The following is a 288358-nucleotide window of genomic DNA, read 5'->3' on the forward strand; positions in this document are numbered from 1 at the left end:
CAACCAACAGAATATTTAATCTAAAATCAAACTGACAATGTATTTAGATAAATGCTTGTTATATTTTAAGCTATCAATTCAAAATATACAACATATTTTTAGTTTATTAACCTTGGTTAGCTTGACTGCACTATGTGCAGATTTCACCAATGTGTTTAAGTTGTGGTTAGACAGGCCCATAAATTGTCACTGTTTAAGCTTTTATGAAACAATGGAAACACATATGGTGTAACAAATTTGAAAAGTGTGGATTCCTCAAACTCAGACATTCATTTCGACAGAAATTGACAAAGCATATGGGGAAAATTGTTCTGTTCAAAGTAATTTACTCAAATCAAAGCAGTTTGGCAATAAGTCACTTATATATTACAAAGAATATTCAATTTCAATTTCAAAATATTAAACTACTGACTAGTCAAGGTCAGAAAATGTACTTCACAAACTCTAGTGTTTAAAACTTAAAGTAGAAAAAAACACTATGAAAAATATTATAATTAAGCAGACAATCAGCTAATTAGCTCAATAACAACACCAGAATGATCAGATTAAAACCTACACAGCTCCAACATGAAACAAAGTTCATTGTCATTCAAGTGAAACTTCTAAAACTGAAGTTAAGGTTATACTGTGGAAAATGCTCAATATAAGCCAAGGGGTGCTATGCTCAGCCCCTGTTATATGCTAGAGTGACAACATTTGGAGTGTTTTAAACAGCTATGATCAACACACTGCACAGACAGTGACAGGACCAGGCAGGATACAGATGTACAACAATGCAATGTAGCTGTAAGGAAGCAGTATTAAAAAGTGTGCCACTCCATCCCAAAAATAGACTTCATATTGAAGCGTGCACAGTACAAAATATTAATTATTTGTCCAGTATTACTCACACTTACACATTCATGCATATATTAAAGCCCAATTAACAGTAAGTAAGTTTCTCCAATTCACTAAATTTAAAGGCATAATAATTACTGAATAAACTGTCATATTTTAGGGAATTCTTGTCTCTGTCTTAGTTTCACTAATACAATCATCTTAATAGGGAATATACTGACAGAAATCATTTGCAAACAGAAATGCAAAACCTGTGTTGCAATGTGGTCATAAAGTCTCATTTTCATATTGGTAAATGCCAAACAATTTGTACAGATTAGACCTTATGGTCAGTTTATATATAAATGTAATCATAATATCATGATGTTAATTAGATTCAATAAAATTCTTCAAATTTATAAAATTAGAATTTATAAAAAAAACTGATACAGTAATATTCAGAAAGTAACTGAACTCTTAACATTATATCAAGAGCCAAGTATCCCAACAAACAAAACCAGTACAGAACCATCTCATGAGTTGAAAGTAACTTCCAGGCTTGTTAGAAGAAAACAGAACATGCAACTTACTGAACAAAAATGATAACATCTAATCTGTATTATTTCAATTATTATTACAAATACAGTATGTCACAATCGTTTTAATATCAATACCTGCATTCTGTTGACATCTGTTGTAATGATCCAAACTTTCAATATCCCCGTCACACTTACAGCAACTACTGTATCTTCTGTTTTGAAAGGGTAAAAATGTACATAAAAACATCAGTTGTTATACATGATCATTTGTTAGTCCATATAGAACACAAATAAAATGCTATCTGTTTCTGAAATGAATTTAAAAAACTTGAAACTGCAGTCATCACATTTTCGTACTTTCTAAAACTTGCTTTCTCCAATTTAGAAATACTGAAAACATCCATACAATGAAGGATATTGAAAAGCTAGTTCATTCTTTTGTTCTAAGCAGAACAGAGTTTTTAATACTTCATAATAAAGCTGTCAGAATCACTCTTATACTAATCTACATTTAATTCCAAAAAAGCAGCAGTAATAATAACTAGGAGTAAAAACTATAACTATTTAAACTATAACTATTTAAACTACATAAACTACTTAAACTACATTTAAAACAAACTTTATAACCTTCTGTTTCACATATAAAGTTATAAATATTTAAGACCCTTTATCTTATAGACCTTATTAGTGCCAAAACTCTTAGGTATACATTACAATCTTAAAGTGCTATCATCCAGTGCATACATTGTGATCTCAGGAAGCTAGTCTTCTTAAAAATCTGATAAAAATAACTAGTCTAGGATTCTTTAGCTATAGGGCACCAAAGGATTATTTAGTTATAATGCATTCAGACTCTGAAATGATCAACCTATAAATATTATGGCATGAATAGTCTTACTAATCTAGCACAGCATACCTTGTTAGAGTTGTTCCTGAGGAGTTTCATACTGCTCTCTTACACTGTTTTCAGTAATTGTTTTTTGTTGTGCCATCTTTAACATTTCATTTCTCTTCCAAGTGCACAAAGTGTGCTTTGAATTGAAGCTTACATTACATATAGTTGATGTGCTTTCTTACATCTAAATTAAATTTTGACTGTATGCATACCAAGTGATACTTTTCTAAGACTTAAAACTACTCATTATATGTGTATGACTGTTTAATATAAGATTTTTTTCTGTTCATGCCTCACTTCTCATTCCATGCTATATTTGAATCTACTGTATAACACCTTGAGCTTGTATGTAAACCTCTAACTTCAACTATAAAAACACTATCAAGCCCTCTTGGCATCAGAGTCTATTCCTGCAGCACCTGGCACAAGACAGAAAGCAAACAAAGACAGGGGTGCCAGTTCATTAAAGGGCACAAGCATGCACATACTGTACCTACTCTCACTCACAATAGAGTCACAATACACCCAACATGAACATTTATGGGGATTCAGGAGGAAACTAGAATACCTGGAGAAAAAAATCATGCAGATACAAAGACAACTCTGTACAAGCAATGACAAGATGCAGGATTTGACTGCATGAGGTTTGGATCTGTGAGAAAGGAGCACTAGCTATGGCACGTAAACTAAACTTCTACTTCTATGGATTGATCATATTCTTTTTTATTGAATAAAAATTATAATAACTTACAAATCTGATTAATTATCCTGAGCTCAATGTTAAAATAAATTAAAATCTTTAGACTGTGACAGAAAATTACATCAAACATAGAATGCCTACATACAGAGACGATAAACATATAATTAGCTATGCACTGCACAGTGGAAGTTAAAAAAGTAAGACTGCAAGGTTGAATTCAGGGAGCAGGTAAGACAGGCACTGGGAGGCAGTGAAGAGTTTCCAGATAGCTGGGCAGAAGAAGTACGGGTGACAGCAAGAAGGGTGCTTGGTATGACATCTGGACAGAGGAGGAGGAAAAGGAAATCTGGCGGTGGAATGGGGAAGTACAAGAGAGTATACAGAGGAAGAGGTTGACAAAGAAAAAGTGAGATAGTCAAAGAGATGCAGAAAGTAGACAGAAGTACAGGGAGATAAGGCGTAAGGTGAAGAGAAAGGTGGCAAAAGCTAAAGAAAAGGTGTATGATGAGCTGTATGAGAGGTTGGACACTAAGAGAGGAGTTGTGGTATTGGAGTCGGGAGTGGCAGAGAAGTATGCAAGAGTTGTACAAGATATGTATGAGGGAAGTGTGACAGTGGTGAGATCTGCTGTAGGAGTGACAGATGCATGCAAGGTTGAGGTGGGATTACATCAGGGATCGACTCTGAGCCCTTTCTTATTTGCAATTGTTAAGGACAGGTTGACAGACGAGATTAGACAGCAGTCCCCGTGAACTATGATGTTTGCTGATGACATTGTACTTTGTAACAAGAGTAGGGAGAAAGCTGTAGAGAACCCGGAGAGGCTCTAGAGAGAAGAAGAATGAAGGTCAGTAGGAACCAGACAGAATGCATGTGTGTAAATGAGAGGGAGGTCAGAGGAGTGGTGAGGATGCAAGGACAAGAGCTGGTGAAAGTGAATGAGATTAAATATCTGGGATCAACAGTACAGAGTAATGGGGAGTGTGGAAGAGAGGCGAAGAAGAGAGTACAGGCAGGGTGGAGTGGCTGGAGAAGAGTGTCAGAAGTGATTTGTGACAGATGGGTACCAGCAAGACTGAAACGGAAGGTCTACAGGATGGTAGTGAGACCAGCTATGTTACATCGGTTAGAGACGGTAGCACTGACCAAAAAACAGGAGACAGAGCTGGAGGTAGAAGAATTAAAGATGTTAAGATTTGCATTTGGTGTGACAAGAATGGACAGGATTAGAAATGAGTACAATAGAGGTTCAGCTCAGGTTGGATGGTTTGGAGACAAAGTTAGAGAGGCGAGATTGCATTGGTTTGGACATGTGCAGAGGAGAGATGCTGGGTATAATGGGAGAAGGATGATAAGGATAAAGATGCCAGGAAGGCCTAAGAGGAGGTTTATGGATGTGGTGAGAGAGGACATGAACGTGATGGGCGTAACATAGCAAGATGCAGAGGACAGGAGGGTAAGAAAAAGATGATCTACTGTGGCTCTCCTAAAAGAAGCAGAAAAAAAAGAAATTGTGCACTGCATTGCATAGAAGATCATTGAGAGTATCATAGAACTGTAAACTCATGTTTATGTTAATTTTAATATATCCCCAGAATAAACAGTATTCGGCTATAACAAAATACAGTTTAGACAAATATGGTTTCATATATTAAAAAAAATAATAAAGTAAAATTTCATTTGGTTCAAAAATTGACAAAAGGAAAAAATGCACACTCACCCTGGGTTCTATGTGAACGAATAATACTCATAGAGCTGATCCAGTCAGGAGAAATCTTCGATACTAGAGAGTAAAGAACCTCTAGACTGGTGGCATCCATTACCAGGATTTCTGGATAATGACCATTACAAAGAAGTCTTCCTTCTCGCTGAGTTCCAACTGTAAACTGATAAAACTGAAGAATAAAAATAAACATTTTAGTTTGCTAATAACCTTTATCATGCAAGGAAAATATTTCCTATATAACAGAGGAAAAAATTTGCAATTATCACCATAATCCTGACAAAGCCACACGAGCACAAAAATTATTAAAGTGAACCAATGGTTTGAGCACTATCAAGGTCACCATGTGCTATGTAAACGATAGCAGTGTTTCATATATTAATAAAGGTAGCAATCGTTTTGAAAGCAATATGTACTAGAATGGTAAAAGGAACCATACTCCATTTGAAATTATCTAGTCTCTTCCATGTTCTAAAATCATATACTTTTACCCAAAGGTGAAAACCAGCACAAAAGGGATTTTACTTTGTCATCACTTATTCAACAAAAACTAACCAATATGCAGAAGCAATGTGTGAAAAGGAATGAAAACCATCTTGCAGAAGTACAGTTAGCAGAAATTAATTTAAAGTAATGATTTTCTATGTTAATTTCTACTTTTATATTTACATTATATAATACGGATAAATTGAAAAAAAATATATATATATATATACACTAATAAAAGGCAAAGCCCTCACTGACTCACTCACTCACTGACTCATCACTAATTCTCCAACTTCCCGTGTAGGTAGAAGGCTGAAATTTGGCAGGCTCATTCCTTACAGCTTACTTACAAAAGTTGTGCAGGTTTCATTTCGAAATTCTACGCGTAATGGTCATAACTGGAACCTATTTTTTCGTCCATATACTATAATAGACTTCTGCTCGTAATTTAGTGCCTGCCCATATAAGGCCGTCCATCAGCGGCAATCCAATAGAAACACTGGCACTAAATATTCACGGGTGAAGGACTGTGCTTATGCAGAGGAAGATGAGATGGGCAGGGTGGTGTTTGGCACAAACTCAGCGAAACTGCGAGAGAAACTTTTAAGTGCCGGGTCTTAGCTAACATTAAATACAGCCGTGGGGTGGAAAAAGTCAATGTCCTGCTAAAAGAAGACAGTGTAAAAAAAAAAAACCCTTGCATGCAGTGTGTCATGTCTCAGATAAAGAGGAAGACGAGCTGTTTATTGATGCAGTTATAAATGAATCGATGAATGAAACCTGTTATCTTTACAACGATTGACAAACACGGAATGTAACTTGAACACAACACATCCTTCAAAAAGGAACCTGACTGAAACAAATAATGATAATCAAATCCTTGATCACAGCAACACTCATAACACTCACAAAACAATTACTGTATATTGACAACTAGCAGAATACCCGCGCTTCGCAGCGGAGAAGTAGTGTGTTAAAGAAGGTACGAAAAGGAAAAATTTTTAAAATAACGTAACATGATTGTTAATGTAATTGTTGTGTCACTGTTATGAGTGTCGCTGTGATATATATATATATAGCAAAATACCCGCGCTTCGCAGCGATGTCATGTGTTAAAGAAGTTATGAAAAAGAAAAGGAAACATTTTAAATATAATGTAACATGATTGTCAAAGTAATTGTTTTGTGTATTTGGTGGCAGCGTCACAAAGTTATTTTCGTCTAGCTGCATCAGAAAATGTACCACGACGTCTGACATGCCTCCTTTTTACTGTTTTCTCACAGCTTGGATTGCTGCTGTCATATACACACACACACACACACACACACACACACACACACACACACACATACATACATACATATCTGCATCATATATACACACACATACATACATACACACAAATTATATATATGTGTGTATGTATGTATGTATGTATGTGTGTGTTTGTATATATATATATATATATATATATATATATATATATATATATAATGTAGATAGGGTGTGTGTATGTTTGTATGTGTCTATATGTGTGTGTATAGCTTTGGTCACTGAGTGCAAGGGAAAAATAATAAAATATAGTCTATAAGTTATTAAACAGTAAAACATTAACGTTTCAAGAAGTACAGGTACATTGAGCACTACTGGAGTGGTTGTGGGTAAACTACATTTTAAAGACTGTGTAACACAACAGGTAAGTAACTAACAGCAGCTAAAATATATATGGATCATCTCTCAGTAGTAGATCCCTTTTGAAAGGCACTACACGACAGCTGTGGTATAGAAATTACATTGTCTATGTGAGCGTTCAAATTTGTGCCTCTGGTAATGTGCCTTACCGGCATTTAAAGAAAATTAGTTTTGTGTCCTCTGCAGTGTTAAGAGAAAGGCTTTGGTTTGGCATAAAAGGAAAAAGGTGTAAAGAAAGGAAAGTTGCCTTTTCTTTTATATAGTATAGAGATGTGTTTGCTGGCGTTATGATCGCCTTTTGGGGACAGTCGCGGTGGGTCTTGTGTAGACTGGTGAGGCGTCCCGCCATTAATCGGCTGTGATGGCACTGTCAGTCCTGCACTCGTGTGCGTGAATTCATAATCCGAGTTTAGGACCTCATAATCATATACGTGCAAAAGAAAGTGTGAATCGCCTTAATATTATTTTGCCGTGGTGTAGAAAAGGGGTCCGTGTTTGCACTTGTCTGGGCTATAGCGCAGGGGAGGATGAAAAAATTAAAAGTGCTCACTTTGACTTAAAGCAGAAGCGCAGTCAGCCTCTCAAAGGCGGCACAGCTATGCCGCGCGCTGGCTGCTCGACTTTTGCTGGGCAGGAGACCCCTTTGTACACACGTTCATGATATCAAAAGTCTCAGCGCTCTTTGGAGGTAATTCATATATTATATATATAGCAAAATACCCGCGCTTCGAAGCAGAGAAGTAGTGTGTTAAAGAAGTAATGAAAAGAAAAGGAAACATTTTAATAATAGCGTAACATGATTGACATTGTCATGAGTGTTGCTGTCATATATATGCCTGCCTAAATAAGTCACCTCGCTTTGCTCTTACTTTATTTACCGTTCATTTAATCATGGCTAATGGCGGAAAAATTATAAAATGGAAGGAGGATGGCTTTACCAAAACAATTATTGATGGCGAATCGATTATTCATAAAGCTTGAATTGGTGATCTGTTTTTCTGTGTTAACCTCATATTTTTCATACTTCTTCTCAAACTAAGGTGGTGCGAGGGTAAAATGAATCGGGATGCGCTGATCAGTGTAATCGGTGTACCAGGAAATCATGCATTGACAAAAGCTCCCTTTGCTTGTAATGCAAAGTGTGATTAAATGCATTATTTTTAAGCGTTATGGAGCACATGCATCGAAGCTTCTCAGCTGTGCTTGTGCTAAGAAAAGGAAAGATTTTAAAAATAGCGTAACACGATTGTCAATGTAACCTTTTGTAAGTAGTGCCTGGAGGATTCAGTGTGGAGAAACTCTAGAGAGAGCGTGTGTATTAACTTGTGGATTTTTCTGTGAGTATTTGGTGGCAGTCTGACGAAGTTGCTTCGGAAGACGGCGTTAGCTGCAGAGCTCAGCTCAGAGTGAAATGGGATGAATGGGCGGGGAGATGATGACGTGACTCCCCACCTGCCTTAACTGTCAATCCCCACAAACACAGTCTCGGAATTTGCATAAGCACACCCTTCACCTACAATTTTAACTTAGTTACAAAGTGATCAAAACTCGTTTATATCCTCGTCCTCTCATTAAACTTGTATCCCGCATTACCTGTGGGTATGTGAAAGCCAGCGTAGCCTGTCTATGAACTTAATTTAAAGTTTAGGTTTACACCTTGCTTTCTTTCCGAGCTGGCAACACTCATGAATGTGGTAGTATATGTCACTCGCTCACTTCTTATTGTTTCACTGCCTTCTCAATTATATAATGCATGTTTTCTTAAGCGCTTTTTGGAGGTCTTCCTGGTTTTCTACGCACTGCGTTGACAGTCAGTTCACGTGATTACGTGGGAGGCGTGATGATGTCACACGAAACTCCGCCCCCCCGTCATTGCAGCTCAACTCCATTACAGTTAATGGAGAAAATACCTTCCAGTTATGACCATTAGGCATAGAATTTCGAAATGAAACCTGCCCAACTTTTGTAAGTAAGCTGTAAGGAATGAGCCTGCCAAATTTCAGCCTTCTACCTACACGGGAAGTTGGAGAATTAGTGATGAGTCAGTGAGTGAGTGAGTGAGTGAGGGCTTTGCCTTTTATTAGTATAGATCATTTTACGTTATTTTTAAAATGTTCCCTTTTCTTTTTCATAACTTCTTTAACACACTACTTTTCCGCTGCGAAGCGCGGGTGTATATATATATATATATATATATATATATATATATATATATATATATATATATATATATGTATGTATGTATGTATGTATATTCCCCGATCTACATACGTTTAAATAGACAAACCACACAGCGTGGCGCAATGGTAGAGGCTTCGCCTCTAGCGCCGACGTCCGAGGTTTGATTCCCGAGAGGAGGTGCACTGAGTATGTACGTGCGCGTCCCGATTCATTTTACCCCCGCATCCCTTTGGTTTGAGACGTAAGAAAAAATATGCGGTTAACGCTGAAAGACAGATCACCAATTGAAGCTTTATGAATAATGGATACTTTATTCACCATCAATGATTGTTTTGGTAAAGCCATACTCAGTGTATTCATTAGATGAATGATAAAAAAGTAAGAGCGAGGGGAGGGCGACTTATTGAGGCACACAGGCAAAACCACAATAGCACGCGGGCTCGATGTAGTGCGCGTCAACTCGATCTGAATTGCATGATCACATTCGAAAAAATATATCTTTAAAGTTCTATTTAGCCCATATGTGTCAAACTCAAGGCCCGCGAGATCATTTTATATATTACTATTATTAATGGCCTGGGGATATGAAGTGCTGGTAACACAATAAACTACAAATCCCATAATGCAGCGGTTCAGCTGCCTTGCCGAACACTTACCGCATTAATCAAGTCTAGTTTATGATGCTGCAAGTTATTGCGAAGCTAGCCCACACGATGCCGAAGAGAAAACTTGATTCTCAAAATAGAGCCTTTAAAAACCGATGGGAGGCTGAGTATATTTTTACTGACATTGCCGGTAAACCCGTGTGTCTCATTTGTGGAGCTAACGTGGCTGTAATTACAGAATTTAATCTAAGACGGCACTATGAGACAAAACATCAGGATAACCTGAAAAACCTGAATGCAATGCAGAAGATACAGAAAGCAGAAGAGTTAAAGAAGAATCTGACACTTCAGCGGACGTTTTTACCCGTGCAAAATCACAAAGTGATTTCAAGTGAAGCTGCTTTTATGGGAGACACAAATGCACCAGTGCAACTCCCACAGTCCTTTTATAATCCCTGACTCGGAAGAGTTCTCAATCCCCAGTCCATGTGATCCTCAATCACTTCCGGGTCAGGTAAAAGTTCTTTTCTTCACCCCGGATGCCCGTCACTCTTCCTATGACGAGCTTCCGGGTCATAGAGCACAAATGAGTCCTCGGTCCTCCCTGCAGCACCCTCTTGCAGCCCCTGAGGTATCCAGCAGGGCGGAGAATAAAAACTACATCGTCCATGATTCCCTGCTGGTCTTCGGGGCACCTCCATACTGCAGGGAGGGCTCCATCTGGCAGCCTGGGGGTACTGGCGGGATGATAAGCCGCCAAATATCACTATATATATATATATATATATATATATATATATATATATATATATATATATATATACACACACACACACTGTATATATATATATATCACTGTTCATTACTATTTGGGACTATTAATTTATGTACTATTAAGGTTTAGCCAGAGTATCTCAACAGGGCTGAAGTCTGGACTATGACTTGACCATTCCAAAGGTTTTTTTTTGTTTTTTGTTTTTTTTACTGTAATACAGAAATGTCCTTTATAAGAAATAATCGTTGAAAATGTATTTTAAAAGTAATATGCAGTAATTATGTTTATGTATTAAAAATGTTACTTGGTGCACCTCCCAGAAAGTAGCAGATACCTGAGCTCTTGGAAACACACTTGAATCATTAATGCTAATAACACAATAAGGGTGCCTATAAAAGCACCCACACATGGCCCTGGACTACACTAAGCAGGTCTAAAAATGAGACGATTAGCTGGATGAATAAAACAATTCTTTCTGTTACTGGCAAAAGTACTGTTCATTCTTCTAAATAACATCTAGAAACATGAGAAATGAATGAGCTTATATTAACCATTACAGATTTTTGGAATCTGATGTTGTTAATTCATATCTTAAAATGCTTACATTCGTACTAACCACTATGAACTTTCTAAAGAGCAATTCAGGCCACTGTCTTGTCTTACTATACTGTAATTCAATTATCTTTTTGTCTTCATCAAGTTCCACAGTCTGTTTTAAAAATATACCATAAACAGAAAAAACTTTGCTTGTACTGTATCCCTTCATAATGAATAAATGGCACCATCAACATGTTTTGCCTCCTGGGTGCTCTATTTTATATAAGCACAAGCAGACAGCATTTGTGCTGAAGCTGTTAGGCTCTGCTTTATAAACCCCAACACTCTTTAACTGAAGCACTTGAATATCATATATGTTAGTTATGACCTTAATTTAGCAAAAATATCTGATACATTTTCCTAAAGTATCAAAAACTTCAGTCTCTAAAGCAGTCTTTCAAATTCTGCAGTCTCCTAAATTCTTAAGCATTTCCCATTTGTTGGGTTTGTGGCAATGCATTTAGTTTATTACATGTAAACTACAGGTTCAATGCAAACATGTAAAAAAGACCATTAAATCCTGGTGGGAAAAGAAAAAAATATTATTAAAGTCAGGAAGACAAAAACACATTGATTTTAACTATCTTAATGTTTCCATCCATTTATTTTTCTGAGCCCACGTTTTAATGCAAAATTTTTGACAGATGGAACCTATTTTAGTAACTAAGTAAATCTGGGCAGACACTCTCCCATCACAGAACACACATATACCCAATACATACTAATGTTCAGCCAATTCAAAGCCAGCAATCAAGCATGTGAAAAAGTGGGGACACAAGGAAAGGACAGACAGACAGATTCGGCATGCCCATAGTTAGTTACAGGGCTGAGAAATTGTTCCCGGAGTTGTGAGGCTACAACACTAACCACAGTGTCACCTTGTTCCTCTTAAACTTTTGCAATAAATACTGTTTTATCAGACTGTGCAAGGAAAAATGTTTGCTTTTACCTGTATTCCTGTGTGGGTACAAGCCAACTTTGTGTATTCTATGCATCGGCCGTCACTAACATCCCACAGGCACATCTCACTGAAAAGGAAAGTTACACGTTTTCATAAATAAAAATAAAATTTACCAGCATAATATATGACATAATATTTTCAAACTCACTCAACCTATACAGTCTCATAGAGACATAAAGTGATAGAGCCTAACCCAGTAACACGGGGTGAAAAGCAAGAACCAGCCTCAGACAGGGCACTAGTCCACAGCAGGTTCCATTCACACATCCATACTCAAATTCCCATCAGCTCAGTTTTAAGTGAACAATTAGCTTAAACAGTATGTCTTTATGGATGTGGGAGGGAAACCAAAGTGCCCATAGGAAAGCTCATGCAGGCACAAGAACAATGTAAAAGCAACCAGATGTGAAATTTAATCCAGAAATCTTACCTTCATGAAACATTGTACAGTGGGGGAAATAAGTATTTGTTCCCCTGCTGAATTTGTAAGTTTGCTCACTTACAAAGAAATGAACAGTCTCTATTTTTATGGTACTTTCATTTTAATGGAGAGAGACAGAATATCAACCAAAAATCCAGAAAAAAACACATTACATAAAAGTTATCAAATTGATTTGCAGGACAATGAGAGAAATAAGTATTTGATCCCCTACAACCCAGCCAGAATTCTGGCTCCAACAATTGGCTGTGTGCCTATGTGGCACTCAAGTTACAATCAATCAATTGATTCATTAATCAATTATACATATGTGTATAAAGCACACCTATCCACAGAATCAATTTCTTCCATTCCAACCTCTCCACCACCATGGGCAAGACCAAAGCGCTGACAAAGGATGTCAGAGATAAGATTGTAGACCTGCACAAGGCTGGAATGGGCTACAAGATCTTCAGCGAGAAAGTTGGTGAGAAGATGACAACTGTTGGTGCAATCAATCAGAAGTGGAAGAAATATAAAATGACCACCAATCACTCTTTGTCTGGAGCTCCAGCAAGATCTTGCCTCATGGGGTGAGGATGATCATGAGAAAGGAAAGGAATAAGCCCAAAACTACACAGGAGGAGCCTGTTAATGATCCGAAGGGAGTTGGGATCACAGTCCCCAAGAAAACCATTGGTAACACACTCTGCAGTAATGGATACATACAGTGGGGGAAATAAGTATTTGATCCCATGCTGAATTTGTAAGTTGACATCTTGCAGTGCCTGCAAGGTCCCGCTACTCAATATATGTTAAAATGACTTGGGGTATTACTGTGCAGCTTCAAGTTTGAATTCAGAAATTCAGTTCTGGAAATACTTCAAAATCGAATTTGACTGAAGGCACATTTTCTTAAATGGCCATATTTGGTAAGTTCTATCACTTTTTTCACAATAGGACACTGGTACCCTTAACATTAGAATCCCTGAAGCCTACGAAAAAAGTTGCAAAGCCGGGCCACCTTAAATTCCTTTGCACCTTTTCATCAGCGTCTTTGTTTTGTAAATGTGTCAATCAACACAGGCACCAAGCAGCCTGCTATCCCATCCCCCCACCATCTGGGTGTGAGGTGCCTGGAGTTGTGTAAGGTAAACAAAATATTATTATTTGGAATACATGCATTTCATATGTGTTCCATGTGTACTACGATCTGGGTAAATGTTGGATGACAGGAAATGCAATACAAAAAATGTTGAACATTTAACTAAAACAAACTTTTTTCATATTGATAAAATTGATAAAATGTTGACTTGAAATGTATAATGTATGAAGACTGAAGTTCAAATTTCAAATACTTTCACAAAAGGTATACAAAACAAGTGCGCCTTTATTCAAGAATATAACCAAAGAAAAAGAAATTATTCCATTTACATGTTGCTGTCAATATGTAAAAACTTGAGCCCATTTATCTATTGCACGGCTAGTGTAGAGATAAGAACAGCTGCTTCTAAATCAAGAGGTTGCAGGTTCGATCCCACGTCTTCCCAGCATTTACTCTTTTGAGTAGTGAACTGCTATTATTATTACTATTACATAATAAAATCATACATTTGATTTGAGTCCGTAACAGCCGGTGTAAATTTTTGCTACTTGCAAAAGTTAGTGTTTTTTTTTTTAATTCAGTTTTATTCTCTCAGTCATGTTCACATGGTACAACGAACTTGCCTCTCTGAGTTGATGGCATTTATCTCTATTCTTTTCACAACAGCAGCGATGACCAGAGTTGGTGCTGTGGTTGATGTCTGGTCAGATCGAACATTGGGGTCTCATTGGGACCTGAACTTAGTAGAGGAGAAAGTTTCCCAAGCCAGACCCAGTCTCAAGAGTTCTAACCTTTCTGAGAAGCCAAGGAGGCTATTTGTGTTTTGCTATATTTTGGGCCCTTGTGTGCCTGTTTTGTTTAAAAGCTGCCAATACGATTAAAAGGGAGGACCATGCTGGTACTCCAACGCTTTTCTGGACTCAACCTGTGTTACTTCTACCCATCCATACCTTTAACGGATTAAAATTGAACACTGTTCTGTCAAAACAGAATGTTTGGCAGGCTAAAAGGACAGAAAGAAGGAACTAAAAGATAAAGAAGAGTTAAGAAACTCACCAAAGTCAAAACCAGGTATTCAATCATATCTGTGATCAACTCAAATATACAAAACCAAAACTAAGTTAAAAAAAACAAAGCCAGAAGTCAGAAAAAAACACAAGAATTAAAAAAAAAAACTGCAAGCAAAAACATTTTATCCTCACACTGTGATAAAGCTTACCACGAGGCATCCTCTAACAACCAGCTGTTGTGCCTTGTCATCGAATCCACAAAATAGCAGCAAAGCAAAATCCCAACATGACATTTGCAAAATAATAACAGTAAAATAACAAATCCAAAAAAAAGGAACAAAAAGAAAATGAAACATAAATCTCCAAAGTTCAAGGTCTCAGGAAAAAATAAAATATTCAAGACATCATATTATATAATTTATGGGGACAAGTTGCAGTCTATAAAGTGACTTGCAGATTTTATGTTTAAAAAATATATACACATATACATTTATACATATATATATAAATATATATATATACATACACACAACAAAACACAATTAAAACCTAAAGAAATTGTTAATATAGATAGATAGATAGATAGATAGATAGACGGATGTCAAACTGTCCAGCTCCATGTCTACAATAGAGCCTGCTTTCCTCACCAGTTTGTCCAGACGTGAGGCATCCCTCTTCTTTATGCTGCCTCCCCAGCACACCACCGCAAAGAAGAGGGCACTTGCCACAACCGTCTGATAGAACATCTGCAGCATCTTATTGCAGATGTTGAAGGACGCCAGCCTTCTAAGGAAGTATAGTTGGCTCTGTCCTCTCTTGCACAGGGCATCAGTATTGGCAGTCCAGTCCAACTTATCATCCAGGTGCACTCCCAGGTATGTATAGGTCTACACCCTCTGTACACAGTCACCTCTGATGATCACGGGGTCCATGAGCAGCCTGGGTCTCCTAAAATCCACCACCAGCTCCTTGGTTTTGCTGGTGTTCAGTTGTAGGTGGTTTGAGTTGCACCATTTAACAAAGTCCTTGATTGGGTTCCTATACTCCTCCTCCTGCCCACTCCTGATGCAGCCCACGATAGCAATGTCGTCTGCAAACCTTTGCACGTGGCAGGACTCCGAGTTGTACTGGAAATCCAATGTATATCTGAACAGGACCAGAGAAAGTACAGTCCCCTGCGGCACTCCTGTGTTGCTGACCACAATGTCAGATCTGCAGTTCCCAAGATGCACATACCTGTCTTTAAGATAGTCCACGATCTATGCTACCAGGTATGAATCTACTCCCATCTCTGTCAGCTTGTCCCTAAGGAGCAGAGGCTGGATGGTGTTGAAGGCGCTAGAGAAGTCCAGAAACATAATTCTTACTGCGCCACTGCCTCTGTCCAAGTGGGAGAGGGATCGGTGTAGCATACAGATGATGGCTACTCCGCTCCCACTGTCTCCTGGTATGCAAACTGCAGAGGTTCGAGGGCGTGGCGGACCTGTGGTCTCAGGTGGTAAAGCAGCAGCCGCTCCATGGTCTTCATCACAGGTGACATCAGAGCGACAGGCCAGAAGTCGTTCAGCTCAATAGGACGCGATACCTTTGGGACTGGGGTGATGCAAGATGTTTTCCAAAGCCTCGGGACTCTCCCCTGTTCCAGGCTCATGTTGAAGATGCTCTGTAGAGGATTCCCCAGCTCCAACGCACAGGCCTTCAGCAGTCGTGGCGATACTCCATCTGGACCCGCTGCTTTGCTGGCACAAAGTCTCTTCTGGGCTGCTGTAACTGTGGGTGGGGATGTTATCAGCAAAAGGATGGATGGAGGGTGCAGTACTCCGAGGTGAGAGTGGGTGAGGGTGGTCAAACCTATTGAAGAAGATGTTCATCTGGTTTGCTCATTCCACGTCTCTCTCAATGGTGGCACCCCGCTTTGAGCTGCAGCCAGTGATGATCTTCATCCCATCCCATACTTCCTTCATGCTGTTATTCTGCAACTTCTGCTCCAGCTTTCTCCTGTACTGCTCTTTCGCTGCCCTGAGCTGGATTCAGAGTTCCTTCTGCATGCACTTGAGGTCATGGTGATAACCGCCTTTAAAAGCCCTTTTCTTCTGGTTCAAAAGCCCCTTGATGTCACTTGTAATCCATGGCTTGTTGTTAGCATAGCAGTGTACTGTTCTTACTGGAACTACAATGTCCATACAGAAGTTGATGTAGTCAGTAGTACAGTCAACAACCTCCTCAATGTTCTCACTATGTGACCCCTGCAGCATATCCCAGTCCGTAGTTCCCAAGCAGTCTCTCAGAGCCTGCTCTGTCTCAGGGGACCACTTCCTGAATGAGTGTGTGGTTGTAGGTAGCTCCCTCACTCTTGGTTTGTAGTGAGGCTGAAGCAGAACCAGGTTATGATCTGCTTTCCCAAGTGCAGGCAGCGGGGTGGCGCTGTATGCGTCTTTAACGTTTGCATACAGTAGGTCAATAGTCCTATTTCCCCAGGTGTTACAATCCATATACTGGGAGAAGGCAGGTAAATTTTTTGTCCAATGTCACATGGTTAAAGTCTCCAGTGATTAGCACAAGCACCTCAGGGTGCTGTGTTTGTAACTTAGCAACCCCGGAATGGATGATGTCACCCGCTATCCAGTAAGAACACCAACCAGCTACTTCCACCAAATATATTCCTGAATATGGGTTTTTCTAGTAATACATTTATATTTCGCCACCATTACAGTGCAGTACTTACCCACTTTCAGAGGCACTCACAATATACTGCTTATCACTTCCTGAGCTAGCTTTAGACAGGCACGTGATTGAAGAGGTATGGCCAAACAAAAGTGCTCGAGGGCTAATCTACAAAAAAGCAAAAGACAAAAAAAAGATCAACAGAAAAAGCATTCCAGTTCTAAGGATTCAAATCCATCTCTGATAAAGTAAGGCTGTACAATTAATAGCATATTATTTGTAATTACGAAAATTGCCGATTAATTTATTCAGTAGTCCTACGCTGTCAGAGATCAAGATTTGTACCAAGTAAGAGTGCATTTACGAGTGGAAGGAACTCACATCACATGACAACAGGCAACCGTGCTGAATGTATTCTTAGAAGAGCTTTTTAAATGTATTAAATTCTTTCCCTTCTGTTTGCAATAAAAACTGAAAAATGTAAGTAATGTTGAACCTACTGTAAATCACCAAACACTTTTAGCCACTTTAGTTCCAAAACAAACTGAATAGTACATAATATCAAATTATTTTGCTTTCAACAGCAATGATGAGCATCAAAAATATCATAATGGTGGTGAACTGTGGTGAACTGCATTCAAATAATTACACAACTATCAACGATTAAACCAGACAGTTCAAAAGAGTGCAAGAAAGCTAAGCAAAAAAGCAGCACTAAGTCCTAGTAACAATAGGTCCATGATCCAAATATCTGTGAATTAATTGTTTATACTGTTTAAGCAGGCTATTGAAAGCAAATTTAGATATCAGAAATCAAAATCTTGTTTATCAAAAAACAAGACTCCAATTAAAACTGTATGCAACACAAAATGATCCACACCCAGAGTAAAATACACCATTGTTATTACGTTTGTTTCAAATGAATTAAGAGGTCAAGCAAAATGACAACTTTTGTTGGCTAACTAAAAAGATTACAATATGCAAGCTTTCAAGGCAACTCTGGCCCCTTCTTCAGGTAAGATGTCATGAAAGACTGCATTTCAAATAGATCTGAAATTAGTGGAACTTTATATAGCCACAACTGGTTGAGTAGAAGTATGGAAGCATGCCTGAGATTAACAGTTCATTATACTGATGAGCAATTTAAGCTAAAAAATGCAGTTGGTTTTGTAAATATAATCCTTTTTTCAAGAATAGGTCAACTGCTCAAGAACTAAGAGTCACACTGGCAACCTGGGGCTTGAACAAAAAGCAGTACGTTTGCAGGATTACACAACAGAGTGTAAAGTGCAGCCCACAATATCTAAGATGTAACGTCCATTACATGTCCAGTTACACTGTCGTTAAGACTGTAGTTGTAACATTATCCAACACAAATAATGAGGACTCTTGAGTAAATGAACTGACATAACCTGGCAATCCAATTGGCTGTTCAGAGGAGCGTCTGAATTGCAGAGCTCCGGAGTGCTGCCGCTGGACCCTTGTTGTTGAGAGTGACCTCACTGGGCGTTCCATGATTTTGTGGGTATTATGTGGCTGGCATCAAAGGTATTGCAGGCTGCAGTTAGACCAATCTTTGATTACAGATAATGGGAAAAACTCTGTGAATGTCATTGCAATCCATGATTGGACCAGACTTCAGTGCTTTGATCATACAGGTTACACTTGTGGTGATGGTTGACTATCCTGGGCCATTTATGCTAAACCTATAAACTGTATAGAATGGTGTCCATGCTTTAGCCCTATTCCATATCTTCTGCAGGTAACAGTTCATTATCTGACAATGTGCAAACACTGTGTAAGCATAGTGAAACTGAAAAGTTTTCAAACGGTGATATTCTTTTTTTATTTGATGGTACTGGGTGTATATTCTAGCACATTATACAAATTACAGAATGGCTGCAGCATGTAAAAACACGTTATCACCTAAATAATTCTTCAGCTTGCTATATATTAATATTGCTACATTTAATGCTTTTACATAGCAGTAAAACAGAACTATCAGGTTGGGTTTACTTTAACTTCCTAATCTTACATAAGTTACTAAATATTTTATTTTGCTCTTTGATTACACATACACATGCAACTTTTGCTTTTTGTTGTCAAGTAAAGCAGGACACCAATTTAGTATTAATAAAATCAAGGGCAATAATCATCAATTATGAATCCTGTCATAATTGTGCACCACTATTATGAAGCCATAAAAAGGGTAACTGGTTCCACTGGTACAAGAAAGTTTTAAAAGCCTAAATTCACATTAGCATTAAAGTGACCCCAGTGAAGGTATATAGCAGTAGATCCCAAAATTACAGTATATTTCTAACTAGCAAAAAGAACTATATTCTGCTCTACTACTGATTGCCTATTTATTTTTTCAGCAACTTTTAATAAGTTGATGGTGAGGGATTTAGAATAAATTAACATACAAAGATGTATAATTTCTAAGCAACCTAAAATGAGACAAAAAAATCAAACAGCAGAAAACTTAAATTATGCTTCTTCAGTTGCATGCAAATAACCAAAGCAGATGGGTTTAATTTTACTCAATTAAAATGCACATTAGTGAATTTAAAGACCTGCTGGCTCTAGTTGGGCAATCCCAAACACCACAAGTCTACAATTTTTGAGAAATGCATGCAGTACCCCCACTGCCCCAAAATTACCTCCAGATCTGAAGTCAAATCCCACAGACAGATTTGTCCATCGTGACAGCCTGTGACAATGGTTGCAAGATCATCCATAACAAGTAAGGTTGAAATGCAATGAGTAGGTGCTGTACGGCCCCATAAAACAATGGGAAGCACAAGGCTGTTTCCTGCCATCTTTTCTGTTGTCCTATAAGAAGAAGCATACACACAATTTAAGAGTCCAGACTTTCAAAATTATTTTCACCATCACACCTCTGCTTTGTCTCCTATGAAACCTTTGAATAGAAGTGGAAACATAAGATTCTGCCTTATCTAACTCAGTAAACTTCCAGACATTTATTTAGATTTTTTTTGTAGTTTGAACTTAAAATATAAAAAAGGCATACTCAAAAAACACAAGACATCACATAATAATATGAAAATAATACATGAGAAGAGAATGTTCAGCTCACCTTCCAAACTGATACATTCTTAGGAGTAATGGATTGTTATTAAATAAATTAACTTTCGACCATACAGTATAAACACAGACAACCTTTATTCATATATATTTTGCTTTTTTGTAGATTTCAAATGTATAAAAGCACAGGTTCTCTTTCAGGGTCTGAATAATTAGTCCCGACGCATCACACCAAATTTCACAATACAATTTTGTAATACAAAATGTAACTTTGTAATATGTATTGTACTACATTACCACAGGACTGAAACCAAACAGAAAGATAAATGAAAACATTTCTCATGAAAACCAGAGAATGTAAAAATCTGAAAAACAAGAACTGAGGTATAGCAGGAAAGACTTCCAACTTAAGACATCATCCATTAAGAAAATGGGCTCGGGATGCACATTAAGTGTTTCACACACACCTGTATTAGTAAGAAGTCGCATCCTCAAACGAGTACAGTGAACTGCAACATACTTTCACAAATGGACCACTGCATCCCCAGGCTATTCTTCAAACACCTGGCACCGGCAAAGCACAAATTTATCATTGCAGTGAAGCAGTTCTCATAATATACTCAAACACTACTGGGACAGCAAGCTGTAGTTACTGCAGCTCTCACAAGCTGCAGATATACTTTTCACTGAAAATGATTCAGAAATGGGCTACATTACAGCAAGGGGACATTATAATTCAGTGCTTCTCACATTGTTCTTAATAGCAGCACACTAGTATGGTGGAGAACGAAAGCAACTAAATTCCCACTGCCTGCTTTTCTGGTCAAATCACAAATCTGTCTCTGCTACGTCTGTACCCATTTAGTGTTTTCAAGTGTGGGGCTTATCATTACAATGGAGAGATATCAGCTTCAAGAAGAGGGGTGAAATTCTTATTTTGGATAGATTGAAAGATCTCTATTTGTCCCCCGGGAGAAAATTGGCTTTTTACAGAAGCTCTTTAAATAAATAAATACATAAATAGATAAATACTTTTACACAGACACACACACCAGAATGACTAAAAAGAAAGTAAATATAAAAAGAAAGAAAACTTCCGACTTGGCAGTCCCAGTCTCGGCAAGGCATTATGCTGGGGTATTGCTGTTGGTATAAAGGAGCCCCAGTAATATTTCTTGACCCACTTCTGCTGAATAATTCAATGGATGAAATTCCTCAGCATTAAGATGTCAGAGAGAGGATGTGCAGCATTATTCATAATAGCACACACCTTTGTTTAAATTCTCTCCTTCATGGTTACATCCAGGGTCCAGAGTATGTCCCATGATTGAGCCTTCCTTTTTAATTGTTTTGTTGATTCAATGGGCCACTCTTGAAGTGATGTTACCAGTCCAGCACCCCACAGCATAGAATATTGCACTGGAGTGGCCATCACAGAGTTGTAGAAGATGTGAGGAAATCCACCACTTGCATTAAAGGGGCACAGTCTCCAAAGGAAAAAAAGCCTGCTCTGCCATTTCTTATACAGTTACTCTGTGTTACACAAGACCAGCCCAATCTATCACTGATATGGTTGCGCAACCCCAAGTACTTGTAGGAGCGCACCACCTCAACATCCACTCCCTGAACAGTAACTGGACATACAGCATCTTTGGATCTTACAATGAGATATAACATTACTAGTTCTTCATAGATCCAGTCAGGACCCACAGTTAATGTGTCAGTAAGGAATTCAAGCAGGAAATAAAAAGGACAGCCACTGCTGAAGCATAGTATAATGTTAATTCAGAAAATTAAAAAAATTCAAATTTGGATGGTTTTGCACTGCAGTAAGTTTATATTATAGGTTTATGGGGTCAATATTATCACATGTACAGAGTACAGTAAAATCCTTGTACTAATCAACATGCAACATGTCTTATGTTACTGCACTGCAAATATTTTATGTTAATATGAAAGATTATTATTTTATTTTCAGAAAAAGTTTACAAAAACATGCATTTAAAGTTCCGTTTTGCTAGACTGATTCACATTTATTTTGCAGTGTTTTGATGTATGAATACCTAACAATAAGTAAAACTAAACATACAGTACATTTCTTTAATGAAAATTTAATATCACAGGAAAATTGCACTACAAAGCCAAAAACACAATATGAATTGAACTGTAGGATAAGTGTCTTTCCTCGTGCCTATTTGCACTGTGAGGTCCTTCACAGAGTGTAAAAAGTACATGGAGGATGACAACACTGGTGTGTTTCATCTTGCAATAATCTGAAAAAGATTTTTGTATGCTTTAAAATTAAGAGCAGAACACTCCAGCTGAATAAATCCATGTTGAGAATTTTGTTCAGAATGTAGATTCAAAGTGACACAAAAAAATAAACAAAATAAAAGGCTGAAGAACTTTTCACTTATATTGCCTGATATGGATGACAGGAGACAAAAACAGAGCTAAACTTTCATTTCCAAACTGTAAAGCAAGTATACACTATATAAACATATTTTAGCAGGTGATATTGTCTCTCTGTCAGATACACTTGATCACCATACTTTAATAACCACAAAATAAATACAGTAAAAATAACATGAAAAGAATTCAACAGTTCCTCAACTCACTGGCCCCACCTTGCATTTACATTTGTTTATCAAAAGTGACTTATAAAACAAGTCATAATAACTGAGTAAACATCAGCCTGCGGAACAAGATTACAAACCTAAAAATTGGTGATGAACCAATATTAAAAATTGTGCGTGGGCCCATATTTATAACCATACATAACAAAAAATCTCTTCAGCCAGACCTCACAGGTACCATAACATGAGTCCACCTCATTCTGATTATCATGCAAGAAAGAAAACCTCCCTGAGTGGCATCCATGCTGCTTTTAAATGGTACTCAGAACGCTGTCCATCATACAGTACAACTTATTCTGGGCTTTCACTGTGATATTTTTGCAGACACAGATGACTGATAGATTAGATAGATAGATACTTTATTAATCCCAAGGGGAAATTCACATAATCCACCAGCAGCATACTGATACAAAAACCAATATTAAATTAAAGAGTAATAAAAATGCAGGTAAAAACAGACAATAACTTTGAATAATGTTAACGTTTACCCCCCAGGTAGAATTGAAGAGTCCCATAGTGTGGAGGAAGAACGATCTCCTCAGTCTGTCAGTGGAGCAGGACGGTGACAGCAGTCTGTCGCTGAAGCTGCTCCTCTGCCTGGAGATGACACTTGAAGCATGTCTTCACAGGACGCTAGAAAAAGAGGGTGAGATGACCTCCCAGGTTCATCACCACCCACCCCAGAAATGTAACAAGGCAATTACAAAAACTTTATAGGTCATCCCCTGTACTCAGCTGCTGTTCAATTACCATAATGCTTAGGGGAGCAGATTTTGAGAAAGGTGAAACTGAAACAGACACCCATGATTGTTTTCACCTTTTCTACGTGAAGACTTACGTGAGTGTGGATATACCAAGACTGGGAGTGAAAGCAGAGGGATTGCATTTCTGGGCTTAAATATCTGCTCTAAAAACAAATTTTCATGCCTGTTGAACACATATCTTGTATTTAATATAAAAAATATAAACACACTGAATTTTGCATAACTAGAATATATAAACTTGAAGACAAAAGAAGGCAAACAATGACACATTGTAGCTATATACTTTTAAACTTCTTATACCACATACATATGGACGTTTAACATCTACTTTAAGTGAGAAAATCCAGAAAACAAGGGCACTTTACAAATAAAAATAATACAGTATATACAAAATTGTCATGAATATAAATAAATAGCTGACTCAGACAGGGTTTCACTTTGCAGCCTTAAAACCTTTGAATATCCGGTAATTTCTGAAGTCAAAGACATTTTCAGTCCCTCACTGCCCCCTGAATCATATCTGAATTACAATCACCCATTGGCACTTACTTCTGTGGGCATGAAGTACTTAAAAAAGACTAGGCTGCTACAGGACTCAGAACTCATTAAATTCTCACATCCATGTTTGTCTACCAAGTAAAAAAAGTTGATTTACCGCGCCATCTCCCTGGCTCTGCACCACATCAAAAAATGGCTGTTTCATTACAGCACTGCCTTTAAGAAACTGGTTACCTCTAAGCTGATCCTGAAACGTAGAGCTCTGAGCTTGTGAAACTCTATCTGCAACAGGATACTGGCATCCTTAGGAGGTGAACCACAGGTGTGGTAAAGATAGGCAACACAATGCATCCATGCAAATTTTACACAGCGGAACTCCAGACAACTGGCACTTCAGCTATAGATGAGAAGATCTCTTCACTAATGAGAGTTAAAACAACCACAGCAATAACAACATCGTCAAATGCTTTGAGGATGCCCTAGTGAACGGGCTGATCAGCAAAAACTTTCAATTTTCTTAACTGAGAGAAAGAAAAACAAAATAAATTGTCATAACAACCTGGTCCTGAATATCCCCAAAACAACCCCCAGTTCTCATAGATGAGATCAACTGAGTTACCCAAATTCATTTTTAAAATTTACCATGTTTTGTGATCTACTTTGCTTTATATTTCTTGTGTTAATACCTTCAGTTCTTTTTAAACTTTGTGTGTATTTGTAGTAGGTCATAATTTGCGTCATTGTCATCTGCAATAATTGTTTATATTTTTACAATATTTAAAACATACCTAAACAAAAAGTTAATTGAAAAATTATATACACACACACACACATATATATATATATAAAATATAAATACAGTATATACACATATATATTCATACATATACATACACTGTACATATACATATAAATATATATATATATTATATATATTATATATATTATATACATATATATTATATACATATATACATATATATATACATATATATATACATATATATATATATATATATATATATATATATATATATTATACACATATCCATCCATCCATTTTCCAACCCGCTGAATCCGAACACAGGGTCATGGGGGTCTGCTGGAGCCAATCCCAGCCAACACAGGGCACAAGGCAGGAACCAATCCTGGGCAGATCCACAGGACAGACACAAACACACCCACGCATCAAGCACACACTAGGGCCAATTAAGAAGCGCCAATCCACCTAACCGGCATGTCTTTGGACTGTGGGAGGAAACACGCAGACACAGGGAGAACATGCAAACTCCACGCAGGGAGGACCCGGGAAGCGAACCCGGGTCTCCTAACTGCAAGGCAGCAGCGCTACCACTCGCCATCGTGCGCATATATATATATATATATATATATATATACATATACACACATACATATATATATATATATATACTTACATACATATATATATATACATACATATATATATATATATACACACATATATATATATATATATATACACATATATATATACATACACACATATATATACATATATATATATATATATATACATATATATATACATATATATATATATATATATATATATACATATATATATATATACATATATTAGTGACACATATAGATGTTGAACGGTCCATGAACTGAATCTCAAGAGAAGGTGGGTCATGCAGCAAGACGATGACCCTAAGCACACAAGTCTTTCTACCAAAGAATGGTTAAAGGAGAATAAAGTTCATGTTTTGGGGTGGCCAAGTCAAAGTCCTGACCTTAATCCAATCGAAATGTTGTGGAAGGACCTGAAGCGAGCAGTTAATGTGAGGAAACCCACCAACATCCCAGAGTTGAAGCTGTCCTGTATGGAGGAATGGGCTACAATTCCTCCAAGCCGGTGTGCAGGAACGATCAAAAGTTACCGGAAAGGTTTAGTTGCAGTTATTGCTGCAAAGGGGGGGACACACCAGGTACTGAAAGCAAAGGTTCACATACATAGTTTTGCCACTCACAAATATGTAATATTCAATCATTTTCCTTAATAAATAAATGCCCAAGTGTAATATTTTTGTCTCATTTGTTTAACTAGTTTCTCTTTATCTACTTTTAGGACTTGAGTGAAAATCTGATGATGTTTTAGGTCATATTTATGCAGAAATATAGAAAACTAGCCAACCCGCGGCGTACCATACGTCTCATAATCAGGCCGGTTTTTTATTGATTTTTAAGCACAGGGAGAAAACTAACATTTGAAAAAAATCGGTAATGTAATAAATCAGCAAGAAAAGCAACATTGTTACAATGCACGGAACGAACCAACACACAATCGTCCGTGACTGAAAACTGGTGGACCGCCATCATGCTCTGCCTGCTCATGTGCCCATCTCCAACTCGTCACTTGAGTCGTTGTCGTCTTTACACAGTCCACATGCACCTGTGACTCACGTAGACTTCATTGCTCTGTGCGATTTTGGCTGCCTTTCTATATATAATCCACTAAGACACCCGACCACGGTGGTAGCGAGGTGGGTGTGTACAAAGTGCAGGAGCATCTAAGAAGATGCATGTTTGTCGCGGATGCAAATTGCTGTATGTAGCGTGTAAAACAGTTTGCTATGGTGCACGCAGTCGTGGGTCGTAACCGAAAACTCGCTTTTTAAAGACTGCTTACTTCATTGTGCTTTAACCTCTGTTGTAAAGGATTGTTTTAAGGACCCCATGGGATACCCCTCGCAAACCGTTTCACACGCTGCATATGGCGATTCACCTCCGTGAGAAACATGCCTCTATGAACAGTCAACGTAGCTCGGAGGTGCATGAAATGCACATGACATTAACCTGACGGGCACTGCATGTGGCCTCTACGACAGAAGAATATAAATGACGCCATTTTTTCTGTGCCGTCGCGTTCGAGTTGATGGGCATGGCCCTGCGAGTTGTCGTCGTATCCAATGGTCTTGGAGTTGGTGGGCGTGGCTCCTTCCTGCATGCACCATAGGTGTCTCACTTGTCGGCGGCTTAGTGAATCCACGTCCCTTCCGGCGTGCTTTCCATCGTTGTCTTGCCTTAGTGAATTATATATATAGATTCTAAAGGGTTTGCAAACTTCCAAGCACAACTGCACATTTTTCTATCAAGACAGTTGTCGAGTATTGATCAGTGTTTTGCAACTATCCACAAATTATAAAATAGTTTGCACATGACATTTTTGACCAAAAAAAAAAACACCAATATGAGATTTAGCCATTTTAAAGAAAGACCACCCATACGCAACAGCTCAGCACTTAGTATTCCTGAGCAACAACCTTTTACCCCCAAGGGGTGGTCTTCTGCCGACAGACCAAATGACAGTAAACTTTTTGCGCCACTTGTTTGGTTTATTTTTGATTTACTTCCATATTTAGGGAAGGGGCCTGAGTTGCCTTCGAAAGCTTGTATATTGTAATCTTTTTAGTAAGCCAATAAAAGGTGTCATTGTGTTTGACCTCTCACTACATTCATAATGGCTAACAAGATACAACACCCTAGTACTACACAAGCAAATAGAAAACATCTCCATCTCCTTACCACAAGAAAAACAGCACCAGGAATAGGCAATAAAAGGATAATTTCCAGATCCCTTTGGATGTCACAAACATGTGATAGAAACATGAGAAGCATGAATCAGTACTTGACAAAAGTCTTGGCTTGAAAAATGGATGTATGTGACAAGTTTTGCAGGTTTTCTTAAGTGCCCTATACCCTCCATTGTAAAGCACTAGTGTGGGCAAGATATTGTTTTTTTTAATTTAAAGAAGCTGCTTAACTTTACAACACAATTTTGCGTGACAAATGCATATGTCTGTGAAGAAATAACTGACTTCAAAAATACTAAACTTATCCTTTAAAACAACTTTGAACTTGTCCAATTTTCTTGGGGGGAGCTGCAAACTAGTGGGACCGAGCCATTGGGGATGTCAAATTACGATGATCATAGGACTCTGGCACAACTGCTCTTGACTCGCTAAGATTATGAAGGTGACATCCACAACTGAAAATTGCTGGAAAAATCATGTAACGTGCTTGAAATATCAATTCTGAATAGAACACTTGAAGATGAGTCATGGTCTGAAATCAAGAAGCTGATTAATGTGGTAGGAAAACCTACAAGGAGAATCAGGATGCTTTCAGAAATGCTGAAAGATGTGCTACTGCTTACTAAAACTAAAGGTTTGCCAACATTTATACAAAAGGATTAGTAAATTAAAATAAAAATACATTAATATCAGATAAATAATATATATTTTATATTAGTCTGTAAATTGTGTTGTTTTTATTTACAAACAAAGCTTTGATAATTTATATCTCTTTAAGAAGATTTGTATACTCAATGTTCATCCACCCATTTGCTGAACCTGCTTATTCTTCAGCCGGGTGCAGCACCTATTACTGCAGCTAAAACATGAAAAGGAACTCGGATATGGTTATCCATCCATCCATTTTCCAACCCGCTATATCCTAACTACAGGGTCACAGGGGTCTGCTGGAGCCAATCCCAGCCAACACTGGGTGCAAAGCAGGAAACAGACCCTAGGCAGGGCGCCAGCTCACCACATGGCGCGTACACACACACACACAAACATTCACACACACACCAGGGACAATTTAGAATCGCCAATGCACCTAACCTGCATGTCTCTGGACTGTGGGAGGAAACCAAAGTATCCAGAAGAAACCCACGCAGAAACGGGGAGAACATGCAAACTCCACACAGGGAGGACCCAGTAAGCAAACCCAGGTCTCCTAACTGCGAGGCAGCAGCACTACCCACTGCCCAACCATGCCACCCCAGATATGGTTATATGATTTTAAATTTTTACAATTAAGGAGTTTCTAATTCAGCTTGTTACCTTAATAAAGAATAATCTAACCTAATAGCATGATCTAAAGATTAAATGGTAAAGAAGAGTGGTGGTGCTTTGAACAACTTCTGTTACCTGATTTTGTTTTTGTTGAGGTACACAGACATAGTAGAGGCTTCGTATTATCAGAATAAGCATGACACAGGTAAATTAGGGACACATGTAGATGTTGAACAGTTAAGCAGAGTCTTGAAAGATACCATCTACTAAAGTGGATATAAAGAGATACTTTGCTATCCACAGAAAACCTTATTCTGTATACATAGCCAGAGATGGAAACAAATGTACAATAAACACTGGAAACATTTCACAACAGCTCTCTATATATAAAATCTGTCTGTCTGTCCGCTTTTCATGAGAAAACTACTTAATGGATTTAGATTGGGTTGTTTTGTATAATCTCCTTGAACATTCCGGTTGATTTTGCGACTTCTGTCATCGCGCTAGTTCGCTTGCAGGAGTGATTTATTTGCACGAATCCGAGGCAGAGGCTGCAGGCCAAGGAGAGAGGAAGGCGTGACATCAGGAGTAGAGAGCTGGGCAGGGCCCTCCTCACTCACGCGCCAGCCTCTGTTCGAATTGCACTACCTCTGGCCACTTTTTGGGGCATATCTTGCCTCTGCTTAGCTAGCGATACTTGTTTTTTATTGATTTTTAAAGTTTGTCCTGTTACACTACTATGCGGGTGGAGTTGCTGGGGACAGCTAGTTTACAATAAACATGGCAAACTTTGACAATAAAAGTAACTACTGTACCATACAGGTTTACTTTAAAGCCATTATTTTAAACCACTTTTAAAAGCTGGTGTGGTCTGACTTGAAGACTTAAGGTGTCTGTCTGATTTAGCCAATTTGAAGATGAGAAGCTAAAGTATAAATGCAACTAAACCTCTTGCCTAAATGGACATCTTGTTTAGCATGTTTGTTTTTAGCATCTAATAAATATCACCACAGATTTTTGGAGATCAGTGTTGTGTTTTCTGACTTTACAGACTGAGCTATTTTAAAATGGTTCACATAAGCAACCATTTAGATAATAAGTGATCTAGATGAAACTGTGGAAACTTGCGGTCTCTCGCCAGGACTCCTTGGCCACTCTCTCTTTTACAGAATGTAGAGTCTGGCACTTCTGTTGCATACTGGATAGAGACAATAGCAGCTTGCGACCCAACTGTAGCAGCCCGTGATCCAAAAGTAAGTCACAACCAAGTGGTTGAGAAACACTGCTCTAGAGTCTTGGGGAAATCTTCTCAAACACTACACATGAAAGAGCAATCCACCGAGAAGCACCCTTTGTCATCACACACGGGTTGTTTATCATTTCTATTTAGTGGAGATTTGAATATTTTTGTGTTATCTTGGTGGTGCCCTTGTCTGCCAGGCCCTTACTTACTGTAAATATCCAGTAAACCTGTCAATGTATCCAACTGGACAGGAAGTAGAGCAGGTATTTTTAAACCAGTCTCTCAGAACCGTGAATGCTTGTTCTAGAACTAGGCAGACATTTTCATCTTGATGGCAAATGAACAAAAAAATGAACATGTAGAAATAGTGGCTGGGATATTACTTGTGAAAACAATCACCAGATTTCAAAGGCCATGGACAATAAATTTCTATCAATATATGCCCTGTAACAAACTACCTGGTGGATCTTTACTATTACAGCTATACTATGCAGAACTGTGGTGGGGCATGTGTACAAAAGCTGTTTAGATTTCATGTGAGGTTATACTGCTGAATATCAAGTGTGCTGTATGGAAACGGCAGGGTGGTGGCTCTGAGGCTAGGGATCTGCACTGGCAATCAGAAGGTTGCCGGTTCAAATCCCATAAAATGCCTAAAGGGTCTCTGCTCTGTTGGGCCCTTGAGCAAGGCCTGGGTATGACATTAATTTGCATGTAGGCCCTCCAAACTGCAGGGAAAAACTTGGGGGCAGAACACTCCAGCCACCATAAAAAAAACCTCACACTGTTCCACTCCATCTGAACCTAGTGTGGGGCTGAGGAATCGCCCGTTTCATGGCTTCACTCAGGTCCTAATCTGGATCCTGAGTTGGTTTGTCATGTAGTGGGTGCGGCAATGCACTGTATCAGTGCGTGCTCCTAACCTCTGTGTGGAAACTGACAATGTATTGAATTCATGATTTCACTGGTCACTGGGCTGTATTGGCTCAAGGCAGCACAATGACACTGTAGCTAGTACCGATTCAGGGTTGCTGCTTGTATGGAATTTGCACTGTTCTGCATACTCTTTCCTCCCACAGCTGCACGTGTCAATTTCAGTAACTTCTCTAATTGAAATGGCCTGGAGATAAACTAGTGCCCAGTCCAGGGATTATGTCAGCCTTGTACCATATGTTGATCTATTCCTTGCAATACAGATTTGCATTAAGCAGGTTGAACAACACATCATAAAAAGTCAACAAAGCATGTGGGGGTAATGCTGTTCATAATAAGAATTACTTGAATTGCTGATGGATCCAGCATCCTAAATTTTAATTCCAAGCTCAAGTGTGATGATCCAGATTGGCTCCACATCCTTTGGCAGCTTGAACCTGGAGCTTGGGTATGAGCATGGGATCTCTCATTCCTTTTTCTTTGTTGATCTTTTTTGTTTGTTCCCCTATCAATCTTTCTGTCTCTTACCCAGGATCCCTTTTAGGCTGTGGCCAGGAGCAGGCACCACAATCACCAACTGCGAGGTTTAAAAGAAGCATTTGACCGACCTGCTCGCATGAATGCTTGATCAGCCAAGCACCTTAATCACCCTTGAAGAAAGCATGTTTTTAAGCGCACCTACACCCTCCTGGATCCTGCACACTTTGAACAATTTATTTCTTTTAAAAACACACAGCACCATTAAACTCTCTCATCACACCAGGATACAGTTCTGCATACATTTTCCTCCCTTTGGCTCTGGATTTGGATTTTTGTGTGCCCTGTGCAGAACTAGCACTCCATCCAAGGTTGGCTCCTGCTTTGCACACATTCTGGCTCCCTATGACCCTGGAATGGATTAAGCAGGGTTAAGATGCATCATGTTAAATTATGAATATTAGGCCCTGCATGTGTCTGGCTTACTTAAAACAGTTTAAATACTCTTCATATCCCACACTTTCTCAGTAGGCATTCCACAGTGGAGGCAGCAGATTAATGCCAAGGCTCACCCACATTCTCACCACATGAGTCAATGTCTGGGTGCACTCACTCATCAATTAGCATTTAAAATTATTTTTTGAACAGAGGGAGTATTATTTCAAGAAAAACAAATGTGATTAAACAAGTGAAACTGGCTATCTGCCTCTCAATCTTGTTTATTAAATTATCCAGGTCTCTGAAAGCACTAAATATACTTTGTCCACTGTCTTCTGCTGCTTCAGAGTCAAAGATAATGCCACATTTTGAAAATCTATTATGCCCACAGATTAAAATACAAAAGCATAGGAGCAATAGCTTTATCACATGTACTAAATATTATAAAGCGCCAAGCACTGTAAAAGGTAAAATAAAAAAAATACAAACATCAGTAAACACTTCTAAGCCTGCTTGACTGTACTTTGATAAAACACACCACAGCTGTCAAACTCCTTTTAAGCACTTGCCACAAACAATAATAAAAACTCTTTAAAAAGAAAAAAAAAAAGTTTAAGTCTACCAAATTTTACACCATACCTTTTCTCTTTTGTTCTCTTACGAGACATCTTGTAAAGATTCCTGAATATGTTCTTCATTTTTTATAAAACAGAGCGAACTCGGAGCTGTAAGTGCAGCAGCTGGCAACAAACTGCCCTTCAAGGTCGCTGCAAACCCCAGTACTCAGAAACAAATGTAGCTGCAGGGTATTAGTCAATATTTCCAAATTAGTAAAAGGAAGGGTAATGATTGGGATTTATTTAAAAAAAAAAGTATTATATAGCTTGCTAGATAGCACAAAAGCAAAAAAAAAAAGAAAAAAAGATTAAAACAGCATTTTTTAAATAAATTATCAAGTTTAAAAATAAATCAGCTATTAAAATAGATTGGTCAAGCATTACCACTCATGCAAAAGGTGTCCACCATATTTAAAATTTGTTTGTTTATGTTGCAATAAACCCACAACTCAATCAAAAGCAATAATGGTATCTTTACATGCCTAATGGTGCCTTCTTTCAAATAAATCATTCATTTCCATGTTGTGTTTGCTCTTTCTTTAGTAAAATATGCAATTTGTACACATATACGCCAAGACGCGCAGGGCGTCACAGTTGAATAAATTTGCTTTAATCAAAGATCCCATCTCTGTCAACCCACAAACAGCGAAAGACTCATTCTAATTGGATAGTTAAGTGTCAGACCTTTCCAATGATGTATAGTTTATGACTGGTCATTTGTGCTACATGTCACATGCAAAAGGCAGGAAAGAAATATATTGCTTACGTGACAGCTAATCTTTACGCATTGTTACACACAAGCTTGTGTGTGATTACATGAAAATTGTTTGGTTGATATGCAATAAGCCTTGAAGTTGGTGCTAGGGAGATATCTTCATCAAAAAAACAAATATTGAGGCAGTCTTAAAAAAGTTACAGAATACCAGTTACAGTATACAGAATATACTTGAGAGACAGTTTTGATTCTGTTGGGAACAACATGTTTGCTGAAGGACTCTATCCTTGATCTGTAAGTACAGCTTAGCATAACTTTGAGGTGTCACAGTGTGCAGTTTTACAGTTCAGTTCAAGTGTCATGGGTTCAGTAGTCATATCCCAATTTTGTCCGCTGTACATTACCCCTATGTTGGTTTTCTGAACAGTGCTCTTCCAGTTTCAACTTCTTAGAGTACTAGTGAAGTACATTTACATTGTACCCACTCAAAGTTTCACATTAGGAACCCCTCTAACTTTCAAAAGAATGTCACTTGCCGAGTGTACTTTTATAAGGGTTTACTCCTTGATCAAAAGAATCTGTATCATGCCACACCACACTGCCACTCACAGTTTCATGTGGGGACTCCACGTCACTCCCACCTCAACAGAATGTCACTGAATCACACCACACAAACTTAGGTAGGGTTTATACTTCACACTACGCAATGCATGCTCCAGGGGACACTCCTGCTATGCAAGCATTTTACTGTTTATACTTGCACGCGTACTTTACGTAAATCTGGAGGAATCCAGCGGGTGGCAGTGCGAGATATTGGATGAGAACAGGTTCGGCTTCTCTGTGTTGTGAATTGCCTGGAACTCCCATAAATTCTGATGACACCTTACCGCAATATCTCTAAAAAGGATGTTTAATTATTAAATCCATCAATCCAGGGATGTGTCCATTACAGCTAGCACTGGGCACGAGACAGAAACAATCCTTATACAGGGCATCAGCTCATAGCAAGGTGAATACAAGCACTCACATATACTAGCGTCATTCTAGTGTCACCAAATCTGCATACTTTGGAAGGAAACCGGAGCACACTGTGGAAACCCTGCAGGAAAACATGAAAACTCCAGGCAGGGAGTACCAGCAACATGCCCCCCTTTTAGACAACAGTGCTACCACTCCACCACCGTGTCACCCCCATGTGTGTAATTATTAACAGTATTCATTATTTAAATGAAATTAACGATTTATCTGTAAAATGTAACACATACTTTAATGCATTTCACCATGAAAGTGATATAAAGTAAAAATCTAAGGATTCTAAATATGCAGAGAGTTGGAATATCATACATGATAGATAGATAGATAGATAGATAGATAGATAGATAGATAGATAGATAGATAGATAGATAGATAGATAGATAGATAGATAGATAGATAGATAGATAGATAGATAGATAGATAGATAGATAGATAGATACTTTATTAATCCCAGGGGGAAATTAATGTGTTCATTGTGGCGATCTATTGCTGTTTGCTGCTGCTGTCAGGTCAGGAGGAAGCCACAGGAAAAAAAAGATGGCACAAAAGATGGTATCGTGTCATTACAATCAGGAATATGTGACGCTTGAATATAAAAGCACCACGAATGCATCTGTATGTTGGCATTTTGCTTCACCGCATCAAACCATTCATCAAACATCGAAGCGCACACATCAAACCTACTAGGATCCGCATTGTGGCTTTCTGTTACATGTAGATAGTAAACAGAGACTCTGATGTCACGTTCCGACTTTTAGCACACTGCGCCCCACGACTTTTTTGCTGGTACTGCAACTCGCACACGTGTCGCATTAATTTCGTGTCAAATGAACGCTGGGAACGCATGGCAGCCATGATGCGTGAAGTATAAACGAGCCCTTAGATTTAACGTCATTGACACTTGCCATGCCAGACCAGTTTCACGAGGCTTACACGCCACAAATTTGATGTTTAGGTTGAATGGACACTGTGTGGAGATTTATGGGTATGTGTGTGTCTTGTCCAGGGCTATTTCCTGCACTGCAACTAAGGCTGCTGGCAAAAGTATTACCTCCAGCACTGGAAGAAGCTGCTATGAAAATGTACATAGTTTATTGCAAGAAAAAAGCAACAACAACAAAATTAAAAAAAAAAAATTAAAACACTAAAACGTTGTGGGCCAACTGCAACATAAGACAGAAGATGATGTGTGAATTGCACCCCAAAAATCCATATCTATTGTACAAAATGGAAGGTTCTTCCGTGTCTAGTAGTAAACAGAAACTGTTTCAAGGACTGGCATGAAGATTAGTTTTGAAAGTAAAGGTTTGAATAAGTGCATAATTATATATACACCAGTAATGGCGTACTGCACAACAACTTGACTTGACCATACTCCGCACCCGTATGCATCTGCCACATGGTCGCCCTGCAGCCCACAGCTGAGAGTTGATTTTACAATAAAATAAAATAAAAGGACTAATAATTCCAAAACTCTTCACTTTTAATATAAAGCTGTAGTGCAGAGTTTCAGTGTAGTATATGTGTACCAAATTACGGGCTACAGGTTATTTGATTTTTGACCTTGACCTTCCTGGGTTGATCTTTGACCTTGGAGGTCAATCATCACCCCAAATGCGGACAGTAGGGGTCACGTAGTATATGTGTACCAAATTTCAGGTCAATAGGTCAAACGGTTTGTGAGCTGGACAATCCTGGACAGATAAAGAGACAGCCACGGTACTGTATTATATAAGAAGAAAGATAGTTAAAAATTGTACTGCTGCTTTTAGAGTCATATACTGTATAAAGAGTGTGTGTATATATTAAAATAAACATATTGTTTGGGTACAAAAGATGAAATGTTTCCAAATATTATGTACTGTAAAATCCTCTTTTTAGAGAGATTTGTAAAACATAATTTTTTTAAAAAGTTTTATTTAGTTCATGTTAATTTGAAACAAAGGACTAGCATGAGGCGGATTGCCTGGATTTGGGTGTTTTCCATTTCAAGAAGGAGATATCACTTATGTTTAATCCAGTCAGAATACCAATAGTGGATTTTAGCTTACTTACTGGGTTGGGGATTACTGATACAATATTGAAGGCTTAGCAAACATTTCCGTAAGATCTATGGGAATTTAGAAGCAAAGCATTATACTGGTACTGTACTGGAATAACTCAATTTAATTGAATTCAATTTTATTGTCCCAAGAGGGAAATCTGTCAACAGCTTTTACGGAGAGACCACAAGGTAACATTAAAAAAATCATCAGAAAAAACACTTTATTTGTCCAAATAAATGAAATATAGCAGTAAACATAATACAGTATAAAATTAAATGCTGCATATTACACACACAAATTAAACCAACATTAAGACTTGCCTAATGACCGATGCAAATGCTGATCATCCCATAATTTAAGCTGTTAATGCTTAGTAAGGCTGAACATATTTAGAAGATTAATAGCAGTTGAATGAACAAGTACTTGCACCAGGTGAATTTGTGACCTGATGACAACAACTGCCACTGAGAGTGTAGCAGGCGAGTCTTGTCTGAGAGGATATGCCCTGCTTTGTGTAATATGTGCTTAATAATCTGCTCCATTTTACATTTTGATATGTTCTCTTTTTGTTTTGGACATTAAAATTTCTAAACCAGGCAGGCAGAGCATAAATAAAGACAAACTTGTTAAACGTCTGACTTAATTGTAGGACTCACGCTAAAAAGACTCTCCCCTTCCTTAGGCAGTAGAGGTGCTGCTGTTCCTTTCTGCAGATGGCTTCTGTATTTTTATTAAAAGTCAGTTTTGAGTCTGTGATTGTCCCTAGACATTTATAACTCTCCACAACTTCCACTGCCTGGTCATTAATGATTGTTTGTTGTGGGTTAAGGGCATTTCTTCTAATAGCAATGTATGGCTCTGAAAGACCAATGTTAGGCCCCTAGATTTACTACTCCTACAGTGAATGTGGTAAGGGAAATTATGTTTGTTAACCCAAATATCTGAGTTTACTTTGATCTGTACACTGTTACAAAAAAGAAAAAGCTTGAAACAAAACATGTAATGTTCACTTATTGTTGTAGGAAAATCAAGAATTCACTACAAACTATGGCAGGAGTGCCTGAAGACTAATTTATGCAGACATTTTTAGATTTTTCATTCTCATATACTATCGTAATCAAAGAGAACACAGAGAAGAAGAGTACATGCTTTACAATGTGGGTCTCCTTCCTTTGTAACAGATGACAGTGTTGATCAGCAAATTTCGGTAAATCATTTTTCACAGCGAATATGCTGTGGTTGCCGATATCTATTTTAATTGAAGATTTTCTTGGAAATTTGCCGTGCTGCCAGTTTTGGCAAATATCCCCAAGCACCTAAAAAGCAACGCCAGTGTGACATCAAAGAGCCATGGCAGCCATGCACACAACTTTCACGCATGCCTAGTGTACGATCATTGCCGGCGTAACTATAGCTGGGTCACAAGCACAACAGGATAAATAAAATGTTACTTCAGCTACTGAGATGTGCTAAACATTTGATGTGTTTTGATTTTTGAGGACCAATGGTGCAGTGGTCAGCTCAGTTCACATATTTGGGCACAATAATAAGTCCAGCATAGTTGGTAAGCGTCTCCCTAGCTGTCAGGGACACTTAAGAGACCACTGCACCGTTATGATCCCCTCAAAACTACTTCAGTTCTTCTCAGTCCTTCTCCATGGACTTCAATGCAGTTTGCAGAGCTGGAACTTCACAAACATTTCCGTGATTTCTCCAAATTGAAGGCGAAGGGTTCGCTCATCACTAGTAGAGAACTATGTGTATAAGAAATCATAGCTGAAATTATTCATTACATTAGGCAACATTGTTCACACACGTCAGCATTTCCCTACCACTGAAATTAGTGTGCACCTGAAATAATCTTTAGCTGCTAGCTCTGGCCGGAGGTAAAGGCTATGTGACATCCAATCCTGAAGTGAACTGAACCACTGTGAATATTTGAGAGGGCACACTACAACCAAGTCATCTATGGAATGTGTTTTCTTGCTCTAATCACAAATGTAGAATCAGTGTGATAATTTGGAAGCAATTTTGTAAATTAGTTATGCATTTATAGTCAGTTAAGATGGGAGCAAATACATCGCAAAAGATAGGTGCCAATTCAAGTGGTTGTGAGGGATGGTTGCAAACAACGTTTAAATACAAAATACACACTGCATGGCCGAAAACATTTCGGTCAGACAGCTCTGCCTAAATTGTTAGGATTTGCATTGCCAAACTCTGAGGCATAAACTAGGCAGTTTTAAATTTTGTAACAACAAGCCAAAAATCTGAGCCATACCCCTCCTTGTCAGTGTATTTCATTAACGAAATTAGGCAACTGCAAAGGTATGGTTTGAAAACATCCTACTTCCCAGAAGACCACACCGGCAACAACATTGCATAAGATCTGAAAGATGCACTGGCCTCATGGTCGCTGCGAGAAGACTGCATGGTTTACATGACAACAGACAGTGGGGCTAACGTTATTAGTGAACTACAGATTAACAACGGGAATAGGCTTCCTTGTTTTGGACACAGGCTTCATTGGTGAGTAATTTGGATTCCTCTATAAAATGCAATTTAAGTGAAATTGATCTAGTATGGAGCCCCATAGGTGTCAGGCCAAAAAAAAAATCAATTTGAACAAATTATGTAATTCATTTGAAAGGACTGCTTTTATTTCTGTAAGAAGCATATGCCTATCGGGTGAATTTTATTTTGTAAGTTGTCTTGGTTGAGGGTCCTAGATTATAAAGCACTTTTTTTTCTTTCATTATTTAAAACACTCGCACAGATCCCTGCCTCCTGACCCTCCTCCATCCCACCCGAATCATATAGGCACTGTTCCGGTCTGTAGATCCAAAATGTTCTATTGAAACTGATTTATACATCTGAAAAGACCCCCAGCTGGGTGAAAAAAAAAAAAAAAGGCTTTTGGCAGCTATTTCATAAAAACACAATAATTCAGAGAAGGCGAGTCTCTGCACACTGGCCATTGAAAAGGAGGTCAAGAGCTACTTGACGATACCTGAGGTGGACAGCAGTGATATTTCAGTTCTGGAATTAATTGTAGTTTGAGTTTTTATATTTTATTTTAATTTTTATTTCATTCTAGTTTTCAGTGGAGTCAACGATTTTTATTTTTATTTAGTTCTGTGTTTAAAATGTTAGTTTTTATTTTTATTTAGTTCTGGCCTTTTTACATAATATTAGTACAATTGTAGTTTTTATTCCGTAGCAAAACCACAAATGCCGGCCTACACATATTTCAATGCAAATTATGTTTCAGTCAACAAAATATACTGATAGGTCAAAAATGCCATTAAACACAGCTTGACTATCAATGAGCAAACAGATTACGTGGCCTAATGAGTACAGTCAGCAAGATCAAATGTTTTAACCCAAGAAACCAGTCTGTGCAAGCACGTTGCTGTTAAGCTTTAAATAAGCACACATTTCGAGAGATTTGTTCATGTTGCAATGATGTCCATTGCACAGATGAATAACAATATTCGCTTGATGAACGTCTGTGATGCAGGTGCACGGACGAGGTCCTTAGCCACTGGTGCCAGCAGACCGTATGTTGATGATTTCTGCAGCCAGTACTGAAGTGCAGTCTGGGTGCCAGAGAAATGCTGGACTTCCACTAAGTACTGATCTAGCTGGTCCTGCACTGAAACTCCAAGACTCTTTTTGTTCTTCTTGCATTACACCTGCATAATTAAAGTATTTGCACACATTATTTTCTCACTTTCTACCTGCAAACATCTGTGCAAAACTCGCCATCGTCAACCACAAGTGCTTATTGCTTCAACCTGACAAACCAAATGTGCTTAAACAAACAAACAAACAAACAACAGTCCTTAACGAAAGTTGCCCCATGTGACTATGGTAATCCTAAGGTACAAGGTCACCGCATAGTAAACAGCGCCACGTAACTGAACTCTCAGGGGGACCTACAAGCAACCCCTCTGCATGACTGAACCAGACTGAATGAAAATGTTATTGTTGTTTTCTTTCGTTTTTACTCAATTTTCATTCTCGTTTTAGTTCGATCAGATATCACTCATTTTTATTTTTATTTAGTTTTAGTTTCTCTGTTTGCCTTAATTTGTAAATTTTGTAAAACAAAACACAACATTTTTAGTTCTAGTTCTCATTTTCATTATGAAAATCTCACTGGTGGACAGTGATGTAAATCCACTTCACTGGTGGAAAAAAAACCAGAAGAATTATATTTCCCCAGATTGGAGAAACGTACATAAAAAGTGCCTGTGCATCCCTGCCTGAAGCAGCCCTTCTGCTCTGAAGCCAGATGCTGTGGACAGACTGGTGCTTCTATCACACAGCTTGAACTTTCCTCGGTAGAATCTTACAATTGTTTTAGTTTTTTCAAATATCTTTGTGCAATATTGGACAGAACTTGAAGTTAGTAATTTGTTTAAAAATGTGACAGGTTTGGATTTTTTATCTTTGTGCAATATATGACAGAACTTCTTTACTGATGCTACAGTTTTTTTTCCTGTGCAGTAATTCAGAGAACTTTGGATTTTTACACTGTAGTACAGTATGTTTGATTTATGTTCGTTTACATTAAGGGTAAGTGTCTGTTTAAAATGCTAGTAGTTTTCTCGTTTTTTTGCGTAAATCCTGTAGGCCACTTTGAAACAGTTTACTCATACTTGCACTGTTTGATCTCAGTAATACTTTGACTGCCAATTTTAATGTTTTTGTGTTATTTTACTTCAGTTTTAAGTAAATAAATAAGACCTGTTTTCCTTAACTGTTGTTTCCATTAATCTCATTAGTAAGCTACAATTAACATCCTATTAACAAGGCAAGCCAGATCAGAAAAGACTTTTACAAACACAATTTAAAATATTGTCCAATTATGTTTATTGTCAAAGTCCCAGAAAACATTGAAATATCATTTTCTGCCAATATTGCTCAAAGAGATAGGTGGAGTAGATAAATAGATCCTTATAAAAGAATCGCAGAGAGTGGACACGGCACAAGACTCTCATGAGACAACTGGGAACACTGAAGAAGTGAACGCAACTTACATCTGTGGCTATTTGGTGACTGTTATTTTATAAGGCGTTACCCATGACCATAACAGCAGGATGGTGACTGTATTCAAAGTGGCGATGTGAATCATTCATTTTTAAATAAACATGCCCATTATTGAGCTTCACACTTACTCAGTAAGTGTGTCTCCGTCCTTTCATCTTGGTGCTCACTACAGTATTATTTTTGACGTCATTGCAATAAAGTGGCAACAATTATGTGCAGCTTACTAGAATATCCTACTTAATTATGATGTCTTTCTTCTTCTTCTCCTACTATTTTGATTATTATTATTATTGGTGAAGCCTTAGGATTAGCATCAGAAAACTATAAAACGCCTTTATGAGTGGTAATTTGCGCCATGGGGGTGCCATAAAATAATGATGTCATTCAAGCTTCATAACTACTTCAGAAATCCTACTCTGTGGTAGAACAAATTCTTATCCTAGGCCAACTTTTACTGCAATTCCTAGGACTAATTCTGAGATCATTGAAAAATGCAGGCCCTGTAATAATACTCTTTAACTGACAAATCTGATTTGCAAAGGACGTGTTAAAGCTGGAACAAATCTAAAAATTAAAGAAAAGATTTGAAAAATTCAAGTATCCAGTGTGTAATTATTACTCCTCATTAGTGTTGTGATGTCTTCAACTTTTACTAATGTATATACAGTACATATGACATATATAAAAGTTGCCCAACATCAAATGCCACAAACCTCACAATTTGACTTTTTTAACAAACCTGGTTTGAAAAGTGTATTGTGACAAAAGACTTTGCATTAATGAAAACATCCTAAATGATGTTGTCATTCAGTAAGTCATATGACAATGATATAATGATGTTTAAAGTTTTATTTTTGGAATTGATTTTATGCATTCAGCAGGTGGACTGAAAATGACAGTGAATATTTTTTTTCACACATGATAAGTCCATAATGGTCATAACATTCCCCTCAAGCTAATAGAATCCACCTCAATTCTTGTTACATTTGGAGTAAGTCCTCTTCTATCACTCATGAACTTTAAACCCTGATATACACTTTTTATATTAAAGTGAGGTAACTCAAACTGTTGTAAAAAGAAAGAATTTCAATAGACGTAGTCTGCACAAAGTTTAATAACGCATCTTGTTTTTTTATTAGTACTGACCTTCTGTCCACACTGAAAATGCATTTTTAACCAATGTTCTGAAAAACTGCTCTCCATATTGTGTAACTTTGGAAACATAGGGTTGTCTTGTGGCAGTGTTGATGAAGACAGATGCAACATGTAATTGCCAGGCACAGACTTCTGTTTTGGTCTGATAATGCCCAGGGAGATCTCATCATTCTGTGGAAATGAAATTGTCCTTTTGAAATTTCTCTAAATGAGCCAACGAGTACTGTGCCTTGCAACATTCAAGTATTTCACCATATTCATGTTGTAAGAATGGACTCTCAGCCAAACTTTTTCCAAGGCTTTGGCTTCCTACTCGTTTTTCACCATGAACAGCAGTTTTAATTCAACGTCTAGCCAAACAAAGAAGTCTGGTTTGGTGTTTCCATCAGGTGCTATTTGCTAATGTCATGCTTTCTGAATTTAGATTTATTTTTTGTTTTCCTTATAAACACACCTAACTGCATTAGGCTGACAAATGGTACCTATACAATAGGAGTGATTTGAGTGTTTTTATAATTTTTTGTGAATGGAAATTAACTGAAAATGCTATTGTGGACAGAAAAAGTTTGAAATGAAAAATCCATACTAGTATACAGTTGTTGCCAAAAGTTTTGAGAATGACACAAGTTTCAGTTTTCACAAAGTCTGCTGCTTCAGATCATTTTGTCAGATGTTTCTATGATATACTGAAGTATAATTACAAGCATTTCATAAGTTTCAAAGGCTTTTATTGACAATTACATTAAGTTTATGCAAAGAGTAAATATTTGCAGTGTTGGCCCTTCTTTTTCAAGACCTCTGCAATTGGCCCTGGCATGCTGTCCATCAACTTCTGGGACAAATCCTGACTGATGGCTGCCCATTCTGACATAATCAATGCTTGGAGTTTGTCAGAATTTGGGGGTTTTTGTTTGTCTGCCCACCTCTTGAGGATTGACCACAAGTTCTCAATGGGATTAAGGTCTGGGGAGTTTCCTGGCCATGAACTGAAAATTTCTCTGTTTTGTTTCCTGAGCCACTTAATTATCACTTTTTCCTTATGTTACAGTGCTACATCATGCTGGAAAAGGCATTGTTAATCACTGAACTGTTCTTGGATGGTTGGGAGGAGTTGCTCTCGGAGGATGTTTTGGTCCCATTCTTTATTCATGGCTGTGTTCTTAAGCAAAATTGAGAGCGAGTCCACTCTCTTGGATGAGAAGCGACCCCCCACATGAATGGTCTCAGGATGCTTTACTGTTGGCATGACACAGGACTGATAGCAGCGCTCACCTTTTCTTCCCAGGACAATCTGTTTTTCCTGAATGCCCTAAACAATCGGAAAGGGGATTCATTAGAGAAAACTACTTTACCCCAGCAGTCCTCAGCAGTCCAATCCCTGTACCTTTGGCAGAATATCAGTCTGTCCATGGTGTTTTTCTTGGCTTCTTTGTTGTCCTTCTTGACATTCTCCAAAAGTATTCACCTGACCGTGCGTGCAGATGCATTCACACCTGCCTGCTGCCATTCCTCAGCCAGCTCTGCACTGGTGGTGCCCCGATCCCACAACTGAATCAACTTCAGGACTCCTGATGGTCTTGACACTTGCTGGACTTTCTTGGGCGCCCTGAAGCCTTCTTCACAACAATTGAATCTCTCTATTCTAACTCAATCAGTATAACAAGAGTGATCTCCAGCCTTGTCCTCATCAACACCCTCACCTGTATTAACGAGAGGATCACTGAAATGATGTCAGCAGGTCCTTTTGTGGCAGGGCTGAAATGCAGCGGGAATATTTTTTTTTGGGATGAAGATCATTTTCATGGCAAAGAGGGACCTTGCAATTAATTGCAATTCATCTGATCCCTCTTCATAACATTCTGGAGTAGATGCAAATTGCCATCATAAAAACTGAGGCAGCAAAAAAATTTGTGAAAATGAATGTTTTTGTCGTTCACAAAACGTTTGGCCTCAACTGCAGACGAAGTCTCAGCCTCTTATTTACAAAGTTGTGAAATCCAGCATTTGTAATCCATTATCATCACTGTTTGTTTCTAAACAACCCGTCTGAAGCACAAGATCAATCAAATGCAACATTCGCTCTATTGTAAGGTCACATTATGCATGGGAATGCCACAACGGATTGATCTACACTTCAACTGGGATGGAGGGTAAATTTTTACCGGTCGGGAAGCCATACTGCAAGAACAACCGGACTGGGCAAGCAACCACACCAGAATTGATTTTAGTTTTTTTCCCAGTTGTGGTGAAAAAATATTGGATGAAAAGGGGGAGATGTATCAAGAACAATGCATTCCCCAGGAGATGGATCAGTGCTTCTCTGATTTGGTCGCAGTTTGGACACCCACAGCATTGCCTAGGACTTGTAGTTCAGAAGGGCAATCACATTGGGGTCCTTGGAAGCCACCAGAGGGTGCTGCTAGGTGAGGACCTCCCTATTTTGTGCAGCTTCCATATGACTAAGCCATGGCACTAAAAGTATCCCCAGGTACAACATACAGGTGCATCTCAATAAATTAGAATATCATTGAAAAGTTATTTTTGAGTTTTCATTACCATCCATCCATCCATCCTCTTCCGCTTATCTGAGATCGGGTCGCAGGGGCAGCAGCTTGAGCAGAGATGCCCAGACTTCCCTCTCCCTGGCCACTTCTTCTAGCTCTTCCAGGGGAATCCCGAGGCATTCCCAGGCCAGCTGGGAAACATAGCGCCTCCGGCGTGTCCTGGGTCTTCCCCGGGTCCTCCTCCCGGTTAAACGTGCCCAGAACACCTCACCAGGGAGGCGTCCAGGAGGCATCCTGATCAGATGCCCGAGCCACCTCATCTGACTCCTCTCAATGCGGAGGAGCAGCGGCTCTACTCTGAGCCCCTCCCGAATGACTGAGCTTCTCACCCTATCTTTAAGGGAAAGCCCAGAAACCCTGCGGAGGAAACTCATTTCAGCAGCTTGTATTAGCAATCTCGTTATTTTGGTCACTACCCATAACTCATGACCATAGGTGAGAGTAGGAACGTAGATCTACTGGTAAATTGAGAGCTTTGCCTTACGGCTCAACTCCTTTTTCACCACAACAGACCGATGCAGAGCCTGCATCACTGCAGATGTCACACCGATCCGCCTGTCGATCTCACACTCCATTCTTCCCTCACTCATGAACAAGACCCCAAGATACTTGAACTCCTTCACTTAGGTCAGGATCTCTCCCTCAACCCTGAGAGGGCACTCCACCCTACCTGTACGCTATAATCAGCAAAATGAAAAGAAATCAACGCTTGAAATATTTCACTCTGTGTGTAATGAATCTATATAATATATGAGTTTCAGTTTTTGAATTGAATTACTGAAATAAATTAACTTTTCAAATGATATTCTAATTTATTGAGATGCACCTGTAAAAGGAGCCATCTCCCTTCATTCTAGCAGTCAGAGTCAGCAGAGAGACAACAACACTCCCTAAGGAGGAGTGGAAAGTGTTTATTATATTGTACTGTGTTGGACTGAACCAGTTAAAATACTGTTAAAAAATAAAACTAACTTTATTTTAACCTAAGGCTCTGTGTGTGGGAGTTGTATCTGGTGTTCTGGGCTTCAGGACTCCCCCGCATGCTCCTAACCTCATCCTCCTCAGCAAGTATATCCATCCAAGGCCAGAGTTATACTTCACGCAACGCGACGCATGCTGCAGAGGACGCTCCTGCCACGCAAGTGTTGTACTGTTTATACTTGCGCGCGTACTTTACATAAATCTGGAGGAATCCACCAGGTGGCAGTGCGAGATATTATCACGGTGAGAACAGGTTGTGTTGTGAATTGTGAATTGCCTAGAACACTCATTAAATTAAGAGGACACCTTACGCAATAACTCTGACAAAGGATGTTTATTGATTAAATCCAGGGATGTGTCCATTCCAGCAAGCATTGGGCATGAGTGAGAAACAATCCTTGGACAAGGCCCTCAGCTCATCGCAAGGTGAATACAAGCACACACATACACTAGCGTCATTTTAGCGGCACCAAATCCCCACATCTGCTTATCTTTGGAAGGAAACCGGAGCACAGTGTGGAATACAAGCAGGAAATACCAGTAACATAACTTCCTGCGAGACAGCAGTGCTATCGCTCCACCACCGTGCCACCCCCATGTGTGTAATTAACAACAGTATTCATTATTTAAACGAAATTATATGTAAAATGTAACATACACACTTTAATGAATTTCATCATGAAAGTGATATCAAGTATAAATCTAAAGATTCTAAATGTGCAGAGAGTTGGAATATCATACATTTAATTTGTTCTGTGTGGCGATCTATTGCTGCTTGCCGCTGCAGTCAGGTCCAAGAAGCTCGTAGCGATTAAAAATTGGGATGACGTTTACGACGGTCTGCTTTAATGATAAAGTAAACTACAAGGTTAAAGTGGACATTTCGAGATTAAAGCCGAAATTTCCACTTTAATCACAAAATACACGTTTTCACCGTGTCCTTTATTTTTTTCTCAGTGGACTCAAATACAGTGCTATACATTATGTTGCTGTTGTGAAGGTGCAAAAAAAAAAAAAAAGACGGCACAAAAGATGGTATGTGAGACTTTTAAAATGTATCGTGTCATTACGATCGGGAATATGCGATGCTTGAATATAAAAGCACCACGAATGCATCTGTATGTCGGCATTTTGCTTCACCACTTTGAACCATTCATCAAACAGCAAAGCGCGCACATCGATCCCCGAAGGATCTCCATAGAGGCTTGCTGTCACATGTAGATAGTAAACAGACTCTGACGTCACGTTCCGACTTTTAGCACACTGCGCCCCATGACTTTTTGCTGGTACTGCAACTCGCGCACGCGTTGCGTTAATTTCTGAGGACCTGCTCAGAAGACGCGTGAAATGAACACTGGGAACGCGTGGCAGCCATGATGCGGATGCGTACGCGTTCTGAGCATGAAGTATAAATCGGCCATAAGAGAGCTGCTAATACAAAAATTCAGAATGGACCGTTTTCTTCATTTCATACTTTTTGGCTATTCACAGAGCTTATTCATCAAGTATCTGTAGTCTTTTCAACACAATGTTTCACTTCTTTAAATCAGTGTAAGGTGCAATGTTTGTGGGAGGTCTGTTCATTCTTATTTGTCCTGTACTTTGCAGGCAGTTTTTTTTTTCTATTATTGCATCACATTTAACTGAAAAAAATGAGATAATCAGAAAAAGGTCCACATTCAGAAATAAGAGAATTTCCAGAATGGTACCAAAAAGAGAAAAGGGATGCTATTCTCACTCTCAGGCTGTGCTCACAAATACACAGACAGTTTGATCATCCATTACACGCTGCTTATGTTGACTCAGTATACCATGAGGCCCTCTGTAAAGCTCTATGAGAAAACGATGGTCTGATATACCTCCTCAAAGACCTCCATGAAGGGACCACTACCAAGGTGAGGATTACTGGCTACCTGTCCCAGAGTTCTGTACCTCCTCTGGAGTCCAACAGGGCTGAGCACCAAATCCTTCACTCTTCCACAGGGACATGGACTGAATTCTTGAGCACACTGTCCAAAACACTGGTGACACCACTTTACGGACGTCGATTACTGCATTATTAGACACATCACTCACAAACATATAGATCTAGCTGAAGCAGTTTCAATCAGAAGCATCACATCAAGTTTCTAGACCATAAAACAAAACTGCATAGTTTATGGATCTGTAACAACACAGGTGACATCATTATCAAGGTGGCAGAAAGTGGAACAAATCTTAAGAGTTCACATCCATTGAAAGTGTGCAGAGTTCTGACAGCAGGTGCTTTTCAGACATCATATACCTGTACAGAATTAACCTAGCAGCTTCTGCCATGAGGTCACTACAAAAACTCTGGCATCAGCAGAAGATTAAGCTCAATAAAACCACAATATGTTCAACCTGCTCTGTGGCTCGGAGAGCTGGATCACAACACCAACTATTATTTATATAGTACATTTTCATACAAACAGTAGCTCAAAGTGCTTTACATAATAAAAAAAATAGAAAAATAAAAGACACAATAAGAAAACAAAATAAATCAACATTAATTAACATTGAATAAGAGTAAGGTCCAATGGCCAGGGGGGGACAGAAAAACAAAAAAAAAAAAACTCCAGACGGCTGGAGAAAAAAATAAAATATGTAGGGATTCCAGACCATGAGACCGCCCAGTCCCCTCTGGGCATTCTACCTAACATAAATGAAACAGTCCACTTTGGATTTAGGGTTCTCACGGAAGGGCTTGATGGGCTTGATGATGATGATCACACTGACCTCCGACATACAAAGGCTTGAGTCTTTGCATCTGTGATGCCAATGCCAGATACTTCAGCTTTACAGTATGATTTTGCGTGGGACTTTGCTTTCATCTCAATCACCACCCTGAACGCATCAAGGTTATATCATTGCCCATCATCACCTCGCCCTTACTTTTATATTGCATGCCTGCACATTGCTGATCCAGCCCACTGTGCCACTGCTGTTGCTGGCACCTGGAAATATGAAAGGCACAGACTTCAAAGGCAGGAAAAGACCTCCAGGTAACCCCAGACATGGATACAAAAAATATTGATGAGACACCATCTATGCTTATTTCAGTATTGGAACTCTGACATCAACTGTGGCTATACACAAACACTACTATGACAATGACAATGACCAAAAGAATGTTAATTTGCAGTGTGTGGTTGGATAAAGTAGACAGTACTTCATTCTTTTTATAACTTTTGTGGTAGACATAAGCTTCTGTATATCATGAAAAAAAGCAGAGGTAGGCAACGTTGGTCCTGGAGGGCCGCAGTGGCAGCAGGTTCCAGCCCAGTTTCTTAATGAGAAGTCTTAATGCTCAGGTAACATTCTGATGCCTCATTTTATTGATTCCTCGTCCTTGATTGCTTATTTCAGCCTTAAACAGATGCATTCAGTGTTTTTAATGACTCCTTTAATTGTAATAAGATGCAGATGACAAAGAGGCCAGTAGTTCTTCATCTAACTTGTTTCCATTTACATCTGTGTGAATTCATTGTGGACTATTTGGTTTAATAAAACACTTAGGAGAAAAATGTGGTAGACTGAAAATAATCCATTGTTGGCTTCCAATCATTTGGATTATTTCACTGAAACGTAAAACAATCCACAATATAAAAATGTTACATTGTAGAACAGCATGTCATAAAATTAATATTAATTAGTCTCTAATTAAGCAACAGGGTTGGCATGAAAACCAGTAGCCACTGCGGTCCCAACAATGACACAAAATTCCCACTAGAAGGGGTGAAAACCAACAAACCCCCAGCTGGTCACAAAAAGGGTAAATGTTAAATGCATCCATCCCGCAATATCCTAACTACAGTGTCACGGGGGTCTGCTGGAGCCAATCCCAGACAACACAGGGCGCAAGGCAGGAAACAAACCCTGGGCAGGGCTCCAGCCAATACACACACAAGGCATACACTAAGGGCAATTTAGAATCGCCAGTGCACCTAACCTGCATGTCATTGGACTGTGGGAGGAAACCCACGTAGACACGGGGAGAACATGCAAACTCCACGCACGGAGAACCCGGGAGGAGAACCCAGGTCTCCTTGCTGCAAGGCAGCTGCTCTACCCACTGCGCCACCGTGCCGCCAGCAAATGTTAAATCTTCAAATAAAAATATTTATTTGGTTTGTGACACAAGAAGAGGAGATCAGAAAGCAATGTTCTAAAAACAATCAATCCCAAGACCAAACACAGTCCCAATATGAAATCCAAGAGAATTGTTGAAAAACAAAGCAAACGGGGTCAAAAATTTCAGAAAATCAGAAATTATTAAAAAAAAAAAATCTCACCAATCACCTAGCACATTCAATGAACCGCAGAGGACTGTGGATTTTCCTCAGCCTTTAAACTTCCTTCAGTTTGATGGGCAGGTGGCACTACCTTTTGAGGGACCACCCACAAAACACATGGTATGTAGAAAAAGATTCTTAAACATCGCCACACACATGCGAATAGGAGGAAGCTGAGTGGACCAAAAAAAAGATAATTCCATGCCAGGCCAAGGTGTGGTGGGGTACGCTTAACATTCCTCCGTTTCCTCTGCATACCAGATATGGGAAAACCTGCCTGATGTCTCTACAAAGATGTCACTTCTGGTTCCGGCGCCCTCATGAAACATCACTTCTGGTCCCAGCATCCAAGATGACATCATTTCTGGGACCTGGTCTATAAAGACGCCATTTTAACTCAATGAATCAGTTCAACTTGAGGACTTCAGTGCTTGTTTAAACCATTGCAGCCAGGTATATTATATGGGTGGCTGCCCCAAACCTTTCTGTGTGTCTGAGGCTGATTTATTTCACAGCATAAAGAAACTAAATAATCAGCAATGTTAACATAAGAAACATGAACAAAACAGATATAAATAAGAAATCTGAACTTCGGCCGTGGGGAGCATTCTGACTGAAAGAAAAAGCATGTTTAATGGAATCCAAACAATGAGATTTAAATTAAATGATTTATTTTATAACATTTGACATTTCCCGTCATGTTTAGTTCTTCACATGTAGAACTGAAGACAAGTGTAATGATCAGAGCATTCAACTCTTCAGTGCCACATACTGTAAAGCCACAAATGTTACAAGTGGACTGCAGGGACTCTGCGTGGCACTATGACGGACAGTGAGCCAGCAGTGGGAATTCAGTCACAACATTGTGAACAGTTGTCTTTAGCTCCCACACAGTGCAGCTTGCCAGCAGACGATCTGAACAAGAACGCAATGAAAATAAATTCCACTCAAAAATGTCCATATCCATCCATCCTTTCACCTTCTGAAGCCGCTTATCCAAGGCAGGGTCACAGGGAGGCATTGGGATACAAAGCAGGAACGCCACCTGGACAAAGGCACCCGTCAACTGCAGGGTGAACACACACACACACACACACACACACACGAGGGCCTTAACATGCACTTTCATAAATCGGTTATTCACAGAAACCGGATTTCAAAAATGCAGTGTATCCACTTATTCCAGTTAAAGAAAAACAGGATACTGGTCTCTGAGAAACCGCTTTAAAATATGTAATGGTCTCCCCGAGTAACCTGGTCACAGGTGAAGTCAGACGTTTCCAAAAAACACTCACTTAATAATCCCTCCGCAGGTTTGATACTAACAGGCTATAAATTTGGCACATCATTTCGGACATCTGCTTTGTGCAGGGCAAAAGCCATTTTTTTCCAACAAAGTTCTCAGATTATTTCACATTTTATTGACTGTATTACAGTTCCAGTGGGTCACAAGTTTACTTAAATACACTTTGTTAACAGCTTGGAAAATTCCAGAAAAAATATCAAGTCTTTTTAGCTTCTGACAGCCAATTAGCCTAACTGGAGTGAACATGTGGATGTATGTCAAGGCCTACCATCAAATTCACTGCCTCTTTCCTTGACATAATGGGAAAAATCAAAAGAAAGCACCCAAGACCTCAAAACAAAAATTTTTTAAAAAATGTGGACCTCCCCATATCTGGTTCATCCTTGTGAACAATTTCCAAATGCCTGAAGGTTCCATGTTCATCTGTACTACTAATAAAATCTTATGTATTGTAACGGCCGACCCCTTTCCCAGCCGCCAGCTACACCTCCAATACCTGTGGCCTGGATAATTTAGGTTGAATCTAAATATCAAGCCGTACATCTAACAAATAAACTTTTACCCCACAATCGACGGTGTAAATACAAGCACAACAGAAAAGCAGATATGTAAAATTAAACTGATTAATTGTATTAAATGAAACAACAAGAAATATGCAAAATAAATAAATAGAAAATGTATATGTAACCCTCCACCACAGCAACAACGTGACACCACCATATATAAATAAAACAAAACCTCCCTTGCCCCTGTAACATATAACAAACTACGAACAACAACAATGAATGATCGTGAATTGTAACCCGGTTATAAAACCTGTCCTGCAGACGGATGACTGTACGAGAAATAAGGGAGTTGTTTGAATTTCCCGGCAAATGGAGCTACCTCACCGTGATTCCCCGGCACGTGGTGGATGATGATTCAACCCTGGGGTTTCTGCAGGTGAGGGATGGAAGACAGTCCAGCGGAATGAAAAACAAACTAGGGTAAAAGTGTGATGTGAAAAAACAGCAGGTAAGTTTCTTCGTGGTTCTGAAAAAATGGTTTCCTTCTTTCTCCTCTCCTCTCTCCTCCTTGTTTGATCCTGATTGCTTAAATAGTCCTGTGCTGGATGTAATCGATTGATATAGTTAACAGGTGTTTTCCAGGTTTGGGGCTGCGGTTTCCTTCCATCATCCGCCCCCCTTTGTATTTACGGGGACGACATTTACTGACGCACACAAACAGCAAACGGGACGATGGAAACAAGACGTACTCAGTACTAACATTTGACACTATTACTATGTAGCCCCGCTACAATATAAACGTCTATGCATGGAAGTGTGTGCATCTGTCTGTCTGGCCCGGAAGTGTGAGGCTAAAGCAGGAAGCTCAAAAAAAGCGACTTTATCTCCAAAGTGAAACCGCTGAGAAAAGAGAAACTTGCTTTGCCACTAATACACAAGCGAGGCGTGCACATCGGCAAAACAAGACCTCACAGGAGAGAGAAACTCGCTTAGATACTGACGTCGGCAAAACAAAATTGCAAAGGAAAGAGAACCTCGCTTAGCTGCTGATAGACAAAGGAGGCGAGCATTTTGGCAAAACAAAACCTCCGAGGAGGGAGAAACTCACTTAGCCGCTGACAGATAAAGGAGGCGAGCACATTGGCAAAACGAAACCGCTGAGGAGGGAGAAACTCGCTTAGCCGCTGACAGATAAAGGAGGCGAGCACATTGGCAAAACGAAACCTCTAAGGAGGGAGAAACTCGCTTAGCCGCTGATAGACAAGCAAGGTGAGCACATTGGCAAAACGAAACCTCTGAGAGAGAAACTCACTTAGCCGTTGATCGACAAAAGAGGCGAGCACATTGGCAAAACGAAACCTCTGAGGAGGGAGAAACTCGCTTAGCCGCCGATAGACAAGCAAGGTGAGCACATTGGCAAAACGAAACCTCTGAGGAGAGAGAAACTCGCTTAGTCGCCGATAGACAAGCAAGGTGAGCACATTGGCAAAACGAAACCTCCAAGGAGAGAAAAACTCGCTTAGCCGCTAAACAACAAAGGAGACGAGCACATTGGCAAAACGAAACCTCTGAGGAGGGAGAAACTCGCTTAGTCGCCGATAGACAAGCAAGGTGAGCACATCAACAAAACAAAACCTCTGAGGAGAGAGAACCTCGCTTAACTGCTAATGCACAACTGATGCGTTTGATTGATTGAAGTGCCAGAATCCACGGTTACTAGGAGCCCAGGCTTACACAGCTAGTATAATATAAAACACCAAGGGACCATACAGCCGTCAAACTGATCGGGAAGGAGACACATTCTGTCTGCCTTTACTTTTTGATTATGAAACACAAGTAGTACTAGGGTGTTGTACCGTATTAGCCATTATGAATGGAGTGAGAAGTCAAGCAAAATGACCCTTTTTATTGGCTAACTAGAAAGATTACAGTATACAAGCTTTTGAGGCAACTCAGGCCCCTTCTTCAGGAAAGATGTAATGTTTACATCTTGCCCGAAGAAGGGTCAAGCCTGAGATGTCTTGAAAGCTTGCATAAAACACAAGAAAACTCTCACATTGTTCAGTGCTTCTAATCAGTTTCATGATGGGCTTAGACTGAGTAAAAATGTGCTGTTTTTCATGCACAGGAAATGTAACGCATTACATTTTATAATGAATAACTATATTATGCATTGGGTTACTTTTTTGTAAATAACGAGGAATGTATCCAATTACTTGTTAAAGTATTAATCTCCCATACAGCTTAGAAGACAAAGGTTACATGCCTGTTTTTGAATTCATGGTGGCCAAAGATGAAGTCTGAACTCTCTTTGCGCACTTTTGTGACATTGGTGCATTTCCCCCAAAGGACTCACACAAGTAAACGGGGGTCGGGTATGGTTTAAGTATTCAGGTTACTCAGCTTATCTGCTTTGGTGTGTACATGTAAAAAGACACTAACGGCCGGACAGACACATCCACATCCACGCTTGAAAGCAGAACATCGGAGGAAACCCATGCAGCACAGGGAGAACATGTAATCTCCACACAGGAAGCACTTCCTAGTTGTGAACATCCCATAAACTAATAAAGCACAGCATTTGGAAATACAGTAAAACACAAATTAAAATAAAAGGCAAATGAAAAGGACTCTGAGAAGAAAAAAAATTAACCCAATGGCCACGAACCAAATTCCAATAATAAATATAGCTGCCTTCACAGACACCCGAAGAATGTAACTGTTATTTGTTTTATCTGCAAAAAACTCTGGAAAGATACAGGGATTTCTAAAGCAGAAAAAGCCGAGTGAACACACTTTACATATTAGCAATATAAAGACTGTCATCACTTGCTTTCAGACACACTTTTTTTCCACGTTTAGTTCATAGAAACGAAGGAATCGCGCTACGGGCAGGAGGCTGCACATCATCATCTGCTGCTGCAGTAGCGACTTTGAAACAGCCGACAGTCTTGTAACATTTATCTTTTATTCCGAGTAGTGAGAAACACAAACATAACATTTAAATATATCATTTGGAAAGTCCAAAAGCCTCTTCAAAAACGGTCACGAACCAGTCAGCTTAGACATAACAGTACTCAGTGTGTGTCTCATAAATAACTAAATGCCAACTGCTTTCCAACTGATTTCCGGGTTTGAAACGTTCTTTAAATTAATTTTGTCTTACCTTTCTGTGAAGCAATTTCTACAGTCTCATCCCTATTTGAAAATGTGCTTTGTGGTAATGTATACGTGCGTAAATCCAAACCTATGCTAATAAAGTATATCAGCTGTTTATTGCCCTCCGCAATTTCTCCTCGGTCAGCTGACTGCATAGGACGTTTACGACAGCCCACGTGCCGTTGAGCAGAGATGCCGTAAAGCAGCGCGTCACTTGAGCGGCGCCATGTTCGGTGTGGCCGCCCGAGTCTTCTCTGCACAGCGTTGTTTTCGTCTGTATAAAGAAGTGATTGATACATATGTGGTTCTTATACACTGTTTATTTAAACGATGAAATATGTGTAAATATAGTGAGCATGTTATAAGTGTGAATGTTTTACAAAACTATTTGAATGTATTGACGTTTGTTGTCTGCTCAATGAGATCGTTACTTGCATGTCTCCCACAGACCAGTGATTAAAAAACGTCGAACGTAACGTGTCGGAACAATGTAAGAGACTCTCGTGCAGCTGTCCTTACAAGCTGCTGTGGCTAAAAACTGTTCATTAATCGAGTGGTCTTTACTTCTTTTTTTCCTGTTTAAAGCAGAAGGTGTTGCATACCATGGATTCAGAGTGTTCAGATCTCTTCACTTTTTAGTCATTTTGTTATCTTGCGACCATATTCTAAAATCACATACATTTTTTTTTCTCTACCCCAGCCAAACACTCAATACCCTAGAATGACAAAACGAAAAGAGAATTTTAGTCATTTTTGCTAATTCATTAAAAATAAAACTGAAACAGCACAGTGCTCCATGTATGCAGACCCATTACGTAGTTGCATCTCCTTTGAGATTTCAGCCTGGTGTCATCTCGAGTTTGACGTGACAAGCTTTGCACACCTGGATTAAGAATTGTTCTGCTATTCTTCTCTGCATGTTCTCTCCAACTGTCAGGTTGAATGGAGACCATCAGTGAAGAGCTATTTTCAGGTCTGTCCAGAGATGTTGGATTGAGTTCTCAATGGGCCACTCAAGAGCCTTCCCAGAGTTGTCCTTAAGCCTCTGTCCTTGTCTTTGCGCTTAGGGTCATTGTCCTGGTGGCAGATGAACCTTCAGCCAAGTCTCAGATCTAAAGTACTCTAGAGCAGGTTTTCATGAATGATATCTCTATATTTTGCTCTAATAACCTTTCCCTCAACGTTGACTAATTTACAAGCCCCTGGAAAACAAACCGACAGCATGATGCTGCCACCCCCACGCTTCACCATTGGAATGGTATTACAGAGGTGACGAGTGGTGTTTGGTTTCCTCCAGACATGACACTAATCTTAGTTTCATCAGGCCAGAGAATCTTGTCTCGCACAGTCTGAGAGTCCTTGAGGTGTCTTTTACTTAGGAGAGGCTTAAGTGTGGCCATTCTACCATAAAGCTCAGATTAATGGAGTGTTGGTAGGCGTGGTTGTTCTTCTGGAAGTTTCTCTACACAGATTTTCTGGAGTTCTGCCAGAGTGACCTTTGGGTTTTTGGTCATCTCTCCTACCAAGGGACTTCTCCCTTGATTGCTCAGTATTGCCAGACAGTAAGGTCTAGGAAGAATCATGGGTATTCCAAACTTCTTCCACTGAAGAATTATGAAGGCAGAATGTCCTGCAGAATGTCTTTATAGCCTTCCCCAGATGTACTATACACTGTGTGCACAATTATTAGGCAAGTTGTATTTTTGAGGATTAATTTTAATATGGAACAAACACAGTGCTATCAGTCAATCCAAAATGTTAATAAACCTGAAACCTGAATGTTTCACAACGGAAATGTGAGTGTGAACATCATCAGGGGAATACATATGTGCGCACAATTATTAGGCAACTATTAGTGTGCAGATTTATTATGCAACTAAAGGAAAAATGAAAATTTTCCCATCTCACTTGTTTATTTTCATCTGTTATAGTGAGAATAATAAACAAACACCTCAAAATTTACAAATAAACATCTCTGACATTTCAAAAAAAATCAATCAATCAATCAATGACCAATATAGCCACCCTTCTTTCCAATAACAGTCATAAGCCTTTCCATTCATGGAGTCTGTCAGTTTCTTGATCTGTTGACGATCAGCTTTTTGTGGAGCAGTGACTACAGCCTCCCAGACACTCTTCAGAGAGGTGTATTGTTGTTCTCCCCCGTAAATCTAGCATTTAAGAAGTGCCCACAAGTTCTCGATAGGGTTTAGGTCAGAAGAGGACAGGGGGCCACGTCATTATTCCTTCATCTTTAAGGCCTTTACTGGCTGGCCACGCAGTGGAGAACTTCGATGCAAGTGATGGAGCATTGGCCTGCATAAAAATCATGGTCTTTTTCCTGTATCACTGTTTGAAGAAAGTGTCTTTGAAAAACTGGCAGTAGGTTTGGGAGTTGATTTTGAGTTCATCTTCAATGCAAAAGGTCCAACTAGCTCATCTTTAAAAATACCAGCTCATACCAGTACCCCACCTCCACGTTGGAGTGGAGCTCTGTGCCCATTACTGATCCACAGGTCCATCCATCTGGTCCATCAAGAGTCACTCTCATCTCATCGGTCCATAAAACCTTTGAAAAAAATCTGTCTTCAGATATTTCTTGGCCCAGTTTTAACGTTTCAACTTATGTTTCTTGTTCAGTGGTGGTTGGGTTTCAGCCCTCCTTACCTTGGCCATGTCTTTGAGCACTGAACACCTTGTACTTCTGGGCACTCCAGGTAGGTTGCAGCTCTGGAATATGAAAGTACTGGAGGATAATGGGTTCCTGGTAGCTTCACGTTTGATTCTTCTCAAATCTTTGGCAGCTAATTTGCGTCTTTTGTTCTCAACACGTTTCTTGCGACCCTGTTGACTATTTGCAACAAAATGTTTGATGGTTCTGTGATCACACACCAATATCTTAGCAATTCCAAAAGTGCTGCATCCCTCTGAAAGACAGTTAAATCTCTTTTTGGCCCATTTTGCCGAGGAAAACTAGCTGCCTAATAATTCTGCACACCTTGATATAGGGTGTGGATCTCCTTAGGCCACACCCTCCCTCATTACACAAATACACATCACCTGACGTGCTTAAATCCAATAAGCATTCAAGTTAATACAGCTTGGAGTTGGAATATACGCATTAAAAATGATGATATGGTCAAAATACTCACTTGCCTAATAATTGTGCACACAGTGTAGACCTCTCAACACAATCCTATCTCTAAGCACTGTCGGCATTTCCGTAAAACTTAACAACTTGCTTTAGCTCTGATACACAATTGATTAAGTAAATGGGATGCACCTGAGCCAAATTCCACGTGTCATAAGAGAGGGTCTCATTTAGGAATTTCAGGTTTTTTATTGTTAATAAGTTAGTACTATTTTCTAAATTCCTGTTTTCACTTTGTCGTTCTTGGGGTACCGAGTGTGGTTTGATTAGGGGGAGAAAAAAAATGAATGGATTTTAGAATAAAGCTGCAACATAACAAAATGTGCACAAAGTGACTTTCTGAATCCACTGTGCATCAATGACAGAAGGACGGTGTGCCAGTAATGTTGTGTGCCAACTTCACTTTCCTTTGCAGTGCCCAGTATTCCTAAACTGAGTGGGAGCCATGCCAGTATAGCCAGTGAACGTGGGGTCTCCCATGCAGCTGTAGAAGTTGGTAAGAATAAAGAGAGTAACTCAGGGTCTCCTCAGACCTCTAGGGCAGGGGTCCTCAATCACAGTCCTGGAGGGCCGCAGTGGCTGCATGTTTTTGCTCCAACCCAGTTCCTTAATAAGAAGCACTTATTGCTCAAGTAACACTTCTGCATCACTTTAGTTGTCTCGCTCATTAAAATTTTGAACCTTTATTGCGTATTTTGTTTTTAAACAGCTGCATTCTTGGTTTTTAATTGCTTCTAATTTGCAATAGCATGCAAATGACAAAAGAGACCAGCATTTCTCCATTTAGCTTGTTACCATTTACACTTGTGTGTATTTATCATGCATTATTCGGTTTAATTAAATACTTGGAAGGAAAGTGAAGGACTGAGAATTGCTCATCCATTTTAGCCTTCAAATCATTTGGTTGATATCCTTAGAAAGGGGAAGAAAATCTAGGATATGAGAATTACCTGACATGGCAGAGTTAAAGCACCAATAAGCCATGAAATTAAATTATTGGCAATAATTGCTTTCTAATTACGCAACCGGGTTAGAACAAAAACCTGCAGCCACTGCGGCCCTCCAGGACTGTGATTGAGGACCCCTGCTCTAGGGAATGGATTGAATTGATGAGCTTTCTGTTTTACTTCGTTTAATCATAACAAATTAAAAAAAAAGACTTAAACCACACACTCGTATACGAGGAAAGAAAAAACTAAACAAGGCAGTCATGAACACAGTCATGGGGCATAAAAAAAAAGGAAGAAGATAATCAAGCACAAGACTTCAGACCCCAATCTTAGCCAGTGCCAACAGGTGATTGATGGTAAAAAGAGCACTAAATTCTACATATTTACGAGGAGAACAGGCATCCCGGGCATGAAGGAGGATGACTTATTACCCTGACAAGGGATCAGACAAATTGGCCAACGGGACAGAAAAATAAATTTTTACCTGGTCAGTATGAAATAGCCGACAGACTAGTAGAAGCCAAGGATCGGGAGCTGTTCCATCCGCAAAAGCCAGGATTTATCCTATTTAACGTCTTGTGTAGCTTCCACATTGGATATTACAGAGAACGCCATGTGGTTTGGACTTGAGGGTCCGTTGCAGTGATGTGCCCAGTTCACCACTGTACACAATGTCATTGGGGCAACTTCTGCTATAAAAAAAACTGCTTCGCCTTAAGAGACATAGCTCACTGGATTAATGACAAAATACAAGAGAGACAATAAAAAAAAAACTCTTTAGGCAAAAGAATAATAAGAGTTCGGTCCATTGCAGTTTTGATTCCTGCTGTGCCAGCAGGCTACAAGTTTTGCTCTTTATTTATTTTTTTTAATTTGATGACTTGGCGCGTTATCCTCCTTGTTTTTGTCCATACCTGTCACTGTATTCCGTCGTTTCCTTTTGGTATCCTCAGCTCTGCTCATTTTCCCCTCTTCTCAACTACCCTAACCTAGTGTTGCCCCAACCGTCCACAAGGCCCTCAGAGCTCACGTTGCGCACGTGTTGTCTGTGCTCCTCAGTCTCGTTTTATGCAGTGCTGTACTTGAAACTGATCAGTTTCATTGTCTTTGAAAGATTTTGTTTCGAGTTTGTGAGCTCAGTTATGGAATGGATTAGAAAGAGGCACCCTGGCACAAATCCTTGTGCAAACATTTAAAAAATGGTTTAAAAAAATATGAAGATGGAGAATACTGATTGACAATAATATGAGAAGATGACCTCTCAGTGTCAAAAGTGAAGACAGCCGTGAAGACATTAAGGAACATGTGAAAGGACCTGACGCTTAAAGACAACAAGAGTCAAACAGCATTCTGGTGTTCACATCAGCAGTTTGCAAAGAGTGCAGTGCATTAGCTGTAAAGTGAAATTAAGAATACACAACATCTGTAAAATGAGAGGAGGCCATTCAGTCTATCAGACTCATTTGTTTAGCTAATAGCCAAGGTGTCCCAATAAGAATAAGTTAAAAACAAAAATTGTTTTTCTTTAAATACTTAATTTGCCCCACTTTTTATATTTTAATGACAATGCTACTACAGGGATTCATTGTCAATGTATACATAATATAAGAGAAACTCACAAAACTATCAGACATTTTTAAAGAACAGTATACAGGGCTTGTTTTAGTCATCTAAGAACTTTCTGAAGGAGACAAGTTACATGAGGTGTGACTATCCACAAACACACACACCACCTTCTAGAAATGCATCCATTGTGTCCACTTTTACATTTACAGTCCAAGACGACTTACACCATTTATGATACAATTGGTTACATTTCTTTTGGTTTTCCAGTTGGAGCAAAGGCAAGTCAAGTGACTTGCTCAGGGTCACAGAGTGTCAGAAAGCCAAAGCCTTAACCACTATGCCACACTGCCCTGCACGGGAGGTGGAGCTTGTCCTGGCATTACTGGTATATTTGTACAGGGTGGTCCAGATCTAATTATGCATATACAGATCGTCTGGGTGACTTTGATTTATGCGGGGACGATTCCAGTTTGGCACGAAGACGATTCTTCATGTCGTCAGTTCGCACACTTCTCGATGGTCCAGGATTTTTCGGATGATTTTCTATTTAATAAACTTAATAAGTTAGCATAATGAAAATTGCATAATTAGATCCGGACCACCCTATACAAGACTCAAGCACAAGGTTTTCATACTCAGGGGCCCTGCAGCAGTCCCGGTGAGGTTGACATTTTTAAGAGTTTTTTTTTTTTCCAAGTTTTAAATGTTGTCTATAAATTTCCTCATAAAGTTTTAAAATAAACAAAATATAAAAATGTTCTTTAGTTGTACAAAAGTTGTCCTCTATCAATGAATTGCCAGAGCTGCACTTTTCAACCTTTGCAGTACCCAAGTAACTGTCGGGTGATAAGCAAATTAACACAAATTAATAAAGAAGTAACATGGGAAAAAGTAGCCCCTAAAAGGAGAATTGATTACACAGTGGCTGAACCAGAGCCACCATACTAGGACTCAGCATCATGACAGTGCGGCTTTAGGGCACAACGTCAGATGTAGAATGGAAATTGAAGTCATGGTTAGGGTTTAGTACCATAAGCACAGTACAGTTTTAGGGCAGACATTAAGGTCAGCGTTTACTGTGGACAGGATTCACATCCTCCATGGCATAAACTTTACATCTAACATAAGACGTCTTTTTCTTCAAACTGCATACATATACAGTACATAGCTGCAATTGCCTTGCTGTTCAAGATTTATTTTTCTGTCCACATGTATAAAAGTTTCTCCTGCATATAAGGTCATATGAAAAAGTCTGCGAACCCCTCTTAATTATTTGGATGTTTATTTATCATTGGCTGAACAACGTGGGAGGCGTTGGGATGGGGACCCAACGCCGCCTCACCCGGTGACTGAGCTGCAGGCTATGGACGTATATATGTACATAAGTAGGAATCAGTTAGCGCTGGGAACCCGCGTACCAAATTTCTTGAAGATGGGCCCATAGGTAACAAAGACCGTTGAAAAGTTCAATATGGCGGCCGACAGTGGCATCATACCACTGAAATAAGTACATACATTGGTTTCGGTTAGCGCAGGGAAGCCGCCTACCAAATTTCGTGAAGATGGGGCCATAAATAAGAAAGTTCAACATGGCGGACGTTGTCGACCGTTATGACCGTTACGTGTAGAATTTGAAAGGAAACCTGCTTAACTTTTGTAAGTAAGCTGTAAGGAATGAACCTGCCAAATTTCAGCCTTCTAACTACGGGAAGTTGGAGAATTAGTGATGAGTGAGTGAGTGAGGGCTTTGCCTTTTATTAGTATAGATAATTTGTATATATAATATATACAATTTGTTCTATTCTCTTCTGATTAAGTATAAAAAGAATTTTTTATTAATCAAATAAAACAATTTTAGTACTATAAAGAGATATGCCCAATTTTACAATCAACATTGCAGTCAACTGATTGTATTACTAAATTACAACCCAACACTTCCAAAACACACAAAAAAAATTAAAAATAAAAAATGACAGTGATGCAGGCGCAAGTAACAGAGGAACAGGGCAGCCAGCACCGGTCAATCAGGCCAACTTCCCTATCCAAAGTGTATTATCTGACATTTTAAATGAAGCCAATGCTTTGTCTAGAAATGAAACCATTTGTTCAGATGTTTGCTCATCAGGTAACAGTCGTGGCACGTGCAAAGTACAAAACAATTCTTACTTGAATGCTCATCCGAATGGATTACATAACCACTCTGTTGCGTGCCCTGAAATAAAAGAATGTGTTAAAATACAGAACATCGCCTTGTTTAAGTGAAAACCTAAATCAGCTTAACACAGAATCTTTACTCTCTGATATCTATCACCTCAAGTACAGTACAATGGAGATCTCAGTTTCCTTAGAAAAAATCCATTCATTAATGCCAAACTCAAAACAATTACACTTTTTTCAGGTACAAGATATTTAATTTAAATGGTTTAATTGTGCCTGGTGATATATTTGCAAGGCTGGTTTTGAATACAAATTTGGAGGAAAAAAAAAAAATAAATAAACACCTCACAACTCTTTTCAAAATATGAATATTTACAAGGTGCCTTTTGCAAGTGTGAAGTGCATGGTACTAATAATTACACAGGACTGAAGACCATATTGTATTTTTTTTTTGTTTATGTATTCTCTTCCTTATAAAATGTGCAAATGCGACCAAAGTATTTAATGCAGACAATTTATTTGATTTCTGAATTTGTAGGCTCTGCATGCCCCCTCCACCTGTTGAAACATAAGACTATGACCTGGCTTTGTGTTTAAAATTACTACAACCATAAAATACCTAATGACAAAAAAAGAGGGAGAGTGGGCCTTCATTTACATAAAAAAAAAACTAATATAACCAGCAAAACATTTCAATTACTTGAAATCCCAGAGATAACATAATTCTGTGCTAAAGTCTTTATTTACAACACATCAGACCAAAATACTGCAGTAATGCTGGAGGCAGAGGGATGGGAAAAAAAGGCAAAGTAATTACAGTTGGGAACCTTGCATTTATGTACATGGCCCTAATTAAAGCGCTGTACACCAGGCACAAGTGTTTGCAGACATCGGATTTTTCCTGCTGGTTTACTTCATTCTGTAATTATACAGATGTACCAATATGGTGCCTGGGTTTGAAATCTTTCTGCATACGTCTGGGATTTTAGTCAACTGTTCTTTTTCTTTTGCATTTCTGCGCGTTTAACAAAATCCACTGATCTTCACGTGGACCTGTGCAGGACCGTCTGTATACAATAAACATGCAAACTTAACATGTGCCAGCTGTTTAACATAAAACATCTTTCTGTAATGAAAACCACCGCATGGCACTAAAAATTGCAGATACCTATAAACATTTATACAGAGTATTATTACTGTTAGAGCACAGGCAGGTGAAGTAATCTGCTCCGGTTTTGAGAATGAACTGACAAGTCAAGATTTACAGCCAAAGGTCTTAACCAGCACAATATAAAACAGAAGAGAACTGACAAACACAAGGAGACCATTCAGACCATCAAGCTGGTTTGTTTAGCTAATGGCTAAGCTGTCCCAATATCTCGCCCAGACACTTCAAGGTTGTCAGCGTACTGCAGTCTGAAAAAGCAGTTCTGAAATACAATCTACATTTCTGGCATGTTAACATGCATTTTCTTATAAGATGAAAATATAAATGATCTGCCATCCTTTACTCACATAATATATGCTATGTCCAGTTAAGTACCAGAAGGTGTCAGAAGTTTTTCTTTCTTTCTTTCTCTTTCTTTCTTTCTCTTTATATAGAACATATACAACATCTAAAAGCTGACCAAAGTCCTTTGAATAAAAGCTAATAGTAAGAAATAAAAACTAGATAAAGAAAAGTTTATGCAAAACGTTATACATAAATAAATACACATATACCAACACACAAATTACTTAGACATACATGCACAAGAATAAAATGAACACAGTATAAACAATATGAATATAACATTTAAAACACTCAATCTCACAAGCTAAAAAACAAGTGAATGAAAGTATTTTTTTAGGTAAAAAAAAAAATAAAAAAATAGAAGTATGAATTGTGGGAGCCAGCCTTATTGCGAGTGGCAAGTCGTTCCACCGTTTAGGACCAGCCACCACAAGGACACGATTGCCCTTCAGTTTCTGCCATGCACATGGGACGGTAAGCATTAACTGATCTGAAGAACCCAGCTGCCTGGCTGACTAATATGGATCAAGATGATCGGCTAAGTAAGGTGGAGCCGACCCATGTAGGGCTTAAAAAAAACAAACAATAGAATCTTAAAAGCCATCCTAACTAATTGGGAGCCCATGAACAACGTGAGCCTTCACACCCCAACCAACCAGTGCTGGTCAAAACTCTAGTAGCTGCAGTTGAGACAGCATCACATTGCAAACCACGACACACAGGGCATCACAACAATCCAGATGAGACTTGACAAAAGTATGAATGAACTTTTCTGGGTCATTAAACAACAAAAACAGCTAGACTTTGTTAAGTAAAGTTGCTTGGTTATTAACCACAGCACTGATCCGTTTGTCAAATTTAAAATCTGAATCCATCATCACCCTGAGATTTTTAGAACATGGCTTTAAGTACCGAACAAGTGGTCCCAATGTGCGGGCAATGTTTTGAATAACACTGGGTTGACCAAATAGAATAACTTGAGTTTTTGACTAATTGAAGTGCAATAGGTTTAGTGCCATCCAGGTTTTTATATCGCCTTAACGCTTAAAAAGCTTTGTCACCAACTCCATTTCACCTGATTGCAATGGTCAAATGTTTATTTCTTTTAATTTTGATGATTATAACTGACAACTAATGAAAGACCCAAATTCCTGTGTGTGTGTATATATACAGTATATATATATATATATATATATATATATATACACACACACACACACATACACATATACATACACGCATACATATATATACATACACACTTATATACATACATACAGTGGTGTGAAAAACTATTTGCCCCCTTCCTGATTTCTTATTCTTTTGCATGTTTGTCACACAAAATGTTTCTGATCATCAAACACATGTAACCATTAGTCAAATATAACACAAGTAAACACAAAATGCAGTTTTAAATGATGGTTTTATTATTTAGGGAGAAAAAAAAATCCAAACCTACATGGCCCTGTGTGAAAAAGTAATTGCCCCCTTGTTAAAAATTAACCTAACTGTGGTGTATCACACATGAGTTCAATTTCGTAGCCACCCCAGGCCTGATTACTGCCACACCTGTTTCAATCAAGAAATCACTTAAATAGGAGCTGCCTGACACAGAGAAGTAGACCAAAAGCACCTCAAAAGCTAGACATCATGCCAAGATCCAAAGAAATTCAGGAACAAATGAGAACAGAAGTCATTGAGATCTATCAGTCTGGTAAAGGTTATAAAGCCATTTCTAAAGCTTTGGGACTCCAGCGAACCACAGTGAGAGCCATTATCCACAAATGGCAAAAACATGGAACAGTGGTGAACCTTCCCAGGAGTGGCGGCCGACCAAAATTACCCCAAGAGCGCAGAGACGACTCATCCGAGAGGTCACAAAAGACCCCAGGACAACGTCTAAAGAACTGCAGGCCTCACTTGCCTCAATTAATGTCAGTGTTCACGACTCCACCATAAGAAAGAGACTGGGCAAAAACGGCCTGCATGGCAGATTTCCAAGACGCAAACCACTGTTAAGCAAAAAGAACATTAGGGCTCATCTCAATTTTGCTAAGAAACATCTCAATGATTGCCAAGACTTTTGGGAAAATACCTTGTGGACTGATGAGACAAAAGTTTAACTTTTTACATCTGGTGTAAAAGGAACACAGCATTTCAGAAAAAGAACATCATACCAACAGTAAAATATGGTGGTGGTAGTGTGATGGTCTGGGGTTGTTTTGCTGCTTCAGGACCTGGAAGGCTTGCTGTGATAGATGGAACCATGAATTCTACTGTCTACCAAAAATCCTGAAGGAGAATGTCGGCCATCTGTTCGTCAACTCAAGCTGAAGCGATCTTGGGTGCTGCAACAGGACAATGACCCAAAACACACCAGCAAATCCACCTCTGAATGGCTTAAGAAAAACAAAATGAAGACTTTGGAGTGGCCTAGTCAAAGTCCTGACCTGAATCCAATTGAGATGCTATGGCATGACCTTAAAAAGGTGGTTCATGCTAGAAAACCCTCAAATAAAGCTGAATTACAACAATTCTGCAAAGATGAGTGGGCCAAAATTCCTCCAGAGCGCTGTAAAAGACTCATTGCAAGTTATCGCAAACGCTTGATTGCAGTTATTGCTGCTAAGGGTGGGCCAACCAGTTATTAGGTTCAGGGGCAATTACTTTTCACACAGGGCCATGTAGGTTTGGATTTTTTCTCCCTAAATAATAAAACCATCATTTAAAAACTGCATTTTGTGTTTACTTGTGTTATATTTGACTAATGGTTAAATGTGTTTGATGATCAGAAACATCAAACTTGTGTTATATTTGACTAATGGTTAAATGTGTTTGATGATCAGAAACATTTTGTGTGACAAACATGCAAAAGAATAAGAAATCAGGAAGGGGGCAAATAGTTTTTCACACCACTGTGTGTGTGTATATATATATATATATATATATATATATATATATATATATATATACACACACACACACTGAGTATACTTTATACATAAAATGTATGTTGTCGTCCTTGCATAACTGAATAACCTTTATGGCACAATAACAATTCAATACATTTATGGTCACTACAGTATTTGGATTTAATAATCGTCATGTGGTAAAAGGCTGACTCGCATAAATAAGTAGAGCCGAATAATGCAGTCAAGGAGCTTTTGAATTCAGCCGAGTGAAAAATGACGGCAGTCCGATTTTTCCTCTCCTTTCTCAGATTGCTTTTCAGAAGTCAGTTTTGCAGTTTTTATGAACAGTTCCAAAGTGCCTTTCCATATTTTCCTTCTTTGGATTAGCAATGATAGATTGACAGATCAGACAAACGCACTTCAATTGTGACATTGTGAGAAAAATTCCTCTTCCAATTTCACATCCAGCCCATACCCTCCCCAAACAATTTTTTATTTTATTTTTTTTAAATCCCTTCTTTAGTCGATATAAATTGGAAGGCTAACTAGATCACAGCCGGAGTTTTGCAGTAGCTTGTGCGTTTGATTGTGCGTGCAAGATGACCGGTGTGTCAGAAGAAAAGAGATCTCAGACTGGCCGCCCTGTATGTCAATCAAGTGGCAAATGCCATAGAGAGGATATATGATAGACTCATGTTTAAAAAAAATTTTTTTGAATACAACGCGATCTACCTGCACTACCTTTGTGATCTACTGGTTGATCGCGATCGACGCATTGGGCACCACTGCTTTAAATATACGGACACTGAAATAGAGTGTTTTTTCCACCTTTTAAAGAGAGTGACCAGTTCAAAGTGAAAAGTGCCCAAGAATCTGTAAACTGTTTTTCTAATCACGGACTACATTGCACATTGTCAGAAAGAGAATATGCCTGTTTGAGCAGCAAAATGGAAATCTAAATAAAAATAAAGCCTGGGCAATGACTGCAGTGCATGAAGCCAAGTCCACATTTGCTTGTTAGGTGTTGCCTAGTGTTTACATAGCCATCGGCTTTATTTGATCAGAAACCCCAGATGTGTTCCCCAGATAACAGCAGTGGTAGGCAAGTTTTTGCCGTGCTTGTACTGTCCTTTTCATGTACTTTTCAAGCCTGATTTGAGCTGCTATTCCATTCAAGACAGTTGCTGTGGTCAGGATAGGCCCCATAAATCAGAAAAATGAAATGATGTGCTAAGAATGTGTAGTTGTGCAGTTATTTTAATAAGAATGTTCACTCACTATTACTTCTATCGACATCTCGGTTGAAAGTAGCGGTTAATCTGACTAAAAGAATTGTTCCACATATGCTGTTGTAGTGAGAACTTTAAAAAGGCTTTTTAAGCTACAATAATCTTAAATGTTGGCAAACCTATTTAAAGAGATTTGGTTGATTTTCCACAGAACATACACAATGCCATTTATTCAAATGTTTTACTGCAATAGTATTAAAAAGCACCAATAATTATTTTAGCAAAGTAGCATAATGAAAACAAACAGTTTCAGTTCTCAGTTCACCCCTCATGGCAAAGGGGTGCAGATCTCTATGAACTTCAGGCCTGAACTGCAGTCATATACTGTACATAATACGAAATTTCATATTCATTTATTGACCTACTGGTTTTAGCATGAAAAACAAGTTTGAAGAACTGAGGAGGATGAATTCAAACACATTTAAATAAAAGATTTTGTGAAATTTGAAATGTCACCCACAAGATGAAAGGCTTTTTGGCACAACAAATGCAAAAGCAGGATTTTCATATTGTTTATTTCATCTTCAAAATTAAAAACATTTTAAAATGGACTCCATACAATGTACAGTGTATGAGGAATCATTTGCATCTCTAATTCCACAAAATAAATGGCAGTTTGTAAATAAAACATTATTCAGCTTTCCTTTTTCATTTTATTTCATCTGTAAATGACTGTAACATGTATATAAACCAAGGGGGTTGGTTGGAAGGGGGAGTTCTTGTAGTAGAAGGTAAATATGCAACCAACATTGTCTACTGATTCAATACAGAATCCAAAATATTAAAAACAATACATTTCACACAAATAAAACATGTGATGATAGTGTTTATCAAAATGTCTTGAAAAATAAAGCATTTACTCACCTGAAAGTGTTTAATAAGTATCAAATTCTGATATTTCAACTTGTCTGTACTAATATGCATAAAAGTTATGAAGGAGGTGGTGAGAATGTTTGGCTTTAAAGTGAACACTGGTCTTAACTAAAGTTCTGCTATGTATTCAAATAAATAAATGTCCAGATTTGCAAACTGAATCTGATTGTGTACACATTACAGAGTACACAAGATGTATAATTTGGGTCTTGAAAGGTGGGAAAAAATGTTTTTGTGGCACATTCAAACACAGACATGAATCGTCAACTACTTAGTAAAAATGTACATCTCACTTTTGCTGTTCCCTTTTTTATTTTTACTACAAGTAGGTAGTATGCTTTGCTAGTATAACTTTCAAAAACATACTCCGAAGGAAAAGAGATTGGTTTCATCACAGCTTCCAAAATTTTTAGTAACAAAAAAAAAACTTAACAAGTGATGCAGTATCATTGAACCATAATATCCTCAGCACCAAATCTTTAGGTGAACAAGTAAAAACATGCAAAATAATTTACACCACAGAAATAAAAATGTCAGAAGTCTGAGAACTCAACAGTTTATCAGAATACAAATTGTAAGGGGAAAATCTTTATTCTAAAAAGTCCTGAGAAAAAGAACAGTCCTTCTATAAAAAAATATATATATTTAAATATGTTCACTGTGCAAAGGTTAAAAAGTCAGTATTTGCAAAAATCTTAAAAAAGTTCAGCTTGTTTGGGTGGCGAGTGAGGATTCTCCACCTCTGATAACTGCTGGCCTTGGTGCGTGTGGTTTCCTACGTATACTCTGTCCAGAAATAATGAGGTCTGCATAGCCTTTACCGTGAGAAAATGCATATGCAGACCTACGGGCTGTTCCTCCTCTCCTCAGACTAACTGGTCTTCTTGTAAGAGCTTCTTCTTTCTCATACTTCTTACGATTCTTTAGCACCTAAAAAAGACAAATGGCACAAGATTATTATACAGAAATGTCAGTTTTCTCCAACTCTGAAAGAACAAAAAAAAACCCAAAACACTCCATACTGGATAACCATTAACAAATCACCAGGGACAACAGCATAAGCGATCTGAGCAACCCTGGGGAGTAATATGCTGAATGCAGCAGAATAGTCACTTTGTGCTAGTGTCCTGGAAACAAAGCCGAGTCTAATGAATTCAAGTACATCTTGTTGTCTGTCAAAATTATGCTAAATGAGAGGAGGGTGTAGAGAAAGTTGGGAACATCTGCTACTTAAAATGTGTTAAAATGAGGTATAGGCATGACTCCTAAAATTAGCTTTATAAGCCTTTGGAATTGACAGTGAATATCACTTGTTTGCTAACTTATAGCTGTACTGTGTACAAGGAGCCACACTAAGGGTCAAACCCTTAAATGTAAAGCAATCAAGACTGAAATGTGTAGTCTCCATCACTTAACCTGTAAAGTTACTTCTATCCCATGCATAATTCTTCATACCTCTCCATTCATCCATCCATTATCCAACCCGCTATATCCTAACTACAGGGTCACGGGGGGTCTGCTGATCACTAAATATTTTCATAGTATTTATTACACTTGACAGAACATTACATACACAGTAATCATGCAAAAGTAAATATTGAATGCTTTACCTTCCCAGTTACTCTGTCTATAGCATGTGTGAAAAATACATGTACTCTGATATTTTTGCAGGTAAAATATTACAGATCCTTTTTGTAATCCTTTTTTTTACTCTTTTTTTTTTTTTTTAAATTCCGAAATCCATTCTTGCTGACTGACTGTTTTCCTCCTAACAATGGAGTAATAAATTACTAGGCAACAAGCATTTCTCACTTCAGTAAAGATTGGCATTTGTGCAAAGCAGATGTGATTCAGCTGTGTTTTTTTTGCAACTTCACAATTAACTAGTTTTTTTTTCTTATAAATACTGTCACTCCTCAACTTTCTTGGGGTTCACATTTCTAGAAAATGGGACAAAAGTCAAAGATATGAATGTTAAAATATTGAACCTGTAGGCTAGGTTCCTATGATTATCAAAACTGTACTCTTCCTGGAGATTGCGCAAAATAGAATACAAAATAAAACTTAACATGCAAAACATTTTTCCCATTACTCATTCATATTTCAATTAAAAAAACAAAAACACAAAAAAACACAACTAACAGTCAAACGACACAGAGACTGGAAAGATCCTGACATAATCTCTAATACTGTCCTATACGGCTGGTGTTTTAGATTGTGAAGTAGACACTTTCTAGAAATGCTGTATTTTCTCATGAAGCCACATGAGAACGAACACTTAGGCTTAGAGTCTGAAAAACGTGCACTACATAACATGAAAACCAGCAACAAATGCATGGGAAGCGCTTTATAAAATTATGATGAATAAGATTAGTGAAGCACTCAGTAAGGATGATAGCCGCTTCCCAAACGCGAGCATATTGCACATTTGATTTTTTTCTGTACTACACATAGCCGTTAAGCTTGTGAATGTGCACAGCTGCCAACATTGTTGGCTGGGATTGGCTCCAGCAGACGCCCTGTGACCCTGTGTTAGGATATAACAGGTTGGAAGATACTTGAGATACTTCAAATACTTGAAGTCACAAAAGTGAAAAGCATACTGTATACAGTATGTTCAGGACTGAACACACAAAACCAAGAGGGATTATTCTCTAATCTATCAATGCCTTAAAATGGCACCATTTATTGATGCCATTCCCACAAAAATTAAGACAACTAAAATACAAGTAGTTTCATCTTGCAATTAATTCTTGAGCTCCTTAATCAGGATGACAAATTTCGATAAACTTCACAGCACAATCAAGGCTAGAAGAGAATAATCACATTTGCATATGCTTCAAATTTCCAAACTAAACAGTGCCTTTACATAATCTAATTTTTAAATATTCGAGTGCTCCTGGCATTTCCACAGTCTTTTCTTAAATCATCAGTCTATGCAAAAATTTATCCTCAAAAGGCACTTCACAAACAAAATAAATGAGCCAAAAAAAGCGAAAGTATAGATCTTTGGTTCTCAACCTGTGGTGTCACTGGTGGAATGTAAAGAATTATTGAGGGTGTAAATAAATAAACAAACATGAGCGTGATCAAGGGCTCAGAGAGGGGATGTCTTAATTGTAGTTACACCTCAAACAGTGCTTCCAGAGTTTGAATTTTGACTTCAAAGTGAAAGCATGCAAGATTTTTTAATAAAGCAGGAGAGCCTCCCCTATGCTTTCAAGGCTTGCATCTTTTATACAATTATAGAATTAAAAATGCACAGATCATGCATTCTTTGGGAGCACAATGCTGAGACTAATCAGCTGCCTGTTGAATGAATTTATCGAGTACTGCACCATACACAGCCACGAAAAAATAAAGGAAATTCTACATTCATCCTCAACTTATGAGCTTTGTTACAGTTGTCTGTGCAACCATTCACTTTCTGATCAGCATAGCCAGTTCATGGTCACAGAGAATCAGTATCGATCCTGGCCGCAATAGGTGCAAGATAGGAATTAAACCTTAGATGGGACGGCAATCTTTCACAACTCTAAAAATACAATGCTCCAAAATAAAATTTATTAGGCCAATGTGGAAATCTGGAACACTAACTAAACATTTGTTAAATGTTTTTCAAGCACAAAGTGCACCTCTGCAGTCACATAGCATTCAATGTGTCAAAAGAAATGCATAATCTCAGAGGTGTACTATTAGTAGGGCTACTGAAAGTACATATTAATTACTCAAAACAAATCAGCAAACACTAAACTTGTATCGTTCATTGACTTTTTTGAAATTATAGTAATGTTTATTATTTGAATGATATTGGAGGAAATGTAGTGAAGTAACCAGCTGTAACTCATTCCGCAGTTACAAGTCAGTCCAATTCAGTGTCTAAGTCTGCGTTAGCACACAGGCATAAGCAATAGCAATTTATAATCATTTATGTGAGATAAATTGAAATCTACAAAACAAAGGCTGTTTTATGGAAATTCTGAAATAATCATCTTGAATTGACGTTTGATTTCAGATAGGTAGCCTTTAAGTTGGGAAAAAACCTACAAAAGGAAGAAAAGATTTATAAAATGAAAGCATCACATGTGCTGCATTTGGAATTGGAAATGTGGATATGAAATTACTCTTATTCTTATTAACCAGCTAATGTCTCCTCCATAAGATGTAGGCTCACCATAGAAAACCTCATAAACCTGAGACAGTGATTTTCTGACGAACCTGATTTAAAAAGGTTTTTTTATAAAAGCAGCTTTAAAGAGTTTGTGCAAATTAAAATAACATTATTTTGATATTTGCTAACTCATGTGGTAATGAAAATATGTTTAATTTTTATTTTTAATACTAGATTTAAATAAAGTTTATTTTTCAATTAAGGGACAGAAATTGTAACTGAATAAATTTAGTAAGAGCAAATAAGATAAATCAGGTAGTCCACAATCATATTATTCCCCATTTGTTATTACTCTGCTACACAGGAAATTCAAGGTCTGAATTTCTATAGATTTTTTGCAAGGTATAGAATTTTAAGGCTTTCTAATTTTTATTCTACACTAAACTATTGACATACATTTAAAAAATTAAATATCAAGAATACTTTGCTAAAACCTCCAAAATATAAGGTTTTAGACAGATAAAGAAATATGGCCCTTAGTTTTACCTAAATCTGTGCTTAAAAATTTAAGACTGAAAAAATGGTGGCACTATAGAAAATTTAAACTCCTAGCGGCCGGTACGCCGAGACAAAAAGATTGAGATCCCCTGATCTAGATTATAAACACAGACATGATTAGTTGCAGGAAAAACCTAGGGGCCTCATGTATAAACGGTGCATACGCACAAAAATGTTACATAAGCCTGTTTCCACGTTCAAATCGCGAGGTATAAAACCTAAACTTGCCGTAAAGCCACGCACATTTCCACGGTGATAATAATAATAATAACAATAATACTACATTTACACAGCGTCTTTCTCATGCTCAAGGCACTTACAGTAGTTCATACCCTGGCATACACACGCAAGTTCTGCACTTGGTTTTGCAGACTGGCGGGACCTAGCGTCAAAGCAGTGCTACTGTTCCAGTGTTTTTTCCCTTTCTTTTTAAGATCCACATCCCTAACGTGGCTTTACAAATAAACAATATGTTGTTAATTTCAGTGTATTAGTTTAATGCATCTGATTGTAATTAACCTGTAACAATATAATGGTCCACGGAATGGCCAAACTATTCCAAATACCATAGCTGCTTTAGTGTCGTTACTCTCAATGCACCTTCTTTTTCTTCTTTCAGCTGTTCCCGCTATGGGTTGCCACAGCAGATCATCTTTTTCCATATTACTCTCACTGCACCACTTGGAGCAGCTGATCGGAAAGAGAATTATAGGTATACAGCATCAAGCACACATGCTGCCTATATGAACTGCTCTCACACAGCAAACGCTTCAAAAACTTTCCTATACGGACCTCACAGTTCAGAAACAGTTTCATCCCAAGAACTATAAACACACTCAATCAGTCCATTAAGTGCTCCTTGTAGAACTGTTTGCATTTATTAGTACAAACACCTCACTGTAAACTTGTACTACAGTTATAATATAGCACAACCTGAGCCACTTTATAAAACGCGTATTTACATATGATGACAATATTTATTTATTTTTTTTTTTCATTTAAATGTTGATTATTATTAATCTTTGTGTATTCAATGGGTAGATTAATTTATAAAGTGTTACCATTTTATAATCACCATGTAGGATTTTTTAAAGGAGCATTTAACAACATCACATATGTTAATAATAAACTTCTCTACACCTGCTCCAAGGTTGTGTTTCTCATCGAATCAGAGTTTCATGAATTCTCAACACTCAACATTCTGCTAAGCTTCATCTTCACGCTGATAAGGAGAGGGTTAACAGGTGACAGTTGCCTTGGTTACCAAACAACTTGCCATGATGTTCTGTCAGTCAGATGGCTGCCATAATGATAGAGTTCTTTGTTTTAGTGAGTCATTTAATGTCAGGCCAGGGTTGAGTCCTGCCTTGTCCATAGACCATTACATAATATATGGACTGAGCTATTGAAACACAGATGATGTTTTGCTGGAGTTCCCCTCAGCAGTACAGCTTTGTCCTTTTTTGACTGTTTACATAAACAGAGTTGGTAAATGGGATGTAGCTTGTTAAGAAACACCAGCAGGTGGGCCCAAGCCTCAATATGCCCCTCAATGCCTCATCCCTTATCCAGTTAAAACAGTTGGTGCCAGTTTTTGCCTTATAAAGGTTTGATTCAGTAGCCATGTTATAGCAGTTGTAAATGCAGCATTAATAAATTCTGAAATCTCTAATGCAGTGCATCACTTTTATCACAGTGTTCACACTGAATGAAGTGGCAGAGTAGCACTCGACAATATCATTTTTAAGATGAAATGCAGCAAAATGTTTATTATACAGATAAAACTAATTTCATTTATTGTTCATAATTAAACATGTGAGGACACAGTGTCGCTGCGCTACCAAGGATCTGGTGCTCCGTTCAGAGATTGTTCCTGCCTCGTGCTATATACTTGCTGGGACTGGTGTGACACTGGAAGGATAGAACAACATGTACTATGAAGATATTTCAATGTTCCTTAAAAGTTTTGAAGAATCAGCGTTCTAAGCTTACAGACTTAACGTCTATTACAGAGCTGATTGTGTGGCGATTGGGTATTTGGAGAAAGAAAAGTAAGGACAGGAATTGGGGAAAAGAACGTTTGAAAGAGACAATACTGCTGCAATAAATTATTTCATCAAAGGTCGTGCACAATCACTGCGCCACAGTGTTCCCATGTTTAATAACATGCTTCAACTCCTATCCATCATGAAAATGATATCAAGTATACATCTCAGTATTTTAATTATTCAGAGAGCTGTAATATCACGAATATAATGGATTCTGTGTTCTGTCGGAGGAAGAGAAAGCCCGGAAGCACGTAGTGATTGACACACATAGAGCACTTAGAAGATCAAATATAAAACAAAGCATTTAACATGCTACTTTAGTTATGGGATTTGAGAAACTAGTAAGTTAAGCGATTTTATGATGAAGTTAATGATGTTCTACTTTAATGACAAATAAACTATATGATTAAAGTGGAAATTTCGGGATTAAAGTTTTTTCCCCCACTGTGTGCCTATTTTTTTTTTCTCTGTACCCTAATAAGCTTTCATATGAAACTCAGACGGTGGGCTACACCTCGCCTTTTCATGGCGACTTTGATATCTGAAAACTTCTTTTTTATTTCTGGCACTATGCGACTTGAACTTTCGAGTTTCTCTGACACTATGTCACTCGATCAACTTCCTTTTGTTGTTTATACCACTGTTTAAACCAACAAATAGTACGTTTTTCCTTGCTCCACTTGGTATTCACTGAACTTCTTCCATTTCCCCCATGCTTTTGCCATTGCCTTTTCACAGAACGCTGAGCTTAAGGGCTATTTATACAGGGAGTGCAGAATTATTAGGCAAGTTGTATTTTTGAGGATTAATTTTAATATGGAACAAACACAGTGCTATCAGTCAATCCAAAATTTTAATAAACCTGAAACCTGAATGTTTCACAACGGAAATGTGAGTGTGAACATCATCAGGGGAATACATATGTGCGCACAATTATTAGGCAACTATTAGTGTGCAGATTTATTATGCAACTAAAGGAAAAATTAAAATTTTCCCATCTCACTTGTTTATTTTCATCTGTTATAGTGAGAATAATAAACAAACACCTCAAAATTTACAAATAAACATCTCTGACATTTCAAAAAAAATCAATCAATCAATCAATCAATGACCAATATAGCCACCCTTCTTTCCAATAACAGTCATAAGCCTTTCCATTCATGGAGTCTGTCAGTTTCTTGATCTGTTGACGATCAGCTTTTTGTGGAGCAGTGACTACAGCCTCCCAGACACTCTTCAGAGAGGTGTATTGTTTTTCTCCCCGTAAATCTAGCGTTTAAGAAGTGCCCACAAGTTCTCGATAGGGTTTAGGTCAGATGAGGAAGGGGCCACGTCATTATTCCTTCATCTTTAAGGCCTTTACTGGCTGGCCACGCAGTGGAGAACTTCGATGCAAGTGATGGAGCATTGGCCTGCATAAAAATCATGGTCTTTTCCTGTATCACTGTTTGAAGAAAGTGTCTTGAAAAACTGGCAGTAGGTTTGGGAGTTGATTTTGAGTTCATCTTCAATGCAAAAGGTCCAACTAGCTCATCTTTAAAAATACCAGCTCATACCAGTACCCCACCTCCACGTTGGAGTGGAGCTCTGTGCCCATTACTGATCCACAGGTCCATCCATCTGGTCCATCAAGAGTCAGTCTCATCTCATCGGTCCATAAAACCTTTGAAAAAAATCTGTCTTCAGATATTTCTTGGCCCAGTTTTGACGTTTCAACTTATGTTTCTTGTTCAGTGGTGGTTGGGTTTCAGCCCTCCTTACCTTGGCCATGTCTTTGAGCACTGAACACCTTGTACTTCTGGGCACTCCAGGTAGGTTGCAGCTCTGGAATATGAAAGTACTGGAGGATAATGGGTTCCTGGTAGCTTCACGTTTGATTCTTCTCAAATCTTTGGCAGCTAATTTGCGTCTTTTGTTCTCAACACGTTTCTTGCGACCCTGTTGACTATTTGCAACAAAATGTTTGATGGTTCTGTGATCACACACCAATATCTTAGCAATTCCAAAAGTGCTGCATCCCTCTGAAAGACTTTTTACAATTTTTGACTTTTCAGAGTCAGTTGAATCTCTTTTTTGGCCCATTTTGCCCGAGGAAAACTAGCTGCCTAATAATTCTGCACACCTTGATATAGGGTGTGGATCTCCTTAGGCCACACCCTCCCTCATTACACAAATACACATCACCTGACGTGCTTAAATCCAATAAGCATTCAAGTTAATACAGCTTGGAGTTGGAATATACGCATTAAAAATTATGATATGGTCAAAATACTCACTTGCCTAATAATTGTGCACACAGTGTATTGATTTGCATATTCAAGGAGGAGACGGAGCGGAACGGAACAGCAGGCGCGTTCACGTGCCTTACTTTTCACGCTGACCGGAAATTATGTAGCGGAAGAATGTGGAAGTTGGCGTTCACACAGATTTATGCATCTGAATTTTTTTGTGCGTAAGCACATTTCCGCTTTTGATCTTACACCATGTTATAGTGTGAATTCTACTCACGCCGTTTTGCATGAGGCCCCAGGATACTACTGAATATTTACTTCTAAAATTGTTCACATTAACAACCAGGGACAAGTCTATGTAAAATTCATTATCTTATATATGCTTAGGTATTTAGCATAAAATATTTCACTTGTAACATGCCTATTTTTATTATAACAACTTACTTTATCTCCTTCTGAAGGTTTTATTATCTTGTAAAGAAACTTAAGAGCAATGACCGGCATCAGACATATTCCAGTTGTCAGTATTATTGTTAACCAAAGGTATGGCTGTCTCAGTGCATTTGGAGCAACTCCTAAAATGTAAAATGCATATTTTAGTTATTACATACTATACAGATGCAAAGTGCCCCCACCCTACCCTCACTTCTTTACAGGGTATAAAAGGTATATTAATACTAACCTGTAAATGTAAATGCTGCAGGAAACAGGACATGAATCCCTGCGCTGTGTATGTCAAACATTATTCCAAAATAAACAGCAATGCTACCAAAGACTGAGAATGCATTGATAAAAGTCCAGTATGATGTGTCCAAAGAAATCTGAGGAGGAACAAAATAAAAATATTTGAAATTATACAGTTTGCATTTGATCTTTGTTTACTGTCAACCTAGACTTGATAAATCACAGTACATTTCTTCTAGTTTTCTTCAGTTCATGAAAAACATCAATGGGATGTTTGCTTTATGACTACGATACTTTGTGCTTACTTTAACGGCTATTATGAGAACTCATGGTTACCTGATCTACCTTGTGTGGGAGGTTATGACCCACATATGAGCAAATGAACTAATCCTCGTACACAAGAGCAGCCCTGAGGTTAAGCACATCTGAGATTAGGAAAATATATTTGATTGACATTATCATTAGTAAACCATGTTATTCTAAAATCAGAAATGCCATTATTGTACTTCAGTCTAAAACTGAGAGTGGTACTTTGCTTCAAGCTTCGATTGGGAGCCAAGTGGCATTCCTAGACTATGAGTGATTGAATTTCAGATAAAGTTACATTGGGGTAGGTTATCCATTGCTAGGCATTTAGCTTTGACTATACAGTATTTTTGCTGATAGACCGCTTATTGTGTTCAGCCCGTAAATATGGAGAATTCAAGATTGTTATTTCATGGTCATATAACAACATTTGCAACATACGAGCAGAAGTATTAACTGTATTTTGAAATTCAAAACTATGGTGCCCTTCTAAGTCCTGTGGAGACAGTACAAAAAAATCTTAGACTCTGACTGCTCAGTTTATGCTTATGTTTATACTGCAAACTCCGACTCCTCTATTTGTAATTACTACTACTATACAGGTTGTTACAAGGCATTTCAGTGTGATTCATCAGGCTCCATTTTACCACCCTATCCTGTTAAAGTTCAGGTTTAGAGGCTATAGCAATTCTGCTATGACTTACAAACATTCAGTAACTTTAAACACAAGACTAAACTTACATTTTTTATCAACAGTCTAGAAGAAAATCTGTTTAATTGAAATGGTTTATGAGAATTTGTAACCTTTAACACATTATACATTTAAATTTACAGTGATCCCTCGCTATATCGCACTTCGACTTTCGTGGCTTCACTCCATCGCGGATTTTAAATGTAAGCAAGTCTAAATATATATCACAGATTTTTCGCTGGTTTGCGGATTTCTGCAGACAATTGTTCTTTTAATTCATGGCACATTCTTCCTCAGTTTGTTTGCCCAGTTGATTTCATACAAGGGACGCTATTGGCGGATGGCTTAGAAGCTACCCAATCAGAGCATGTATTACGTATTAACTAAAACTCCTCAATGATATACGATATGCTTCCCGCACGGTGATTTGACCGTTTGCTTTTCTCTGTCTTTCTCACTCTCTCCGACATTCTCTGCGCCTGACGGAGGGGTTGTGAGCAGAGGAGGGGCCGTTTGCCTAGAGGATACGGACGCTCCTCTAAAAAATGGCGCTTTATCACGGTGCTTTGGCATACTTAAAAGCCCAAAAGCACGTATTGATTTTTTGATTGTTTGCTTTTCTCTCGCACTCACTCTCTCTCTCTCTAACATTCTCTGCTCCTGACACGCATTCCTTTGAAGAGAAGATATGTTTGCATTCTTTTAATTGTGAGAAAGAACTGTCATCTCTGTCTTGTCATGGAGCACAGTTTAAACTTTTGACTAAAGGGTGTTATTTCATGTCTAGAGGGCACTAATAATGTTAACAGTGTGGGAGAGTTTATAAGGGCTTAAAATATATAAAAATAACCATACAAACATATGGTTTCTACTTCGCGGATTGTCATCTATCGCGGGAGGTTCTGGAACGCAACCCTATGTATACACTATATACATATTTATACCATACATTTAGTACATTTTCAGTACATTTTTACTGACTCTGACTTCAGCAATCCAATACAGGGGGTCCTCGGGTTATGACATCTTGACATACGACATTTCGAGTTTACGACGCACACTCCCATAAAAACTTAAAACTAAGACATGTTTCAGCTTATACCATCAGCGTCATACTTGCGGACTACGTGAGCAAACTAGTTCAGTTGCGCGCAGCGAAAGAATACGCAGTAACATGGCATATGAGTGAGGGAGTTGGTGAACTAGTTTGGTTGCGTGAGGCACAAGTGTTCCATGTGTGTTGCTTTGTTTGGTGACTTTTTGGCCCTTATCATGGCTCCTAAAAAAAGTCAGAGTCTTCAGATGGTAGTGCTTTGAAGAAGAGGAAAGTCATCATGATGGAAGCAAAATTAGACATTGTAAAGAGATCAGAAGAAGAACCAGCGAAAAATAATCGGTCACGTACTAGGCCTTAGCCGCACTACTGAGCAACAATAAACAAGGATAAAGACCTTATCCTAGAGCATGTAAATGGATCAACCCCTACGAAATCGACTGTGGTTACTAAAAAGTGAAGTGCCATAATGATTGAAATGGAAAGATTGCTAGTTTTGTGGCTGGAAGACCAGCATCAGCGGCATATACCACTAAGTCTAATATTGATTCAGAAGAAGGCTAAACTATTGTTTCAGGCAATAAAAAGTGAAAAGAGGGAAGGGAGTGAAAGTGAAGAGTTTGTGGCTAGTAGGGGTTGGTTCATGCGTTTCAAAGCTCATTCCAACTTGCATAACCTTAAGGTACAGGGTAACGCTGCTAATGGGGATGAGAAAGCAGAAAGAGAATTTCCTAATAGGTAGTCCAATTAAAGAGTCTACTGTGCTGAACAAGTGTTTAATGTTGACGAGACAGGGTTTTTGGAAGCGTATGCCTAAACAGGACCTACATTGCCAAGGAGGAGAAGATAGAACCAAGCTGGCAAGGAGAGACTGACTTTGCTGCAGGTAACTTCAAACTCAAGCCTCTGTTGGTGTACCAGGCAAAGAATCCAAGGGCACTAAAGGGCATTTGGAAGGGTCAACTGCCTGTTGTATCGAGGTCTAACAAGAAGGCATGGGTGACGCTTCAGATTTTTGAGGAGTGGTCTTCCAGCCAATTTGTGCCAGCAGTGAAGGACTACTATGTTAGCAAGGGACTACCTTTTAAGGTGTTGCTAGTGCTGGGCAATGCCCCTGGTCATTCTGCCCACTTGAGTGACTTTAAACCTAATGCCAAGGTGGTTTACCTTCCACCTAATACCACTGCCCTTTTACAGCCCATGGACCAAGGTGTCATTGCCTCTTTCATGTCCTACTACTGCCTGTAGTACAGGTAGAATCATCTCCAGCCTCTCCTGCATGTTCCTTAGACAATCCTGATTCACCTGACCCAGTATCTCCAGCACCTTCTGCAGTTCCCCTGCCTCTCCAGCTTCCTCTGCACAATAGGTCACTCTCTCCCACCTTGCAATGCTCAGTGTGCAGGCCAACCACGGGAATAAAGGAATTTGTTTTTTTTTTTTTTACACTAATTTTTTTCTGTTACTACAGTACAGTGTACAGTATATTTATTTCATTTATTTTGTGGCTTAGCTGTGTTTTTAGGTTCTAGATTATAATTTTACAACTGTGTTACGATAGGTAAGTGACTTAGACTAGGGTGTGATTCGACTTGCACCAAAATTCAGGTTACATCACTGTTGTAGGAACGGAACTGTGTTATAGCCCGAGGACACCCTGTAATTGCTTTCACAAGGCTCTCCACAGCCCTGGTCCTTTTGTCAGTTTCAGATCCTATATGGTTACATTTTGGGATGAAAGTGGTCAACAGATTTAGTTTACATTAGCAGTAGAAGAAGCCTTCTGAAAATTGATCAAACACTGATAGAACAGATTCTCCAAGACAAATATCTCCACTACACAAAATACAAATGTAATTTTCCAGTCCTGAGGTAGCAGTGTCCCCACAACAAATTTATTCAGCAGTGCAGCAATTATAGAAGTCTTAAAAATGTTGGCATCTTGACAATAAAGCTGTATTTTGCTATTTTTAAATTAAAATGCATTAAAGCTAGTGAAAAGGTTATGCAAACTGGAAGGCAATATTGAGAGGCCAAACAAAATAAATAGGCTGGCTCAGTTAGTTTTACTCATGATTTACTTAATTTATGGATAAACAGCAAGTTAAATAGCAACGGCAAAAGTAAATTGGAAAAGTTTATCTCCAAAATAAAGGGATCATATAATCCCAGCTCAAATTAAATTCAACTAGATGGGGTCTTTCAGTAATTTCCTACATATAAAAGTTTCCAGTTCCTAACTCCATAACAAAGCACCTTAATTTTTTTATCATCATCTGATTAGAAAAATAAACTGTTCTAGGTAATGACATTTAATCAGAGTCTGATGTTTATTTCAATGAAACTTGCTAAGATTTAAAAACTTTCCTTTTAGGTGAGATTTTACTGAATGGTTTTGCCCTGTCCCAAAAAGCTACACAGGACTACATTAAGGTGGACCCAGACTGATGTTTAGCAATGAACTTTAAATATCTCCAAAATGCAATTCTTTTTAGGTCATGTTTGATGTTGTAGCTAAATCAAACATAAAAAAAACCTCACTGATCATATTCCTTATTTTACAAAAGGCAACGTAAAGTAATGAATGCTACTAACCTGGAGGTTAACTGTAATGATGAGAGCAGAGGCAGTGGTCACAGCAAATGACTGATAGTCAGATGGAGCCTCGCCGTCTTGGCCCATTGTTTGAAGGAAGGCCCCATAAGGGATAAAGAAAATTATTAAGGAAGTAAAAATCCCATGGAAAAGGCTGATAAAAAAATTTGTGTAATTAAAAAGCAGTCCCTTTTGTCCAGGCAAATATAATCTTGGAAACCTGAGACTTAGTTTGTCATTCACATCCTACAAAAAAAGGAAAAGAAAAAAAAAAAAAGCGTTTCTATTAAGTTATATAATGTTACTTCATCTAGAATTAGACCAGTGTTTGCAAATTAAAAGTGCACATATAGTATGAATATAATGTACATGTATCTGAAAAGATGCTAGAAAAAAAATCAAATAGCAATATTAAATATTATAAACTAGCTTTGTCACATTATATTTTTACTGAAAAAGAATAAGATCTTTGTAAGGCATTACGAATATACAAACAGTATATAAAATATTTTGTTGCATTTATACAATTACATTAGAAGATAACAAAATTGTTAATAAAAAGCATACCTGATCAAGTAAACCAACAAGAAGAACTGGAAGGCTGCTGTACAAAACATTGTATAAGGTGATAAACCAATTCTCATAGGCAGTCTGTAAAATAAAGTTATATTCATCCTCACTCAATCTTTTCATGCTATTAACATTTTACAAGTCAGTATGTACCAAATTTATCTCTGATAAAGAATAAAGTGCTGCACACCAACAAGCATCAGTCACCTTTGTAATCATAATTTGTAAATGTGTGTTATTTAAATTCCTTATTCATGTGGTGTTTCCATTACTTTGTACATCTTTTTACATTACAATATTAAACTGAATACAATCACTCCATTTATATGCAGCATGTTTACTGTTACACAGAGTTCAATGAAATTCTCACTTGCTAATCAACATGTCATGTGCATATATATTAAAAAAAACACAACACACAAAAACACATACTTTATGTGTAGTTGCTTAAATCAAAACAGTACTGTGGTCAACAATTTTTCAAATTTGGCCCACTGTTTTTCTATTATCTGTTTATTTTTCAGACTTTCTTGAAGAGTTGTCATTTTTATTTTAGATGGTGATAAAGAGGTTTGAAAACAAAATTTATCAGTTTGCCACAGGAAATCTAGCAGGTGGACTCATATCCCATTAAATTACAATTTTTGTTACTTTCCCCTTTTTTTTTTTTCTTTTCAGACTTTTGAGGAGTATTTGTAAAAGGTTACCTCAGACTGGATAATTAACTTAGGGAAGCTTTCAACTAGCGAAATTACCGATTAAAAATGCCAATTATTAATTCAAGTATCTTAGCACATATACAGTATAAAAATCAATTCTTAGTGTTTACCATGAGAGTACACTTCTGTAGACAGCACCATATCTATCATATTTGGACCAGTAAGTGCACCAAATAGGCATCTGATTGACACTGCATGTCTTCTTGTATTTATTTACTGAGTAATGAACTGACTGATGAAGATTGAACTATATGTTAAAGAAGGTTAAGAAAGTTAAATATACTGGTGAAAAAATGATTTTGTAAAGTTTTCTCTCTCACTAGATATCTACCAATGAATGTAACCAATTTAAGGACAATTCCGGTAGTTCTAGAAGTGATATTTTACAGGGTTCATGTTCATATTCTATATCTGTAGTGGACCAAGCTTGTTTTATTATGTATAGACTTGCAGATTTATCTCTTGCTTGGTACTGCATTGTAGCACTATCAGACACTTAAATAAGCAATTTAGTTTTAAAAAAGTTCATAGTCATCAGCACATTTTCTAAACAGCTCATCCAGAAAACCAGTACTCATCAGGAATCAACAATGGACAGAGCAAAACTCTATCTCACAGGGTGCATGTGCACACACAAATACTCATTTCTAACCACACATACAATATTGTAGATGCAAATTAATCTAACCACATATTTTCAGATGTTTAATTATAAAAAAAAAAACTTACCTGTGCAGAAAACCCACTGAAAAATGAATACCAAAAGTGAACCAAAGTGAAGGCAAAGTTCTTGTAGAAGAAATATCGAAGAAACTTGCACATCCGAATATAAGACCACCTTCCATGAACCAAGAGCAGTCTTTCCAAAAAGCGGAACTGGGCAAAGGCATAATCACTGGACATGACTGCCTGCATACCCTCTTGTCCACTAATTCCAACTCCAATGTCAGCAGCTGCAGAAAGACAGAATTTTAAGTATAGACTATTTGTAATACATGTAGGAACTAGTAACAGAGGCAACTTTGAAGCAGAATAATTTTGATTCATTACTTTATACTCAAATAAAATGGCTTACTAAATACTATCATTCTAGAATTTTTTTTTTTTTTAAAATCGAGAATCAGTTTCAGAATTGGGTATTTAAAATAATGTAAACTTGGATCTAGGAATGAGACCTTTTATTCAACAAAAAAACTAAATTTATTAAATTGAATCATGCCAATATATTTTCTTCATCTGTAAAAACAGTCAAATCTTTTATGGTTAATCTGATGCTTTTTAATACTAGCTAACAGATTTCACTGACTGGTAGCAATAAAATAAAGCCCAACAAATTACTACTTTTTAACCTCCTTTACTTGATTAAATTGTGTATAGATGGATCCCAAATATGTTTGGTTTCATTCAAAATCAGGACATTTCAAAATGTGCCAGAAAAGAAATGGACAGCTGTTATAAATAAAAACCGTGTGCTTGTGTAGCAGCCTTATTAAGATGACTGAATGCAGAAACAATGTATACATAAATTTGTGTTTTTATGTGGCAAAGTAGTAAAATGTTTGGGGAGTTGAGAAGCAGCTGAGGGACATCTGGAGACTCAGTGGGCCTGTATGAAACATAATGACAAAAATCTTGATAGATGTATTACAGTTTGTTGTGAGAGAAAAGATTAGCCTGTCCTTTCTAGTTTATTTGCAGAGCTGATCTTCAGAAATGAGGTTTTAAACATTCTTTAACATATCTCAACATAATGAGTTATTGTAATCTGTAGAACAGCAGTGGAAGCCAACTAGCAAATGTTTAAGCCTCATTTACTGCTTAAGCCCTCAGCACAACATCGAGCCGACTAGCCCACTCAGCTTCAGAAACATCTCTGCAGTACTGTTAATATGGCAGAATGTTTAAATCATCAATATCAATATTTACTGTCAGACAGTGTGGTTTTTCATTGGTGTGTCTAGACGGCACAATCAACAGGAATAATACAAATGTTTAAACTATGCACCACAATGTTTTTAAATAAATGTTGTTTAAAGCATGCTTTGTAGTATATTGTCTACATTAAGTTTAAAAAAAATGCATATGGAACATTATGAAGAGGTGAAGTTGGCAATCACTAAAAAAAAACCCAAAAGGTCTGCTGAAAATAACATTACTCATGATCATAAAAGGCAGGAGAATGTAAACAAAAACTTTCATGTCATTTATACAAGTGTCTGACCAGAAACTTTTTTACTTGAAGAATAAATTAAAACTGTTAAAATAAACAACAAAGACAGAAGACTGACAAACTATTACCCTTATTACACATGCAGACAAGGTTCTGACTTTGATGACATTAGAATGACTACTGAACTTAAAGAATGGTGTGGAACTAACACTAGCACAATACAAGATAATTCAAATGCCCTGTCCTGCTAGATTCAAATAATGGATACAAACACTGAAACAGGTATCTAGTACATAAACACTAAAAGTAATGCGAAGTTTCAGAACACAGGTGGAGTTTAACACCAAGGAAGGATAAAGACAAGTTTAAAGCCATCTTTCCAAATGCAAAAGCAAAGTTGTTAAAAAAGAAAGGCATTACAAGATCATGTGAATAAAATTAAAATGAGGAATTGTACTGATATTCAGGATACAAAACAACATGGATACCTTCAGAACAGGTAAACTACAAGCCTTAAAAAGACTTAAGCCAGCCTTCCAAAAAAACTCAAATTTTAGAATTAACCAAATTAATGTTTACATTCCTGGAAAAAAATCTAAACAGGAAAGTTGAAATAGAAGGTTACAGAAGTTGCTAAAAATCCTTTGGCACCAAGAGGTTAAAAATAGATTAGAAAATTAATACAAAAATAATCACAGAATGCAAGCAAATACATTTAAACCACAACTGCCTAACAGGCACTAGCAAACTGAATAAAACTAAAATTAATATTCAGCATAATGAATGAGGAGAGTAAGAAAGTAAAGAATAACTGTATAATGTTCTGTGCCTTAGTACTGCAAAGGCCTCTATACTCTTTTCAAACAGGAAAGCAACTTACAGCCATATAATAAAACTGTTGGAATAATGGATGGGTGTCATAACTTGCAAGTCAAATACATTTTTTGAGCCAGCAGATTAACTAGTTTACTTTAACAATTAAGCTGCACAATGTTCATGGGCTGTATCACAACTCTGTTGCACAAATATTGTTGAAAAGGAGTAAGAGAAAAGAACAATGTAATGTGTGAAGTAAAATGATCTTATTTCTTAAATTCAGAATCTAGAGAGAATACATTATTTTGTTAAAGACTGCTTCATGTAATTATAGCCCTGACTAAATCATAAAGAGATAGACAGCGAGAGCAAAAATATTTTCACAACCCTCCCGATATTCAGAATGGTACCAGATGATGCTTACTTTTTATCATGTTTACATCATTGGCTCCATCACCAATTGCAAGTGTAACAGCTTTTTTGTACTTTTTAACAAGATTCACCACCATTGCTTTCTGTTTAGGTGTAACTCTGCAACAGATAACAGCACTACACTCGCAGGCCATGTCTACAAAATCAGACTGCAACTGCTCTTTTAACAAATCTTCCTTGTGCTTGACTTCTTGTTGACTAAATTCCTCTTCTTTAGACTTTGGTCGTCTCAACCTCAATTTCTTCTTCTTTTTCTTTTTCTCATGAAGAATGTCATTCTAATACAATAAAAAATAAGTTTATTAAACAAAAAGGCAGATGACATTACTCTACAGATATTAAAAAGGCATAAAGTTATCTAGTTGCCCACATTCAAAATATTGTTGTTCTTTTTTTATCCCAACATTTTACTTTGGACTTTTAACATTTTCAAGGCAAAGAAAAGAAAACAAAAAAATTTCAGTTAGACTGAACTTCTGCGTCATTGGCCATCGTTTCATGTGTTGTATGAGAGAGGTTGAGATGCCAGACTTGTATCGGACGATTGAGCTGTCATGCAACTGGAAAAATTTCTGTCATGTCAGAAATTTCAGTCAGCTGTCTTGTAGTGTAAGCATTCTTATGACTAGATTTTCTGATGTCGCTATCAAATTTAATTATGGATCAATCCCAGTATATTTTACATTGAATATTTCAATTATCATACTTTCATCAACACTTTCGACTAAATTTCTTTTTTCTATAAAGTAACCAAATTTTAATTAAATCCATCAAGGCATTTTTGAGAATTTGGGGTATTTAGTTTTTCTATTATTAAGGGGGTTTTACCCTTAAATATTGATATACAGTGGAACCTCGGTTTGCGAGCATAATTCGTTCCAGAAACGTGCTCGCAATCCAAAGCATTCGTATATCAAAGTGAATTTCCCCATAAGGAATAATGGAAACTCAGATGATTCGTTCCATAACCCAAAGCTATTCATATAAAAATGATTAATACAAAATATAAAGTAAAAATACATACAACAAATTAACCTGCACTTTACCTTTAAAAAGAATCATGGCTGGTGTGAGTGAGTTTCTAAACTCATGTGGGATTCCACCCAACGGGAGGACACGCGGAAGAGTGTCCCAAAGCAATCGCAGTCTCCCAGCGCTGTAGCAGTTCGCCATATAAGCGTATCCAAAAAGATCGCAGACATGCTATAAGCGCCTGCCGTCGATGGGTGATACAAGGAATATTATAAAGATCCCGCTACAATAAATAACAGCGCTGTTGCTGTTTCAAGCTGAATAAAGCTGGTGTTGTTAAAGTACTGAGACTCAGCTTCGCGTTTTGGGGCACAAGATGGGGACTCACACTTCACAGTCACAATGCTGTAGTAAACAGTATATACTTGTACAGATGTTGACTATATGAGTAAGGCACGCTGACTCAGACGGAGAACAGGAGACGATTGCCCTCGAGAGAGAGAGAGAGAGACGCGCGCGACAGAAGAGCCATCAGCTCAGTTGTGATCACATGACGCTCAGCAGACAAAGTGTAATACTACTCTTATTGCAAGACATCGCTCGTTTATCAAGTCAAAATTTTTTTAAAAATTGCGCTCGTCTTGCAAAACACTCGTAAAACAAGTTACTCGTAAACCGAGGTTCTACTGTATATCGAAATTTTCTAATCAGATACCTACCATTTTTGTTGATGAGCGAGTCAGTCAGTCAACTTTGCATTTTTTATAATATATATTTTATAAAGAAGAGTACAAATATAATTTTAAGTATACCAAGGTTTTGTTGTATAATAGAATATCTAAAAGCAACACAAAGATTTTTTACAGATATTTTGCCCAAAGTTTCAAACAAAATTTAGACCCCTAGTCACAATTCAGTCCTGCCTTTGGACTTATCCCACATCCACAGTTAAGACCACAAAACACAGACAGTTAAAAACTACTTTCTCAAAAAGAAAAAAAAAAACAGTTACATATTTATAGGTTGTGTCAAAGGATGGACATATCATTACTTACCAACCAAGACCCAGTAATAATTAAAGCATTTTTTTTATTTTCTGGAAAAAAAGGATCATATCTCTTTTGATTTCCTGTGGTGACCACTTCCATGTTTCTTCTGTTTTCTTGTCTAATGTTTAGAAGCTCTCTGCAAAAAAAATATATATATATATATATATATATATATATATATATATATATATATATATATATATATATATATATATATATACACACACTAATTAAGGGAAGACATGTTTCCATTAGGAACGATCATTAGAAAACAAAACATTATTATTCACTCTAACACAGAGGATATTCGGCTATTAATTTCTTGAAGACCAAATGACATTTCTCCAATTGTAATTTTAATTAATTACATCAGTAAGTTAAGACTGGATGGATAAGAACTTCTTGTCTCCGAATAAACAAAAAAACAGAAATGTTTATTGGGAGGATGTGATGCAAACTGTAACAACATTCTGTCACTTTTTAACTCTGTGAAATGTGAAAAACACTGAGAAAAAAAAAATTCTCATGTTGCATAATCCACAAGTACATCTGTTCGTATGCTCAAAATATGCAAAATGCATGCATTTTTTTCCAAAAAATTGATACTTATTCAATGTGTAAAATAACTGCAAAAGGCGCATCCCCATAAAATTGTGCTTTTGAATTAAATATCTGCCTCTCCCCAACAGTCATTGGTAAAGAATCCTATCTTCAATTTAAAAGCACTGTATTAAAAGTGCCTTGAGCATGGGAAAGGTGCAATATAAATAAAATGCATTATTATTATGAGAAATTTCTTTCCTGTTCCTGAATTTTTGAGAAGCATTAATAATATTTCAGTTAAAAAAGTGAACAAACTTTGTAATGGATAATGGAGTGTGAGTTATGTGACATGAATTACATGAGAAATTTTTTCTCTTTATCCGTGGATTTTTTTATTTTAAATTGTTTGCGGTCTTTCTGCAATGGTTTGGCTCCCATTCAACTAGTGTCATTGTTATGTACTTTCTCCATAAAAACATGAGCCTGAAATTTTTTCTTGGCCATCAGTACAAGCCAAATGGGGTAACATAAAAAAATATTCTTGGCTGGAGTATACCGTTAAATGGCCAAGGTCCTGTTTGCGTATCTGAAATTATTATTCCTGTTAAACCAGAGTGCATACCGTATATACTCACGTACAAGACGGGTCTTGAAACCCGAAAAATCGATCTTAAAATCAATGATGTTTAATTTAAAACCAGCTTCATATCTCCTTCTGATCAAATACTCCATTGTAGATAAGGGATGCTCTTACGATAAAGGTGTAAGAGGGTGTGAGATACAAAACACACAAAACAGTGCAAACACTGCTTCAGAATAGTTCGGGTATTACTGTGTGGTCACGTAGGCACAATATATAGGAATAAAAAAAAAAAGTCAGTGTGCTCCATGGTTACTCTCTCAGGAGAGCATTAGCATATCAAAATCTCTTGGACCAATCGTGCATGTTTTCTGCATTAGACTTATACGACCGACATTATAAAATACCAGGAATTGTATAGTAAAATCAAGTCTCGATTTATCCGCAGGACAACTTATCCGTGAGTATATACGGCATTAAGATCTCAATATACTGGGCGTCTTTAGATTCCAAGGACAAACACGAGTGAGAGTTTAAGCTTAAGTTACAGGGCCCCGAAGCTGTGGAGTGATCTGCTTGCTTATATAAGAGAAGCCCCTTCAGTCTCAGCTTTTAAATTCAGGCTAGAGACTCATGAGTTTAGACTAGCATATCCAGACTGTAGCTGCATCTCCTTTTGTTAGTCATTTGCACAAAAATAAATAAGGTATTTATAAACCGTTATTGACCCACCCTCTATTCTGTTTCTCTTCTTAGTATCTTGATGTGGTACTTGGTGCCAAATGCTCTTCTGCCAAGCAGTTCTCCTACCCATGGAAAGGACATCTGAGATACTGGGAGCACATATTCTGTCATCAGATTGGACAGCCCAGCACAGAATGCCGAGGAGGGTATGGGCAACTAGTTGGCTAAGGTCTCTATCTCTCCTCCGCTGTCAGCTGGCCATAGTTCAACAATTAAGCGGACAGATATCATTGGCTTCCATTTATGTTAATTCAGTTTCTACTTTTCTCCTGTGCATTTTAACAAATTTTTGTCTTTAGATGTAATTCTGTTTTTAGTAAAATCTACACTTGTTTCACACTTGTCAACCTGAATGGGCACTCTGAAGGACTCTGTACAAAATTTTACTTGATTAAACTAAACTTGTGCACAGAACAGATTTTTTTCTATTAGAGCACAACAAAAAATGAGTACCTTTTATGTTATCTGAAGCTGCCGAAATTGAACTATTCCTCCAATAAATTGAATGAAATACAATAATAGATGCCATTTCAAAAGAGTATAAACTGAAATACAAAGCAACTATAATATTAAGAGTCTATAATCAAGAAGCTAAGGGCAAAATATGGCTTTTTTAAACTAAGCAATGAACAGATGCAGTATTGAAACTTAGATAAACAGGATATGCATACATTTTTGGGTGTTGTCTAAATGCACTGCTCTAACCTAGTAACCTTTACAGTATGTTCATCTTTTGGATTACTAAGCATACATTAAAATTTGTTTTTCTTTGTGTTTGACATTTTATAAATGTTATATAATAAATTATTCCATGTAACCAGCCAAAGACACAAACAAAAGGTTTTTGTTCATGGTGATAAAGCTTGATAGAGGGGAGGAAAGAAAAACAAACTTTGACCAAACGCTACCTGCATAGAAATTGTACAGTGGAGTAAGCAATGCAAATAACACAATAAAGGCATTTAAAAGCAGTATAAAGCCCTAAAAAGAAATTCAAAAAAAAAAAAAAGAAAAAAAAACTACAAGTGTTTCTTAATACCTCTGAAAACTTCCAGGCACCTCAAAAACCTCACTAAACAAAACTACACTAAATGCACACCATAATAAGAGCTCAGACAGGCAGCACTTACAGACTGCATACACAGTGAGTGGAGAGAGGCTGCTATGTGTGTGTGTGTGTGTGTGTGTTACAAACACACCCAAAACTCTGATTTCTTTATAATAAATAAGACAAACCTACTTCATTGAGCTTTTACTTGGCTCTGAACTGACTGTAAAATACACAGTAATTATACTACTTTGTCAATTTTTTTTTTTTTTTAGTAAACCAGAAAGCAGCACATTTTACATGTTAGATCACACCTCAAAAAAGTTGAAGGTGCCATAAAACTGTGTAATATTCATGTTTTATGGTCTGTAAAACTTTTTCAAATGTCATTTGTTACAAAGACAAACACGTCTCCTACAAAATGTGATTGTATATTTAAAACACTTGCTTTTAAGTTGACCTAAACATTTTGTATATGCGAGTAGTACTATGCTTTAAGCCCATTTTGCAATATTAGAAATATGGATATACATTTACATAAAACATTTTCAGTGCTGCGTAAAACTGTATTCAAACATATCTTCTTTAAAAAAAAAAAAAACCCGGAGGTTAATTTCACTGAAGTAATATATGCAACCAACCTACATAGAACAAGAGATCTGACAAACATCACAGGGACTGAAAATGCAACAGGAAATGCAGCATTTTTCTTTAAATATAAAAACGGATTACATAAAAGCAATTTACAGCTTGCAGTCCAAGATATCCCTACTTCACTGCCCATGGTTTAATTTGTTGGTATTAGATGTTTAATTTGGTAGCATCTTTAGTTACTTTACCCAAGTACAACTGTCTTGTAGGTTCTGAACACTAGATGGCAATGTCTTATTTTTTATCATCATTTAATTTTTAATCTGTAAGCAAACTTTAAAACCTCCAGTTTTACATATTCATCCATTGATTATCCAATTCACTTATCTACTAGGATGTATTGCTTACATTACTTTCCCATTTACGTTACACTTCTAACATTCTTTATAAAAATAAACCCTTCTACAGTCTTATGGATATTTGGCTATATTGAGATCACTTATAGCAAGCTAATTTAAAGCTAGTCTCCTAGGAAGTTTTATTAATCTCTTTCTTCTGCATTATTAGTTTTGACACAGAAATTCAGCAGCAGCAAGCAGACTTCCCTTGAACAGCAGCATGGTCCGAACTTCCAGAGCAACTGTGAGATATTATCCTATAAATATAGCCTGGGTCTGACCAGCTGTAGCTACCCAACTGGCATTACGATGTTCATCTTCACTTTCAAAATACTTCTGATTAAAGTACCCATTGAGAAGCTAGTAAATTGCAGAGGCAATGATTCAGGGTCTGTTAAAAAGATGGGGTATAGAACTGTCTCAAGCACAAAAAATAATGCATCATCGTGCAAAGTGATTTTTCTCAATTAGAGGAGGTCAAAATGTATTTGTTAGTCTAAAAAAAACAGGACGCTTGAAATTTCAGATGACACAATATAACCCAGACCAGTATATCCTATAGAATTATCAAAAACACAATGGCTTGATACAACTTAATTTCAGACTTGGGTGGACATGTAGCAAATTAATTTTCAAATAAATAAAGATGTTACAAAAAAAAAAAAAAACACACTAGAGAGACTGGTAACTACAATTGAACTCATGAGTAAGAGTTAATAAATATGAATATAATGGTACAAACAACAATTTCGAAATGTACAGTATCAATTAAATGCCAACACTGTATGATGTGTAACCCCATAGAGGTTGTTCTTAAGTTGCATAATGTACAGGAGAAGCCAAGTTTTTTCAATACCACGAGTAGAGTTTTTTTTTTTTGTGTCAGAAAAGCCAACACTGAGGGCACAAGACTTTAAAACTACAAGGATATAACAGACTCGGTTTGAGAACCTGAGCAGGCCATACTGCCTTCCTGTAGTTCAGAATTGTGTGTACCATTGTACTGAATCATGATCCTTCAGGTCAGCTGGGTATGTTATTTGGTTGTTCCCTGACTAAACCCAGTACTACAGGGAAATAAGATATGACATGGCAGAAGTGTTGAAAATTATGTGATTAAGTACTGTGGATAGCAGCTAATCTTTTAATCCAGATGCTCATTAAGGTCATGGGACAAAAGATGTAATCTATTCATACATATCACTTAGAGGTTTGGAATTATTTGTGGTTGATGATATTTTGGAAATGTTTTATGAACTGGGCATGACACACCAAATTGTGAAGGCCTATTCTTGTCACAATAATCACACTTTATTACAAAAGTACTTTGAGTTAAAGATTTACGAACCAGCATTTTTGCGCTTTTGTCTTGTCAAATAAGAACATATGTCGTGAAGAATTTGCTAAAAGGGTCCTGTTTAATCACACTACAATGGAGACTTAGGCTTAAAGGATGAGCACTGTGCGATATATTTTTTAATCATATTACTAATCACACTCTGAAAAAAAACCCAATACCAACTAAAGGAAGACCGAACAAGTCTCAATTCCTCACATCACAGTGAATGGCTAAGAAACACTTATTTAGGTGTATTTGTGGTGTGTGACTAGCTCTGAGGACCCTGTCCAAGGCTGTTTCCTGCCCTGTGCCTAGAGCTGGCAGAAAAGGCATTGACCCCACCTCCATAACCCAGCACTGGAAGACGCTAATAAGAATGTGTGTATGTACTTAAGTTTACTCCAGGCAAGAAATACAAGAAAACACCAACATAAAGCAATAAATAAACAAACACTAAATGTCTGTGAAGCAACTGTAAAAGGCAGAAGATGATGGGTACATTGCACCCTAAACACTCCAACCTATTACATAAAATGTAAGGTTTCTCTGTGTCTAGTGATAAACAAAAATTGTTTTTACAGAACTTGCATAAAAATTTTGAAAGTACATGATTATATACATGGTCACAGATGAGCGGGTATACTGCCCAGCCGGGACGCCTGGATAGTCCCTGACGTGGACAATGTTACTCCTCAGCCACAAGAGGGCAGCCGCCCAGGCATATTTGGGGGCCACAAGGAGGGAGCTGGGACTCTCGTGAGAGGACGTGGCCACCGCAAGGGGGCGCCCGGACAGTGAGGGAATCCTGGATGGTAACACTTCCTCCACACCAGGAAGTGCTGCCGGAAATAATTCCAAGACCACCCGGAGTGCTTCCAGGTGCTTTCCTGACACTTCCGCCACACCAGGAAGTGACGTCAGGGAGAGCACATGGGGCTCATCCGGGTCATAATAAAAGGGGCCGCCTCCTTCCAGTAGACGAGCCAGAGTTGGGAGGAAGGAGACGAAGCTTGTGAGGAGGAGAAAGGAGGTCAGAAGAGAGAGAAAGAAAGAAAGGAACAAAGAAAGATGACGACAAAGACAAAAGGAAAGAGAGCTGGCGAGAGAAGGCATCGTGGTGCTTAAAGAACTCAAATAAAAGAAGTGTGTTTTGGACATTCTGGTGTCGGTCTGTCTGTGTCTGGGGGTATGCTTTCCACAACACATATATAGGACATATAGCATAGTGTGTGTTTATATATTTTTCTATTAAAAAACTGCAACTACAATACTTTTGAGAGATTATTTGGGTTCAAGAGACTAAATATTTAACTAAACATAAAACTTTGTAATGCATCTAAATTTGGTACAATGGTAGATTACAGATCAGGGCACAAAAATAGAACTGATTCCAGAGGTGTGCAATACAAAATGTCTTGGTTATGTAATGTAAAAAAAATTCTTGGAGAGAAATTCTAAAAAAAAGCATACTTTGTGTGTTTGATTTACTTGATACTGGTGTGAAACAAATGTTTTTACTCATCTAAAGAATTTTTTTAAAAGAAAGTGTTATTCTTACTACTCTTCACTCATCAGTTCATTTATTATATAAGCAAAATAATAGACTTTCATGTTGGTGTATGTAATTTAGGGACAATAATGCCAAAAACCACTTATGCATAAGGAGTTAAAGGTAAGAAATAGTAAGAGTGTTTACAACAGCAGTTTTTGACAAGGTGAAAACAGTTGCCTAATTAGTTTATTAAGGCATTTGAGAATGGCAATCAGAGGTCTTCCAAAATGTTCCAACCATGTTTGACAAGAGGACAGTGGGATATTATAAAAAGTATTCTTAGGAAAGCTGGGGAAACCATCCCTCATTGGGAGAAATAGGAAAGGTATTTAAATACTGTATATCAACAGCCACAAATATTCAGTGAATGTGCCCTTTTAGATACCTTCAGGAAGAAATGAGCAAGCTATTTCCTTGGCTGACATAATGTAATGGTGAATAATTTCGAAGTGGTAGATGTATGAGTTTCAGAGATACAGCAAGAAAAAGAGAAGAAATAAAAGATCAGTTCTAAACCAGATCATTAATTTTTCCTCAAAACAATTGACCTGGTATACTAACAAAGAACTCGGAAGCATATGTGAAAACTGAACCTCTCACAGAGGTCACATCTGCCTTCACTTAAAATGGACTTTAACACTAGAATTACCAGAGCCTACGAAAAAACTCGTAATTCCGTCCCACCTTAAATCGCTTCTTAAAATCGTTCACAGCTCTCCACCAGCGTCTTTTGTCATCTAAATGTGCTGATAAAAATCAGGCTGCAAGCAGCCGGCTATTCCATCCCCCCACCGACTTAGAACGTGCACAAACTTCTCCCAGCTCATGCCTTGATTGATTATCTAGGAGTGAAGTGAAGTTTTAGAGTGGAAAGAATAGATTATTATTTGGAATACCGCATTTCCGTGTTCCGTTTCTACAGTAATCCGTGTAAACACATTTTTAAAACAGAAACGTTTTTCATATTGTAGTAGTAAATGACAAAATGTAAGCATAAACTATATAATGTATGAAGCCTAAAGTCCAAATATCAAACACTTTCACAAAAGGTACACATATAACAGAACAAGTATGCTTTTATTCAAAAATATAACTGCAGAAAAAAGCCACCTTAGCATGCCATATTGACGTCGTCATTACTGCAGCTGACATAGTAGTATAATGGTATCAGCCGCTTACTGGTATCCAAAAGCTCATGAGTTCGATCCCACATGGCTCAGTTTTGAGAAGTAAACTGCTCTTATTCTTACTATTTTAGAATAAAAACATGCATTTGATTTCAGTGTGTAACAGCCAGTAATTTATGATACTTGTAAAGGTTAGTTTTTTTTATTCACTTTTCATTCTCAGTCTCAGTCGTGTTCAGGATCCTTCCCTACCCCCATCTGAGAATGCTGTTTTCACATAAAGATCTTGGCGTGGCTCTGCAGCGTACTTTTGACTGCATTCTCGTACCAATGCTTGCGAACTGAAGTGCCTGCGTGCACTTTTCGTGGCATTACGTCTATTTTTTGAGCATGCCGTGTCGGCTCAAACACAGGAACATATGTTGGTGTACAAGAATAAAAACAAGTGCACTTTTATTCTAGACTATAAGTGAAGAAAAATAAAAGCAAGTTACAGTAGGCGGTTGATCGACAGCTTGCGTGGTGCAATGCTAAGAACTGCTGATTTCCGATCCGTGCTGTATAAAATCATCACATTCAAATATTAACAATTTCCACACACCCTTCCTACATTCACAACATGTGTGCTTGTTGCAGTGTTGACATCTCTCTGGGCTATGGTTCCTATTACACTGAATGAGCACCTGACATTGTACTTTCTTCCCTATATAAATAACATTCGAGTATAGCTTGTCTCCAAATAAATCACATTTGAGTTATAGCGCGTCTTTATGTGAAAGTACACATGTCGTGAATGTAGGAAGGGTGTGTGGAAATTGTTAATATTTGAATGTGATGATTTTATATAGCACGGATCGGAAATCAGCAGTTCTTAGCATTGCACCACGCAAGCTGTCGTATCAACCGCCTACTGTAACTTGTTTTATTTTTTCTTCACTTATAGTCTAGAATAAAAGTGCACTTGTTTTTATTCTTGTACACCAACATATGTTCCTGTGTTTGAGCCTTACACGGGCATGCTCAAAAAATAGACGTAATGCCACTAAAAGTGCACGCAGGCACTTCAGTTCGCAAGCATTGGTACGAGAATGCATTTGCAAGTACGCTGCAGAGCCACGCGCATCTTTATGTGAAAACAGCATTCTCAGATGGGGGGTAGGGAAGGATCCTGAACACGACCGAGACTGAGAATGAAAAGTGAATAAAAAAAAAACCTAACCTTTACAAGTATCATAAATTACTGGCTGTTACACACTGAAATCAAATGCATGTTTTTATTCTAAAATAGTAAGAATAAGAGCAGTTTACTTCTTAAAACTGAGCCATGTGGGATCGAACTCATGAGCTTTTGGATACCAGTAAGCGGCTGATACCATTATGCTACTGTGTCAGCTGCAGTACGTACGTGTCAATATGGCATGCTAAGGTGGCTTTTTTCTGCAGTTATATTTTTGAATAACAGCATACTTGTTCTGTTATATGTGTACCTTTTGTGAAAGTGTTTGATATTTGGACTTCAGGCTTCATACATTATATAGTTTATGCTTACATTTTGTCATTTACTACTACAATATGAAAAACGTTTCTGTTTTAAAAATGTGTTTACACGGATTACTGTAGAAACGGAACACATGTGAAATGCGTGTATTCCAAATAATAATCTATTCTTTCCACTCTAAAACTCCACTTCACTCCTAGATAATCAATCAAGGCATGAGCTGGGAGAAGTTTGTGCACGTTCTAAGTCGGTGGGGGGATGGAATAGCCGGCTGCTTGCAGCCTGATTTTTATCAGCACATTTAGATGACAAAAGACGCTGGTGGAGAGCTGTGAACGATTTTAAGAAGCGATTTAAGGTGGGACGGAATTACGAGTTTTTTCGTAGGCTCTGGTAATTCTAGTGTTAAAGCACACAGGTGAAACAATACATTAAGGCAGTGACAAGTAACAAACAAGGATCATTTACAAAGGGTGATCAAAAGGTTTTAAGCTCAACCTTGAAAGAAGAAATCTACTGTGCTTATTTCTGAAGTAGCCAATGATAAGCTCCAACATATTAAAATATATGAAATAAAAATTTTTAGCATTTGAGATTTATACAGCATTTTTGGATTCCAAAACACATCACGTATTATGCCATCATCGAAATTCTAATGTTGGTGAACAATAAACTGGAGATATTTAACTAAGTTTATATGCAGAATTCTTTTGTAGCAGAAAAACATTTGAATCTGACCCAAGGTTGGGCTTTCCTGTAATATCAACAACAGAAGAAAATGCAGCCATTGTTAAGTGAATCATATGGAAGAATCAAAGATTGATGGGAAACTATAAGGATTTAGTTATGGATCAAGTTAAATCAATTGTTCATGACAGACTAATATCTGAATGGCATTTTTGCACATTTTTACACCCTGTTAAATTATGAAGTGAAGCATTACTGCATCCAAAGTGTCAAATCAGAGATTAATTGGCTAATAATTTCAGACAGAGGGAAAAACCAAAGTGTATAATTGGCAAGTAAACTGATACACACAGTTTAAACAACAATCCAATAGAATCATGGCACTTCTCCAAACACTACAGAAATTTACGTTCACGAAGATCATACAAAAAAATGTCTCAAAAGGTTTACATAACAAACGAATAATACACTTATTAGCTTTAGTATTTGTAATAATCAAGAAAAAAGTAGTAAGGAAAGCTGTTGACCATCACTCTTCTGGTTCACAATAATGCTCTACTAGCACTGCACAGCTTAAAAAGGCTGCTCAGCAAAGCATGATTTTTAAAAGATGCAACACCTACTCTATTCTGCAGTTCTAGATGGCACCTGTTTTATAATTTGAACTGCTACCTTCATCCAACCTGCAATATCCAAGGTGAAGACGTAAAGACGTCCACAAAAATGTAATTGCACAAGCAAGACAAACATTTCATCCGAGTGGTACAATAAAAATACATTTAATAGTGTTTAGGGGATTATGTTGAAAAACAAAAGTATATAGTCTTACATAATACTATTTTTTTTTTTTATATAGCGCCGTTCCCATGTTCAAGGCTTTTCACAGAGTCTCAAAGAAACAGCAGGTATATGTACCAAAGTGGTGCAACTCAGGACATGTAAGCGTTAAAATCTCCACTTGCTGCAGGGACATCGAACTGTTGGCCGTAAGTCTGCGCCCCTATTACTTGCCCAGAGAATTTGGACACGTGATTGCTGTTATTGTTTACATCCCCTCAACGCGGAGATGGCAAGTGACATCATCCATTCCGCAGTTGCTAAGTTACAAACGCAGCACCCTGAGGCACTTGTGCTAATCGCTGGAGACTTTAACCATGTAACGCTGGATAAAACATTACCTGCCTTCTCCCAGTATGTGGATTGTAACACTCGGGGAAACAGGACTATTGACCTACTATATGCAAACGTTAAAGACGCATACAGCGCCACCCCACTGCCTGCGCTTGGGAAAGCAGATCATAACCTGGTTCTGCTTCAGCCTCAATACAAACCAAGAGTGAGGGCGCTACCTACAACCACACGCTCATTCAGGAAGTGGTCCCTGAGGCAGAGCAGGCTCTGAGAGACTGCTTTGGAACTACAGACTGGGATATATTGCTGAGATCACATAGTGAGAACATTGAAGAGGCTGTTGAATGCACAACTGATTACATCAACTTCTGTATGGACATTGTAGTTCCAGTAAGAACAGTATGCTGCTATGCTAACAACAAGCCATGGATTACAAGTGACATCAAGGGCCTTTTGAACCAGAAGAAAAGGGCTTTTAAAGGTGGTGATAAGCATGAGCTGAAGTGCGTGCAGAAGGAACTCCGAGTCCAGCTCAGGCGCGAAAGAGCAGTACAGGAGAAAGCTGGAGCAGAAGTTGCAGAACAACAGTATGAAGGAAGTGTGGGATGGGATGAAGATTATCACTGGCTGCAGCTCAAGCGGGTGCCGCCATCGAGGCAGACGTGGAGAGAGCAAACCAAATGAACAACTTCTTTAATAGGTTTGATCACAGTAACCCACTCTCACCTCGAGTACTGCATCCTCCAACCATCCTTCTGCTGATACCAGCATAGGTGAGACATCCCCACCCACAATTACAGCAGCCCAGGTGAGCAGAGAGCTGAAAAGACTTTGTGCCAGCAAAGCAGCGGGTCCAGATGGTGTATCGCCACGATTGCTGAAGGCCTGTGCGTTGGAACTGGGGAGTCCTCTACAGCGCATCTTCAACCTGAGCCTGGAACAGGGAGAGTCCCAGGCTTTGGAAAACATCTTGTATCACTCCTGTCCCAAAGGTATCACGTCCTAGTGAGCTGAATGACTTCCGGCCTGTTGCTCTGACGTCACATCTGATGAAGACCATGGAGCGGCTGCTGCTTCACCACCTGAGGCCACAGGTCCGCCACGCCCTCGACCCTCTGCAGTTCTACCAGGAGAAGGTGGGAGCGGAGGATGCCATCATCTATATGCTTCATCGATCCCTCTCCCACCTGGACAGAGGCAGTGGTGCTGTAAGAATTATGTTTTGGACTTCTCTAGCGCCTTCAACACCATCCAACCTCTGCTCCTTAGGGATAAGCTGACTGAGATGGGAGTAGATTCAAACCTGTGGCATGGATTGTGGACTATCTTACAGACAGACCTCAATATGTGCTCTTGGGAACTGCAGGTCTGACATTGTGTGCAGCAATACAGGGGCCGCAGGGGACTGTACTTTCTCGGTCCTGTTCAATCTATATACATCAGACTTCCAATATGACTCGAGTCCTGCCACGTGCAAAGTTCGCTGATGACACTGCTATTGTGGGCTGCATCAGGAGTGGGCAGGAGGAGGAGTACAGAAAGTTAATCAAAGACTTTGTTAAATGGTGCGACTCAAACCACTTACACCTTAACACCAGCAAGACCAAGGAGCTGGTGGTGGATTTTAGGAGGCCCAGGCCCCTCATGGACCCTGTGATCATCAGAGGTGACTGTGTGCAGAGGGTGCAGACCTATAAATATCTGGGAGTGCAGCTGGATGACAAATTGGACTGGACTGCCAATACTGATGCTCTATGTAAGAAAGGTCAGAGCAGACTATACTTTCTGAGAAGGTTGGCATCCTTCAACATCTGCAGTAAGATGCTGCAGATGTTCTACCAGACGGTTGTGGCGAGTGCCCTCTTCTACGCGGTGGTGTGCTGGGGTGGCAGCATAAAGATGAAAGACGCCTCACGCCTGGACAAACTTGTTAAGAAGGCAGGCTCCATTGTAGGATTAAAGTTGGACAGTTTAACATCTGTGGCAGAGCGACGGGCACTAAGCAAACTCCTGTCAATCATGAAGAATCCACTGCATCCACTTAACAGTGTCATCTCCAGACAGAGGAGTAGCTTCAGTGACAGACTTTTGTCACTGTCCTGCTCCACTGACAGACTGAGGAGATCGTTCCTCCCCCACACTATGCGACTCTTCAATTCCACCCGGGGGAGTAAATGCTAACATTAATTTTATTTTAATTCTTTTCATTTTTATTACTATTTAATTTAATATTGTTTCTTTGTATCAGTATACTGCTGCTGGATTATGTGAATTTCCCCTTGGGATTAATAAAAGTATCTATCTATCTATCTAACATTGGATAAAGATGTTTCCTGAATAGAACACTAAACAGATAGATATGGAATATACAAAGGCATTAAATAGAATAAAAGACAATAAACCAGAGTAAAATACTAAAGAAAAGCCTAGCAAATAACATCATTTGTGGTATAACACACACAAATTATACTGAGCATCTGGACTGAGAGATAACCTAGCATTCTCACTCCTCTTTCAGTCTAAGTTAAAAGCCTTCCTGAACAGCTGATTTTTAAAAGAATGAGTTGGCTGATCTAATTAATTTAGGGAGGTCATTCCAAAGTCTGGGTGGTATATAGAGTGCAGGTTAGTATAGGGCACAACAAGATTGCCATAATCAGAGGACCTTAGTGGGCAAATAGAAGCATAGCGATGGAGAAGGTCATGACTATAGTACGGTGCAAGGCCATTTAAAGCTTTGTAGGTGAATAACAGAATTTTACATTCAATTCTGTAAGACACAGGGGGCCAGTGGAGGCAATGCAGGATGGGTATTATGTGCTTGCTGCTGTTGGTTCATGTTAAGACTCTTTGCAGCAGAGTTATGAATCAACTGGAGCTCTAATATAAGATTAGAAGCGGGACCTGCCAGCAGAGTTACAATAATTGATGTGAGATGTGATAAAAGCCTGGACAAGTTCCTCAGCATTAAAAAAAGGAAAGGAATGAGAGAACACAGGATATGTTACAGAGGTGAAAGTAGGAAAGTTTCTTAATGTGGTTTATGTGGGCAAAATAAGAAAGCAAGGAATCAAAAATTACACAAAGATTATTTGTATTAGAGGAAGGTGTGAAGAGATCACCATCAAGAGTGACAGAGAAGGAGATTTTCTTAAGTTGCACTTTAGTGCCAATCTGCAAAAGTTCAGTTTTGTTGCAGTTTAATTTTAAAGAGTTCTACTCCATCCAGGTAAGTTGTGAGCTAAGAAAGCCCTGAGATGAAGTTTCTCTGAAATAGAGTTAAGAATCACCAGCATAAAAATAACCCAGTCCAAAGCTACAAATATGGCAAAGTGGAAGCATACAGATACAGAAAAGCAGAGGACTGAGCCCAGAGGAATCCCTTGTGTGACTGGTGCTGAGGCAAACAAACTCTTGCCTGTCAGTCAGATAGGATTTAAACCACTAGAGGGCAGTGCCAGAGATACCCAGCATGTTCTCCATTCTAGACAATAGAATGTCATGTCTGACAGTGTCAATGCTGCACTAAGATCTAACAAAATAAATATGCTGGTTTGTTCAGAGTCTGCTGCCATAAGCAAATCATGTTACCCAAAGCAGTGCAGTTTCACAGCTACTTGTGTATCACCTAATAGATCAGAATGTTTTACTCATCTCTTATGTAAAAACTTATGTCATACGACAAAGTAGATAAAATGATCGGGCATTTTTTAAAATCTAATGCTAATATCTAACAGAAAATCACATATGTCACAATTCAAGCTGTAAACAAGTAAAAATACTCTGACACCTCACATAGCAATTATGTTGTGCCAATACATACTTGACTTTATCTCCATAATGGATTTCAGTATCATCACCCAGAAGTTGGCAGGAATAACCAATATTTTCTGCAGTTTCTGAAAAACATTTATACGTACAGAAATTAAGCAACTCAACAAAGTTAAACAGATTAAGTTTTATGTTCTGCAAGAAAGCTGTTAAAACCTTTTGACGTTGGTTATCTACCTTTTTTTGACAGATTTTAGAAAACTTCATTCTGCTAGTAGGGTAGTAAAAAAGAGGATTTAAAAATACATTCTGCTTAGTTTGTTTGCACTTGTTACCAATTAATTTACAGACCTGAAATATAAAAAATTAATGCCTTAATTTCAAAGCGCAGCATTTTTGGGAACATTTTAATGAAATTAAATTATATTGCTTAAAGTTGGCTCTGTTACCACTTTAGAACTGAGCACGTGGAAAAAACTTGTATGGGAATTTGGGCTAAATAAACTGACCCAGTTCTTAGTATACAGGTCTTATGAATGGTGTTGGTTCAGACTTTGTAATACCAGCAAAGGTAAATAGCATTTTATTCATGACAGGATGTTTAGTGTAACTTTGGTACTACTGTATATTGTACTTGGTTCCAAGTAGTAACATTTTTTCAGTTATTTAAGTTTTCACTGCCCATTCCATGTCAGCTTTTCATGCATTTAATATTTCGAAATGCATATACAAATCATTTTGTAGTGGTGCAAGAAACAATACATGCTAACTTTTATATTTCCAGAATCTGGGCATTTTTTACATTAAATGTTAATGAACAGTAACCATATATTAAAAGACTAAGTAAAGAAATAACATTTCAGATTAACTATTTTTCCCCCCACACAACTTTTCAAAATCAACAGTCTCTTGCATTAAAAAAAAAAAAATGAACCATCCAGTTTCTGAAACGTTTTATATCTGTTGAGGAACTTTAGACTCTCTCTCAATGGGGAGCTGCTTCACCTCAGAAACACTGACGGTCTTGACATGACATTTCTATTGGAGTCTGTACTTCTGGTATGGTCTTTCTAAAAACTGTTAGGTCATTATTACTATGAAAGAACCATTTATGCTATATATATTTTACTTTTCCTTCAGTGATTACACTCAACTTACTAAACTAGTAGGAACTGTATGTAAACTCTAGCAGCAAGTTCAATGCAGTTCATAGTGAAACAGGGATCTACTCTTATTATACATACCAAAAATAATACATCAGTGTTTTAAATTGCTTGCCTTTTTAAGAACTGCAGTCACAAAATTACATGCTTTTGAGACTTTCCAATGGCAACAAGTTAGGAAAACTACTTATTACCTTTTTTATCTCCAGTTAAAACCCAGATTTTTATTTCTGCCCTTGCCAACTTAGCAATTGTTTCAGGAACTCCATCCTGGAGCTTATCTTCAATAGCAGTTGCTCCAATAAGCTGTAAAATATTGTAGTAAGCACTTTATCTAATACAGAAATACACACTCCATAAACATTATATCAAAAGACAGACTTTACCATCTAAAGAAGTTATCTTATGCTGTGCAGCAAAGAATAATCTTACATGGTCTCTAATATGTTTTAGCTAAGTAAATTATTTTTAGCGTTTGGAAAATATTAACTGTGTTTACAGTGTGATATCAATCAAAGTAAATAAAACCAGATGAGCTGAAACTCATCTATGTCTAAAGCACACTTCTGCAAACCTGTGTCTATTACCTCAAAGCAGTTCACTTATACCGAGAAATTTTGAACATGATCAAATTAACTTTGAACTACAAAAGTAGTTCAAAAGTAGAAGTACTTAACTGAACAGCTTGACATTCACTATAATAAACATAAGCACTAAGATAAAAAGATATTATACATTATTAACATTAGGAAAAAGACGACGTACAAATAGGTTTTTTTCAATTTCTTCGTAGACTTTATCAAGTGCTGCTTCACGGTCAGCCATGGAAATACTGGCTGCTTTGTGCTTATGGTCCCATATCTCATATTCTTCTTCTCCAATGTCTTTGTAACAGAGGCAGAGTGTTCGGAGGGTCTCATTAGCAAAAACCTAAGTAGAAATTTACAAAACTTTCACATTAAGAGATCAGAGAATGATGTACACACATAAGAAAATAAGAAAGACGCAAACTTAAAACAAAAAACACTTACGTCAAGTGCCTCCTGGGTGTCTTTTATATTTCTTGCATCAGGATGCAAACGTTCATAGATTACAGTATCTGCTCCTTTACAGTAAAGTCTAATTTTACCATTAGGAAATCTTACTGCAACAACAAAAAAAAAGCACCAGGATAATGTTTTTAATAAACTATTTGGATGCAACAGTCATTAAAATCATGTTACATAATGTAGTGGGTTAAAGATTAATTACCGTAGACCCCTTAATATAAGCCGACTCGGTACATTAGCCGACCCCCTTCTCTACCTACTAAATTACATGCATTTGCCCATGACCGGTATTTAAGCTGACCCCCTTCTCCAAGTAAAATTTTCTATATTTCCTTAAAAGTGTCTCTTCTGGTATATTTATCATGTTAACCGGCGATAATTTGAGACTGCATTTTTGATGGAAACCAGGAAGTGATTGCGGTGAAGTTTGGTAAAATGAAACCTTTGTGTTGAAACTACAAACGCAAATACGGTACATCGGCGGGTGGATTTCCGGAGACTCGTTATAAATTTGATTAACTTAAATATGCAATACAGTGGACCCCTGATTTACGAACTTAATTCGTTGAGGCTAACCCATAATGCGTTCCAAACCTCCCACTGCAGCACTTACTTAACCTTTTCATAATAAAAAAGGGTTGTATAATGTGCATAATTTACCAAAACACCTATAATTTTTCTAATGTACTAACCAAAAAGTTATAAAAAGTGCCTAACCTACCAGAAGTAGGCTAGATTAAGCTAGGAGCATGGCGGCGCACATGATTGCAGCGGCTCAGGGCTCTCCTTTTCAGTGCACTTTTTTGTTGTTTTTGTACTTTTTTTTCCCTTGTTTGTGCACAATCGGTTTGGCGAACATCCGCTACCTTATAGACATCGGTGTCCAGAGCCAGACATCTGTTTCGAGTGTTTTTCATCACACGCACAACATCCCAGACAACATAGCGAGACCAGCGGGCTCTCCGTAGATTGTTGTCGGGTCTAGGAGACGACACAGACGGAGGAGGGAAAGAAAGCAGAAGCGGGGCCGCAGATCCAGCGTTATGGTAAGGTTAAAAAAACAACCATATACAACCCATACAGAACTTTTTTTCTGCACTGAAGGAGCTGCTTTTAATCTCATTGTTGATGTGTACAGTGACAATAAAAGGCATTCTATTCTAGAAACAACAATTTCATACTGTATTCACCATTTAATTTGACATCTTTGGGCTGCAGGAAGGGAGGAGGAGGAGAATGAAATGGAAGGTGGTTATTGTTTAGAAGGAGCCTCCTTATGCAAATCTTTTCTTTGTAAAATTGTCGAGATGGTGGATTTCGACATGCTGTACATATTAGCGAGATCAGTCACATGAACAGCACTCTCATATTTCCACACAATTTCCATCTTCGCTTTCTTTACCTTCTCTTCCTTCCTTAACAATTATGTGTCTTGCTTGCATGGTCTTAGTGAATCTATAATAATAAAAGGCAAAGCCCTCACTGACTGACTGACTGACTCATCACTAATTCTCCAAGTTCCCGTGTGGGTAGAAGGCTGAAATTTGGCAGGCTCATTCCTTACAGCTTACTTACAAAAGTTGGGCAGGTTTCATTTCGAAATTCTACGCGTAATGGTCATAACTGGAAGGTATTTTTCTCCATTTACTGTAATGGAGTTGAGCTCGAAAGCCGTGGAGGGCGGGGTTTCGTGTGACATCATCACGCCTCCCACGTAATCACGTGAACTGACTGTCAACGCAATGCGTAGAAAACCAGGAAGACCTCCAAAAAGCGCTGAAGAAAACATGCATTATATAATTGAGAAGGCAGCGAAACAATAAGCAGCGACATATAAGCAAGTGACATATACTACCATATTCATGAGTGCTGCTACTTCAGAAAGAAAGCAAGGTGTAAACCTAAATTTTAAATTAAGTTCATAGACAGGCTGCCGCTGTCGTTTCTAATGCCCACAGGTAATGCAGGATACAAGTTTAATGAGAGGACGCAGGATATAAATGAGAGTTTTGATCACTTTGTAACTAAGTTAAAATTGCAGGTGAAGGGGTGTGCTTATGCAAATTCCGAGAGACTGTGTTTGTGGGGGATTAACAGTTAAGGCGGGTGGGGGAGTCACGTCATCATCTCCCCTCCCATTTACCTAATTTTGCTCCGAGCTGAGCTCCGCAGCTAACGCCGTCTTTCAAAGCAACTTCGTCACACTGCCACCAAATACTCACAGAAAAATCCACAAGTTAATACACACACTGTCTCTAGAGTTTCTCCACACTGAATCTTCCAGGCACTACTTACAAAAGGTTACTTTGACAATCGTGTTAACGTTATTTTTAAAATCTTTCCTTTTCTTAGCACAAGCACAGCTGAAAAGCTTCGATGCATGTGCTCCATAACGTGTTAAAACATAATGCATTTAATCACACTTTGCATTACAAGCAAAGGGGAACTTTTGTCAATGCATGGTTTCCTGGTACACCGATTACTTTGATCAGCGCATCCCTATTCATTTTACCCTCGCACCATCTTGGTTTGAGAAGAAGTATGAAAAAATATGAGGTTAACACAGAAAAACAGATCACCAATTCAAGCTTTATGAATAATCGATTAAGCCATCAATAATTGTTTTGGTAAAGCCATATTCAGTGTAATCCTCCTTCCATTTTATAATTTTTCCGCCACTAGCCATGATTAAATGAACGGTAAAAAAGTAAGAGCGAAGCGAGGGTGACTTACTTAGGCAGGCATACAGTGGTGTGAAAAACTATTTGCCCCCTTCCTGATTTCTTATTCTTTTGCATGTTTGTCACACAAAATGTTTCTGATCATCAAACACATTTAACCATTAGTCAAATATAACACAAGTAAACACAAAATGCAGTTTTTAAATGATGGTTTTATTATTTAGGAGAAAAAATCCAAACCTACATGGCCCTGTGTGAAAAGTAATTGCCCCTTGTTAAAAATAACCTAACTGTGGTGTATCACACCTGAGTCCAATTTCCGTAGCCACCCCCAGGCCCGATTACTGCCACACCTGTTTCAATCAAGAAATCACTTAAATACGAGCTGCCTGACACAGAGAAGTAGACCAAAAGCACCTCAAAAGCTAGACATCATGCCAAGATCCAAAGAAATTCAGGAACAAATGACAACAGAAGTAATTGAGATCTATCAGTCTGGTAAAGGTTATAAAGCCATTTCTAAAGCTTTGGGACTCCAGCGAACCACAGTGAGAGCCATTATCCACAAATGGCAAAAACATGGAACAGTGGTGAACCTTCCCAGGATTGGCCGCCGACCAAAATTACCCAAACAGCGCAGAGGCGACTCATCCGAGAGGTCACAAAAGACCCCAGGACAACGTCTAAAGAACTGCAGGCCTCACTTGCCTCAATTAAGGTCAGTGTTCACGACTCCACCATAAGAAAGAGACTGGGCAAAAACGGCCTGCATGGCAGATTTCCAAGACGCAAACCACTGTTACGCAAAAAAAACATTAGGGCTTGTCTCAATTTTGCTAAGAAACATCTCAATGATTGCCAAGACTTTTGGGAAAATACTTTGTAGACTGATGAGACAAAAGTTGAACTTTTGGAAGGCAAATGTCCCGTTACATCTGGCGTAAAAGGAACACAGCATTTCAGAAAAAGAACATCATACCAAAAGTAAAATATGGTGGTGGTAGTGTGATGGTCCGGGGTTGTTTTGCTGCTTCAGGACCTGGAAGGCTTGCTGTGATAGATGGAACCATGAATTCTACTGTCTACCAAAAAATCCTGAAGGAGAATGTCTGGCCATCTGTTCGTCAACTCAAGCTAAAGCAATCTTGGGTGCTGCAACAGGACAATGACCCAAACCACGCCAGCAAATCCACCTCTGAATGGCTGAAGAAAAACAAAATGAAGACTTTGGAGTGGCCTAATCAAACTCCTGACCTGAATCCAATTGAGATGCTATGGCATGACCTTAAAAAGGCGGTTCATGCTAGAAAACCCTCAAATAAAGCTGAATTACAACAATTCTGCAAAGATGAGTGGGCCAAAATTCCTCCAGAGCTGTAAAGACTCATTGCAAGTTATATAAGCGCTTGATTGCAGTTATTGCTGCTAAGGGTGGGCCCAACCAGTTATTAGGTTCAGGGGCAATTACTTTTTCGCACAGGGCCATGTAGGTTTGGATTTTTTTTTCTCCCTAAATAATAAAAACCATCATTTAAAAGCTGCATTTTGTGTTTACTTGTGTTATATTTGACTAATGGTTAAATGTGTTTGATGATCAGAAACATTTTGTGTGACAAACATGCAAAAGAATAAGAAATAAGGAAGGGGGCAAATAGTTTTTCACACCACTGTATTTATGACAGCAACACTCATGACAATGTCAATCATGTTACGTTATTATTAAAATGTTTCCTTTTCTTTTTCATTACTTCTTTAACACACTACTCTCCGCTGTGAGGTAGGTATTTTGCTATATAATATAATATAAATATATATATATATATATATATATATATATAACCTCCAAAGAGCGCTGAGACTTTTGATATCGTGAACGTGTCTGCAAAAACTGGGGTCTCCTGCACAGCAAAAGTCGAGCAGCCGGCTCAACCAAGCACACCATTGTTTTTCTTGTGAAATTCACAATAAGTTTGATGTGTCACATGACGCTCTTCCTATTGAAAAAATAAAAGTTGGATCCAAAATGGCCGACTTCAAAATGGCCACCATGGTCACCACTCATCTTGAAGTTTCCCCCCTCACATATACTAATGTGCCACAAACAGGAAGTTAATATCACCAACCATTCCCATTTTATTAAGGTGTATACATATAAATGGCCCACCCTGTATATATGTAGACTCAAACCCATTATGACAGCAGCAATCCAAGCTGTGAGAAAACAGTAAAAGGAGGCGTGTCTGACGTCGTGGTACATTTTCTGATGCAGCTAGACGAAAACAACTTCATGACGCTGCCGCCAAATACACAAAACAATTACTTTGACAATCATATTACATTATTTTTAAAATGTTTCCTTTTCTTTTCATTGCTTCTTTAAACACACTACTTCTCTGCTGCGAAGCGTGGGTATTTTGCTATCTATACTAATAAAAGGCAAAGCCCTCACTGACTCACTCACTCATCACTAATTCTCCAACTTCCCGTGTAGGTAGAAGGCTGAAATTTGGCAGGCTTATTCCTTACAGCTTACTTACAAAAGTTAAGCAGGTTTTATTTCGAAATTCTACACGTAACGGTCATAACGGTCGATAACGTTCGACAACGTCCGCCATGTGGAACTTTCTTATTTATGGCCCCATCTTCACGAAATTTGGTAGGCGGTTTCCCTGCGCTAACTGAAACCGATGTACGTACTTATTTCAATGGTATGACGCCACTGTCAGCCGCCATATTGAACTTTCCAACATCACTCATTTTCCAACTTCCCGTGTAGGTAGAAGGCTGACCCCATCTTCACGAAATTTGGTAGGTGGCTTCCCTGCACTAACCAAAACTGATGTACGTACTTATTTCGGTGGTATGACGCCACTGTCAGCCGCCATATTGAACTTTTCAACAGTGTTACTTATGGGCCCATCTTCAAGAAATTTGGTATGCGTGTTCCCAACACTAACTGAATCCTACTTACGTACATATATACGTCCATAGCTTGCAGCTCGGTCACCATGTGAGGCGCCGTTGGGTCCTCCATCCCAACGCCTCCCACGTTGTTGGCTGCCTGCCTATATAAGGCCGTCAGTCGCTCCAGTCTCAACAATCCCTTCCTTGCTTCACCACGGGATTCACGTCTCCCTGCTGATAACTACAGCCTTTTTATTTAATCCACGGCTTCTCCGCTGTTTAATTGTTCATTTATTGCGATTATAGTTATTGGTTAGGTATTTTAGACTTACTTTATATTGTTCAGGTACCCATTTCCTTTATCATTCCAACCGTACCCCCATTAAACATGTCTATCGAGGTGATCACCATCAATCAAAGAACTGTCACTTACCGAGTGGTTTCCATGCCCAGAGATGGCACCTACCTTTTCCATTCTCTGTGTTACATATTGCACGGCCATATCAGGCTCACTCTTAATATCCGGAGGAACATTGTGTCTTATGTATTGAATGACTGGGACAGGTTCAAGGTGTGCACTGATGACGGTACAGGAGATAATTATACTACACAGGAGCACTATAAGAGTGAAATGCTTAAACCCTTCACCTATGCATCTGCATGTGAGTTGATGGCTGCCGCTGAATTGTTCAGTTGTCGCTTTCAGGTGTACCGAAACGGCCAAATATTTTACACCTTTCGACAACCGCCAATGACTCTTAAACATCTTAGATTGACAGGTGACGATTTCAGTAGTGGACACTTTGATGTTTATGAATCTTTAAACTCTCAAAAGCTGGATGTGAAGTTATCGATGAAACTGGTTGTATACTTACGCTTGACAGATGCTGAATGTCTTTTCAACACAAGTCCTACAAATACTGTCGTAATTGAAACAAACCATGAAACTCAAACCGATTATGACAGCAGCAATCCAAGCTGTGAGATTTGAAACAAGATTACTGTTCACATGGCCAACTGTACGTTGCATGCTCAAGAGTAAGCTCAGCGCACAGCTTGGTCATATTACAACCAGAGCGCCGAACTCACAATGTGGTATACAAAGAGATTCTTAACAAATAATTATTGGTATATTTTCCCTCAGTTTAAAAAGGTTTAATTTTCTTGTTAATAATTTTAAGGCAGTACTTAAGCCACAGAAGTTTATGTATTTTGCTAGTTATATATTATATATATATATATATATATATATATATATATATATATATATATATATATATATATATATATATATATATATATATATGTAAATCACTGCAATGACCGAAATTACATCCACAAACACATGTATCTGGGCTAACGACTGACGCTACTAACGCTCTTGGTTGTTTGTTTACAATCGCGCAAGCGGATACACGTGACCGCATTCGGGTCGTAACGCAAGAGGCTGGTCGTAAATCAAAACAAAAATTTTTATTTTAAACTTCCCGATGATTTATTATAAATTTTATTAATAAAATCAACAACTAAAACACTATTTTGAAAAACTTCTTTATTTAATTTAAAGTACCGGCATGCAAAGTTACTTCTTCATGTGAAAGATGGCTCTGTGGTTTCGTCATTATTTACTTCCGTATTCATTGGCAAAACCGGCATTGCGTTGTAAATCTTGAATCTGAAACGATACTCGTTGTATAAGCTGACCCCCAAACTCCAAGCCAAAAGTCTAGGACGAAATTCTCGGCTTATATTCCGGGATCTACGGTAGTTATTATCCTTTTTTATAAATTTAAAGGTAACTCAGCTGCAGAAAGTGACCAATTTCTTTTGGAAATTTTATTTGTGTTACATGCTATTCTTCGCAAAACTCCACCAATAAAAGGGGAAAATACTAAATACAGTAATAAAACTTAACTGAAAGTTTAAGTTTACTTACATTTTCAGTTTATGAAAAACCTGCCAATTTCTGTTAATTGTTAAAAGCTTTCTATAATTTTATTATATATCGTATTACACCACCATGGCCCTCACTATACCAAGTAGATGAAAATTAAATGAGCGAGTATACAGTATATAGGTTTTGTATACAATTTTGCTCTGAATGTGAATATGAATATACAGTAGTACATTTCTACTTTAGAAGACTAACTTTTAAACTAATAAAATTAAACTGTGCCATACTGCGCTATTTTGAAATGCAAATTAAGGGTAATTGTTGCTCAGTTTACAGTATACTGTATATGAAGTTACAGAGAGCAAACATAAATGGGTAAGTAATTTGGATGTGAAAGACTTAAAAGTTACTGAGATTTGTCACTTACAAATTACCGACATTCTCTTCCTGTCACTGTTAAAATCCAGCATTGCCAAAACTTCATAAGTGTTTACACTTCCCATCTCGCTAATTGTGATTGTGTCTTGTGTTCGTGCCAGGAAGACAAAACCAAAGTTTCTTGCTGCCGAGACTAACGCTCCTTCATCTGGTGAAGCAGCCTGATAAACAAGCTCCTCTTTTGGGGGGAGGAGGACCAAAAAAAAGTCAGTTACTGAAAAAACAGACATCAAGAACAAATATCACAAGGCATGTAAACAGTATTACAATATGCTATAAGGAAAAAAATACAGGTTTTTAATTGATAATGCATACTAGGGAAGATATATTGATGGACTACCTAATCAACAATTACCCAAACAATAAAATAATGCTAAAAAGAGATGATCATTGCTCATTATACAACAAAAAGGGAGATTTAGGCAAAAGAACATACAGTACATATACACATACATGAATAAAACACTAATTACCTTTCAGTGTAAACAAGCTTTTATCTTTTTACAAAATGCTCACAAAACAACAATATACAGTAATCTCTTGCTATATCGCGTTTCGACTTTCACGGCTTCACTCTATCGCGGATTTTATATGTAAGCATAACTAAATATATAACGCAGATTTTTCACTGATTCGCGGGTTCTGCGGACAATGCGTCTTTTTACTTTCTGTACATGCTTCCTCAGTTGGTTTGCCCAGTTGATTTCATACAAGGGACGCTATTGGCGGATTACTGAGAAGCTAACCAATCAGAGCACGCAGTTAAGTTCCTGTGTGCTGAATGCAGTGTTAACCAGGAAGTCTCGTCTCGCTCATTCAGCATCAACGTGTTTCTCTGTGTAAAGAGTTGTGCTCATTTGTGTTTATCTTTGTGCATAGTCAAGCCCTTCATTATGGCTCCAAAACGATCTGCTCCTGCTACTGCTTCAGGGGCCGTGCCCAAGCGCCAACGGAAGATGTTAACGATTGTCGAAAAGGTAAACGTTTTGCATTTGTTGAAGGAAGGGAAAAGCTACACTGCTGTAGGACGCCATTACAGTATCAATGAGGCTACGATTCTTTTTATTTAAAAAGTAGGAAAGGAATATAAGATCTATGGCCACGGTTTCCTTTTAACCAGGGTGCAAAACCAGTTATAAGTGGATGTAATAAGGCAGTAGTCTGGATGGAATCTGCTTTAGGGATTTGGATTGAAGACTGCCAGAAGAAGAACAACGGCAGTGCTACACAATCGCCTGAAGTGGCTCCTTTAGAAGGGCTGTAACGCTCTCCTTTGTTGTGCAGTAAAATTAAACTCATTGTTATCAGACAAGTCATCGTGTCATTGTTGGTGAGTAACCATAATTAATTTTCTACTTACAGTACTTAGTACTTGTACGTACGTGTCACTGTACACACATTTACTGTATACTATTTTTCTTGCATTGTACGTATTTATTGCTGGTGGCCTGTCTATCGTAATGGCTGTAACATATGTGATATCGGAGACACTCGATATCTTTAAAATAATATTTAGGTTTTACTGTATATAAACAGTGTGTTTATATGCATAATTTCAATGAATCTTACCTAATATCTAAGAGAATACAAAGGGATTATGCTGTATAACTCTGCGGGGAATATTTATAAACAGTGTGGGAGAGTTTATAAGGGCTTAAAATATATAAAATTAACCATACAAAACATATGGTTTCTACTTCACGGATTTTCACCTATCGCGGGGGGTCTGGAACGCAACCCCTGCGATCGAGGAGGGATTACTGTATTAAAAGGTCTTTCAGATGTAATGCTTGTACTCATTTTAAAATTAAGGGGCAACTGTACACAGCTAAAAGATCATTTGTCCCAAGTACAAAAAAAATAAAATAAAATACTACAGCAAACTGTACCTACCTTCATTCTGCTCTACCATCACAGTGTGACACAAAGCTAGTAGTTTGAAAAACTCCCATATCTCTGGTTCTCTTCCGTATTTAATTGACTGATGCAGACAATGGTCATAAAACTTGAAATTTCCATCTGAATATCTGTTCCAACTGAAATCAACAGGCTTTGAAAGAGAAGGAACTAAAAATCAGTTTTAAGGAAAGGGAAAACAATAAGAAGCAACATCACTACAATTTTATTTATTTATTTATTTTTTACTACTACATATTACCATCAACAAATTCACATCTTATGCTTTTTTCTCTTTGTGGTTGTATATGGCATAATCAAATATACTCCTAAAATATTCTTTGCTCCCAAATAAGCAGTTAACCATATAAACCGACTTTCACACAGAGGTCCCAAAACACCATATAATTACATTTCAGCAATGACCACTTATGTGAGCTTTCAAATATATACTGCTTAAAAAAAAATGTAACACAGATGTAACAGCCAGTCTCCTGGTATCTCCCCCATGCTCTTGACACTGTGCTGGGAGACACTGCAACTTTGCGACAGCACATACGAATGTGCCATCCTGGAGGAACTGGACTAACTGTGCAACATGAATAGGTTGTAGGTACCACCTCAGGCTACCAGTATTGACAAGGACATAAGCAAAACCCAAAACTAGAAAAGAATCAGTCAAGAAGGATAAACAGTGAGTAATTGTCTGTGGCCATCACACCCTTTGGGAGGGTTGTCTTGCTGTTACCTCTCCAATGCACCTGTTGTGACTTTCATTTGCACCAATGCAGGTGAAGTTGATTCACAATTACTTATGCTTCCTAACTGGACAGACTGACACCCCTGAATCTTAACTGACTTGGTGTTAGACTGTGATGATTAAATGTTCCCTTAACTTTTTTGAGCAGCATATCATTTTTCTCCCTAAACTGCAAATAAATTACCCGCAGTGTCTAGAAATATCAAAATGCAGAAGAGCATTAAATGCAGAGTAATAAAAGGTTCATTAACAGAAGAGCTGATAATCGGAATTTTTTTACGATATAAAAACAAACAGTTAAATTTATACTGCACAAATTAAAAGGAAATGAAAGGCAAGAAAAAGCACACAACCACAATTTAAACAGTTCATTTATTTCTAACTCATGAAATGTTTTTTTTTTCTTGTAAACATGTATATTAATTAAAAAATAAAAGCTAACTTTTTGGGAAAACGAAACTGTTGTTATAGCTTTTGTACTGTAAAGTTGTCAATTTGTTTTAGCACCGCAAAAAAAAATGTTTCAGTAGTAAATGGTTTCCGGAGTTTTAGTTATGATGTCAACAGCAATATCCATTTATCTGTTGTTGCTCCAAATCAGCAGTAATTACTGTGTGCTTTTTTTTTTTTTATTTATTTTTAAATGTACTGCATATTTGATGCTTTTTTGCAATGCTGTCTGTAATTGAAATCACATATGATGTAAAATGATATTAAAGAAATATAAAGCAGTCATTGGCAAGTAATGTAGGAGTGTACTTATAAATAAAAATGCATTTCTTAAATACCTGCTTAATTTTAAATTAAAGAAATGTTAGGATTTGTCGCGATATAGGTTTTTTTTAGTAGTAATGGTAAAGGTTTTAATTGTATCTGATGACTATGTGTTTATTGCAATGTTAAGTAGTACAATTCTATTTTTGAAAGTTCTAGGCTTTTTGGGTTTAAAATTAAAACACTGCTACAACTCATCTTAAGAACCTTAATTTGCTTCTGTCTTTAAGAAATCAGATGTTTAACAAGCATTTCCAGCTTTATTTTTGACTATTTAAGTGTAGCCAAGTGTAGGAGTATAAATATTTGTGACCTGAAAAGAAAGGGCATTCTTTCAAAAAAGTCTACCAACACAGATTCCAGCCACACCTGCAAACCCTATAAGCAAGGTCAGAAGATGAATGAATTAATGCATTTCTGAATTATACTACTGTCTTTTAGACTACTCTCTGTTTTACTTTTAATTATATCTGCCCCTTTGTGTAAACGAACAGATTATAAATGAGGTCCCAGATGTAGGTAAACACTCACATGAATTCTGTCAACTGTGGCTCCGTCCTCTCTGCAATGTCCACCTACACATATGAATACAAACCACATAGAACAAATTGAAGACAATAATAAAATACATAAAACACATAACAAGTAGGTACAATATTGAAAGACTAGAAACATACTGCAAATGAATACAAAAACCTATACCATTTAAAACTTAAACTAGTACTAGAACTCTTCATTAGAATGTAAGAAATTTAGCAAAGACTTGTGTATGTCAGGCCCAACAATGCAATCTTTATCTTTGAGAAATAGCACCTACTTCTGAGATTAACATACACACACTTTCCACTGCAGGTTATTTGTTTAAAAGCACAGTATGCGTGTCTACATGCAACCACTTTTTCAAAGAACTTTTTTCTTAAATACATTATAAATAAGCTTTTGTTTTTACATTCATGGATTGCATTTTAGTTTTAAAGTCCCATTTTAAACATTCTGATTTAGTAACCTCTTTAGCATTGTTTACCTCCATAAAATAGTCAAAAATGTTAATTTTTTTCCCCAACAATACAAAATGTTACTACATGTCACAGAAAGATGTAAATACTAAAATGTCAACATAAGTATAGTAGGGAAGGTCTAGTGTCCAGTACTGATGCAGATTTAGTTCAACTCCTTTGTGTGACAGTTTTTGAAACAGTCACTAACAGCCAGGCCAATGTTGCATTCAGGACAGTAGAAGTATAATTCTTTACACAAATTTCTTATAAATTATCTTCTGTTGCTTGTAGGGTGTCAGTGCCTGAACGACACAAACAATGTCCCCCTTTTGTTACTGTAGGCTACCACAGTGCAAGGCTTAGTGACTTCCACATTTATCCTGACAAGAACAACAGTTGCCTCATTGTGAACACTGCTTAGGAGACTAAAGTCTTTCTTGTAATTCCTCTTAATCACAATCACTTTGCCTTTCTGACAAACATCAACTTGCACCACACTGAACCTTCAGGCAACCAAATTCACCAGGCAAGCGGTTCAAACATACAGTGCCATAAGCCAGTGTTTCTCAACTGGGGTTCCAGTTGAAAGAGTGCTAGCCAAGGGTTCGCCGAAAAAGTCCCATGATATAGGACATACTGGTGGATAATTTCACAGGGTTCCGTGAGCAAGGTAACCATTCGTGCAGGGTTCCACTCCAGCGGAAAGGTTGAAAAACACTGCCATAAGCATACGTTTAAAATATCCATGTCAACTGTCTGATGATCAATTCACATTGCCCTCACTATCACCTAATTCAACTAATGGGTCAGTTTCAGTCTATTCTAAAAATGGATTTACAGCTTCTCTTTTATACACCATTATATTCTGGTTGAAGGCTTGGCACAGCTCATGAATATTGGAGTTACCTGAGTGGCATTATTTTTTGTAGAATGTTATTTCATCCACTAGATGGCAGAAGAATAACCAACCTGAGAATTATTTGAGCTTAACACTCTAAAGCGGATCATTACACACCACACTGAGGGAATTGGGAATTACGATCAACAATATTTACAAAGAATTCCAAGCCCGATTTACACTCAGGTTTAATGCCAATGAGGTTAACTGCTTATACATAAAAACTTCAAGCAAATGGGCTAAAGAACAATTGCTTACAGTTTTTTTCAGTCGCTAACAAGCGTTTGTCCAAACAGTTGTCACATTTCCAAAACTCTAAACACAATTAGCACAGCATCGGTCTTTTGTGGCCATACCATTCACACATTTCATGTCGTTTTCACCCAATATGCAGTCAGTGAACACATTTCCACAATGCTTACATTTTCTTAACAGACAAGCTATACCTCCCAACAAAATTATGGACTGTTTTTGTAGTATTTACGAATGTTAACACACAACATCCCACAATAGCAAAAGCAATATTCCAAACCTTAGATACAGTATAAAAACCTCTGCTTCTGCAATGATATCAGTTCAAAAACAATATCAATATCAAAAATATATCTCAGCTGATAATAAACAAACAATTGAATACAGTAATTGACACACAGCTGATTTATGTTGGGTAAATTGGGCCCACCACAGCTTATTCCATTCTGGCTTAGACTCAGTGGGGTTGATAAGGCAAGACTTTGAGGAGTGATGTTTTTGGAAACAAAAAAAAGACAAACTCTGTAATGTCTGGTCGAGGAAGAGTAAGAGCAAGGGGCCCAAGGAGAAGAGCAGGCCCAAGGAAAGGGCAAGGTAGAGGTGTAAGAATGCGTGGTGGTGGCATTCCAAGGGCTGCAAGAACAGTAGTCAGTGATGAAATTCGTGCCACTATCATTGACCATGTAATCAACCATGGTCTTTCACTAAGAGAGGCTGGTGAAAGAGTGCAGCCCAATTTGAGGCGGTCAACGGTTGCCTCCATTATACGCATCTTTCAACAAACCAACAGGTAAGTATTGCATTTTACATGGATTGTCTCTATTCTCACTTGACATGTCAATATGGTCATACAGTAATGCATATGTTGAATTTTTTGTTTTTCTAAAGAATGCAACGTCTTCCACCCTCTGGGGGAAGAGGAAAGCTCCTCAGTAATGATCAAGAGCTTGCCATTGTAGAAATGGTTGCTGCAAATAATGCAATAAAACTGCGTGAAATTCAAACTAGAATTGTGGCGGACCATGAGATATTTGACAATATTGATAGAATCAGCCTCACAACCATTACGCGGACATTGTCCAAAAACAGAGTGCGGATGAAGCAGCTCTACACTGTTCCCTTTGAGAGGAACAGTGAGAGGGTCAAGGAGCTACGACGACAATATGTCCAGGTATAGTGTATATTCAATTCAATGTCCAGTTCTATAAGCTTTGCACTTTGCAAGTAGGTAACCTACACAATACTATGTTACAGTACAGTATAGTATACAGTAATAACATGACTTACATAAACTTTGTTTCAGAGAGTTATGGAATTGGAGGCCAACCAGGCCCCTCATGAATTCATATACATCGATGAGGCAGGATTCAATCTGGCCAAAAGGCGTCGGCGTGGGACGAAATGTAATTGGAAAAGGGCCACAGTTGATGTGCCAGGACAGAGAGGGGCAAACATTACCATGTGTGCAGCAATTGCAAATGCAGGATTACTCCTTCACAGATGTCAGGTTGGACCCTATAATACAGAGCGCTTGCTTGCCTTTCTCAATGATCTCCACCAGCGCCTGGTTCCAGAGCAGGGTCAGGAGGGTGAAAACATGAGGACCTTTGTAATTACCTGGGACAATGTGGCTTTCCATCACTCGCAAGCAATAACAACATGGTTTGAAGTTCACCCAAGACTGGTAAGTCTCTTCCTTCCACCCTATTCACCTTTCCTCAACCCCATAGAGGAGTTCTTTTCTGCATGGAGGTGGAAGGTTTATGACCATCAGCCACATGACCAGATGTCCCTCCTTGAAGCCATGGATGCTGGCTCCAGGGACATCACAGTTGATGATTGCCAAGGGTGGATCCGACATACCAGGCGGTTTTATCCCAGGTGCATCGACTTGGATAACATCAGATGTGATGTTGATGAAAACATGTGGCCTAACCCTGAAGATCGCAGAGATTAGATGCAAATTTTTTGCCTTTTTTTAGCCCCCCTCCCCCCATTTTTATCTTGGCTTTTTGCTGTTGTTTTTTTGTTCAGAATGCTCTTGTGTGTTTCATGGATATTTTGTTCACTGTAAGCAATACTGTAAAACTTTTTCTGTTCTATCATACCATGTTTCCACTGTACCTCCTGTAGTAAACAGTAAAGAAAAAAAAACTTGTTTGCTTTTTACTGGAATGCTTTTGAATGTGAACATTACTGTACATGTGGACATACAGTTACCAACCAAGACATTTCTGGTGTCAAAATGGTGGATTGCATGTTTTGCATGCAAATACCTGTAAAACTGAAACATAAAAGTCTATGCAGTTTTTGTAATGTCAATAATAGCCAGTATTTTGAAACCTGGTGTACTTTGATTGACTGCATGTACCTTGTGAAGTGAAAACAAGTGTTATTCTTTGACAGAATAATTTCATTTTGAGTCAGATTTATAGTGTTTTTGTAAAGTTAGTGTGTGCAGAGAAAGATGTGTTCTATTTTGAAATGAAGAGTTAGTATATATTTAACAAAATGTATTTTTGAGAAGAAAATTATCCATTTGGCCAATTGTGTTTTGTAGGTGTGAGTCTGTGTTAAGAGGTTAGAAAAAGTATCTGAAGTATGGGTAAGCGCTTGTTAGCGATTGAAAAAAACTGTAATAACTGACAAGTTAAACACCAATACACAAGCATTAACACCTACACTAAAAGAGGTGAACCAATTTCAAGGTTTACACCATTACAACTGCTCTTTTGAGGTAATAAAAGGTGTAGTTCTACACCTAATACCACATTTTTTATTCTGCATTTTAAAATACAAGACTCTGTGTCAAACACCCAATTCTAACATACATAAAATGTCAAAAGCTGATGCAATAGTTTTGAAGAGCACACATTTTATTGTTTTAAATCTTTCTTTCATACTATTACGAAATTAGTAAAGTAAAGAATACATGCACTGCATAGAACTATAAAAGTGTTATAGGACAAACCGTCTATCCTTATATTGTGTAAGAAGACTGTTCTCTCGTGAGCCTTTGGTGACTTGGCTAGAACATGACTTTATATCCAACCAGATTAAGTAATTTGAAGCCAACTTTAACTTAACTTCACATGACTTTGAAAGTTAGAATCCTTATAAAATAGAGCATAAAACAGTTTAGATTACTGATTACATGAAACTACAGAGAATAAAATCAAATTCTATTATGGCATTGTATTTAGCATAAGATGTTTACACTATGTTCCTAAATTCAACAACCCCTCTATCACTGCATTTGCTGTTTAACAAATGATCTCTATTTTTTTTTTATTTGGATTCTCTCATGAACAGTCTTGGCATCATGTGCAGTAAGAGTAAACAGGTTGCTGAGTGGACCACTTCTACACTGATGATGTTGAAGATCCCTATTCTGTGGCCATCCAAATAATTCACTATTTATCTTAACCTTTGCAGAATCTTAAGCCAGTTTTTGAATTTACTTTCTCCATCACACCTCTTGTCTGTTTCTTATGCAGGATTATTATTTGCTTTGATTCTTAGATCCTTAGGTTATGGTGGTGGGAAACAGCCCAGGGATTAGTAAGATTGTGTAGCATAAGAGGAAAACAGTGTGGGACACTGATGGTGCATCTCTTTCTTATCTACTTGATCATCACTTACTGCTGCATAGCTTGTAGGCCAAAGGTGCAGCATAGAAGGACAGCATCTCCACTGGAAATTGTCCCAGAAGCCCCAATGGCCAGTCCAACCTGTTTGCTTGACCTTTCTAAAATATAAAGTAAAATTCAACTTTTTTTTTCCTTAAACCTTTTGCTACTATCTCTTTGTAAAATCTCATGTTGTTTTTTCAACTTTTTCTTGATATTATTCCTCTTCCCTGCAGCATGTATTTAATTCAGTTTCTGTTCTGTTTTCTTATTTCTGTCACAATGTTTTATCAACTACAAATAAATCAATGGCTAATGTCCAATTTAATTCAATTCAATTTATATACAATTACATAAAAAAGGATTTTAGTCTCTTACATTATCAGAAGTAGAGGTAGATTATAATTCTCCTTTGCCTTTTCAAATGATTGCTGTAGCTCAGGGATTCCCTGTTGCACATCCTAAAGGTTGCAGCAACTGCTAACGTTTGCCACAACCAGTTTATAAATTAGTAGCAAATTTTTGCGGTAAGTAAACATGTAATTTAACTGAGCTGCTGGTTGGAGTTCTTATTATTCTGCCTTGTCAGACATTAACATTATACATTTCAAAAGTTTCATTGACCAAATTAGTTTTTTTATTTTCCAAAGCAATTAAAAACTGTGAATGCAGTTGCTAAGATTTAAAGAAATTAAGGGTTGATAATTTTAGTTCATTCACTTGATAAGAAATTAAATCTCAAAAAATGACAACAGTACAAGGGCACTTACCATATGTTTTGCCATTGATATGGCACTTTTTGAATGCCATTATATTCTGAGTGAGGGTGCCAGTCTTGTCTGAAAATATGTATTCAATCTGTCCCAGCTGTTCATTCAAGGTAGTTGTCCTAGCCTTTGCTGGAGTGTCCTTTTCGGCATAGTACATTTGCAAATCCCAGTTAATGAAATGACTCTGTCCCAGGCGGATTACTTCAACACTTTAAAAACCACAAATAAATGACCATCAAGCAAAAATTAAAACTATATCAAAATTTCTACACTAAAATAAACATACATCTTAGATACTGGTACTTTTTTAATCCGTTTTCCCCCAAAGTAAGTAATTTGTAAAGAGTAGTAACATTTTATCTAATTTATCTAACTAAAGATATTAAAATTAAACAATACTGTAGTTCCAAGTTTAAAAATCAAATATAAAACACATGTAACCATACAATTTTACAGCAGATGTACTGTATATATTAAACATGGAAACTTAAAATATTTATACCCTGAAACCTAATTAAGCGGACTATAAATATAGTGGAACCTCGGATCACGAACGTCCCGGTATACATACAACTCGGTTTACAATCAAAGTTTGCCAAACTTTTGCCTCGGTTCACAACCACACACTCGGTATACGAACAAGCCAGTTTCTCTTTCGGTTTGTACATGTTCAGTCTCTCCCTGTGCATTTCCTGTGCAGAGAGAGAGAGCGCAAGAGAGAGAGCGAGAGATTGCGACACACACACACACAGGCAGCACGAGAGAGGTACACACACATACACACACACAGGCAGCGCGAGAGAGGCGCACACAGGCAGCGCGAGAGAGGCGCACATACACACACAGAGGCAGCACCAGAGAGAGCAGCTCACAAGAGATTGCCACACACACACACACAGGCAGCCCGAGGTGCAGACACACAGACAGCACGAGAGAGAGCTGGATGCATTAAGGTAGGAAGGCAGTTAAAGAATGCATTGGGTTTGATTTTGTTTTCAATTCTGTTTCCAGCGATCTGTTCGTAGCATGCATTGTTGCAATGTTATTTTTCTTGGTGGTTTATTAAATTACGGATTTTTTCTAATGTTCATTTTTTCCCTGTGCTTAAAACTCATTTAAAAAGTGCTTTTAGCCGGTGGTTGGTAGCGCTATAGTGCGAACTATTGCAGTGTTAGCTTTCTCTGTTGTTCAAGGTTTTCTCAGTGTTATTCAATGTTTTTACATTTAGTTTAATATTATGCTGTGCATTCAATGGTTAAATTAACTATATTTGTGCTTAAAAACTTAAAAAATATATATATTTACATACAGTTCGTATGGTCTGGAAGGGATTAATTGTATTTACATACAGTCTGGGGGTGGGGGGGGGTGATGGGTAAGGGGGTAAGTTGCTTCGGTTCACTGTACCTACAATCCTTTCTACTGACAAACTGGCAACGAGCAACCATTTTGTAAATCACTTTGTACTTTCAGGCCTCAATCAGGAAGTATCAACAATACACTGAAAGTAACTCTGCAAGGCTATTATTCTAGTCAGTGCAAGTTACTATAAATAACCATGATTTAACATCTTGACCTTTATAAAGAAAAAATCATCAGAATTCAGTAGAGCCACTACAAATAAGCAGTTCACATTTTTATGCAATTTGCAAAAAGATAATTGCATAATAAAGTAATTGCGTTTTGTTCAACACAAAGGAAGAGAAGCACAATACATACAACCAGGAGTTACTATGATGACATGAGCAAGGCGAAAAACAAGGACACTATCCTTAGCATACAGCGGAAACAAAACTCCAGAACATTTCAGAACTTAATGAAACTTTGCGCACAGTGCCGCTATGATTGGCTCCTCACAGCCCTAAACTAGATTAAGCAAGTTTGAGAGGATACTATATTACAAATAGCTAACAATATACCAAAGTCAGCATTATTGATTTATGATTACATTTTGGACTCACCTGACATATAGAGAGATAGGTACCATTGTGTTGAGAATAATTATATAGCCCCAAAAGGTTAGGAAGCCTTGGTAAGAGGGAGTGTAATTATTTCCATAATTCAGATACCAAGCATTTGTACCAATTTGCTCTTGCCAGAAAGCATTGCCAATGGCCAGACCAGCAGATATAAGAATAAGAAGACCAAAAATCTGTCAAAAAAATAAATAAATAAATAAATAAAGTGTACTAAATATAAAACTACAATGAAAATTTCAAAATGGCTCTGTAGAGAAAATAATTACAATGATGAAAAATGCACAAAGGATTTAATGCAGTATTTAGTAAGTAATTCCAGAATGGCTGTATTAAAAAAAAAAAAATTGCCAAATTTAAACTTTGACAACTAAATAGGTTTTTTTAAAGGCTTGGTTAAAATATGCTGAGAGATCCTATAAAATGCACTACACATTTTCTAAAGTAAACACAGAACTAGTTTAGATTCAAAAATTAAAAACTAAATTTTAAGTATTGTGCTCACAACATTTTGTGTAACACGGACTCTTGGAGATAGCATTATTGACGTACTGTAAGTTAAGTTTGTCCACATTGCAAAGGAAATTTAAGAAACTTTCAGTCCAAAAATCTTTTATATTTAATATAGGCAATAAAAACTTTATTGCCAAAAGTCTATTCCGAGGTGGGATTATATTTTGGAAAAGAAACAAGCGCCTTCACTTCACCAGTAAACATTTTAACATATGAACTAACTGAGCAAAAAAATCTCATAAAAAAATTCTTCCAATTAGCATCAAGGCCTAAATGCTAAGATGATACAGAACAAAACTAAAATGAAAGACAGACCTTGCATTTACTTTGCTTGCATTATACAGTTTAATTCTTTAACACTGAAAATCATTTTAAAGCAACTAAGCGTCCATTCATGTCCATTAAAGATAAAACATTATTAATTGTTTTGTCACCCAATTTTTTTTAAAATATAACATACTGTAGAACTACAGTAAATATTAACCTAATTATGTGATCAATGCTAAATGATGGGTCTAATATACAGTGGGATGCAAAAGTTTGGGCAACCTTGTTAATAGTCATTATTTTCCTGTATAAATCGTTGGTTGTTACGATAAAAAATGTCAGTTAAATATATCACATAGGAGACACACACAGCGATATTTGAGAAGTGAAATGAAGTTAAGGCTCGAAGTGGCAGACCAAGAAAGATTCTGGATAGACAGAAGCGACAAATGGTGAGAACAGTCAGTCAACTCACAGACCAGCACCAAAGACCTACAACATCATCGTGCAGCAGATGGAGTCACTGTGCATCGTTCAACCATTCGGCGCACTTTACACAAGGAGATGCTGTATGCGAGAGTGATGCAGAGGAAGCCTTTTCTCTGCCCACAGCACAAACAGAGCCGCTTGAGGTATGCTCAAGCACATTTGGACAAGCCAGCTTCATTTTGGAATAAGGTGCTGTGGACTGATGAAACTAAAATTGAGTTATTTGGGCATAACAAGGGGCGTTATGCATGGAGGAAAAAGAACACAGCATTCCAAGAAAAACACCTGCTACCTACAGTAAAATATGGTGGTGGTTCCATCATGCTGTGGGGCTGTGTGGCCAGTGCAGGGATTGGGAATCTTGTCAAAGTTGAGGGACGCATGGATTCCACTCAGTATCAGCAGATTCTGGAGACCAATGTCCAGGAATCAGTGACAAAGCTGAAGCTGCGCCGAGGCTGGATCTTTCAACAAGACAACGACCCGAAACACTGCTCAAAATCCACTAAGGCATTCATACAGAGGAACAAGTACAACGTTCTGGAATGGCCATCTCAGTCCCCAGACCTGAATATAATTGAAAATCTGTGGTGTGAGTTAAAGAGAGCTGTCCATGCTCGGAAGCCAAACCTGAATGAACTAGAGATGTTTTGTAAAGAGGAATGGTCCAAAATACCTTCAACCACAATCCAGACTCTCATTGGAACCTACAGGAAGCGTTTAGAGGCTGTAATTTCTGCAAAAGACGGATCTACTAAATATTGATTTCATTTCTTTTTTGTGGTGCCCAAATTTATGCACCTGCCTGATTTTGTTTGAACAATTATTGCACAATTTCTGTAAATCCAATAAACTTCATTTCACTTCTCAAATATCACTGTGTGTGTCTCCTATACGATATATTTAACTGACATTTTTTATCGTAACAACCAACGATTTATACAGGAAAATAATGACTATTAACAAGGTTGCCCAAACTTTTGCATCCCACTGTAAGCAGACAGAAAACAGTTTGTATGCATAAAAAGTAAATGTACTAAATAGTTGAAAATAATCCTTTGTTTTTATAAGAACAAGGTTCTTAATGCCACAGGTTATATTTTTCTTGGCAAATTAGTGTCCAAAAATTATTTGTGAACAATCATCTTAAAATCCTGAAAAATATACTTACAGTGTAAACCATGTAATTCATCAGGTAGTCAATGTTGGTTCTTTTGAACCTGGTTTTACCACCATTCCTCATAATTTTCGTATCTGCACCTGCAAAAGTGAAACATTTTACAAAACACAAGAAAAAAAACAAAATGATTGAGGTGCTGTATTTATAACATTATTTGTAATTAAAAGGAGATTTCTTTCCCTGCTACCTTACTTTACATATTATTTTACACCACTTCACTCAGCATTGTGGTGATAAAAAAAAAAAAAAGACTACAACTCTGCTAAACCCTATGTAAGATTCTTAAAGATGGGCGGTGTTTAAAACTTATGGATACTAAAGGAATCCCAAACACTTATGGATGTAAAATATATTAGGATGATTTGTTTTCAAATTCACAGAAAAAGCACATACATTGTGTGTTTGTGTGTGTGTGTGTATACTTGTATGTATCAATAAGTTACATATATACAGGTAGCCTCCGGGTTATGGGGTGACAAATTCCATAGGGTGCAGAACTATACCACATTACTGACAGCTACTACATATTCATTGAGACAAAACTAGCTTGCTTTCTTCCTAAGTCACTAGATCACACATGTAACACATATACACATTTTCAAAAAGTAATACAGTTTTTAGCTTTAACCCTACAACAACAACAACATTTATTTATATAGCACATTTTCATACAAACAGTAGCTCAAAGTGCTTTACATATTAAAGAATAGAAAAATGAAAGACATAATTATAAAAAATAAATCAACATTAACATCGAATAAGAGTAAGGTTCAATGGCCAGGGGGGACAGAAAAAACAAAAAAACTCCAGACGGCTGGAGAAAAAATAATAGCTTTAACCCTAATAATGTAGGAGATTATATTGACTTCTCATAACCCTGCACATACAAACTCATCACTGCAACTTGATGATTATTTAATCCCACTTAAGTTTCAAAGCAAAGTAATAAAAATTTCAATAGCATTTGGGGAGCGGCTTTTGAAAACACAAACATGTCAGATATATGCACACTAAATATAACCAGATGCAATAATTTTATAATATAGTAATTTTTATAATGAAATTGACAAACCTGCATAAACGACAAGCCCATGACAAATATCTGTATTGCGAATTTTGCAGCCACGAAGTAAAATATTATTCATGTCCACTGGAAAACTCTGATTCCTCCACATCATTGTACCGGTGAACTTGTCTAATCTATTATTTGGCTCTTCGCATTCAACCATAGCTTTAAAATATAAATAAATAAAATTTACATTTATGACAGAAAATGTACAAGTGCCTATTCAAGATCAAATCTTGTTTACTGAAAACAATTAAAACTTTTTTATATAAGTATTTATATATAACAGATAAGAACAAATGACCACAGTTGCCCCCCAGCCCTTCACACTACACTTCTTATTTGACAATATGAAATATAAAACCAAACAGGACAAAAAAAAAAAAAAAAAAAAGTACAGAAATTTGTGCTAAAACATCTAAAGAAGAGGGAACCAAATATTGCCTTGGACCACCACAGTTACATGATTTCATTCCCAATGCATACTTCATTTTGTGACAAACTTTCATCTTAGCCGTTCTTTTTGCTTAACTGGAGGACCTGCAGACTGCAATGTACACAGCTAAATCACCAGTCTTAAAAATTAACATTAAATGTTTTCATATACTTAAGGGTTAAATTAAAACTATAAATAGTTTACTTAATACTGGAAACTATATGGTCAAAGTGGCTAAGCAGCTAACATAGTACCAAGTTATATTTGCTTACATTCATCCCAAAATAACATTTTAAATAAAAACAGAAAAAAAAAATAATAAAGATTATGTGACAATTATCCAATTAGGTTCAGAAATACCATGACTCGATGTAAAAAGAAAAGGAATTCACACACTGGTTAGAAGTAATGGTCAAGGAGAAAAACAGGACAAAGAAGCCATGCATATAACTAAAGAGTACAATCCACTTATTAAATGGTACTCTTTAACTATGAAGCTATTTGTAACAGCAGCCTGCAGTTTTCCTAGAATGGAACTCATAATCCTTGATCAAATGTAATTAGCGTGATTATTTACTAAGCACAACACATGGCAACACAGAGCTCATAATTTCATTCCCAAACCTTCTTAACCCAATTTAGGGTTGCAGTAGGTAGAAGGAGCATATCCTGGATCAATGAGGCAAAAGGCAGGAATCAATTGTCACAAGGTCCACTTCCGCACACACTCAAAACATACCCAGAGCTAATGCAGACTTGCCACTCACCTTTGACATGGTAATAAAATAAGACTCATGGAGAAAAACAAACTCTGATACAGAGGTGGAGGGTGTGTAAAATGATATAGAGAAAAAAAAAAAAAAATTACACACCCTTTCCAAAAGCAACGAAAAATTCATTTGCCACAGAGTCCCACAAATACCAAATGCTTTGACAGATTAAATGAAGCACCAAATATCAAGTATGCCTTACCAAATTAGCTAACCTATATTTAATAATGTACAGAAATGCTCCTCTAAATTGACGCATTTCATCATTAAAACACCAGTTGATAGCTTGGTAATATCAGTTTTGTCAATCAAATTAACTCTTTTAGGGCTAATTGCTTTTTTCTCCCCTTTGGTCTCAGGGCTGAATATTTTTCCCAAAAAACTCAGTTTTCTAAAAAGCACACAAAAGCAATGGTTTCACACATTCAACATAAACCACTTCATTTTGACAAATGCCACTCTTATCTTCCATGAGCCACTACAGTATGTAAATTCACATACTTATTACATACCCGTGTGTCTCATCACTCATAAGCTTGTAATGGCTGGTAAACCATAGTGTCCACTAGCACACCGCATCATGTGGTAAAGTCCTGCTGCCAGTTTTCCCTCCACAGATCAATGTCAGTGTGGTTCTCCCGGGCAAACATCGCCAGGGGCGTGTCAGCTGCCCGATCATCTGGGGACTAATCTGCTAATGCAGGCACCTGACTTTCATTATTTGACCTCCAGATTACTTGCATCAGAATTGTAGTTTGATAAGTCAGAGCCTGTTTCAGTAATAACGCACAAAAATAACTAAATAATGCGCACACAGAATTTTTTTTGCGCAGTCACTTTGCTCTCTTGCCTGATGTCGATGCCATTCTAGACGTTGTTTACTCCACGCAATTCCTGCACATACAGGGATTCAACGTCAAGTCAACGAGTCTAAAGTTCTACGAGCAAAGCAGGTCTACCTATCATGTAACAGTGAGTTTGATTGAAATTTAACACTTTCATCGCCCTCTGCCTCTGGATGTCAACTTTAGTCGACATGCGCCCTAAAAGAGTTAATGGTGAAAAAGGCTACTAAGTGGTGCTTGCATTGTTACACCATCTTAGTAGCTTTTTTGAAAGCAGAAACAAGTATCATTAGTAAACAAGGTTAAGAGTATTTTTAAACAACTCACCATCAAATTTGGCCAGCTGACTCTCCTGTTGAAGATGTTCATCTGTGACTTTCAGTGCCATCTTAAATTTTAAGTTTGTTTCCCTATACAAAGAAAAAAAAAAAATTCTACCTACTTTTTTTAATAAGAGAATGCTAAATATTTAAACATATTGCTCATTGGTGGGAAGATACTTAAAAACTACTTAAATATTTATGTTCATTTTCAGACTCTGAATAAAAACAAAATTATAGAACTTGTAGTTAAAAAAATGAAAATTACTACACAGACTTACCCATCCAATTCTGCTGTTTCAACATAACACAGGCTATTTGGTTCCGTACTTGACAGTAAAAGCAAATCAGCCTGATTAAAATAAAACGTGACAAAGATAAACAAACCTTAACTCTAAAGCATGTATATGATTATGCACAACATGCTGTCACACAGAAATAATGATGTTCTTAATTCAGATTTAGTCCAACACAGGGACACTGTGCAAACTCCATAATGACAACAAGAAAGCATCAACTTTAAACCCAGGATGCACCACCATGTCACCCATACTGTAATACTAAAAACTAGCATTCCCAATATTATTTACTGCACAATCAGAATTAAGGGACACGGAAGACCCTATGGTGACAGCAAAAGGTTATCGGATATGATTTCATCTAGGGCAAAGGCTACCAAGAGACCAAGCACCACAAAGACAAAATAAGGGCAAGGGCAACAGTACATAATCTCGAGAGGGATACAGCACACATTCACTGAAAAAACAACAGTACTGGAAGACAGAGACTACATAATAGCACATATTTGTCCAAAAAACAGGTGCCAGGAGTATGAAAAAAACTTTGAGAGAGATACTGAAAGATAATGCACAAAATGTAATGTTTCAGGGCGGCACGGTGGCGCAGTGGTAGCGCTGCTGCCTCGCAGTTAGGAGACCCGGGTTCGCTTCCTGGGTCCTCCATGCGTGGAGTTTGCATGTTCTCCCCGTGTCTGCGTAGGTTTCCTCCGGGCGCTCCGGTTTCCTCCCACAGTCCAAAGACATGCCGGTTAGGTGGATTGACAACTCTAAATTGTCCCTAGTGTGTGCTTGGTGTTTGTGTGTGTGTGTCCTGCAGTGGGTTGGCACCCTGCCCAGGATTGGTTCCTGCCTTGTGCCCTGTGTTGGCTGGGATTGGCTCCAGCAGACCCCCGTGACCCTGTGTTCGGATTCAGCGGGTTGGAAAATGGATGGATGGATGGATGTAATGTTTCACTATATTATAAAAAAGGCACCGGTTTTCTTTCATGGGAAATTAAAACAGACTATTCCAGAAAATTTAACTTACAGGAATAAAATCATTTTTCTTCAGTCGGACTACATCTCCAACTTTAATGTTCATCCATTTAGATTCTGTGAACCTATAAAATATTTAAGGAATTTATGAAAAATTTACTACCAACTAAGTATAAACTTCAAACATTTCTATGAGCCTAAAAAACCTTTAAAAAATTGCCTCTTTTGTTGGTTTAGGTATTTGTTTGATACAAAAAAAGAGAAATGACAAGCAAATCATTATACAATAAAACTAAATGGTCATCACATAAAGTCTACAATTTTAGTAACTTTGCTTTAGAAGAAACATTAAGAACATTTTTAATGTAGCATAAAAAATGCTTTAATAAATAGATCAAGAAAAATAACCACCAAAAGGAGAAAAATACAAGCTTAGAAAAGTACACACAAGTTTATCTGAAGAAAAAAAAATCAAAATATAAAATACTTTTCATTTTGGATAACGTCACATTTTCTGTTGTTGATTTCATTGTCCATCTTGTGACGAGCCTAAAATTAAAAAAAATGTAAAAAAAGGAAAATTATGGAAACTAAGAATTTTCCAACTTGCCTAATAAGAAATAAATTGTGTAAGATTAACTTAAGTCACATTATTAAATGTGGCAAACGACAGTTTTCACCACGCCAGTTCAGTATGCTGTGACTCATTAATCTCAATCTCAGTTTATTACCTGCAGTGGTTTAGACTATGTTCAGTTATATTTGTCTTACAATTACAGGGAAAAAGGCAATTGCTCGCGACCCAAAAATGAAGGTGATCAAGCAGTATGAGAAAGGAAGGAAAGCGATTGCAATCGCATGTGACTAAGTTACTGTATCCTATTACAAGTGGTGTTTACTACACACGCTATACTGTGGCAGTCTGGCTTTGAAGCCAGTTAACCTATGAAACCTCTGTGTTGTGACTCATGATGTGCTGCTTTATGTGAACCACTACAATGGGATAATAAAAATCACACTGATCTCTTATCTGTTAATATTTACTATTAACAGGCTAAAACGTTAAAACAGCACAGTTAAACACTGGGAGAGGCTCACATTGATGATATAACGTAACACAAAGAAAGGAATCGTGAAGCTGGAAAGGTTCAGCACCTATTCGAGCATCAGTAACAACAAAACAAAATAATAAAATAAAAAATTTTCACAAAAAAAGAAAATCTGTACAATGTGCTAAGAATGATAAGAGGGATATAAAGCAAACAATATAACTTATGGGACTTATTATACAGTACGATGAATACGGTAAGTTTTGAATGCACATACGGTAAGTTTTGAATGCATCTGTCTTGCGTCCAGATTGACTTACAACCAGTCCATCAGAACAACATTTAAATCAATAAATCGGAAAGATAGTCAAATTAATCTGTAATTGCATCTACAAAGAGCTCTAGAAAATGATAATCTGTAGTCTGCATTCAGGAATAATCATTATTCAAAATTACCATTAAAAAAAAATTACATATTATTGTTGTCAATGCTGAATTCTTTCAAAATGAACACACCTAGAAATCAATTACTCTAACAAAATAAATAACATTTTGACAAGACTATTATTCTTACAATGTCATCAACAAGATCTTTGGCAGCAGTGATACCCAAAACTAGGATAAGAGGTACCAATGTTGTATACCAAGGTAATGTTGAAATTTGAGGAATAACCTGAAACAAAGAGAAAGACAGAGGTAATATCTAAAATATGTAAAGAACTTTATATCTGTAGTATAGTTTACTAATACTTTACTAATGCACAAACAAATATTCTACACTTCAATAAATATTTCAATTTTCAAATGACAGTGATTTTCAGAGGAACTACTTTCTGAACTAAATCTTAAGAGTTAATGGTGTTCTACATTAGCAGTTATTGTACTTCTTTCTGACTGTTAAAAGCAAACATATGATCAAAAGGAATGCTAGAAACAGTTACAGATGAAATTGCCTGCAAGGTAAATGCTCCTAGGTTTTCCTTACCAATGACTAAAGGAAAATTAAAACAAGAGCCAATGATGTATTTTTTATTTACAAATGTGCAAGACGTCAATGATAACACTGAGGTCAGAGATCAACCAAAGAAATATGTACAGACTTTCAGAGGTCAATTTTTTTTTATTATTGTATAAAAGCTATTCACATCTTTTGTTAAAAAATATATGCATAATATAGATGCATGTGAGTTACATACCTGCAGAATTAACAAGGCAAGAAAATAGGCATTTGCTGCTCTCTTAAACTGTTCGAGAAGATTCAATGGCAAGAAAGTCAAAGCATTGTATTTGTATGTTTTAATTGCGTTCCCCTAAATAAAAAAAGAGAAAAAAACAACAACTGTAAAACACACTGCATCTTACTCAGATTCAAACATCAGCAAAACCTCTATGACTTTAAATCACAATATATTTGTTTAATAAGCACATCTGTGTTTATCACACCACAGATTTCAAATCTAGCATACATGTACTACAAGTCAGTTTCTCCAAATAATGCAGCTCGCGGCTGAAATGTGTGACATGAAACACTAAAATGTGCTTTTGCCTTTAAAGCAGAAAATCTCTGTTCGATTCCTGTCCATCACATTAAACTTTTTTCGTCATCTAGCATTTCTATTACTATTTTTGTCAGGGACCCAAGCCAACCCAGTGCCATACTGTGCAATGTGGGGTTGCAAACGTAATCTGCTACCATTACAATATCGGCCCCTCATGGACCCTGTGATCATCAGAGGTGACTGTGTGCAGAGGGTGCAGACCTATAAATATCTGGGAGTGCAGCTGGATGACAAATTGGACTGGACTGCCAATACTGATGCTCTATGTAAGAAAGGTCAGAGCAGACTATACTTTCTGAGAAGGTTGGCATCCTTCAACATCTGCAGTAAGATGCTGCAGATGTTCTACCAGACGGTTGTGGCGAGTGCCCTCTTCTACGCGGTGGTGTGCTGGGGTGGCAGCATAAAGATGAAAGACGCCTCACGCCTGGACAAACTTGTTAAGAAGGCAGGCTCTATTGTAGGAGTAAAGTTGGACAGTTTAACATCTGTGGCAGAGCGACGGGCATTAAGCAAACTCCTGTCAATCATTAATAATCCACTGCATCCACTGAACAGTGTCATCTCCAGACAGAGGAGTAGCTTCAGTGACAGACTTTTGTCACTGTCTTGCTCCACTGACAGACTGAGGAGATCGTTCCTCCCCCACACTATGCGACTCTTCAATTCCACCCGGGGGAGTAAATTTTACTATTTAATTTAATATTGTTTCTTTGTATTAGTATACTGCTGCTGGATTATGTGAATTTCCCCTTGGGATTAATAAAGTATCTATCTATCTATATCATATCAATCTCCCAATTTAAACTTATAGGAGACTTTTGAAATAATTCTCAGAAAAAGATTAGAAAAACAAAAATATCAACATAAATATAGATGACTTGGAGGATGTGTTTGTCAGTATATACAGTATGTTTGTTCCAGCACCACTCAAAAAAAGCTGTACAAATGTTCACAAAACCTGGAGGATAACTAAGATAGTTGAACTTGGAACACAGGGTATATGGCACCTCAATACAATGGAGGAGAGTACTTGGTGAATCTGATATGTTTATGCTGTCATGTTTAAATCTCTCTTCTACAGTGTCAGAGACTAATTTTAAAGTTGAGCGGTTAAAGGTGAGTGACTGTCCAACCAAAGCAGGTCAGCGTCACGGTCAGAGCAAGTGGCCAAGATCTTAAGGGGATCTGACAAAGGAGAATATGTATTTATACCATGGATTGTTTTCTTCCTGTCAGATCCCTAGTTCGATTTCAAATAACCACTGGTCTTTTGTAGCCAGACCAAGACATCTATGGTGAAACTTCTTAACTCTGACATAACTAACTATAGGTTGCTTGCTCAGATGATTGCAAATTAAAGCTTACAGTGATATCTTGCAATATAACCTAGGTAACATTGAGAAACATAGGTAAAGATTCTGAAAAGTCAAACATAACATTCCTCTTTTAACATAATAAAATCAGAACGTGTTACTTGAAATAATTTAATGGAGAAACAAAATTATAGATAGTGTAGAATGGGAGAACAGAATTTGTTAAATATAGTAAGAAAGCAGAGCAAGGAGGGAAAGTTAAGAAGTCTGCAAGATGAAGTCAAGCATTTGGTGACCAGTTAATTCACTACATTTATCCTGATGAGGGTGGTAGAGGCCTTAAGCAGAGGTGGACAGACTATGTCAATTTATAGTCAGCAAATTCCTCCAATTAATCTGGCGAACAACTAGATACTCTCAGGCCACTTGACAGATATCAAAGGCATGACCTTCATTCCACTGACCTTCTCCTGGTTAGCCATGCCTTGTTTACCTCCTCAGAGCTGCAATCACAGGGCATGGCTAACTACATGTCACAGCAATTTCACACATTTTATGTGCAGCTCTCATTTGTGCCTAGATGTGTCACAGCTACACCATTTTACCAAAAAGTATGAAACATAGGTTTTACTAAAATGTGACGCAATTTAAAGCTAATACACATGAACAAAATGTGCTACATATATTTTAGGGTTAAGAGTGTGAAAGAACTGGCCAAGTGCCACCAAAACTGAATAAATGGCCAAGGTTTAAATAGCTTCAAGTTTTGCAATGGCTCCAGCTGCAGACCTCTGCAGCTCCGCTGGACAGCCGATTGAATTGTACTGTTTGTCTCTAAGTTTATTTGACTTGTGTCAGATAACTGTCCCCTAACACTAATCTTAATCATTGTGTAACCAGGTGTTATCACTGATATATAGTATAAAGCGACAACCTCCTCAATGGAGTGGAGCTCCGAAAGTAAGCAGCCCGAGTCTATTGAAACTTTTCTTCTGGGTACCTTAAATATCAGTGGTAACATTTACATAAAAATATTTTTCCAATTTTAATAATTTATATATAGTCTGATCTTCAAATTTGTGTTTAAGGACAGGATAATAAAATAAAATGTAAAAAATAAACAGTTTTACCGCATATTTGCTCTTCTTAAAACAGAAGAGGTGTTTTTTCTTAAATTCTGGCAGTTCAAGAAAATTTCTGTCATTAGCCTTTACTTTCCAATTTCCATCTGAAACAAAAAACAGATTCATCATTGTACAAACAGGTTTATTTAATTCATCAAAAAAAAAAAAAATCATACAAATTAAGCCAAGTTAACTCCTGGGAGTTTCACAAATATTATGTTTAACATTTTTAACTGGAGCAGTATTTTTCACATTTCTTGCCAGAGATATTTACAATAAATTAACAATTCACATTTCAAATAATGCCAATGCCCATTGCTTCAACATCAGTTCTAAATATTTCCTTTAGCAACTAACATTAATTAGTGAAATCAAACGAGAGAGAGAAATAACTTCTCAACCCTGGAAGAAATCAGAACATGGGCACAGTGTAAAATTAACATGTCAAACCCATAATATGCAGAACCAAAATAAAGTTGTTTAATGAATCAAACAATGGAGGGAAGAACAAAACACAAAGTTTTGCTACTTAACAGAACAAAGACCACTGTTTGGGTCCTACTATACAATGAACACAACTGAAGTTGGAAACAAATTTATTAAGTACAATAATTCAAACATTTTGGGACTGTTCTTTGGGCTGAACCTCCCATTAAATACATTGCTTTCCAGTTGAATGAATATTCTTTCACACATACAAGGAGCTGAATAAGAAGCAGCAAACCCTGGTGGAAGACAAATTGCTGACAGTTTCTGGAAAATGCAACTTTTTTTGGTTGTGTTTCTTTGGTCTTCTTATGGAGTAAAAGCTGGTTGGGCTGTCAAAAAACAGGGCCTTGTCAAACACCATTTGAGGCATTGTGTGATTTTGGGCTATACAAGATATACAATACATTGTTATTGTAATGTACCTCTACTACTTTCACCAGCAGTTGGCAGCAGGAAAATGGAAATGTAGGAAATGAACTAGCAGAATTGTAAAGACTACTCAAGAAGCAACTCTATGTATAACACACATTAAGATTACTTATGAAACAGAAATGTTTACAGCATGTTTAATGTGTTGTGAATAGCATATATAGGTATTAGAGAATTACTACAAAGGCGGCAGTGGTTTCATCCATTTATCCAAAAATAAATCTACAGTAATTAAGCACATTCAGGCCTATGGCAACATTTAGCACATGTGAGGGATCAACCATCCACAAACTGTGAGCCTACCTTGTATGTACATACACACATATGTTCACTCTCGGTGCATCTGGCATATTACATGTAATTTAGATCTGGGGGCAAAAAGCGTGATTAGAATGAAAAGACAGACAACATTTAAGGATGTTCTCAAACCTACTTATTTTCTTTATTCAGTCTTATTGCTTGAATTCTCAGAGAAGGATACTTGGAGTGGTAGGGTTTCCTACAAAAAGCAACTACATCTTTTTTAACATACTTCACCATTCACACACCAACTGCATACATTTAATAAAGTATAGTACTGGCCCTCTTTAATAATGTGGTTCAACACAGGCAATATTTTGTTGTCATTTACTTCTTTCATTATATTGGTTTGGATATAGAGTGATCATACATGTATTGTTAAAATGTAATCTAGCTTTGTTCGCTCCATCCAACTACTTCCTTAACTGAGGAAAACGTAAACAAAACTGGACTGTCATCAATTGGGGAAAAAAAATGTATCAATTCACAATCATTGCTGCGCCGAGCCAAGCCTTCCTAAATATAGCTCAAACAAAAATGCAATACAATGCTGCATTCACACAGACACCACTCATAATGTGGCTATCACAGCCAGTCAAATCCAATCAACTTTCACTTTAATGACCATCCTACAATTCAAATCCTATTCTAATACACCAACTATATGAGCACACAGGAATAATGCCACCGTTAATGCAATTGAGCTCTGAAAAGTTTATAGTTCCTTACATTACAGAATAAATGTGAAGTAGTATAATTTTAAAACTACACTCAATAAAAGTAAAAGAACACACATTGGCAGCACACTTTGTATAATTACAACATATTGAGAGTGACAAGAGTCCTAATTTTCACCGACTGTTGCTCCCAGTTCAGAAAAAAAAGTAAAAGGTAAATTGGCAGATCCCTGTCCCTGAATTACATTTTTAACCAATACAAAAAAGCATTTTAATCTGTAGAACAGAACGCAAATGTCATATCTCTACTTAGAATGCAACAGTTTACAAGCTTAAATTGACTGATGTTTCCACAATTTAGAAAAAAATCCTATAAGAAAAGATGTTGCAACTCAAACCATGTCCATTGGTACCTTACAGGGCTCAACTGTTACAAACCAGAATGAACAGGAAGTCACAATATAGGCTATAAAATAGAAAAGATGAAAAATAAGTATTGGAACAATTGTAAAAATGTTACAATTAATACTTAATGATATTTTAATACATTTGAAAACTCTACAACCAAGCATTTTAAAAAAAGTACAGTATAAACTACCTTCAAAAGGTAAAAACTACAAAAATGATCAGCCAATCGATAGTTAGCATATCTGATGTGTATAATAGTTTACAGAAAATTGTATGCCAATTAACAAATGGTGACTAATGTACTTTTATATGAACCTTAATATTCTGGTAATATGCCAGGAAACTCATTTAAAATACAAATGGTGTAGCTCAAAGGGCTTTACAACAAAGAAACGTTTATACAAAACAAAAGTAAGATTATGCAATGCTGAGTAGCAAAGAATAAAATAAGGTCAGATGGCCAGGACAACAGGGAAGGGAGGGAGGGAGGAAGAAGAAAGAGAAAAAAAAACAAACAAAAAAAAACCTACAGACAGACCGAAAGTTAAAAAAAAAAAAAAAAATCTGCAGGGGTTCCTAGGCCAAGAGACGGCCCAGCCCCCTCTCAGCATTCTACCTAAAATAAATTATCTAAATCAGTCTTCATGGATTTCAATCCTTCATATGAAAGAATTTGATGATGATGGTTATGTGGGGTACTGCCTTCAATCCATCAATGTAGGGACTGCATGGTGCAATTACAATTAAAAGTAATGATCTCAATGAATTATACACCTTGCTCTTTTTTCACTCACAAACGCACGCACACTATACGATAGAACCTCAATTTTGCAGAAAAAATACTTAAAAGTTAATTGGTAAATGCTAGATTTGAGAATTAAATTAGTTTGTACTAATGTTTCCCCCAATTAAGATAACATACTTACAATAAAAATTCAATCACTTTTTTAATACAGTAAATAACTGATTTACAAATCTTTGAAAATAAGTATGCCAATTTTTTTTTTTAAAAAGAAAAAAGGAGCAAAGCTACTTTTCAAACATCAGACATTACCACTACACCCCATTGAAAAATGTAAAATGTTGGGAAAATGTTAAATATGGAAATGTTAAATTGGGGTTCTGCTGCATTAAGAAAACAAATGTTGCATGTGTATGCAAAATGTGGACAATACTACAAATTTCCATACCGGATCAGTTGAGCCCCGGGTTAACAACGACCGCCACCAGTACTGTTAGCCAACAGGGTGGTGGCAGAAATTGGGGCTACTATTGGCCAAAGAAGAGGGAGAAGATGTGTCCAGAGGCAGGAGGAGAGGAGGAAAGTAAAAGAGTGTAACTCAGGGTAGGAACTTTGAATGTTGGCAGTATGACTGGTAAGGGGAGAGAGTTAGCAGATATGATGGAGAGAAGGAAGGTTGATATATTGTGCGTGTGACAGACAAAATGGAAGGGGAATAAGATAAGGTGGGTCGGAGGTGGATTCAAACTGTTCTATCATGGTGTGGATGGGAGGAGAAATGGAGTAGCGGTTATTCTGAAGGAACAGTATGTCAAGAGTGTTTTGGAGGTTGTGGTATAGCGGGTCCACAGCTCACTGAGCAAAGGCCATTTTTAAATCACTGCACCCGAGGCGGCTTCGTGAGGGGGGGCGATGTTGTGGCGAGCCGCGGGGCAGTCGTCGATGTGGGTGTTTCTCACCGTGTGCACAGGTGAGGAACTGCCCACATTCGTGATTGCTCCCGTGGCTAATGCTACAGCTGTGATGGCCCCTGGTTATTTATAAAGAAGCACGAGTCGGTTGAGGGGGTAAAAAAAAATGGAGAGAGGAGAAAAGAGAAGAAAGGAAAAGGGAACGGAGGTTACAGGGAGCGAGGAAGCAGGCGGTGCGTGCGTGTGTTGAGCGCGCGATCGAGGGCAGCTGTAAAGAAGCTGGGTGTTAGGCCAACACCCAGACGTTTGAGTTGATGTTGCTGAGTGACCAGGTAGCGGGAGTGCCTAGAGGAAAGCGACGAGCCGCAGGAGGCCGGGGAAAGGCAGCGGAAGTCGGGAGGCTTGGTGGTGGAGTCCCCAATGTGTGCGTCCTGGTCATTGGTGGACATCAAGTCTCGGGGACTGGGATGAGTGCCATACCGGAGCCAGGGATCGGGAGGTCTCCAGTCTCGTGAAAAGTGTAGAGAAGGGCAGCTGCAGAGGGCGTCTTGCCTGCTGCTAAGCCCTAACGGGATAAGCAGGTGAGACGCTAATAGAAACGATGCACCGGATTTGTTATTGTTTTAAAGATTGCTTCCTAAAGAAGATTTGACCTCTTGTTTGAAAGGATTGTTTTTTCTATTGATTTTTAACCTCCACGTGTTCTTTTAATGGATTATTTATTTATTTATTTATTTGAACTTGGAAACACTGCACTATTTATTTGTGGACACTTTTGTTTTGATGGACTGTTTTTAATAAAAGCACTGTTTCACTTTTAACCATCCCCTTGCTCAGATGCTCAATTATTTGCCTTCACTGACTAGCTCACTCGGTTTCATTATCGACGGTGTTGGGTTCAAGTGCTTCCAACAGCAATGGGAGTGTGGAGCCAGAACCGACATCGTCACTGAGGTGAAAAGAGTGTCAGACAGAGTAATGATTATGAAGCTGGAAATTAGAGGTGTGATAATGAATGTTGTTAGTGCATATGCACCGCAAGTTGGGTGTGCAATGGGTGAGAAAAGATTTTTGGAGTGAGTTGGATGAAGTGATGAACAGTGTACCCAAGGGACAGAAAGTGGTGATTGGAGCGAATTTTAATGGGTATGTTGGTGAAGGGAACAGTGGAGACGAGGAGGTGATGGGTAGGTATGGTGTCAAGGAGAGGAATGAAGAAGGTCAGAGGATAGTGGATTTTGCCAAAAGGATGGACATGGCTGTGGTGAATACGTATACGTACTTTAAGAAGGAGGAACATAGGGTTACATACAAGAGTGGGGGAGCACCCAGGTAGATTATATCCTATGCAGAAGAGTTGATCAGAAGGAGATTTATGACTGCAAAGTGGTGGCAGGGAAAAGTGTAGTTAAGCAGCATAGGATGGTAGTCTGTAGGATGACATTGGAGATCAAGAAGAGGAAGAGAGTGAGGGCAGAACCAAGGATCAAATGGTGGATTCTGAAAAAGGAAGACTACAAGGTTGAGTTTAAGAAGGAGGTGAGACAGGCACTGATAAACATGAAGAGTTACCAGACAGCTGGGAAACTACAGCAGATGTAGTAAGGGTGACAGCAAGAAGGGTGCTTGACGTGGCATCTGGAAAGAGGAAAGAGAAACCTGGTGGTGGAATGAGGAAATACAGGAGAGTATACAGAGGAAGAGGATGGCAAAGAAGATGAGGGATAGTCAGAGAGATGCAGAAAGTAGACAAGAGTACAAGGAGATAAGGCGCAAGGTGAAGAGAGAGATGGCGAAGGCTAAAGAAAAGGCATATGATGAGTTGTATGACAGGTTGGACACTAAGGAGGGAAAAAAGGACCGGTGGGCTACACAGAGGGACCAAGCTGGGAAAGATGTGCAGCAGGTTAGGATGTTAAAGGATAAAGATGGAAATGTACTCACAAGCGAGGAGTGTGCTGAGCAGATGGAAAGAGTACTTTGAGAGGCTGATGAATGAAGAGAACGAGAGAGAAAAGGTTGGATGATGTAGAGACAGTGAATCAGAAAGTCCAACGGAATAGCAAGGAGGAAGTAAGGACAGCTATGAAGAGGATGAAAAATGGAAAGGCTGTTGGTCCAGACGACATACCTATGGAAGCATGGAGGTGTTTAGGAGAAATGGCAGTGGCATTTTTAACCAGATTGTTAATTGAATTTGGAAAGTGAGAGGATGCCAGAGGAGTGCACTGGTGCCGAATAAGGGGTATGTGCAGGACTGCAGCAACCACAGGGGAATAAAATTGATGAGCCACAGCATGAAGTTATGGGAAAGAGTAGTGGAAGCTAGGTTAAGAAGTGAGGTAATGATTAGTGAGCAGCAGTTTGGTTTCATGCCAAGAAAGAGTACCACAGATGAAATTTTTGCTCTGAGGATGTTGATGGAGAAGTTTAAAGAAGGCCAGAAAGAGTTGCATTGCATCTTTGTGGACCTGGAAAAAGCATATGACAGTGTGCCTCAAGAGGAGCTGTGGTATTATATGAGGAAGTCAGGAGTGGCAGAGAAGTACGTAACAGTTGTACAGGATATATACGAGGGAAGTGTGACAGTGGTGAGGTCTGCGGTAGGAGTGACGGACGCATTCGAGTTAGAGGTGGGATTACATTAGGGATCGGTTCTGAGGCCTTTCTTATTTTCAATGGTGATGGACAGGTTGAGATTAGACAGGAGTCCCGGTGGACTATAATGCTTGCTGGTGACATTGTGATCTGTAGCGATAGTAGGGAGCAAGTTGAGGAGACCCTGGAGAGGTGGAGATATGCTCTAGAGGAGAGGAATGAAGGACAGTAGGAACAAGACAGAATACGTGTGTGTAAATAAGAGGGAGATCAATGGAATGGTGAGGATGCAGGGAGTAGAGTTGGCGAAGGTGGATGAGTTTAAATACTTGGGATCAACAGTACAGAGTAATGGGGATTGTGGAAGAGAGGTGAAAAAAAGAGTGCAGGCAGGGTGGAAACAAACAAAGTAACAACATGAACATATTAAAAGCTCAAAAGTAGATTAGTAACACATTGCTACTAGATTCAGTCCTTGAATAGGTGTGTCCCTGCTCTTCTTGAGGAAAGTATCCTAAGGGAAGGTGCATTAATTTAAGAGAGGCATGGTTGCCAGCAACTGCTTTTCATCTTAAATTGCTCATCAATAAAATAAACTATCATGCTTCCATTGTTCTACTCAGCCAGGCATTTTTTGAATAAAGGAAATGCAACTTCAGAAGAAGAATTGCAGAGGGGATGACTTTTCTTACCCTCACTGTTGATCATTTTTAAGCCCTTCATTGGGCAGTTTTAATGGGAGCCATGAGTTTTGATAAATAAAACAAAAAATGACTACTATTATCTGATTTAACTTTTGATAGCCTCTTGCATACCGACGAGTTAGCATAAACAGGTAATGTTATGTTTGACAGACCTAAAAGTTAATGGGACTTCAATGTGGTTTAACATTTTACAAAGTGAGAGTCTGAAAACAAGGTATTTCCAGATTATAGATGATTCTCTTCATTCTCCTACTTAAAATTCTGGTGATCCAGGTTCAACATTACTTAAATTCTTTAAGCTGACGCAAACAGAAAATAAATGTATGCACACTTTTTAAAAGATGTTATTTGGGATGAAACTACTAAAAATAAATTCAGTATTCAGCACATAGTTAGTCATATGATACAAGTGCCTCGGAAATGCCAGTGCACTCGCGTTTAGTGAATGTGCTATGCTTGATATTTGTAGGTTAGAGCAGTTGATAACTGGGAAAGCTCAATCACTGAAAAGAACTTAACTGAATGCAATATTATTACTTTCAACATTTAGTATAATTGTGCAGCCATAAGCTCTACTCATTTCATCCAAGTATACCTTTTTTACTAGGAACCCGATTGTCTTCAGTCTCCTGATTAACGCGGTTTTGCTCATCATCAGTTCTTGGCAGTGGACTCTCCAATTCATCCTCCGTTTCATCATCACTATATGGCATATCTTCATCATTGGGGTCTAATGAATCTACTGAGCCCAGCCGTGAGTTAAGCTCCATTGAGAAAGGTTAAGGTCACTAAAAAAGAAAAACAGAACTGTTATAAACATTTACTAAAATCCAGAAAAGAAAACAAACACGTTCTTTGCTACATACTGTTTAAGTATACAGTGGTGTGAAAAACTATTTGCCCCCTTCCTGATTTCTTATTCTTTTGCATGTTTGTCACACAAAATGTTTTTGATCATCAAACACATTTAACCATTAGTCAAATATAACACAAGTAAACACAAAATGCAGTTTTTAAATGATGGTTTTTATTATTTAGGGAGAAAAAAATCCAAACCTACATGGCCCTGTGTGAAAAAGTAATTGACCCCTGAACCTAATAACTGGTTGGGCCACCCTTAGCAGCAATAACTGCAATCAAGCGTTTGCGAAAGCCTGTTCTTTTAACACTAGAATTACAAGAGCCTACGAAAAAACTCGTAATTCCGTCCCACCTTAAACTGCTTCTTAAATCCCTTCAAACCTCGCATTTCATGTCTGTTCCGTTTCTACAGTAATCTGTGTCAACACATTGTTAAAACAGAAACGTTTTTTATATTCTAGTAGTAGATGATAAAATGTAGGCATAAACTATATAGTGTATGAAGCCTGAAGTCCAAATAGCAAAGAAACATTTTCACAAGAATAACACAATTGCGCTTTTATTCAAAAATATAACTGCAGAAACAAAAAGCCGCCTTAACATGCAACATTGACAGCAGTTTATTGTAACTGCCTCCGTGGTTCAATAGAATCAGCCCCCGCTTGGGAATCAAGAGGTCACGAGTTCGATCCTGCACCCCTCCGTTTTGAGAAGTAAACTGCTCTAAGTCTTACTATTTTAGAATAAAAGCATACATTTGATTTCAGTCTGTAACAGCCGGTGCAATTTATGATCCTTGTAAAGGTTAGCTTTTTTTTTTTTATTCACTTTCCATTCTCTCAGTCGCGTTTAGAATCAATCCATACAACCCCATCTGACACGGCTGTTTTCACTAAAGACGCGCTATAGCTCTGCGTTGTACCACGATGCATACTAACGCACCAAAAAAAGGGTTCTGACACACAGACGCTGGCGAAGCTGCCATCTTCGTATCTCACCGCCACCTGATTTTCTTTTTATTCAGTTTTATTGAGTGTTCCTGCCAGTCCCCGCATGTTGCTGTATGCTGGATATTTTCACATGTATTGTCTCTTTCTTTCAGGTGTGTAATAGAAACCACAGCATAGAGAGAAGTGTGTACATTGCTTCTTACAGGAAAAGGCGATGGAAAAAGTGCACTTGAATAAAAGCGCACTTTTGTTATACTTTTACACCAATATATGTTCCTGTGTTTGAACGACACGGGCAGATGGGGAGTGTCTGATGATTGCATATAGCGCCGAAGTTACTGCTTTTTACCATTCTTTCCTCTGCATGTCCTGGAGTACAAAAGAAACAGCATACAGCAAATGTTTCTTTGCTATTTGGACTTCAGGCTTCATACACTATATAGTTTATGCCTACATTTTGTCATCTACTAATAGAATATAAAAAACGTTTCTGTTTTAACAATGTGTTGACACAGATTACTGTAGAAACGGAACAGACATGAAATGCGTGTGTTCCAAACAACGATCTATTATTTCCACTCTAAAACTCCACTTCACTCCCAGATATTCAATCAAGCTGAAGTTCGTGCACGTTCTAAATTGGTGGGGGGATGGAATAGCCGGCTGCTCCAAGCTTCTCTTTATCAGCACATTTAGAAGACAAAGGGCGCTGGCGGAGAGGTTTGAAGGGATTTAAGAAGCGATTTAAGGTGGGACGGAATTACGAGTTTTTTCGTAGGCTCTGGTAATTCTAGTGTTAAAATAAAAATTAATACTTCGAAATATACAAACTATCAAACATATGCTTAGAAAAAAAAAAAAGTTAGACCTGTATAAAAATATAGATTTTTTAATTAATCGTTATTTTTCATTTAAACAATGAAATATTGACTCTTAAGGTTAGATCTCGTGAATCTCACTTGCCCGGGGAGTTTGGTCACGTCATTGCTGTTATTGTTTACATCCCTCCTCGGGCGAACGTAGAGATAGCGGGTGACATCATCCATTCTGCAGTTGCTAAGTTACAAATGCAGCACCCGGAGGCGCTTGTGCCAATTGCTGGAGACTTTAACCATGTGACGCTGGACAAAACATTACCTGCCTTCTCCCAGTATGTTGATTTGTAACACCCAGGGAAATAGGACTATCAATTTACTGTATGCAAACGCTAAGGATGCATACAGCGCCATCCCGCTGCCTGCGCTTGGGGAAGCAGATCATAACTTGGTTCTTCTTCAGCCTCACTACAAACCAAGAGTGAAGGCACTACCTACAACCACACGCTCATTCAAGAAGTGGTCTCCTGAGGCAGAGCAGGCCCTGAGTGACTGCTTTGGATCTACAGACTGGGATATCCTGCAAGGTTCAAATAGTGAGAAAACTGATGAGGTTGTTGACTGCACTACTGATTACATCAACTTCTGTATGGACATTGTAGTTCCAGTAAGAACCTTATGCTGCTATGCTAACAACAAGCCATGGCTTACAAGTGACATCAAGGGCCTTTTGAACCAGAAGAAAAGAGCCATTAAAGGCGAATATCGGCATGAACTCAAGCGCGTGCAGAAGGAACTCCGAGTACAGCGCAGGGCGGCGAAGGAGCAGTACAGGAGAAAGCTAGAGCAGAAGTTGCAGAATAACAGCATGAAGGAAGTGTGGAACGGGATGAAGATAATCACTGGCTGCAGTTCGAAGCGGGGAGCCACCACTGAGAGAGACGTGGAAAGAGCAAACCAGATGAACAACTTCAACAGGTTTGACCACCCTAACCCACTCTTACCTTGGAGTACTGCACCCTCCACCCATCCTTCTGCTGATACCAGCATAGGAGAGACATCCCCACACAATTACAGCTGCCCAGGTAAGCAGAGAGCTGAAGAGACTTTGTGCCAGCAAAGCAGCGGGTCCAGATGGAGTATCGCCACGACTGCTGAAAGACTGTGCACTGGAGCTGGGTAATCCTCTACAGTGCATCTTCAACCTGAGCCTGGAACAGGGGAGAGTCCCGAGGCTTTGGAAAACATCTTGCATCACCCCAGTCCCAAAAGTACCACGTCCTAGTGAGCTGAACGACTTCTGGCCTGTCGCTCTGACGTCACATGTGATGAAGATCATGGAGAGGCTGTTGCTTCACCACCTGAGGCCACAGGTCCACTGTGCCCTCGACCCTCTGCAGTTCGCATACCAAAAGAAGGTTGGAGCGGAGAATGCCATCATCTATATGCTACACCGATCCCTCTTCCACTTGGACAGAGGCAGTGGTGCTGTAAGAATTATGTTTCTAGCGCCTTCAACACCATCCAACCTCTGCTCCTCAAGGACAAGTTGACAGAGATGGGAGTAGATTCATATCTGGTGGCATGGATCGTGGACTTTCTTACAGACAGACCTCAGTATGTGCATATTTAGAACTGGAGATCTGGCATGGTGTCAGCAACACAGGACGCCGCAGGGGACTGTACTTTCTCCAGTCCTGTTCAGCCTATATACATCGGTTTTCCAATACAACTCTGAGTCCTGCCACGTGCAAAATTTTCCAGATGACACTGCTATCATGGGCTGCATCAGGAGTGGGCAAGAGGAGGAGTACAGGAAACTAATCAAAGACTTTGTTAAATAGTGTGACTAAAACCACCTACAACTAAACATTTTAGGAGGCCCAAGCCCCTCGTGGACCCTGTGGTCATTAGAGGTGACTGTGTGCAGACCTATAAATACCTGGGAGTGCAGCTGGATGATAAATTGGCCTGGACTAACAATACTGATGCTCTGTGTACGAAATGACAGAGCCGACTATACTTCCTTAGAAGGCTAGCGTCTTTCAACATCTGCAATAAGATGCTGCAGATGTTCTATCAGGCGGTTGTGGCAAGTGCCCCTCTTCTATGCGGTGGTGTGCTGGGGAGGCAGCATAAAGAAGAGGGATGCCTCACGCCTGGACAAACTGGTGAGGAAGGCAGGCTCTATTGTAGGCACAGAGCAGGACAGTTTGACATCTGTGATGGAGCGAAGAGCACTAAGCAGCAATAATGGAAAATCCACTGCATCCACTGAACAGTGTCATCTCCAGTCAGAGGAGAAGCTTCAGCGACAGACGGCTGTCACTGTCCTGCTCCACTGACAGACTGAGAAGATCATTCCTCCCCTACACTATGTGACTCTTCAATCCCACCCGGTGGGGAGGTAAATGTTAATATTATACACAAGTATTGTCTGTTATACTTTCATAGTTATCACTCTTTAATATTGTTCTCTCTCAGTATGATGCTGCTGGAGTATGTGAATTTCCCCTTGAGATTAATAAAGTATCTCTCTCTCTCTGGCCTGCTCAATTACTACATGCAGATTTTTGTTCATCTTTGTTTTTGCCGTCTGATCCAATAGTTTTTGCTAATGCGTCTGTTATAGCTTTCATTGAAAAAAGCAATTAACTACATCGCTTTCTCAACAAATTAAAACTAAAAAGACAAAAAAAGCAGAACTTCATGACAATCTTGTTTAGGAAGGTCCAAACACCCATCACCAGGTACCCAAAACAAAAAGTCTAATAGATCTCAGGATCTGCTGATATGAAGGAAGGAATGTGCAGCTGATGAACAAAAATAAAAGTTGCCCCTCATGTTTGTCAGAGAAAGGATTTTTTTTTATTTAATAAAAATGTATGCATCTTATTTTTTCTACTCTATACAGAAAAAAAACAAACAAAAAAAAAAAAAACACACGCACAAAGAATTTGATCTTAGTTGTGACCTAATTTTGGTGTAAGCTTCAGAATAATCTAGGCTTTAAAAATCAAAGTCACTAATGAATTACAATGAATTTTTATGACATTACCCCAACACTAAGGTTATGAAACATTACATTTTGTTTTATAATATTAGGAATTCTGATTCAATTAAAAAATTGCATTCTCTTTCTGTTTTACGGAAGTTACTGTTGAAACCATATTCCTATAAGAAAAAATGTATTACTTTATTACACTAAGAAAAAAAAAAAAAAAAAAAAACTAAAACATGACTCAATTCATGCCAATTAACTCTTTCAACTGTATTAATGGATGTTAAGCCTCTCGACATTCTCCATTGTAGAATTAACAGTACTGGGTTATGGAACAACGCATTGATCTGTAGATTGTATAAAATTTTAGTATCACGGAGATAGACATAATACAGTGTAAACGTCTGGAGTTAACCAAGAGTGAATTTTGCTTAAAACTGAGTGAGAACAATTTAATCTCTCACTGAGGGTCACAATCGAAACCAATCCAATGCATCATGCAAGAGGTGCGTCATATATAGACTGTGATTTTGAACTGCAAAGAGCAGTGGTGCTCTCATTAACCTGATCCAACAGAGAGGAAGCATCTAATTTCAATAGTCTACAACTTAAAAACTCTCCTAAAAAGACTCCTAATTAAACGTGTGTCATATGTGAGGACAGCACGTTGCATGTGTTAAAAATAAAAAAACCTGCTGCAAGATAAAAACCTTTCTGTAACATCATATCATACATTGGCATTTAAAGACATCAATAGACCAGTGGTAAAAGTGAACAATACATTGTTACAAGTGCTGTATGTAACCTGTTGATAATTTACAATGATAACATCTCTGTGAATGTAAGGTTAAAGAATTGGTAGTTATGTTAGTGAAAATTAACTGCAAAATATACATAAAAAAAAAAAAAAAAAAAAAACCACAAATGTGTCACACCTCCAAGAAAAGGTGGTGTAAAGGACTCCTGTTAAGTGAGTATTAAGGAAAGAACCTCAGGAAATGCAGATGTCAGGGCTCAAAACACCCGAATCAATAAATCTGCCCATGAAATCTGTAGATGCATATAGGTGCATTCACCTTCTAAATGCACAGCTAAACGAATAATTAAAGTTGACATTACTCTTTAATTAGAGATGCAAGCATGCCCCTGCCAGAATATAGCCACAGTGTTATAACACGTAGAACATTCCTAGACCACAAGGCTTATCTAAATTCTATTTGCTACTGTTATGCTACTTAGTGATGCAATAGTCAAAATGACAGAAAATAATAGACAAGAGTACAACACAAGCATGTAGAGGCAAGTACTTGCAGTGGTCTGTGTGTGTGTGTTTGTCTGTCTGTCTGTCTGTCTGTTGCATTCATTACAATGTGCAAATTAATCATTAGGCTTTTGTTGCATTCTACTACAAAGCTCCTGAAATAACAGATCTTCTGTTCAGTTTAAAGTGCACAGACTGGGAGGAATTGGGAGAGTGTGTGTTATGGAAAAACCATGTGACTTTGAAGTGGCAGACTTCTCTGCTACACTCTACAAACCTTTCAACAATTTGTTCCCAGACAAGCATTCTCCTTTAAGAATCACTTATAACCCCACTAGACTATATAAATTGAAGTCTAGACAAGTTACTGTGAAGCCCTATTTATTTTAGCAGGGATAAATAGTTGAGATTAGAAAGTTTTATATTTAAATGTTGCTGGAATATATGTATTTGTGAATTTAAATGTTTTTGAGGATACATGTAGGGACCTGCCATGAGGTACATAGTGATATTAGTAGCTTTTTCCCAAAATAAATTTAAAACCATTATACACATTGCTACTAAACTACTTCCTATGTCTCTTTCTGCTTCTGCAACTGAATATGGCAAACCATTTCTGGTAGGGTTTTTTGCGCCTCTTTCGCATTCTTTACACTACTTTGTGAGTCCTAGCATCTAGTGTCTTGGAGTACTGAAATTTAGAAACACTGTCATAATAACAATTAATTTCTATATTATTGTTTTGTTGCTGTGGAAAAAAAAAAAATGAACCCAGATACTCAACTCAAATGTAAACAGACAAGAATCTCAGTGGAAGTGCTAACATTTGTTGTCCATCTTATGTGTGAATGTAAAAGCAATGTATTTTGTTACTCCAGTACCAATAAAATGCACCATGATTTTGAATAGCCAAAAGTGTACTGTGATATATCACAATGGAAAATATAAGAAAACTCTAATGTATTGACTCACCCAACACACATCTACCCACTTACTCCTGAGCCATAAACCCCCCAAAATGAAAGGGAGTTAAGTGCAGTTTATAAATTATATATATAAAAAAAACATACACACAAGGCTGCTGTCTAGACTATCCTCTTTAACAGAAATCAAGATTTCAACAAACATATGAAAAGACTGAAGTGTTCCATAGGTTAACACAATTACGATAACAGTAATAACAAAAATTATGGTGAAAAATGAAATAAACCCTTTTTTACTTCCCATTAGACAAATTTTAACTAGATCGATATCTGTTTTTAAATGTATTAAAAACATTACAATCGGTTTACACAGAAGCCAGGCACAATGATTGTAAGTTTTTGTTTTTTTCTTTCTTTTCATATCACTCAAAGGCTGCTCTGTAATTTCATCCCTATTAAAACCAAAAAAAGGTCTATATATAAACTATGGAAAAACTGAAACCATTCTTCAGTCCAACAAATCATCAGTGTCTAGATAATAACCCTTTAACGTCAAAGTTGGCTGTGCATGTGAAACACAGCACCAGAACATTACCTTTTTGCACTGGGCAGCTGCCTTCATTATCTTCATTATATATGCATGAGTGCATATCAAAGAAGCTACCTTTTTATTATTAAACAGATTTGCAGTACACACTGCTTTGACTTTACATCTGATGACAGCTTACCTACTGTGTGAAGTTGCACATTTTTTTTTAATTTAAAAGTGCATTATTTAAATATAGACACACTATGTCATAACATAGGGCAGATGCATCATGACCAAAAGTCAAACATTTAATGTTATTGCCTAATAAAGGGAAATCTGTACATAGAACAGAACCTTTTACTCAACTTCTACAAGAACAATATATGATAAGCTTGTTGAGATGTTAATGAAGAATGAAATAAGGCAAAGGCTATTATGATACATTGATCGTAAGTTGCACTCCGTACCTCAAACTAATCTATTTGACACATGACCTTCCACAATTCTTTTGGGATCAGCTCATCAATATATATATATTATATATATTTTTTTTTTCTGACCATTCTTCCATACAAAATCTATCCAGTTCAGTTAAATTTGATGGCTGCCGAGCATGGATAGCCTGCTTCAAATCATCCCATAGATTTTCGATGATATTCAAGTCAGGGGACTGTGACGGCCATTTCAGAACATTCTACTTCTCCCTTTGCATGAATGCCTTTGTAGATTTTGAACCGTGTTTTGGGTCATTGTCTTGTTGGAATATCCAACTCCTACGTAACTTCAACTTTGTGACTGACAGTTGAACATTATCCTTAAAAATGTATTGATATTGGGATGAATTCATCCGACCCTCAACAAACAAGGGCCCTAGTCCCTGAACTAGCCACACAGCCCCACACCATGATGGAACGTCCACCGAATTTGACAGTAGGTAGCAGGTGTTTTTCTTGGAATACAGTGTTGTTCTTCCGTCATGCAAGCACTTTTTGTTATGACCAAATAACTCAATTTTTGTCTCATCAGTCCAAAACACTTTGTTCCAGAATGAATCTGGCTTGTCTAAATGAGCATTTGCATACAACAAGCGACTCTGTTTGTGGCGCGTGTGCAGAAAGGGCTTTTCTCTCATCACCCTGCCATACAGATGTTCTTTGTGCAAATTGCGCTGAATTGTAGAACGATGTACAGACACACTATCGTCAGCAAGATGTTCTTGCAGGTCTTTGGAGGTGATCTGTGGGTTGTCTGTAACCATTCTCACAATCCTGCGCATATGCCACTCCTGTAATTTTCTTGGCCTCCCAGACCTGGGTTTAAAAGCAACTGTGCCTGTGGCCTTCCATTTCCTGATTATATTCCTTACAGTTCAAATTGACAGTTTAAACCTCTGAGATAGTTCATTATCATGGTTTAGGGGAACGCTACATAAAGCTATCTTTGTTTTCAGATCTTTTGAGAGTTGCTTTGAGGATCCCATGCTGTCACTCTTCAGAGGAGGGTCAAAGGGAAGCACAACTTGCAATTGACCACTTTAAATACCTTTTACCACTTATGATTGGTAACACCTGTCCATGAGGTTCAAGGCTTAACAAGCTAATCCAACCAATTTGGTGTTGCAAGTACAGTAATCAGTATTGAGCAGTTACATGCATTGAAATCAGCAAAATTACAAGGGGACCCAAATTTGTGCACAGCCAGTTTTTCACATTTGATTTCATTTCATACAACTAAATACTGCTTCACCTGAGCCCCTGAAACCCATGCCCCCAACATTCGATACCACTGAAACAATATTATTGCACTTTAAATCATAAAACACTTAAAATGAACCATAATAAATACAGTATGTTGGCTTTATTCTTAAACACCTTACAGTTTCTGTCAATGATAGTACCTCAGAGTTGGAAAAGGCAAAAACAGCGACCACTAACTGACGAATGATCACTAACCAGAGACATGCTGTCTTACTGAGGGTTCACTACGAGAGTCACTCTCCCAGCAGCTGCACACCCTGAGATTGTATGGCTGCAAGATGTACTTGGGATGCTGGGAAGAAGCAGGTTCTACCTATCCTGAGTTAAAAGGGCACCTTCCTTATCAAACTTATGCAACTGACCTTATTGCTTAGTTTAGCATGATGTTGGTATATTCAGTAAAACAGGATTCCCCTGCTAATGTATTGCCAAGGGTCATCTCCTCCTTACAGTAGGTATGCTTCCTGAGGTGGAACAGCTGAGATGCATACTTAGGATAAAAAGAATTAAGTCAATTGCCAACTGAGCTACTTCCTAGTGACTGAACTTAATGTGCATGTTGCTGGTTACACTCGCCAATATGTGTGTATATAAGCACAAAATGATTGAAAATGATAAACGTTCATAGTGGGAAGTTTTGTTTCTAATTGTTAATGATGAATATTGACTGAAATTCAGTAGGGATTGAGCATATATATATGAGATTTTTTTTATATATAAAATACATAAATGGAGTTCCCCTTCTCTAACTACTAAATTACATGTATTTGCTGATGACCGGTATTTAAGCCGACCCCCTTCTCCAAGCAAAATTTTCTATATTTCCTTATCATGTTTATTGCCGAGAATTTGAGACTGCCGGCATTTTCGATGGAAACCAGAAAGTGATTGCGGAGAAGTTTGGTAAAATGAAACCTTTGTGTTGAAACTATATATGCAAATACGGTACATCGCGGTGGATTTCGGAGACTCGTTATAAATTTGATTAACTTAAATATGCAATACAGTGAACCCTAGACTTACGAACTTAATTCGTTTGCGAAGGCTAACCCATAATGCGTTCCGAACCTCCCACTGCAACACTTACTTAACCTTTTCATAATAAAAAAGGGTTGTATAATGTGCATAATTTACCAAAACACCAATAAATTTTTCTAATGTGCTAACCAAAAATTTATAAAAAGTGCCTAGCCTACCAGAAGTAGGCTAGATTATGCTAGTAGCATGGCAGCGCGCATGGTCGCAACAGCTCAGGGCTTTCCTTTTCAGTGCTCTTTTTTTGTTTTTTGTAAGTTTTTTTTTTTTTGCTTGTTTGTGCACGATCGCATCGGCGAACATCCACTACACCCGGCAGAACCTTATAGACATCGGTGTCCAGAGCCAGACATCTGTGTCCAGAGCCAGACATCTGTGTCCAGAGCCAGACATCTGTTTCGAGTGTTTTTCATCACACACACACACACAACATCCCAGACAACATAGCAAGACCAGCGGGCTCTCCATGGATTGTTGTCGGGTCTAGGAGACGACACAGACGGAGGAGGGAAACAAAGCAGAAGCGGGGCCGCAGATAAGGCATTATGCTAAGGCTAAAAAAACAACCATACAAGCCCTATACAGAACTTTTTTTCTGAACTGAAGGAGCTGCTTTTAATCTCATTGTAGATGTGTATAGTGACAATAAAAGGCATTCTATTCTAGAAACAACAATTTCATACTGTACTCACCATTTAATTTGACATCTTTGGGCTGCAGGAAGGGAGGAGGAGCCTCCTTATGCAAATCTTTATAAAATTGTCGAGATGGTGGATTTCGACATGCTGTACATATTAGCGAGATCGGTCACACGAACAGCACTCTCATATTTCCACATAATTTCCATCTTCATTTCGATTGTGATCGTTTTCTTTACCTTCTCTTCCTTCCTTAGCAATTATGTGTCTTGCTTGCATGGTCTTAATGAATTATATATATATAGGTATGGCAATGACCGAAATTACATCCACAAACACATGTATCTGGGCTCCGACTGGCACTACTAACACTCTCGGTTGTTTGTTTACAATCACGCAAGCGGATACACGTGACAGCATCCGGGTCGTAAAGCAAGATGTTGATCGTAAATCAAAACAAAAATTTTTATTTTAAAATTTCCCGATAATTTATTATAAATTTTAATAAAATCAAGAACTAAAACACTGTTTTGAATAAATTCTTTATTTAATTTAAAGTACCAGCGTGCAAAGTTACTGGTTTCGTCATTATTTACTTCCGTATTCATCAGCAAAACCAGCATTGTGCTGGAAATCTTGAATCTGAAACGATACTCTTTGTATAAACCGACCCCCAAACTCCAACCCAAAAATCTAGGATGAAATTCTTGGCTTATATAAAACGGGATCTACGGTAACACTATCCCTACATAGCAAAGGCTATGGAATAAAGAAACATCCAGATTTTGCTCCTCAAAGATTTGGCGAGACACTTTTTGCTGTAGCCATCTACAAAGATTTTTCTTTTGAATGGTTTATACAGTTTGTCATTCATATTGCCCAATAAGAGTGACCATCTGTTAAAGAAGCAGGATGCTAACTTTGACAACACTGTCCATTTAAAACTTCAGATCAAGCATTTCATGTTACTGTAACTGACTAAGATAGGTAATCCATACAACCACCTAGATATTCAATCAATCACCGTGAGAGGCTAACTTTCTTGATGTGTCTGAAATAACCAGAAAACATCTTTCTGCAAATACAAAGTTTGATTGACATAACCTGTTATTTTACCTTCTTTGGTAGGCTTGTACATTATCAGCACCTTCTATCCCTGCAAGTTCCACATATCCGACCCTATCTCATTATTTCTCCATTTTACTTGTTACTGTAATAATTACTTTTATTATTGAGTTATACTGTACTTTAATTTCTCAGACAGGCCCTTCCCATTTGCGATCAATTCACTGCTGTGTGTCCAACTTCAAAAACAAGTTATGTCTAGGCAGCTGGTTTAGGTCAGTCAACAATTATTTCCTCTAAAGACACGAAGGTGTGATTTTGTGAGCAAAAACTGTAACCATGTTACCATGTGAGAATTAATTATTATGCAATATAATTATCTACTCATGTGTATCAATCTGAAATTAAAAAAAAAAAAAACAAAAACAGTACACTCTTGAAAAAGTATATATATACACAAGCACATTAAAAATAATTCTGGCTTGATTTAAAAATTGCTATTAAAAAAAAAAAGGCACAATCTGAACTTCCATGTTTTACATCCATCAACCCATGACTGAACCTGCCTAAGCCACCAGGGATTAACCAGAAAACATCAGGTGCAAAGCAGAAATTAAAACCAGACACCAAAAATAAAATTGCTCACAAATAAACAATACACAAGGAATCAAGAGGTGGAGGAGGAAAAAAAAGAAAAAGCACAAGCCACCAAAAGCCACCTCCAAAAAAGTGAAAGGCAAACAGCAAACATAAGAAAACATTTAAATTTACTGTAAATAAAATCCGGTGATTTGAGTTTGCTGTTAAACACTGAATTGACCCTCCTATCATGATCTGACAGGCTTCATAGTTCACATCATTAACAATCTTGTATATGTGTTTGCACATTTTACAGAAAGCAGCTTATCCTGCTTTGCCGTCTTCAAACCAGTTATACTTCACATACTGCTGCAAATAAAAACTTTGCAATTTTTCGGAATATCATAATTGTTTTGTAATTGTTTTAATCAAGTTTTGTAAACTTTACAATGGGCCCCAATTCACCACTGTCACAAAATCTGTTCTTTGATTCAACAACTTGTGTTCAGATCAGATCACATATCAGAACTTTCTTAAAATCTGAAATTTCTTTTGAAATTTATATTCGAGCTTTGTTTCACAATATTTCACAAAGCAAAGTTAATTCAACGCAAATAACTACCAAAATGTGCACAAAGAACATGTGGAATGAGTGGGCACAAGACCAAATTAACTGGGTCAATTTAATTTCAATTTTCAAAGGTTTCACCAATTTGCCTTCCATGAGAGGTTATTACAATTGATTACTGAGAGGAGGGCCACTGTGCCATTCTGCCTTGACACCTTTTAGCAGGGGAGTTTTACAACTTGCTTTTTGTGCACTGAAGCTTACATATTTGATAACACTGAAAACACACTTCAGGAAGAAACACTGAACTGTAAACTACCAATAATTATGTAAAAAACAATTTTTATTTATCAGTGTATTATTGAAAATGTGGTTTTAATTTCAATGTAGTTTTCACTTTGGTTATGACAATGTTATTATTGTTAAGAAAAACAAACAAAACTAAAGTAACAATGCAAACTGAGCCGTTTTGGGGAATCTTGGAATTGGGTCTCAAACCCTTGTTTGCTGGCATGACTGGAACAACAGGAAAAATAATGACAATGTAACAAGCAGCAAACTATTTCTTTAATTTTCTTTAAAAAAGTGATAATGTTTAAAGATTGCATATCATCATGAAACAGCTTAAACTAATAACTCTCACCCTGTTATAGCATACTAAGAATTACACTAATAACACAAAAAGAAAAGGGAGAGAAAAGAACAGAAGCACAGTACAGAGGAGAAATCCCACTATGCAAGACAAAGTCAGAAAAGCTACTGCATTTGAAATTAAACATTAAGAAACTCTTCCACAATTTGAATTTCTGCATGGGATTGTGGGTAAACCATCTATTACTTATTACTGCATAAGAACCACACAGAAAACCACAGACACATGAAATATGTAGTAGTGGGGTAGACAAGAGAAATTTAGGGACCTTCAAATCTATGCTTGACATATTTTTGGAAGAATTAAGGGGATAGAACTGGTGAGCTTTGCTGGGCTGAATGCCCTGTTCTAGCATTTTCACTTACGGCAGGAGAATACAGATATGCATTGAGAACTCACTGTTGCCATCACAGAATTTGTTGTCAAATAAAAATACACAACTCATTCTGTACATGCTTTTGGAGTGCAGTGCTGTGAGTGACGAGTTATTTTAATACAGTGCCATACACTGCTACAAACAAACAGATGGAAGCTTTGTATGTTATTATTAATTTGTTATTAGAAGTTGTGCATTCAGCAGTCCTTTTCCTGAATGCCGCATCTAGTTCAGGCTCACTGGGAGTCAGTGCCAATCCCAGCTAACTTGGCGCAAGGCAGGACCAAACCATGGATGGAACACCAACCTTACACACAGATTACACGATATTGTAAAACAAAGGATATTTACTTACTGTTTCAAAACTTCCACGCTGGATACATATTTTTTTAATGAAGTCCAAGGCAAATCTTTTCAATTATAGAACAGGTTAACAGAAACACAACCTCAGAGACGCTCTTAGCAAGGTTACTGTAATGGTATACTTAAATCCTGAAACCAACTCAGTAAATACCAAGTTCCTATCATTTTTTGTTTATTTCTAATATAAACAAAAGTAATTGGTAGTTTATTAATATATCTAATATTTGACTGAACCACATAACATGTTTGACAGGTACAGTACGAATTTAGATGCTATCCCCAGTTAAGACCAATTTCTGTAACTGCAGTTATCCCATTTCAATGACTAATTCATCATTAATACACAGGCATAAATCATATGTATGTGAGACGGAATGAAAGCAAAATAAAGACTATTTTACAGTATTCTGAAATTATGATCTTAAACTGATAAGTTTAACTTTTTTTAATCAAACTTAATGTTGGATGGAATCTAAAAATGGAGGAAAAGATTTGGAAAAGTAAAGAATGAAGTGTACGGCTTTTGAGCTCATGTGGCAATGGCATGATACACTTCTGCAGTATTGATCCTATGCAGTATTTATAGTTTATTTTCTTCAGTCGATGGACAAAAACTGAATGAATAATTTTACTACAGCATAAGATAAATCTTGCACTCCATGAATATGTCGTTCTATTCTTTATAAAGACTATGGTGAAATACCCCCTTGGTGGGTTCCAAACTGAATACAGTGGAACCTTGGTTTGCGAGCATAATTTGTTCCGGAAACGTGCTCGCAGTCAAAGCACTCGTATATCACAGTGAATTTCCCCATAAGAAATAATGGAAACTGATTCGTTCCATAACCAAAAACTATTAATACAAAATATAAAGTAAAAATACATAAAACAAATGAACCTGCACTTTACCTTTAAAATGAATCATGGTTGGTGTGAGTGAGTTTCTAAACTCTTGTGGGATTCCACCCAACGGAACGACACGCGGAAGAGTGTCCCAAAGCAACCGCAGGCTCCCAGTGCTGTAGCAGTTCACCATATAAGCGTATCCAAAAAGATCGCAGGCATACTGTAAGCGCCTGCCGTCGATGGGTGATACAAGGAACATTATAAAGATCCCGCTACAATAAATAACCGCGCTGTTGCTGTTTCAAGCTGAATAAAGCTGGTGTTAAAGTACCGAGACTCAGCTTCGTGTTTTGGGGCGCAAGACGGGGACTTGCTCTTCACAGCACACACGTGCAAGCTCGCGCACACACAGTCACAATGCTGTAGTAAACAGTATACGCTCGTACGGCTATTGACAATGAGTGAGGCACACAGACTCCGACGGAGAACAGGAGACGATTGCCCTCAAGAGAAGAGAGAGACGCGCACAAGCGAGCGAGCGAGAGAGATAAGGAGAGAGAGAGAAAGAGAACAATCTGCTCAGTTGTGATCACATGATGCTCAGCAGACAAAGTGTATCCATACTACTTGTATTGCAAGACATCGCTCGTTTATCAAGTCAAAATTTATTAAAAAAATTTAGCTCGTCTTGCAAAACCCTCGTAAACCAAGTTACTCGCAAAACCGAGGTTCCACTGTATTTCTGTAAATCAAAGATACAAAAATTAATGGCTTTCAGATTTTTATTCCATATCAAATCACATTATTGTTTAAACATTAAAAAATAATCTATTGAAAAAGAAACTCAAGCATACAGTAGATAACAAAATTAAAAGGAACACACCCACACCCACAGGAAACCTAACCACAATTCTTTAAAACCTTCAAATGCAATATTTCTGAGCAGATAAAGAAATATCAACCTTTCTTGACCCATCCTTGTACAAATGAACTTGTTTACTTGGTAATGAGAACATTCTTCACAGCCAAATGTGGTAAACACCAGCTGTACTCAGCTTACCACAGACATAAAGATGTGGTGCTTAATATTTCATGGACACCAAATAACCTCACTTAGGAGTCAATTAACATTGATGTACAGTGGTGTATACTTGGCTAGTAGGTCTGGCTCCTAGTGAAATTCACTGCATACAATTTTTAACAGAAATGAAAAATTTACACACACACATACAGTATATGTACATACTGTATATGGCATATATAACATATGGAGTAGCTTGCAAAACAACACACAGTTTAGTCTGAAGACACAATGTTAAAGAATCAGAAGAACAAGTCAATATCTTTACAAATTCAGGCTTTTTAATACTCACTTAGGACCTCATTATATTTAGCATACTGTATATTTACTTTGAGTTAAAGCATAGAAATACAGTATATTTAAACTACGGTGTGCTAGCAGCAGTGTAAGTAACCTGTTGTGGAAAGTACTAGTATGCTGTTTTTCCTGGCCAAACCGATAATCATTAGAAAAAATTTGATTTGTTCACTAAGAAGAACTCAAAAGTGATTTACAATCTGTCATGCATTTACTAATGCTATCGTTAATTAAATGAAATTCTGTATCATTGCAATTTATATTAATATCCATAAACAAAATACTTTTATCTAGTGGATTATGAGCTAGGATATCAGATAAATGCAGCAGATCAGAGGTAAATGGTATTTATAATAGCATTTTTCAGTGAACTACGATCTCTTCATCGAAATGACAATTAATAAATCGCTTTAAGCAAATTTACAGGTTGCTACAGTTTTGGGAACAATTCCATGGCCGGAGGAGTCATTATCCCTTCAAGAATTTTTCTGCCAATGCCAGCATGCCCACTGTAGAGTAAGCCATAAAACCAGCCAACAAATGCAGCTGAAATTTGCAAGGGCCACACTAACTGGCACAGTGCTTCACTACATTACTATTAATACTGTTTATTTTTTTTATATAAAAAATATAATATATAAACACTCATACATCTGCAAAACTAGTGTTTGATGCTGTTGGGTCCCAATTTCACAACTCACTCCCACTGCAGTTTTAGATCAAGGATAATAGGTTTAGTAAATAAGACAGCAGCAGGGTAAAAATAGCAAGCACAGTTTAAAAAAAAAATAAAATAAAGCAGGAAAGAGGCAGGCAGATTAAAGGCAGACTTGTTTTACTATTTTGGAAGTATCCAACAGATAGCAGCACTGAGAGTAAAAAGTCAGTTGGCACCCGAGGACAGAGAGAGAGAGAGGCTCATCTCTGAATTGATTTAATTGTGTGTGGTAGTAACCTGTATAACTTTAGTTGAGCAGCAACAAAAGAAACATGGGAACACAGAGTGGTATGAATTATTCCTTCTACTTTTCACGGTCTTGCTCGAAATGCAAAAAGAAAATCTTCCCAGCCACTTTTTGTATGCTAGCATAGATGTAGGCATTATCACCCATCAACCAGAAGTCACTGTTAGGCAGTTACAATTACTGTTCCTTCCAAGGTTATGCGAAGGTAACACTGAACTTCTTGTAATCTACATTAAAACGTTCGATTTCATACTTATCTGATCATTACTCAAATGTATTTTAGATTGAGCGTCTGTAAATTTCTTAGGATAAAGGCGACTGTTTAACACTTTGAAACACAGTGATGATTACAATAGAAACCTTCAACCACTTGTACATGTAAAGAATTCAGAGCAGATCTATGGACTGGCAGTAAATATTACTTTGGTCTGTGTCGGAAATGAGACAGACGCAACTGTATACAGTAATCCCTCGTTTATCGCGGGAGATAGGTTCCAAGGCCAGCCGCAATAACTGAATTTCCGCGAAGTAAGGACACCATATTTATTTAATTATTAAACGTGTATTTGGATGTTTTTAAACTCTCCCTATACTGTTTACAACCCAGACTTTACTCTAATAACGGGGACAACTGTTAAGCAATATGAAATCGGTAGATAAGTTTACAGTTACTGTAAAGCGAAGTACATGTACCTATATATGATGTGATGAATATGCTGTGCAGTAAAAATGATGACGATGAAGGTGATGATGACTTTTACTGCGCAACTGATGACTGTATTTTACATCTCTTCACACGGCGGTGCCATTTCCTGGGGCACCTCTTCCACGGTTTCCGAAGGTGTATCCGTAGTAGTAGTAGGAACTGGCTCTTTTTTGCGAGGCTGCAAAAACATTCTGATCGGCAGTTGCTGCCGCTGCTTCTTTTTCCGGTCGAAGAGCAGACATTGTCGACCTTGTTGCAAAATTGGACCGATCGAACCATATTGTATTCCCATTCCTGTGACCGCTCTTGCAGATCCTTAGCCAGTCTGCAGCCACAGCCACGAACGTTCTCCCTTCCTTCAACATATCCAGAAGTTTCGTTGCCGTTTAGCCTCAGCACCAGCCTTGGAAGAAGGAGCACGTTTGGGAGCCATTGCAGGGGGTGAAAATTGAAGCGAAGTTCAACACAAAGAAACCAAAAAATAAAAAACACACAGTACAGTGTAAAGTAAACCGCTCGGCGAGAAAGCTTAAGGCGAAATGGCCGCGACAATATAAAGGGAGGAAAAAAAAAGTGGACAAATTATGTGGTCCCTGACTTGATACTGCAAAAAATCACTTTTCTGGGTAAATTCACAGGTGCCGACTGCCTTTTTTTCTGAACAGCATGCGTCTGCCCAGAATAATTAAAACAAATTCTCTTACCTTGTATGCACTTTTATTTTGCACACTAAAGTAATACCTCCTGCCCTTATCACTCAAACTGTTTCTGCAGATGTTAAATCTCCCCTCATAAAAAGCATTTCCCCTGGTCTGCATCTCAACACTGCTACCATTCCTCACAGCCATCACTGCACCATTAATATGAATTACAATTCATTTGTAGCACATGACACCACCAGACTGTTACAAATGTGACCCACACAAAATTGTCATAACCATGTCACGTTTAGCAGATGCAAGTCAGGTCAGGGAGCATACACTGGTACAGCTTGTTGCTGCACCAACCACACAACGAAACAGCTTGGGATCCTGGTTGGCAACCTCCCAGTCAAAAATGCAGTCTAGTCCCACCCCCAGAAATGACCATCTATCTCTTGCAGTCGGGTGTTAACGTGGGTGTCCCCTTGGCCCAGTCCAGCCACTCGGGTCTTCAACAATCATGATCCTGTGAGCCAGATCACCCTCAGGGAATCGTGCCACATAGCCTTAGAAATGTAACTGACGCTCCCTCACAATTCAAGTAATGGGCCTCATTCGGGATTCCGTGATCAACCACTCATTTGACAAAAAGTCGGACCAGCAGTAGTCAAGGATTCTCCAAAAAGACACACAGTCTTTGTCTCAGGTCACTAGATAGCATCCACGTCTCACAACCATTTAGCAAAACAGCACCAGGACTCTAAAGACTTGGACCTTCATCCTTTAGCAAAGATATTTGGGGCGTCAAAACGACCCTTTCCAGTGACCTCATGACCACCCAAGCTCTCCCAATCTGTCTACTGACTTCAAAGGAAGAGTCACCAGAGACATTAATGTTGCTGCTGAGGTAAGTAAACTTCGACAATCTTGATAATCTCTCCGCAGACAGACGCACTGCTGGTGGCAGTGCCCAAGAGGTCATTAAAGGACTGAATCTTGTTTTTTATTCAGGACACTTGCAAGACAAAAAACACACAGATTCCTTGCTCTGCTCTCGAGAGCCCCGGTCAGAGCCTCCATCGACTCTGCGAAGATCACAGCTTCATCGGCAAAGTCATCTTTCTTCATCAACAAAATGTCCCACAGTCACTGGACCCCACAACCCTGCCCACCACCCAGTCCATGAAAGCACTGAACAGCGTATGAGGAAGAACACGCAACTAACGAATAACCAGAATCAACTGGGAAAACTAGAGGTTCTACCTTCACTCTGCACAGCACTCACAGTACCGGTGTACAGGCCGGCCAGGACATTCAGCAACTTTGGGGATATCCCCACAGGGCAGCTCAATCAACGGAGTTGAACGCTTTACAAAAAAATCGACAAAGGCTGCAATGAAACTCTGCCGATATTCATGTTCAGTGCCAGGATATGGCCAATGGTAGACGTCTTAGGCGTAAAACTAGACTGCTCCAGTCACTGGTAGGTGAGGAAGTGACCACATATCCTATTAAGGATGACCCCAGCAAGGACCTTACCCAGCACAGAGAGCAGTGTTATCCCGCTGTAGTTGCCGCAATCAAGGCGATCACTCTTTACTTTCCAAAGAGGGACAACTCCTCCCATTTTCCAGTCAGCTGGGATGACCCCCCCATCTCCCAAATGGAAGCAAAGATTGCTTGCAATCCAAGGAGGACAACCTTACCACCAGCCTGGAGACGTTTACCCCAGATACCACAGATCCCTGCAGCCTTTCCTACCTTCAGCTGGTTCAACATCTGTGCAATCTTAGAGAGACTGGGTGGTTCACAGCTAACTGGAGGATCAGCCTCAAGAACCGTGGACCCAGAGATGTCCAATGCCCAAGCTGGAGGATCAGCTTTAAACAGCTACTCAAAGTAGCCAGTCCAGCAAGTCACAATTTCAGCGTACATCCATAAGAACTGTTCCATCAACTGCCTTGTGTGTGAATCTCCAAGGAACAGATTTGGATGTGCATGATGTTTTAATTCCTCTGTAAGCAGGATGTGGGTAACTAGACCATATATTGTGTGTCAACTGCTCACAGATTTTACTAACAAATGCCTCATATGCCCTCAAAGCTCTTGCAATCATCCTTCTCAGTACAGACCGGAGTTGTCATTAAGCCATGCGCTGTGACACCTCTCGATGATAATCCAGGTTGCCCTGCAAGATGAAACACCTCCTTCTGGGCACACTGGTAACACTAACACAACTCTCAGCAACCTTCAAAGGTCACCCACATCACATTAGGATCAGCAGACATAACCAAGTCTATAAGTTCCTCACACAAACCCTGGTCTACTGGACTAAAGCTGGATCTTCTGAGTAGTAACAAGTCTGTGGTCAGAATTTAGAAACTGGGCACTTCTGTAGACCCTGCACCAGTATTAGAGTACCAAGTCAACCAGGATCCAGCAATCCACAGCTCCTGGCCTTTTGCAAAGTCAAGGAAGGCATGGCACTCCAGCCACAACTTTTATTTATTTTTTTATATATATATATATATATATATATATATATATATATATATATATATATATATATATATATATATATATATATATATATATATATATATATATATATATATATATATATAAGCCCTTGCACAGCTCCAAAATGACAGACAGGACTCTATAGGAAGGCTGCTTGCATTATGAAGGGTACAAGGGAAATCCCTCAGATCCTCATCCCCAGAAGTGTCAAAACTGCCAGAGAGCCAATGGGGTCAGGCCTGTCGGGGATCAGAACTGGTGTGGTGCTGAGGCAACACCTGCTGAACAGTTCTTGGGTCCCAATTTGAGGTGGCCCATCTGGGTAGGCGTGTAGAAGTTCCTGTATCTCCAGCATGATGATCATCTTCCTCTGCTGTCGAAGGAGCTTCGTAAACTCCATATTTCAGTGGCAGCACTCTGTAGGTGTGCCTTGTTTTGGTCTGGTCACTCAGATGGCTGTCATACTCATTGAGTAGCTGTTGCTGTGGTGGATCAGCTTTTTCCATTGTCATGCCTTTCAATGGGTATATTATGAAACTCGGATTAAGGCACTCTCTGGATGCCTTGTCTGTTCTCAGTGTATGCTCCAACCGCGATGATTGATGTCTGGGTGAGGGAGACATCTTATCTGCAGCTTCGCTTGGTGGTTGATAGGTGCCCACCAGGTGACACTCATGGTCATGGGTGATTTCAATGCCACCACTATTCAATATTCAAAATTGAATTCAAATTTTCAGCTGTCTTCATTTCGCCTGTTACGCAAGATACCACATTGACTTGGGCTTCAGCAGCTTAATCAAGTTCCTCCACCAAACAAAAAAAAAATAAAATAAAATCGAGTCTTCATAATTCAAGTGCTGCATTTTGGCACAGGAGTACTACAGTGGCTGATTTTATGCACAGTTCACAACTCATGACAATGCAAAGATTTAACACACTTATTTCAGTTGCCTCATTTGTGAAAAAGAAATAACTGGAGGGAAGAAAATTCATTGAATGAAGAAAGATTGACTCAAAACCCAGGAATCTCCTCCAAAAAAAAAAAAAAAAAATCTATATACTAAAAAAATGCATTATTCCAATATTATTGAGAGAGTGGTGTTGTTTTTGTTTCTTTCGAGTCTCTGTGCCAAAATAAAGCTCCATGAAAATTTTGCCAGAGTAGGGGAGGACAGATTCTTACAGAAGACAGAGGCTGAGAAGTGTTTGTTGAAGGCAGAACAAAACCTTAATGTGTATTCAACTGGATTTATAATAGTCTAAAGGCAGTAAGTCAAACAGCTTTAGCAACCAGGAAATGCACAATGGTGACCTTTATACCTTTGACTCTGTGATGCCATGCACTGCACACTGCCAGTTGACCTCAGCTAGCTACAGGACAGGAACAAAATTACCTAAAAATTTCCAACATTACATTAAAATAGTGAAACAATAAAACATGAATATCCACTCAACAACAAAAACAAAAAAATAGAAAATCGATTGTACACCTTACACAAATACATAAAAGGCAAGAAAAACTCTCATATCAGTAACAGAGATCATGGAAAACATTTGGTTGGGAATCACCAAGTGTAACAATTGCTAACATTAAAAAAAAAAAAACTTAAAAAATGACAATTTTGCATCAGTATTCCTAATCCATCTAGACTCCTGAATACAGAGTTGGAAAAGCTTTAATACACCCTCTGTGTATCTGCAAATCATAACATTTTTATAAGGAATGTCAATTTGTGCTACCCACATGTAATAACTGATCTGCCAAACAGTCCTATAACACATTCTTATTCTCCTAGTATTTGCCAAAGACTTATTTAAAAAGATGTATATTTATTTCAGTAAGGGATGCTCCAATCGTTTTTTGAGGGCCAGTGCAGATCACTTGTTTTATATTACTAGAATTGGTCAATACCAGTTTTTTGTTTAAAAAACATGAACCAGCCTTGCATAAAACTTAAGTTCTATATTAAAGTGGTATTTTTACGGTTAAACTTCAGACCACAGGTGTTAGCACTTTGGTCAGCGGCTGTTGTAGGTCAAGTGCTTTATAAATAAAGTTGACTTGACTTATATTAACAAAACAAAAATTGTGTAGGCTTACTATTCAGGGATTACAAAAACACTAAAATAAAAAATAACCTTAAAATATTATTTTAAACTAATACACTGCAAAAAATTTGAATTCAAGCAAGTTTTTATATCAAGACTTTAAATCTTGTTGTCCTTATTGTAAAATTTGACTTCAAGAATTTTGTATTTAACATCATTTAGCTTACTTTCAAGTAAATTTTACTTACCTGATTACCATATTTTTTTTGATAAATAAAATATGTCCTTAATACACATGACATAAAAGAAAGAAAATGTACTGTATAACTACAAGGCAAACATGCTTAAAAGGTTTATATGTAAAATTATATGTAAAATTTGACGCATCTGTCTTTTAAGTTAACAAACCTGTTTACTAAGCAAAAGGGCACATTTTTTTCAGTTCTTTTTCAAATTAAAAATGTGAGCTACTGTACTAAACACAAGCTGGCACCTTCCAGACTCAAACACGGAGTGTCCATTTTAATGACAACTTAATGAAAAGGACTCTGAAATCAAGCTCTTTTAATTTCTGTAATTCCTCTCCAAAAACTGAGGGAATCTGGAGGAGATTTTTGTATATTACCAAATTTTCTGTAATGTAATAAAAAGCAATATTGCTCCCTTTACTGTTTCCAAAAGTCTGACTGTGGCTCTCTCTTTATAGGACGTTTGGCAGTAAAATGATTCCTCTAGTACCATAATATGTTGCATACAGAAGCACAACAACTGAATAACCATAAAGCTTACAAAAACAAACAGTTCATGAAAATTCTGCAGTTGATCAATTGAAGCATCACAGAGTTTAGTAGTTTTTAATTAAGAATTATAATTAGGCTTCTTTGTTGAAATACCATTTGTTGTTACAGGAATTTGAATGCAATCTAGGCAATATGTTTATATTTTTACAGGGCTCAAATTTTACTATACAAATTGCAAGGAACTGGCATTAAAATAACAATTTGCTAAATTTCATGTGTCAAAATTCCACTGCTTTTTTCACAACGTAAACTGAACAAATGTCTGCTGCCATTGTGAATTTATTCAAATTATACTGTACCTTCATAGAAAAATGAAAAAAAAACTTTACAAACTTGAATGTACAGGTGCTGATACATTCCTGATACACTTTAAACATTATTTATTAAATGTTGGACTGAGATCAAGACACTTACACCACAGAGAACCATAGCCTTCCAAAGAGATATACATAACTTCTCCTTGTGTTGTTTTCCATTGAAATCTCAATTCAAATATTACTGACTGCCTACATTTTACTGATAGAGCTAAACTACATTAGAAATACTTTTAATTAATAAGGAAATACAGTGATCCCTCCTCGATCGTGGGGGTTGCATTCTAGAACCCCCTGCAAAAGGTGAAAATCCGCTAAGAAATACCATACGTACCATATTGTTATTTTTATATTGTCACGCTTGGGTCACAGATTTGCACAGAAACACAGGAGGTTGTAGAGACAGGGACTTTAAAACACTGCAAACAAACATTTGTCTCTTTTTCAAAAATTTAAACTATGCTCCATGACAAGACAGAGATGACAGTTCCATCTCACAATTAAAAGAATGCAAACACATCTTCCACTTCAAAGGAGTGTGCGTCAGAAGCAAGGAATGTCAGAGAGAGAGAGAAAACAAAGCAAACAATCAAAAATCAATATGGCTGTTCTGGCTCACAAGAAATAGAGCAATGTGAAGGTAATCTTTCAGCATTTTTTGGAGGAGCATCAGAATCCTCTAGGCCAGTGTGTAAACAGCCCCTCTGCTCACACCCCCTCGGTCAAGGGGCAGAGAATGGCAGAGAGAGAGAGAGAAGCAAACAATCAAAAATCAATGGGTGCTATTCGGGCTTTTAAGTATGCGAATCACCGTGCGGGAAGCATATCATATATCATTGAGGAGTTTTATTTAATACATAATACGTGCTCCGATTGGGTAGCTTCTCAGCCATCCGCCAATAGCATCCCTTGTATGAAATCAACTGGGTAAACCAACTAAGGAAGCATGTACCATAAATTAAAAGACCCTTTGTCTGCAGAAAACCACGAACCAGTGAAAAATCAGCGATATATATTTAGATATGCTTACATATAAAATCCGTGATGGAGTGAAGCCACAAAAGTCAAAGCACGATATAGTGAGGGATCACTGTACTGTTTTTTTTTACTTTGGTGCTCATACATATCAGCTGTGCTTTAAGTGCAAGGAAGTGCTGTTTCAGTTGACATTTTTTAATTAATCTTGATCAATATATTCTTGCTTTTTCAATAAAAAAAAAAAAATGTAGTTTTGTATTTATATATTGTGTAGTATTTGCTTAGAACTGGCATAATAGGAAAAGATGAATCTGTGTTGAATCAGAAGACATAAAGCAGCTTAAATATCACTAATTTAAAGACAAAAATACCAAAGTATGCCCAACTGGACTTTGTAGCTTATGTCTCAAGGGGTTTATCAAACCACGTGTGGTAACTCGTGGGATATTTTAACATACACTCCTCTCAGGACTACCCAAAAAAGACATAAATCACTTGCAACGAGTGCAGAATGCAGCTGCTAGAATCCTAACTGGGAAAAGAAAATCCGAACACATTTCTCCAGTTTTGATGTCACTACACTGGTTGCCTGTGTCATTCAGGATTGACTTTAAAATACTGCTTATGGTTTATAAAGCCTTAAATAATATCGCTCCATCTTATATATCAGAATGCCTGACGCGTTATATTCCAAATCGTAACCTTAGATCTTCAAATGAGTGTCTCCTTATAATTCCAAAAGCTAAACTTAAAAGAAGTGGTGAGGCGGCCTTCTGCTGTTATGCACCCAAAATCTGGAATAGCCTGCCAATAGGAATTCGCCAGGCAAATACAGTAGAGCACTTTAAAACACTGCTGAAAACATATTACTTTAACATGGCCTTTTTATAACTTCACTTTAACTTAATACTGATACTCTGTATGTTCAATTCTTCAAAATAATTATTCACAGTGGCTCCAAAATCCATACTGACCCCTACTCTCTCTTCTGTTTCTTTTTCCGGTTTCACCACCTACTCAAAGCATCATGCACCAACATTGATGGACTGAAAGCCAGAAGTCTACGTGACCATCATCATCAGGTCCTTCCATGAAAACCCTAAATACAAAGAGGACTGTTTGACTTATGTTAGGTAGATTGCCCAGAGGGGACTGGGCGGTCTCTTGGTCTGGAACCCCTACAGATTTTATTTTTTCTCCAGCCTTTGGAGTTTTTTGTTTTTCTGTCCACCCTGGCCATCGGACCTTACTCTTATTCTATGTTAATTAATGTTGACTTATGTTTATCTTTTATTGTGTCTTCTATTTCTCTATTCATTTTGTAAAGCACTTTGAGCTACATTTTTTTGTATGAATATGTGCTATATAAATAAATGTTGATTGATTGATTGATTGATACAGTAGTCTAATTTACAGGAATTCTGAGAGTAATTGTGAGAAGCCAGCAATCATTCTTTATTACTTTAATCAAACGTTATTAAATGCTTTCTATATGTACAGTTGCATACCTATAAACTTGTTTTATAGTAAATGTAATTTTAAAGGGTTTTCATTAAAGAAGATACTGTAAATGAGAAGTGAGCTTTAAAGAATCAGCGTTTACTGGCTCATGTGGTACAGATGGTGGCGTTTGGCTTCAGACTTTAATAATACTGATTAAGCACATTTTTTCAGTAACTGTATAAAAAAAGTAAATATCAATGAATATATTTAATATGTACATGTAAGTATACATTGTTGTCTGATGATCATGTACCATTTCCTGTGAAAGCCACTGTCAAATGTATCTCTGCCCAACCTATAATGACAGAAAATGCACATGGTGTAAACTTGACTCTGGTCCTGGAGATCCGCAGTATGTGCGTTTTTCATTTCTACCAGTTTCAGGTCTAGAAGATAATGAAACTTGGTATTTAATTACAGGGCCTGTTAATGCTTTCATTTTTCCAAGACAATTCTTCCAACACATTGTAGATTTTTCATTTTCTGAGAATACTATATTTTTTGTGGTATGGAAAAAATTTGTACCTGTTGGTCCTTTCCTACTTCCAATTTATTTTAAATCCTTTTACTAACACATACAGTACCTTGTTATGAAAATACACAAGGTTAAACAGAAGCCTGTTAGCTGGAGGTCCAGTGGTACCATTGTCATTTGCACCTCATTATTAACTGATGGTTAAGACGACAAGTAACAGAACCTTAATACAGCTCTTGAAAAATTAAAATAAGCAATTAAGGGTTTGATTTTCTGGGTTAAATACGCTAGGGTAGTGTGGATGAAAGGTGAAGATAGAGGCTAAGTCTTCTATTTATTAAAAAAAAAAATGTAGTGTGGTATTGTTGGTCACTTAGCTAGGGTATATAACATTCATGGGGGGGAAGAAATAAAAAAAAAAAAAACACACCACATCAGTATCGTTTTACACAATACCACCAGATTGCAACATTAATTACTTGCATATCAAGGTGCTGAAACAAACTCCATTTAACTTTCCAGTTTCTAACACATGATTATAATTTAACAAAATTTTAAACAACACTAAATAAATTATACAAGTTCAAACAGATGTTTTGCAGTACTGTGCTCTCTTGACAAACTGCACGTCTACAGTGCAGAAGAGACTAACACCCCAAACCCCCAAATAATGAGAAGAATCTACAAATGTCTTTTCCCTCACACGAGTGCAGACAAACATTTTACAAGTACAGAAATGTATATTTGAGTGTCATCTATTCAACCATTGTTGTCCTGCTTAATAAACTAAGGCATACAGGTAGTTGGAACCTGTCCCAACAGTCCATCACAACATGCTCTTTCCCTCCTGGCTAATGCAGTCTTTCCAGTCAGCCTAGAAAAAATGTGTTTGGGCCCTGGAGGGGAAGCAAGAGTACCTGCAAAAAGCCCCTTTTACAATGCAAGAACATGCACAATGGTCAAGCTGGGATTCAAGCAGCTGTTAGGCGATAGCACTATGTGGCTTAACAGCAGAATACCCCTCTGTCTTTCCAGCTAAAGTACAACAAATCCACACAAAACTTGTTGAATTAATTCAAAAGCAAAAATGAATGTACAACTAGGAACAGAAAAGTGGTTTTGCTTTTAAAGTGCATCAACAGAAATTCAGGTCTGAATTTCACAAATATATATTGAAGCACTATTGTAATGTTGTCCTAACAGATCAATTATTTTATATTTTAAAAAAGCAAATTACATGTAAAGACTTCATTAGCATAAAAAAAACTTAATGTACAATTTAAAGAATTTATAGAACGCTATCAAACAAAAGATTAAAAACAAAGGACAGTTCTCACCAATAAACATGTAATTTTTTTTTTTTATTATTCCTGCTAAAATTCTGTTTAGTAAAACCCTTAGACATCATGTACACAACACACTAGTAGTTCTATTATCCAATACTCTCAAGTACATACAAGACCATTTAACTCAAATATCCTGTAATCAGTACAGGGTTTAGAACCCACAACTGCACAAACTAGAACTAATACGATCGCTATAATTTAATGTTGTTTATGTGAAAAAATACAAGGAAGCATTACAAGAATACAATGATGAACAGAGAAAATATACACAAGAATATGATAGGGTAGTTGAAGGATGCAGGACAATGCAATTTTGTAGATAGGTGACACTAGTTTACTTTCACAGGTTCGTTAGTCATTTAAACCTTACAATAAAATCCTCGCTGCTAAGGTGCTTAAAAAAGCAACACGCAAAGTTTCTCAGGCATGGTCCACTCTCAATGAATCTGGTAAAGTGCAACGGAATATTACACCTCATTGATGATGAATAATAAGTAAGGCGAGACAAAGGAATGCTTACAGTCAGTCACATTTCACCTCAAGCATTTGGATTTTAAGCCAGCAGTGTGGTGATAACAGGTTATGTTTTTACTTTGGGACAACAAATGGAACAAAAACACATGAAAAAAGAATCTAAATATTGCAGAAAAGCATTTTTTAAAAAAAAAGTATTTTTTACAAAGTCCTAAACATAAACACATGTTCCATAAACAAAATTTTATAAAATGCTGCTTAATGCAACTTTTTACAAGACTATGAAGATTTTCTGTTTTAAATTTTAAAAAAAAAGATCTTGACATTATGTTGGCCCATTAGAGATATACCAACACAGATCGGCAAAGCCAAATCAAGAATTCTTCATTTGCTTGCTTGAAATTTAAACTGCTTCAACTCCCTGCAGGTCTAACCATTATTAAGCAGGTAAAAATGGATAGGCTGAATGGATATTAGCAGTTACCCAGTTTGGATCAGATTTTTATATTTTTTGGTTCACTGTCTGGTTTTGATATTATTTACTTATTGTGAACAGTGTTGAAGATGCCTGAAGAGAAAATATTTGTTTACATATTCAAGAGAAGAAACAATGACATCAACATGCTGAGGAAATACAGTTTTACATATCTTGGAATGTAAAAAATTAAGCAGCAACATTTCTCTATTAGAATACTGTATATTGTACTTCAATTAATTTAAAGCAATGTGTTTCTCAGAGTGGGTTCCACAATACATGGCACGAGAGTCTGCAAAATAACTGGTCAAATCTGGTACATAACTCAAATATCAAACATACTTGTTGTACCAACGGTCTGGTTATTCTCTTCTCCTTTATCATCAGTTTCACTTATTTTAAACAATCAACATAAGAAACACAATCAGAACATACAAAAACTAATATCCTTAAACAAGCCAAAGAATGATTTAAAAAAAAGAGAAACTTTGCAGACAGTGCAGATTTGTGTGCTTGCAGTGGCTATAATGTTCCAACTGAATAAATATCATTGGGAAGCCTTTCATCATTCATTTTATATATACTGTCAAATCAATCACTTGCGACTCTGCACTGAAGCTAGTTAGTTAGTTTGAAGAAGAAAAAACAAAATGACTTGGGTCAAATGTCATGCAATCATCATTAACTGAAAAGTAGAAAACTTCACCCAAACAAGGAATATGATGACAATTACCGGTATATAGAGTTTGATTTTGCGAGTCCCTATTCTCAGCACTGACTGCTATTAAGACAAAGTACAGGCCACATTTGCACGTGGAGGATGATCTCACAGTCTGCCCATCATCCATCACTCCCAGAATTCACATACTATGCAGTGCAAGACAAGCCCACACATCTCACTAACTTACAAGGTACATTGAATCATATGTAAAATGATGATGTAGTGCACCTCTAAATCAAAAAAATATATATATTTTTTCTTTCAAGAGTTCTATGCATTTTGTGGTAATAAATTATGTTTTCCTTATAGTGGGGGTCGATATTTTGTTACCCACTTCCAAGAGGTCCCTGGCCTGAAAAAGTTTGAAAACTCGTTTTAAAGTACTGAACTGATTTTCTACAAGAAAAATTCTTAAACAACAACTTTTTAAATTCTATTATAAAATGAAAGAAGAGCTCATTCATTCCTACTTAAGTTGAGAAATAGTTTTTGTCAGATGGAATGATGACAAAAAAAATATTGCGGAAATAACTTATAAAGGTATACACATGGTTAAACTTCATCAGTTTCATGCAGATAAATTATAACATAAAAAGAGATTCTGCTGTATAGGCCTGGGTAAAAATATCGATATTCCAGTTTATAATTATTTTTCTCTTAAAGCTATACGATATAGGTTCTTAAACTCTCAGGAGCGCTCGCTCTCTCTGAATCTCTAGCCTGATCAATTATTAAATGTAAATTTACATTAATTATCTGGTTGATGCCTTTATTTAAGGCTACTTGAAAACATTTGACACACAATTGTTTACATTACTTTTGATTTTCCAATTGGATAGCAGGCATTTAAATTGACTTGCTCAGGGTCAGTGTCAGTAGTGGGATTTGAATCCACAATTTCTGGGTTTCAAGCTCAAAGCATTAACCACTACACCCGATTATTGCTTATCTTCCTCTTTGGCGACTGATCCAGTAAATGTCGCTAATGCACCTGTTAAGACTTTCTACGGAAAACGCACTTTACTACCTTTCATAAAAAGGTGTGTCCTCCTCAATTGAAATCAGTGCCTACACTTATATCTGATGTGTGGACTTAATATGGATTCAAACTATCTATATGTAAGGTGTGCAACTCAGAAGTATTGTTGTTACACCACAAAAATGAGAAATCACTTTCCCCACTCCCGATATCATCCATAAACCCATTCTCAGTTGACAATCAAATGAGCTGAGCCTAAACAATCAAACAGGAGACAGTATTTAGCTCCAATCTTCCATGTAATTCCACTTCATACCCAAAAAATAACAAAATGTAAAACAGTTTTCATCCGTAAAGATAAGAGACCCTACATCATTGCTGAAAACTAAGACTTTTGACAAATGATACAGGTTTTGGGACTGTGGTATGCTATAAAAACCAGAAATCAAAAAAGTTACAGTAGCTATGCTTTATGAAGTTCTTAAGCAAAGAATCGCCAGGTTTTTCAGGTTAGCGGAGACAGTAGCCCTAACTTGTGACAGCTGGACATCCAGTGCAGCAGATTCTTGTGCAACAATCACGTCACTGCATTTAAAAAAAACACAACTGGGCAGCCATGGTGAGTGTGTTGCAGATGAACACTAAATGCCAGTCACACTGGCAGCAACCTCACTGTCTATCTGCAAAGTTACGGAGATGGTTGGCTGTTCCAAAAAGGTTTCTTGCATGACATGACCAAATCAGTACCAAGTTTGTGTGCTGGCAAGTTCAATAAACGTTGTTCACTCCAAGTACAGGTTGAGCTATACTGGTACGGTGGATAAAGTTTGCAACGCTCATCACCCGGCCAGACAAGAGGGCAATTGTTGGAATTTTCAGAGCAGTCATACCAAGTTGCTGCATACGGCTGTACCACACAGATTATACTATCAGCGTGGTCAGTCATGATGGCTGATTATTTTTTATTCTCCATTCATCCAACACCTCTGTCAACAAGCATGAGATCTAGACTCTTGTTTTAAAACACTTTCCCTTTGTCTGAGGAGGAACTGTCACGACACATTTTTGAAACTGATTGACATGTCTGCTACACATGAGCAACTGAAGATATGTAACTTGTAAAATTATAGAAAGACACAAGTCTTCAGTATTTGGAAGATGAGGAACAAAATATTATTGCTCTTGTTTTTTTATATAAACACACTTTCTTACCACTGCACTCATTCAAAATTCACCATATTTTAACTAATGTATGTATGTATGTATGTATGTATCACCACATCAAAGTGTACACATAATATAGGGGTCAGAAGAGGGCTTAATTGTTTAAATATAATGCAATGGCATCTACTTTATAAAATATTTATATTATTTACAAGATTACATAGAACAGTTACATATTGCTTCTGAAAAAATAAATATTATTCAACAAATTATTCATGGGTTATGAATCTCCATGTAGACACCCTTCAACTAAAGTTAGCCAAATTTATTCTATTGGACATTTAAGATAATCTTGAATTAGCCCAAATTAAAAGGTAACAATGTGAAGACATATCTTTCTTTAATTCATTAACTTAAACGTATCTTCAGTTGCTTACTTACAGAAGTCATTTTAATCAGCCTTGAAAATGTGTCCTCACATAAGGAAAAAAATTTAAAACAAGAATCTAAAGCTGAACCTTGTTGACCGCAGCATTGAATGAATAGATCATAAAAGAAAAAGAACTGGCCAGTGTTACTGATAACACCATTATTATTGAGATACTTTGAGTTGGGTGCTTTCAGCTCACACTCACTTTTGATTCATAAGCTGCTCTGAAATTTCTAATAATTGCCCATTTGCTAATTTGAGTTAGAGGACACACCATTTTAAGCGAAGTAGTAAAGTACGTTTTCTGTAGAAAGCACTAACAAGTGCATAAGCGTCATCTACTGGATCAGACACCAAAACAAAGATAAGCAAAATTCTACATATACTGTAGCAATTGAGCAGGAAAGACATTCACAAGATTGATCTTGAGACTTTAAGAAGCAATAATTGAATCATTTAAACAAAAATATCGATTTTTCCAATAGTTACTTTTACCCAGGCTTAACTGTGACACTGTATCACATTCAAACATGACATGTGCCTTCAACTTATGACTTATACTAATGAATAGTAGTTTGCCGTCAAAAGCCAACCTAATGACATCAATTCAGTGTTTGCAGATTTTTATTGAGGAATTACGGAAGTGGTCTTCCTGGTCCTGCCAACTGTATGTATGGATGGATGGATGGATACTTTATTAATCCCAAGGGGAAATTCACATAATCCAGCAGCAGTATACTGATACAAAGAAACAATATTAAAATTAAATAGTAATAAAAATGAAAAATAAATAAATAAAAAAAGCAGACAATAACTTTGAGTAATGTTAGCATTTACTCCCCTGGGTGGAATTGAAGAGTCGCATAGTGTGGGGGAGGAACGATCTCCTCAGTCTGTCAGTGGAGCAAGACAGTGACAAAAGTCTGTCACTGAAGCTACTCCTCTGCCTGGAGATGACACTGTTCAGTGGATGCAGTGGATTCTTCATGATTGACAGGAGTTTGCTTAGTGCCCGTCGCTCTGCCACAGATGTTAAACTGTCCAACTTTACTCCTACAATAGAGCCTGCCTTCTTAACAAGTTTGTCCAGGCGTGAGGCGTCTTTCATCTTTATGCTGCCTCCCCAGCACACCACCGCGTAGAAGAGGGCACTCACCACAACCGTCTGGTAGAACATCTGCAGCATCTTACTGCAGATGTTGAAGGATGCCAACCTTCTCAGAAAGTATAGTCTGCTCTGACCTTTCTTACATAGAGCATCAGTATTGGCAGTCCAGTCCAATTTGTCATCCAGCTGCACTCCCAGATATTTATAGGTCTGCACCCTCTGCACACAGTCACCTCTGATGATCACAGGGTCCATGAGGGGCCTGGGCCTCCTAAAATCCACCACCAGCTCCTTGGTTTTGCTGGTGTTAAGGTGTAAGTGGTTTGAGTCGCACCATTTAACAAAGTCTTTGATTAGCTTCCTGTACTCCTCCTCCTGCCCACTCCTGATGCAGCCCACAATAGCAGTGTCATCAGCGAACTTTTGCACGTGCAGGACTCCAGTCATATTGGAAGTCTGATGTATATAGATTGAACAGGACCGAGAAAGTACAGTCCCCTGCGGCGCCCTGTATTGCTGACACAATGTCAGACCTGCAGTTCCCAAGACACATATTGAGGTCTGTCTGTAAGATAGTCCACAATCCATGCCACCAGGTGTGAGTCTACTCCCATCTCAGTCAGCTTGTCTCTAAGGAGCAGAGGTTGGATGGTGTTGAAGGCGCTAGAGAAGTCCAAAAACATAATTCTTACAGCACCACTGCCTCTGTCCAGGTGAGAGAGGGATCGGTAGCATATAGATGATGGCATCCTCCCTCCCACCTTCTCCTGGTATGCGAACTGCAGAGGGTCGGGGTGGCGGACCTGTGGCCTCAGGTGGTGAAGCAGCAGCCGCTCCATGGTCTTCATCAGATGTGCGTCATTCAGCTCACTAGGACGTGATACCTTTGGGACAGGGTGATACAAGATGTTTTCCAAAGCCTTGGGACTCTCCCCTGTTCCAGGCTCAGGTTGAAGATGCGCTGTAGAGGACTCCCCAGTTCCAACGCACAGGCCTTCAGCAGTCGTGGCGATACACCATCTGGACCGCTGCTTTGCTGGCACAAAGTCTTTCAGCTCTCTGCTCACATGGGCTGCTGTAATTGTGGGTGGGAATGTCTCACATATGCTGGTATCAGCAGAAGGATGGTTGGAGGATGCAGTACTCCAAATGAGAGTGGGTTAGGGTGATCAAACCTATTAAAGAAGCTGTTCATTTGGTTTGCTCTCTCCACGTCTGTCTCGATGGCGGCACCCCGCTTCAAGCTGCAGCCAGTGATAATCTTCATCCCATCCCACACTTCCTTCATGCTGTTGTTCTGCAACTTCTGCTCCAGCTTTCTCCTGTACTGCTCTTTCGCCGCCCTGAGCTGGACTAGGAGTTTCTTCTGCACGCGCTTGAGCTCATGCCGATCACCACCTTTAAAAGCCCTTTTCTTCTGGTTCAAAAGGCCCTTGATGTCACTTGTAATCCATGGCTTGTTGTTAGCATAGCAGCATACTGTTCTTACTGGAACTACAATGTCCATACAGAAGTTGATGTAATCAGTTGTGCATTCAACAGCCTCTTCAATGTTCTCACTATGTGACCCCAGCAATATATCCCAGTCTGTAGTTCCAAAGCAGTCTCTCAGAGCCTGCTCTGCCTCAGGGGACCACTTCCTGAATGAGCATGTGGTTGTAGGTAGTTCCCTCACTCTTGGTTTGTAGTAAGGCTGAAGCAGAACCAGGTTATGATCTGCTTTCCCAAGCACAGGCAGCAGGGTGGCGCTGTATGCGTCTTTAACATTTGCATACAGTAGGTCGATAGTCCCGTTTCCCCGGGTGTTACAATCCACATACTGGGAGAAGGCAGGTAACGTTTTGTCCAGCGTAACATAGTTAAAGTCTCCGGCTATTAGCACGAGTGCCTCAGGGTGCTGCGTTTGTAACTTAGCAACTGCGGAATGGATGATGTCACTCGCTATCTCTGCGTTCGCTTGAGGGGGGATGTAAACAAGAACAACAATCACGCGTCCAAACTCTCTGGGCAAGTAACAGGGACGCAGACTTACGGCCAACAGTTCGATGTCCCTGCAGCAATTGGAACCACACCGGCAAGAGCATTTCTTCTCAGTGCTTTAAGCTGACAACTTGAATAGGCGAGTCTTGGGAGTGTAAAAATCCATGTCAAGTAGTAAAAATAGTAAAACGTGTCCAGGGAGCAATTCCACATAAAAGAAAGTGGTAGAAGTGATCAGTGAAATAGAGAAAAAAAAAAAAGATAAAATAGATAAAAAGGTAAAAAGATAAAGTCATACACGGAGCTGCTGGAAAGGCTGCCACTCAGATGCGGCGCCGGAAATGATAATTAATAGGGAGGTGTATTTAGTGTTTCAATCCTTTGAATGCCAAAGCACATTTTATTTTGGTATTAATACGACACTGCTCATTTCATCGCTAACGTTGACAAGCCCAACAACCACTTAGTTTGAATCTTGTGTCAGTGTTTACTTGCTACTAGGGCTGTTCGATATAACGATATATATCGGATGACAATATGAAAACGTCTATCACTGCACATTACGCTATCGTTTGTTTCGTGGTGTCGCAAAATAAACTGTTTACGGCAATGTTTTTTTCATTGTTTTGATGGCCACCACATGGATGCAGACACAATAGCATGGCTGATGAAGGCGAGGCAACACCAGGTAGCTCCACACAGAAGGACCTTGTTCCTAAACGAGGGGCTACCTCTGTAGTATGGAGATGGTTTGGATTTGAAAAGTCTGACACGGACCAGAAAACGGTACTGCTGCAAACCGATCGCTACCACAGACTCCAACACGACAAACCTCTTCTACACCTCCGCAAAAAGCACGTGAGCGAGCATGCAGAGAGTTTACAACTGAGAGGCAGGCCACGTAGGATATTACAGTTGTAAAGGTACTATTTAAACGAGCATGTTAAAAGCTTGGAAGATTAATTGCTACCAAAACAATTTGCTTAAGGCATAATTTTCCCTGCAGCGTTTGCGGTCAGCGTTAATCTTGTTAAAATTACTGTAGCGTCTTCCAGACGTAATGACGATCCGAGACGGTCACTTGGTTAGTTCCCTCTTTATTAAACACAAACAAAAAAAATGGTTGCTGTTGGCCACAACCACGCCGAACAGACAGCAATCCAAAAACAAACTCTCTTAGCTAGGGGCGACAAGATCGTCGTCCACTCCTCCTTTTTCACAGCACTTCCCCCCCCATCCCTCCGGAACCTCCTTTACCTTCCACTCTATTACAGTCCATCAGAAATAACAGGGACAACAGAATAAATAACTGAGAGGGATGTAAATCACAGAACACAAACTGCAGAACAGAACTCTACAATAAAGAACAGAACGCTACATTACGCTTTGCCACAACTGCATTAACATGGCAAATCTCCGTTAACGAGTTACCGAGGATCGCCTCGTGCTTGGGGCTGGACGGCATCAACACGTTAGCACCATCCAGTCCCACGCACGGGGCGATCAGCTGTAACTCATTAACGGAGATTTGCCACACTACGATATGCAAATTAACATTTTACTAGAATGTAGCCTAAAAATATTATATTTAATATTATATATTTAATATATTTTTGTCGTAAGCCTTATTGCTGCTACAGTTTGAAGTACAATGTTTACATTTGGTTTTGACAGTTAATGTTAGACTTGTATTTATTTTGTTTAAAGGGTTTATTGGCCTTATATAGTTTAGTTGTTAGTGCTTTGATCCTTTTATATTTAATATATGTTGTGAGAGTTATTGCTGCTACAGTTCACATTTTGTTTATGTCAGGCATTTTATATAGCAGTATTTTATATTGGGCCTTTAGTAATTTGTTTTTGAAAAATGTTTTATATTTGATACATTAACATTTTATGTTTACATTCTAAGTCAAACATTTGCTCAAATGTTCTAAATAAAAGAACAGAAATAATTACAAGTTGAGTACTTCTCATTTTGATTTTTAATTTAAATGAAAAAAAAGGAGTGGTGATTATATAAACTATTCACTGAATACAAAGAAAATGTACTATATCGTGATATCGGGATATGAAATGAAATAACGGGATATAAGATTTTGGTCATATCGCACAGCCCTACTTGCTACAACTGTTGTTCTGCCAGTCCTCCCTCATCCCACAGTTCTATATGCATAAGTGTGAATGTGTGTAAGTCGCATTCCAGCACAACCCTCAAGTGCAAAACCAAGAAATTTTTTTGCGACTTTCACTGCACTATGTTCAATCACTATTCAAGGAGTCCTGCAAGCACTTGGGGGTCCACATTAATGAGAGGTTGGACTGGTCTCAGAATACAGAGGAACTGTATAAGGGCAAATCAGGCTTTTTTTCCTTAGGAGACTGTGTTCTTTAACACTAGAATTACCAGAGCCAATGAAAAAACTCGTAAATCCAGCCCACATTAAATCCCTTCGCACCTCTCCATCAGCTTCTTTTGTCTTCTAAATGTGTCGATAAGCCCAAGCAGCAAGCAGCCTGCTATACCAACCCGACACCACCTCAGAACAGGCAAGAAGCGCACCCAGTTTCTGCCTTGATTGATTATCTGGGAGTGAACTAACCAGAATTGCAAGGGGAAATAATTTGATGTGTGTTTTGTGTGTAAACAGATTGTTAAAACAGAAACATTTTCATGTTTCAGTAATAAATGACAAAATGTAGACATGAGCTATATAATGTGTGAATGCTGATGGCCAAATATCAAATCACAAAATGTGCAAGTATAAACGACAGCTTCCGTGGTGCAGCGGTTAGAACTGCCAACTTATAAACCTGAGGTTGCAAATTCAAAATTAATTCCCCTGCAAATTTACCATTTTGAGTAGTTTGCTGCTCTTATTGTTAATATTATACAATAAAAACGCACATTTGATTTGTGTCTATAGCAGCCGGTGTAAATTTATAGGAATTGTAAGTCAGCATTTTTTTTTTTCCCCACTTTTATTCTCTCAGTCACAATCACAATACAACACCTACCCCATCCTGCCCCAGCTCATCAAGGAATGTCCATAACGAACACCATGTTCAAGCACAGGGGTTCATATGTGCACTTGGCACCAGGACACCCTAGCCCTCAGTTCGATGATCGACTTTGGGGTCTTGTCATCAGACCTGCGACCACATGTCTTGGACACTCGGGTGAAGAGAGGGGCGGAGCTATCAACTGATCACCACCTGGTGGCAAGTTGGCTTCGATGGTGGGGAGGATGCCGGTCAGGCCTGGTAGGCCCAAACGTGTTGTGAGGGTCTGCTGGGAAAGTCTGGCAGAGTCCCCTGTCAGAAGTAGCTCCAACTCCCACCTCCGGCAGAACTTCGACCATGTTTCAAGGGAGGTGGGGGACATTGAGTCCGAATGGGCCATGTTCTGTGCCTCTATTGTTGAGGTGGCTGACCAGAGCTATAACCGTAAGGTGGTGGGTGCCTTTCGTGGCAGCAATCCCCGAACCTGTTGATGGACACCGGCGGTGAGTGATGCCGTAATGCTGAAGGAGTCCTACAGGACCCTTTTGTCCTGTGGGACTCTGGAGGCAGCTGTAGGTACCAGCAGGCCAAGCAGAATGCAGCTTCGGTGGTTGCCGAGGCAAAAACTCGGGCATGGGAGGAGTTTGGGGAGGCCATGGAGAACGACTTTCAGATGGCTTAGAGGAGATTCTAGTCCACCATCCGGCGTCTCAGGAGGGGGAAGCAGTGCACTGTCAACACTGTATATGGTGGGGATGGTGCGCTGCTGACCTCGACTCGAGACATTGTGGGTCAGTGGGGGGAGTACTTCAAACACCTCCTCAATCCCATTAACATGCCTTCCAATGAAGAAGCAGAGACTGGGGACTCGGAGGTGGGCTCCGCCATCACTGGGACTGAGGTCACTAAGGTGGTCAAAAAACTCCTTGGTGGCAGGGCCCTGGGGGTGGATAAGATACGCCTGGAGTTTCTCAAGGCTCTGGATGCTGTAGGACTGTCTTGATTGACACGTCTCTGCAACATCGCATGGACCTCAGGGACAGTGCCTCTGGATTGGCAGACTGGGGTGATGGTCCCCCTATTTAAGGAGGGGGACCGGAGGGTTTGTTCCAACTACAGAGGGATCACACTCCTCAGCCTCCTTGGAAAAGTCTATTTGGGGGTCCTGGAGAAGAGGGTCCATCAGATTGTTGAACCTCAGATTCAGAAGGAACAGTGTGGTTTTTGTCCTGGTCATAGAACAGTGGACCAGCTCTACACCCTTAGCAGTGTCCTGGAGGGTGCATGGGAGTTTGTCCAACCAGCTACATGTGTTTTGTGGACTTGGAAAAGGCGTTCGACTGTGTCCCTCAGGGAATCTTGTGGGGGGTACTCTGAGAGTATGGGGTACCAGACCCCCTGATAAGGGCTGTTCGGCCCTTGTACGATCGGTGTCAGAGCTTGGTCCGTATTGCCGGAAGTCGAACCCGTTTCCAGTGAGAGTTGGACTCTGCCAGAGCTGCCCTTTGTCATCGATTCTGTTCATAACTTTTATGGACAGAATTTCTAGGCGCAGCCAAGACGTTAAGGGGGTCCAGTTTGGTGGACTCAGGATTGGGTCACTGCTTTTTGCAGATGAGGTTGCCCTGTTTGTTTCATCAGCCCGTGATCTTCAACTCTCTCTGGATCGGTTCGCAGCCGAGTATGAAGCGGCTGGGAAGGAAATCAGCACCTCCAAATCCGAGACCATGGTCCTCAACCGGAAAATGGGAGGAGTGCCCTCTTAGGGTTGGGAGCGAGATCCTGCCCCAAGTGGAGGAGTTCAAGTATCTCGTAATGTAGCGTGAGATCGACAGGCAGATCGGTGCGGCGTCCGCAATGATGCAGGCTCTGCATCGGCCTGTTGTGGTGAAAAAGGAGCTGAGCCTTAAGACAAAGCTCTCAATATACCGATCAATCTACATTCCTACCTATGGTCATGAGCTGTGGGTAGTGACTGAAAGGAATGAGGACGCAAATACAAGCTTCTGAAATTAGTTTCCTCCGCAAGGTGTCTGGGCTTTCCCTTAAAGATAGGGTAAAAAGCTCAGTGATCTGGGAGGGGCTCAGAGTAGAGCCCCTGCTCCTCCGCATCAAGAGGAGTCAGATGAGGTGGCTCGGGCATCTGATCAGGATGCCTCCAGGACGCCTCCCTGGTGAGGTGTTCCGGGTATGTCTAACCGGGAGGAGGCCCTGGGGAAGACCCAGGACACGCTAGGACACGCTGGAGGGACTATGGCTCTCCGCTGGCCTGGGAACACCTCGGGATTTCCCTGGAAGAGCTAGAAGAAGTGGCCAGGGAAAGGGAAGTCTGGGTATCTCTGCTCAAGCGGCTGCCCCTGCGACCTGATCTCGGATAAGCAGAAGATAATGGATGGATGGCATTTTCTTTCTTCAGACCAAAAGTACATGTGTTTATATATACTTATCTACCAATTTATTATTTATTTAAAGGGCTTCTGTAAAAAGCCAAATTCCACCCTACTGACAAATAAAGTTTCATCTATCTATCCATCCAACTATACACAACAGTTAGAGAATGGACAGATGATTGGATTGATGAACATCTGTAGAAGTGCGCAATTCAATCAAAGAATGAAGCCTCAGTCCATTTGTCAAGGCTGCATAGGACACTATTTAAAGGCAATTAATCTCAATCTTGCATCACTTCTTACAAATGCATGACAATACAAGTTAAATGATTACACTTCATTTAATCAATGTCATTATATTGCTATCAAGGCCCACACGTTTCTGAATTCCATAATTGAATAAAAGTGGCAATAATGTGATCATGTGTTTTTTTTAAAAAGCAACAAGTACGATTCCTGCACCGATGTGATGAAATTTTCTTGTGCTGAAATTTTCTTGTGCAAATACAAAAGTAGCACTTCCAGATATGACTTCTGTCATTTTTCTTTTTGACATACAGTATGTTGATGCGGTGCTATAAAACCAACACTGTGAACCATTTTCATACGTAGTTTTAGTCACATTTTTAGCATTTATTATTATGCTTTCTAGAGTAATTGGTCTACTTGCAGTCATGCATGAGCGCATTACCTACTTTCTTGGTACTACCGATACTGTAAAAAAAGGCTGGTACCATTACATTCACTGGACTTTGGTACTGAACTATTACCAAAAGATTTGTTTTTTGTGCATCCTTAGCCGATACACAACTTTCTCCAAGTATCACTTTCAAATGTTTTTCATCATACTTCGATCCATTTTCCTCACTAACAAATAGTCTATCATGTTCCTTAGACCAAAAGATTAATTTGTCACCAACTTGTTTTTCTCCTTCTTAAACCACAACCACTTTACATTACCAAACTCCAGAATCATTTTACCCTCAAAATTCCTGGTACCAAAGTTATAGTCTCCATGGACTCCTATTTTACTAAAGCAAATTGAAAAAAGTAAAAAAAGACGCAAGAAGCTTTGAAGTGGAAAAATAGTTTTACCAAAATATTATTAGTATATTTACTACACCATCCGGAACCTGGTGCAAAGGACTTAGTATTTTTTTTTCAAATGTATAAAATATAGAATTGCACAAACCAAATGTATAAATGACTTTGCCAGCAACCTATCATGAAACAACTTAGGTAGTGTGACAGCAAACTTAATGGACTAAGAGAAATGTACCACATGACAAATACATATTCATTCTTGGAAATTTCATAACGTTTACAGCAATCAGAAGCCATAACATCACTTTACTAATCTAGAAGAGGTATAGAGATTTCCCACAGATGCAAATTTGAGAAAGTGAAAGCTAACATCCTTTATACAGTAATACTTCTCACTTAAGCACCTGCTAAATATTATTATTAACTTCCACTGGTATGCTTGATCACTTGTCATTTCCCTCATCAGTTTGACTACATACATTCTTTGAATAAAAACTACTTACTTTCAGGGATAGCACCTGTATCTTTCTTAATAGTCAAAACAGGCAATAACAGACAACTCAAATATATATTTAACAATTGATGTTTCCCTCTTCTGCAAATCTTTCAAATAGGTTTTATCTTCATGTTGGATATTATATCAAAAACAAAACACTTTCAAAAATGCACTGAAAGCAAGTCTAGAACAGTTTGAAGAGCAAATGCATCTTTTACTGTACATTAAATCTCATTTGAAGTGTTTTAATAAGATGTCTAAATACATTAATTATTCAAAATTAAAGTAAGCAAGCTCAAAATTACAATTTTGCCAATCACTCTCAACTGACAAAGACCTAAAAGAAGCTTCTTAAAATTCAAATAAACAAGCCTCTAATAACTCTATGGTGACACAAAGACACAGTGGTTAACACTGGTACCCCACAGACGCAAAGCTCCGATTGCCTTCCCAATACTACAAACTCATTTTCATGAATCCATACGCGAGGTGGATAAATTTAATTTCTCCTCTCCTTTTCTGTACCAAAACCATTATGAAAAGAGAAGTCAACGCTCGTAAACGAAATACTGCATTAAACAATAGAGAAATAATTTTGGTAAAATATGTAATCATTTTAAAACTTAACTATTGTATAAACAGCAATATGAATCGGGAACATTAGAACACATTTCCCTTCCACAAAATCCTCTAAAGTAACTAAATATTCTGATGACTAAAGCTAGATATTTAGACATAAATGTTAGCCTTTTTTTCTTGAAAGTATCGATACATGTGCAGAAACTCAATTAATGACAAGTCAAAAGGCCTTTGCCTCTCATTATGTTCCTTATTCAAAGGAAAACCAGTTTACCACAACTGCTCTAACAGAAATAAGTTAAACAAATGTTAACATGGAATAGACAAAACAGGACGGATAAAATCACAAATGACCTTTATAATACAGAAAAAGGCAACATTAAATATCATCATGCTATTGATAGCACGCCCATTCCTGACATTTTAAACTTAAACAGTGTGCATGAAGAAGCTTGGAAAACAAGGTATTGTGCAAGCATACATAAACAGTGACAAGAGTTTAACTACAGAGTATTGAGGTTGTCTAAATACAGTCAGTAGCCTAATTCTCCATAATGTGTTAAGTGAGGTTTCAGCAGGAGTTAAGGCTGTGTCCAAGTAAATGACAGAAAATGATGCAAGTTAAAAACACGTTTTTCTTTGTTAGGAATGCATCAGGACATAGCGAAAACAGGTTATATCAAGCATAAATTTTACTTAGTTTTTCCTTAATTGAACAGAGTGCACCCAAGTTGTGAAATGGAGTATAAGATAAATACAAAGAGAAAATGCAAGATTACTAAGCTAGACTTGTAAATGACAATAAAAAATAAGCCTAAACATAATATCGTTTGGCTACACTAACAGATTGATTTTTTATATAACACAACATTTATGAACCCGATTAATCCAATTCAGGATCATTGGATGTGGTTTGGTCCAGCAGAAGCTATCTAGGCAGTATTTTAATATCCCAGAGAGGTTTGTTTGCAGCAGGAAAGTGCAAACCATAAGGCATTGTTACACAGACCCCAGAAAATAAACCAGGACACAACTAACAAGTAGTACTGTCACATATGCACACTCTTAATATTTGCACAAAGAATAGTAATTTCCTTTAACAGCACACAATAAGAATTCAACAGATTCCCTACAAGTAAAAGAATTCTAAATTCTCATAGCTCAGAAAATAAAGGAATTCTTAAATCTGTTGACATCCAAAAAAAAAAAAAGTCATTGCTGATTTTGCCCACTTTAAAGCAACGGACTTTCCTAGACAAGAATAACTGTGTCTGCCCCTTCTTACAAATGTGTGGTGTTAAGATCAATATTGAACCAGTTACCAATTATTTTCACTAGATGTTTGTATTGCTCTAAGATTTTCACAATAGCCACATGGTGGCAAGGTCCCTTCATTATCACATTTGCACCAAACTGCAATTTCAACTTAAACTTACCAGTATATCTTTGCATTCTTCATTTAGAGAGAAAACCACACCAACCCAAACTTGTTTTTTTTTTTTAATTGGGGTTTATTATTAATGTTATTTTTTTAAAAATTGGTAAAGTTCTATTTTCTGTATTTTTTTTTTAAAGACGCAGATCAGCACTATGCAAAATAGCTGTAATCATCATAACCACTAAGTAATTGACTTGAATATACTGTATGTATCAACTGTTTCACTAAAATAGTATACATCAAAATGCAAAGGAAATTGCCATGTGGCCAAGCCACAGAGGGTTCCCCACTGCTGAATAAGATTTTTGTTGGAAACTCTGGTCAAGGCAAAATATTAAAACATCATTTAATAAAACCACTTATTCCATTAAAAGGGTTGTTTTAGTACTAGAACCAGTCCATAACTGGATACACAAATACACACCCTGGAAGTCTATAAATGTTACATCTTTAGGATGTACAAGAAAATCAACATCATAATGTCAGAACATGACATTGGTATGGAACCACCATTCCCCTCTCAATTTCTACAGGAACATCTATAAAAATGATTGGATCCATTAAATGTAATGAACGGACAAAAAAAATATGAAGAACATGAAATATTTATCATTGTGCTGGAGTGTGGCAACGTATTGCATCCTGGCTGTAATTAAGAATTTCACTAATCTCTGTACATGTTACAACACTTCTCATACTAATTATCTTAAGAACAAAACAAGTAGAAGAAAAACAAATGGGATAAAATAAATGAAATATTGTAGAAAATTAATTAGGTGAAGCTGACTAGTACATGATACACAATCCATTCATCACTTGACCAGTTCACAGTCACAGTGAGCTGGTGCCTATCCCAGCTATCTTCAAGACAGACACTGCTCCTTATTAACTTGTACAATTCTAACACTTATTAGGCTCTGCCCCTCGACCATGAATGGGGCTGAGCAGGTCTTATAATGGATGGAATTCTAAGAAGTGTTGAGCACTTCCAAACTTCTAATTGAATCCATGAGCCTGGTTTCTGTCTTGACCAGTCACGGCGTGTAAACTTCCCACCTGTGCTCTTAATGGGCGCTGCGCTAGTAGCGACCAGCAGTAAGATTATATCGCTTCGGTTTTTGTTAAATGTTCTTTTCTGCATTTGGCTCATCTTTTCCTAATGTCTGGAGTTAACAGTATTATTGGGAAGAAAACAAATTTCATTATGTTTATTCTTATCTTTTGCGCTTATTTCCAGAGCTTTAAGCATTTTGAATTCTGTTACTTGTAGAAATGCAGCTGAATTCTGATTGTGTACTGTTTAAATTATTCTCTTTTATAATAATCTTGAGTGTGTGTATTTATAACAATTGTTACGTCTTTACATCTTTTCCTGTATCTATGTAACAGCGTCTTATGGTTTAGTACTTTACTGCTGCAAACAAATTTCCCTCTGAAACAATAAAAGTCTATGTCGCTCCCAGCTGGAGTGTGTTTACTGAGCAACTTTAACCGACCTGCTGTAAATGACTTTGGGTAGATGCATAAAATGGTCGGGCTTCCTGCCCCAAGCCTGTCTGTCCCCTCCCAAAAAACAATTCCAAGTACCTTAAAAGAAAACAACGGATAATGATTAAAATGTGTCACATTATATTACAAATTGAATACTTGGGGGCGATTGATTCTAAAATAGCATAAAAAAAGATGAAGTTGTCAAGAAAAGTGCCAGTCAGCAGGTTTCTGGTCAATAACGTTTTCTCTCCCTCACCTGAGCCCACGGGCCCGTATTCCAGTAGAGTTTCTCAATCCACACACCGGTACCTGAATTGTGGGTTTCCACTGGTACGGTTTCGGTTTTCAAAATTTACGCCCACAACATTTTCGTTTTACCGTATCCTACTGATTTCGTTCAGTGTGACTTGACGGGTAATTTTAGCCTACACTTTAATTTCAGCAACAACAAAAAAAAAATGATTGGAATTGATAAATGTAGACAGGCAAGACTATGACACGACTTTAGTTTTACATCAACTGGAAAAAGAAAAAAGAAAAGTTTTTGCAAGTCTCACCACACCCCCATCGTTTAATTTCTTTTTCCTCCCTAAAACGTCAACGATTACAAACTTGAAGACTGGAACTAAATTGAATGAAATTGGAAAATAAACTGAAACATTTTATTGTATAAAGCAACACACACAAAGAGCTCCGCAGACGACGTCTGAACTAGCAGCACTGACCAGGTGTGCATCAGGTAGAAGCCGAGTCACTCGAGTGGCTCATTCCAGCCCCTCACGTATCGGTAAGAACGTACGCAACCTCGTTTAGGTACTCCTATCAATAAAACAAAAAGGTGCTCCGAGTTTGGGATGTTCCACACTCTGGCTTTCTCCGTCGTATATTTACGCGCGAGATCCTCTGGCGTCCCCGGGGGCCGTGTGTCACGCCTTCGCCGGTAAAGGGGATGTCGGACAGGTAAGAAAGGACAAACGTCGAAATAAAAGGTAAAAACTTACCCGGTTACTTGTTAAATGCTAGTCCTCTTCAATAGGTTACACTTGCTTCTCGGTAATTGAAACAAAACGTTTTCCGCGAACTCCCTTTGCTTGGCAATGGCTCCCTTGTTGTGCTAGACTGGAGAAACAGGTCCGTCTAGTTTTTTTTTTTCTTCCCAGTGTTGTTTTTATTTTTTTCCTTGTTTGGTCTAAGTATTAATCATAAGTCAAACATGAAAGAGATTCCCAAGTTAGAAGTTACGAGCAGCGCGTGGCGAAATCAAAGTTTCCAGAACATGTTCGCTCAGGTATTGATGAAGGGAATACGAGGGAGAGTGAGGGAGGGAGGGGTGGCCAAGAAGTCCAGGAGTCACGTGACTGGCGCACAGGTAAATAGAGTCACCACGGCTGTGATGTCCCAATAAATAGAAAAGGTGGAGCTTCGGCAACTTGTAGGCCATCGCACGTCCACACCTCCACAGCCTACACCTCAGATTTCAATTCATAAATGACAGGCTAGTTTTTCTCAGTTTAAACGATCTTTTATCAAAAATACAGCTCGGATGCAGCGATTTCAATAAACAGTTAAGTAACGCCTTTAAACCGTGGCCTAGTGTCTAATACTTGAAGCCAAGCATAGCCTTATGTGTTCCCTCAACTGTCATACTGGATTAAGCTATTAATATTTGCAATTAAAATAATTTACAGCTGAATAAGATGTGGCAATGTAAAGTGCTTCTTGATGATATGTATTGTACATAAAATATGCTCTGTCACAATGAAGTGCAAGAATAATAAGATTATTTTTGATTGCAGCATATGTTTTATAAAGTATACTGCATCGATCTATCCATTAATTTATGTAAACCTATTTGGTCCAATTTTAGGCCTGGTAAGAGGTGAAACCTATGCTGCCAGCATGGGGCACAAGGTAGGAATTAATCCCATTATAGACAGCTATAACTTTATTTGTGGCCAAGTGGAAATTTGGCGTTTAATTCAATAAATAAATATACAACAGAAAGGCTAAAAAGAAATGTGTCAGAGAGAGGATGTGCATAATTTTTCATAGTGTCACTCAATTAAGTTTTAATTCTCTTCTTTACTACTACCTCCAGGAGCTCAAGAGTGCATTCCATAACTGATCCTACAATTTTAATTAGCTTCTTAATTCGGTGGACCTCTCTTGAAGTGATGTTACCAGCAGACCACAACATAGAAAACTGCCCTGGCAATCACAGAGTTGGCTGTTATTACCCCCATTAAAGAAACACAGTCTCTTAAGGAAAAAAAGAGCCAGCTCTGCACTCCCTTATATAGTTCCTCAGTGTTATAAGACCATTCTAACCTGTTATTGATGTAGACCCCAAATATTTGTAGGAGCGCACCACCTACACATTGACTAGTGACTGGGTATAGAGGCTCTTTGGTGCAGCAAAAGTCAATAAGCAGTTCTTTGGCTTTGCTGATGTTGCAGACAATTCTTTTTGCACTAATAAACAAAGTTCTCCACCTCTACTTTGTCTCACCCCACATTAAAAATACACCCCATAAGTGTAGCATCATCAGAAAATTTCTGCAAGTGACATGACCTGGTCTTATATTTATAGTCTTAAGTGTACAGTGAAGAGAAAAGGAGACTTGGTAGTTCCTTGTGTTGTTCCAGTGTTGCTCAAATGGAAACAATCCTTGAGCCTTACAAACGGCTCTGTGCCCAACAGATAGTCCATTATCCTGAACACCATGGACTTATCCACCTGCATATCTCTGAAGGATGACAGGATGGTACTGAAGTCACCAGAGAAAATGAAAAAGAATCCTCACCGTGCTTCCAGCTTTTTCTAAGTGAGACTAAGCTTTGTGGAGCAGACAGATAATTCTAACTTCCAATCCAATCTTTGACAGATAGGCAAACTGCAGTGAGACCAGGTGGCCTACCACAGGAATGCTGATGATCAGAGGTGGACTCATAACAAGCCATTGCAGTTGACATTGTAGACGTTGCTGATGTACAGTGATAGGCATGGTGCACAGAGATTGGTTGTTAGAAGAAGGTGGCAGTGGAAGGGAAAATCTAGTAAATAATTAGTTCAGGATGTCATCCTTGTCCACATCTTCCTCTAGCGCCTGAGCTCTGGATTGCTGTACTCCAGTTATTATCATTAGTTACAGTTATTCCAGACATGTTTCATATTATTTTGTTTGTTTTCTATTTGTGCTTTGTTCCTTTCCTTCACTCTGCTTTTTCTGCATAAAATGCAAAATAAAATACACTCATGCAGAAAAATGGTATTAAATTATACATTAGCATCCATTAAAGTTCTTACATTCATCCACCCATCCCCAATTCTTTTCATATTTAGCAATAAAATATTAGGAAAAGGGTTCTTGTATTATGTTATGTAATGCATATATTTAGTTTTTTATTTTCAGCGATCTTTTGGAAGTGCTATGGTCCAGGAAGTTTACAATGCCTAGAAAAATCCCTCCAATATTCATAATTCTATACGCCAGATGGGAAGGATGTGTGTATTTAGGGAGTAGTGCTTCACAGTTTTTGTGCAATCTTTGATTTTTCTTATTTATCTACACTTAATAAAACAGTGCAATTAATTAGTTGAGTAGATGTCATTGCTACATAAGCTGTCCTCCTTTAGCAATCTATTGGTCAACAAATTGAATTAGAAATGCAATGTCAGACAATTTTCTTAAATATAACTAAAAAATATCTTAATAAGCTTTAACAATAGCTGCTTTGATGCTGTGAACCAGGAAAAAAATACTGGTATTTCTAAGCTAATACCTGAGGGTAAAGCAAAATCTTTGTTATGTGGCATGGTCTGCAGAAGCCAACTATCTCTGACATATTTCACAGTTGTTCGTGCCAGGGGCCTAATGTATAAACAGTGCATATGCACAAAAATATTGCATATGCCCGTTTCCATGCTCATATCAAGATGTTTAAAAACTAAACTTGGGGTGACGCTATGTACATTTTCATGGCAGCCTAAGACCATGCATATGCACGTTTCTGCTCGGTTTCATAAACAGGCTGCATCCATTGTTAAAGCAATGCTACTGTGTCTGTGTGGTTTCCCTTTCTTTTTTAGATTCGCATCCATGATGCAGGCTTTATCAAATACACCAGAATTAATTGCATATCATTTACAAATTTAAAGTACTTGATTGTTATCAATCTGTAACAATATAATGGTACACGGAATGGCCAAACCATTCCAACTAAAATGGCTGCATTACTGTAGTTGTTAGAAGACCTCTCAAATGCAAAAATTAGAAGAGACAGTGTATTTAGAGATTATACTGATTTCTTGTCCCAGGATGATGACTGGCTTCTAAGTCAATTCAGATTTCCAAGAGCTCTCCTCTTGGAGCTGTGTGCTGGACTGGGACCGGCTTTAGAAAGGCAGACTTTGAGGAATTACGCTCTGCCCTTTTTTTTTTAAAGTTCTGTCTATCGTCGGGTTTTTAGCTACAGGAGCTTTTCAGTATGAATTGGCTGAACAGTCGGGTATTTCTCAGTCATCACTGAGTCGTGCCATGCAGGCTGTATGAGATGGTATTATCTACTTGTCATCCTGATATATAAGATTTCCTTACACTGTTGTTGAAAAGGCAAACATCAAAATGCAATTCTCACCAACATCAGGTTTTCCAAATGTAATCGGAGCAATCGACTGTATGCACACTCACATCGTCAGAGAATGATTTTGCTAATGTAAATGGAAAGCATTTCCACTCTATTAATGTGTAAATTATCTGTGATTCGAAATGAATCTCAATAATGTTGTGGCAAGATGGCCTGGCTCAACTCATGATTCATTCATTCATACTGAGAAATAGTAGTGTTGGGGACAAACTTGAAAATGGTGTTGTGTGTGATGGCTGGCTTCTTGGTAAGATAAAACATTTAACATTACTCCTTTGGTGAAAATAGTAAGTCATCTGTATGATGTAACCATATAACATGATTACTGAGGTGATAGTGGATACCCGCTGAAGGCATAGCTGCTTATCTCACTCATCAACTCACTGACTGAACAAGGCCGATGTTATAATGACCTCCACTCTCAGGCTCGGGCAGTGGTAGAATTTACTATAGGGCAGCTTAAGGACTGTTGGATAAGACTGGTGGAATGCTGCTATATAGTCCATAGAATGTGTGTCCCATTGTGCAAGCATTTAGCATGCTGCATAATGTGGTACAAAATCTTGGATTGCCCATACCGGAAGAGATCCAGTATGATGAACCTGACCCTAACCTACCAAATGATCAGCCAAATCAGACAGCATTAAAACTTGGTTTGAATGTAATTAGCAGACTGTAAAAAACAGATAATCGGATACAGTATTTATTTTTTAACCAATTAATTTAATTGGTCAGTATCACATAGTATAACATTTATATTCCTTAATTGCTTTCTCCATATCTCTTAAAACATCCACTATTGCATTTTGTGACTCCAAAACAGTGTCCATCAGCACACAGCCAGATGGTTGCCTGGAGGTTTCCAAGACAGGGGTGCGTGTGCAGCCAGCACCCAAACGTGCACTCAGCGCAGCAGTACCAACACTGTCTGGAGTCACGTCCCCGGCATGGGAGTCACCTTTTGTAATATTGTCAGAAACAGAATAAACAGTAATACCAAATTCTGCTGCCATCTTGTTTGTTTGTCTTATGAAACATGCAAATTATTTGCACAAGTATGAAAAGTGGTAACCGAAAAAATAAATTAAAACTCCCCCTCATCGGCTGGTAAAATGCCAGTTATAAGCATTTCACCAATAATTGCAGCAGCTCGCTGCTCAAACGGTGTGACCCCCAGAGTTCCGCTACCTCCTCCAGTGGCATTGACACTTAGACAGTGGGCTGGGACTCTCCTTTTCATGTCAACTTTGATATCTGACCACTTCTTTTTTATTTCAGGCACTGTGCGACTTTCAGAAGTTGAACTTTTGATTGCCTCCACCCCACAGTGTCACTCCATCAATACCACTTTCTTAAGCCACCAAATAGTACATTTTTCCTTGCCTCCACTTCGCTGAGCAGGATCTCCATTTTGCATTCAAGTTAAAATTCATGTTGTTTGGGATTTATAAAGTAAAAGTGCGTAGAACTTTGTTTATGCACATTTTTATACATCTGAATTTTTTTGTACTTACGCACATTTCTAGTTCTGTCTATACAGTACACCATGTTTTAGTGTGAATTCTATGGAAGGCCTTATACATGAGGCCCCAGGTGTCCACTTAAACTAATATACTTGTCTTTGGGGTGTGGGATGAAAGTGGGATATTTGGAAAATGTCAATATAGACACATGGAGAATATGCAAACTCCAGATAACAAATGGGCTGGGAGCTGAATTCAAATCTGTGCAGCGGAGATGTAACCGCTATAATAATTGTGCCTCTGTGTTGCTTTGCTGTAAATCTATAGTAAAAAAAAAATGCATATTTAAAAAGGCTAAAAGGCTAAAATAAAACATATGTTACTTTTTTATGGATGTATGTCCTTTTAATATACTGTATTTGAGTGTGGTTGAAATCACATCCAGGGTGGCTTCCCGATTTCCAGCTTATAATATAGTCTTTGGTTTTTCAGCCATGTCATGGAAAAAAAGATTCAGAAAAATAATGTGTATTTGAAAAGGTCAGTAAGCAATCTTTCTTACACAGGTAACAAAATACTTAAATAGAATCAAAAGAAAATAGAAGAGATATGTCAGTAATCCTTTGGTGGGAACATCTGAATAGCACAAATTAGTTCCTGTTTAGTAGTTTGTATTTCACTTTTATGAACTTATTTCTCAAGCTTGATAAGCCAGAGTTTTTAGCACTGCTGCTTTACGAATTTAGTATCCTGGGTTTTAGTCATCCACATACTTTCTGTCTGTGTGGAGTTTGCTTAATCTCCCTTTGTTTTCATGTGTTTATCTCTGGGTACACCAGTTCTGCTTCCACATACTCAAAGAGGTGCTGGCTGTGCTAATTGGTAGCTCCAAATTGGCTCCTGCATTAGTGGGCACTATGATTGACTGGCACCCTCACCAGGACTGTTTTCTGCCTTGCTTCCACTGCTGCCATAATATGTCCCATAACCCTGAATTGGCTTAGGAGGGCTTGAGAATATTATGTTAAGTTGATTAGCTAGATGTTCGCTAATGAATTGGCGAAAAACAACCAAAATCGAATTGTTTTGTCCAAAAAATATTAGCTAATTCATCCATCCATTTTCTGAAGTAGTCATTCCAATAAAAGTCCAGAATGTTTACTGGCAGCACAGGTTAGAAAGCAGAAACTGACTTGGATTGAATTCCAGTCCATCATAAAGCACACCCACTCACAATATTCTAACTTTCATTCATTTATTTTCTGTCTTTAGTTATCATGTTGTGGGGAGCTGTTCCTTCCCTGACAAAGTGCAAGGCAGAATCAAATCTCTCATGGGATGCCAATTCATTGCAGAGTACTGTATACTTACTTTCACTTGTTAGTTATCCATTTATTATTATTATTATTTTGATTAGGGGCGGCACGGTGACGCAGTGGGTAGCGCTGCTGCCTCGCAGTCAGGAGACCCCGATTTGCTTCCCGGATCCTCCCTGCGTGGAGTTTGTATGTTCTCCCCGTGTCTGCGTGGGTTTCCTCCAGGCACTCCGGTTTCCTCCCACAATCCAAAGACATGCAGGTTAGGTGCATTGGCGATCCTAAATTGTCCCTGGTGTGTGCTTGGTGTGTGGTGTCTGTGTGTGCCGTGCAGTGGGCTGGCACCCTGTCTGGGGTTTGTTTCCTGCCTTGCCCTCTGTGTTGGCTGGGATTGGCTCCAACAGACCCCCCGTGACCCTGTAGTTAGGATATAGCGGGTTCGATAATGGATGGATGGATTATGCTTTATTTAGCAGATGTTTTTACCCAAGGTGGCTTACATTATGCAGACAGAACAGTTTTTGTTTAGCAAGAAATTCCAAAGATTGCAGGCAAAAAATTTAAAATTAAGATTTGCCTGTTAATTTAACTGTATTTTTTTAAAAGAGTACACACAGTAACTGCACATGGTGGGGGCAGGGCAATCTTCAAATCCTCAAATCAGTTCATGTCTTTTCTACACTTGGCTTATTAATTATGGGATCTGAGGTATGACAGCCTATCCGAGTAGTGCAAGGCAGGATCTAGCTATGGCTTGGAAGCCAGTCCACCATAATGCACAAACATACTCATTCATACTGTGCCAATTTGGAGTAGTGAGTTAACAAAACATTGTAGGCAGAAACTGGTCCATCTATAGAAAATGCATGTGAAAGCAGTAAGAATATGCACACTCCATAGAAGAAGGCCAGGAGCTGAACCCAGTTCACTGGAACTTTGAGGCAGCAGTACAAACTTTAGCTCAACCGTGCCACATTCTAACTTGTTATCTTCATTCAGTTTTCATCTATCCATCCATTTCTGCCCACAATATGTCAGTTATATGTTTGAAAGGCAAATAAGCTTATCAGCAGCATCAGTTGAAAGGCCGGAGTCAACTCAGAATAGGATGCCAACCCAACCCCCACCACAAACACACACCCACCCCCACACATGCACACACACACACACACACTCAAACACACCTTTAGCCATGCCAGGCCAGTTTCCAGTTTCTCATCACAGTCCAACCTTAGATTCCCAACTTATAATGACACAAATTCAATTAATCCATCCAGAGCAAAACCTGTTTGTGAAAAGACATTCCTGGGACACAATGTAAAGACCACAGACTTTATTATTATGTTTTGCATGTCGCATATAATTGCGACCCATTAAGCAAAACTCAAGCAGGACAAGACCCTTTTTGGAAAAATAAGGGCTTTTATTTGGCAGTGAAATGACAGAGCAATATAAAACCTTCAACAGATGCCAAAGATAATAAAAGGAAACAAAGAAGCTTCTTAGTTCCCCTGTTACTATCCTCACTTGTCACCTGACTGAATACTGTTTCCCTATCTAGTAGTCCCATGTGTGCCTCAATATAAACATGAAATTCTCCATTCTGCTAGCATTATCTGCTTATCTTCTATGAGTCACTGGATCTGTTAGTCTGCACTACAACTCCCTTTTCAACTCCACTATAACTTAACAATACAAAGAATATTAAAATGTAGAAAGCAGGAATAACAACTCTTCTGATTGTTGTGGTAGAGAGTATAGAAGAGGACAAATAAAAATATGCTAGCTGCAGATGTCTGCTGGATGAAATTTTACCACATTGACTAGCAATGGCACCTTACAGCTTCATGGCCAGGACACCGTCCCTTTAGAGTCTACATGTTTACTGAATGACTGGGCGCTCCAGTTTACTCCCACATGTTAGAGAGGAACATGAGGTTTATTTACGATTCTTTAAATCTCCTAGGTGTAAGGGTAACATACAATGAAAATCTGTCTCATTTACTGTTTATTTTGCCTTATATATAATTCTGCTTGAAGCGTTCCATCCTCTTATTACCCAATTTATATATATATAATTCACTAAGGCAAGACAACCATGGAAAGCACGCCGGAAGGGGCATGGATTCACTGAGCCGCCGACAAGTAAGACACCTATGGCGCACGCAGGAAGGAGCCACACCCACCAACTCCTGGCACCTCCGAGCCACGTTGACTGTTCATAGAGGCATGTTTCTCACGGAGGTGAATCGCCATATGCAGCGTGTAAAACGGTTTGCGAGGGGTATCCCATGGGGTCCTTAAAACATTCCTTTACAACTGAGGTTAAAACACAATGAAGTAAGCAGTCTTTAAAAAACGAGTTTTCGGTTACGACGCACGACCGCGTACACCATAACAAACTGTTTTACACGCTACATAAAGCAATTCGCATCCGCGACAAACATGCCTCTTCTTAGATACTCCTGCAGGAACACAGAAAGTCTACGTGAGTCACAGGTGCATCTGGACTGTGCAAAGTTGACAATGACTCAAGTGACGAGTTGGAGGTGGGCACATGAGCGATGGCGGTCCGCCAGCTTTCAGTCACGGACGATTGTGTGTTGGTTCGTTCCGTGCATTGTTACAATATTGCTTTTCTTGCTGATTTATTACATTACCGATTTTTCAAATTTAAATTTTCTCCCTGTGCTTAAAAATCATCAAAAAACGGGCCTGATTATGCGGCGTATGGTACGCGGCGGGTCGGCTAGTATTTAATAAACAATTTTCCTAAAAAGTAACAATACAAATTTTACTTCTGGAGTGTTCTTACTGAAGCAATGGATGCTAGGATGTAAAAGCAAATTATTTTTGTTAGATGTGTACAGGGCGGCACGGTGGCGCAGTGGTAGCGCTGCTGCCTCGCAGTTAGGAGACCCGGGTTCGCTTCCCAGGTCCTCCCTGCGTGGAGGTTGCATGTTCTCCCGTGTCTGCGTGGGTTTCCTCCGGGCCCTCCGGTTTCCTCCCACAATCCAAAGACATGCAGGTTAGGTGGATTGGCGGCTCTAAATTGGCCCTAGTGTGTGCTTGGTGTGTGGGTGTGTTTGTGTGTGTCCTGCGGTGGGTTGGCACCCTGCCCGGGATTGGTTCCTGCCTTGTGCCCTGTGTTGGCTGGGATTGGCTCCAGTGGACCCCCGTGACCCTGTATTCGGATTCAGCGGGTTAGAAAATGGATGGATGGATAGATGTGTACAGTTGATCTGTACATCAGGAAGTTCTTAAGCCTTTCACCTAATGCACAGTAAGTTTATCTCTAGGCTAGTATAGTATAGATAGACTAGTATAGATAGTATGTTAACGAAATAGGAAAAAAACATGAAAGCACTTAAAAAGTAATAATACATATAAAAAATATTATTTATAGATTTCATTAAATACTCAACTAGATTAAGCATGTTTGAAAATCTTAACAATCACTTGTTGACATCACCTGTTTGAAATCACATCATTATGTAATTATTTTACCTGATTACTGGCCTTAATTTTGTCCCGTCACAACTTTTTTTGCAGGAATGGATGTATATTAACAAATGAAATGAAGCTGATGAGACAAAACATGAAATATCTTAGGTTCGTACTGCCTTCAATGAAATAAAAGTCAAAGTACTGTACTTTTAAGAATCAAGAATCACTGCTTTTTATTAATTAATTTTTTTTTTGCATTTTCCATACCGTCCCGACATTTTATGATTTCGGGTTGTATATAGTTTGAAGCATTGTATTCTAAATAGTAGTGATGATCTTCTTTGTTTGTCATTCATTTTGTTTTCTGAAATGTGAAAGTTTATTAGAAACTACTTATAAACTATGCAGACTCATGTTATGCTAATGGCTTTCTGTAGCCTTAATTTATGGCATTGTATGCTCCAGTTGTTTCACATTTTTCATTTTCTCTGTTAAAGTTCCAAGTCTAATTTTATTCATCTGTTGTCTGCCAAGTAACAAGCTGCAGCTGGAGTAAAAACAGGCATAGCTGGTCATACAGTATTTTAATCACAATTTAGTGAAAACAATTTGGTGTCCTGCGCATTAAACAATATATTTACTATGGTGTCTCATCTGAGACTGATTGAGCCATTCACTGTCCTGTTAATGCATTATACCATCTAAAGTGTGGCATACCGGCTAAGGATCTACAATGGTATCTAGATGGTAGCTGGTTCATAAACCCTTTACTGCTGGAAGGGATCCTACTCTGTTGGGCCTTTGAGCAGGGCCCTTAACCAGGAAATTGCTCCAGGGGTGCTGTACATTAGCTGACCCTGTGCTCTGACCCCTAAAGGTCATGAGGAAAGAAAAGTTTCCCTTGGAGATAAATAACATGTATCAAATCTGGAATGGTATATTTAATGAAAATCATTATTAGATTTTCTTTGCAGTTCATGCTGAAGACATGAATGTCACTACATAGAAATAATTTAGCACTGTATATTACTTTGCATTTCCTTTTCTTGTGAAATAGCACCATAGTGTTTTTCTTAATTCATAAGTGATGGGGGCCGTGACAGAATGCAGACATCTGTAAATAAAGGTTGTACCTAACTGTGAAGGTCAGTTTATGTTCACTTCACTATGCCAGAGAAAAGTGTGATTGCAGCAGGAATGTACTGTAAATACTGGGTAAAACACATCCTGGACCAAGACTTTTATGGACTTTTATCTTGTATACTTCTTGTTCCCATGTAGCCTTGATACAAGGCTCAGGGGTTTTGAGCACAACAATGTGTACAGTGTTTTCACTTCAGCTGGAAATGAGGTGTCAGTACTGTCCATCTGTCTGGAAGATACTTTACAGTTGTTGTGAGCTAGTGTTGTGGATGGCATCCTTAGACCATGTTACAAAACTACATTTGTATTCTGTTTTTGAGTGTCCAGAATCATTCCCAAGGCCATACTTAGCTTTTTGTGCTATTTTATAGCTCCTGAATGATATATATATATATTAATTTCATTTACATATTTATTGTATTTTACTGTGGACTGTGTACTGTTTAGCTTTATTATTAAAGCAATATGTGTTTTTGGCTTACGTTTTAGTTAACTTGTTTGTTACAATACAGAACCCTTAATTGTCTCTAGTTTTAAACAGCTCCATTAAAGCTTTTCATTGTTCTCAATTTTCCTAACAAACTATCAGTTAATAATGAAGTGCAAATGACAAATGAACTACCAGTAGTCCAGGTAACGTGCTTCCATTTAAACCTGTGTATATACATCATGAAGTATCTATGCTAATTCAAGGTTTTGAAATAAATTTGAGAGAAGGGAAAGGATCAAGAGGTAGAAATCAATTCCAGACCACAAAACATATGGGCAGCATTCTCAAAAAATGAAAAATTCTATAATGTGATAAAGATTTGTTTTGAAGCAATGAAAGCACTAACAAGCCATATAATTAAATACCATATTTCATTATCTGCTAGGCCTGGCTTCTAATTACAAAACTGGTTGGGATTAAAACTTGCGGACCTACAAAACCAGAGGTGAGTACCCGTGGTGCAGAGTATTATTCATTAAGCTTATAATAAACTGTTGTTACAGCCAGATTTGGATTTTGCCTTGTCCCCAGTGCTGCTAGGATAAACTCCAACTTCTTCTTCCTAATGCAGGAGCACTTGTCCATCTTTGGGGGTTATTTTCAACAGCTTGAAGTTAGATCATTGCCTGTTTTATGCTGGATGTTAACACAAAACTCTCAAATAACTCGCCTAAGTGGCAGTTAAATAAAAAATAAATGAAGTTAAAGAAGTTAACTTTTTTTTAAGAAAGCTGTCAGTAAACCTTAAAATAAGATGTGACTTTAAAGCTTAATAACATGTTCTATTGAAATAATTTGTCACATACCTCTAAGCAGTCTCATAATGCCTTTTGGTGCTCAAACAAAGAATTAATTTGGGTGTGTAGCATAAGTCGAGTGTGAGGATTAAAATGAATGGATTGTTGAACCAAAAGGAACACTTTACACAACTTTCGACTTTCATATAAAATAAATGCAATTATTTTTATATAATTGGGTCAAGGTGTTTGCTATGAGAGAATCCCCTATTTTGTTTTTTTCCATAATGTGGTGTAAACTTCCTTCCATTCATCCATTTTTTGTCTTTGCATTTCAGTGTTTAAGCTTATAATGTTTTTAATGTTCACAGGTGTATGTAACAATGAATCCACAAGTTAATGTATCATCATTGCTTCCAGTCTCTCTTCTCTCTGAGCTGGCTGAATTCTCTTAATTGTTTAATGTATAAACCTTGAATTACAAGGCGAGCATGAAAAATGAATTGATGGGCTGCACAGTGGTCTATACATTTTCAAATCCAAGATTTTGGCCATTTTTTATACTATATATTTCAACTTAGTACAGAATTTAAAAGTGTTATTGAGTAAAGAAAAGTAAATGAATAAATGACAGCTTAGAGAGTGGCTGCTAGTAAACCAACAAACTCGGCAGCTCACTCACGAAGTGAGTTTGACGTCTCTGAGTCTAATGGAGGAAAAGTCTCTTCTCTCTTATAGTCTTTCTTCTGTTTGTAACATTCATTTTTTTAAGTCCAACACAACCTTTAAAATTATATGAAACAATTACTTCTAAATCTGTGCAGCATTGTAAATTCAGCACAGTGAATTCAAATACCAACCCGGCTGTTGTCTGTATAGAATTTGCACGTGATTCCAAGTACTATTATTTCCACCCACATGCCAAAGGAATACTTCTGTATTATGAAGCAGTGTTTGTAAGAGTCTCCAACAGATCTGGTGTCGACCTTGTGCTGGACAAAGTGGGTGTAGGAAATGAATAGATTTGTAAAGAGCAAAATATTTCTCTGTTGCTTTTTCATTCTAATTTTAAGGTTAATAATGTAGCCAAACAATGATGGACGGATTAAAAGGCAGAAGTCTACGTGACCATCATCATCATCAAGCCCTTCCGTGAGAATCCTAAATCCAAAGAGGACTGTTTCATTTATGTTAGGTAGAATGCCCAGAGGGGACTGGGTGGTCTCATGGTCTGGAATCCCTACAGATTTTATTTTTTCTCCAGCCGTCTGGAGTTTTTGTTTTTCTGTCCCCCCTGGCCATTGAACCTTACTCTTATTCGATGTTAATGTTGATTTATTTTGTTTTATAATTGTGTCTTTCATTTTTCTATTCTTTAATATGTAAAGCACTTTGAGCTACTGTTTGTATGAAAATGTGCTATATAAATAAATGTTGTTGTTGTTGTTGTTGTAGCCTCATTATTCAATATGGTTGTCCAGTAATGGAAAAGCAGGTTTGGCAAATGAACAAATGTTTATAGGTCCTTTGTTTTCATAGCTGAACTTGATGTCAGACAATTTTTTACAATATTGTTGGATTGATTTCTTGGTAAATTAAAATTGTATTTTCTAAAATATCAAAAGCAAAATAATATTGAAAAGTACTGTATTTTACATATCTACATACAAGTACTTTGTGAACCTGCTTATTTATACTGTATACAGACAGGTTGGGGATCTAGGTCGTCTCCAATTGCATGGGTGTAAGGCAGAGACCAGCCCTGGATGGGGTGCCAGGCCATTGCAGGGCACACTCACTTATTGGAGGCGGAGTGGTGGCTCTGAGGCTAGGGATCTGCACTGGCAATCGGAAAGTTGCCGGTTTGAATCCCGCAAATGCCAAAAGGGACTCTGCTCTGTTGGGCCCTTTAGCAAGGCCCTTAACCTGCAATCGCTGAGCGCTTTGAGTAGTGAGAAAAGCGCTATATAAATGCAAAGAATTATTATTATTATTATTAATTTTGTTTTATCAGTCAACCTAATAGTTTTGCATTTGGAATGTAGAAGGAAACATGGATTATGTAGAGATTATCTCTGCATGTACAAGACAATGTACAAATTCTGAACAATCACTGATCTGAGCCAGTAATTATCAAGCGTCTCAGAATTACTCCTACGGATTGCATTACAAGTGTGACTTGGATAAAAATTTGTCCTACCTCAGAGTAGGACATGAGAAGCAGTTGCGAAATGTCCTACTCCCATTCACAGTAAGGAGTAGAAGGCCACGCTTGACAATGCATGACGTTGTGATTTTATGGCACAACTTGCAGCAATTTGGCACTCATGATGACGTTTTGTACTTTTATAGTACTAATGCTAAGATTTCACCACTAGAATAATAATAATATTCAAAGCAGGAGAAGAAGAAAAAGAAGGAGAACATAACAATGTAGATTATTTGTCTAAGTGTCCCATAAGTGTTACCACTTTGCAACATTGTTAATACTATTGTAACAAGCGGAGAGATGGAAAGACTAAGATACACACCCTAAATGTGAGTTAAGCTAGATAATATGTATGCTTATTTAAGAATGAATTATCAACAGCCATACTTTCAGAAGAATCATCGTCCTGCTGTTATGGCCACAGGAATGGCCCATAAAGCAACACTTACTGTAACAAGCCACAGCCATTCCTGTACTGTTACTGAAGTTGCATTCACTGTTCCAGTGTTTTGAATCATCTTCCAAAGTTGTGTGCCAAGTCTTTCTCAGTGAACTGCATTTATCTTCTTCAAGGAACTATCTGTCAAGTGCCCCAGGAGTCTCTGTCTGCCTTTTTGAACCTTCCCAGACTTGTACACTGTAACACAAATGTCCCAGGGTTCATGGACTGCAGAGCTCAGTGTACCTGTATGACATTTTGCTGCCAATCACCCATCCAGCCCTGTTTATCTTCAGGGTACTCTGCTGGCTACTTAAATACAGTTTGCATCCATGACCCCCTATGTGTAGATACTATAATATAATTTACAATTCAAATCTGCTTGGAGAAATGATCTTAATGTGAATGCAGCTTGTCTTAATATTACCTCATGTGGAGTCATGGTGAAATGTATAAATCTGCATATTACCTTATTGGCTGTAAGGTCATTCAAAGTTTGGTGCAAAATTCTAAGAATGGCTGGTTATGACACATTACTGCTACTAAAAAGCTGCACTTTCTTTGGGGCCAAAACAGTAATGTTACCAACACTTTCAGCTGAAAGTGCATGGCTTTTCTATGTAGATGGACTAATTACATAATGTACAAGATATGTTATGAATATTATTCCATCTTTGTCAAAAGGCGGTGTGGTGGCTCTGAGGCTAAGGATCTGCACTGGCAATCGGAAGGTTGCTGGTTCGAATCCCATAAATGCCAAAAGGGACTCTGCTCTGTTGGGCCCTTGAGCAAGGTCCTTAACCTGCAATTGCTCCGTCTTGGGTATGACGTTAATCTGCATCCATCCCTGCATGTAGGCCCTCCAACCTGCAGGGAACAACTTGGGGGTTGGTGGCAGAATTGGAACTCCAGTCACCATAAAAAACCTCACACTGTTCCACTCCATCTGAACTAGTGTGGTGCTGAGGCATCACCCGTTGCATGGCTGCACTTGGGTCCTAACCTAGGATCCTGAGTTGGTTTGTCGTGTGGTGGGTTCGGCAATGCACTGTATCAATGCGTGCTACTAACCCTCTCTTTGTCAAATCAATATCTTTTCAAAACATTCAGCCTTTTCTGGGATGTGCATTCAAACCTGTGCCTAAACACCATCTTCTGGCAGATCCTAGCAAGTTTGGACTGCTTATGAGCTCTCCTAAATCCTGGTGAAGTTTGCAGTTATTTTTTTAAATTAGGAAAATTAATAAAATGCTTTTACTCCTACTCCTAGGATAGGTGTCTATCAATGTGAAATTTTTGAGCCATGTAGGTTTGATAAATATGGGCACAGGTGTGGAATCAAATCCAAGTCTTTAAAACTGTGAGGCAGCAGCTCTAACCACTGTGCCATTCAGCCACATTTATTTAGTATATAATTTGTGTTACTGGCATCTCAGGTAATGCTTTTTTAAAGTGACACTATAATGCTATATATATTTCAATTCAGACCCAGGGCTTTATAGATACTGTTACTGTTACATGCTTTATTTTTAAATGGCAAGAAGAACAGGAATTTCAACTACCCCTTTGCACCATGCTGAATTTTGACAAATACAAACCAGGTAGGTGATTAATTTCTTCCTTTCCCTCTGTAATGTAAGTGCATGGGGTTATACAGTACAGAGTTCATGGTAAATAAATGAAGTAAACTGAACCTGTCTTCCACATAGAGTATAGTCATGACTTGCAAATGAATAATTGCTAGTTTACCACATTAGAAAGACTAAAGTGATCCCACCACTGGCCTTTATTTCTTCATCATCAAAAAGGAATGGTTACTCACAACCATTGTCAGACTTGTAACTCCTTCTTGAAGAACAGAATTTCATGTATAGTAGATGGCTATGGTTTCAGTGATCATGCAGACATTTGTGAAATCCTAGTTTGTTGTTTTGTTTTCAACCACTGCTACAAGTTATAGCACACACTAAAAAAACAGAGACATGTTGCGCCTTATTGCATTTAGGCTGCTAAATAACTGTAACATGCATCACAGATCCTCTGGCTAGCCTATTGTTGGCACATAACAAAAAAAGCAAATAGAAACAATAGAGAGTAAATTACATCACATCTTAATTGCAATTTCCCAGATAAGGGAAAATGGCAAAAATTTTAAGGGCAATTGGTCTCATAGGATGATATGATCAAGAGGACTTCAAAATGGCCCTTTGTATATTTTTTAGTTGGAAAATCAACATTTTGGAAATGTTGACAGTTTGTAGATTTTTTTTTTTGTGCCTCCTGGAAAAATACCCAGTTTTGTTATTTTTACCAATTTGCTCCTAGCAGAAATGCTACATGATTTCAAAGAACACCAAAACAAATACAAAAATCAGTTTTGTTCTTGCCATAAAATATTTGTTTGTGTGCGGGGGGTCAAAGCTGTGCTGATACTGTGATCAAAATATGGGTGTGCTAAGTGACTAAAAGCCACGGTGCATCATTTTTGCATGGTAACTGACCCTAGAAAAAATCCAGATGTTTATAATTTGTGAAGTTAATTAAAGTAGCCAAAACCTACAAACTTTTTTTTTTTAATTTTATTAATTTTATTGTTAATCATTTCATACAAATAGATCAATTTTTACAAAAAAAAAAAAATAGGATGAAAACAAATGAACCCCCACCCCTAAAAAACTACAAACCTAAGAGAGGAATGAGTTTCATGATGTTCTCATTTGTTTGATTTTGGCCTGAGGGTGGCTCATACAATTTTTTCTCATTATCCTTTTTCTGTACCTGGATTTTGGGGCAGTGAAGACTATCCTCCTAGCAGTTACTACTGCATCACTCAGTGTATGGTACTTGGAATATGGCCACCTTATTCTCATTATCACCATTTTAAGACCTATTTCATCCGTAATAACGATAGTCATTTAGAATTACAAAGATATTGACACATCCATCATCCAATCCGCTATATCCTAACTACAGGGTCACGGGGGTCTACCGGAGCCAATCCCAGCCAACACAGGGCGCAAGGCAGGAAACAAAGGCAGGCGCGCACACACACACACACCCCCCCACACACTAGGGACAACCTGCATGTCTTTGGACTGTGAGAGGAAACCCACGCAGACACAGGGAGAAGATACAAACTCCACGCGGAGTTCACGGGAAGTGAACCCGGGTCACCTAACTGCAAGGCAGCAGCGCTACCCACTACACCACCGTGCCGCCCTACTGACACATTGTTAAAAAAAAATATCACCTTTCTTCACCTGCAGACTCTGCTTGATTTGTACAGGCCAAATTTATCTGACATGATCTGAGCAATAAAAGAAATATAAAAGCACACAAGAGTGTAAATTAGCTGACTCACTTTTCAGTCCGTAAGAACTTGTGATCTATGTTCACTGATACAAAACAAAATAAAAAAAAACTGTAAAAGGCACACCTAAATAAACAAAAAAAGTTTCGGACTCCTCCTTACTCAATCTGCTTTTTTAAAAGTGCTTTTAACATCCTGGATACTTTGCCTAAGCTGCAAAACCAGTTCTTGTATGTTAAATATTCCGGAATTCATTATATCATATTCACAGTCCATAGGGGATATCCTGGTATTAATCATGTGGTCTATTAAAGCCTTTAAGCTTTTTTGTTTTATCTGACACTTAGTTTGTTAAATTAGACCTGTGCTGTAAGTGTGTGACTTTTTAGTGCATTAAACTGAGTGGCACAGTGGTGCTGCCCCACATCTTTTCCAGATACTCCAGCTTCTTTATACTTGTCAGACATGTGCCCTACATGAGGTTGGCATCTTGTTAAAGGTTTTCACCCAATGAGCCCTACACTAGTCTGGAGATCAAGTACGTTTCAGAAATGGATGTTACAATTTCAATTCTTTAATGTTACCAGCCAAATTGTTGCAGATCTACGGAGGAGAAGCTAATTCTATGTTAGATCCACAAGGGTGTGATCATCAAAAAAAGAAGGCCGAAAAACCTATTTTAAAAATGTTATAGAAATAAAATAGTTACCAATTGACATCTCAAGGTTGTGCATGTTTAATAAGTTAAACAACAAAACATTGGCCAAGTGTGAGTGAATATATGTGTGTCCCAAGATAAGCCAGTACCCCTTAGGCTCAGGCACCCATGTAAACCTGAATCAGAGTATATGGATCTGATAAATTAATAGATGGATCTAAATTAATTTTTAGAGGAATTGATGAATATAAATAAATAAACCAATAACTACACTAATCAAAGTCAGTGAAAATAATCTGTTCCATTTTTCACTATACTGTTTTTCAGGTATTTCTCAATAAGGTAAATAACAGGGACTGACATTTCTGATTTCAAGTACTAAAGAGCCAAAGCAATTAAACAAGAGCAAATTTATGATGAATTCTCAATCTGATTACAAAATTTATGCAGGAACTAGTATACTTTTCATTTTGTGCGTATTGTTTGTTTCAATACTCTAGGAGCCAATTCCCTAGCACCAGGTGTGATGGTACTGCAGTCATCTGTAGGCTTTCAGGCACAGAATTCATAAAACACACCCAAAGCTGAACTTCATGACATTATAATTTCCATTTAAAACCAAAGAGGACAGAGAAAAGTACCCATCCAATAATACTTAACACATTCTGCGGCATGGTGACACAGTACAGTACTTAGCACTGCTGCCTCACACCTCCAGAAATATGAGTTTGTTTCCTGGTTCAGGCACTGTTTATGTGCAGCTGGAAAATCTCTGTGTAAGCCTGGGTCTTCTGTGTGGGATTAAGATAGATAGAGAGATAGAACTTTATTTGTTTCCGGGGGGAAATTGGGCTTTTTACAGAAGCTCTTTATATGAATATATACATAAATAGGTAGATAAATACATATATATACATACTATGGTCTGAACACACACCAGGATAACTAAAAAGCAAGACAATTAAAAAGAAAAGAAAAATTTCCAACTTGGCAGTCAGTCACAGCTTCAGTGAGGCATTATGCCGGCATATTACTGTTGACATAAAGGAGCCCGTGTAGTTTTTCTTGACACTAATTCCTTGGCTGAACATACCCAGTGTTAGTGTGTCAGAGAGAGGATGTTCAGCATTCCTCATAATGACACTCAGTTTTGTTTTAATTCTCTCTTTTAGGGGGTCCAGAGTGCATCCTATAACTGAGCTTGCTCTTTTAATGAATTTGTTTTTTCAGTGGGCCTCTCTTGAAGTGATGTCACCAGTTCAGTACACCACAGCATAGAAAATGTCACTGGCCATCACACAGGTATAGAAAATGTAAAGGCTTTCACTTCCTGCATTAAAGGATGGATAGATAGACAGATACTTTATTAATCCTCAAGGTGAAATTCACATACTCCACCAGTAGCATACTGATAAAAACAATATTAATTAAATTAATAAAATGCAGTGCAAGTTAAAAAAAATGTAAGGTGGAGAGTGCAAAGGCAGGTATAACAGTCAATAACATTGTATAATAATGTTAACATTTACCCCACCGGTGGCATTGAATAGTTGCATATTGTGGGGGAGGAACGATCTCCTCAGTGTGTCAGTGGAGCAGGACGATGACAGCAATCTATCGCTGAAGATGCTCCTCTGTCTGGAGATGATACCGTTCAGTGGACAGTATTGACAGGAGTCTGCTCAGCGCCCGTCGCTCTGCCACAGATGTCAAACTGTCCAGCTCCGTGCCTATAATAGAGCCTGCCTTCCTCACCAGTTTGTCCAGGCGTGAGGCATCCCTCTTCTTTGTGCTGCCTCTCCAGCACACCAGTGCGTAGAAGAGGGTGCTCACCATAACCGTCTGATAAAACATCTGCAGCATCTTATTGCACATGTTGAAGGACACCAGCCTTCTAAGGAAGTATAGTCGGCTCTGTCCTTTCTTGCACAGAGCATCAGTATTGGCAGCCCAGTCCAATTTATCATCCATCTGCACTCCCAGGCGTTTATAGGTGTGCACTCTCTGCACACAGTCACCTCTGATGATCACGGGGCCCATGAGGGGCCTGGTCCTCCTAAAATCCACCACCAGCTCCTTGGTTTTGCTGGAATACAGTATTGTAAGGAAAACAAGACTGTTCTTCCCTTTCTTTTGTACTTCCTCTATTTTACAAGACCAGTCCAACCTGTCACTAATGTGGACCCCCAAGTACTTGTAGGAGTTGACCACTCCGTGAATAGTGACCATGCATTGAGACTGTTTGATGTGGTGAAAGTTAATAACCAGTTGCCTGGTTTTGCTGATGTTAAGATGCAGACAATTCTCTTTGCACCAAGAACCAAACTTCTCCACCTGACTCCTGTACTCTGTCTCATCCTCCTTATCAATGCACCCAATAAGTGCAGAATCATCTGAAAATGTCTGTAAGTAACATGTCCTGGAGTTACATTTATAGTCAGAGATGTACAGAATGAAGAGAAAGAGACCAACCTGTTACTTGTGGTGTTCCAGTGTTGCTCACAACCATATTAGAGGCACAGTCCTTGAGTCTCACAAACGGTGGTCTGCCTGGCAGAAAGTTCATTTTCCAGGACACCACAGTTAGGCTACTTTATTATAGGCAGGCTTGTTATGCAATTACCAGGAAAGAACAACAACATGAACAGGGCTGCCAGTTAGCTAATTAATGCAAGCATCTCTGGAAATAACCTTTCTGGAGGTGATGTTTGGCATTGGATAAGCTGGTTTAAATGTGCACGGCCTTCTGCTTCATATTATCAGGCCTCAATTGGGTTGACTACTCCTTTTTATGTATCTTGGAAGTGGGGAACTCTTGGGTTCTTAGATATCCCTAAAACCAGAAGTGACCCGAGGATCTGATGCAGATGTGAAACTAGGGAAGCCTGAAGTCAGGAGCTGAGTGCAAGTCATTGGCTCGCCTGATGAAAGAAGGAAGTGAAGGTGTGAAGGTGGTGCTATTTATAGTGTGAAGTGGATCATCTGAACTATGGGGAGGGTAGCTAGAGACACTGCCATTTTTTGACTATAACCAGAGGAGCCAAATCTTTGCCTTAATGTATTATTACTCCATTATTACCTATTCCTGTATTGTCTAGTTATTGTTAATATTTTAAAAAGTGACCTTTAAAGTTCCCACTATCCATTATCAAATGTGCTTAATCTGCTTTAGTATCATGAGTATGCTAGTTTAATATGTTTCAATTAGTCTGAGTGTTTGTGTCCGTGAATGGCTGGCCTCATGCTTTATGCCCTGTTATTTTGCGCTAGATAAAGTATGTACATAAAATAGCTGCATGAAACACACTGTCTTGGGGTAAAGACTACAATGCTGCAATATACTGCATACTATATAATATTACAATTTTATGTACAAAATACTGGCTTCGGTGGATAATTAGCCAACACCCACCTTCCGAAATCCTGCTTAAAAATAGAACAGGATATAATTATGCACAAGAAACCCTTCAGTGAAAAAGAAAAGTAAAGGTCAGAAGTAATCTATCTTACTTAAATGCTTTAATTTTTAGATCAGAACAGAAATAATTTTTGCGATTTTAACATTGTTTCTGGTGAGAAAATATGAGGAAACAAAAGTCAGTTAATCAAACGATTTTGCATAATATGTTCAAATGTAATTACATATGTAGAAAACTTTGTCACAGACTTAAGCAGAATTTTTCTTTCCTCCATTTTTTTAGGTACTCTAAAGATGTACGTTGTGGCACGTGGCTGGAGGTGGTACCCAGCCGGGACTCCCAGGAGGGCTTGTGCCTCCTCCAGACCATGAGGGGGCGACCGCCCTGGTTGTGTTGGGGGCCACAGGTAGAGGGCTTGGAAGCCCAACCCTGTAGGGACCCGTGGTCACCGCCAGGGGGCGCCCCAATGCCTTGGGAGCCCTGGAGCTCAGCACTTCCACCACACCCGGAAGTGCTGGGGCGAAGAGGATCAGGGACACCCGGAGGGCTTCCAGCTACACAGCTGGTGCTTCCACCACACGGGGGGTGTGTTGGCGGAGGCTCCTCAGGAAGCACCTGGTGCCCATCCGGGGTGTATAAAAGGGGCTGCCTCCCTCCCTTTGGCTGGAGTCGGGTGGAAGAGGGCGGAGCTCGGAGGAGAGGAGTGGAGGCGGTCTGAAGACTGTGAAAGGCATTGTGTTGGCTCGGACTTAAAGGGGTGATTGGTGCTGAGGCACTGGGGATGTGCACTTAAGACTTGTGTATAATAGCTGTAATTAAACGTGCGTGTGGAGAAAGATCATGTCTACCTGTCTGTGTCCGGGCTGTACACCACAACGTGTAAAATGAATTGTTGGGTCTAAATTGGTCCAGCCCTGTAATTGTCTGCATGAACTTTGAATATTTGCCTTGCGTCTTTGTGTATTTTTCCAGGTACACCGTTTGTTCCTACGGATATCCTAAAGAAATGTAGAAATGTTTGATTGATGCCTGTACATTGGCGTAGTGGCAATAACGGTGAATGTGTGTAGGATAGTCTCTGACTCCCTGAAACCCTCAGTTTCACTGCTCTGGAACTCCTCATTTTACCTAATAACTCAATTACTGTCTCCTCCACTGTATTTTCCTCCAAGTGGCATTTCAATATGGTATAAATAATAGTAGAATTGAGCAATATTGTGAAAAAAACGTGCTAAATTAGATGAACTGATTCTGTTTTGGTAACAGAGACAACTTTCCAAGCTGAGAAAGCATTTTTAATTCCATATGGATTGAATGGAAGAAAAGTTGTAACTTCCTTCTAGTGATTTCCAGTTGGAAATTGCAGCAGACCTGAAGGATTTCAATCATAAACTGAAGATATGAGCTGTTTTAGTTCAAAGGTGAACCACAGTGACTAACGTACACAGATCAGTTATTCTATGACAGTGAGAAATCTATTAACTTTGGTATTGTTATATTTCGAATGTTATAATTTGGTCTTGTTTTAAAGCATAGTGCATACAAATAAACACAATCCTTGTTTTCAAAATTGCAAAAATCCCCAGTCGTTTTGAAATTTGAGGAAACATTTTGAAAATTACGCAGTAGCTACAACAGATAGAAACTGACGCAATACAACATGTTTATGATGGCTTATGGGTAGTTTCAATATGCACAGTGCAGCGCTCTGACTAGACTGGTTGAAGCCAAGGTCAAATGAATGTGGAGGCTCCACTGTGGGATTGCACCATTATTGAACAATGCTCTGTACTGAGCAGGTTTGCAGTGATGGCTGTTCAGCAGGTTTCACTCCCCCTGTCCAATGAAATATCTCGCTATGGCCCGTTGTTCAACAATGCTGCAGTCCCTCAGTGGAGTGTCCATGTTCATTTGACCTTGGCTTAAACTAGACTAACAGTAAAGCACTGTGCATTTTTCAACTACTCATAAGTTGTCACAAACGTGTTGTATTGCGTGAGTTTCTATGCATTTTGAAACTGCCTTTACCTTTTTGACTTAACATCGCATCTTCATTACACATTTCTCCTTTTGCTCAATTACTAATTTACAAAAAACGTTAAGTACTGTTTCAAAAAGGCTTTTGATTTTATAGAAAAAAATTATAAGAGTTACAATGAATATGAGGTAAATGACAACTCGACCCTCGGCGGAAAAGCAGTTTCAGAAGATGAGATGCAGTGAAATGAAATGAATGATCCAAATACATGTTTTAACTTTTTTTTTGTTCAAAAGAGGAAATAAATGAGCTTGCACTGCATTTTAAAATAGAGCATGAGGTTTCTTTAAAAGGTATGAATTGAAATCCTGTGTGAATAAAAAGACAAAGTCAGAAGATGGGTTGGTGTACCTCAATTTAATGTTCTAACAAAATCATAATAAAGAAAATGCCAAGAAATGCTGGCTGCTGGCTGTGTTACGACTTTGAGTGTCAGGTTATAGCTCTTCTCAATGGTGGAGCTCGGTTTTCCTTTAGAAATAGGTTTTCAAATAAACACAGACTTCCATTATGATGGCTGATTATATAGTGGGCTTAGTTTACTGTGATATCAGGCATTTACTGCGTTTCTCATGCATTTTTCAGGCACAAACGGAATCTGTGCTAGTTAATCTTCCCCCCTCATTTCCCTTCTCCAAGACCCATAAAACACTCTCCAGGCTTTGGGAGTAATGACAGCTGAAAAAGATTAACTTACAACAAGGAAGGTTTAAGGAATACTTCATCCAAAAATTATGTATTTTTTGACATATTACCACACATAGTTTGTAGTAATGTCTGAAAAAAAATGTAATCTGTTTTTCTCAGTAAAAAAAGAGAACATTTTATGATATAACAGGACCTAATGTTGACCAATGCTGTACAAAAGCCAACGATTTTAAATAACATCCATGGAAGCAAGAAAAAAAAAATCTATTGTACCTTGTGCCACAATATCCACGTGTCAGTTGTCTAGTCATATGCTCAAAATATGCAAAACACATCAATTTTTTAGTAAAATATTGTTCAATCCATACTTTTGGAAAAGTCAGTGCACAACATAACATGAAACACATTTCCATAATACAGCACTTCTGAACTGAAGATCTGCCCGTCTCCTTCATTAACTGGCCAAAAGTCCTGTCTTCAATTACGATTATGAAAGTGCAGCTTTGAAAATCAGTGTTGGCATCACAAGTTGTATTACAAAGTGTTTTATGTTTAATCACTATGCAACATATTATTGTGTACACTATTGCAAAACATCATTACGACATTTGGATAGATTAGTTGATGGTTACATTGGTTTTGGACAGCCTTCATAGAAAAGGTAAATAAGCAGTGGTCACTAAGAAGCTTAAAGAACAAAGCCATTGTGCCTGATTGCATTTTATCAGCAGTGCTGAATATATTAATTCTGCCTGTTTTAGAGCTATTTATTTAGGTGAAAAGACTGAGGGTTAATATAAAACCTAAAAAGAATATTTTGCATATTTATGTTTTAGGTGATTGTTTTGTTTGTTTTCTGAATTTTTGTGGGTAGTTTTCCAGCTAAAAGCTTTTGTACCTATTCCTTGTTTCTGTTATGCTGCTCCATAAAGTAATGTCAAAAGTGGAAATAAAATGACGTAAAAACATGAATGCTACAATAATATATAAATAAAGCTTAAATTGAACCAAATATAAATTCCTAATTATTTGAGAGAAGTGGCCCTAACCATAGGGTTAGCTTGCTGCTTTAGACAGACCATATAAAAATTAAAATAGCAACTATAATGTTACACAGTCATCTGTAAACCAGTGAATGTTATGTGCAGTATATATAACTCCATCCATCCATTATCCAACCTGCTATATCCTAACACAGGGTCACGCTGGAGCCAATCCCAGCCAACACAGGGCGCAAGGCAGGAATCAAACCCCGGGCAGGGTGTCATCCCACCACAGCACAGAGCACACACACTAGGGACAATTTAGGATCGCCAATGCACCTAACCTGCATGTCTTTGGACTGTGGAAGGAAACCCACGCAGACACGGGATGAACACGCAGACTCCAACCAGGAGGATCTGGGAAGCGAACCCGGGTCTCCTTACTACGAGGCAGCAGCACTACCACTGCACCACCGTGCTGCCCTATATATAACTCCACTTCACAAAATATGGAGCTTTGTTAGAAAAATAAAACACAATAAAGTCAAAGTGTCACTGTCCCGGGGTGGCACGGTGGCGCAGTGGGTAGCACTGCTGCCTCGCAGTTAGGAGACCCGGGTTCGCTTCCTGAGTCCTCCCTGCATGGAGTTTGCATGTTCTCCACGTGTGGGTCTCTTCCCACAGTCCAAAGACATGCAGGTTAGGTGCATTGGTAATTCTAAATTGTCCCTAGTCTGTGCTTGGTGTGTGTGTGCCCTGTGGTGGGCTGGCATTCTGCCCGGGGTTTGTTTCCTGCCTTGTGCCCTGTGTTGGCTGGGATTGGCATCAGCAGACCCCCGTGTCCCCGTAGTTAGGATATAGCAGGTTGGATAGTGGATGGATGTCACTATCCCTGTTTGTTTGAACTCAATTCTCACTTTTTGATAGTGAATTCTGGGGTTATAAAAAAACTCATCTAAGGTGCAGGTTAAAATGCATTTCATGTTTTCCGACCAAACAATAAACTTGACGACAGTTTTATAAAATACCCTTGTGTCTGGAGCTAGCAAGCTCTTGTTTATACAGAGGATTGTGCTAACAAACCCCACAGTTGCAAAGTGATATGCTGTCATTGTGTAAGAAGTGATTGATGTACTCGAAGAAGTTAACTATTAGCTTAAACAAACAAGAGTGACTGAATGGTCTGGTCTTGGGTGAAGACTGTTATGCTGATGCAGGAAACCAGGAAGGCTGATTTGTATCTTTCCCATTTTATTAACATGAAATATGCAGATCTTCCTGAATCCCTTCCACTCAAGGTCATTTCAAAAATTCCACACAATTACTTTATTATTTGAGTATTTGAAAAGTGTAAAAACTTAACCAAATATTTCTGTAATGCTCATGGAGAATAACATACAGTACCTACAGGTAACCCTTCAGCTCAGAGTAGAGAAGGTTCAGAACAGACTTCCTGGGCATAGCGCCAGTCCTTTAGAAAGCTTAATTATGCACAAACCCACACAATGCCAGTTTAGAGTAATAAATTAAGCTAACACGTACATCTTTGATAATGTCAAAGGAATGTTGGTGTACCCAAATGAGAATTGATGATGTAGATTTGAGGAGAACCTGAAAAATCAATATAAACAAAAACCTGTCACTGAATAAACAGACATTTAGAGTGTGTTTACAAGCACTTTAATGACCCAGTTATTCACCGAAACCCAGTTTCAGAAATGCTACAGTATATTGACCCTTATTCTGATTAGAGAAACCAGGATTTTGGTATCTGATCAACCAGGTTAACATATGTAGATTTCTCAATGAGTAACCCAGTTATCTGGTCATGCAAACCCTTAACCGGGTTACACTTAAGGATTCTGTACTTTGCATATGTTTGCTGCTCTCTGTTAGCCTGTGAATGTCTTTCTTTCACACAATAATCCAACAGCCAGGGGGAGAAAACATTGGAAGCATCTACAGAGATAGATTTCTTGAAATAAATGCTCAGGTGATTGCATTACTCTTTCTCCTGGTTGAAATTATCTGCCTTAATATTAAAGAAATCACTACATTTATGCTAATGAGCTGAACATACAGTGCTAAACTCAGCAGCACTATCTCAAGAGCAGCAGGGAAGCATGTTAAAAGTAACTATGTTGAGTAGTCTGATTTACTTTTTAAAGTAAAGAGTAACCTAATGCAATACTTAATTTATCAAACTAAAAATACCTGCATTAAGTAAACATTCCAATATGTCACACTTTTGCAGGGCTCAATCTCACAGCCATGCACAAGGGCTGTGTGCAGTCTGGTAATTAATAAAGTGTCAGTTGTCACACACATGCGATTAGGAGGCAGTCAAAGAGCCTAAAGGTGAGTGAACTATCGTAAGATATGAGTTGGTCACGTGGTACTTACCTAAATCTCTTCTTTCCACAGAAAACCAGAAGAAAAATAATTGCCTCCACTTCTGGGTATAAAAATGGCCGCGACAACGTCACCACCGGCCATCCCCAATGACATCACTTCCGGCTCACCTCGATGGCGTTACTTCCGATTCCTGCTCCTAACGTCAATTCACGCCAACCATTTCCTGTTCCCATAATCCTTTTTGTATAAATCCACCATTTTCCAAAAGTAAAACTGTCAAATGTACTTGCAATTTAAGTCTTTTGATCTCTTTTTTTTCATATATTGTCTTAGGGCAATATACAGGGACGGTCCCCAAACCTTTTCCTGACTCACAAGTTGTTTTTCACGGGATAACATCCCACACAGTTTTGTTCTAATCTAGTTGTTTGCAACAGATATTTTGAAACAGTGTGATGTGATGATGTAGCGGCCAGTGTCCATACTGAAAATCATTGGTGGCTTAGGTCGGGGTTTTAAAAAGAGGATGGATGTTATTTAATTTACAGCATACAAAGGACTGAACACCAGTAACGGTGCACTGCACGATAACATGCAGTGAATACACTTGACTTGAGCATTCCTAGTTTTCAGACTCTTTCTCTGTGTGTTTAGCATTCATTTGCTCAGAGGTTGATGTGCTTGCTGCTTCTTGAGCAGCTCTTCTTTTCTCCACCCTAGCGGCCTGCTTCTTCTCTTCTTTCATCAGCATCTTTTCACGTTAAAACTAATTAAGTCAGTGTTTCTGTTCCAATTACTTAGTACGTTTTCCTTAATTTTTCAATTAAGCTGCCACTTAAGTCTTCAATCTTCTTCAAGAATGAGTTAAGATATGAAGAGGTAGGGGCAGTGACGGCAAAAGTGCTAGGGAATGAGAATGGTGCTCTGCTGGCGGCTGCAGAGAGTTGACTCTGCAATAAAATAAAAATAAAAAGAGGAATAACCTTGGAAGACAATCATCACGGATAGTAGACGTCATGTAGTATATGTGTACCAAATTTCAGGTCAATAGTTCAAACGGTTTGCGAGCTACAGGTGGTTTAAAATCCTGGATAGACAAACGGACAGTCACGGTAGCGTATTATATAAGAAGACTAGCAAAATACCCGCGCTTCGCAGCGGAGAAGTAGTGTGTTAAAGAAGCAATGAAAAGAAAAGGAAACATTTTGAAAATAACGTAACCTGATTGTCAATGTAATTGTTTTGTCACTGTTGTGAGTGATGAGTGTTGTTGTCATATATATATATATTTACACACACACACATAAACATATATATATATATACATATCTATACATATACACATTGTCACACACGCGCGCATGGGAGGCAGCTAAAGGGCTCGAGTGAAGGCAGTTCTGAGCCATGCCGGGATGTGGCAGAGCGCACTAACTCTCTTTCTCACTTCCCTGTAGACCTAACCCGGGAGGTTCCACCTGTCTCTCTGGACGTCACTTCTGGGACCGAGCCAATGGAGACAGACCTTGCCAGCTCCGGCCCCCCTGATGTCACATCCGGGACTAAACCAATGAACGATGAACACGTGCCCGACCTTATGACCTCACTTCCTGTCTCCCCTTTAAAAGCCTTCCCTTTTCCCTTCTGTGTCAGTCTTGTTTTGGACTCTGTTGTAAGCACTTCAGTGCTGGTATTTGAAAGAAAACGACGTTGCAGCCAGGATACCGAATTACATGGGTGGCTGCCCCAAACCTTTTTCTGTCTTTGTCTCGTTTTGTGACAGTGGCGTAGTCGGCAGGATGGAGAAGTCCCAGAAGAGAAGGGGACAGGACCTGCAAAACACCCAGGTGGGAGCGTACCGGGGCCGAGTATTCAGGCGGGAGGGTGCCCGTGGTTGGCGAGACCGGTGCGGGCTCCGCTCCCAGCACGCAGAACTAGGCCATCTAGAGAGGCCAGGGAGTGTGCGGGTGGGGCTCACCGAATTGGGCTGCCCTGGAGGGGGAGACAAGAAGGACTCAGTATGCTCTCTTGGGGGAGAGTGCCTGCCCCCCAGTGAAACCACAGCCCCATTTACCACCTTGGGGTGCCCCAGACTGGCAGGTGAGTAAAATAACAAGTGGAGGTTGGACCCTGAGAGGCCGACCAGTAAACAAGCCTGGTCCTTATGGGCAAAAGTATGGCAGTGGCTACGGCCCTTGGAAAACAAGCCCTACCAGGTCATTGAGCAGGTAGCTGCTATCTGCTCCTGAAAGCACTTCCCCAGGGCTTCACCCAGCCGGTCTGGGGCGTGCAGTTTACGAACATGTCAGGGCTCATAGAGCTTCTGGAAACACAGAGGGCGGCCTCACACTCTGGGAGAGCAGAACCGTCCTTCTGCCAAACTCAGCCGGGGTATGTCCCAAGACCTAGCCCCTCCCTGTATAACCCGGAGCTTGCATCGGCGTCCGGCGCGCTGGCACGCAAAACCGCTTGGAGACGAGGAGGAATGCAGGTGGAGGGGGAGGAGGGCTTGGTGTGCTCTGACAAACCCGTTGACGGTCCCGCATACAGACGTGGTGATCGTTAACGGGTTTAAAACTTCCGCTCTGCTCGATTCCGGCAGCAACATTTCCATTGTTGCCCGCCGTTTTGTGCTACCGCGACAATGGCTAAAATTCAAGACCAGTATAACCTGTGTCCACGGGAAACCGCTGGTACAGACCGCCGCTTGTGTCATTAGCTACGGAGGATCAGTCCAGAAAGTAACCGTGGCAATCCTTCCTGATCCTCCACACCCGGTGATACTAGGGCGGGACTGGTCTGACATTAAAAGCGGTGAGACACATACCACTCCGGGGTTAAGTTGGGCCTCGTTATGGGCGGAGATGAACCGTCTCAAGCTGCCTCCACGCCGTGTAATCAGCCGGCAGAGAGAGATGAAGCAGCCGTCCTGGCTGGCGTGGCAACTCCCGGCCGCGCAGGCTGACACGTCATCCACCAGCGCCGCGGCGGAGCGGGAGGAAACCACGCCCATTGAGGTCGGCGCTGACCCTCTCTCCGTGTTGCGGTTTCAATTTAAAAGACGCCGGCTTCTTTCAAAGGGAGCAATGGAATGACGACTCCCTGAAGTTTGTAAAAAATGCAGTGGTCCTTGTCAATGGCCAGCGCACTAGTCAGTCGATGCCACAGGGCCCCTACTTTGTGTTAGATAATGACCTCCTTTACCGTGTAGCAATGCATGACGGGCAGGAGGCGAGGCTGCTGCTAGTGCCGCGTACCTTCCGGCGGCAGGTCTGCGAGCTAGCACACGCCCACCTCCTAGGTGGCCACCTGGGCACCGAAAAAACTCTGGAGCGGATCAAGCTCCGGTTTTACTGGCCAGGAATTAATGAGGAGGTTCGCCGCTTTGGCGCTTCCTGCCCGGAGTGTCAACTGCGACAGATTCCTAGGAGGGACCGTGCTCCTCTTGTTCCTATTCCCTTGATTGGCGTTCCCTTCCACAGAATCGGGTCGACCTGGTGGGACCTCTAGAGCCCTCAGCCCGAGGACACAAGTACATTTTAGTCCTCGTGGATTATGCTACACGATACCCCGAAGCTGTTCCGTTGCGCTCAGCTACCTCTAAAGCCATCGCACGGGAATTACTAGGGGTATTCGCGCGCGTGGGGATCCCCAAAGAAGTCTTGACAGACCAGGGGACCCCTTTCACCGCGGAGGCGTTCAAGGAGACTGCCAGATTACTGAAAATAAAGCATTTAAAACCTCGTGTATCATCCTCAAACCGACGGATTAGTAGAGAGGTTTAATCAAACTCTCAAGCAAATGCTGCGTAAGGTGGTCAGCGAGGATGGAAGGAACTGGGATCAGCTCCTCCCCTCGTCCTTTTGCCTATCGGAAGTCCCACAAGCCTCCACGGGTTCTCCCCTTTGAACTACTGTATGGGCGACAACCTCGGGGCATATTGGATATTTTGAAAGAAGGCTGGGAAGAAGAGGCTCTTCCCACCACTAACATACTGGAGTATATCGCAGTTACGATAGATTTGGAAAGATTCGCCTGTCCTTAAAAGTCACATGGAGGAGGCTCAAGCAGCACAGGTTCGCTACTACAACCGCTGCACGTCTCTTCGGGAGTTCCACCCGGAGATCGGGTCATGGTCCTAGTGCCTACCTCCCACTCTAAGTTGCTTGCCCACTGGCAGGGCCCCTATGAAGTTAAGGAGAGGAAGGGACTGGTCGACTATTTGGTGAGTCAACCCAATCGCCGGCCAAAGGAGCGGTATATCATGTGAACCTGCTGAAACCGTGGAAGGACAGGGACCCGATCCCTCCTCCGGCCAGCCCGCTCACTCTTCGCCACACACACGACCTTAACTTTGGCACAGACTTGAGACCCAGGCAGCGGCAGGAGCTGGAAACAGTTATCCGGACCGCTCGAGAGGTAGTCAGTGAACACCCGGAAGGACCTCTCTGATTGAGCACAACATTGTGACAGAGCCCGGGTTGTTGTCCGAGAACGCCCGCCGTCTTCCCGAGGCAAAAAAGGCTGAAGTGGAGCTTGAGATCAAGCGCATGCTGGAACTAGGTGTAATTGAGGAAAGTTATAGTCCCTGGTCCAGCCCCATTGTGCTCGTCGGTAAGCCTGACGGGAGTTGGAGGTTCTGCAATGACTTCCGTCGGCTTAACCAGGTCTCCCAATTTGATGCCTATCCAATGCCACGCGTGGGCGACCTCCTCGAGAGGCTTGGACAGGCTCAATACCTGACCACACTTGACATGACAAAGGGTACTGGCAGGTTCCTTTAACGGACTCCGAAGGAAAAACGCGTTTAGTACCCCTAGCGGACACTGGCAGTATCGTGTCCTTCCATTTGGGTTACACGGGCTCCAGCAACCTTTCAGCGTCTGGTGGACAAAGTGCTTCGGCCTCATAACTCATACAGTGCTGCCTACCTAGATGACGTGGTCATCTATTCCAGCACATGGAAGGAACACCTACAGCATGTCCAAGCGGTATTACGGACACTTGGTGAGGCCGGGCTCCGGATTAATCCCAAGAAATGTTTCTTTGGATTAAGCGAGGCCAAATATTTAGGCTACCTGGTGGGTCGGGGTACCGTAAGGCCACAGTGCTCCAAAATTGATGCCATTCTGAAATGGCCCCTCCATGAACCAAGCGGCAGGTCCAAGCCTTTCGGGTTAGCGGGTACTACCGCCGGTTTGTACCCGGTTTTGGAGAAAGCGGCGCCTTGACTGATTTAACAAAGAAGAGGGCCCGAACATTGTGGTATGGACTGCAAAACAGACACTGCATTTGGTGACTTGAAGAAGGCCCTTACGTCCGCACCTATTTTGATGGCACCTAACTTTTCTTTGCCTTTCATCCTCCAGACGGACGCCGGACACAGGCCTGGGAGCCGTGCTGAGCCAAAGTGTCGATGGTGTGAACACCCGTCATGTTCCTGAGCCGGAAACTGTTGGACCGGAGACCAGGTATGCGGCGGTGGAGAGGGAGGCTCTGGCGATTAAATGGGCGATCACTCAGCTGAGGTACTACCTGTTGGGCGTGAGTTCACCCTTGTCACGGACCATGCACCTCTACAGTGGATGGCCCTGCACAAGGAGTCGAATCCGCGGGTCACCCGGTGGTTTCTTGACCTGCAGCCGTACAAGTTTTCGCTCGTTCATCGCCGGGTGCTCTCCATGCCAACGCTGATGCTCTCTCTCGGGTTTACGACCTCTCGGTTAAGGTCGCCCGACCCGACGGGTCTGGGCTGAGGGGGGGGCCTTGTCACACACGCGCATGGGAGGCAGCTAAAGGGCTCGAGTGAAGGCAGTTCTGAGCCATGCCGGGATGTGGCAGAGCGCACTAACTCTCTTTCTCACTTCCCTGTAGACCTAACCCGGGAGGTTCCACCTGTCTCTCTGGACGTCACTTCTGGGACCGAGCCAATGGAGACAGACCTTGCCAGCTCCGCCCCTGATGTCACATCCGGGACTAAACCAATGAACATGAACACGTGCCCGATCCTTATGACCTCACTTCCTGTCTCCCCTTTAAAAGCCTTCCCTTTTCCCTTCTGTGTCAGTCTTGTTTTGGACTCTGTTGTAAGCACTTCAGTGCTGGTATTTGAAAAGAAAACGAGTTGCAGCCAGGATACCAAATTACATGGGTGGCTGCCCCAAACCTTTTTCTGTCTTTGTCTCGTTTTGTGACAACATATATACATACATATATATCTACATATATACACACACATATATACACACATATACATACATACACACATATATATACACACATATATATATATATATATATATATACATATATACACACACACATATATAAACATATATATACATATACATACATATCTACATATATACACACACAGCTATTTCAGATCAGTGCAATACGCTGTTTGTTAAAACGGTTGACTCCGCTCTTACGTGCAATAACAAATCAAATCATTCAGTTGTCTTTGCTCATATGTCATTTTAGAGCTAGACGCCTGGCATCTTTTTTGGCCACAGGTTCGTTTCTGTTTGCTGTGAGGTTCTGTGTTGTGGAGATTCTCAGGATGGATTGCAGGTGCTCATCTGTGAGGCGACTCCTGTGTGCTGTTTTGTTAGTCTTTATCACTGAGAAGAGCTTCTCACACAGATATGTGCTACCAAACATGCACAAGGTTCGAGCCGCATGTAGACGGACTTTTTTTGTTCATCAAAGTCACCAAAGCGCCGTGCAAACTCAGTGCGCTCAGTTTATCAGCAAAGTGCATATTTTGGGAACACCATAGTGACGACTTGGTTTAACAGTACTTGGCAACAGGGAAAGTGGGGCAAGGTGAACTGGTGCATTTGTGTCTCCCATAAAAGCAGCTTCACTTGAAATCACTTTGTGATTGTGCACGGGTTAAAACGTCCGCTGAAGTGTCCGATTCTTATTTAATTATGCTGTTTTCTGTATCTTCTGAATTGCATTCAGGTTACCCTGATGCAAGGCAGCTGAAGCGCTGCATTATGGGATCTGTAGTTTATTGTGTTACCAGCGCTTCATATACCGGGCTTTAATAACAATAATACAGTATATAAAATGATCTCGCGGGCGGATATAATTACGCCGGGCGGATGTGACCCATGCCCTTGAGTTTGATACATATGGACTAAATAGAACTTGAAAAGATATGTTTTTTCAAATGTGATCGCTCAATTCAGATAGAGGTGACGCGCACTACAGCCTGCATGCCTCAATGAGTCATCCTCCCCTCGCTCTTACTTTTACCGTTCATCTAATGAATACACTGAGTATGGCTTTACCAAAACAATCATTGATGGCGAATAAAGTATCCATTATTCGAGTATGTAGATCGGGTTATATATATATACATATATATATACCCAGCGTATCAGCGAGAAGTAGTGTGTTAAAAAGGTAGAAAAGAAAAGGGAACATTTTAAAAATAACGTAACATGACTGTCAATATACAGTATTTGTTTTGTGAGTGTTACTGAGTGTTGCTGTCATCAAGGATTTGATTATCATTATTTCTTTCAATCAGGTTCATATTTGTAGGATGTGTTGTGTTCAAGTTACATTCCGTGTTTGTCAATCGTTGTAAAGATGACAGGTTTCATTCATCGATTCGTTTCTTACTGCATCAATAAACAGCTCGTCTTCTTCTTTATCTGACACCTGACACACTGCATGCACGGGTTTTTTTTACACTGTCTTCCTTTAGCGGGACATTGACTTTTTCCAACGTGTGCTTTGTTTCCGCAGTAGTTGGATTTATGAATATGCTTGTATGTATGAGACGCTTCATATTTTTGCTGCCTTTTCAATTGTGTAATTCGGTTTTGTTCAGCTCTTTGGAACTGTTGCCTTTTATCTGTGCACTGCGTCAGTTCACGTGAGCCTCTCGGTGTACATGCATCGAAGGTTCCCAGCTGTGCTGGTGCCATCTCGTGCTATGTCCGTGGCTGTATTTAATGTTACCTTAGTTCTGGCACTTAAAACTTTCTCTCGCAGTTTCGCTGAGTTTGTGTCAAACACCACCCTGACCATCTCATCTTCCTCTCCATAAGCACAGTCCTTCACCCGTGAATATTTACCCGTGGCAGTTTGCTATTGGATTGCTGCTGACGGACGGCCTTATATGGGCAGGCACTAAATTACAAACGCCAGCGGCAGCCTGTCTATGAACTTAATTTAAAGTGTAGGTTTACATCGTGCTTTGTTTCCGAAGTAGCAGAACTCATGAATATGGTTGTATATGTCACTCGCTCGCTTCTTATTGTTTCGCTGCCTTCTCAATTATATAATGCATGTTTTCTTGAGCGCTTTTTTGAGGTCTTCCTGGTTTTCTATGTACTGCGTGATTACGTGGGAGGCGTGATGATGTCACACGAAACTCCGCCCCCACGGCGTTGAAGCTCATCTCCATTACAGTAAATGGAGAAAAACTGCTTCCAGTTATGACCATTACGCATAGAATTTCGATATAAAACCTGCCCAACTTTTGTAAGGAAGCTGTAAGGAATGAACCTGCCAAATTTCAGCCTTCCACCCACACGGGAAGTTGGAGAATTGAGATGAGTCAGTGAGTGAGTCAGTGAGTGAGTGAGTGAGTGAGGGCTTTGCCTTTTATTAGTATAGATAAGAAAATGTGTTTTGTTAATGTTCGTATTTGGGCTTATATTTTAATAACAAATGTTGCTCAGTCACATGTGTAGTTTTTTTATGCAAAGGAAGATAAAGTAACGTAAACATAACATATTGTTTGTAACGCATTACATTTTCTAATAAGTAGCTATTGTCACGCTTGGGTCACAGATTTGCACAGAGACACAGGTGCTTGTAGTAAACAGGAATTTTATTCAAACACTGCAAGCAAACATTTGTTTCTTTTTTCAAAAGCTTAAAAGTGCTCCATGACAAGTCAGAGATGACAGTTCTGCTAGGAGCAGAGAATGTCAGAGAGAGAGAAAGAGAGATAAAAGCAAACAATCAATTCCAAAACTGACAGGCGCTGCACAATGCTTATGTCGGTGGAGTACCGTGCGAGGTTTGTATTACGCGTTATAGGATAAGGAGCAATGTGAGGGTAGTCAGTGTTTCAGGGGTTGTGGTTTTCCCAGGGGCATCTGTATCTTTTTGGGGTGCGATCAGCCCTCCAGCTCACAATATATAACATAATTACAGCGACAACATTTATTTATGTAGCACATTTTCATACAAACGATGTAGCTCAAAGTGCTTTACAAAATGTCACAAAGAAAGTTACAAGAAAAGAAAAAAAAATTAAGATTAGGCAGTAATATTAAAGAATAACAAAAATTAAGGAAAGGTCAGATGGCCAGGAAAACAGAAAAAAAAATCCAGTTCATCTAGAGAAAAAAAAAACAAAATCTGCAGGGGTTCCAAGGCCAAAAGACCACCCAGCCCCCACTGGGCATTCTGCCTAATGTAAATGTTTTAAATTCATTCCTCTTTGTTTCCGGGCTTCACTTGACAGGATTCAATTAAGTTGGTCTCATAAACAGCTGAGTCCCCGTGCCTTCCATAAGTGGACTTGCACATGCCTTAACCAGGTTTCTCAGCTAGCATTATGTGGTTTTGTGCGTACATGGAAGTAAACACAAAGAATAATGGAAAGAGGTAAAAGAGAGAGAGAGCGAGAGGAATGTTATTTTGGTACGATGGCGGGAAGAAGATCAGTCATCGCGTCACGTAAACAGAGTAACTAAATTGTACAGGAAAGTCCCAAGGGCAAATGTTTGCTGTTTTATTATGATTCATTCTGTTTCTCTTTCTTTTTAGCCTGACCCTTTTTTTTAACTTTGGTGTCTTTGTCTTTAATTCCAGACTGGAGAACGCTTGGCATGCAACATACCCTAATTTTCATAAATTTCAAGTCACTTGACTCTTGTATACCACTCTTCACCAAGTACAGGATCGATCCCTTACATCAATTTACACACACGAACAGGAATAATACATATGTATGTCGAAGACAGTCACACACATAAGTTTACCTATAAAGAAAAAGTAAAACCAGTAAACCTCATTGAATCTCCATTAATAAACTATTTTCTTCAGTTAATGGGATTTTACCGGCCACAATTCAACTTTTGTCTAATAAATGACTAACTTGTTTGTCTCCTGGTGTCTAGTTAGTTTCTGTTCCATGGACCTAGGACTGCCTCGTCTTTCCTTATGTCCTTAAAAAGCTGCATTTTGCAGTCCCTATGCCTTGTAACATTTCCTAATTTACAAACTGACTGGCAGCTAAAGTTTGTTTAGTGCTGTATCCCATTTCACGGTAAGTATATCCTTTGCTTAAGCAATGAATACATTTACTGATCTTTCCAGCCAGCTCATGCAAACAAATATTTTGTGATGCAGATGTGGCAAGATGCAGAGGATAGGAAAATTTGGAAACAGATGATCCTCTTTGGCAACCCCAAACTGGAGCAGCCAAAAGAAGAAGAAGATGTGTCAAAGGCTAATGTTCTTTTGGTTTGCATTACTTTACATTAAGTGCAGTAACTATGGTCTATTGACCTCCTATACAAACAAAATCATAGAGTTAATTCACATACTGTAACCATAACAAAACCAAACATTCTAAGAACTGCTTATTCAAATCCATGGTCGCTGGGGGTAATTAATAATTCTGTTCAAAAAAAGAATGCTGATGTAAGGTTTTTGAATGAAAAATTCAGAGGCAGTGTGCAGTAACCGGGGATTTTGCCATATCTGTTCTCACCTCTGACTTATTGTGTGACCCTAAGTTAGTTAATTCACCTGTACCCGAATTGTTTAAGCAATGTATGCAAATAATTATATTGTATCTTGAACCTAATATACAATAATGACAAAAGCATATACAGTCATTTCTTCTCAGTTAGTATTCCTTAAAGGATAATTTCGGTATTTTTCATGTCAAACTTACTGTTATCTCATCCTCTTAGATTTGAGTGCTGCATTTGATACCACTGATCACAATCTATATATATAATTCACTAAGGCAAGACACTCATGGAAAGCACGCCGGAAGGGGCGTGGATTCACTAAGCCCGACAAGTAAGATACCTATGGCGCACGCAGGGAGGAGCCACGCCCACCAACTCCAAGACCATTGGATACAACGACAACTCGCAGAGCCACGCCCACCAACTCAGGCGCGACGACACAGAAAGAACGGCGACATTTATATTCGTCTGTCGTCATGTACCTCCGAGCCACCATGACTGTTCATAGAAGCATGTTTCTCGCGGAGGTGAGTCCCCATATGCAGCATGTAAAACAGTTTGTGAGGGGTATCCCATGGGATCCTTAAAACAGTCCTTTACAACTGAGGTTAAAACACAATGAAGTAAGCAGTCTTTAAAAACCGAGTTTTCGGTTACGACGCACGACCACCTGCACCATAGCAAACTGTTTTACACGCTACATACAGGAATTCGCATCTGCGACAAACATGCGTCTTCTTCACTCACGGACAATTATATGTTGCTCTCTCCAGAGTTCCATCTTTTCATTCACTTTCTGTTGTATCCTCAAACCCTCCCTTTTTAGACAACTTTGTCTTTCCACAAGTGTTCAACCATCAATAAATAATTATGCGCCGTTTGTTATGCCGCGGGTTCACTATTGTGTTGTATTTTGCTCTCTCCAGAGTTCCGTCTTTTCATTCACTTACTGTTGTATTCTCACACCAACCTGTTTTAGACAATCGTGTCTTTCCAGAAGTGTTTAGCATTCAATAAATAATTATGCATGAGATTGAGTGTGTGTCTACCGGTAGAGAGAGGTGTGGGTAAGCCGTTGAACCCCATTCGGGCTGCAAACCCTGGAATTCCCACTAAGTGCGACTCATACGCTCCCACTGGTTGCGTCCCTACCCTTTGTACACACCCCCCTCCCACCTCGCTACTACTGTGGTCGGGTGTCTTGGTGGATTATATATAGAAAAGCAGCCAACGACTCAAGTGACAAGTTGGAGGTAGGCACATGAGTGGGCAGTACATACTGAACGAGAATTCAGCAGACTAGCATGACGGAGGGAGCTGAATGGACCTCCTTCTCCTCTCCTCCCATTCCACACTCCGCGCCGTGCACCCCTATCCCTCCATCTGGCAAGGCACGATTGCGGTCCGCCAGTTTTCAGTCACGGACGATTGTGTGTTGGTTCGTTCCGTGCATTGTTACAATGTTGCTTTTCTTGCTGATTTATTACATTACCGATTTTTCAAATGTTAATTTTCTCCCTGTGCTTAAAAATCATTAAAAAACCGGCCTGATTATGCAGCGTATGGTACGTCGCGGGTTAGCTAGTATTTTTATAAATCACCTTAATCAGTGGGTGGGCTTCTCTGGCAGTGTTTTAAATTGGTTTGAGTTTTACTTAACAGGTAGAAAATTCTTTGTTAGTTGTGGTAATTATACTTCAAAGACACATGATATTCTATATGGCGTTACACAAGGATCTTTCCTGGGTCCATTGCTCGTTTCAATCTACATGCTTCCTTTTGTTTTGTTTGGATTTACTTCCATATTTATGTGAGAACTCACACAAGCAAACAGAAAACTTATCCTTACCATGAGAAGAATGGTCCAGGGAATTTGAGATAAAATTATTCTTTCTAGATCTTTTTTGCTGTCACAGACATGCATCAGAAACATGGAGGGTATGTTTGCTGAAACTTTTGCTGCTTCATCAGTAAGTTTTTAAGCTGATATTTTCTGGTGGTGTTTGTGCCCTATAGCCTCCATTGTAAAGCGCCAGTGCGGGTAAAGTATTTTTTTTTTAACTTTATAGAAAAGCTCAACTTTAGAACACAATTTTCTGTGGCTCATCCATGTCTACAATGCTTATGAAGAAATAGGTTTGCCTTGAAAAATACTGAAATTATCCTTTCACCCGGGAGGCATTCATTGTTACTCAACAATTTTACAAAGTTTTGTAGAGAAAAAATTTCTAAATTGCCGCTAAAATCCAAAATGAAATAAATTCAACCGGCCTATTCAAATGCTCCCATCTCACCCTGATCCTGTCACTCAGCTCTCTCTTGGGAGGTACTCTGAGCTCTTACAAACTCCCATTGGCTGATGCAGTAGCGAGACACGTCACAATATCAACCTAATGTGGGATGTGTAACAAAGCCATGCTTAATCACACATGTGGTGATTTAAAATGAACTTCTGTTCCCTCAGTGTGCTGTAGACGTTGTATTCATGTGTGTTAGTTACTGGTATCATTTGTTATCGATTTGTGCACTGATAGCTTTGATAGCATTGATCGTTCTATATTATTCTGTTAAATGCACTTTGTAATGTGACTACATTATATATACAGTACACTGTGGTTCAATGGTAGTACTGCTGCCTTACAGTTAAGTCAAGTGGGGGAGCATGCACTGGTACAGTGCATTTCCGCACCCACTACACGACGAAACAACTCAGGATCCCGGTTGGCAACCCCCCAGGCAGACACACAGTCCAATCCCACCCTCCAGAAATGACCCTCTATCTGCCACAGCCAGGTGTTTTGTGGTCGACCCCTTGGCCTGGTCCAGCCACAACAATGAGGATCTTACGAGCCAGATCACCCTCAGGGAAACGCGCCACATGGCTGTAGTGCCGTAACTGATGCTCCCTCACAATGCAGGCAATGTGCCTCATTCGGGACTCCATGAGCAACCGCTCATTCGGCACAAAGTCAAACCAACGGTACCCAAGGATTTTCCGGAGAGACACAGTACCAAAGGAGTCCAGTCTTCATCTCAGGTCACTGGATAGCATCCATGTCTTGCAACCATATAGCAAGACAGGAAGCACCAGGACTCTAAAGACTTGGACCTTTGTCCTTTTGCATAGATATCGGGAGGGCCATACACCCCTTTCCAGCGACCTCATGACCCCCCATGCTCTCCTAATCCGTCTACTGACATCATAGGAAGAGTCACCAGAGACATGACTGTCACTGCCAAGGTAAGTAAACCTCTCGACAAGGTCGACACTCTCTCCTCAAACAGACACACCGCTGATGGCTGTGCCCAAGAGGTCATTAAAGGCCTAGATCTTGGTTTTTATCCAGGACACTCACAAGCCCAGACACTCAGACTCCTCACTCAGTCTCTCAAGTGCCCCAATCAGAGCCTTCATTGACTCTGCAAAGATCACAGCATTGTCGGCAAAGTCAACATCTGTGAATCTTTCTTCACCAACAGATGCCCCACAGCCACTGGACCCCACGACCTTGCCCAACACCCAGTCCATACAAGCACTGAACAGAGTAGGAGCAAAAACACACCCCTGACGAACCTCAGAATCAACTGGGAAAAACACAGAGGTTCTGCCTCCACTCTGCACAGCAATCACAATACCAGTGTACAGGCCAGCCATGATATCCAGCTACCTCGAGGGGATCCTGCGAACCCTCAGGATGTCCTACAGGGCAGTTTGATCAATTGAGTCGAATGCTTTACGAAAATCAACAAAGGCTGCAAAGAAACTCTGCCGATATTTGCATTTGCGCTCCATGCAAGGATGCGGTCGATGGTAGACTTCTTAGGCATAAAACCAGACTGTCCTGGTCGCCGGTGAGTGAGCAAGTGATCACGGATCCTATTGAGGATGACCCTACCAAGGACCTTACCCGCCACCGAGAGCAGTGTTATCCCCCTGTACTTAATGCAATCCAGGCGATCACCCTTCCCTTTCCAGATAGGGACAACAAATCCCATTTTCCAGTCAGTTGGGATGATGCTAGTCTCCCAAATGGAAACAAGGATTGCTTGCAATGCCAGGAGGACAGCCTTACCACCAGCCTGGAGAAGTTCACCCCAGGTACCACAGATCCCTGCAGCCTTTCCCCCCCTCGGCTGGTTCACCACCTGTGCAATCTCAGTAAGATTGGGAGGTTCACAGCTAATTGGAGGATCAGCCTCAAGAATCGTGGTCCCAGAGATATCCAACGTCCTAGCCCATCAGCTTTGAACAACTGCTCATAGTAACCAGCCCAGTGGGTCACAACTGCAGTGTCATCCGTAAGGACCATTCTATCAGCCGCCCTGATTGCGACTCTCCGAGGAACAGATTCAGATGTGCGTAATGCTTCGATTCCTCTGTAAGCAGGACGTGGGTCGCTAGACCACAGATGGTGTGTCACTTGCTCACAGATTCCTCTAACAAATGCCTCTTTATCTGCACTCAGAGCCCTCACAGCCATCCTTCTCAGTTCCTGTTACAGACCAGAGTTGCTATTGAGCCGTGCGCTGCAACTCCTCTCGATGATATCCAGGGTGCCCTGCGAGATTAAACACCTCCTTCTGGGAACACCAGTAACACCTACACAACCCTTAGCAATCTTCAGGGTCTTGTCACGGAAGGTCTCCCACATCACATTAGGATCGGCAGTCGTACCCAAATCTGAAAGTTCCGCACACAAACTGCATGCAAACTCCTTAGAAACAGCCTGGTCTTGGAGTCTGGCCAAGTCCAGGCTCATTTTCCTAGTAGGTGGTAACCTACTGGACCTAAGGTGGATCCTAAGAGTAGCAACAACAAGTGTGTGGTCAGAATTCACAAACTGGGCACTTCTGTAGGCCCTGCAATTTTGCAAAAGCCTCCATTTTTTTGGTCATATAATAATAATAATAATAATAATAATAATGATTCTTTACATTTCTATAGAGCTCTTCTCACTACTCACGCAAGGAGGACCTGGGACATGAATTTTTGATCTCCTTACTGTAAGGAGATTTTATAAAAACCTTATGTCTGCCCTTTATTATAAGCCAGGGTTTGACAGTTATATTTACTCTCTAGTGAGCATTTTTTGAAGTTTTTGGGACTTACATGCTTTGAAACTCTTGAGTTTCCTGACAATGATAAGAGAAATTGATGAGAATCAATCAATTAATTAAATATAGATAGTTAATTAGACAATTTGGTTAGGTTTGTACTTTATTTTCCTTACCTTTCTCAGGAAGTTAGGTTGCCAGCTATATCAAAGTAAATGAAGCACACTCCTTGTAATTCTCAGAATAATATAATTTATTAATAAACACAAGGATTATTGAAACATAATAACTGCTTATAGTTTAATATAAAAGATGGGTGTAAGACGGAAAAGGCAGGTAACAACACAGGAGAGGCTGGCTGGTTTTTTGTTCATTGAGAGATTTTCTGGCATTTCTTGATTTTATCTGAGACAGTGACAATTTAACATGAGGAACCAGGCCTTTAGCCAGCTATCTGTTAGTACTGTATTTAAAGTTCAGATTATTTTCACACAGATAAACAGTTTTATGATACAACATTAAGTGTCAGTACTGTTAGTTCAAGTGCAGAAGATTTTTTCTTGTAGGGGAGTGTATTCTTTTTTACTTTCTTTTTTTTTTTTCGACATGGTCCTTAATGCATACCGTGGTGTTGTCTTCCTCAGCTTGCTGTTAGGCTCTTTGAAACTTAGAATAGGACCCAAAGGTTCCTTCATGAAGTAAAGCTGCACTTCTGTCCTCACAGACTGAGCTCTGTCATCGGCACAGAGAATAAACTTGGAGGAGTGGATCTTACAGATAATTGTAAGAGTGTGGATAACCTCCCGTTCCACATCAAATGAAGAACAGCATGCAGCTAGATTTAAGGGAAGGTATAGAGCCTGGGGTTTTGATTAAAGTTCCTTCCAATTAAACATCCTTTGCCTTCTTATTAGTACGTTATTTAGACCATGAGATTGTACTCCAGTTCAGCTTGTCTTACAAGCTGTTAAGGGATCTCATTTAGGGCTTTTTTTGTCTGTAGGAGCCTCTGCAGACATCTCAGTTTATCACTGATTAACACCCCATGCTATCAACTGAAACTCAGAAAGCAAGCTGACCAAATGCTGGTAGGGCTTCACTTTAGAAATTCATTTTAGTGTTCATTCTAAAATACAAGTGTGGGGGGTTGGATCTCTTTTTTTGTTTTTTTTTTACATTCCTGCTAATTTTGCCATCAAATAGAACTTGAGTGCCACTGAAAAAATGAAAAACCTCAGTGCTGCTGCAATGGTCACTGGCTTCTTGTGACCCTCAACTGTGCAGATTAATTTTGCACCTCAGCACATATAAGATTAAATGTATACCTTTTGTCCAGTTTTTGTCACTTGTGCTTTCTTGATCTCTCCCTCGACACACATGCCCCATGTTACCACCAGCAGCAGGCTGCTTCTTGCCTTACACTCAGTGCTGCTATGATAATCGCTGGCACCCTGTGACCCTAAACTGAACCTAAACTAAATTTGCACCTCACCGCGTGCACAATTAAGTGTATAACTATGACTTTTCCTGTCACTTGATTACACATATTGCACATTTTATTTTTAGCATTTTCCACCTAAGGGGAGGACATTATAATAAAGCCTTATCTTCTTATATAATACGCTACTGTGGCTGTCCATTTATCTGTCCAGGATTTTAAATCACCTGTAGCTTCCAAACCGTTTGATCCATTGACCTGAAATTTGGTACACATATACTACATGACGTCTACTGTCTGCTTTCGGGGTGATGATTGACCTCCAAGGTTATTCCTCTTTTTATTCTTATTTTATTTTATTGTAGAATCTATGGGTGCCGTTCTCATCCCTACCACCTAGATAGATAGATAGATAGATAGATAGATAGATAGATAGATAGATAGATAGATAGATAGATAGATCCCAAGGGGAAATTCACCTTCGCTGTCACTTCCCCTACCACTTCATATCTTAAATCATTCATGAGGCAGATTGAAGACTTAAGGAAATTAAGGAAAACGTACTAAGTAATTGCAACACAAACACTGACTTAATCAGTTTTAACGTGAAGAGATGCTGACAAAAGAAGACAAGAAGCGGGCCACTGGGGTGGAGAAAAGAAGAGCAACTCAGGAAGCAGCAAGCACATTAACCTCTGAGCAAACAAAGGCTAAATGTAAGAGAAAGAGGATGAAAACTAGGAATACTCAAGTCAAGTAACGTGCTGTGCGCCGTTACTGGTTATGCAATAAATAAAGGAAGGACAGTTATTTTTTCACTAAAACTAGACATATAACTTTTCAAATGTGATAGCAATTATGTTTGTGTCAAATTTAAGCATTTCTTTACTCAAAAACTGATGCCCAAATAGCAAAAAAAAACCATAGGCGGACAATTTTTCTAAAAGTTTTTTTTTTATATAAAATACGGTATACAGTATATATCAAGTTCAAGTATTGCCAGTTTAGTTTCTTCACCTCTGCGTTGTTCCCAGACAAGTCAACTGTACCTGTGAAAAGATTCATGTTGATAACACAAATAATTAAATAGTTACAGCATTCGATACCAAGGGCCCCCCCTCCCCACCTCCAGATTATTTCCTGGCAGGGATGCCCAAAATTTAAATATAAATAATATAAAATTTATATAACATAATGTAAAATATTTATAAAAAATTAAATAATTTCCCTCTCTATCACACACACACACACACCACAAAAACAAAGAGTTACATTTTTGCTTATTTCTCTCGCCCTGCCCAGGGTTTGTTCCTGCCTTGCACCCTGTGTTGGCTGGGTTTGGCTCCAGCAGACCCCTGTGACCTTGTGTTAGGATATAGCAGGTTGGATAATGACTGACTGACTTGTTTTATATCGTTGGAAACGTCTGAACGACTCAAATTATAAAATGGTACAAAGCTTACGATGGCAGGATGCACTGAGCTGGAGCAACCTAACCGGAACCATCAGATCTCTCATGAGAAATGGACATACACCCCTCACTGTTTAACTCCAAATATCTCACTAACCCTTCATCCCATGGTGATGAGCTTTGTCTAGTTTTCAGTAGAGGCTGCTGTAAATTTTGACACATAACATGTCTATATTCACTGCTGTTTTCTGAATTTTCATGCGACAACACACAAAAATCACTCTCAAACTTCCAGCTCCCTGAGCCATTGTTCAGAGGCTGGGAAAGCCCATTGCACACACTTGGCCGTATGTGGTGTCAATGGAAACGTCACCGTCTCAGCTATTCAATGGTGTGAGCTTTGTGATGGTATGACCCACTCAGCAAGATTCCCAAAAACTCACCAGGTGGTTCAGTCCAGTAATGGCGGGTATGTTTATGGAATATGCCATTTTTCTTGAGATTAGTTCACCACAGAGATACATGTGATGGCTCGTTTTGCTCAGGACAACGTGCTGTAAGTATGGATATGTTAGCCTACTTGTGTATTTTTGCTGTTGCTTTGTGGAGTTATATGCGAGAGCATGCAAAAATGTAGGCACAAGCTGTGCCATTTTCTTCCGGTTTACCTGGTCATAGCGGGCGTTCAAGGCATCGGTTGAAATCTACTGCTCGAGACCTTTCGATTGATTGATAGATAGATAGATACTTTATTAATCCCAAGGGGACATTCACAATATGATTTATAACACGTTGGTATTCCTTGTACAGAAAAAGTATTAGGCTGGTTTTAAATTTTTGAGGACGGTGTATGACGAGGCACATGTATGATTTAATGCCAGATCAAAAGTCATCTGTACATATTGTAACAATGTGATCACTTTGAGGGTGTAGTAGACACCCGTGGCTTTCAAATGAGGTATTGTTTGCGTGCGTGGCACAGTCCGTCTGTATGATGTGGCGAATGGTGTTTTAAAATGTTTTTTGAATCCATGTCGGCCCGGTGCTGGGCTGCTTAGGGCTTATGATGATGGTGGTACAGTATATGACCACACCTGGCAATATCTTTTGCGTCATGACAGAACACTTTTTGCAAAATAACTCGATATTTGCTGCAAAATAACACAATACTTTTTTTTTTGAGTGACGTAAGCTTCAGAAGTGTTCTTTATATTGAGAAGTAGATTTTCTCCATTTTATTTTAATAAGCACTAATAGAGCATGACTTTCCTAGTGAGGTATAGAAGGTGGATTGCACATTCATTGCATACAAGTGGACTCATTCAATTAATGATATGACACTCAGAGTTATTATAACAAGAGTCTGTTTAGGAGTGTAATAGCAAAGATGGTGAAGGCTTTTGGAATCCTTTTCTGATTTTATTTGTAATTGGTTTGAGTTTTCTTTTTTCTCTTGGTCATTAGAGAGCCAATGTGATGCAAGTGAAATGCGTTAAGATTATATATTGTACCATGATGAAGTTTGGAAAACTCTGAGGATGACGAATCAGAGCCTTTGTAATAGAAGAGCATTCAGATATTCCTTTCACAGACAGATGCCCACATTTGGGAAATTCTGAATAGTAAAACCGAAAAATTTAATTTTTGTTACCATACATTAAATTACAATATACTGGAGTACCAAAGCATCAAAATGAAAGGTGTAATTTTTTTCATTACATTTGTCCTACATTCATTGGAATTCATTAATATGAATGAGCAAGAGTAGTGCAGTAAAAAGCTGTGGACTGGTGGAAAGGTGAGCTTTAGCGGATCTCGGTTTTCAGAGAGGTTTACACCGAGCACTGCAGGTACTTCAGCTGAAGAGCGGGTTTTGAAGAGAATCCTGAAACAGAACAAGATGCCAGTTTGATCAAACTGTCAAGGAGGGTTAGTGTTTAGGACATTTAGTGAGTGATTAGTGCACAGTAGTGCATTTGCCTTCTAACGATCTAGTTTAATATTGACCTAATTCTTTTTTCCTAAATGATTTTTGAAGGCAGTCAATTGGCACTAAAGGCAAGCAGATTTGACTGACTTAATTTGAGCTTGTGCGTTTTACAGAACTTAAAATTTGTTAATGCTCACTGACTTTCTACCCATTTATTTGTCTGGAGGGTTCCTTCAGTAATGGCCTAACTAATAAAAACTACAATTTGCTCTCCCCAAGATCAGTCTTCAACTCCTTTCGCCATTTTCCCCAGTCTATATGAATAATCCAGCCAGAAAGCCTTTGTGCTGCTCCAGTGTCTCCGCTCAGTATACCGTGCACCATTTAACAGCCCAGGACTATTCTCACTTTCACCCAAACCCCCTCATTTGGGTCCTCTTGATCTGGTGGAGTGTCAGGTCTCCTCAAACGTCCCCCTTGTTTCACAAATTCCTCATTTAGCCACAGCGAGTGTTTAACAATAACCTCACTTCAGTCACTTGCACCTCCAGTCTTATTACTCAGAAGATGGGTGTATAGAATGGCGAGTAAATCAAAAGCTTCAGCCTGAGCCTTAACTTCTTTGTCACTACCGCTGTCATAAAATAACACTCACCACTAAGTGCCACTGCTACACAAACTTCATGATCAGATTAGATTAGATTACATAAAACTGATTAATCCCAGGGCGGCACGTGTAGCGCTGCTGCCTCGCAGTTAGGAGACCCGGGTTCGCTTCCCGAGTCCTCCCTGCGTGGAGTTTGCATGTTCTCGCCGTGTCTGCGTGGGTTTCCTCCCACAATGCAAAGACGTGCAGGTTAGGTGGATTGGCAATTCTAAAGTGGCCCTGGTGTGTTTGTGTGTGTCCTGCGGTGGGTTGGCACCCTGCCCAGGGTTGGTTCCTGCCTTGTGCCCTGTGTTGGCTGAGATTGGCTCCAGCAGACCCCCGTGACCCTGTATTTGGATTCAGCGGGTTAGAAAATGGATGGATGGATGGATTAATCCCAAAGGGAAATTTAGATGCAACATAAAAAACAAGGATACAGACTCACATGACAAATAATAAAATTGATCACTAAATAAATAAATAGATGGATATTTTGCAGTAGCAAAATTAATTTAAAAAGTATAAGTATTAGGGGCGGCACGGTGGCGACGTGGGAACGCCGCTGCCTCACAGTTAGGAGACCTGGGTTCACTTTCCAGGTCCTGATTGTGTGGGTTTCCTCCGGATGCTCCGGTTTCCTCCCACAGTCCAAAGCCATGCAGGTTAGGTGCATTGGCGATCCTAAATTGTCCCTAGTGTGTGCTTGGTGTGTGGAAGTGTGTGTGTGTGCCCTGCGGTGAGCTGGCGCCCTGCCCGGGGTTTGTTTCCTGCCTTGCGCCCTGTGTTGGCTGGGATTGGCTCCAGCAGACCCCCATGACCCTGTAGTTAGGATATAGCGGGTTGGATAATGACTGACTGACTGAGTATAAGTATTTAGTCTAAGATGTCAGGAAGCATTGAATTGATAGCATCGGGATCCTCAGGTTCATCTCTGTGCTCATTTTTGAACAAAACCCTGAGTGACACAGACTCTCCATTCGAGACGACCAATTCACTTGCTGCAAGCAAATCTCTTCCCCCCAACGTGGACTAAGAACTGGTATTTTACTGTACATCCCAGTTGTGTCACACTTGAGAATGAACCGCTCACAGTCAGATGAGGCCATTAGGGTGACATCAAGTAGCAGAGAAGCAGCCCTCTTGTCCACAGCCTGGGTACTTTCCAGCTATCTCCAGAGTCCTTGAATGGCATGGCACAACTTCTTTGAGTTTTTGCAAGAGTGATTTTTCCATGACCTTGCTAAACTCCTTCCACATGCAGTCCATGGCATAACCTCTGCTAGCAATCCAAAGTGACATTTTGTGCCAAATTATTTATGTATATTTTTTGTAACTGGTGCTCTTTTCATTTTTCTGTCTTTTATCACCTCATCACATTTGTGCACATTTATCACATTCGAGTGCACACATTTTTGTGAATGCCACATGCACATGTTGCCCTCTGAAGTTACAGCGGGCATCTTTTCACTGAAAACAGAACAGGATGCCTACTTTTCTGATTTCCTTGTCACACTGCTTGATTCTGTGTTTGTTATAGTTCATTCTAGATTTTGTTTGCTGTCTCTTCTTTCTTTATTAATGCTAATTTTTTACTTAACAGTATTTTTGTAAGCATCTTAAACCTCTTCATTATTGTGTTTGCTCTTTTTTATTAAACTGTGTTAGAGGACATCTACGTTAGCGCCTACTCTGGACTCTTTAAGAGTTAACGCAAGCCTCTGCAGACTGCTTTGTAGGTCACCCTTTAGCTTCCTCAGGGATGTGGCTGTGGTTTGTTACAGTTACGCAAACTACTGCTTGATTCTATCGATCACATTTACATAATAAAGGTTCAGCAGTGTAATGAATTATATCCATTCCAGTGTGCCAAAGTAATCATGACATCACCACCATTTCTGGCTTGGCCAGTAAAGCCCCAGGATCTGTCGGCTAGCACTTTTCAAATGGTCTCTTTATTTAACTTGGCAACAGAAAAGTACAGTACATATGAGGTTACTAGCTGTGTTACTTGGCTATGAACAAGAAATTTCGCAAGACAATGGGCGTCTGATATAGTGTCGTCAGTTAATCAGGTATATCAGAAGTACTATGTAACTGACTATGTGCTTTTCTATATACAATATTTCTCTTTTTTTTTTACCATAGGCTAATATTATTGGCAGGCAGTGATGTGTGGTGATTAAGGCTTTGGACCTAGGACTTCAGGTTCAGATCCTGCTCCTGACACTGTGGCACCATGAGCAAGTCACTTCACCTGCCTGTACTCCATCTGAAAAGAAAGAAAGAAAGAAAAGTAACTAATTATATCTCAGATGTTGTACGCCTCCTTGGATGAATGCATCAGTCAAATAATAATAATAATAATAATAATATTAATATTGTTAGGTTACTGGAGCTGCTTTATTAGATCATTTCCTGCCTTTTCTTAGTGCTAATTGTAGTGTTTTGCATCCTCATTGAGTTCTACAAACTTTCTTCTTTGATTTCATAACATGATGACATCTCTTTTTTCCTGTCCAGGACAACGCCCCATTTTCCTGCTTCCACGCTATTGGTTACTGGTGCTATTCGTATGGCCTGTCAATCACTTCTGCTGTGTTCTTCATTTGCATAAAGCATACTGTCAGTGCAGCGCCAATCAGGAAACCCAACATATTACAGTTTTTCTCGATTGCTAAAACACTAAACCCTATTGTCTGAACCAAATTCTCAGTTGCCTGAACCCACTTATTGAATCAGTCACACTTTTGGCAAAACCATAAGCACTTTTCACCTGTTTAGACACATCTTGTCAACACATTGTCATTGTGATGCACCTGTCTTGCATAATGGTGAGCACAGGTGGCAAAAGTCAAACACAATTAAAGCTCAGTTGTCACCGGTTGAACACAACAACTCAAAATTTATCACACTTGTGGCTAATGATGTGAGGGTACATATAAGCCAGAGCACTGGTTTGTGAGGCACTACAATGGATAGAAATCTAAGAAGGGGAGTTCGTGTGAGAGGAGGTCGAGCAGGTCAAGGTGGTCGAGGTGGTCAGCGAGGACAAAGAACAGTAATATCTGATGAAATCAGAGCTACTGTGATTGACCATGTTCTTGTCCATGGTATGACAATGCAGGAGGCTGGACTAAGGGTACAACCAAACATCAGTAGATTCACTGTGTCCACCATAATCCGAAGATTTAGAGAAGAGAACAGGTAGTTACCTTTTTTGACATTATAGTATGTAAATGTTGACAACACTTACATATGTACAATGACTGTACTATATACTGTACCACAGTAAACATGTTTCAGTACATCACTGTGCCAGTGTACTGTAGTATTGTAATGGAGGGTTAGTCTGACTGTTTCTAGGCCTTTTCCATGTATGTATTTCTGTAAGTGCATGTTCTCTTTTTGTAGAATTGAAAGACTGCCACGTGCGGGTGGTAGGACATCTATGTTCTCCCCACACCAAGAGACCCTAATTGTCGACATGGTCCGTGAGAACAACACCATTAAACTGTGTGAAATTCAGCTGAAGATCATTGAGGACCATGTGCATTTTGAGGGTATTGACAGTGTCAGCCTCTCTACTGTTGACCGTGTCCTCAAGCGCAACAGACTGCGCATGAAACAGCTGTACAGAGTGCCCTTTGAACGCAACTCTGATAGAGTCAAAGAGCAAAGATTCCAGTATGTACAGGTTGGTATATATCCAGACACATAAATGTTGGTTACTGTAAGTAGTGATTTACTGTAGTTGGCCTACATCACTTACAAAAATATATATCTATTCCTACAGAGAGTTTTTGAACTGGATGCAATAGAAAAACTCCATGAATACATCTGCATGGATGAAGCTGGGTTTAATCTCACCAAAAGGAGAAGGAGAGGCCGTAGTGTGATTGGCCAACGGGCCATTGTTGGTGTCCCTGGGCAGCGTGGTGGCAATGTCGCACTGTGTGCTGCCATCAGCAATCTTGGTGTTGTCCACCATCAGGCCAACCTAGGGCCCTACAACACTCACCAGCTCCTCATTTTCCTCAATCACATGTGAGATGCTCTGTTAGGGCAGCAGGATGAGCAGCCCATCTATGTCGTTGTTTGGGACAATGTGAGTTTTCACAGAGTCTGGCATCCAGGTTAGAGAGTGGTTCAATATGAACCAAGGTTTTATCAGTCTTTGCCTTCCACCGTACTCCCCTTTCCTGAACCCCATTGATGAATTCTTCTCCTCATGGCGGTGGAAGGTACAGTATATGAATGCCAACCTTATACCAGGGTAAATCTCCTGCAAGCCATGGAACTGGCCTGTGGTGACATGGGTGTGGAGGCATGTCAAGCCTGGATATGGCATGCCAGGGGTTTTTTCGCCCGTTGCCTGGCCAGAGAAAATGTGACCTGTGATGTAGATGAAGTCTTGTGGCCTGACCCAGTACGGAGAAATAATGCTGTGGTGGAGTAATGCACTTCTTTTCTTTGTACTTCATTTGTATATTTTTGTGCTTTATTTTTACGTACAACTGCTACATGTAAATGCACAGAATTTCTGTTTTTTTTGCAAATTCTTTTTTCTATGTACAATTGTTAAAAATGCCCAGGTATTTTGTTTTGCAACATGCATTTAGCCTAAATAAACATTTATTTCTACCGCTTCATGTCCTGAGCATTGTGTTTTCCTTTTTTCTATGTTGTGTTTAGTGACTACTCAGTAGAGTATTTCATTTAGATTGACTTGAGGCAGGATTTGACAGCATAGTTCAGTTTTGAGCACAGATTGAACTGTTTTGGGGTGAAAGTTTGGTTTTGCAAGAAGAGTCAGAGGTTTTGTGAATGTAGCTTGAAAACTGGGTTTTGTGTTCACAGTTTAGGGAAAAGGAGAGCAGTTTTCCAGGAATGTGTCTTAGCAATCGAGAAAAACTGTAATAAATACCGACAAAAAAAAAATCAAGAAATTAAAATCTGTTCGTCCGCTAATTTCCTTTTTTTTTATAACGTCACCAAATTTCAACCAAATCTGTTGAGGCCTTTTTTGAGATTTTGGGGTATTTATTTTTTCTAATGTTTACCCCTAAATATTGATATATTAAAAGTCTTTTCTTGGTGGATGCCTGGCCTAGAAGTACCATCCTGTCAAATTTCATCTTTATAACTAAACAGGAAATAGTCTCGTGAGTGAGTGAGTGAGTGAGTCAGTGAGTGAGTGAGTGAGGGAGCGAGTGAGCATGCAAGTGAGTGAGTGAGCGAGTGAGTGAGAGAGTGAGTGAGCATGCAAGTGAGTGAGTGTGTGAGTCAGTAAGTGAGTGAGTGAGTGAGTGTGTGAGTGAGTCAGTGAGTGAGTGAGTGAGTGAGCGAGTGAGAGAGTGAGTGAACGAGTGAGTGAGCGAGTGAGTGAGGGAGCGAGTGAGCATGAGTGTGTGAGTCAGTGAGTGAGCGAGTGAGTGAGTGTGTGAGTCAGTGAGTGAGCGAGTGAGTGAGTGAGGGAGCGAGTGAGCATGAGTGTGTGAGTCAGTGAGTGAGCGAGTGAGTGAGGGAGCGAGTGTGTGAGTGAGTGAGTGTGTGAGTGAGCGAGTGAGAGAGTGAGTCAGTGAGGAGAGTGAGAGTGTGTGAGTCAGTGAGTGAGCGAGTGAGTGAGTGTGTGAGTCAGTGAGTGAGCGAGTGAGTGAGTGAGGGAGCGAGTGAGTGCGTGAGTGTGTGAGTGGAGTGAGTGAGTGTGTGAGTGAGTGAGTGAGTGAGGGAGCGAGTGAGCGAGTGAGTGAGTGAGTGAGTGAGTGAGCATGCGAGTGAGTGAGTGAGTGAGTGAGTGAGCGAGTGAGTGAGGGAGCGAGTGAGTGAGCACGCCAGTGAGTGAGTGAGTGAGTGAGTTCTTCCCTCTGGAGCTACTCTTGGCACATCCCACTGGGTGGAGACCCTGCGGCAGAACCAGGACACGGTAGAGGGATTATACCTTTCGGCTGGCTTGAGAACACCAGGGATTTGTCCAGAAGGAATCTGTAGCTGGGGACAGGAAAGTCTAGGCTGACCTGCTTGGTTTGCTGTCAGTATAACTCAATGAAAAATAATTTCAGAAAATGAGTTGAGATGAGGCGCTCAACAGCCTTATGGATGTTTGTGTAAATGGCCAAGGGGGATGTCTGTAATCTTCACAAACACAGTTATTGGCCTAGGATTTGAACCCAGTCTCCATGAGATGGAAGAAAATAGTGCTAACTACTATGCCTTAGTTATGGACACATTTTCAAGTTGCCATTTGCACACTTTTAGGAGGTTTCAAGATAAAATTAATCTTTGACTTTGTAATAAGCCGATCATATAACTAGAGGCGATGAAGTGTGACATGTTGGTCAGACACGCAAGGAAGAACTTCACTGGATGCTGTTTACGTGACAGTAAACTTGTACTTGCATACTGCCACAGATTTCCATGTTTTTTAATGAGGTAAGAGTCAGCATCCATGAGGAAAACAACAAGAGAAAAAGAAAGAAACTCCAAATGCCTCACAGTGTGCCCATCTCTCCTTCAGGGTAGCACCAGAGGCATAATAAGGAGGGAAGGCCAGGAAGTTTACCCAGGTCAGTATGTTATCAGTAGAGGGTGGCCTGCCTCTTTTTATCAGGTAGCCCAGGCTAAAGGATGTCAGACTAAGTATGGCTCTATAGGACAAAGAGGACACTGTCCTTTCTGCTAGGCTTTAGTGGCCTGTTAGGACAGCAGATCTAACAGAGATGCAGACATCCGGCTGCACCAAACCCCCACTTACATTCCAAACTAAGTGGCAGGACCAGCCCATACATTCATCAGATAACAAAGGTGTAAATCAGATAAACTGACATCTTTTGCAGAGGCCTCTCTACAGACTGTTTCAGGCCAGAAGGCACCAAGAGACCTGAGTCTAAACAAAGAGGTATAACTCAATGAATGACAACTGGGATGGACAAAATAACTTGCCAATTGTAATACAATTACAAGAGATTTCACATTTCTTCATAAACTATTTGCTGGGAACACTCAAGCAATCTTTCAGGGGACCACTGAGGGGAACTCTCTGGGACACTGTCCAGAATGAACTCTTTTACCATCTTTCTGTGTCGTGTCCCGGAAGTCCCAAAAGTATAAAAGTCCCAAAATACTTCCAAAGTTGCTGTCTAGGGTGTAAATACCGTGAAGACCTCAACTAGATACAAAGGTCCTGGAATAATCCTTACCAAAATAAAGGCTTTATTTTAAGCAAAGGCTCAATATCCTTGAACATGCAAAGAGCAGTAAAAGAATTGAGTAGGGAAAAACAATCCACCGCAAACAAAGTCCATCCATCCAGTATCCGACCCGCTATATCCTAACTACAGGGTCCCAATCCCAGCCCACACAGGGCGCAAGGCAGGAAACAAACCCCGGGCAAGGCGCCAGCCCACACACACACACACACACACACACACACACACACACACACACACACACCCCAAGCACACACTAGGGACAATTTAGGATCGCCAATGCACCTAACCTGCATGTCTTTGGACTGTGGGAGGAAACCCACGCAGACACGGGGAGAACATGCAAACTCCACGCAGGGAGGACCTGGGAAGCGAACCCGGGTCTCCTAACTGTGAGGCAGCAGCGCTACCCACTGCTGCCCGCAAACAAAGTCCCAATACAGAATCCAAAGGCGAGGTCAAAAACAGAGCACAGGTTCAAACATCCAGTAATCACGAAAAGCAAAAGGCACAGGTAGACACAACAAACACTGCACTGCATAGCGTGTTGAAAATGAACTGCCAAGAACTATGGAAGGCCCTCTAATATAAAGGGTGGAGGGCAGTTCTTGGTGGTGATTGGCAGGTGGCCCCACCCCTTGGAGAACCACCCTCAAAACCGATGAGACGTAATCAAATAAACACAAAAAATATACATAATAAACAAAAGAAACATTAATACGAATAAATGCTACAAAATCAAACAACAACACAACTTTGAACGTCTGCCAGGGGAGAAATGCTGGCTGAAACTAAAAAGCCGATGAGCCACTTCCTCTTCGGGGAGCTGAAAACTGACAATCTATCTTCTATGTGGGCCTGAAAGTTGAGATACCGTCTGCCAAGCCAAGCATTGTTTCTGTTTAAAAAAACCACGAAGCAGCCATTGCTTCAAGATCTAAAGTCTTGTGCCAGAAAGAGTAATGATTTTCCCTATGAAGTTTCAGAGGACATAGCAGAAAGCAAGCTGAGAAAATCAGCATCACAGCACACCCTGTTGCAAAGGGAAAGAATGCACTCCACCAGAAGCAGAATCGTCCACTTGCACCTTGAAACAACAACAGCAAAAAGGTGGCTCCATACAACACAGGACATTAGCTTTAAACAAAGAACAAAAACCTGCAGCCACTGCGGCCCACCAGGCCTGACGCTGCCCACCCCTGGCCTACAATATTAAGGCCCAGTGTGGGTAAGATATTTTTTTAATTTATTGAAAGCTTTGAAAGCTCTTAACTTTGGAGCACAATTTTGTGTGGCAAATGCCTATATAACATGTTTGTGAAGAAAAAACTTTGATAGGAAAATACTGAGCATATCCTATAAGTCCTTAGACCTCTTAATTGAACCAGAGTTGGAGACCACCGATTTAAAGCAAATTGAATATTGGGACAAATTAGCTATTAACTAAGCCCATGAGGTCAGAGTCTTCAAGAGCAAGTCAATTAAAATTAATTCAAAAGAATTTAATTAGCAGCAAAACCAGGTCACTAGTTAAGAAAAGGGTTAGAATGAAAACCTGCAGCCACTGCGGCCCTCCAGGACCGGAGTTGGGGACTCGTGCTTTACATGATTATTGTATGGTGAGTATAGGTTCAGAGCTTTTGCACACACGTACATATATAATATTATCACATGTGTGTGCTTAAAAATGCACATCAGTAATTAAAAAAGGATCACACTAATATTAAGTACTATTTATATACTCCTTATATTCTCTCTCACAGATTCTGGCTTCTCTTCCAACAGGTGAATATTCACCAAGTCTTCTCCCAATGCTATACTGAATAAACTCTTTCCTCCGAGGAGATTTTAAAACCCTGGAATCACTTACAATACAATACAATTTATTTTTGTATAGCCCAAAATCACACAAAAAGTGCTGTAATGGACTTTAACAGGCCCTGCTTCTTGAAAGCCCCCCAGCCTTTACACTTTAAGAAGACAAGGAAAAACTCCCAAAAGAAAACCCTTGTAGGGAAAAAAATAGAAGAACCCTTGGGAAAGGCAGTTCAAAACGAGACCCCTTTGCAGGTAGGTTGGGCGTACAGTGGGTGTCAAAAAGAAGGGGGGTCAATACAATACAATACCCAGAACAGAACAAATCCTCAATACAGTATAAAAATAAAAACTTCTGTCCGATGTGAAATGCACAACCCTATTTTTGCATCAAGGACACCAAATTCAAACTCTGAAAGGTAGCCCTGGGCATCACTCTCCTCTTTACCCTCAGGGCAGCTCTCCAAACCATTTCCACTATTCAAATGGCTGCCTGGTCCCAGATCAGTTGCCCTTCGTCTATAGTAGTAATAAAGTGTCCCCGCTCTGGTGATCCCTCCTTGTTCTCACACCCTGTTTCTTACCAGAGGGTCAGACAAATTTGGCAACTGTAGGTGATTTTGTCCTCTAGCACAGCCGTTCCCAAACTATGGTGCGGTACGCGGAGCCTTTTCAGGTGGTACGCATCGCGGTCCCTGAAATTTCATTTATCTGTGTAAAACCCTTTATGACAAGCCTGTTGTGAGCAAAAACCAATGAAACTGTTTAAATACAATAATACGCGGATTCCCAAATTTAGTGTGGTGTGAAATTTCGTCATCTGAATAAATAAAACCTATTATTCGAATCAGTATTTAGTTCATTTAACGCTACCATAATTCTGTTTCACGGAAGTCAACTTCTACTTCTTAACTGAATGAGCTGTTGGTCACTAGATGAAAGCACAACGCAGACACTATTTAGTCTTCGGTAACTCTGCCTCACAGAAACCGCTTGCGTTTGTTGTTATACGTGCACTGCCGCTGTATCGCATCGTAGTCACTCGATCTAAGCACAAAGCCGATACCATTTCGTCTTCGGTAACTGCGTCACATACAGGCCGAAGGCAGGATTTAGTTTCGGGGCGGAATTTATCAATTTATGTACATGTACAAATTTTTTCATTCATTTTATGCATAATTTCTTCCAATTTTTTAACTTTTATTCAGATTTCGGGGCGGTTTAGACCCGAACTCCCCCCTTCCTTTCAACAATGTGCGGTTGGTACACAACGCAACTCACTTAACATCAGGTGGTACATGACGTCCAAAAGTTTGGGAGCCCCTGCTCTAGCATACAGGTAAACGCTGCCTGCTGGTACCCAACTTCAACGACTGGTATAACAGTGTGCTTGTGTGTGTGTGTGCGTGTGTCCGTTGTCAGTTTGCATTTCACCCTGATATTACTACCTTTTAAGGCCCATCCTTTGTCCAGTATGTGATTAAGCTTCATTGTGACCCTCCTGGATTCATATCATGATTTTTTGCATATTTTATGTGAATTCCAATAATTGTTATTGCTTATTTTAACTTTATAATGGAGATTTCATCATTGAGGAATTTTGTATTGATTCCTTGCTGCGCTCACCATCATTTTGTGATGTTTTTTTTATTGAGTATTATGCCCGTTGCCAGTAACTTGCGATGGAGGTCAGGTGATTGTGTGTGTCGTTGTGCTGTACTCTATAAGTTGGCATCACACAGCTTCTGATCTCCTACTGTTGGATCCTTTTTGAATAAAACTGATACTCCTGTTAGTTACAGGGAAGCACCCAGTGTTAGGATTTCTGGTTCTTTCTTTTTTGAGTTTGTTTTTTGACTGTTATTTCAGTTTTGTGGTGTTGTTTGTCATTTGAACTCTCATTTCTTTTTCCCTTAACAATACTTTCCATCTTTGTTTTTTTTTCTAGCTATCTTTACTCTTATCCTTCCAATTGTTCACACCATAGTAACATTATTTCCTATGCTTACTCTGCATCCCACATACTTTTGCAATCTACGTGAAGGCCAGGCTGGAGTCAAACTACTGCCACCGTCATCATCAATGGTTTGCCCTGTCCTCAGTTCTCTCAGTCCATGGACACCTTCATAAAGGAAGGACCAGGGAAGAGAATAGGCACAGGGCATTATGTCCTCCAGAGCACTAGATGGCAGCCCCCCATGGTTGCACCGGTGCCTCCGGGTCTTCATAGGATTTGGAGTTTGGCACAGCCCTGTTGGGTTCCATGGGTGCTGCAGGGACCGTGGGCTTTGTTGGACTTCTGTCTCACCCTAGTTTGTTTCTGGACCACACTAACAGACCACCGGAAGTACTCTCGGGTGCAGGGTAAAAGAATCGCACTGCCACTGCTCCAGAAGCTAAAGTCGGGAGGAAGAGAGACAAATCTTGGTAAAGGAGGAGTGGAGGCGGAAGGGGGGAGAAAAAAGACAGAGAAGGAGAGAAAGAAAGCGCAGTGTGCTTTGTTATTGTAATGTGTTGTGAAGGTGGGAAATGGGTTGGGAAGAGTTTCCCACACTTAAATAAAAACCCGTGTCTATCTGTGTCAGGTTTGGGAAGCTAGAGCACCCCCTGCAGGCCACACATCCTATAACTGCCTTTCCCATGTGTTTCTTAAGCCTCAGTTGTCAGGATAATCCTATCAGTGTTTGATGTTTCCTGTGTAAAACGATGCTGGTACTCCGGTTTCAGCTTCCCTTCAAAGGACTGAGTCACAGTAAGCAGAGCCTGATCACTTGCTTGAGCACAGGACAGAAGTGTGATATACACGTCTCCAGGAGCTCCTCACCCCATTCAGGTTTAATCTCCAGACCTGCCATCCAACAAATTGTGGTATCTTAATGAAAATGGAACTAACTTCAATGAGTTGAACATCTCAGACTGCAGTGAGGAACTTGCCATTAACTTGTTTGTTTTTTTTTTCTTCAGGTTGACTAAGTTGGTATCTGAACCCCACGGATGCTCTTACGATAAGGGTGTATGAGGGTGTGAGATACAAAAATCACAAAACAATGCAAACATCTCTTCGGAATAGTTTGGGTATTACCGTATGGTCACGTGGGCACAATACATATAAAAAAAGGCAGTGTGCTCCGTGGTTACTCTCTCAGGTGGCCGTTAGCATATCATAATCTCTTAGACCCATAGCGTGAGTTTTTCGCATTCGACTTATACGACCAACATTATAAAATACCAGAAATTATATGATAAAATCAAGTCCCGACTTATCCGCGGGAGAACTTATCTGCAAGTATTTATGGTAATGGGAATCGAGAAAATCCAAAGAAGTGAACAGATGCAAAGATTAACAGTGTTGAAGCCCCCCTTTTAGGGCAGTTCCTCGGCTTCATTGGTGCTGCAGTCAACACATAAGGGGCAAGACACCTGCACAGATATATGGACATAGAAATTAATAATAATGATATTTTCAATAAAGCCAAACACATATTCAATAGCAAAATGTATAAAATCATATTCGAAAGACCATTAAAATTTTAATGAAGAACACTTAAGCCAGAGATGGACCCCTAATTAAAATAACAACACTGTGCCTAATGTAGCAATGCACTTGTTTCATGGTGTAGTGACCTGATTTCATCTACCCATGCTCTTTGAATAATCAAACTTAGAATGACAGTAGAAGTGAGTGAGATGAGAAAGCAGCCCATCTGTGGGAAGCATAAGTCCAAAGTGGTAGACAATCATGTGGTCAAAATTCAGACAGGAATTTAACTGTCAAAATTAGTAAGCCAAAAAGGAGAGAAAAACACAGACGTCAAAGACTTCAGAGACCTGGTGACTGAGCCAAGTCTTGGTGTTCTCAGGCTGCTTAATTATTAAAGCTAACAAGTTGAAGTAGTGTAAGGTGACTGTCAACGAATCCCCGGCAACTTCGAGGAAGGCGAGTGACATGAAAGAAACAGCAAGGGGAGACCATAGGGGTGGGCAGCTTAACAGTTTTCTATCTAGTAAATACACCATGCCGTTTTTAAAAATACAGCCTAAACATTCATGCAACTTTTTAATGTCACTGAATTTGAAATGCGGGAGCAAATTCTGAATTACACTCTCAATTTTGTTTTTTGCTTTAGCTGAACAATTAAATTTGAATACCTTTTGATGTTGACACAATTATTTCAACTATTTTTTGGTACAGTTGTTGTTGGTTCCGAGCAAAGAACAAATACATTCTGGCTCCTTTTTATCTTCATTCCCCCTTTCTTTAGAGGTTTGTGGTTCACCCACAGCAGATCCGGCAGTTCCTCGGACACATATGTGCTAAGCTACTGGTTTTGTATATCGTCAAGTGCTTAATTGGGAAAAGTTGAATTTGGCGCTCTGTCACCTTGCAAATCCCAAATGCCTCCATCCCACCCATCCATTCCATCCCATTGACCCCAAGTAGTAATCGTAGTGGCCAGAGTCGTCCATTGTGAGAGAATAAAATGTAAGGTAGGAATCAACCCTGGACTGAGTTTCCAAAATTTTATTGAACTTTTCTTTTCGGAAGAATTATCGCTTTACGTTTTAGTTTTCAAACACATTCATAAATGCAAAGCACTTGTTCAGATACAGATAGAAGGGCTAGTACCAAGAATAAGGTGGGAGGAAAGGAGGCATTGAAAAGAATGAAAAATAGAAAGGCAACAGCAAGAGTGTGGAAGAGTTTAGGAGAAGAGAGTCTAATGCAGAAGACCTGTGAACAGGTGAGAATACCAAGGGAGCGGAGGAACATCGTGATTTTATCCATTTACAGTATAAGGAGAAGGGAAACTATAAAAGAAAAAAGCTCATGTCACACACATTGAAAATTTGGTAAAGGGTTATAGAGAGAAGGCTTAGAGAAGAGACCACCATCGGGGAGGAGCAGTTTGGTTTAATGCCAGGGAGAGGAACAACTGATGCACTCCTTGCATTGAGAAGCAGTGAGGAAAAAACAGAAAGGTTTGCTTATGATATGAAGAAAGCTTATAATAAAGTGCCATGTCAAGTGGTCTTTAAGTGCACGATAGACAAAGGGGTACCAGTGAAGTATGTGAGGACTGCCCAGGATATGTATGAGGGAGTGAGGTTTAACACTGGTTTAAATCAGTACTGGGTGTTAGAGACAAGATCTCAGTTAGACGAGGTCTGCACCAGGGATCTGCTTTAAGTCCTTACCTCTTTGATTTGGTTATGGATGTGTTGAGTCACTCTGGTGCAGGCTTTAGGCTGATGACATTGTGCTATGAAAGAAAGGAGGAAGTGAAGAGGAAGTTGGAAGAATGGAGAAGGGCTTTGGAAGATTGAAGATAAATGGACAGAATATAAGAGGTTTAATGATGATCAGGATTCAGAAGTTAGTCGGTAGGGAAAGCAATTGAATAGAGTGGATACATTTAAATATCTAGGATCATTGGTAGCCCAAGATGGAAAATTAGAATCAGAGATAACCCACACAGTGTGGATGCAGCAATTGAAAGAAGGTATCAGGACTCTCGTGTGAATGAAGAATTAACGCAAAGGGTAAAGGTCAGGTTTTTAAGACAGTCATAAGACCAGTAGTGATGTATGGAGCTGAGACATGGCCAGTAAAGGAAGCACAGGAGAAGTTAAATGTGGCAGAAATGAGAATGTTGAGATGGATATGTGGAGCTACAGAAAAGGACAGCATAAGAGATCCATCCATCCATTATCCAACCCTCTATATCCTAATTACAGGGTCACGGGGATCTGCTGGAGCCAATCCCAGCCAACACAGAGCGCAAGGCAGGAAACAAACCCTGGGCAGGGCGCCAGCTCACTGCAAGCATAAGACAATCAAAAGTACAACAAGAGTGGGAGAAATATGTAAGAAAATGCAAGAAAGTAGGTTGAAGTGGAATGGACGATGAATACAGTATGTGAGATGAAGTACAGGGGAAGAGAAAGCGAGGGAGACCAAAGCGGTGGTGGACACATAAAGTAAAAAAGATCTGAAGGACATTAGCTTGACTGGGCAGGATGTGCAGGACCGAGCTGTTTGGGGAAGAATGATCAAGCACATGGACCCCACATAGTAGTGGAAAAAGATGAACAGGAAGAAGAAGAAAGTAACTCAGATATTTAGATATTTATGACTTCTTTTATTCATTATAGAAAAGCTAGGAGAAATGAAAAATAAGATGTTGGCCTGACAAAGCATCTTTTTGGGTGTATGGGGTTGTATTGGAAGGAAACACTACTAGCCTTTGTTTAAAGTGATGGCTGGTGTGTCTTTCCAATTCTGTATTCCCTTTCACTCTGCTTTTGAAGTTGCCGTCCTCATTAGTGTCATTTTCTTTAATGTCTCCAGTGTTTACTTGAAAGCCGAATCACTGAGCTGTTGATTTCATTCCAGTAAGTCACACAATTGGGAAGGTCTGCTGGCCAGACATGATTTTTATCTCAAACTGATTCTATGGAGGGAAGCTGAGGAAAAATGAGAGGACAGGAAGAAACTTGCTGCCCCTTATCTTTTTTATGTCTAAGGATGTCATTTTGAGTAGGCCAGCACAGGCATTGTCTTAGCCTTTCAGATGTTGGATGTTTGGGTTTAGTGCTATTTTGTAATATATAAAGACCAAACAGTTTTGCATTTTTGTATTTAAAAATGTGCAGAATTAGCTTCATTTGGCTAATTTTCTTGGAAAATTGCACATCAGTCATAAGCAAGATAAGCAATGGTTGGTCTAAACTTATATGCTTATAAACGTTATATTCCAAATCGTAACCTTAGATCTTCAAATGAGTGTCTCCTTGGAATTCCAAAAGCCAAACTTAAAAGAAGTGGTGAGGCGGCCTTCTGCTGCTATGCATCTAAAATCTGGAATAGCCTGCCAATAGGAATTCGCCAGGCAAATACAGTAGAGCACTTTAAAACACTGCTGAAAACACATTACTTTAACATGGCCTTCTCATAACTTCACTTTAACTTAATACTGATACTCTGTATGTTCAATTCTTCATAATAACTATTCACAGTGGCTCCAAAATCCGTACTGACCCCAACTCTCTCTTCTGTTTCTTTTTCCGGTTTCTTTGTGGTGGCGGCCTGCACCACCACCTACTCAAAGCATCATGATGCACCAACATTGATGGACTGAAAGCCAGAAGTCTACGTGACCATCATCATCAGGTCCTTCCATGAGAACCCTAAATCCAAAGAGGACTGTTTGACTAATGTTAGGTAGATTGCCCAGAGGGGACTGGGCGGTCTCTTGGTCTGGAATCTCTGCAGATTTTATTTTTTTCTCCAGCCTCTGGAGTTTTTTTTTTTGTTTTTTCTGTCCACCCTGGCCATCAGACCTTACTTATTCTAAGTTAATTAATGTTGACTTATTTTTATTTTTTATTGTGTCTTCTATTTTTCTATTCTTCATTATGTAAAGCACTTTGAGCTACATTTTTTTTATATGAAAATGTGCTATATAAATAAATGTTGTTGTTGTTGTAAACTTCATTTAACATCAGTTTGTTAGGCACAGAAGGATCTTCTATTCAGAGCATCCAGCAGCTTGAATGATTTCAAAAGGAAAGTCATGACTTTGATGACTGCCCTTGAGAAAAATCAAACTGACCATAGATGCTGTCATTTGGGCAGTGGGTGCTTGCCTGGGCACAGTGCATTGTTAGTCATGACTGTCCGGCTAGAAAAGATGGCTGCACCATTTGAAACACATCTAAACTTTGTTATAAAATAAAGACCTTGTGAGAAAATGTAGTTTTTAAGCATTTTAGTTTTGTCCTTCTCTCTCTACCCATATAATAACCATTTTCTGGGTTTATCCATATTGTCTGGTTGCCTCAAGTTGAGCAGATTTTTTGAGCCAGATGCCCTTCCTGATGCCAACCTCCTTTCACAATCTGCAACAGGGAGAGTGAGCTTTTTCTAACAGCAGGTCAAGGGAGTTCGTTTCTGAGCACACTTCTAGTGTCAACATTCTGGTTACATCTTTGTATGCAGTGAACCCCTTGAGTGATCTACAGACCTTTGCCTACATCTGGCCAACCTTCTGTGCCATTCTTTAAATTTCTGTACACTGTTTCATAAATTGTGGTTTATGGAGTTTTTATGGAAAGTCCCTGCTGCTCACATCAATTTTCTTACAAATCTGAAAGCATTTGATAAGGTGCCACACGAAAGGTTGGGCATCAAACTAAAAGAAGTGGGAGTTCAGGGTGATGTTTGTAGATGGGTGCAGAATTGGCTCAGACACAAGGAGCAGAGGGTGATGGTGTGAGGAACCTCATCAGAATTGGCTTATGTTAGGAGTGGTGGTCCACAGGGGTCAGTGTTAGGGCTGCTGCTATTTTTAATATATTGTGGTGCTTGAAAGTTTGTGAACCCTTTAGAATTTTCTATATTTCTGCATAAATATGACCTAAAACATCATCAGATTTTCACTCAAGTCCTAAAACTAGATAAAGAGAAACCAGTTAAACAAATGAGACAAAATATTATACTTGGTCATTTATTTATTAAGGAAAATGATCAAATATTATATATTTGTGAGTGGCAAAAGTATGTATGTGAACCTTTGCTTTCAGTATCTGGTGTGACCCCCCTTTGCAGCAATAACTGCAACTAAACATTTCCGGTAACTTTTGATCGTTCCTGCACACCGGATTGGAGGAATTTTAGCCCATTCCTCCATACAGGACAGCTTCAACTCTGGGATGTTGGTGGGTTTCCTCACATTAACTGCTCGCTTCAGGTCCTTCTACAACATTTCGATTGGATTAAGGTCAGGACTTTGACTTGGCCATTCCAAAACATGAACTTTATTCTTCTTTAACCATTCTTTGGTAGAACGACTTGTGTGCTTAGGGTTGTTGTCTTGCTGCATGACCTACCTTCTCTTGAGATTCAGTTCATGGATAGATGTCCTGATATTTTCCTTTAGAATTCTCTGATATAATTCAGAATTCATTGTTCCATCAATGAAGGCAAGCCATCCTGGTCCAGATGCAGTAAAACAGGCCCAAACCATGATCCTACCACCACCATGTTTCACAGATGAGATAAGGTTCTTATGCTGGAATGCAGTGTTTTCCTTTCTCCAAACATAACGTTTTTCATTTAAACCAAAAAGTTCTGTTTTGGTCTCATGTGTGGAGTACAAGTACAGGAAGGTAATGTTGAAGCTTTATGACACACTGGTGAGGCCTCATCTGGAGTGCCATGTGCAGTTTTTGTCTCCAGGCTACCAAAAAGGACAAAGCAGCTTTGAAAAAGACAAAAGGAACAAAGATAAAGAGTTGGGGAATCCATCCATAATGTAGTAGCAAAGAGTAATCATGAGAGACTGAGTCAATCGTGACTGCTGGTAAGCGAAGGGTGTGTTCTTTTATATGTTCTTGAGAGGAAGAGGTGGGACAGGAGAGGAAGTGAAGTCAGAAGGAGGCCATGGTCTGATTCCAGAAGTAAGTGGAGTTTCAGCCGAGCTTTCCTTCTGAAGGTCTGTGGAAGAGTTAGAGAAGGTGTCAGTACGATTCATCAACCCCTGTCTCTGTTGCTTACGCACCGCTAAGCCCTTAGACTGTCTCCCATGCACACGTGTCTGACACAGCGCTAGAAAAGGTCCAGAGAAGAGTGACTAGTCTGATTCCAGGGCTACAGTGGATCAATTATGAAGAAAGATTAAAAGAGCTAAGCCTATACAGTTTAAGCAGTTTAATATTAAGAGGAGACACGACTGAAGTGTTTAAAATTATGAAGGGAATTATTCTTGTAGATTGAGACTGTGACTTTAAAATTAGTTCATCAAGAACACAAGGACACAGTCCCTATGAAACAGACAACCATAGACACTTGAAATAAGCTACCAAGTGGGGTCAGGTCTGGTTGGGGAGCATGCACTGGTACAACACGTTGCCACACCCACCACATGACGAAACATCTCAGGAACCTGGTTGGAAATGACCCTCTATCTGCCACAGCCAGGTGTTACGTGGGCATCCCCTCATCCTGGTCCAGCTGCTCAGGTCCTCAACAAATATCCTGCGAGCTGGATCACACTCGGGGAATCATGTCACATGGCCGCAGTGCCGTAACTGACGCTCCGTCACAATGTAAGTAATGTTACTCATTCGGGAATCCATGAGCAACTGCTCATTTGACACAAAGTCAAACCAGCGTTACCCAAGGATTCTTCGAAACAGCACAGTACTGAAGGAGATCAGTCTTCATCACAGGTCACTGGATAGCATCGGTGGCTCACAACCATATACCAAGACAGGAATCACAAGGAGCCTAAAGACTTGGACCTTTGTCCTTTTGTAGAGATATAGGGAGTGCCACACACCCCTTTCCAGCGACCCCATGACCACCCATGCTCTCCCAATCCATCTACTGTCTTCATAGGAAGAGTCACCAGAGACATGAATGTCACTGCCAAGGTAAGTAAACCTCTCAACAAGGTCAACACCCTCTCCGCAAACAGACACACTGCTGATGGCTGTGCCCAAGAGGTCATTAGAGGCCTGGATTTTGGTTTTTATCAGAATATTATTAGAACCATTTGATCAGATTATGTGTTGGGAAATATTGTTTGTTTCTGAATTTCCTATTTTTAAGCCAAGTCCATATGCTGTATCGATGCTTTTCTAAGGTCTTGTTTCTTAATACTATTTTTGAAAAATATTTTTTTTTATTCAAAAAGATTTTTTGTTTGCTATTTAATTACAAGCCAAAGGTTTACAGTCACCTTTCCACTTGTAGATCTTTTGTGGTATTTTTTGTAAATGTTATCGTTGGTTTGCCAGCTCCTCATTTTGGGCCTACTTCAGCTGAAACCAGTAGGTTGCCTTTGAGGCCTGGCTGAAGTTAAGGATGCCACTACTGGGCAGACCCAAGTAGGTTTTCTGGCCTGCTCCAAAACTTCCTTTTGTAAGCCACACCATATTTTTTTTTCTCTTGAGGAAACTCAAGCTCATGACAATTTTACCTTTTGGATTGTGTATGTGGATATTTTTGGACTTAGATCGCCATTGCCATCTCAGCCATCCCCTGCTGTGTCTTCTGCTCTCTTCGGAGCTTCACTGTTCAATAGTGTCTTTTTGAAAATGAAATGTCATTTATAAAGATTCCTCATTGCCCTCTTGATTACTGGTCATGGTTTGATGGCATTTCCCTGTCTAGTGGGCGTTTTGAGTATTTTCATGACTTTCTGTGCTTCGAACTCTTTAGTTCAGAGGTGCCCAGCTCTGATCCTGGAGGGCTGCAGTGGCTGCAGGGTCTCATCCTAACCCTTTCTTATTTAGTGACCAGTTTTTCCTGCTCATAACTTCTTTTCCCTTCATTTTAAAAGACTTGCTTTTTTTAGACTCAGTCGTCTCAATTTTTTCCTTAAATGGCACCCAAACAGATATGAGATGTGAAGTTAGTGAGCCAACAGCCTACCAGTTCCAGTCCAACCAGTTTCTTAATTAGAAGCTGGTTCATGTTGTTAATTAAACCTATTATTTAATTCCATAGATTGTGCCACAGCAGACCTTTCCAAAACTGTTGATTTTCTTTTTTCTAAGAACATCATCAAGATGTTTAATGGATATGAGAAGATCAACATTACTGAGACCTTCGCCTTTCCTTATTTTCAGATATTGTATGATGGTTGCTTTGTTCCTAATTAAGAAAAAAAAAAATTAACAGGTCAGTCATTTTGTAACCCAATGGTGGCTGGAGCCTATGCCAGCTAACGTATGGTGCAGGACAGAAACAAACTCCAGATAGAGTGGTAGCCCATTGCAGGGCGATCAACACACATACACACACGGCCAATTTGTATCGCCAATCCAACTAACCTGCATGTCTTTGGACTGTGGGAAGAAACCAGAGCACCTTGAGGAAACCTACATGGGGAGAACATGGAAACTTAATGCAGAGAGGAGTCGCGACACAAACCCTGATCTCCTAGCATCTCTACCACTGTGCTACTGTACTGCCCTACAATTAAATAGCAAGTCAATAAAAATTAAGGCAAAAAAGTTAATTAGCAGCAAAAACTGGTCACTAATTAAGAAAAGAATTAGAATGAAAATCTTCAGCCATAGCAGCGCTCCAGGACCAGAGCTGGGGACCCCTGCCCTAATTCATAACATGTATAAAGCAGGAGTCAGCTGTGGATAGGATGAATATTCATCTTAGACCACACACAACAGCCCGACTTAAAGACACTAGTCAACTTGATGTAGACCTCTTTGACATGTGGGAAGAAAATGGAACAGACAGTCAGGAAAAAAGCAGACTATGTAAACTTCATACAAACACTGACAAGGCCGGGAATTGGAGCCGTGGGCCATGGAGTTGTTAGGCCGGAGAGTCAATTACTGCTTCACCCTGCTGAACACACTGTGACTTGAAAAAGATCTGGGATGGTAACCTAATGGCCGCTTTAAACAAATGTGTTTTACTATGCAAAAGCACTTTTCAAATTCCTGCACCTTTGCTAGAGTGGGTGCTGAGCTACACACCAGAGCTCTGCTTGCATTTCCACAACATCCACAAAATTGTTTTTCCTTTTCAAGCAAATTTTGATATCAAGAAAATGTAGAAATGCAAAAATTCTGAAAGAACTGCATAAAATGGCCTCTTAATTCTGCTTAGAGATGTAAAAATTAAATCAGTCAGTCAGTCATTTTCCAACCTGCTATATCCTAACGCAGGGTCACGGGGGTCCACTGGAGCCAATCCCAGCCAGCACAGGGCGCAAGGCAGGAACAAATATTTATAATAAACTAAAAGTCAAAGAAACAAGAGCTGTGTAGGTATTCTTTGGTTGAGATTAGAGAAGGCTACACTTTGCTAGGTAAAGGGTCATCAATCCATGACTGTTACAAGTGCCAGGGAGGAATGTTCGATATCCCACCTGGTGGGAAATGGAGGACCCTTGCCAAGAAGGAAAGCCAGAAAGGAAGGACAGCAATGGGCTGACATTCCATCCAGCGTGGGTATGGGACAAAACAAAGGCAGAAGTGCTGGAAGGCTCCTATGTTGGAATATGTTTATCCACCATCCACTAGAGGGCAGCATTCCTGGAACTCAGTAACCATGCGGACAACTGAAGGGCATGATAGGAGCTGTAGTGCAGTGCCATGAGTCCCATGGCTGTGGCCAGGAGGGACTCATGATGCCTGTTTTTCAGGGCTTCCATTTGACCTGGAAGTGCTTCCATTGGGCTAGGCCCTGGCACTGCAAATACTCCCAGGACTGACATAAATGGAAAGCCATCCAGCTCCCTCCAGTTAAGTCAGAGTCGGGAGGAAGGAAGGTAACACTTGCTGTAGGGTTGTGAATGGAGAGAAAAAAGAAGGCAAGAATTGGATTGCAGTTGTGCTTGTGCACTCTTAGAAGAAACCTTTGTAACAATTTTGATAATAAAACCCTCTGTTTTGAACCCACGACTGTATTTCTGTTGGTTGTGGGAAATGTTTCAGGCTTCGTGGAGACCCCTATGTGTCACACCGTTTAACAAAGTGGCTTATTTTAAGATTCACAGCAGAGGTTTGGTTAGCAGTGCTTTCTTGCAGCTCCTGAGCTCTGCACTCCAATTTACATGATATTCACAAAGCGGTGCTTTCTCCCAGTATCTGTTGCAATGGATGGCACACATGGACTGGCATCCCGGCCAGGATTGAACAAGGATCCTTACCCAACCGGAAGGAATCTGGGAGATGAGCGGTGCTAAATAGTTTCTCCCTTAATATGCTAGGTGGTGTGGTAGAAATTAAGCATCCTATTAAAGAAAGAAACATCTTCTAACAGGACAAATCAGTCATCAGGCAAGAGAAAAGCTGTTCATGGTATCTTAATTACTCCTCGTCAAAATGCCTTAGAGGGAGCATTCTTCAAAAGCAGTCTGTTACAGCATGGTTAGAATGAGCAGAGAAACAGAGAATGGAGGCTCATTTTATAAACTACTGAATTTACATACAGTGTCAATCAATGCATACATTCACTGTGATTGGTCTGTTGGTTTACACCCAAATGATTTACATAAAATATATAGGACATCTGCTTAGTCATCTCTTAGTCATCCTTCAGTACATTTTGTATATTACATCAAACTTTCTTCTGGTGCATTCTTCATTTACTTGTCCATCTCAGTATTTTCCCTAAACCAGTTCTTATATTTCAGTGTCCATTTTGTTGTTCACTTGACCTTTATCTGGTTTCCTGGTGTGCCTGAACAGGTTTCTGTCATTTATTAAGCCTTTATGCTCTTTCTTTAAGATGAATGCCATGTTACCCTAAAATTATTCTTCCATAGTGGCAGCCTCCCTTGGTTAGGATCCCAACACAGATGCCCAAAGTATCTATGCTGGTATCCAGAAGGTTGCCAGTTCGAATCCCCGTCACTGCCAAAACAGATCCTACTCTGCTGGGCCCTTGAGCAAGACCCTTAACCTGTAATTGCTCCAGGGGTGCTGTACAATGGCTGACGCTGTGCTCTGACCCCAAAGGGTATGTGAAAACTCACAAATTCCTAATACAAGAAATTTTATAAGGTGAAATAAAGAACAACAACAACAACAAAGGGCATGCTGGGACCAGTAGTCCCGTGAGGCAGCTCTTTTGGGGCTTGTGGGGGCCACCGGGGAAAGCTGATGGGATTCACAATCCCTGCTTGTTGGGACTTCTTATTGACCTGGAAATACAGTGGTGTTAAAAACTATTTGTCCCCTTCCTGATTTCTTATTCTTTTGCATGTTTGTCACACAAAATGTTTCTGATCATCAAACACATTTAACCATTAGTCAAATATAACACAAGTAAACACAAAATGCAGTTTTTAAATGATGGTTTTATTATTTAGGAGAAAAAAATCCAAACCTACATGGCCCTGTGTGAAAAAGTAATTGCCCCCTGAACCTAATAACTGGTTGAGCCACCCTTAGCAGCAATAACTGCAATCAAGCGTTTGCGATAACTTGCAATGAGTCTTTTACAGCGGTCTGGAGGAATTTTGGCCCACTCATCTTTGCAGAATTGTTGTAATTCAGCTTTATTTGAGGGTTTTCTCGCATGAACCGCCTTTTTAAGGTCATGCCATAGCATCTCAATTGGATTCAGGTCAGGACTTTGACTAGGCCACTCCAAAGTCTTCATTTTGTTTTTCTTCAGCCATTCAGAGGTGGATTTGCTGGTGTGTTTTGGGTCATTGTCCTGTTGCAGCACCCAAGATCGCTTCAGCTTGAGTTGACGAACAGATGGCCAACATTCTCCTTCAGGATTTTTTGGTAGACAGTAGAATTCATGGTTCCATCTATCACAGCAAGCCTTCCAGGTCCTGAAGCAGCAAAACAACCCCAGACCATCACACTACCACCACCATATTTTACTGTTGGTATGATGTTCTTTTTCTGAAATGCTGTGTTCCTTTTACACCAGATGTAACTGGACATTTGCCTTCCAAAAAGTTCAACTTTTGTCTCATCAGTCCACAAGGTATTTTCCCAAAAGTCTTGGCAATCATTGAGATGTCTCTTAGCAAAATTGAGACGAGCCCTAATGTTTTTTGCTTAACAGTGGTTTTGCCTTGGAAATCTGCGATTCAGGCCGTTTTGCCCAGTTTCTTTCTTATGGTGGAGTCGTGAACACTGGCCTTAATTGAGGCAAGTGAGGCCTGCAGTTCTTTAGACGTTGTCCTGGGGTCTTTTGTGACCTCTCAGATGAGTCCTCTCTGCGCTCTTTGGGTAATTTTGGTCGGCCGACCACTCCTGGGAAGGTTCACCACTGTTCCATGTTTTTGCCATTTGTGCATAATGGCTCTCACTGTGGTTCGCTGGAGTCCCAAAGCTTTAGAAATGGCTTTATAACCTTTACCAGACTGATAGATCTCAATTACTTCTGTTGTCATTTGTTCCTGAATTTCTTTGGATCTTGGCATGATGTCTAGCTTTTGAGGTGCTTTTGGTCTACTTCTCTGTGTCAGGCAGCTCCTATTTAAGTGATTTCTTGATTGAAACAGGTGTGGCAGTAATCAGGCCTGGGGTGGCTACGGAAATTGAACTCAGGTGTGATACACCACAGTTAGGTGATTTTTAACAAGGGGCAATTACTTTTTCACACAGGGCCATGTAGGTTTGATTTTTTCTCCCTAAATAATAAAAACCATCATTTAAAAACTGCATTTTGTGTTTACTTGTGTTATATTTGACTAATGGTTAAATGTGTTTGATGATCAGAAACATTTTGTGTGACAAACATGCAAAAGAATAAGAAATCAGGAAGGGGGCAAATAGTTTTTCACACCACTGTACTTCCATCGGGCTACACCCTAGCACCGGAAAAACTCCTGGATCCAAGATAAAAAGAGCCGCTCGACCTCATCCAGGCGAGCTGAAGTCGGGAGATGAGAAGGACAAAGCATGCCTGGATGAGGGGAAGGAGAAAGGGAAGAAGAAGAAGAAGAAGAATTGTGGGGTTTATGTTGCTTTTGAAGCTTTTGTTTAAGGTACTTGCAGTGAGTGAACTTTTTATTTATACTGGGACAGGTGTCTGAAGTTTGGGGTGCTGCAACACCCCCTACTGGTCACACTGCAGATACTGTGCTATCTCCGTGAGTGCCAAAGATGCATTCATTAGATTGACTGGTGTGTCTATGTTGTTGCTTTAACTGTTATGGTGTATGTCCATTTTCAGACATTTAATGTCTAGAAATGTTAACTGTTTCTGTAGTTTTATGTGTGTAAATTATGTCATTTGTATTTTACCTGTAAGCTTGTTACTGTTGTGTTTCAGCCAGGGCTCATCACAAATTCTTGTTTGACGTCTGTTTTGTTAATTTAGGATTTGTTTATTTACAGTAATGTTACTTTACTTTTGTTGAGTATTTGCATTCTTCTTTGTTTTTGATTGCGTCTTTGTATGTAAGCTGCCTGAGTTTTGTTCCGTGTGTTTTGCGGGACAAAATTTGAACTCTGTGGGCAGAACACCAGCACTATATCTGGCAAAGACCAGACACTGCTCGTCACCTAATGGATACTCATCCCTGTGATGAAGCATGGTGAGTGGAGTATCATGCTGTGGGGGGGACTGGTCACAACTGAGAGGAGGACGTGTTGTGTTTCAGCCAGGATTCCTCCTGGTGTGCAAATTCACGTTTCATGTCGTCCTCATTCATTTTTGCTTCTTTTGTATGTATGAAGTTTATTTGTGTTTATTCACTTTTAAGTTTCAATACCTCAGCTATGTTCCATGTGTTTTTATAGGTGGTCCCCAAAGGACAAAGGCCCTACCTGCCAATCACCACCAGCAACCATTCTCCACTCTATAAATCCAGAAGGGTCTCCCACAGTCCCTGGCGGTTCATTCTGAATGCACCCTGGGAGTTTCGTGAGTTCTAGCGTTTTATCTGTGCTTCTGTTTTTTGATTTCATCTTGGGATTCTGTGTTGGGACTTTGTTCACCTTGGATTGTCTTGTGTTTTAAGGTTTGTTTTTGCCTTTGTGCAAAATCCAAATCATATTATGTGATATCATCTACTGTTAAATTCTGCTCCATATTTGTAATATTTTTGTTTTTACACTGTATTGAGGATTACTTGTGTTCTGTTCTGTTCTGTGTATTGTATTGTATTGACCCCCTTCTTTTTGACACCCACTGCACGCCCAACCTACCAGGAAAGGGGTCTCTCTTTGAACTGCCTCTCCCAGGTTTCTTCCATTTTTTTCCCTAAGAGGGTTTTTTTTGGGGGGAGTTTTTCCTCGTCTTCTTAGAGAATCAATGCTGGGGGGCTGACAAGAGGCAGGACCTGTTAAAGCCCATTGCGGCACTTCTTGTGTGATTTTGGGCTACTATACAAAAATAAATTGTATTGCATTGTGATCCGTGGAGCTTCTCTGTGTGCCTGCATGTTTCTGTGAAAAACAATAAAATCTTTCTATTCTTATGAAGTTTCTGTGTTTGCCTCTTCATTTAGCAGGGGTTTGGTGGTGTACCCCCATCTAGTGGCCATTGCTAGAAGTGCTTTTGTAACTTTTTGGGGTTTAACATGTCTTGAGACTCCTATTCTTATCATTGAAGCTGTGCTCAGGGAAGAACTCTATGTAACAATAAATTGTATTAAATTGAATTAAACATAAAAGTAAATTCAAATTGTTATCCACTTTCAGCAGATATTCTTGCTGTTGAATCATACTGTATATGGGAAAAGCCCTTTTGTTCTGACTGTTCAAATTAGTATGTCATATTGTAAACCATATAATCCAGACCAGTTGCTGAGGTGGAAGCCTAACCCAGGTAGCATAGGGCACAAGGTGGGAACAAACCTTGGACAGGGAGCCAATCACATGGCAGACACACACACACACCCACCCACCAAGGCCTACCTAAACTGCATGTCCTTAGACAGTGAGGGGAGGAAACGCATGCAGACATGGAGAGAACATGCAGACTCCACACAGGGAGGACTCGGGACACAAACCCTGGATCCTCCTTACTGTGAGACAGCAGTGATACCACTGTGCCACCGTGCCACCCTAAAATAAACAGTTTAAAGTCATTTTTAACATTTCCTTACCTTTATTTTGGTCATGATGTTCTCCCAAAGTGGGAATGCCAAAATGTTGCCCATGTGATGCTTATATGTTTCATTTAATTTATGAAACAAAATGTAATAAAATGTTTGAAAACACAAAATTAAAAAAAATTCTTAGGTCAATAATTGAAAAAAGAAAGAACTGAAAAGTTTAATAAATAACTAAACTGAAAAGCTACTCTATTATAACTATGAAAGGGTAATTAAATAGAAAAAATTAGCACTTAAAAATGAAAAAAGAAGATTTAAATGAAACATTAAAACAGAACAAAAACTTTGAGATTAATTACTGAAAACAGCAAACAAGATTAGCTTCTTCTTCTTCTTTCTCTTCAACTTTCCGCACTTCCATGTTGGATCGATGTGCTTGATCAGCTCGTGCTGCACTGACTCCCCCTTTTCCTTCAGACCCTCATTTACTTTATCCATCCACTTCCTCTTTAGCATCCCTCACTTGCTCTTCCCCTGTACTTCCATTCCCATCATCGTTTAGCCCACCTATTTGTTGTTTCCCCTCATCACATGTCCATACCGCTTTAAACTAATTTCCTCTTCTTTTTTAAATATATCTCTCCCACGTTTGTTGTACTTCTGATTGTCTTATTTCTTATTCTCTCCTTTTTTTGTAACTCCTCACATCCATCCCAACGTTCTTCATTCTACCACATCTAACTTCTCCTTTACCCCCTTTACTGCCCACATCTCAGCTCCATACATCAATGCTGGTCTTATGACTGTCTTAAAACCTTACCTTTAATCCTTTCCTTAATTCTTCGCTCACACAATACTCCTCATACCTTCTTCCAGCTGTTCCATCCACACTCCACTCTATGGGTTATCTCTGCATCTAGTTTTCCATCTTGGGCTACCACATATCTTAGATATTTAAACGTATCCACGTATCCTTTTCAATATCTCACCCTGTAGGCTATCTTCCAAACCCTGATCATTATTAAGCCTCATACATTTTGTCTTCTTTCTATTTATTTTCAATCCTCTTATCTTCCACAGCCCTTCTCCATTCTTCCAACTTCCTCTCCGGTTTCTTTCTTTTGGGTGCTGCACACCACAATGTCATCAGCAAAAAGCCTGCACCAGACTGATTGGTTTTTTATCCCATAATTCTCCACATATCCATAACCAGATCAAAGTTGTAGGGTCATAAAGAAAACCCCTAGTGAAGACTTACTGTAACTGGGATCTTGTCTGTTACCCCAACACTGCTTTTAAAAACGTTGGGTAAAAACAGAATTAACACCCAAGTGAAAAATCCATAAACCAACAATCCTCAAATACAAAACTATTATAAATACACCAAAACAGGCCAAAATTGTGAGCCGCCATTTGTGCGATAGACATAAAAGCGCTGTCAAAATCGCGCCGACAAAATCGCGAAAGTTTCATTAAATATGAATTACTAGTTTAAAGCATATATAATAATATTATGCCATCAGCACGGTACGCAGATAGTCCTTAAGATCACGCCCTGCATATGCAGGAAGAATTGCAGCAAGGGCATCCCACTCTCTTGGCCTCTCTCGCGATTTTGTTGGCGCGCATTTGTCGAAAACCAGTTAGCGGGTTTGTCGGCGCTCATTTGTCGGTCGCGGTTTTGTCAGGGCGCATATGTCTATTGCGCTTTTGTCGGTGAACCGGCCAAAATGACTTCAGACCTTGACAAAATAACATTTATTTATATAGCACATTTTCATACAAATGATGTATCTCAAAGTGCTTTACAGAATGAAGAAAGAAAAAATATAAAAATACAATTGGACAATACTAATTAACAAAGAATGAGGTAAGATCCAATGGCCAGGAGGACTGAAAAAAACAAAAAACACCATGGGCTGGAGAAAAAAGCAAAATCTGCAGGGGTCCCGAGGCCACAAGACCTCCCAGCCCCACTAGGCATTCTACCTAACATAAATATCTCAATCAGTCCTCATGGTTTTCAAGCTTCGTGTAGAAGAATTAGGTGATGATGGTCATGTGGACCTCTGGCCTTCAATCCATCAATGTAGGGACTGCATGGTACCTTGATTAGGTGGGGTTGGCGCAGATCATCACCATAGAAAACGCAGAAATAACAGCAGAGAAAGTAGGGGTTAGTATGGATTGTGGAGCCATGAAAAAAAAAGATAATTAAATGCATATACAGGGTTACACTAAAATGGAGCTTTGAGAAAGCCATGTTAAAATAGTGGGGTTTTAGCAGTTTTTCAAGGTGCTCCAAAATATTAGCCTGGCAAATTTTTATCAGTAAACTATTCCAGATTTTAGGTACATAAGAGCAGAAGGCTGCCTCACCACTTCCTTTAAGTTTAGCTCATGGAATTATAAGCAGACACTCATTTGAAGATCTAAGGTTACAATTTGGAGTATAAGGTGAGAGATATTATGAAATATAGGATGGAGTGAGATTATTTAAGGTTTTGTAAACCATAAGCAGTATTTTAAAGTCAATTCTAACCAGTGTTGTGGCATCAAAACTGGGGTGATGTGTGCTCGGATTTTCTTTTCCTAGTTAAGATTCTAGCAGCTGCATTCTGCACTAGTTGCAATCGATTGATGTCTTTTTTGGTGGTCCTGAAAGGAGTGCGTTACAGTAAACAGAGATCTCCATCCATTCCGAAGTCGATCTGGATTCTATTGCCTTGAGGAGCTTCTGGTGTTACAGTGGCTCTCTCAGTTTTGTGACCAACACCCCTTCAGTTAGCATACAACTCCCCACTGATTGAATCCTGCAGAGAAGAACAGCAGAAAATTGCCAAATCCAGGTGTGCAAAGCTTTTCATGTCATAACCACGGCTGTCATCGCTACCAAGGGGACTTCAGTTAAGTAGGCATTTGCTTTTACGGCATACTTTGAATCTAAGTCTGCAACTGTGGTATTAATTTTAACATTTCTTATTGAGGAAGAATTCCTTCCTGTCACACTATTTTAAAGTAGTTACTACTGGTCTTGTGAAAGACATATTTGGGTAACACTTTAGTTTAGGCACTGCAAGTATGCATCTATTACTCATGTACTATTATGTAACAAGAACTTAACAAACAGTTCTTTGGGTCTTCATTTCACTTACAAAGCACCAGGAAAGTGTTCATTCATCTCTGCAATGTGTCTTGCCCCATGATCGACCTTCTCTTGAGATTCAGTTCATGGACAGATGTCCTGACATTTTCCTTTAGAATTCTCTGAGATAATTCAGATTTCATTGTTCCATCAATGGCCCAGATGCAGTAAAACAGGCCCAAACCATGATAGTACCACCACCATGTTTCACAAATGGGATAAGGTTCTTAGGCTGGAATGCAGCGGTTTCCTTTCTCCAAACATAATGGCTTTCATTTAAACCAAAAAGTTCTATTTTGGTCTCATCCGTCCACAAAACATTCTTCCAATAGCCTTCTGGTTTGTCCACGTGATCTTTAGCAAACTGCAGACGAGCAGCAATGTTTTTTTGGAGAGCAGTGGCTTTCTCCTTGCAACCCTGCCACGCACACCATTGTTGTTCAGTGTTCTCCTGATGGTGGACTCATGAACATGAACATTAGCCAATGTGAGAGAGGCCTTCCGTTGCTTAGAAGTTACCCTGAGGTCCTTTGTGACCTTGCTGACTATTACACGCCTTGCTCTTGGAGTGATCTTTGTTGGTCGACCACTCCTGGGGAGGGTAACAACGTCTTGAATTTCCTCCATTTGTACACAATCTGTCTGACTGTGAATTGGTGGAGTCCAAACTCTTTAGAGATGGTTTTGTAATTTTTACCAGCCTGTTGAGCATCAACAACTCTTTTTCGGAAATGAAGCGGATGTACAATTTAAACAGATTGTTGTTTTCATGGGTATTGTTACATATGCTTAATAGAACTATTTTACATTACTGCAAGAAATTAACCATATTAAAAAAGTGTAAAACATAATAATTTGAAAGTAAATTATGTTTCATGTTACGATAGAGTTATTCGTTCTGTAATACGATTTCATTCCGTTTGGCTTAAACTTACACTTTTACTGTAAAATTTCAGTAAAAACAATTTTTTGAATAAAATTTTTGTCAATATCACATTGAATTTTGATTCCGTGTTTGGACTTTCATTGTGACAACGCCACATATAACTGCACGTGATTGAATTTCGTTTCTTTCTCTCCATTAAATAAAATGACTTTTTCAAATGTTTAGCTTTAAGATTTGTTAATTGTCTTTGCTAAAGCTATTCTAACGGGAAACTGTTAACGTTTTAATACGAATGGCATATCAAGATCTCCTTTGTTGTGTAATGTTATTCCCTGAAGATGTACTGCATTACCTTTCTGGGATACATCCTTCTTTCGATAGTAATTTGTGCAGTGGAAGACCAGACAGTGTTAACGGTTGTAGATATTCTTCGTGATATTGTAAGTCGATGTTTTCATCTTCCACACAATCACCACCAGCTGTTTCAGCCTAGCCTATTAATACGTATTTAACCAATTTGCCATGTAACTGATTGACATTTTTGGCGTTAATTTGTTTGATTTCATCATTTCTTGGTGCCAGGATTGCCTGTGTACTAATTTTTTCTGTTGATAACCCTTCATGATGAAAGTCTTCAATAAAATTTGGACATAATACGTCTTCTTTAATTGGAAACTTAAAATGAGTAAAACGTTAAAATGTATAAAAGCTGAGAGGGATAGAAACTGTGTCTGTCAAAAGCATTCACATGAATGAGAGGTGAGATTACTGTGTGTGTGTCGTTGAAAATGGTTGAGAGGAGGGCGTGACTTTAAAAAATCTCATGGCTAAGGTCTCAACTCATGGGACTTGAAAAAAATCTTCCAAACAGGATTTTTTTTATATAATAGAGAGATATGACTAATAACTGGACGTTTGTTTCACATATTGTACATAACATTCGGGTAAAGTTGGCATAAAGGGGAACAAAATGAACAAAGAGCCAATGCTAGGCCTTGATTAACTAGGCTCCATACTATTAGGAGGATTTCCTTTGTAGAAGTCAGTGTAGACATAACTGAACCACTAGGGGGCAGTAACGTTAAAGTGAATAATTGGTACTCCAGAAGAGAGCTGGGACACCAGGAAGTGCCTTTGTATATCAATAATGCAGTAATGGTTGTGGGTGTCTGCCATTTAACTGTAAATCCCACCACAGTGCAGAGGACCCAGGGGCTTCACCAATTTATACAACCTCTACTCCAAGATACGACCCACACAAAGTTCTAAAACAGGTTATAAATGGCCAGTCCCTGCAAGAACTCTTTGTAGCTGAGTGGCTAAGGTGTTTGACTGTAAATCACTTGGCTGCCACTTCAGTCCCCCGACAGGTTCATTTTGTGACCCTGAGTGGTCAGTTCACCTGCCTGTCCTCCAGTCATAAAAATAACATTTGTATTATAGCTGTAGATTTGTAGCAATGCACTTTTTAAAACGTCGCATAAAAAGTGAAGAAAGCAAATTGGGAGTTCATGTAATGTCAAACCAAATCCAGAACATTCTTAATTAGGATTTCCAAGTAAAAGCAGGGCTTGTCTGGAAGCAAAACAGATTCCCAGTGTGGCCCTCTGTGGACTGAGCAGACTAAGCAGAATTCAGAGATCTTGGTGCCTCTTGTTATATTTTCCCATTTTGTTGAAACATATCACTGTTATCATGCAGACAGCTCGAATCTGAGAAGACATTCAGTCAGGCTTTACTTGTTCACATCAATTTAATGGCATATAATCCTGATGCAAGTGTCTCGGTTCATCTTGCTAATACAACAATATCCATGACTAAAGGTAAAGAGGAAGACAGCATTAAGACACATGATTCAAAGCCAGCGGCACGACAAGGTTAACAGTTTATTTTTTATTTATTTTTTTTTATTTTATTAATTTTATTACAATCAATACATAGCAATCAATTTTTACAAAAAAAAAAAAAAGAATTATGCTAAGAACAGATCGATCCCCACCCTTGAGAGAGAGAGCAAGCCAAACGGTGTAAAATTTAAGGCTTTTAAAAATACCTAAATCAACAAATTCTCTGTGCTTTATAAAATCATTTCAAAATATTACTGATTAGATCCTGCCATGTTTTGAAAAAGTCTGCACAGATCCTCTAACTGAGTATTTGATTTTTCCAATTTTAAATAATATAACACATCAGTTTCCCACTGACTTAAAGAGGAGAGTTTGGGTTCTTCCAGTTTATCAGAATAAGTCTGCGTGCCAACAGTGTAGTGAATGCAATCACAATTTGTTTGTCTTTCTCCACTTTAAGACCCTCTGGAAGAACCCCAAACACAGCTGTTAATGGGTTAGGAGGGATTGTGAGTCCAAGACTGTCTGAGAGGGAATTAAAATTTTTGTCCAGAATAATGTTAATTTGGTGCAGGCCCAGAACATGTGACCTAGTGAGGCTGGGGCTTTTGCAGCGTTCACAGGTTGGATCATGCCCTGGAAACATTTTGAGAGTTTTAGTCGAGACAGATGTGCTCGATATATAATTTTGAGTTGTATAATTGTATGCTTTGCATATGGAGCTTGAGTGAATTCTCTGCATTGCTACTTTCCACTCCTTTTCTGATATATTAATTGAGAGGTCATTTTCCCAGTGTCCTCTTGGATCTTTGAAAGGAAGGGATTGTAAAAGGATTTTATATATTGTAGAGATGGAGTCTAACTCCTTGAAATTGAGCAATAATTTTTCCAGCGTGGATGAGGGTGCAAGATGAGGAAAATCTGGAAGGTTCTGTTTAACAAAGTTCCTGATTTGAAGATAGTGAAAGAAATTTGTAGCTGGAATGTTAAATTTGGAATGTAATTGTTCATAGGATGCAAAGGCGTTGTCTATATAAAGATCTCTAAGCAAGTTAATTCCAAATTTTTCCAGATATTAAAACTGCATATGTTTGTGAGGGTTGAAAGAGGTGGTTCTTTTGCAGGGTGCCACAGAAAGAAGCTTCTCCGTCTTAAAATGCTTTCTACATTGGTTCCAGATTCTAAGTGAGTGGAGCACAATTGGGTTATTAGTGTATTGCCGATAACGTGTGTTTATTGGAGCACAAAGCAAGGAATACAAAGAAGTACTGCAGGATTTTACTTCTATTGCGGTCCATGCCTGTGTATGTTCTTCTATTTGTGTCCAGGTTCTTATCGACTGTATATTTGCGCCCAGTAATAAAACTGGAAGTTAGGTAGAGCCATGCCGCCTTCTGCCTTTTGTCTTTGTAGGGTCGCTCTTTTGATGCGTGGATGTTTAGAATTCCAAATAAATGAGGTTATTGTTGAATCTAATTGCTTAAAAACGATTTATTAATGTATATTGGTATGTTTTGAAATAAAAAGGAGCTTAGGAAGAATATTCATCTTAACAGTGTTAATTCTTCCAGCTAGTGTGAGATGAAGGGTTGACCATCTATGCAAGTCTTGTTTAATTTTTTCCATGCAGACGACAAATTTTGTTGATAAAGAGCTTTATGTTTACTTGTGATGTTTACCCCGAGGTATTTAAACTGTTCTGCAATGATAAAAGGAAGGGTGTCTAATCTAATATTATATGCTTGCGAATTCACGGAAAGAGTACACTTTTATTCAGATTAATTCTGAGACCAGAGAGCTTTTGAAATTCTGTGAGTGCTGCTAAGACTGCAGGCACAGAATTTTCTGGGTCCGATATATACAGTACCATGTCATCTGCATATAATGAGATTTTCTGTTCCAGTCCTTCTCTGCTAATCCCCTTTATCTGATCAGTATTTCGACAATGTATTGCCAGTGGTTCAATGGCAATTGCAAACAGCAGTGGTGACAAAGGGCATCCTTGTCTTGTGCCACGTTCTAGTTTAAAGTAGTCTGAGCAAATGTTATTGATGCAAACTGAAGCTTCTGGGTTAGTATACAGTAATTTAATCCATGCACAAATGTTGGGCCAAACCCAAACTTCTCCAAAATAGTAAAAAGGTATTTCCATTCAATCATGTCGAATGCTTTTTCTGCATCCAATGATAATAATATTTCTGGGGTGTTTGATTTAGTTGGTGAGTATATTACATTAAACAGGCGTCGAAGATTTGAAGATAAGTGTCGGCCCCTAATAAATCCAGTTTGGTCTTGTGATATTACTGAGGGGAGCACTTTCTCCATCCTTCTAGCTATGATTTTAGAGAGTATTTTAACGTCGTTATTCAGAAGTGAAATTGGTCTGTATGATGCACATTGTAATAAGTCCTTATTTTGTTTTGGAAGACAGTGATTAGTGCTTGGCGAAAGGTTTGTGGAAGAGATTGGTTATCTCTGGCTTCTGTAAATGTTGCTAATAGGAGGGAGCTAGCTGAGCGGAGAATTTCTTGTAAAACTCTGCAGGGTAGCCGTCAGGGCCTGCTGCTTTTCCACCTTGGAGTGACTTTATAGCATCCAGTAATTCTGATAATGACAGAGGTTTATCGAGCTCCTCCACACTAATAGCGTCAATTTGTGGTATCTGTAATTTATCCAGAAATGCATTAGATTGTATATTGTCTTCTTTAAACTCAGTAGTATATAGGGATTTATAGTAGTCTCTAAAAGTGTACATTATATTTTTGTGTTCGATGATTTTATCTCCGTTCGTGTTAGTAATTACGAGATTGCGTTGCATACATCTTGCTTGTGAATTTGTTGCTAAAAGCTTATTAGCTTTCTCTCCATGTTCATAATAATGATGTCTGGATTTGTAAATTAGTTGTTCGGTTTCTTTAGTTGTCAAGAGGTTTAATTCTGAATGTAGAGCCTGCCTCCTCTTATGTAGAGTCTCGCTTGGTAGTCTGGCATGTTCTTCATCTATTTTAGTAATTTCGCTTTTTATCTCTGCTACTTTCTTCGCGGATTTATTTCTGTGGGAAAGATATGAGATAATCTGTCCTCTTAAGAAGGCCTTAAGAGTTTCCCAGAGTATTCCTGCAGAGATCTCAGGGGATGTATTTGTCTCTAGAAAGAATTCAATTTGTTTGGATATAAATTCAGTACAATTCTCGTCAGCTAATAGAAGCGGATTGAGACGCCATCTGCGGGTGAGTGTATGGGGCTTAGTAATTTCAGCTCCAAGATCATCGGAGCATGGTCTGAAATAACAATAGCATCGTATTTACAAGATTTAATCTTAGGCAAGAAGTTATTATCTATAAAGAAGTAATCAATCCTTGAGTAGCAATGATGTACTGGTGAGTAGAAAGAATATGTTCTTGAATTTGGGTTTAAAACCTCCAGGGATCTGATAAGTTGTGATCAGTTATAAACTTTGTAATTATCTTTGCGGTGTTAGTTGCGTTCCCCTGTGGAGGAAGTCTTATCTAAAAGTGGATTTAGAACACAATTAAAGTCCCCAGCCATTATAAGTTTATGAGTGTTCAGATTGGGAATGGATGCAAATAAATTTTGTATAAATTCCTTATCATCAACATTAGGTGCATAAACATTTATCAAAATCATTTTACAGTTAGATAAGTCTCCCATGACCATCACATATCTCCCTTCAGGATCCAATACTACATCTGATGCTACAAATGGTACTGTTCTATGTATGAGAATTCCCACCCCTCTAGTTTTCTTTGTAAAACTAGAATGGAACATTTGGCCAGTCCAGTCTTTTGCAGCGGAACTGATCCTTACTTAGTAAGTGGGTTTCCTGTAAAAATACTATTTTAGCATTTAGACCTGTTAGGTGAGAAAGTACTTTCTTTCTCTTTAATTCGTGATTCAGGCCTTTAACATTCCAGCTTACGAAGTTAACTGTCCCATCATGGAGACACTGATTCTGAGTTTTTGGTGTCATATTATAGTCTTAACTGGAAGTGAAATAGTTTAGGTCTTAATTTCCTATTCCCCCAAGAGTTGTTGCCATGCAGCTTATTATTACGTTGATAGTTATAATTATAAAGATTGAGATGATAGATTAGATATAGATCAAGCCTGCTCTCTTTCTCTTCCCCTTAACCCCCACCCTCCCTTTTGCCTCCCCAGGTGAGGCTAAAACCCACTTCATGCAGTCCCAGTCCTCTGACATACCCAGAGACAGAGCACGTCCAAAGCACATCAAGCCCCCATGCAGTGGCGCTTTAAGGTTAAAAGATAGAGATATCTGTTACCAATATAGTCTTTAAAAGAGGAAAAAAAAAAAAAAGAAAAGAATTTTGCACTTAATATATATACATATATATATATACACATATATACATACATATATACATATATATATATACATACACATACACATATACATATAATCTTCATCAATTTTAGTGCATTAAGATGATATCCCCAGATAATAAACCCAGGTGATGGTGTTAAAGATGTGTCCAAAACAAGCATAACAAGTCTTAATGCAGTAATAGCAATAACAGCAAACCAAGGGTATGATATTGAACAGTCTCATTTAGGGTACACATGAAATAATTAGAAAAGAAAAAAGAGGAGGAAAACGTAATTAAGCACAATAAAACATAAACATTTAGCCCTAGTAATACTAAGTAATGATAAGTAATAAGTAAGTAATAATAATATAAGAATATGAGAATATATGCTGATAAAAACCCGTATTTTAAAACAAATAGATCAGACAGTAGATTATTAATCCTAGCGTTATCATTTACCGCCATGACTCACAATTATGTATCAGAATAGTCCCGGGATCAGCTTTCTTAACTCATTTTCTGCCTCCTCCTTGCTAGCGAAAACATAGAAATGACCCTGCCATTCCACTTTCAGTTTTGCGGATACAGGAGGCCGTGTTTGACATTGGCCTGCCGTGCGTAGCCGTAGGTTAACAGTTTAAATACTCGGCTAACAATGGCTGCTGATATTGCACTTTCAGAAAGATTTAAGTGGGAATCGCAACACGTTACTGTGCCAAAGATAGCTCAAGCCCACTGCAACATCAAAAGGTACTGTTGGGAAGCTCTGAGCAAAATCAGGAAAACCAAACTTAACAGGAAACATTTTATAGCTAAATATAGGCAATGTTATCAGGATTGGGGTCACGGAGATTTGTGATTCACATAACGGGAAAGGGCACGGTGGCACAGTGGGTAGAGCTGCTGTCTCGCAGTAAGAAGAGTAAGGTCCTCCTTGCGTGGAGTTTGTATGCTCTCCCCGTGTCAGCGTGGGTTTCCTCCCACAGTCCAAAGACATGCGGGTTAGGTGCATTGGCAATCCGAAATTGTCCCTAGTGTGTGCTTAGTGTGTGCGTGTGTGTGCGTGTGTGCCCTGTGGTGGGCTGGTGCCCTGCCCGGGGTTTGTTTCCTGCATTGTGCCCTGTGTTGGATAATGGGAAAGGGACGTGCAATGGATTGGCAAGGGCAGTTTAAGCAAATGCTACTGATCCACTACGATCTGCGTCGGAGATCCTCCAAGGGGGGCTGTGATATGTAGTAGCAAAGTGGTCCCGACCTACACTTTGGACATCTGATAGTTCATAAGCCGAAAGGAGACCAGAAGAGAGAAGCGACACAGATGCAAAATTGAAGGGATAAAGGTGCAAGTTTATTTACAGGACTGCTGTACAGCAAAAACACAGAAGTGTCAGGTGGGCTTTGTTTCACAGTCCTTCCATCAAAAAGCAAATACTGTAGAAACAAAAAGGAGAAAAAAAATGATAATGTCATCTTGAAACCGACCCAGCTGTTAATTGCTACGTGCTTACAATGGGAATTCGCCAGACTAACACAGTAGAGCACTTTTAAAAAAAACTGCTGAAAACACATTACTTTAACATGGCCTTCTCATAACTTCACTGTAATTAAAATCCTGATACTCTGTATATCCAACTCATAATAAATATTCATGGTGGCTCTAAAATCTGTACTAACCCCTACTCTCTCTTTTGTTTCCTTGCACCACCACCATCTACTCAAAGCACCATGATGTTCCAGCAATGATGGATGGATTAAAAGCCAGAAGTCTGTATGACCATCAACATCAAGTGACTCCATGAGAACCCTAACTACAAAGAGGACTATTTCATTTATGTTAGGTAGAATGCCCAGAGGGGACTGGGTGGTCTCGTGGCCTGGAACCCCTGCAGATTTTATTTTTTTCTCCAGCCGTCTGGAGTTTTTTTTCTGTCCACCCTGGCCATCGGACCTTACTCTTTTCTATGTTAACTAATGTTGTCTTATTTTAATTTCTTATTTTGTCTTTTATTTTTCTTTTCTTCATTATGTAAAGCACTTTGAGCTACTTTTTGTATGAAAATGTGCTATATAAATAAATGTTGTTGTTGTTGTTGCTTCTGGGGCTTCCTCCAGGACTGACAGCAGTAATCACAACCCAGAACACGTTGAATTTATGATTATTAGTCCAGTTGTCTGCACATTTATGATGAAATGCATTAAAGTGTGTATGTTACATTTTATAGATAAAGCGTCAACTTCATTTAAATATTGAATACTGATAATAACTACACACATGGAGGTGGCACGGTGGCAGAGCGGTAGCACTGCTGTCTCGCAATAGGGAGTCACATCATCCCTGGTGTTCCCTGCCTGGAGTTTGCATGTATTCCTGGTGGGTTTCCATCCTTCCAAGGACACTGGGGATTTGGTGACGCTAAAATGACAGCGGTGTATGAGCTGATTCCCCGTCCAGGGATTGTTTCTGCCTCTCTCCAGATTCTTGCTGGAATGAGCGCATGCCTGGATTGATGGATGTAATCATTAAGCATCCTTTTTGGAGATATTGAGGCAAGGTGTTCTCGGAATTGTATGGATGTTTCAGGCAATTCACAACACAGGGAAGCCAAACGTTTTCTCACTATGATGATATCTCGCACTGCCACCTGGTGGAATCTTCCAGATTTACATAAAGGACTTTTTTAATGCCTTCCCAGATCTTTGTCTCGACGTACTGTAATCCTGTCTCTAAGATCTGCAGGCAATTCCTTCAACCTCATGGCTTGGCTTTTGCTCTGAGAGACATTGTGAGCTGTAGGACCTCATGTGCCTTTCCTAATCCTGTGAAATCAGTCGAATAAACCACAGGTGGACTCCATACGAGGTGTAGAAACATCTCAGTGATGATCAATAGAGTGGGATGCACCCGCGCACAGGGAGATTGTGTGCTTGTGTCAATGGAAAATTTCACTTTTTATTTTTAATATTTGCAAATATTCCTTAAGTCTCGTTTATGTTTTGCCATTGTGGGGTATTGAGTGTTACTTGATGAAGAAAAAAATAATAATTGGAATGATTTTGGCACAAGACTGCGACATAACAAAAACAAGTAAAATGTGAAGGGGTCTGAATATTTTCTGAAGGTGCCGCATGACACATTTTGTTTGTTGTTTCAGTGCAAAATGACAGCCCCCAAAACACAGCCAAAAAAACAAAAATAAAGCAGGCTCAAAAATTCTTGGAAAGGAAATTTAGGGAATCAGCTGGCAAGGGAAGACTTGAGAAGGCCATTTTACCGCAAAGAAGTTAGCATGGACATTGTGTGAGAGGAGAAGGCCTGGATGGAAGAGCAGACGAAAAGAGAGATCGAGAAGATAGAGAAATAAGGTGACAGGCCGTAATTGAGGGACTTGACTTCAGGGAGACCCCCCTGTGCTTTTACACGATTTAGGATTCTGATTAAATGAACCCTCCATTTGTTGTCTAACCTGTTTATCCATTTCAGGTTTTGAAGGAGCTGTTTGGCATCCCAGCACCACTGTGCACAAGGCGGGATGCCAGTCCTTTGTAAGGTGTGCTGACACAGGACCCCTTCTGCCCCCCCCACCTCACCTCACCTCACATGTACACATGCATCTTTAAGATGTGGAAGGAAAACCAGAAGACGTCTTGATCTTGGAGGAGTTGTGTACTTGAAGGGTAAGCCCTTTTGGTAATTTAAGATGTACGCATTCTCAAACCTGTGTAATGCCGTTCAGAGTTACGGGGCTCCGAGAAATATATAACGGCAGAAATGAATTTGTTGAAGAACCAGATAATTTCATCGATTGATTAATGAGTAAGTGCATTGAAAATGAGGGACATGTTTGATTAAATGGTGTGAAAGGCACTAAATAGGCCTCCGACCCGTCACAGAGAAGCAGGGAGGCATGCGTAAAAATAAAACAAATATTTATTTTTCTTCAGCTGGGGGGACACATCTTCCCCGTGCCCCTCAGCCACAGCACAGTCCCATAAGCACAACAGAAAACACAAAAGCCAATAAAAAGCACACTGGTCTTCACCACCACTCCTCCTCCTCCTCCCGATTCTGGCTCCCGGAGTGGTGGCTGCTGGCCCCTCTTATAGCCCACCCGGAAGTGCTGCAGATGCTTGATAACCTAATTCAGGCTGCATTAGCACCCAGACGGGCTCAGGAAGCCGTGCAGCTCCCCCTGGTGGTGGCCACGGAGCCCAACAAGGCTGAGCTCCAAAGACCTGTGCCTGTGGCCCCGATGCAACCCAGGGGGGCTGAAACAAGCGTTCCAGGGGAAGCAGTGTGTAGTCAATGGCTGTTCCCCTGGACCAAATGTCAAAGGGGCGTCCCGGGCCATGCATGGGCCCTGGCCATCCGCCACAATGGAATTTAGAAAACTAAGCAATGCAGGAGGCCAAATAAAGTGTAACCATTGTGGAACAAAAGAAGACAACACAGCATAAAGGGTTGGGGTTTCCGGCCCCGTATACTGTAACAACTTAAATTTCACTTTTTTACAAAATGTTCAAAAGATAAACAAAACACTCTGCTTATGCGCCGACGCCTTCACATGCGCCGGCGGCCATTTTTATATAGGAGGAGCCGGAAGTGGAGGAATGCTGGGAAGGAGGCGTGAGGGATGACGGGATTCGTGACGTCAGGGAAGATGGCGGAGGAAGGGCGGAAGTGGACGTGGTGCGGTCAGGTTATGGTGGTGGAGCGTCTTTTTTCCTGAAAGAGAGAGCAGAAAAGTTAGTACCCCGCCATTCCCTACCGACAAACGTCCTTCGAAGCGATTTCGGGTCCGCCCGCGGCCTCCTACTCGCCCATGCGTGACACCATAAAGTATGTGGACCTCCTCAGTAGGCCGCAGTTTAAAAGCGGATTGTCCATTTTGGAAATAGCAGAGGATGACCTTTTTTACTTTATTCCCCCATCTGTACCCCAAAGGTGTTC

The 288358-nt window shown here is 39.1% G+C and overlaps 3 protein-coding genes and 1 long non-coding RNA gene across 9 annotated transcripts in view; 2 read left to right on the plus strand and 2 right to left on the minus strand.

Annotated features, from left to right (window-relative positions):
- LOC120527253 (WD repeat-containing protein 7) overlaps positions 1 to 55653 on the minus strand; it is a 522770-nt gene extending 467117 nt beyond the window's left edge. For all 4 annotated transcript variants that reach the window (XM_039750464.1, XM_039750463.1, XM_039750462.1 and 1 more), the window contains exons 1-6: positions 55507 to 55653; positions 19831 to 20002; positions 17229 to 17335; positions 11959 to 12037; positions 4671 to 4845; positions 1491 to 1567 (exon numbers count right to left, since the gene is read on the minus strand). In XM_039750464.1, coding sequence (XP_039606398.1) covers positions 1491 to 1567; positions 4671 to 4845; positions 11959 to 12037; positions 17229 to 17335; positions 19831 to 19989 — 597 coding nt within the window. In that variant the 5' untranslated portion in view covers positions 19990 to 20002; positions 55507 to 55653. The remainder of the gene's footprint in view (positions 1 to 1490; positions 1568 to 4670; positions 4846 to 11958; positions 12038 to 17228; positions 17336 to 19830; positions 20003 to 55506) is intronic.
- Positions 55654 to 69533: 13880 nt separating this feature from the next.
- Positions 69534 to 196491, minus strand: atp8b1 (ATPase phospholipid transporting 8B1). The gene is made up of 28 exons (XM_039750466.1): positions 196141 to 196491; positions 148069 to 148261; positions 140222 to 140319; positions 137413 to 137526; positions 136791 to 136889; positions 135655 to 135716; positions 135220 to 135292; positions 134175 to 134245; positions 133901 to 133983; positions 131529 to 131687; positions 130448 to 130536; positions 127993 to 128183; positions 126032 to 126240; positions 120016 to 120059; positions 117948 to 118104; positions 116044 to 116232; positions 108120 to 108232; positions 107854 to 108018; positions 107283 to 107394; positions 105978 to 106053; positions 90923 to 91052; positions 88888 to 89173; positions 86207 to 86430; positions 84756 to 84839; positions 84189 to 84434; positions 79541 to 79679; positions 79303 to 79433; positions 69534 to 70840 (listed from the first exon to the last, which is right to left on the minus strand). The coding sequence occupies exons 2-28, from the start codon at positions 148241 to 148243 to the stop codon at positions 70616 to 70618; spliced, it is 3744 nt and encodes a 1247-aa protein (XP_039606400.1). The 5' UTR covers positions 148244 to 148261; positions 196141 to 196491; the 3' UTR covers positions 69534 to 70615.
- Positions 195979 to 224690, plus strand: LOC120527255. Of its 2 annotated transcripts, none has more exons than XR_005633298.1 (3): positions 195979 to 196099; positions 208031 to 208090; positions 224511 to 224690. It is a non-coding gene; the product is annotated as an uncharacterized LOC120527255 (long non-coding RNA). The 2 variants fall into 2 exon arrangements; XR_005633299.1 differs by lacking the exon at positions 195979 to 196099 and adding an exon at positions 206143 to 206177.
- Positions 224691 to 243503: 18813 nt separating this feature from the next.
- Positions 243504 to 250293, plus strand: LOC120527256. Of its 2 annotated transcripts, XM_039750467.1 has the most exons (5): positions 243504 to 243637; positions 247803 to 247950; positions 248178 to 248861; positions 249069 to 249351; positions 249451 to 250293. In XM_039750467.1, exons 3-5 carry the CDS (start codon positions 248629 to 248631, stop codon positions 249703 to 249705), a joined length of 771 nt encoding a protein of 256 aa, XP_039606401.1. In that variant the 5' UTR covers positions 243504 to 243637; positions 247803 to 247950; positions 248178 to 248628; the 3' UTR covers positions 249706 to 250293. The 2 variants fall into 2 exon arrangements, with proteins under 2 accessions (XP_039606401.1, XP_039606402.1); XM_039750468.1 differs by lacking the exons at positions 247803 to 247950; positions 248178 to 248861.
- Positions 250294 to 288358: the final 38065 nt, after the last annotated feature.

The sequence above is a fragment of the Polypterus senegalus genome, chromosome 4 (genome assembly GCF_016835505.1).
Source record: "Polypterus senegalus isolate Bchr_013 chromosome 4, ASM1683550v1, whole genome shotgun sequence".
NCBI classification, from domain to species: Eukaryota; Metazoa; Chordata; class Cladistia; order Polypteriformes; family Polypteridae; genus Polypterus; species Polypterus senegalus.

Excerpts from the sequence above, each read along its gene's own strand:
- atp8b1 (XM_039750466.1), bottom strand. The coding sequence starts at position 148,243 with ATGGAGCTTAACTCACGGCTGGGCTCAGTAGATTCATTAGACCCCAAT. Across the intron at positions 128,184-130,447 it reads TGAATTACATGGTTTACACT|ATTTTTGGTCTTCTTATTCT; the intron begins GTAAGTATATTT and ends TTTTTTTGACAG. Across the intron at positions 106,054-107,282 it reads TTTAACTGGAGATAAAAAAG|AAACTGCAGAAAATATTGGT; the intron begins GTAATAAGTAGT and ends AATGTTTTTCAG.
- LOC120527256 (XM_039750467.1), top strand. The coding sequence starts at position 248,629 with ATGGATAGAAATCTAAGAAGGGGAGTTCGTGTGAGAGGAGGTCGAGCA. Across the intron at positions 248,862-249,068 it reads AGATTTAGAGAAGAGAACAG|AATTGAAAGACTGCCACGTG; the intron begins GTAGTTACCTTT and ends CTCTTTTTGTAG. Across the intron at positions 249,352-249,450 it reads AAAGATTCCAGTATGTACAG|AGAGTTTTTGAACTGGATGC; the intron begins GTTGGTATATAT and ends CTATTCCTACAG.